Raw genomic sequence first — 267,472 nt, 5'->3', positions numbered from 1 at the left:
TAGATTGTATTGTATTAAACTTTCATTGATCTATAAAATATGAACTATACCATGTAATTTAAGAATTATTTTTATGCATTATTAATTTATATATTATATGGGGCTTCTTAAATTTTTCGAATGTGTATTATCTTATAAATTTAGCGAATTATTAATTTAGCACGTTGTCCCCGAGTCGGGACCGGAAAAATTTATTATTTAAGCGAGGTTATTAATTTATCGAGGTTCTACTGTATATGTATATGTCTATGTCTATATATATGTCAGTATATGTATATGTATATGTATATGTCTATATATATATATATAATATATATATGTATATCAGTATATGTATATGTCTATATATATATTAATATATATAATATATATGTATATCAGTATATGTATATGTATATTTCTATATATATATATGTCTGTATATATATGTATATCTTAAGTAAATTTAGTTACTATTTATTTTTCAAAAAAAAAGGAAAATAGCAAAACCCGAACCCGACCCGAAATAACCGGGTACCCAGTTGCCGGGTACCCGGTTATCTCGGGTCGGGTTCGGGTAATTTTTTTTTTGCAAAAAACCCGAATAACCCGACCCGAATAACCCGAATAACCCGAATGCCCACCCCTACCTGTAAACAGTTATGTGTAGCATCTAATTTTCCATTGACAACCTCATGTACTGCTAACGAGTCAAATCTTAATTAATTAATTAATAATTAAAAAACACCCCATCAGCTTTTGATACATCAGTAATCATGAAATAGATGAAGAATATCCGAATTAATTATTATTATTATTATGTATTTTATACAGTATTAGGTTGAGTACATTATTTTATCTAACTCAATAAACTAATAATAGACCACACGTGCCAAAATTGATTCGATTGCAAAAGACACTTTATTACTTTTATTAATCATGTATAGTGAAAAAATAATGTATAATACAATATTTGTTAACCAAATTACTATATATAATATAAGTAATATTACTAATACATGTCCTATATATAATACAATTCATCAACCACAATATAACTTTTGACACTTAATCTAGGGCACAAAATCGTAAGGAATCTCTACTTAATCGGTCATTGTATATAACACCGGTTATTTATATGCTATACCCACTGAAAGTTACACTGGGTGGATTTTTATTGTTGATCTACGCACACCAATTTCGGTGTGTTTTTGCGTGTATATAAATAGTAAAGATCTGCACGGTGTATTTCACCTAGTGTAGCATAGTATTGACCATACAAAACGTAATGAAATATAATGTAATAACCCTACTCCACCTTTATGTCACCCAAACAAAGAATAAATCCAAAAACATTGGTGACTAGATAGATCTCATCCCTAAATTGAAGGGCTAAACAGCAAAACTTGAGCACATGAGCCACAGTCATATTTGCCAATTTAAAATTAAAAAAAAAAAACATACGAAAACAAAACCCATTAAATAAATAAAAGCCCAAACACAAATATTTTTTTAAAATAAGTGTGAAGGAATTAATTTAGGTAGAGAGAGATAGCATTCAACTGTTGTCAGCAGCACCCATGTGAGTTGAGTGTGTGGCCCTTCACCACTTTAAAGAGTCCCACAAAAAATGACAAAATTGTCCCTCAAAGTAGCCTTTAATCATCATAGAATAAAGCAACCACCTTTTCTTTTTATTTTTCACTCGCCTTTCTTTTCTGTTTTTTTTATTACCCAATTGACCCACAATTTAAGGTTAAATTACAACTCGCAACCCCTGAGGTAACTTCAAATTACGAAAAAATCCCTTCTTTTTGGAATAATTACATCTTCTAGATTATGTGAAATAATCTCCAATTTTATTCAATTCTAGCTTCACATTTTGAAATAAGATGATTATAAACTGCATTTTTTATCACAAAATCAGTACAAACTAAAGAACGTTACAAGGAATCTAGAAGATTATATTAAATTTGAGGGGATGGTTATAATTACTCAAACAAGAAGGGGGTCTTTTGTAATTTGACATTTCCTCATAGGGTGGCCATAATTGACCCCACAATCTAAGTAATAACGAAAAGAATTACAAAAAAATAAAGAAATTGAAGGTAAAAATGAAAAATAACTAGTGTATGAAAGTAAAATTTTAATACTAACTAACCTTTAGTGTGTTTTTATATATAATAAAATATGATGTTGGTATATTGTTCTATGTGGTCCAGCACACAACTAAAGTCTAAAAGAGAGGGTACAAAAAAGAAATAAACAAAGAGAGAGAGACCCTACTCCTGTAAAATCAGTTCATCTGTCCTTTACCCCATGCACTATATTAATATATATAATATAAAATATATATTTGCTGTACTAGCTATAATAATTAATAATTAATAATAATAATAATAATATGGTATTCAATTCATTCATGATGATGATAATCTTGAGAAAATCTTCCTTACACATCTTTTTTTTATCTTCTGTTGCTGTTTTGTTTGTATTGTTTTTGCTATATTCACAGCTACTAGCTACTGCCCTTTCTTCCTTTTTCTTTTTTATGATCTCTGCTAAAAATACTTTCTGCATTAAAATTATATTAAAAAGTTAATAAACAAGAATCTAGGGAGCAAAATGTAATTATATGTAAATCTCTTGAGGTTAGTGTTCTTAGTTCTTACCATGCTAAGCTAATCACTGCTTCCTAACCATGGTCAGCATGGCTACTTTTTACTGGTTTCTGGCAAAAAAAAAAATTGAAATAATAATTAAAGAAAACGAGATGGGAGTTACAAACATTTCTAAAATCGAAGTTATATTATACGTGGTAAAATACCTGGTCCTTGTAGAGTAGGATAAAGAATCGATGCCGAGTGGAGAAATGCTATATTGCACAGGGGAATTGTTAGAGGATGTATTTGTTATAGGTACGCCACCGTTGTCAGCTTCGGCCGAGAAAACGGAGTGACGCTCGGCAGCTGATTTTGTAGGAGACGAGAATAGATTGTCCGGTAGGTGATGCTCGAGACTGCTATCGTTTTTTCGAAAATTGACAACATTTCATATAAGCAATAGCCCAATACAAAACCTTGTTTGAAAATTAATTTTAAAAAAAAATACCTTTCGGGGAGATAAAAGTCATCATCGCTCGAATCTTGGTGATTATTATCGCCGTTCAAAGTGTTGTTATTGGACGATTCAGTTCCTTCGAGAGCCAACTTCTGATCATCATTTGCAACGGCTACAGATAACGATGCTTCTTGACCGTCATCTAATTCCAAATGAAATCAAGGCGATTTTTTTTTATATAAAAAGAAAATATTAAATTGAAAATCGGGTACTACAGTATTGAAAAACTAACCTTGCAAAACATGTTGATTAGTGGCTTCAGAAGACGGGGCTACGTTTTGGTTAAGCAGTAACTGCGGGTGCTGCCTCGGTGAGGAAATTGGAACACCGGCGGGTAAGTTTAGCATAAATCGATGATTAAGTTGCTGACTATTGTTCGGGTCAATAAGCTGTAAATTCGTCATCCTTCGACTTTGAAGCTGAATGGCGTGGTGTAGTTCGGCCGCCTCTTGTTCCATTTTTCTCCTCTGCATCATCTCTTGCGAATTCGAAAACATTCTAGGCCCTAAACGAATTTCAAAAAAAAAAATCAGATAATAAATTTCTTTATTCACTAGTAAATTAAATTAATTTAAATATCCGCCTCGTGTATTGTGTATGCTTACCAACGGGGAGATCAAAGATTTCTCGAGAATCAATTCCAGAAGGGCTCAAACTGCCCGAATACTCTCCCGTCTCAAAATGCTGATGATGTTTCCTATAAACGATTCGTCAATAATTTAGGATTAAATTTTTTTGACAAAAATAGATAATAATTAGAGAGTTTATAGAGTTAAAAAAATAAATAAAAAATAAATAAATAGTACTTGTCCGGGACTTTTCCTTTGTCCTTGTAGGGTTTGACGAGCACACGGGAATCGCACACGAAATGAGGGTTCCCTTTCGCCAAAATGTGTTTCACTGTCTCGGGGTAGACAAACGTAACAAATCCAAACATCCGCTTCGGCTGGTACGGAATCCTAACATCTTGCACCGGTCCAAACGTACTTCAAACAACAAAAGACAAAGAAGAAGAAGGATCATCGTATATAAGTTCATATTATAGCAGCAATTTAAGTAGAACCGATGTTTCGAATTTTTGAATTGTCGAATCGATTACCTAAAATAACTGGAAACATCTTCTTCCCTGAATGTACTGTCAGCGGGGAATGTCAAGTAAATTTGCCGTGCGCTCGAACTCGCACCAGAAGGGAAAAAGTCATTCCTGTTAGGACCACACACAGTCACACATATTAAATTAAATCCATGGAATTCATTACACATCAGCCCATCCAACAAAATGCACCGTGTTTCGGATAAGATATCACAATCTCCCATTCATATAAACCCTAAATTGTTTCATTCTAATGATGATGCACATTGTCGAAGACGATTTTGCTAATAATAGAAACGGATGAAAAATTCGAATAATTAAAATGGGATGTGGGTAAAATCGAAAGCACATAGGTGTTAACTAAATCAAGAAAAAAAGGTGTAATAATTGCAAATCAAATATAATTAACCAAAAACAAATTCAATAGCAAATTCGAAGATGAATTACTCACTTGTTGTGAGGAAAGCTATGGTGGCCCATGATCGCAAACCTCTGCTGCTGAAGCGCCTTCATTCGGAAAAACTCTTCGAATCTCGACGAATTCGGTGAACCCATCTCGATCGATTCGCCGTCTCCGAATTCGCTGTGGGAGAATTTGCAGGAACTGCCGTTCTTGCAAAACCCTTTTGCAAAATACATGCAAGGCCTCCACCCGAATCCTCCGCCGGCGGCGGCCGCTTCTTCGAGATTCGAGAGAAAGGCGTCGTTCACCGAGGAGCTTCGTCTGTGGAAGGGGTGAGGGTGGGGGTGGGGGGAGGGGAGGCCGTTTGCGTCCTCACGGTAAGGAAAAAGCATGGAATCACTCCTCCCACTCGGACTCATAATCGGATCCACCATCGGCGAGTCGTCGAGAAACAGTAAGTGATCTTGAAGTTGCTGCGGAACCCGACCACCACCACCACCACCGCCGCCGCCTCCGCCGCCCATGAACTGATCAGTGAAGTCGCTACTACCACCGGGTCCACCGCCGTAAAACTGCAGACCTGGCGACCCGGAACCGTTGTTTCTGCTGGGGCTACCGTTAGAGCCATTGACCACGGCGGCGTAAGAAATAGGTCTGGGACTACTCCTAGGAAAACCGGCGGCGGCGGCGGCCGCCGCGGGAGAAGAAGGGTTGCTCAAATGAAACCCATTACTGGGAATCATGATTCTGGGCGAACTTTGGAGAAAAGGAGGCTCGTTGGGTCGAATCGAATTAGAGAGAGTAGGGTTCGAACAATTATCAATCCCCAAAAAAGCCTTGGCTTCACCGATACGAGTTAACAGAACCGACTCAGGGCAATAAGCTAACCTCAACATCTCGTTGTCCCCCTGCGATTGTATCATCATGTAACCCATGATTCTAGATGCGCTTGCCGGCTCGAAACTCATGATCCTAGTCAGCACCATTTTCGTGACCTCGTATGTATCCATGGCGGCGGCGACTGGGTTTGTTTTTTTGTTTTTCTTACTTTCTCTCTCTACCCTTTTAATATTTTTTTCTAGAGAGTGGTGGGTGGTGTTAACAAGTAGGAGAAAACCCCATAAGAAGAGTCCTACTGGTACGAGGGTTTGTTTCTTTTGGTTCGAGAATCAAGGGAGAAATGAGGAAGAGAGAGAGAGAGAGAAGTTGAAGGGATAGGGTTTTTATTTAAGTTAGTTTTTAGAGAGAGAAAGTAAAGAGTTTTTGTTTTTAATTTTGGGGGAGAGTGATTAGGAGGATTGAGGTGTCTTTTGAGATTTTTTAAACCAATGTTTTTTAAAAAGGTAATGATTGTGCTTATATTTTGGATATCATTATGCACATACCTTATTCATATATTCTGTATCTATATCTATATATATTGTATATATAGAGAGAGAAAGAGAGGTGGTGTGAATTAAATGTTTTAGAGAGAGAATTATTAATTGCTTACTAGACATGCAAGGGAAAATTAAATGGATTTTTGGTATGTTTTATTTTTTTTCTTTTTTTGCTAATATAAGTGGGGAGGGTGGTCAATGGTCGGAGTTTGGAGGAAGACGGCGGAGAGTGGCGGAGGAAGTTTGCAAATTGTATTTTTTATTTATTATTTGGCTTTTTTCTTTGCTTTTTCTCTCTTTACAGTTTTACATGTGTTGTCTTTATCAATTAGACAAAAAAAATACACTGAAAAGACGGAGCCCAAGAAATTGTGCATTTTTTCTTCTGTTTATGTTAAAAAAAGCCACTCGTGAATCTAATGAGACGGCGGTTCATCACGGCGGCGGAACGAGCTCCGGCGAGCCAGATGTGACTGGCCGGGGCCCACCCCTGTTTTCTGCAGTTTCTGATGTTTTTTCTGGAATTTCTCGGGATAATGTGCAAGTGGGATTTTTTTATTTATTAACCATTTTTTTGTTATGAAAATATTCTGAATATATTTGAGTGAAGATGAAGACAATGACAGTAAACAATTTATTCATTTATTTATTTTATGAAAATATAATAATGCTATTAAACTTATCCCAAAATGATTTTTTTTTTTTTATTTTAATTATTTATTTTAAAACTCATGTTGGATAGTGGCAAATCATCGGTTAATAAGTCCACCTAAAAGTAATCCCAAAAAAATCGGTGACGCAGTTCAAAAGTTAATTACCATACATGAATTTTTACTACTTCAATCAAAGACGAAATGAGATTATTGGGTTTGACCCGTTGAATTGAACCCATTTAATAATTTTTAAAATTAAAAAATTTATATGTCACTATAGAATTTCATTAATTACTATTTTTCAACATTGCACTTAATAAATTGTTAAATTATTTTAAACATTGTCTTGGGGAAATGATATTTTAGTATACATTTTTCCTAAGATTTATATATAGGGGTGTCGAAATTTTAACAATTTGAAATGGATAGAGTATTATTATTTAAACTAGTATTTTTTTTTACAGTGCGGGGTACCATTTTAAAATTGAATAAAGTTTAATTTAATACATGAAATAACGATTATTATAACAAATAAATAAATTGCAATAATAGGAGATGATGGCCAAAAAAAATGGAGCCACATCTAAGGGTAGAATTAGTCCATTTGTTTAGTAGTGGATTATGATTGAATAACAATATGCAAGATTTGTTATGAAAAAATAGGCAATAAATTAGGAGCCGAATAATTGCTCATAAAATTATTTAAAAATATATATATAAAATAATTAAAAAAAATGCCACTAGAGTTTCTCGTGTTACCCTAACATTTATTACTTTTATATACACGATAATAAGATACACATAAAAAAAGGGTAAATTACAAACACCCCCCTGAGGTATGGTCAAATTACAAAAACACCCCTCTTGTTTGGATAATTACAACCACCCCCTCAACTCATCAAATTTAGTGGAATCTTCGATATTATATGGAATATTATCACTTTTGTACCCGTTTTATCCCATTCAAACTCTATATTATGAAGCAAGATGATCATAATATGTGATTTTTAGCTTGTATATATCAGTTTGTGGTGCATCGGAAACTGTATTTTTTATACAAAAATAGTACAAACTAGAGCACATTTCACGGAATCTAGATGACTATGTTGAATTTGGCACCATAAAGGTGGAGGTCTAAGAAAAAATCATAGTTGAGGGGGGTAAATGTAATTATCCAAACAAGAGGGGGGTTTTGTAATTTGACCATATCTCAGGGGGGTGTTTGTACTTTACCCTAAAAATTGTTGCGTTTCGACATAAACGAGTTTAAAATTAAAAATTAAATGCGCTTCTAACTCGTTTATAATTTTTAAAACTCATCCTAAATAGGCTCGTTTAGGCAAATTAGAGTTCAAATTCAACATGATCGTACGCATTGATTATTATTATTATTATTATTATTATTATTATTATTATTATTAGGAATTGACCTCTTGTGTGCAATTTAAAAAAATAAATATTGGGTCTAGATTTTGGTAGAAAATAAATCCGATTTCGGTGAATCTACATCGCTAAAGTTCCGATAAGTGAACTTACAGTCATTTGAAATGAACCGGATAGAAGTTTGTATCATAAGGTCAACCTAAAAACCGTTGATAAGAAGATTCAAACTCAAGCTCGGTCAAACTTATAATGGTGTGGTGTATGGTACTTTTAGAAACAGCCAAATTTTAAAATTTAAATTTGTACTAAGTCATTTATTTTCAAAGTCTATTAAATATAGTCAAAGAGTAGGCAGTTTGAAAATGTACCCTCTAATTCCATTCCGGGGCATATTGTTTATTGCCTTTCATTTCTCCAAAAATATTGCCCCATTAATTGCAGAGTCGGGTCTCACAAAATTTTGTTGGTACTCCTTTTAATTCGATTTTTTATTATTTATATCATAAAGAAAATGAAAATATTACGTTATCAATCGAATGATCCACGGTCCAACATACAGTAGTATCTCGATAAATTAATAATCTCGTTTAAATAATAATGTATCTCGATCCCAACTCGGCGAGAAGTAGAACGTATTGAATGATTAGTTCGATAATTTAATATTTCGATAAATTAACAGAATTTTGTTAATTACGATTTGTATTAGTTTATAGAATTTTAATTGTGGGTTGAACGAATATTTAATTTAGTGATTCACCCTGTTAAAATTGCATTCAAGGATTTATAATCATGTATATTTACTAGTAGCGTATTACGTTTCACTTAACGCAATTTGCATCCACCTCCATTTGAATTATTGTTATTAGCAATTACACCCAAAATATTTTAAAATGTTGGCATTCACATCCCTTGAACTATGATCATTTAACAATCACACCCCAAAATTATAAAAATTTGTATACACCTTTCCCTATAATAGTTTTTAGCAATTACACCCCCTCCATTCATATTTATTATCTTTTTTCCTTGAACTGATATATATTATTTTCCCGTAATGTCAATAATAAAAACAGAAAAACTATTTTTTTGGCTATATTAATTTCTAGAAATTGGAAGGGCCAAATTAAAATCAGCATTGTAAAGATATTTAAGTATAAAAAAAAATCATTATGAAAAAATAGAAATTATAATTAAAAGTGTAAAAATTATAATCGAATCAAGTTTAGAATTATATGTTCGAGTCCAAGTTCAAAATGGATTTTCATGTATTTTTATTTTTGTAATGAGATTAATTATTTACTTTAAAAGAATTGAATTTTTATGGAAATGCTAATTTGAATTTGAATTTTTCAATTTTCACCCATAAATATTAAATACAGTCAAAAACTTATTTATTATTAATATTATTGACATAAAGATAAATATGCATTATCAATGTAAAATCTACCTATAGTGACCTTTATGGTATAAAATTTACCTTAGATATGTTGACGAAGAAACCTAAAAAATCGAGTAAATTTATTTCTCTACTTCGAAATGGTCTAGAAGATATTAATTAACCTTCTTTATTTCTTTCATCTTATTAATAGAATTTAAATTTAATCATCTATCAATCAATACAGTCGAGACTAACAAAATTCCATTAATTTAGGAAAATATTTAAGATAAATTATCGAGGTTCAACGGTGTAAAATTTGTACCGCAAATAACATTTCGATTAAAAAAAAGGTATAGGGTGCAATCCGATTGGAAATAGACTAAATAGTTCACATGTGATTGTAATTAGTACGTATGTAGAGAGAGGTTGCATTGCATGTATTATTGGTGTTTTTACTTAAAATGGAGCTTAGTTTTAATGGAGGGTCACATTCACTGATTGCGATTCGTGTATTTTGCTTTGTTATGATGTTTTTCGACCAAATCATTGTCTTTTTTCTGCTGAATCTTTGTCAACTTGTTCATTTTCGTAGTATGTATCAATCTTTCTACAAAAATTGTCCATTATTATATCCCATTTATTCCTCCAATTTTAGCTATTACTCTTTTTTTTTTTATATATATTTTCTTTGCATGAACGAATCTGCAGCTAATCAGTATACAAATCTCTTGGGTGCATTTACACTCTCGTATAATAATTTGTAAATCATATGAGAGACGTAAACTATAATAGGCTAGTAGGCTACGCATGTATAACAAGTTCAACCTAACGACCGTTAGCTACGAAATTTGAACGTGCATCAATTGACACAAATTCACTTGTTTCCAATCGATAGATCGTCCTTGCAGGACTTAGTAAGTCTATTTTGATTATATTGCGAATTCTTGTAAGCTAAATGGTGCATATGAAAACATTGAAAATTGAAAGTGGAAAATATATACCTTCAATTTTTTTTTTTTTTTTTTGAGTAGTGTCCTATTTATATTTGAGTCAACTACATGCCACGACATCTGGACCCATTTACGTATTAAGTCATATAGATTATTGATGATTAAGTAAGGCCCACTAATTGTAATTATTTTAAGATGTTCGTAGGCCTAACTATTATTATAATTTTACTTGATAATAATCTATTACTCAATTCTCATGACTTTTAGTAAGAGTAAATTAGTATAAGTATGATTATTATTATTTTTAATTTTCCATGTCATTTTAATCCATTTTGTTGGAATTCCAAATTAAATCCAACACACACATACACATAGTGACATACACATATACATATGTAGATACATTGTAATAATACATATACGTATTTGTGTATTTAAGTTTAATCATACTAAAACAATGTACTTGTACAGTTGTACTACTAATTTTAGTCCTAATAATAAATCAATTATCTTTGGGCCTCACGTAAAATATATTATTCTTAGGCCCAATAAAAAATTAACTATAAACCTTGTTAAAACTAAACTATTGGACTTTTTAGTTTTTACCATACAAAAAGAGGCTTATTTCGCAAATAATTTAGAATTGAGTTTCGAATAATTTGATTTGATTATGTACGTAACTATTGCATCGTAGGTTTCAATAATATCTTAATTACATTAAATCACGTGCAACTTCACACCTTGAAGTTATTGCAATGCCATCCATTCCCACCATCATCATGGACATAACATTCACTATCAATACTTATCAAAAAAGAAAAAAAAAAAAAAGAAAACCATTCACTATCAATAATAAAATACAAGTTTGGGTGGCAGTTGAATGCATCGAATCGGAATTAATAGCTTAGGAAAAATATTTATATAAAAAAAAAGTTGGTAATTGAAACTTTGAAAACTAGAATGAAATTTTTTGTTCCAAATCGAAATCAGTGTAAATTAAAATTTCCGTTTATTTAGTCACATATAATACTTCCTCCGTTCCTTTATAGATGTCATTTTTAGCTTGTGTACAAGGATTAAGGATCTCAATAAATGTTGCTTAATTTTAGAAAAATATATGTTCTTATACTAAAATGCCCTTGCCAATAATTAATGTGAGAGAGTGCTGGAGATAGTTAATAAGGGTAAAATTGATAATTACACAATTAATGCAGTATTGAAAATGTAAAGTGACAGATAATATGAACAAAAATAATTTTAAAAATAGACAGTTATTGTGGAACAGAGGGAGTATAAAATACATAATATTATTCGTATTGTAAGTGCAACTTTTGAAATAAAATGGTATTATTTAAAACAATAGAATTATTGCAATTACATTTAGATAGTTATCTAATATATAAAGTCTAATTTCATTTCAACAAAATAAAAATATAAAAAAATCGGGAATCTCAAAATTCAGATTGAAAAGCATTATTCCGGAATTGAAAATATTTGGATGCCCACCGCGACACAGGCCAAAAAGTTGCCCACTAGCCAACAACAAACTCGCTTAAGGCAGTTAAAGAACATCCATGGAGCGACCCAGGTCATAGAAAAAGGAAGTAAATCGCCTTCAGTAGGTAAAATAAACTTGAAGCGCGTCATGTCACCCGACACGTGCATCGTGGCTTGATAAAATAGAGATCCCACCATTCATTACCTCTCTAAGGAATATATTTCCTTTCTAATTTTACCGGACTAACTTCACTATCAGAGCGCTAAGGCCATAAAAATATTCTCCATCAACATCCTTCAATCTAATACAACCTTACTCTTCTTTTAAAGATATGAATTGTGATATTTGACGAGTAAATGTCGAACATCTCGTCCAGATTCGTTTTGGGATTACATTGAATTTATGAAATATAGCAATAAAATTAAACATTTTATATCAACAAAAGCTCTTTCAATGTCACACAAACACAAGTGTAGACACTTTCTAATTAAAAAATAAGAAAATAGGAAAAGAAAATTTTAAATTTAAACGTAAAAATACCAAATTTTCGATCTCGAATTTCATTTTTTTCTTAATTTTTACTTGTTTCTTAACTTTTTTGGTGAAATATATAAAGAAAAAACCCACTAAAAAAATATGGGAAATAGGTCAAAAGAAACCCTCATAATTCCCAACTCTCTCCCCACATCTAAACCCCAGGAATACACCGAAGCTCCTCCGGCACGCGTCAATGGCGAACGTGGAAGCTGAGGCCGTCGATTTCGAGCCAGAGGAAGATGATCTCATGGACGACGATGTTGCCGATGGCTCCCCAAACCGAACCGCCCCCACCACTACCCCTCGCCTGAAGTCCGCCATTGCCGGCGGCGGCTCCTCCTCGGCCCCGAAAAAGACCAAGGGCCGCGGATTCCGCGACGAGGCTGCTGCTGAAGCAGACCGCAATGCTCGTATGTCCGCCCGCTTTGACACGCTTGATTCTGAAGGTGGCCCTGGAACCGAACGATGTTAGTTTCTAAACCCTAATCATCTTCATCTTTGCTCGCCTTTCCTTTTCGTCTTCATTTTGGGTTTTATGTGTGAATTTAGCCGTTTCGTTCTTATATTTATGTTGTGCTTAAGGTTTGGCGTGATAAGGATTTGTGATTTATTTATGTTTTTTTTTTTTTTTTTTTTTTTGAGTCTGATTTATTTATGTTTGTAGTATGAGAAGAAAACAATGACGAACAAATTGTTCTGCGGATTGGTAATTTATCAAACTTATTGATTGATAGACGTTTTTTTTACATACATCAGAGTTAAATTTAATTTTAGGGTTGCAGAAATTTGGTGGGTTTATGAGTTTTCGAAGGTCTAAATTGGGGGGAAATGTAGGGTAGAGCCAGGAAAAGTTCGAGCACCGATTTTCTCATGTTTCCTTTTGTTTGTCGTTAGTCTATTTTGCATAGAATTAAGGTTGTGATATCATGATATTCTGTTGTTAGTTCCTATTAGACATCAATCTCTTTAAATTCATTTATCTAGGTTCTTACTCCTACGGCATGGTTCTTTTAAGAACGATATGTTATGTAGCTGAACGGTAGAGCACGATAAAAAACGACTAGAGTAGGTGAAGATAGTTTTTAAAAAGAAACGTTGATACTACGAGGTGCTGTCTATTCATAATCTAGTTTCGTGCTGCTTTTGAGTCCGTAAGTCTTGTTTGAGTACTGAGGAATAGTATTGGCAAATGTTTATTTTGTCTTTTGAACACATTTTTAGAGCTTGAAATATCATTATTGTCGATAAAATTCAAAATTATGTTTGACAATTAGTAATAATAATTAGAGGCGCTTTGACTCAAATGACACAATTGTTCTAGTTCAGAGAAATTGCAGTTGTTTATTACGATTTAGAAGGGGAATTCTAATTGTTATTGCACATGTGTAGCCATTGAAGGATGGATTGTTCTAGTTACTGGAGTTCACGAGGAGGCGCAAGAAGACGATCTACAGAATTCATTTGGTGAATTTGGAGAGATAAAGAATTTACACTTGAATCTCGACCGCCGTACGGGTTTCGTCAAGGTTAAGAAATTGGGTTTGTTTTTTTTTTTTTTTTTTAATGATGCTGCTGCTTTTTTCCATTTTCACTTTGTCATTCTCATTTTCTTCCATATTTACAATCATCATGTTTCCGTGCAATGCGCAGCTTGTATTTTTTTTTTTTTGAGATGTTTATCTGCTAAGTGTTGTTTGTGTTATGATTTGTAGGGGTATGCTCTAATTGAATACGAGAAGTTTGATGAGGCACAGAGAGCTATAAGTGAAATGGATGGAACTGATCTGCTCACTCACATCATAAACGTCGATTGGGCATTCAGCAAAGGTCCATTCAGAAGGAGGAACATGCGGAGGAGGTATGGCCTCTGGTTTCTTGTGTGTTTTAAAATAACAATATTCGTATTTCTTTAAATGCCTTCGATACCAACTCAATTTCAGTTTCTTATCAACATTACTCATAGCAGAACATAGGAATCGGAATAACGGTACTACCAAATTATCATATTGATCTGCATGTATCAGTGGAATATATAGAGTGCGTACTGTACTATATTTCAGTTTCTTATCAACATTACTTGGCTGAGAGTGAACTAGCAAAATAGAAATCTGGATACTTTGTTAAAAATATTGTTACTGAAATTTCTTGGCGGTATCACGAAAGCCTATAAGTGGTTCTTAAAATTTAACATGTCATATCGATGCTGTAGATTGAGAATTGATAAAGAATTAACCTTGTAGAATCTTTCTGCACGATGGATTCTATATTAAATTCTTTAGCTTTACGAAATCCCTCACACATTGTTTAATCGTGGCCATCTTTGTATGAGCGACAGATCCCTCCTTGCATTTATTGTCGTCTTACTGGAAAGCATGTTGTAAGTAGAAGCACTGTTGCTGCGACTTCTAATTGATTAGAGCATAAACACTGAGACAAACTATCTTTTCTATTTATTTATTTTTTAATAATTTTCTTAATTTCATGTTATTACTGCAGATCTCCTCGTGGTCATCGTTCGAGGAGTCCGAGGAGGAGATTCTGATGTTGGTTTCTTGTGCCAGTTTTTGTGGCTTTGGTTTCGGATGAAGATACTAATGTGAATCTTGGCTAAATGTTAATTAACAATATGTATGATCATCTTTTTTCATCAGAATTTTCTTTTTCAGCCGCTTACTTTCCCTTTGTATTGATACTTGCCAGGCTTGTTGGTGATGATGTTCTTCAACTATTTATCGCTTTGTATCTATCGTCCAGTATTCTAATTACCCTCCGCATTATGGGATTACGTATTTATTTAAATTAGCTTCGAATATATTAACAGGTAATTTATTGCCGTATCCTTAACCGAACCATCGCCGCTATACAAATCATTTATCGTTGTAACTGGTATAATGTACATATCCTATAATTCTGAATATCGAAAAGCGAAGATTAGAGTTCAACTGGTTCTTTTTTACATTGACTGCCCTAATTTCTTTTGGTTACATATCTAAAAGCTGTGCTATTTATTAGTATACCGGTTACCTTTTCTACATGCGTTGTTTCCTCACATCGCCCACGAGGCCCAGAAATTTGTCACGCATAAGCTCGACGGAGTTCCAATTATACGCGACCACATCCAGTTTCCGACCTCAACCCGTCTCATTTCCCCCAACTGCCATCAATTATTTTTTTCATCAGCATCAAAACATCACTAGTGGATTATTTCATTCAATCGAAAAAAACGAAGCATCAAGCATGGGATAACCATTTATTCATCCAAAAACTTACTCTGCCATCTTGCAACTCGAATATGACGGAATCTTCAGAAAACAGAATCGGCCTTGTGTTCGACACCTGCCCACCAAAAAATATTCTTGATCAAAACTTCACATATATAAAGATTTATATATACCACCACTAATGTACTAACCTTAGGGTCGCAATTTCTGTCTATAACATCTTCTTCATCCGTCTCTTCGTACGCCGTATACGGAAATCCGCAATCCCTCCATTTCCACTCCCCTCGATCCAAATATCTCAGATAAACATTCCCATCGGAACCAATTAAAAACAGTTCATTCCCTCCAAAGCAAGGTCCAGGTGCACCGACCAGGACCACAGTAGTATGCGGTGGTCCGTGTTCTATCCAATTCCACCCCTCCATCGAGCTCCATTTATATTCAACCAGTCCACCATCTTCCGACAGCATAAAAAGTGATCCCTTCGATGACGACATTGACGACCTCATCGCGGTTCCCGGCAATCTCGATAAAACCAAGTGCTGCGACTGATAATGCTGGTGCCATAATTCGGTAACTTTATTGTATTGGAATAATCGCCCGTTTTGCCCTACAACGAACACGACGTTCCCCCTGAACCCTTCTTGATCAACTATGCTCGCGATTTTGACACCTGGCGGATTTCTACAATCTTTCCATTTAAACTTTCTCAGAGCTACCTGCATTATTATCTCGTTAAAAAAAACGATATTTTTTTTTTGTTCGAGGTGATATTATTATTTCGATATTCTTACAGTGAATTGTAAGAGCCTTCCGTTTTTGCTGACAAAGAAAATGGAGTCTTCCGGTTTAGCTCTCGGTGCTTGACCGAGTGCGCCGTCCCACGGTGGACCAGCGATCACCTGTTTGCCTCTTCTCAATGCAGTACAATTAATCCATGTCAGATCACTGCTACTTCTCTCTCTAATAAGCAAACTACCATCTTCGTCGACTACAAATAAGCTCCCGTTATAGTTTCCGACAGCACCTTCAATTCCCGTCGAATGCTCGTGCCTCAGCCAGAACCACGTGTTTTCAGTGTTCAAATATTCGAATATTACATTATTTTCCGTTATGAGAAAAAAGGACTTTTCTTCCTGCATGAGACGGAGGCGGAATAGTTTCTTGATATCCCACTTATCCGGGATAACATTATAATCTTGATCTCCCGGATTAGAATTACTATCTGCTGCAGGTGATAAGTAATAATGTTGCGTTTTGCTGTCCTTTCTCCATCTAGAAACGGGGATTTCGCCTGTTTCGTCTTTTGTGCCTAGGATGCAGTTTGTGGGCCCACTTTGTTCTGTGCAGTACTCTGCATTCCATCCTTCAGTCTCGGGTGCGTCTAATAAGGACCAGACGTATTTAATCGAAGATTTTCTTCGTGTGCTAATGGGAGGATTAGGGCCTAACTTTTCTCCACCGAGGCTCGATAAATGCAGCTCCGCTAATCTACCGTCGTCCAACGGAAATATCATTCTCCCTTGTTGCAATTGCAGCCCTGATTTGCCCGTGGCAGCTTTTGCATACGGAGGGTGATTATGATTCTGCCACTTCATCTCTTCAAGATCTCGATCTCGAGAATTTCCCACTTACAAAAAAAAAAGACGAGATTTTTAGAATGGGTTCATCGAGTTGTTATAGTGATGAAAAGAACAAAAAATGTACCAGGGTATTTTTGTATATGATACTCAAAAACGAATCCAGCTGCAGTTGTAACGAATAACGAGTTCGGATTCTCGTTAGTTTCGTCTTGATCAGAAATGCATGTGATGGAGGTTAATTGATGGCCTTTCGGATTCCCATGCACCACCCATTTCCATTTTCTTTGGTGCATACGCCTTTCGATTAACTCTCCGTTCTGTATATCAGAGAGTGGGAAAACACTTTCTTGCAGTCATTTTTTTTTATTGAAACGGATTAATCGAAAGTTCGGTGTTTTACCTTAGTCAAGAGGAAGAGGGAAACTGAATGAGCTCCGATTAGACTATGTATAATGCATGCCTTGAAAGATGCTAAGGAATATTCTTTAACCGATCCTTGTTGATGTATGTGCTTCTTCCACGGAGGCTTTGTCGTCTGATCATACTCATAAAGATCTCCTGCACCACTGTGACATAACATGAACTCCCGAAAAAATCGACACGAGAAAAAAAAAGAAGCAATTTTTTATCACTTTTTATAGATTCTCAAATCAATTCATTATGGACCGAAATAACTGATCACCTAACAGTAAACAGAAGCCCCGGTCTAACCGAAGCAGCATCGGTTATTGCAGTAACATTCGCGCCAGGTGGCCGCCCATGATTCTCCCACCTAATCACACAACTAAATTTAGGTAGCCGGAATAAATTTTTGTCCGAAAATCGAAATTACGAAACATCTTCTTACCTTGGATGATCAGCCCCAAGAAGTTCCAACAGTTGCCCATTCTTTGTGCAGAAATACATCCTCCTGCTTTGTCGTACACCAAATATCAATGTCTCGTTAGCAGAAATTTACGTTTCCGTAATATTGAATTTCGTGTTTTTTTTTTTTTTTGAGGAAAATGAAATTAAACACTTTCACTCACTCATTGTCATTCGAGACAACTCCAGAAGCAAGTTGAACCGTTTCTCGACTTGCGCCCCTATCGAATTCCGGCACGAACTCCGCCCATACCGGCTGCGAATCTTCAGTCAACTGCATCTAATAAACTCAAATTCATTGATCAATTAGTCCAATTCTTGAAAAAAAAAGCTGATCACAAAAAAAAAAAAAACTCGAAGTTTCGAACCTGATACAATTGCCCTGGCTCGGATAAAGCAAGAATTGTATGATTGATCATAAAAACAGAAACTGCATATCCTGCAAATAGTGGCAACTCATGCGGAGCAATCACCCACCGCAATCCATTCCAAAACCTCTCGTATATCGAGCCGCTTTCGCCCGTTACCCAAACGGATACTTCAGACATCTTTCTCAATGAAATTCTCCTTCTTACAGGCAAGAATCCATAAGAAGAACTTTCCTTCTTTCCCGGGGTGTCCTTTTTAACAGAAACACCAACTCCTTCTCCTCCTTCTCGGGTTTTCGTTATCGATTCTTGAATCGAGCCGGCCACTTTGCAGGCACCATTGATGCAGGAAAACAGGTCATAAGGCAGCTCCACCTCAACCCAAGTGTTGGATTGTTCATTGAACTCAAAGAATTTTTTGTTCTTCTGCTCGAATTCCCGATCACCTTGTCTTAAGTATTGACTCGTGTAGCAATCGGAATCGCCGTCGGAATCGACGGTGGAGCTTAACGATAAAACTACACACAACAAGAATACTGGAGAAATTGCAGTCATTGATTAATAAATAATAATTTGATAAATAGGTGGTGCACCATGAAATTCTTTTTTCAGGAGAAGATCATCATACTACACAGATGAAAAAATCATATAAAAAGTTTGTTGTTTTTTTTTTTCTGTCCCATATGGGGCCAGAGGAGCAGAAAAAATACTAGACTAAAAGAAATACAATCAATATAAAGGACACTCAAGTACATAAATGGAATTATGTAGCCAAATATCTTCTAAATTCAGACAGACTATATAAGGAGGTTGTCTTTCTGTGTGTGTGTGTGTGTGTGTGTGTGGGGTGGGGGGTGGGGTGGGGGTGGGGGTGGTCCTTCTACATACATACATACATGGGTTAGGGCAGTTAATAGCTGGTACAGGTTTTTAGATTTACAACTACTTTGGAAAATAACTCATGTTTTTTTTTTTGGTCAACTCTCATGGTAATAATAATATTACAAGTGAAGTTGTTGATGGGGTTTATTTAACCGCTGTAAAACTTGAAAAAAAAAAAAGACGAAATCCCTCGTCTCTGTACCCGGACTCGACTTGAGCTCGAGCTCGAGTTTAAGCTCATCAAATGAAAGTTCGATGAGCAAGCTTGAGCTCACCAAATTTAATTTGACTCGAAGCAGTTGGAAAAAATCTGACGAGTTCAGCTTGAGGGAGTCATTTACACTCGTAGGAACAAGCACGAGAAGATAAACAAGAATTAGATTCACTTTTCATTTTTGAAAATTTCCACGACCCCACTTGAGATGATATTTTGTCACATAAAAAAAAAGTGACTGAAGAAATATCACAAGACACAAGTGTGTGATTCCACTAGTTTGTGGTTTCTATACTTTATTACTCAAAACAGGGTTTTCTCTTAAATTCAAATTTCTATATGTCATTAGGTTGGAATTACTTTGTAAAAAGAGTGGTAATTATCAGCTGACGTCAGATAGCATTATTTCTCTTTAGAGTCATTTGATGAATATTATCATCCCCAAGTGTGGGGTCTCATTTTAAAGTCACATGGTTAATCAAGAATTACACTTCACCAATCCATATTATCAATTGACTTATAATTCACTTATCGTTTGGAGTAAGTGAACTGGTGTCAGTTGACAAAAGTTCGATTTTTTTATTTTTTTGCCAACGATTGAGCTTGTCATATATAATTAGCCTACTGTAGTTTACGTCTCGAGTACGATTTACAAGCTATTGCACGAAAGTGTACACAAACAGAGGTAAATTAGGATATTATCCTAGAAGTAAAAACTAATGTAAGCTATTTTTTAAATTATGAAGTATGAATAAAAACAAAGAATGAAAGGGGTCCAACCAAATTTATAAACTGACAGGGGTTTTAATTACTCATGGATCCATTGGGAATCTTTGGGCAGCCACATCGATAAGGGAATAGAATCTTGGAATTAATAATTTATCTTGTTTTGAAAATATCCCATTTAATTTCTCCCTTTCTCTATCAATTGTTACTTGGAAATTGTTTAGGAGATTATTTGACTTTTTGAACTCCTAATATTGCAATTCTTTATTTCATATTGATGATGAAATGTTAATGGTTGAGACTAAGATATTTTGTTTACTTGTATTGTAGGGTTACCATCTATGGTTAGATTAAGCAAAGTTAAGAACAGCCAATCCTGTATAAGCCATGTTCATCACATAGGATTTTGTGTGTGACCATAAAATTTAGGTAAATTATGAAACTGCAGATCTTAGATTAAAGGGAAAATTACACCCACACCCCTGAGGTATGCTTAAATAACTTTAAGGTCCCTATGATATCGATAATTACACTCACCCCCTAAAATGTAGTTAGAAACTCTAACGGGATAATGCATTTGATGCATTATTCCGATAGAGTTCTAATGGACTATTACTTTTAGCTAGTGGTGAAGATAACATAGAGTTATGAAGAGTTATGAGGTGACATGGTCCCCCAATATTTCTTAAATCACCCATAACTCTTTGTTGTCTCCACCACTTCCTGAAACCAATAGTGCGTTAGAACTCCATCATAATAACTTATCCAATGCATTATCCCATTAGAGTTTATAACTACGTTTCTGGGGGTGAGTGTAATTATCGATATCACAGGGACCTTAAAGTTATTTAAGCATACCTCAGGGTTGTGGATGTAATTTACCCTAGATTAAATTATAAAAAATGTCTCCACCTATTCATAACTATCAAAATTCCCCCGATATTTATTTTCATCTTACGCGACCTCTTTACGGTATGTTTTTTCACGAAATCTTTTTAATTATAGGGAATATTCCCCAACATTTGCCGATTCTACCCCTGCATGCGTGAAATTTCTTTATGCTATTTTTTCAAGATAAAAGTTACCCTCAGGATGTTTACACGGAATTTTTATTCTTCTAAATAATAACTTCACAACATTTTAGTTTTACCATTATCCCCGGAGGGTAATTTTATCTTTAAGAAGTAGCATAAATAAATCTCATGCATGCAACGGTAGAAAAATACCTTTTTGGAGAATCCTCCGTGAAATAAAAATGATTCCATGAAAAATCACACCGCAAGCCGGTCGGTATAACAAGGAAATAAACGTTGGGGATTTTTTTTTGTAATTATGGATGGGTGGGGTGTTTTTGTAATTTAGCCTACGTTTAGAGGGAATTTTGTAATTTATCCTAAAATTTAAATTCCAATTAGATGTGAGGTATGTGATAGTGTTTAGGGGAGTTCATTAGGTCGGTAAACCGCGTGAATTGTACCGAATAAAAAATTCGGTACTTGCCAAATACCCGGACCAAAAAATCAATTCAGTATTTGATAATTTCTTTTTTGAATTTCAATTTTCGGTACAGTATATGGTATTGATGCCCGGTATACCTTGTCGTAGCGAATCCAAAAATATTTAATATATATTTTTTATTCTATATCCTTTAAGGTTATAACAAATTACCACATACTTATAGATTGATAATTTCTTTCCATTATTTACAAATTAGACTTTATTGATAATCATCTTTTATTTTTAGTGCCTATTATTGAATTTAGAATGTCAAATTCGAGAATTAATTAGTTTAATTTTTTTACCTTTTATAAAAAAAAAAATGTATTTTCGGTTTTACCGCGATACGTAACAGAGAAAACCGAATTAATTCGATAGAAAACCGTATCGAATCGAATAATTCGGTTGATAATCGGTACCAATTTTTTTAGTACCGAAATTTCAATTTACCAAGTATAATATACATTGTTTTGAAAGCTTGTTACCTATTTAAATTTTTACCTTTTACCTTGCTCTACATTTATCAGAACCCGGGCGACCCGAGAACACCCCGAAACCAGACAAATTGGGCCAACCCAACCAAGACGATAAATCAAAAACCCTAAATCATAAACCCTAACTCCCTTCAATTCCACCTTCTTCAATAGTGTTTCTCTCTCTCTCTCTCTCTCTCTCTCTCTGAAGAATTAGAAGCTACAGAAAATATGGAGCAGAGGTTGGCCAACACGTGGAAAATGACATTGAATGAGAAGAAGTTCATCGAAACAGCACTGCTTTCTGAGCTCAGAATTGACGGCCGTGGACCTTTTGATTACCGGAACGTGACAATCCAGTTTGGTAGGTAAGATTTCTCGACGCTTCAGACATTTGTTCCGCCTTCAATGCTCATGTCATATGTTGTAACAAAAGCCGCAGTCTTTTGGGTGTTCACAAAAGGGCTTTCTGAGAAACCTATCTTCTGGTTTAGTTCAATTTGCCAAGGAAAATCAACATATAGTTCACTTTTGATAGAAGCTTTTTAAATTGTTTTTGGAATAATGCTGGCATGGCATGTGCAGCCATTTCAATTTCATTTGTAATTGGTTGCAAATGTTATGTTTGAAAATTCTTGATTTTGTTATGTTTTTTGGGTACTTTTATGGGAATGTGGATATTCAACTCATTTGGTAAATTGGTGTGTATGCACAGTGAAGACGGTTCATCGGAGGTGCAGTTGGGCCAGACTCGTATAATGGGGTTTGTAACTTCCCAACTGGTGCAACCTTATCGTGACCGTCCCAATGAAGGAAGTCTTGCAATATTTACGGAGTTCTCTCCAATGGCCGATCCTTCATTTGAAACAGGTCGTCCAGGGGAATTTGCCGTTGAACTGGGACGAATAGTTGATCGTGGTTTGAGGTAATGTATAAAGCTATAGCTCTGTTCATGTTATGTAGCCTGCTCTTCAAACTATTCTATGTTTTTGTTGTATGGAGTTTGAACATTTTTGTTTAGTTGAAAATACCAAGTAAATTGGAATTGGACTTCATTTTCTTCGGTGTTTTAAGCTTTTGCTGTATTTATGCCACAGAATAGTACATAGCTCAAAGTTTGAGTTATTCACTTGCGTTTTTTTTTACAGGGAAAGCAGGGCTGTGGACACAGAATCACTTTGTGTTGTTGCAGGGAAATGGGTGTGGTCTGTTCGTATCGATCTCCACATTTTAGACAATGGCGGGTGAGTTGTGCATACGCACCTTATAATTCCAAATATTTGATTTACATGCTTATGCTAGAAATTATACGCATACCTAACTGATTGGCATCTCTCTCTTCCTTGAGAATAGGAATCTTGTTGATGCAGCCAATATTGCTGCATTGGCTGCTCTTTTGACTTTCAGAAGACCAGAGTGCACATTGGGAGGAGAAGATGGTCAGGAAGTTATAATACATTCACCGGAAGTAAGTTCTTTTCATTTCATAGATGATTTTCAAACATGTCAACTATTATATAACTGATTTCAGCTTCAGATATATGTAATACACAATCTGCGATAATTTTCCTGGATCACGAATTTCTTTTCTGGACAATGCTTGTCAGAGAAATATTTCTCGTATGACTATATAAAAAGTGTGCTGTATTTTACGTCTTAGCACACAGCAATGCATTCTTAATGCATCTAGTAGCTTTTTTGATAACCGAAAGTACCATCCTCACTTAAAATGAGAAGGGGCTCTGGTTGGTGCTAAATTTACTTGCATCATTTGTCTTCAAACTTAGAGTTTGAGATTTAATTTTGATTTATGGCGTTATGGCAGGTGAGGGAGCCACTGCCGTTGATTGTACACCATCTCCCTATAGCAGTGACCTTTGCATTTATTGGTAGTGAGAGCACTGTGGTAAGTATGCATTACATAGGTGTTTTTGCCCCTTGACTTTTTGTGTATTTTTTCTCATCTTCAATTTGCGTCGGCATGTGCTGCTAGGTTATTGACCCATCACACTTCGAAGAAGCTGTTATGGGAGGAAAATTGACTGCTACACTGAATACAAATGGCGATGTCTGTGCTATTCAAAAGGCTGGAGGAGAAGGGGTGATACAGAGTGTTATCATGCAATGCTTGCGGATCGCATCTGTGAAGGCTGCTGATATAACTGGCAAAATAAAGAAAGCTGTAAGTACTTTCGCTTTCTGTTTCGAAATGCTCGTATCTTGTCGTACTCTTTATTACATATGCCTTGTTTTTCTACTGCTTGACTGTTCTTTTGCTTTTGATATCTAAAAAAACTCCTTACGGATATATTCTCCTGAAACTTAAATGACCCAAGTTAAAATGATGCAAATCAAAGAATGCGCTCTGGGGAATGTGTCGTTACCCATTATGACCCTTTAAATGTATTTCCTTTAATATACTTCTTCGGATGTTAAAACACCACATTTTTTTGGTTTAGCTTTATGGAAAATTACTTCACTTTATTGGTGGCAAGTTAAATTTGAAAAGCATTTTCTTGGAAGTATGCTAATTGGGTACAACTATTGTATTTACCGAATTTTGAATATTTTTCTGTATTTTTTTGTGATTAGTTTATGATAACGATTATGTATGGTGAGATTGGAAGTGTTTTTATTCGTTTATTCAGGTGGAACTGTACAACACAGCAAGAGCTTTAAAAAAGATCAAGCGGCACCCTGATACTGTTGATGTGAGCAAAGCTGCTTCAAAGGGAGTCAATAGCATATCACAGGAAATGGAGAAACCAAAAATTAAGATAGAGGATAGAAATTTAAATCAGAGTGATGACATGGAAATTGAAATCCAGTCATCCAAGAAAGATAGAAGCGGTGATAACAAACCTAATACTTCCATTGGTGGACCATCTAACTGGTAGAACATTATTCTATCTAACTAATTTCAGATCTTTTAGTACATCGAATGTGCATTTCTTGAATTTCCTAGAGAGTTGGCCTCAGATTTACTTATATTGGATTATATATGAGTTCTTATGCATGTGAGCGTATACAAGTACAGGTCGACATTTTTCACATCATATAAACTAAAAGGCATACATCATGTATTTCTAAAATTTCCTGTGTTAGGCCTCACTGTTTGCTGAAAAACTATTGGTTTTTGTTAGCTGGTGCAAGTGCTATTTAAACCACGTGTTTAATGCTGCCAATAATACTCCAATGAGGTATTACAATTGGTAGTACAATAGATGTCAGTACAAAGTGCAAGTATGTCGAGTTAGTCAATACTCAATATGTATACTTTTTAACAAATAGCTGCAAGTGAGGAAGCTACGGCTTGAACATATTTTTGTGACTCCTAAGAAAAGATGGGATATTTTTACTTAACAAGGCATATCCAACCACATATTCTTGATTCTCGGTTTGGAACTTTTCCCCTTGCAGGGATCCGTATTCAACGGGTGTCAATGTTGATGAATTGAAGGCATCTCTGGCTTCAAAAGGTATTTAATGGTTAAACTATGTGTTCTTTTGTTGTCTTTGTACCAGTGACGAAATAGACATATTCTCCGTGCAAAGATGCACACATGTCAATTTTTCATTCAACTTGAAGTTTTAGTTGGATTGCCTGCTCATACTTCCAGAGAAACTAATAAATTCTCCACCTTTTTTATTTCATTTTCTCCACACCTGGGCAACCACTAACTCCCCCGCCCCCCGTTCTTTATTTTTGAGAATAGTTGCATGTTAGTTTCTATAGCTAATTGGGCAGCGACTAAAAACCACATCCTTGTATGCATTTGTATTCTAATTCCTGTCTGGATAGCCACTACTTGATTGTATAGCTAACTAGTTCGTAGGGATTTGATCACTTCTCTAAGTTAGTGCTCATGAGAGCTAAACATAGTTCTCTTTAGTTGGGTATAGCAAAAAAGGCTTTTAGATTTACTCATTTGTCATTTGTGCAAAGAAATTTTTCAAATACAGATAGCATGATGATGTGTGCTCAATGGCCAGAAAGTATCATTGCAACGTAATGTTTTTGTGGACTTTGAATCAGAAACTTTTGTTTTGCCTGAGTAATATGATTCAAAAAAAAAAAGGCAAAATAATAATTTCATGTCATGTTTAGCAGCTGTTGTGACTCCCAATGAAAAGATGGATATAGTACCACCTGTAAAGCCAACGTTGACATCAGCGGATCAATCTATTAGAGATGCAGATCCAGCGCCTTCATCGCATGAGGCATCTGGTATCGAAGAACGGACCAGGCAATCCAAGACTTTAGAAGATGCTGTGAAGCCTAAGCACAAAAGGAAAAAGAAGAAGAATTCGTCAAATACTGAAGCTAAAGTTTCCGCCATTTAAGATATTTGTATGTTTTCCCCTTTTTACTTATTGTTGCAATGTTGTTCTTCCCGTCTAATCATTTTTTTAATCACATTAACAAGGCTCGTGTGTGTGTGTGTTTTCTTTTTCTCATGGCCTTGTAGGTATGTAGGCTTTCTTCAGACTGAATTTTTTTCTTCGTAAAATTCAGATCTTTTGCATATACGAACTGTTTACGTTTCTCCTGTTTGCAGGCATACATATAACTATAAGAGTACATTGTCTTCTGCTGAAATGGTGTCTCCCATGCAATCTGGAAATATTGGCTTATGGAGGTGACGTATTTTCTGATATCATGGTTTGTCCACTTTGTCCGTGTACGAGAGCAAGGGAATAGAGTTTGTTTTTTTTCTGCAATGCCTGCTTGAAGACCACCAGAGTAAATGATTCTCAGCTTGCGGTTGGAAACCAAAATGTAGGGAGATGTAATATTTCAGAATCATTTCCTTTCGCCATTGGAAAGTGAATTTAAGTTTGAAATTTTGACCGATTTCGGTGTGTCTTAGGCTACTGACTGTTATAGTGAAACCTTATTTGATTTGGCAGTAGATTATGATGATAGCAGGTTAGTTGGCTATTGTACAAAATATTTATCAAGTTAAAAATGAGTATAGTACTAAATGGTACAATTTTGAATCTATTGTAGTAAGTTTGTGTGGTGTTCATTTGTGGTTCCTATCGACCCCATCGAACCGTTTCTGATCGGATTCAATTAATCGACAGGACAAAGCCGGTAAATTCTGTAATCATTATAGAATCGAACCTTGGCGATTTGAATTCAAAAAAAATATGATTTGGTCTATCTTATCCTTATCTCTCTACGAATGGTTGTTCTTTGCATTCTCTTTTTCCCGACCTTTATACTGTTATTTATATCGGACTATATTGTGCTGTTTATTAATTCCACGATTATCAACACCAAAACGCTAAATTAAATAAGCCATTTTACAACAAGATCAAAGAAGATATATCACATTGTTTTGTCGGAAGTTGCGCTTTCGTTTAGTCAATGTAGTTCGTACTTCCCATCATTACCGATGGAGCTATTAAAATCTTCTCTTCTACTCTTATTTTTCATCTCCTCTGTGCATCAAATCATATAATCTTAATTTCTACATTTAAAACTGTTGAATTTCAAGATTTTATCGCATCAAAAACAATAAATTCATATAGTTTATATCTAAAAAAGGAGAAAAAAAGCATCAACTCTTGAAGAGTAAAATTACAGAGATGTGAGAAGTCAGATAAAAAATGTTTCAAACTTTAATAATATGAGTTAGTTGGGTAATCAATTAATAATAAATAGGTGGCAGCTGTAGTTGAATATGTAGGTAAGTGGATTAGGACACAAGATTCAAACACTGCCTCTGAAACTTTTAATGCAATTGCAACCCATTTAGTTTGGAGTTTATGGACCCCATGCATTCAATTCAATTCAATTATCTTCACTCCCCATTCTTATTTAATTCCCCAAATTAACTACCCCCATGCAACCCCCCCCCCCCCCCCCCCCCCCCCAACCAAAATGAATATGATCTCAAATAGCAAGAACTTGAGAACCATAACTCAATAGTTACTGGTTTGGTGAATACAGTTAGTTATTCATTCCTATAAGGGTACAACTTCTTTTTTGCCTTTCTTTTATAGTTAATTAGCATTATGGAAATAGAGGTGACAGGTGGCGGTGGTGGTACGGCGGGAGCTAATGGCGGCGGTGAGATGGAGATGACGGAGCTGCCGCTGAGAGGCGGCGAGGCGTACTTGGTTTGGCAGGACTTGACGGTGGTGCTGCCGAATTTCGGGATGCAGGGTCCGACCCGGAAGTTGCTTAACGGGCTTAACGGATGCGCCGAAGCGGGTCGGATCATGGCTATTATGGGTCCTTCTGGCTCCGGCAAATCCACCCTTCTTGATTCCTTAGCAGGTCTTTTTTTATTTCTACTATATGATATGATATATATATTTATCTATATGTATCTTTGATATGAGTTTCTTATACATGTATGCATTCATCTAGAGTTAGTACTTAGTTCATACGCATATGTATACACTGTCGTCACTTGCGATTCTCATCATTATTGCAACAAAACATGGTAATTTTTTTATTTTTTTTTTAATTTCCATCTTGCAAATTAGAGAGATGACTGAATTTCAGATCTCCGGAGAGATCACATCGTTGTGTAAAAATCTTTACCGTTGATCTCATCGCTACACACACCAACGTGGGTGCGTGTGTGTTTGTGTGTAGATGAACGATAAATAATGCAGTAGTACTTATCACTTATCAGAGTGAGTAGTACATGTGATTTAATATAATTTAGAGGATTGAGTTACTCTTGTCACATGCTTACCGGACACACATATATATATATATAGGTATAAATGCCCTTGTCAGAAAATATAAAATGGATACAGGAAAAAAACATTTCCCAAAGGATGCTTGTTTTTTGCCTCATCTTATTTCTCGAAAAAGAAACGCCCCTCGAGAATAAAACTACGATTAAATCCTCGAAAGGGTAATAAAACTATTATTGAACCGAACCGAACCGCCTTTTTTGAAAGGAAAAAATATGAACCACATAAAAAAAAAAAAAAAAGGTGACATCATCTTTTTTGAGTTAGATTAGTTTTGTGTTGTAAGATGATTGATTCAATTAATAGGTTGTGGTGAGGTAGTTGAAAGAGGACAAGTTGAGTTAATGAAGAAAAGATAACTAACTGTCCTATATGCCAGCTCTATTTATTTATTTGTACCGTAGAACCTCGATAAATTAATAACCTCGTTTAAATAATAATTTCTTATGGTCCCGAGTTGCTAAAAACATACTAAATTATTAGCTCGATAACTTAATATTTCGCTAAATTAATAGAATTTTGTCAGTCCTGACTGTATTAATTTGGTTTAATTGTACATTTTTGTCTTGTAATATTTCTACGCTGTCAAGAATCTATCGACGCTATCTCCGTTTAATATCGGTCGAAAAATGTCCGATTACGAGTAGTACGTACATTTTTCTTGTAAATTTTCTAACTTTGGCAACCAATTACAGGTAGATTATCAAGAAATGTACTCATGACTGGAAATATTCTTCTAAATGGCAAGAAACGGAAGCTAGACTATGGAGTTGTCGTAAGTAAACATTAGCTACTCTCGATTTTTACGTTCTAAATTCTAAACGTAAACCAACTTCGAAAAACCAATTAAATAACTAACATTGGTTATATTTCAGGCTTACGTCACGCAAGAAGACGTGCTATTGAGTACGCTTACGGTGAGAGAAACCCTAACGTACTCTGCTCATTTACGGCTTCCGAATTCGACAACTAGAGAAGACATAAAAGGCATTGTAGAAGGAACTATAACCGAAGTCGGGCTTTACGACTGCGCGGATCGCCAGGTGGGAAGTTGGCAGTCGAGGGGTATAAGTGGCGGAGAAAAGAAAAGATTGAGCATTGCGCTCGAAATTCTCGTACGCCCTCGTATTCTGTTTCTTGACGAACCTACTACAGGACTTGATAGTGCGGCATCGTTTTTCGTTATACAAGCTATCAAGAATCTTGCGCGCGATGGAAGAACCGTGATCTCGTCTATTCATCAGCCTAGTAGTGAAGTTTTCGCTCTTTTTGACGATCTCTTTTTACTGTCTGGCGGTGAAACGGTTTATTTTGGTGAGGCTAAGATGGCAACAAAGGTATTTATTATAGTATGTTGTACCTAAAATAGACAATAGAACCTCGATAGATTAATACTCGATAAATTACTTGCCTCGTTTATTTAATATTTTCTCCCAATTTCGCTAAATTAATATTTTGCCAAGTTGATAGAATTTGGCTGATCCCGACTGTATTAATTTATATAGGTTTAACAGTATGTTTTTTTTTTCTTTTTTTTTTGTGTGCAATATTTTGAAGTAAATTATTTTGTTTCAGTTTTTTGCTGAGGCGGGATTTCTGTGTCCGAGTAGGAGAAACCCGTCGGATCATTTCTTGCGGTGTATTAACTCGGATTTTGATGTTGTGACAGCAACATTGAAGGGTTCACAAAGACTACGTGTAAGATCCGATAATATATTTGATTCTTCCGTTTATTCTCGTTTCTTTTAGCCTTGAGTTTGTTACTCCTTCTGTTCCATATATATTATATGTAGCTCTAGAGATTTTTTTGATTCTTATCATGTAGGGGTAGAAATTGGAACGGACATTCCAAATTCCGCTGATTATGATCCGGAATTTTCCAATTTTGGGATTTCATTATGAATTCCGAAAGTTCCATTTCCGATTTTTGAGATTTTTATAAAACGGAATTGCAGTACATTTTTAGATTCCGATCCGATTTTAGTTTCCGAAAATTTCAAATTTCCCAAAAATTATGAAAACTGCACTTATATTGTCAATATTATTATGCATTTTCTCATTCCAATTTCCAAAATTACGATTTCCAATTTTTCCGAATTCTTTTGTAAAGGGAATTGAAATCAGTATTCCATTTCCGAAATAAACTGCAAATTTCCCGAAAGTGTTAATTCTGATCCGTCCGATTTCCACCCCTCATACTTTAGAGTTTCGATAATGCATTAATTTTTTTTCTTCATGTTGTACCTTTGTTAATCTAACTCTATTAAACATCAACTCCCCCTTATCACCTCATTAAACGGTAAAGGTTATTTTAGTCTTTTTGTGCGTCTTCCCTAAAATTCAACCATAATTTAGTAACTTTCTTAATACGTGTGTAAAAACCTTAAACAACAGATATTAACGGAACATAAGGAGTATTATAAACTTCATGGATGCATAACTAATATTTGTTCGCTCACATTAGATACACATTGCGAAGATTCAAAGCTATTATTTATATAATCGCATTACTAAAAAAAACGTACATTTCCGACGTTTTTAATGGCAGGAAACGCAAATAACCGCAGATCCGCTGCTGAATATGGCAACAGCAGACATCAAATCAGCCCTCATCCATCGATACAATCGATCAGCGTACGGTAAAAGGGCAAGACTCAAGATCCAAGAATTCTCCACCTCCGTAAGTAAAAAAAAAAAAGAGGGGGGCTTTCGATAAATTTTTACGTTCGTCTCAAGGTGGTGGCATTATCGTAGTTTTTATCAATTTTGCAGCAAGGAGCCGATATCGAACTGATTAAAGGAAGCCAAGCAACATGGTGGAAACAGCTTAGGACACTCACAAAAAGATCGTTCTTGAATATGTCTAGAGATGTCGGATACTACTGGTCTCGTATAGTCGTGTATATGATAGTTGGAGTATGTGTCGGAACTTTGTTCTACGATGTGGGGACCACTTACACCGCAATCTTGGCGAGGGCAGCTTGTGGTGGATTTGTTACTGGCTTTATGACTTTCATGTCAATTGGTGGTTTCCCATCTTTTATTGAGGAATTGAAGGTAAAAAAAAAATAAAAAAAAAATAGTTAGTTCATATACAAATTGCATTATTATTATATAGAAAAAGTTGAAAATAACTATTTTTTTTTGAAAAAAACAGGTTTTCACTCGAGAAAGGATAAACGGATATTACGGGGTTTCTGTGTTCATATTGTCGAATTTTTTGTCTTCGTTTCCTTTCTTGGTTGCAGTGGCAGTTAGTACGGGGACAATTACATTTTACATGGTTTTTCGAGCCGGATTTTCTCGTTACGTATTCTTTTGTCTTAATATATTCGGATCGATTGCGATGGTGGAGAGTGTGATGATGATTGTGGCCTCGTTGGTTCCTAATTTCTTGATGGGGATTATAACTGGTGCCGGAGTTCTCGTAAGTAGTAATCAAATAATCATGTATTAAAAATCTTCGAAAAATCTCTCTTTTTAATTACCATAATATCATTATGAAGGGTATTATGATGATGACTGCTGGATTCTTCCGGTTGCTTCCGGATCTTCCGAAGCCCGTTTGGCGGTATCCAATTTCGTACATTGGATACGGTGCATGGGCACTGCAGGTATTTTCTATAAAATTCAAAATATCCTAAAAAAAAAAACCATATAATTATTTATACTCTTTTTTAGTTAGATAATTAAATTATTTGGGTGCAGGGAGCATACAAGAATGATATGATTGGAGTCGTATTCGAACCACTTGTACCAGGTGATCCGAAAATAAAAGGAGAGGATGTAATAACGAAGATGTTTGGAATATCATTAGATGCTTCAAAGTGGTGGGATTTATTCGCTTTATTTGTCCTTATAATATGTTACAGATTCCTCTTTTTCGTTGTTCTCAAGTTGAAGGAGAGAACTGCGGAGTATTTCCAGTCGATTTATGCAAAGAGGTTATTGCGTCGGTTCAAAAAGCACCCTTCGTTTAAGAGGAAGGCGTCCTATTCTTCTTCTACGTCGTCCCAAAAGTACCCTAAAGTACTCCATTCTTTGTCTTCTCAAGAAGGCCTTAACTCTCCACAGGTGTAATTCGAGAGATTAAATGTTCCGTTTTTTTTTTGCTTATTTCGTTCTTGATCGGTGCTGGATCAATTACGTATTACTGCATAAAGAGTGTGTGTTTTTATAACTCTTGTGTAAATTTTTTTTTCTTTTTCTTTTTCCTTTTTAAACTGAATAAAGTGAGTGATGGTAAGATTCATGTCACGTGTATTGTTGTTTCCATGATATATTGATATTATCCGAGTATTTGATGGATTTGTGGACGAGCTTAACGAAAACCGCTATGAATTCTTACAAAATTTTCTGTGAGAAATGTGTTGAGTTGATTGAATTTTCTTGATTTTAGCTGCTTATGATATTTGCTTATGGTATTTCTGGGGTTATTGCTTGTCAGTTTTCATTCTAATGCAGCTAGATGCTACACCGGGTGAAATATACTAAGTAGCTGTACTCGTAAATCTACATACAATTGCGCATACATATATGGTATGTGAAATTTGTAAAATAATTTATAAATACGAGTATTTATTTATTTATTTAAAAAATTACAAATTGTAGGAGTATGGCATTTAAAATTTTAAAGTAATTAGTTGAGATTTATTATTGATGCCAGAATTTCCAGATGCGGCACATTTATGAGAACCCATTGCCTTCATATTTATTAATAATAGATAGATGCATCTTCACACGGCATTTAGGGATGGCAATTTGACCCGCCCCGACGGATCCCCGCCCCGCCCCGCCCCGAAATTTTCGGGTATTACCCGCCCCGAAAAAAAATGGGGCGGGTATGGGGAATGAAATTTTTTTTTGACCGGGTACGGGTACGGGGATGGGTTTGCCTATACCTGCCCCGTAGACCCGCCCCGTACCCGTCCCCGTACCCGCCCCGCATTATTTATATATATAATATATATTTTTTAATTATAATATTAAATATACATAATTAAATAGTAGTAATATATTAAATATTAGTTAAAAATAGGGATTTTTAGGTTTCCATTATATAATTAAATATTAGTATTATAATTAAATAATGATTTATTTGTTGAAATAAACCTTTAAATTATAAGTAAAGTGCATATTTATTTATTAAAAAAAAAAAGAAAAAAGAAATAGACGGGGATTTTTACCCGCCCCGATACCCGTGGGGATTTTATGGGGCGGGTATGGGGATTCTTTTAATACCCGTGGGGATTTTTGATGGGGATGGGGATGGGGATTTCCATTGCGGGGCGGGGATGGGGATTGCAAAACCCGCCCCATACCCGCCCCATTGCCATCCCTAACGGCATTGCGACACTGACATATTTATTATTAATTATTAATTATTATTATTTACTATTAATTATTATATTAGCATCTCCATCACTCTCTTATTTTTTTAATACTCATTTAATTTTTTATTCTTGACTTCCATACGCAAAAACAAACATATAACATACATACTGGAATGAAATGACAGCCAATTGCCATGCAGATGCAGGTATCAGACTTATTAGGTGGGTGGGAGTTCACAGATAAATTACCCTAATGACACTATATTTTAAGTAAATTACACTTTCTGCCCCTGAAGTTAGGTTTAATTACATCTAGATCCTTTGGGTTTAGGAGATTGCATATCTTACATGAGGGTTTGATTTAGGTTAAAACTCTAGCCTAAATCTTATATGTAGCACTCACTAAGATATTTATTTTTGATGTAAATTAAACCACCCTTCCTCTAAGTTAGATCTAATTACATCTAGACCCCTTCAACTTAGAGAAATAGAGCAAACTCCCTTTCATTTAATTTCGATCAACACTTACTCCTATTCGATCATTGATTTATTATAAATTAATTATATAAAGCAAATAAGTTGCTACATATGTTTTCAATTTGGGATTGCAATGGAAACAAATGACGATTGTTCATCGATGAAACACGACAACGAGAGGAGCAACAATCGTGCGTTCTTTATCGCAACATGACGTGGTTGCGCACGCAAGAAGAAAAGCATTGAGAGTTCAAATATTTTTAATTTTAAATAAAAATAACTGAGATCATCATCATGCTAGTTCACCACAAATAATGAAGGGCATACTTACAATATTTGATCATATATTAAAAAAAGATTATATTTCAAAGGAAGTATATATAAATTGAACAAACACAAACAACATACAGACAAAGTAGCTTATTTCAAGTGAAACATTACCAACCTGATCATTTCAGCAGCTTTCACAATTTTACTCCTCTTTGAACATCGGGCGCATTCTCGTTATATTCATCGGACTACCTGTCAGAACGAACACAAGTTCTATCAGGAGAAGCATTCTCCCTCTCCTTTTTAAGTAAAATAAAACAGGTAAACAAATAAGATCCTAAGATGAAGAAGAAAACGATACCAAAAAAGAACCAAAAACGCACAATATATTCAAGTTTCAAGAAAATGTTGGTGACAATGCATTACAGCAACGAATCGATAAGGTTTACATGACAGGATTCAATAATTTTCACTACCTCGACATCGTCGACCAAAACAATCTATACTGAAAAAAAAAAAAAAAAAGAGACACCAAATCGAACAAAACAATGCCACTTCTAGTTTTTTCAATTTGCTCAATCCATAGGCAGAAAAGGGAGTCAGGTTTGGTAATTCTAACAGATATCGAGTTCACGACTAGGTTACTACTTCTAGATCCTTCTTGTCCCTTTAGCAAAACCGAAATTACAAAATTCAAAAAACTAACTAAAAATCGTCATTAATGTATAGTTAATAACTAGGGGAAACAATTAACAATAGCTACTGTTTCTTCTCACTGGACGCACCAATCTCGGCGCTGCTTTCATGACCTTGATATGGAATTTCAATCATGGCTCTCGGTAAAGGACGGTCACCGAATTCTTTAGGGAACATTTCGAAATCGGGACCAAAGTTGAACTTGACCACACAATTCTGTTGGTTTGGAAGAGTGTACATTGAAGCAGCTGGGTAGTACTGACCACCGTAAAGATCTCTGTAAGCAACACCCTGGCATATTCCGTTTTTGAAAAACGATATCTCACTTCCTGCAAACCAAACAAGAGATTTCACGTGTAATATGTTAGAATAGAAAATCTAGGACCAGACGGAATATTGTAGAAAAGAGGCAGACATAATATAAGAAGCCTGACAGTAGTAGATTATTGAAATGAACCTACTCTCTTACAAAGACTCCTAAGCAGACACGAATTTATAACGTAAATAGACTCTTAAAATATAATCTAGCGCAACAAAATGATTTTTTTTCCTGTACTAAACTAAGCTTCAAAGTATTTTGCCGAAAAAAAATGAGCTAGCACCGAGCAGATTTTACAGATTGAGCCAGAGAAGTGTTTTACCGAAAAAAAAAACTATTCATCCAGTTAAAGTAACACAATAAAATCTTAAGACATCTCAATGAATTTAAATTTAGAAAAAAAACTAAGTTTTACCAAATAAATACAAATTTAAGAATATCTCGAAGAGGTTGAGAGGAAAGAATCGAAGCTAAAGAAAAATAAACAAATAAATTGGCTTGCTTAGCATAGTTAAGACAGGGTTTTACAAAGCGACTTTTTTCCTTCCTATAATAATATGCATTTAAAGGCATAGGGACAAAAGGATCTGCTGATGGTTCTTATCAGGGCGTTTCCTCCTTAATTTCTCCATGCAAAGTCAATAATCAGGCACCTCCGTTTCGTATATGAGACGCCCTTGTTAACTTCTAGGTCATCCAAGCCCTACTCGGTTCAATTATCTTTTAATATATCAATATGACACGTATCAGTTTAACCTAGCAAGTCAAAGAGTAGGTAAATATACTCCGACATTTCTGTATTCACGAGAAACTCGCAAGGCTGGATAAATTCGACAACTGCAATGAAGACCGTTTCAGCTCCTATGTCTATGTGATTACTCACGAGTCACGAATCACTGATGTCATATGTAAGGGATAATTGGGTCAAAAGATTTAGCAAAACACCAGTGTTGAGAAAGATTAAGAGAATGAATTTACTATATTCGATAAGTTTCCGATTCCTGTTATTGGTTAAAAGGCACGGATAAAGTTTCAAATAAGGTTTATGAACTGTATTTAAAAAGCCACTGTCATTAATAAGGGAAGCGAGTACACTCCACACAAGTAAGGACAAATTCGGCAATGGCTTAAATGAAGTCATAAATAGGTTTCTAAACATCGGCTGCACTTTGTCTACGTCGTATATTATGCACCTTTCATGCAGAGTATCATACATTCTAGACACAACCAGTCATACTCAAAAACTATGATTAAGAAAGATCGGCGTTGAGAAATATTAAGATAATGAATCTACTATATTTCGACTAAGTCTCAGATTCCTGTATTGGTTAAAAGATAAAGTTTCCAATTAAGATACATGTGTTGTATCTTAAAGAAAAAAACAGTCTTTAATAAGGGAAACGAGTACACTCCACGCACTTTAGGACATATTCGTCAACGGCTTAAATGAAGTCATAAATAGATTTCCAAACATGGGCTACGCTCTATCTACGTCATGTGTTAGCGTGCATGGCATTACACATTCTTCTAGACACAACCAATCATACTCGAAACTATGAAACATCTCGACGCACAATTGAATAATATGATCGATCCATTACCATAAGCTAAAGTTCTTCTATTGAAACCTATTACCAAAATTAAGTTTACTATCAAACAACCGAACATGATAACAACAAACATCAACAGTAAAACTCTAACAGCACACTCATCAAGACAAGATAACACAACATCAGTACAACAAATAATGAATATTACAACAACCTAAATTCACACAAAAAAAGGCTATAATATTAGTACTAACCAGGCACAACTTTAGGCGGATCCTCCTTTACATCGGGAGGAGTAACGTAGCGCTGACCCTTATACCAAACCAAACGCGGAGGATTAGGCGCATACGACCCTCCTTCGGGCAAGTTTATGAAAAATCCAATGACATCGCCTTCTTTATACCCTTCATCCCCGTACTTTTCCCTCAATGCCTTATGCACTTTACTCCCATCCATATCTCGATACCCGAAACTATTCCCATCGTATCCAACGGGCGCTTGCAAGTCCGCTTTATCGGTGGACCACCCTAGCCTCGTGTGCCCCGTCTCACCCAAGTGCACCACCTTGATCTCGTAGTACCACGCGCCCTCGGTGACTCCCCGGGTAGCTCTCACCATTCTGTACCCCTTTGTGCTGCCGGCGGTGAGCCTATCGTCGCTCAGTTCGACCTTCTCCGCCTTGTAAATCTTCGAGAGGCCGATTTGTATGGCAGGGCTGTCGTCGCTCTTCTCTGCATACCTCGGAGCTGGTATTATCAGCACTTTGTCCTCACCGCCGCCGCCGTTGGCGGATTTCTTAGAGTTGTGGCCGTTGAATGCGTGCTTCGTCTTCTTCTTCCCCTTCCTGGACGTGGTTGTCCAGACATCCTTGCTCTTCTTCTTCGATTTCTTGCCGGATTTCGTCGCCGGGGGCTTTCCGTTCTGGGGCGGATCGGGAATTGCGTCTGCGGGGGAGGGCAATTCGGTCATTCCATGTTCGGAGGGTTCGATTTTCGGCGATTCGGCGAAAAGCTTTTGCTTCTTCGGGGAGGGCTCTAATTCTTCCTCCTCTTCTTCGTCGGCGTGTTCATCTTCCGGAGCTTGTGGGGTGCCGTAGACGGAGGTGTCGTCGGAGGAGAGCTCCTCAGAGGCGGCGGGTTCGGGTTCTTCCTTGACCCCGCCGGATTTTTCGGTCTTCGGTTCGGAATTTAATTGATCGGGCAATGTTGTTAATTCGGCGGAATTACTAGCGGCGCCACCGTCGGTAGCTGGTGGCGGAGGAATCGGGGTTTCGTTCGCGTCTTCCATTGTAGAAACTTGAGAGATTATGGAAGAAAGAAGAGGGAAACTTAAATAGCGCACAAAGAGGAGAGAGTAATTTCGGGCTTGGGCTTGGGCTTAGGCTTGGGCTGCAGCCCGTTATTACGTTAAAAGCCTAGCAGCTATCAAATACATGTACATGTCAATTCTGTGGATGGTACTATTAAATTTGGAGCGATATTTTATTAAATATATTTAATTATTTGAATTTCTTGTAGCATGTCTTTTTTAATGTAAAATTTAAATTTTTATTATTGATCCTATACAACCAAGAAGAACTCTATCTTCTTAAAATAGTCCTTTCAAAGTAGTGAATAAGATAAGCCTTGCATTGTATCTGTTGGTGAAAGCAAAGTGAAATCGATCGTAGTAGGAAAAATACCATAAGTCGGAAATCTACTACGCTAGGTTTTGCATAAAAAACGAGATGATTGAATTTGAATACTTGATGACGTGTATAATTTGTTCCACAATATGTTATAGTTTCATCGTGTGACGTTTTAACAAGAACAAACATATATAGTGGATTATTTAGTTACAGTGGCGGAGCCAGCATAGGACTAGAGTATGGCCCCCAAATTTCTCAAATTTCTATTAATTTATATCGAAATATAGTATGTTTGTGGACAAGGCTCCCTCGGAAAGTTTTTAACGCATCCGATCCGGTCCCCTTGAACTTGAAATTTTGGTTCCGCCACTATTTAGAATTATTTACATATGAGAGTGCCAAAAACTAGAAAATTTATCCCAAAACAAATGCCCATATTCTTAAACTAATATATATTTTGGCATGCAAATCTTTTGTCCCAACCTTTGGAGATTTATTTTCTACCAACTCAAGATATGCTTGTTTAATTTGTCAAATGTCAACTAATTTGTCACATAATCCATTGTGTTTATGAACTTATAACAGTAGGTCGGCTCTTTATTCTGATTCAAAAGTTATAGTGCGACGTAAAAAATTTGTCTTTCATATATTCTGTTCATATAAGATAAATAGGTCAAATAATATGCTTTTACCTATTATGAAATACTTTTTGAAGATAAAGTACTTTACTTAATCAACTCTATATGTGCAGTTACTATTTTGTTCATTATTTTTATTGCTTCGAGTACATGTCGATGAATAAGTTTCTTCATTTGTTCAAACTGATATAAGTCTAAGAGTTAAAATTCGATGGCCAATTTGTTGTATAACATGCTATTAAATAGACATGCAATTGTGCAATAAAATCTTTTTTTAGGATTAATTCTGCAATAAATATACTCGAATTGTTAAATATCGTAATATATTTACCTTTATCTAAGCACCTTTCGCCATTTTAAAGTTATTGGATTGGATTAGTTTTGAAGTGTGCAGGGCCAAGGAATATATCCACTTTTAGGAATGTTCGATAGCCATCACACCACGACATAAATTGGGTCTACTTTAATTTAGGTTTGTGTCGATCGATCGCTGACCTAAAAATCGATCTATCCGATAATCTAATTTTGCTCAAATTTGAAAATAATCGTCGAGCTAATATGGTTGATAGGTGACAACCAACTATTTAGTTTCGAAACAGGTCGGTTGATAGATATACCCATCACCTAGTTTACATACAAAAAATCCAAATTTTGGAATAAATATATGCACATTATACCTAGTGTCACTGCTCCATAATCATCATCACGTATCTGTTCAAAAAATATATATGTAGTCAACAACAATTCCAAAAAAAATATAATTATGAAAGTCAAACCAATTCCAAACATGCACATTCTACGCCAACTTTTTTCTTGTTCATTTTTTTTAAATCTAAAATACTAACTATTATGATATTCCCAATACCCACTTAAAAAACCACATCCTTTATTATATATATATATATATATATATATATATATATATATATATATATATATATATAATATATTTTAATAAAATGTTGTTAATATAGTTGGTTGACCGATAATTATCAGTGAACCGACTTTTGATAATATTAGAAGCCATCAACCGAACCTTTATAAATGTATTCGTTGAAAATTTTGACCCGTTACAATGGGTTGTTTAAAAAAATATTATTCGCCTGAAAATATAGTTGGTAATTAGTTGGTTGCTAGGTAAAAACCAATTCAGTCACACTCCTACTTTAAGTTATCATCGAATAATAATTTTACATAAACTAGTGTTTATCCCTTGCGATGCACATGTTAGCATTTATAAATTGAAAAATAAAAATTAAATTATCTCAATACATGGCAATAACAATTGAAATAAGAAATATGTATATGTATACTGTATAATAAAATTTATGTGATGTTTAAAGTATAGAAACAACATCAACATTCATAAATCAAATATTACAAAAAATGAAAAGGTAGAATTACTTTACAATTGTGGCAAAATACATCTATTAGTGGAAAAATACATTTAACTATTTCTTGATTGTGTCGATATAGCACCAAGTTTTTGGAGTAGTACATGGACAGTTAGAGTTTTCTAAAATATTTTAATCGAGAAAATTGGCTAAGAAAAAAAAAACATAATTTGAAAACATTATTTCAAAGGGAATAAATATAATATTATTTGCTAATGTTTGAAAACATAATCATATATAAATTATAATATTATAAAGATAATCATATGCTAATATTTTAAAATAACCATATGCTAATTCACTGGCCAAGCACACAAAACATTCAATAAAATAAGGGTAAATTACAAACACCCCCTGAGGTATGGTCAAATTACAAAACCCCCCCTCTTGTTTGGATAATTACATCTACCCCCTCAACTATGATTTTTTTATTAGACCTCCACCTTTATGGTGCCAAATTCAACATAGTCATCTAGATTCCGTGAAATGTGCTCTAGTTTGTACTCTTTTTGTGTAAAAAATACAGTTTCTGATGCACCACAAACTGATATATACAAGCTAAAAATCACATATTATGATCATCTTGCTTCATAATGTAGAGTTTGAATGGGATAAAACAGGTACAAAAGTGATAATATTCCATATAATCTCGAAGATTCCACTAAATTTGATGAGTTGAGGGGGTGGTTGTAATTATCCAAACAAGAAGGGTGTTTTTGTAATTTGACCATACCTCAGGGGGGGTGTTTGTAATTTACCCATAAAAAATGGGTAAATTATTGGCACTCCCTGAGGTATAGTGAAATTAGAAAAAAAACCCTTTTTGTTTGGTAATTACAACCACCCCTCAACTATGAATCGTCTTACACGTTCACCCATGTGGTATCAAATTTAGTAGAATCTTCTAAATTATGTGGAATATTCTCCAGTTTGTACCCATTTTATCTCATTCGAGCCTCCACATTTTGAAACAAAATGATCATAAAATGTGTTTCTTGACATGTAAATATTAAACTATGGTGCATCAGAAACTGCATTTTTGCACAAAACGAGTACAAACTAGAGAACATTCCACGAAATCTAGAAGATTATGTTAAATTTGACACCATAAGAGTGGACGTGTAAGAAGACTCATAGTTGATGGGTAGTTATAGTTACTCAAACATGAGAGATTTTTTCCATAATTTAACCATATATCAGGGTGACCGTAATTTACCGTAAAATAAATGATAATTATATAATATTATAAAGATTTGAAGAAGACTTGCTAAATCCCCGCCCATGTAATAGTAATAATATAATAATATCCTTGGAAAATCATGTTCAGTTAACTCAAATAAAAATAATTATTATTTATTCAGAAGAAGAATTCCTGGTAAATGGCAGGTCAAAAATTCCATCCCTCATTCAGTCATTCCAGTTCTCTCTCTCTCTCTCTCTCTCTTTGTAGTCTCCTTCTCCAGTCCTCCATGCTTCCCACGCGTCGACTATGTCGGTCCCACCCCCACCCCCCACCCCCCACCGCAAACGGAATCAGCTTCACCAAAACGCTTTTTCTTACTTGGCATTTCCCGCATCTTCAATTCAATTCCAATCGATCTTTACTCTTATATCTATATATACATATATATATATACACATGTGTGTGAGTATGTGTTTACATTCACAAAAAAAGTAGCCCTCATTTCTCCCTAACCCCCATTTATTGGTTCATTCTCTTACTGCAAAATTGACCCCCTTTACCCCCCTCTCTCTCTCTCTTCAATTGTCCGTGAGGCTGCATAAACGAGTGAATTGTGTGTTAGAGAGAGAAAGCGCCATGGCCGCAAGCAGTTCAACCTCCACCACTGTAAATTCTACATTTTCCTGCTTCTTCATAGACCGATTGTTGGATTTTCTTTTTCTCTTGCCGCCTTTTTTTTTTTTTTTTTTGCATGTTATTTGAAACTAAGAATTTCAATTATTTGTTTTTTTTAATGGAATATATTATTTAATTTCGATTTTTGACGACTGGTTTACATTGAGCCCTACTTTTTTTTTGAAAATGACCTTCGATCACGGGCATGGTGGACTTCAATGAAGGGAAACTAATTACGACATAAACCTATACTCTGTCCTAATAAGTTGATTGTTTCTTCAATTCGTCACGAGTTTAAGCAAGAAAAAGTGTTTTTTTTTTTTCCATGAAGAGTTTATGTTTAGTAATTTAAATAAACACTTAAAGCTGGTGAAACTTGAAAGCATGTCTTCAGCCAAACAGTTCCTATTTAGCAATGTCGAAAAATTTGATATGGTTTTAAACATATTCTGCGTATTTACCGACGAGCCATGGATTTGTTACCAATTTGCATTCCTAGGTAATAGTTTCTATAGTTGCCTCTGGATTAGGGTTAAATGGAGTGATTATGTTTTTAAGTTTGTTACTTTCCAATAATATCACGTATTCTCACATTCATATGACTTCGCTTGAAATTCGGTAATCCCGCTTTGTCTTGATGTTCTTTTCATCTTACGGATCTGTAAATATATGGAAAGATGTTATACGAGCAAATCGATTCTTTGACAATTCAGAATGATCGAGTTGATTTTATCTTTGGTTCGGAATCCTCTAGTATTTCTATCGTATATGTCATGCATGTTTCTCTGCGATTTTAAGTTTGTGTAGAAACGAGTCAAATGTCAACGGTGTACATTTGGTTACTTTGTCGGAGACACGATCTGCATATTTGTTTCTCCACCGATTAAAAAATATTTAATTTGGATTCGACCTATTCTATGGGGTTTGGTGCAAATAGGTCATATGTATCAACTTGTTTCTTTAAAATGTTTTCTTCTCACAGTGGTTCATTTTTAATTTATCTTTTTTACTGGTTTTTAATATTCATTTAAGCTTACAAAAAAAAAAATAAAAAAAGAATCACTAACATGCAACTTCTTAACAGGGAAACGCTGAAGTGGCACAAACGGACAATGGTTTAATTGACTCTGAAAAAACAATTCGGGAAATTATTCAGCAGCCTCTGCTCCTAGAAAACGACGACCCTCTCATTGAATTCTCCGAGGCTTTGGAAAGTGCGTCTTTGTAAATCCTTCTTTTTTAGATTTAACTTCTACACAGATTTTGCTGCATATCTTGTTACTTAATATGAAACATATTTTCTTTAGCTGTTGTAAAGACATTAAGAAGGGTCACCGAGGCGAAGGCTTCTGCTCAAGCTGAGGCTGCTGAGTGGAAACGTAAATACGAACTGGAGCGTGCACGCAATTTGCAGTTGGAGCAAAAAGGTTATTTTTCAGTTTCATGTATACTTTTATGCACTTGTTTAACACGTGGAGTTCATTTGTGACACAGCTGATAGATTTTAAATATATCTCATTCCTTTTTCACTTACCTGCAATATTTATAATTTATTTTCGTTTTATAGAATCTAAACTGCTGGCTTGCTCCTCAATGTTGTCAGTAGGAGGGGATTCCAGTGAGTTAAATGTTGAGAAAGGACGAGAACCGAAAGAGCAAACCATATTTACAGATGAAAACAAAGCGCAATGTGAATTGGGCTGCGGAGAAGAAGGTATCTGTTCTCATCTGGTTCTTAAAAATGATGGACCTGATATTGAATCCTATGCGGCCCAAAATAAGGTGATGGGGAAGGTATGACATTGCATGCTTAATTTTTTCACTAATTGTTCTTCCCCCAAGTTGAATAACTTGAAGTAAAGATATTTATCGTTTTACTTTGTTGTTGGCTACTTAACGAGAATTGAGAAACTTGTTTGTGGAGATAGGCATCATTTAAGCTGTCATGGTACTGCAAGGGTGAAAAGAGTGACAGCCACAAACATGACATTGTCTCTTTTGAGAAGGGTAATATAACGACTGCAGAGCGCAGCAGTAAACAGGTTTAAGTATTTATTATCTCATTTCCTTTTGATTTGCATTTCTCAGAATTTCTATCTTAAATACGGGTTTTTAAGACTCATACTTAATACTGTATTTTCAGATCTGTTTGACGTGGGAATCTCCTCCACAGACTGTTCTTGTAGCCACTAAGCCAAATTCAGCTCCTGTCCTAAAAGCATGTTTGGAAATGGTCAGGTAGGATTCTCGAATATGTTAGTATTTTACATTTTCTTTTTCTGCAACTTATTTCCCCTTCCCTTAGTTTTTGATAATGTGTTGTTCGCCGTAATCAAGAGGAAATAAAATTGTAACTAGAGTTGAGATTTACTGATGCTTACTGACAAAATGACAACAATGTATGTTATAGGTAGAGTAATAGCTTGCAGCCAAATTCATGATCGTTCTGGATACTGATGCTTTAAAAGATTTTGTAGGGTTTACGTCGTGAAATGTGAAATAAACTTACTTGTTCCTTATAAAAGTTATACTATTGTCACCTTTTGATACCTGAAAATACTTTAATTGCTGTGAAGTGCGATGTGAATTTTCTGTACTGTTTCTAGGTTTGATATAGAGATATTGATTTACTGATAGAGGTTACCTACTTATGGTATGTTATATTGTATAGTTTTACCATAATCCGAAGATTGGAGATTGCATGTTACAGTAATATCTTTTACTTTCTCCTAAATTACTTTATATGCATTTAATTTTCCTAATATTTCAAGAAAGTATAGTTAATAAGGCAGACTGGTTCTTGATCTTCTTAACTTTGAGAGCTTTTGAGTAGTTCTGTTACCTGCTGCATGGGAGCAATGATTTTACATGCTTCATCTCGTATTAACTCGTACTTTTTGTTAATGCATAAGTTTCTTGTTCGGTCAATTCTTTTAGCTGCATTAACCTTTTCTTTTTTCTAATGAATACCTACTGAACTCGTCAGAGAATCATTTTTGGTATTATTACACTTCAGATGACCCTCATGTGGTGTCAAATTTGTAAATTTTTCCTGTCCGATTGACTTCGGATCTAATTTAATAATAGGAAAAAAGAATCTTATTAAGTGTAGGAAATTAGTTTCCCATCTGACTTTCCAATTATGCTAATCGTTTCTCAAAGTTAGTTGTCCTCTTAGATGAATATTACTACATATGAATACCTTTCATATCTACGTAAAATTCTCTTTTAATTAATATTAGTTGAATGTCGACAGTGTGCTTCTTTCTCATGAATCTTACTGTGTTAATACTTGATTAGTTTGATGTAAGTCTGACTGCCAGATTCTTTTTTATAGATGGTTGAAAGAGCATAAAAACTTAAACGTATTTGTGGAACCACGAATCAAGGCTGAGCTTTTGGAAGAATCATCGTACTACAGCTTTGTACAGACCTGGCGAGATGGTAAGAAACATTCTTCTTCAGCTAAATTACTTTATATGCATTTTACCACTCTTATTTCAGTGGTAATGTTCCGATAATAACATTAATCATGATTAATGAAGGCTTGTCCACATGTTGCCAACTTCGCATTTTTTCATTATTGTTTTCACAGAGGATATGCCGCTACTGCATACAAAGGTTGACCTGGTATTGACTCTGGGTGGAGATGGAACTGTCCTTTGGGTATGTTTTTCCTCTTTGGTGGTTTTAGCAAGATTTAGTGTCGTCACTAAAACTATTTGTCAAAAAACAAAAAAAAAAAAGGTGACTCGTAAATTATGTTATACCTAATCCCTAATCCCTGTCTCGAATGATCATTATTACATTTTCCTTTTTTATTGCATTCATTGACTTCGGAAATTATATCAATTTTTTTTATTTTGCAGACTGCTTCGATGTTTAAAGGGCCGGTTCCTCCGATCGTGCCATTCTCTTTAGGCTCTCTAGGTTTTATGACCACATTCAGTATCCTAAAATTTCCTGCATGGGGTTCTTACATTGCATGTTCATTTTTCTTCGAACTTTTTCCATCGCATGATTAAGCATTTTCCACCAATTATATTCCCCAGTTCAATATTTTATCCTTAACACAACCAGGCAAGGACCACTTCCAGAAAGATCTGTCTTCAGTACTCGTGGGTCCCGTAAATATCATGTTAAGACATCGATTGCAATGCCACATCATCAAACGAGATGCAGCTAAAAGTGAAGGCCCCATTCTTGTACTGAATGAGGTCACAATTGACCGTGGGGTCTCACCGTTCCTCACGTATCTGAAATGCTACTGGGACGGCACTTTTGTCACAGACGTGCAAGGGGATGGCCTCATATTATCAACCACTTCTGGCAGCACAGCATATTCAGTTGCTGCTGGAGGATCAATGGTTCACCCTCAGGTGTGTTTAGCAGTTATCACACGTAATTTGTCGTTATGGCGATTAATTTTTTTTTAATAATTAATTTGGTTTATTGACAGGTTCCTGGGATTCTTTTCACGCCAATATGCCCTCATTCTTTATCGTTTAGGCCTCTAATGCTGCCTGAGAATGTTAGTGTTAGAGTTGTGGTACCGTTTGGTAGCAGAAGCAGTGCATGGGTTTCGTTTGATGGCAAGGGGAGAAAAGAGTTGTTACCTGGAGATGCGATCGTCTGCAGCATGTCTCGTTATCCTGTTCCCATTGCTTCTCAATCCGACCCCACCTCTGATTTCCTGCGTAGCATCAAATCCCTTCTCAAATGGAATTTGAGGGATACTCAGTTGTCTGATGGTCCTCGCCATTAGACAATACTATAGTCCAATTTATATTGGAAATTGAATAATTGATATATATATATATATATATATATATATATATATATGCTTCTTTAGGATTTTACATTTTTACTGTATAGTTTTTTTTTTTTTTTAATATACTGTAATGCATTTCTGCAAAACACATTTATGCAAACATATTCGATAATGAATCCAGACGTTGTCGACACAAGCTTCTTTAGGATTTCACTGTACATGAGATATTATTATGCGACTATACATTTTTTGTACTACACATTTTTGGCGCATGCTTTTGCACCGAGTGAGTGACGGTAGGTTTGCACGGGCTCGGCCATGTTCTTGGAATTGGGCATACAAACGATGGCGGTGCTATAATAGTGCTTGTTATATTATGGATGAAAATGATAAATATAACTCTATCTGGTAACATCAATTATTTCACAAGTACAAATTCAAAAACGAAAAAAAAAAAAAAAATCAATCCTCAAACTCAACTGTAGTTATTAATACATGAATACTTAACCACTGCAATCGCATCATCCCCTGTCGTACGTGACCTTATAATATCGAATCAATACATCAGTAATATCAAACATAAAACCAAATAAAATGGTGGATGCAAACTAAACTTTTTCGGCCAGAACTCAAACTGAGGTTTTTGTGAGCTTTCTCCACTTAATGTAGAAATAAACATAAACTTTGTTCCACATCTCTTCCATAAACTCATAATATGCTTCTCTCCATGACTTGCTCAACATCAACATTGCGTAGAAAATTGAAAGTCCGACAGCATATCCTAAAGACACGAACACATATAACCACTCTATCTTCGATGAAGAAGAAGTTTTATTATGATCATCCTCTTTCTTTATTGGTCCACCAGAGCTGCTGCAATTACTTGTCAATGGAGGCCCACAAAGATCATCGTTCCCAATAAAGCTCGAAGCATTGAATCCCATGAATTGGATGCTTTCTGGTATTCTTCCTGTTAAGTGATTGTAAGACACATTCAGATAATTCCAAAAAGACATGACTCTGAAGCTATTTGGCATTTCACCGGACATAGAGTTTGTCGAGAGATCAAGAGATTCAAGTTGCTTCATGTCTCCAATGCTTTGTGGGATCAATCCAGTGAAGTTATTCCTTGTGTTTTTTTGATAAATTAGGAGAAGAAAAAATTAGAAATTTTTTGTATATTTTGAATTTTGGGTGGACTAAATAATATATATATAATATAATGTGTTTTTGGGGAGAGGGGCTAAAAAAAAAAGAAAAAAGTTAGGACTTTTTTTGCATATTTTGAATTTTGGGTGGACTAAATAGTGATATAGATATAATATAATGTGTTTATGGGAGAGGGGCTCAAAAGAAATTGAGACAAAAAAAATAAACATTTGAATTTCGGATGGACTAAATAATAATATAGATATAATATAATGTGTTTTTGGGGAGATGAGCTAAAAAAAAAAAAAAAAAATTAGGACTTTTTTTGTATATTTTGAATTTTGGGTGGACTAAATAGTAATATAAATATAATATAATGTGTTTATGGAAGAGGGGCTCAAATGAAATTGAGACAAAAAAAATAAAGAGTACTTATTTGCACCATAATGGTATTGAACTCATGATATCTTTACCACTAAGGCAAACTTCATTTTATTATTTGGGGTGGTCCATGGCATACTTGGCCACCCCTAAATCCGCCCCTGGTATCTGGTGTCAAAATATTTTACTATACGTTTATGTGAAAACGGAGCCGGCTCTAGCATGGGGGCCCTAGGCGAACCGAAAATATTAGGCCCCTATAATTAAAATATATTTTTATTAAAAAGACCATCCCTTTTTTTTTTTATTGTGCTTTGCTAGGTCTAGGTAAGATATACGAAGAAAAAGCTTATTTTACATTGTTGACAATGAAACTTACCAAAGCATTTTTCAACAAACTTTAGCTTGTCCACAAATACATCAGGCTGTTCCCTAAATCTATGTGAATAACTCTTTGGTGTTTTTCACCGCGCTCGTGGCATGATTTTGACTTCTTAAATTCATTAAGGTTAGGTATACCAAAGAAAAGGAGTATCGCTAACTTAACCTCCTGATTGTGGACAAGATTTGGACAAGGAAAATTAAAATTCATATGTTTTTTTATTGATGCGATGCATTAATTAATGCAAAACGAAAAATATAAAATAAAAATAAATTTTATCAAACTAAAATAGTAAATGAAATTATTCCTTATTGTAAGACCACAAAATTCTATATTAGCGCACACGTAAATTCACAAGGTTGCGATTTTTTTTGAAATATTTACATAAACAAATTTAAATTCACCAACAATATTTTTTGAAAATAATAGAACAAATAAAAAAAATGAAATTGATAAATTTTAATTTAGAAAAACGAGTGAAATTTTAGTAATAAGTAGAAATTTTAAGGTGTTTATAGCATAATTAAGTAATTAACTAACAAAAAAATGTTTAGTTTTAGTAGTTTGGATTTTTTTTATCACATTAGGGTCTATATTAGGATACTGGGGGCTGGGCGAAGCAAAACATGCAAAAAGTGAAAGCCAAAAACATGATCGCTAATGTGCGCATTTTGTTATATACATATGTTTTATTTTGTATAATTTTTTTATACATTATTAAAGAAAAAGTGAAAACTGCAATAAAAATCAAATGTGCCTATCCAAACAAAAGTAGTAGAAAAATTAATATAAGGCAAAAAACAAAGAAAGGTTATAATATAGCGCATTTTTACCTATTGAAGTTAGGTGGAAAAGAAAAGGTGATAATGATTGAGGGATAATATTTAGGTTAAAATAACCTACATTTATTATTAATCGTCTATTATATTAATTAGTTGATGGCCTACAATAGATATAAAATTTATAATATAAAAAAATAATGTTTACTGTATACATATTTTTTATATAATATATAATACGTATTAGTGTAAGAGAAAAAGAAAAAGAAAAAATAGGGGGAATCGTACAATTGCAATTTTTACAGGAATAGTAAATGCAATAAACTCCAATAAAATATACTAATTACGCAAAATATAAACAATATTATTGGATCACATTGTTAAAATTGGTGTTTCAAACACTTTTCAATTTTGTATTAATAAACCACCAACTATAAACAAATTGTTGGAGATGATTTTACAATACTTTTTTCTAAACAAATAAATAAATAAAAGCTTAACCAAACTAAGCTTCAAACAAATAAATAAATAAAATAAAAGCTTAACCAATCCAAGGTTTAAATCCTTCACCCTGACGAACCTCAACTTGACGGTTTTGTAAGCCTTGCCCATTTAGTGTAACAATATAAGTAAATTCTGTTCCATATGTTTTCTAGAAATCCAAAGTATGCTTCCCTCCATAACTTGTTCAACGCAAGCGTTGTGCACACAACTGAAAATCCGAACCCATATCCTAATGACAGAAACACAAAATACCACTCTATCTTTGAAGAAGACTTATCCTCTCTGTTCTTCGGTCCACCGGAGTTGTTGCAACTATTTGTCAATGGAGGTCCACAAAGCTCGTTCCCGATAAAGCTCGATGCGTTGAATCCCCAGAACTGGGTGCTTTCTGGTATCCTCCCTGTTAATTTATTGTAAGAGACGTTCAGATAATTCAGTGTTGACATTACTCTGAAGCTATTTGGCATTTCTCCGGACAGAGAGTTTCTCGACAGATCGAGAGATTCCAGTTGCTTCATGTCTCCAATGCTATCTGGAATCGATCCTGTCAACTGATTCCCTGATAGGTTGAGTGATCTCAACTCCACCAGACTTGTCAACTCCTTTGGAATATCTCCTGACAAATTGTTGTTCGAAAGGTCAATGTTGGTAACCAACGCAAGAATGGTGTCGTACTGTAACTCACTTCCTTTCGTGGCGACCTTTGCACTGTCTCGGAAGAATCCCCTGTACGTATTATAGTCTAGTTCTCCAATGCCATATTCGGGCAAACTTCTTTCTGTAGCCATTGCAGTAAAATTGTCGACACACCGAGGTATTATCCCAGAAAATTTGTTGTCTGAAAGATCCAAGATTTGGAGATAATTTAGGTGGCATATGCCTGAAGATATTTTGCCGTTCAACTTGTTTGAGCGTAAAATGAGAATCTTCAAATTGGCTAGGCTAGTTCCCATCCATGACGGTATGCTTCCATCAATCTCGTTATCAGATAGGCCGATCTTCACCAATTTCGTGCAACTACTCATTGAAAAAGGTATTGGGCCTGAAATTTTGTTGCCGTATAGATTCAAAGACCTCAATCCTGTAAGAAATCCGATCGAATTTGGGATAGTTCCAGACAATATGTTGTTGCCTAAATTCAAGTATTCCATTGATGGCCATTTCATCCAGCAATCTGGTATTTCTCCAGATAATTGATTTCCTCCAAGATGAAGAAATCCCAATGAGTATGTTTCATTCATTTCACAGAGAAAGTGAGATAACCCTCCAGAAAATGAGTTATTGGAGAGATCTAGAGCTGATACGTTAGGTGCTACTCGAGGCAATGAACCACTGAATTGGTTGGAACTCAAGTATAGGTAATGACGTCGTCCAATGTCACTTATAACTGGAATACTGCCATGAAGTTGGTTATGAGAGAGGTTAAGGAATCGGACTTTCCAAATCCAGCTAGGAACATTCCCGGAGATTCCAGTGCTTGATAAATCAAGCGTGTGAATTTGTGTCTTTTGCATTTCGATCCACGAGGGAATCTCAGTTCCTTCACCCAAGTCACACGAGCTCAGCATAAGTATCCTAAGTTTGAAGGGTGGAATCCAATTTCGGCCTACATTAAAAGTGAAGTTGTTCCAAGAGGCAGATAAGTAGTAAAGATTAGTGAGATTAGCAAAGTGGATTTTAGTCAAAACCCCTTCCATCTTGTTATCTCTAATATTAAGATAACGAAAGTTAAAAAGTTGCCCCACACTCTCAGGAAGATTTCCGGTGAATTTGTTAACGCTGAGGTCTAAATATTCCAAGGATGACATCTTAACTATATTGACAGGAATTGCACCGGACAACGAGTTTGAACCGAGCTTAAGGACTATAAGACTTTTAAAATCTCCGAAAAATCGGTCACTTAGATTTCCAGAGATTTGATTCCGTGACAGATTTAGCCATTCCAAAGATCCTATAAAGCAATCCGACGCATTTCCAAATGAATCCGATATATCCCCCTCAAGATTATTGTAAGACAAATCTAGCCTTCGAATTTTGCACAAATTAGCAACTCCTCTTGGAATCGGACCTTGAAAAGAGTTGTAACTTAGATCAAGAAAAGTGAGGTTGCTGAGTTGGAAAATCCATCCCGGGATGGTATAATTAGGCCGAAAGTTGTTACGAGAGAGATCGAGTATTGCTAAAGAAGTAACATTACTAATAACACCATTGTTGAAAGGAGCGTTGTCGAAATTAAGATTGCAATAACGAAATTTTAGTTCAACCAAAGAAGGGAGTGTGTTGATGACCTGTTGCCAGCTGGCTGCTCTGCTGAGGTTGACATAATTCACGTGGAGCAGCTCCAATCGAGAAAGCCGCGACAGCCATTCAAGACTATCGACATCCATTTCGCGTGCCACATTGTTCACGTTGAGCTGCACCGAAAATTGGCTCTCATCGTAGTTGCCTTCCAGGATTAAAACGCGTAAGTTCGAAAGATCTCCAATACTACGAGGAACCGTCCCGTAAAATCCAGCTCGAGATAAATTCAGATACTCGAGGCTCGCGATTGAACCGATGAAGGAAGGTACTGTTTCTTCGAATTCGTTTTGGCTGAGATCGAGGTAACTGAGGTGCTTGAGATTGACCAAAGAAGGATTCATTTTGCCACGTAAGCCGCCTTGAAGACGGAGTTGTTGAACATGGCTGCCACCGGTTATGTTGCTGCAGACCACACCTTCCCAGTTGCAACAGTTAACATCAGCAGAAATATTCCAGGTAGAGAGAATATTGGAGGGATCTTTCAAAGATGCTTTGATGCTTAGAAGTGCTTCTCTTTCGATTTCGGGACAAACAAGATTAATATTATTGCCGCCGTTAATGTTTCCAATAACGAGGAAAAACAATGCTGCGAGAATTGGCGCCGGCTTCATTATTTGAAGAGATTTGGAGTTGAAAATAGATTGATTGGTAGTTTAGTGAAAACTATATATATATATATGTAGAACAGATAAAAGTTGACTTTGAGACGACTTTTTGGGATGATTATATGAAGGGTCAGCTGTGAGGAATTGATTAATATTAATTTATTTATTTTTTCTATTCAATTTTTCGGTGAGACTTTTTCCAAGTAGTGAGAACCGGAAGACTTTTCCACTGACCTTTTACGATTTTGAATTTTGCATGTATATTCATTCTTATATATAAGTCCAACTGTTTTTTTCTTCTCTTTGCATTTGATTTGGAATTCTTGATTTAACTCGTTCCCAATTGAATTCTATAGTTTATTATTTGGGAAAAATATAGTTTCCATCCCTTAAGTTTGTACTGATTTCACATTTAGTCCTCAATGTTCATAACAATTCAACACTTTTTAGTCATTTCCATAAAATTTTCATTAGTACTAACGGAATCAAGTTTGTGCCCATCACTACATTAACTGACGAATTAACGATAAATTGATGGAAACGACAAAAAATGTTGAATTATTGTAAGGACCAAATGTGAAATTGGTGCAAACTTGTGGGGTGTAAACTATAATTTTCCCTTTACTATTTTTTAGGGTAAATTATGGTCATTCCTTGAGGTAAGGTCAAATTACGGAAACCCCACTCATATTTTGGTAATTACAACTATCCGTCAACTATGATTCTTCTTACATGTCCACCATCATAGTGTCAAATTCAAAATAATCTTCTAGATTTCTTGAATGTTCTCTAGTTTGTACTCGTTTTGTGGAAAAAATGTAGTTTCTATTTACAAGCTAAGAGACACAACTTATGATCATTTTGTTTGAAAATATGGAGTTCGAACGGGATAAAACAAGTACAACTTGGAGAATATTCCACATAATCTCGAGAATTCCATCAACTTTGACACCTCAAATACTTAAACCTTAATTAAGTATTAATTATACTCCCCCAATTTTAATTGTCATTTTAGCCATGAAATTTCTTTTATCATATTAAGTGTCATTTTAAAATTTTAAGGTAGGACAATTTTTGTTTCCAACTTTACCCGGTCATTAGACTAATGAAGTAAAACATATATATTAAGTCAGAAAGGGGATAATTTTATCAAATACGAATTACTATTCCTAATGTTGGTTGAATTAATGCATACTCAATTATTGGCACATGAAAAAAAGTCCAGTACACAGTTGATGTTCGTTGAGAAAAAAAACATTTCTCAACGAACATGTGGCAATGATTTCACATGAGGATCTCTAGATATCCGACCTCATTAATTCAAGCATCTCTATTATCACACATGCATGCTACATATTCTCCAACCGAACACTTGGCAAAACCTCATTGGTCAGAACACATATTAATATGCCTTCCAAAATATTCAAACAGAATAGGTGGTGATAGCCGTTGCCAAATGGACATAGCTGCCACGTCATCAATATTTCCAAATCCCACCCATCAATAGGATTCAAGATAACGATCTTCACGAGTTTCATACATAAGCCCAATTCCATCGTGTGTATATATATATATATAAACCTTAACTCGCCTCCCTTAGACAATATATACAATAATACAACTACAACAATACCCGGGTGGTAGCTTTGACCCGTTGGGTCTGGCTGAGGACCCGAAGGCGTTTGCTGAGTTGAAGGTTAAGGAGCTGAAGAATGGGAGACTTGCAATGTTCTCAATGTTTGGGTTTTTTGTTTAGGCTATTGTTACAGGGAAGGGAAGGGACCGTTGGAGAACCTTGCCGATCACCTTTCTGACCCGGTGAACAACAATGCCACTAACTTTGTACCCGGAAAGTGAAGTTATTAATTCACGTATGTAGAATTGATTACGGATATGATGGATGATGTAAAGTTTAAATAGAGTAATGAATTATTGGAAATTAGAATGTTAATTCTAGAATGCTATTTTTATGGGCTTCAACGAATTTAATATACATATGTCTTGTATATATCTTTATAGGTTATTGATATGCTACACCTAATGATATATCTGGTGATTTTTGACCATTGATAGGTGAAATAATTTTCCAGTAAGCCCACATACAAATGTGTGTGTTATTTGTATAGATTAACGGTTAATATAATAATCATCACCGAGTATAGCATTGAATAAACCCTCTTTAAAAATGCCTCCTGATGACGATAAAACGCTGCTGAAGCTGAACTATGAATCTTTAAGAGCTTATTGCAATTATTACCCCTGTGAAAATCGTAACTACGGGTTTCCCCCATGTCATAAAAAAATTAGTAAATACCCCCCTATATTTATTAGTCAAGGGCAAAAAAACCCCTTATTGCAAATCGTGTGCGTCACTTGCTGTTTCTGCGATTTTTCTTCTTTTTGTTGTGTGAAATGACAAAACTGCCCCCAACTTATTTTCTTTCTTTTTTTCTTTTTTTGTAAAGTATTAAGCATAAACAAAAAAAAAATCGAAAAAAAATATTTAATTTTCTCAAACTTTACCATCCCCGTTCTCAACCACCGTCCACAGCGGGGGACACCCAACCACCACCACTCCCTGCAAAATACACCACTCTCTCATAGCACCCTCATAGCAGAATCGGGTTACCCCTCTCCTCTTCGTCAATTTTTCTCAACTCCATCACCTGCAAACTCACTTCCGACAAATGCGCACCCCGACGCTCAATTACTGCAGCACCGGAAGATACCTCGTGTCGATTAACCCGCATTTTCCCAACCTCACGATTGTTCGACGAGGCGGAAACGAGGTGAAGTTGGCGGCGGACAGGTGTCTGGGACGAGAAGAGCGGAGGAGACATGTTGTAGAAGGAAAGGGATGGGTCCGGCGGAGGTGGCGGCGGGAAGAGGTGATGGCCGGAGGTGGTGATGGGGGTTTGGTGGTGATGGCGATTTCAATGGGGAATAAGAAGAAATTTGGGGAAGACATGTTCTTCTCTCATTTTGGAGGCGGCGGCATAACGAGGTGATTGCCGGTGGTGGTGGTGGTGGTGGGAATTTGGTGGTGGTGATTTCAATGGCGAAGAAGAAATTTGGATTTTGGGGAAGACGATATTTTTTCCAAAATAGTGATTTCAGCCCCACAATTTTACTTATATTCCAGAAAATTACAATTCAGTCCCCTAACTTATTATTTGATTAAGTTTCTATATTTTTTTAGTAATTCAATTTGGTTCCCAACGTTTTTCTCAGAAACATCCCAAGGGTATTTCTGTCCTTTCACAACCGGTCAACGGGAAAAAGAGAAATAGGTCGAGTATGCTATCTAAACATAAGTACAGGGGGGTATTTGCTAATTTTTTTATGACAGGGGGGAAATGCACAATTGCAATTTTCACAGGGATAGTAATTGCAATAAACTCGAATCTTTAACATAAAACAGGATCAGCCGTATATAGTCATTCATCTCCAAGTTCAGGAGTATATTTTGTTTATTTTTTTAGTGGGGAAGTAATAGATGCATGAATATATACGGCTGATCCTGTTTTATGTTAAAGATTCATAATTTCATAGATATTCTTTATTGATGTACTTTTCAGAAAAAAATAATATATATATATATCACAATATATAAAACAAAACTTTCATTAAGCTTCTAAAATGCAACTTCTCAGAGTACATATTATTAAAATTGAAATAAAGCAACAGAGGTAATATCCTAATCCATAGTGCCAGACACCTCAAACTGAGGTTCTTGTGAGCTTTCTCCACTTAATGTAGAAATACACATAAACTCTGTTCCACATCTCTTCCATCAACTCAAAATAGGCTTCCCTCCACGACTTCTTGAAAATCAGCGTTGTGCAGAAAATTGAAAGTCCGACAGCATATCCTAAAGACACAAACACATATAACCACTCTATCTTTGATGAAGACGTAGTTTTATAATGATTATCATCTTTCTTCTTTGGTCCACCAGAGCTGCTGCAATTGCTTGTCAATGGAGGCCCACAAAGACCATCATTCCCAATAAAGTTCGAAGCATTGAATCCCTGGATTTGGGTGCTTTCTGGTATTCTTCCTGTTAAGTTATTGTGAGACACATTGAGATAATTCAAAGTTGACATGACTCTGAAGCTATTTGGCATTTCACCGGACAGAGAGTTTCTCGACAGATCGAGAGATTCGAGTTGCTTCATGTCTCCAATGCTTTGTGGGATCGACCCAGTGAAGTGATTCCTTGACAAATTGAGTGATCTCAGTTCAACAAGATTTGTCAGCTCGATTGGAATATCGCCGGACAAATTGTTACTCGAGAGGTCAATGTTGGTGACCAATCCAAGAATGGTGTCGTATTGGGACTCCCTTTCTTTTGTGGTGACTGATACACTCTCTCCAAAGGACCCTGTGCCGTAAGAAGAATAGACTAGTCCCGCATATTGACCTCCCAAACTTCTCGTTGAGACCATTGCAGTAAAATTGTCGACACACCTAGGTATTATCCCAGAAAATCCGTTGTCCGAAAGATCCAATATTTGGAGAGAATTTAAGTGGCATATATCTGGGGGAATCTCACCACTCAACTTGTTTGAACGCAAAACGAGAAACCTCAAATGGAGTAGCCTTGTTCCAATCCATGCCGGTATTTTTCCAACAAGTTTGTTTCCAGCAAGGTCGACGTTCACTAGTTCCGTGCAGTTACGCAATGAAAAAGGTATACGACCAGAAAACTTGTTGTTTTGTAGATTCATAGAGAACATATTTGTAAGAAATCCTATGGAATCTGGGATCCTTCCAAACATGTTGTTATTGGCTAAATTCAACACTATCATCGACGACCATTGCATCAAGCAATCTGGTATTTCTCCAGTCAACTGATTTCCCTCTAGATGAAGAATCTGCAGATTATAAGTTCCATTTGCAATGATGAAGTGAGAAATATCTCCCGAAAACGAGTTGTTGGAGAGATCGAGATCAGTCATACGACTTCCTATTCGAGGCAATGGACCGCTGAATTTGTTGGAACTCAAGCACAATAATTGGTTATTAATTATATCTGGAATCTTGCCATGGAGATGGTTGTGGGAAAGGTTCAAAAACGGGAAATCCCAAATCCAGTTAGGCACTTCACCGGAGATTCCGTTACTAGATAAATCTAGTTCCCTAATATCCTTTTGTGACTGAAGCCACAGAGGAAACCGACCGCCTGAGCCCAAGTTCCACAATCCAAGTCCAAGATTATACAGATTGAAGGGTGGAGTCCAATTTGAGCTTACATTAAGAGTGAAGTGATTACCAGATGCATATAAACTCAATAAGTTTGTGAGATTAGCAAAGTGGATTTCACTGACAACACCTTCCAGCTTGTTATCTTCAATATGAAGATGTGTCAAGTTAAAAAGTTTTCCCACGCTCTCCGGGAGATTTCCAGACAGGTTGTTACCAGCCAGATTTAAAGTTTTCAAGGACGACAGCTTTACTATATTGATTGGAATTGTACCAGACAAATTGTTAAAGGCAAGATTCAGGGTTTCAAGACTCTTACATTCTAAAACTTGATCGGTTAGATGACCGGATAATTGATTCTCGGAGAGATCTAGGGACTCCAAAGCTCCTAAGAAGCAATTTGACATATTTCCAAATGAATCTGATATCTTTCCATTCAACTTATTTACAGATAAGTCCAAACTTTGCAATTTGCATAAGTTAGCAATTTCTCTTGGTATTTCGCCAGAAAGCTCGTTCCAAGACAGAGACATAGTATTGAGAGAGGTTAGATTTGCTATGCCGTTGGAAATTGCGCCGTGTAGAGAGTTGGATCTGAGAGTAACAAACTCAAGGTCCTTACACAAGTAGAGCCAATGAGGAATATTGGAGTTGAAACGATTGAAAGATAGATCAACGTTTTGGAGTTTGGTGGTGTTGGAAATATTTGGAATTGGACCTTCAAAATAGTTGCTACTTAGATCAAGAAAAGTAAGATTACTGAGTTGAAAGATCCATCCGGGGGAAATGGCAAAGGATCGAAACTCGTTGTTTTGAGAGAGATCAAGAATGGCTAGAGAAGTACTAATATTGTTATTGATATTATTCATTGGAGCAATGTAACTAAGCCTGCATCGAACAAAATGCAGTTCTACCAAAGAAGGAAGTGTGTTGATTACCTGTTGCCAGTTGTCTGCTCTGCTGAGGTTCACGTAATTCATGTTGAGATACTCTAACTGTGAAAGGCCCGACAACCATTCCAGTTGGCTTTCGTACCCATCGCCTTCCAAAATTAAAGTGCGTAAATTTGAAAGATTTCCTATAGTGTTGGGAATCGTCCCGTAAAATCCCGCATTCGATAAATCCAAATACTCTAAGCTTGTGAGTGATCCTATGAAAGAAGGGATTGCTTGTACAAAGTTACTACGGCTCAGGTCAAGATAAGTGAGATGCTTGAGATTAAGCAAAGAAGGATCTATTTTGCCGCGTAAAATTGAGGATCCAAGATGGAGTTGATCAACATGGCCGGTGATGTTATCGCAAACAACACCTTCCCAGTTGCAACAATTAACATCGGCAGAAATATCCCATGAAGATAAGAGCATATTGTAGGGATCTTCCAAAGATAGCTTGAAGTTTAGGAGTGTTTGTTTTTCGATTTCTGGACAAAGATGATTAGTGCCATTGTTTTCAATAGTACAATAGCTTGCATTGAATGAAATGATGGACAGAATAAGGAAGAAAAATAAAGCTGTGATGTTTGGCCTCATTTCTAGTAAAGGGGGTGGGTTGGTTGGGTTAATGAGAAATTACTAGTATGGTTTGATAGGAAGAAGCAATGGGAGGAATATTTATAATAATGTATGAGAACAATATTTTCATTTTTCTAAGTCTCGGTCCTTTATTTTTATAAAAGTAACCCAGGATTTCGTAAAAATATTGTCACTTTATGTTAGTGCGCGAATTTATAAATGTTTTTGTTTGTTGATTGTGTTCGTGACTTTGGTGTAACTAGCAATCCTCACCGTGTGATGCACGGGTAGTAACCAATCATTAGGAGAGTTGCTACATAACCTTTATCGCTAGGATAAAGGTCTAGAGTTCGAGTCTCCCCTCCCCTATTTTCTCTCATAGTGAATTTGAATTTACTCAAAAAAAAAAAAGATGTGCACGAGGTAGTATTTAATATATGATAATTAAATAGTAAATCAGCATCGATGTTTATAAGAGAGAGAAAAAAAAAGTTAAAGCAAATGGCAAATTGATCCATAATAAGGGACTTAAATGCACAAAGATCCAGACAAAAAACAATCTCGCAAATAAACTCATCTCTTATCTTTTGTCTAAAATACTCCTCATAATGTAATTTCCATCAATTTCACCCGTTACACTCTAACTTCATCAATATTACACATTGACCCCGAATTTGAACAAATATATCATATTAAGTCCCATTTTCATAATTTTTTGATTTTTTTTTAGAAAATAATTTTTTTTCCGACCAGATTCCGACGTTGATTTTTTAATTTTTTTTCTTTTTGAAAACTTTTTTTTTCTGAATTTTTTTCCGACAAGTTAACCGCTGGTCTCCGACGTTGATTTTTTTTTCTCTCTAAATAACCGTGTTAACAATAAAATTTTAGTCTGAGACAGTAATATTGAATGCCCAAACAATAATATATTACTGTATGAGACAATAATTTTACGGTCAAAGACAGCAAATTGTAGGCCAAGACGATATAATTAATTAATATAGTAAATTTACTGTCTGAGACAGTGATATTACTTTCTCATACAGTTAAATTACTGTCTCTGACAGTTTTATTACTGTCTTGGCATGCAATATTATTGTTTCAATTATCAAACAATAATAATGGAGGCCAAGGCAATAATATTAATGAAATAATTTCTTTTAAGAAAAACAAAATGTTTAAAAAAACAGGGTCAACGACAAAGATCGACAGACAATGGCGGTTGATCTTCAGAAAAATAAAGGTTTAGAAAAAAAAATTAACTGCGGAGACCGGCAATCACTGACAGTTGACCTGTCGCAAAAAAAATTTCAAAAAAAAAAAAGTTAACAGCTGCTGACCGGCGGTGGCGGTCAAAATTAGTTTATTAGTGAAATTGGGCTAAATTAATGTGTAAATCATGAAATTGAAGTTAAATTAGGGTTTGAAGGAGTTGGGGGTAATTTGGTATATATAAAAGAGTTTTCCTATTTGCAAATAAGTTTAAATGATGAGGTGGATTTATTTGCAAAATAAAAAAGTTGGATGTTCCTTTTTAAATTAAATGCTCTTGTCATGGTCTTCTTTGTCATTTACACTAAAAAAAACTATCTGATAGCGTTTTTTATATATAAAAATGTGTGATATACAATTTTTTGCAATTTATTGTATTTTCTATGTCTGTGATACGGGCTTGTTTGACAATTAATAAATAAACATAAGCCCATTAGGGTAAGCCTAATATGATAGGCCCATAATGAAGAACCCATGATGCCGTAGCTCGGTCCTGTGAGCGAGGTCGTCATATGGCGCGAACCTCGGAACTACGTGGGAGTACCTTAACTCGCTAGCCCAATACCAAAACGCGGTAAGGCGAGCCCAGGATAATATAGGCCCAAGATACATGACTTGGGGGAAAGGGAAAACCCTAAAAAAGGAAAGCTTGGCTTCCAAGCTTTCCTCATCTATAAATAAGAGAATCAACATACACACACGGGGGATTTTTCAGACACTAATCACTATTACATTGCATATACATTTTCTCTTCTATTCCGATCACTGACTTGATCGTCGGAGCTTTCCCGCCGGGAACCCCTCCCGGCGTTGCAGGTTTATTCACTCGGAGTACGGACGGAGCTGGCTTGAGGAAGACGAAGACCTACGGACCAAATCAGTCTGTATGGTATCGAATTTCTAAAATACTCCATATATTATAAATATTAGAAGAAGTTCTCCTGTGATAAATTGGGAGTTTTTGTAGCTAAAAAAAAAATCATCGGAGAAGTTTGCTAATATTGATAACATGAGAGCTTATTAATGGAGAATAAAAATTTCACCTCTTAAGTTTACACCAAGTTCATACTTGGTCACTTATGTTCATAAAAAAACACATTTAGTCCCTTATATTTACATTTTTGGTAGGTTCCGACAATTTAACGTTAGCCCGTTAGTTAAGAGAGTGATGATCGGGTGCTTGATTCTGTCAGTACTAACAGAAATTAGAGGATAAATAACCAAAGTTATTAAATTGTTGAAAGATGAGGGACTAATTTTTTTTTTATGGAACGAGAAGAACCAAATATAAAATCGAAATAAACTTGTGGGACGAAAAGCGTAATTTGCACAGTTTGTCAACAGTTAGTCAATAGAAAGATATTAAATATAAAAAAAAAATCCATATTTTCTGAGAAAGTGCAGTGTGAACTTAGGTGCTTTTTATGTTGAAAGAAGAAAAATCAAAGTCATTATCTCCCAAAGGAATTGCTGTTTAGCTACATAATAATAATAAGGGTAAATTACACCCACACCCCTGAGGTATGCTTAAATAACTTTAAGGTTCCTGTGGTATCGATAATTACACTCACTCCCTGAAACGTAGTTAGAAACACTAATGGGATAATAAATTGGATACGTTATTACGATAGAGTTCTAACGGACTATTGGTTTCAGAAAGTGGTGGATACAACAAAGAGTTATGGGTGATTTAAGAAATATTGAGGGAGCCATGTCACCCCAGAACTCTCCATAACTCTATGTTATCTCCACCATTAGCTAAAAGTAATAGTCCATTAGAACTTTATCGGAATAATGTATCCAATGCATTATCCCGTTAGAGTTTCTAAATACGTTTCAGGGGGTGACTATAATTATCGATATCATAGGGACCTTAAAATTATTTAAGCATACCTCAGAAGTATGGGTGTAATTTACCCTAATAATAATCTTTAATTTTCACATATATTTTATTACAACGACGTCGTGTAATGACTTGACGAAGAAAATGCATGAAGAACATCATTATCTCCCAAAGAATTGCTGTCCAGCTACATTCCATGAGATCGTTAATTAATTAGAATTCAGTCCAAACTCCCTTTTTCACATTATGAAGAAATAAATATTTACTTTGACTTGACTAAGACAAAAACAATATTCTATACTATTACTATTACTTTCTTTTTTTTTGTTTAATTAGAAAGGAACATTTATGGGAAAATTATAGTTTTCACCCCTCAATTTTTCTCCACTTCACATTTGGTCCATCATGTTTCAAAAATTCAACACTTTTAGTCATTTCCGTTAAAACTAACGAAATCAAATGGGTTTCCATCACTACCGTAATTGACGGACTAACGATAAATTGACGGAAGTGACAAAAAATGTCAAATTATTGAAACATGAGGGACTAAATGTGTTTTTTGTGAACATAGAGTACTAAATATGAAATCATTTCAAACTTGAGGGATGGAAACTGTAAATTTCCTGAATATCTATAGTAGGACAAGGAAAATATTCTTTTTCTTTTTACAACTTATTTATTTTTATTCAATATGTTTATTTGATTTTTTTTTTCATAGATATCTGATCCTTCTAGGATGGTCAAATCTTTAAATTAAACAATTATCCCTTATAGTTTTCATCCATCAAGTTTGCATTGATTTCACACTTAGTCTCTCATGTTCACAAAATACACATTTGGTCCCTTATATTTCAATAGTTTAACAGTTTTTGTCATTTCCCTCAATTTAATTACCGTTATTTTGTCAATCAAGGCAATGATGTGAAAACGTTTGATTCCGTTAGTACTAACGGAAAATTGACGTAAACGACTAAAATTGTTAAATTGAAACATGTTAGCCGAAAGGTTACTTTCGAATGTGATGATTTACAAACAATTGATTTGATCTAATAGTCTTTCTTTGAGTCGTGTTTTTATTAGACAAATTAATCATGGCGGAATTAATCAAGACGGGAGTGACAGAATCCATAAGAGGCCTAGTGTCCTTGAACTATCCCGAGAACGAGATCCGAACGATTTGATCTAATAGTCTTTCTTTGAGTCGTGTTTTTATTAGACAAATTAATCAAGGCGGAATTAATCAAGACGGGAGTGACAAAATCCATAAGAGGCCTAGTGTCCTTGAACTATCCCGAGAACGAGATCCGAACGATCCTCCATACGGCTTTCTAGTCTTGGTCCAAATTCTTCTTTCTTGGATCAAATAATAAGCCCAATTTATTTGGTCTTTATTTTCGAAAATTAGCCCTTTATAAAATGATTAATTTATTTTCGAAAATAAATCCTTTTTTCTTGAAAATTATTTCAAAAGGGTCGGCTGAGATTTGAAAGAAAAAATCCGTGAGATTTTGGAAGCAAAAGGTTTTTCGAAATTCAAGATCTTATATCTTTGAAAAATGGTCTAATATACAAAATTATTTGAATTGTTTCAAAAACGTTTTTTCATTGATTTAGACTGATTGAGAATCATATTTTCGGACTTGGAAGATTTTAAATCAATCCTCAATCAAAGATTCAAAAATATATAAGCTGTCCGAAAATTAGCTCGGAAGTTGCTGAAGCTGGCTGGAAGATGTTTTGCTGAAAATCGTTTTTGAATGAAGAACACTCCTTTTGAGTTTCAAAATTCAAATGCTTACCATATTCAAGTGATTTAATTGATCTCAATCGGTTGAGATCAATCACACTCATCATCTAATCAATCAAGAGATTAAAGATTGATTATTTCCTTTCTAGAGATGAAGAGCTTCACCAATAAATAGTGGACCATTCATTCAAGCTTATATATTCCAAGCCAATTTCGAAAAGAGCTTATAGAGAGTCATTATTTATTAGGAAATTCGAAATTCTCCTCTTGCTTATCACTTGTTTCATTATATATATTGAGAGGAATTTGTAAAGCTCTTAGAGAGCATTTCTTTGTTGTGAGGTTTTTGTTGAGTGCGAAAGAGTTAGTCTCTTGTAAGCACGTATTGATAAGTGCGAAAGAGTGAGTCTCTTGTAAGCACGTCGTTGGTGCGAAAGTCGTTAGAGTCTTGTAAGCACATCCTTTTTTCGTGTGGAGGATCCAAGGATCTTGGAGGCACGTGGAATAAAGTTCGAGGGCCTAGAAGAGTGGAGTAGGGGAATTTCTCCGAACCACTATAAAATTTGGTGTCATTTACTTTACGCACTTTATTTTATCGTATTCAAATTTCCGCACTCATATATTGTTTATTGCTAAAACTTTATTCGGCATTAATTTGGAAGTTTGCAAAATATTTATTATTAAAGAAAAATATATTTTTCTAGAAATAATTTAATTATGCAAAAATAGTAAAAGGTTTTGAAAAGCCTAATATTCACCCCCTCTTAGGCGTATTTATTCTCTCAAAACATAAGGGATTAAATGTGTTTTTTTTAACATAGGTGATCAAATGTGAAATAAGTATAAACTTCAGGGATGAAAACTGTATTTTTTCCTGAAATGTTTTTTTTTTTTTTTTTTTGAAATATCCTGAAATGAAATGAAATGCTATTTACGAGGTTTTATTGTGTTCTATTGCTTTCTAGTCAGTTAAGAATTTTCGAGCAATTGATGAAAACTATTTATGCTTGATCACTCTTATTAGAAACTATAAGTTAATAGACAAAAGGCAATTTTATTAAACTAATATCCAATCTCCAAGAATCTCAGGACCATGATTAAAATCTTGCCTTGTACCAAAATCAATCTTAGGTAAAATCATTTATAACAAAGGTTAAGAATTAAAAAAATTACATCACCATCACACTATATAAATAGATGTAACATATTAAAAAAAAACTACCAACCGATTTCATTCACCATTATACTCAATGGCACCATCAAATATTATCAACTTGCATATCTCATGTATTTTCCTTTTAGTTCTTCTCAACCCATTCATCATTTCCCATGCAAAATCACATAAACCAAATGCTCATAGTTCATCACCCCTATCTTCCATCAATGATCTAATCGGAGCTCGAAAAGGGCACAAGGCAAAATCCGTCCTCGAACTCAAGAAACACCTCTCTAACATCGGCTACATGAAGCACAACAACAACGAAGCCAAAGAAAAAACCGATCTCTTCGACGATGACCTAGAGTTGGCTATAAAAAAATACCAAGTTTTCTTCCATCTCGATGTGACCGGAATTTTGGACGCCAAAACGGTCAAAAACCTACTCCTCCCTAGATGTGGGGTTGCGGATTTCGTCAACCTAAACGCAAGCCAATTCAAGAACAGGGTCAACGACAAAGATCGACAGACAATGGCGGTTGATCTTCAGAAAAATAAAGGTTTAGAAAAAAAAATTAACTGCGGAGACCGGCAATCACTGACAGTTGACCTGTCGCAAAAAAAATTTCAAAAAAAAAAAAGTTAACAGCTGCTGACCGGCGGTGGCGGTCAAAATTAGTTTATTAGTGAAATTGGGCTAAATTAATGTGTAAATCATGAAATTGAAGTTAAATTAGGGTTTGAAGGAGTTGGGGGTAATTTGGTATATATAAAAGAGTTTTCCTATTTGCAAATAAGTTTAAATGATGAGGTGGATTTATTTGCAAAATAAAAAAGTTGGATGTTCCTTTTTAAATTAAATGCTCTTGTCATGGTCTTCTTTGTCATTTACACTAAAAAAAACTATCTGATAGCGTTTTTTATATATAAAAATGTGTGATATACAATTTTTTGCAATTTATTGTATTTTCTATGTCTGTGATACGGGCTTGTTTGACAATTAATAAATAAACATAAGCCCATTAGGGTAAGCCTAATATGATAGGCCCATAATGAAGAACCCATGATGCCGTAGCTCGGTCCTGTGAGCGAGGTCGTCATATGGCGCGAACCTCGGAACTACGTGGGAGTACCTTAACTCGCTAGCCCAATACCAAAACGCGGTAAGGCGAGCCCAGGATAATATAGGCCCAAGATACATGACTTGGGGGAAAGGGAAAACCCTAAAAAAGGAAAGCTTGGCTTCCAAGCTTTCCTCATCTATAAATAAGAGAATCAACATACACACACGGGGGATTTTTCAGACACTAATCACTATTACATTGCATATACATTTTCTCTTCTATTCCGATCACTGACTTGATCGTCGGAGCTTTCCCGCCGGGAACCCCTCCCGGCGTTGCAGGTTTATTCACTCGGAGTACGGACGGAGCTGGCTTGAGGAAGACGAAGACCTACGGACCAAATCAAGTGGCGCCGTCTGTGGGAAAATCTTGAAGTTTTGGGAAAACAGCTTCCGGGAAAAATCAGATCTACCCCCGGAAGTCCAGATCTGAGCTAAGAACGTGGAGAAAAAATGGAAGGAGAAGACACGGTTACCCGAAACCTACAGAAGGAGCTGGAAGCAGCAGCTCACGATACACCTGGCGTTGATCCGCCGCCTGCCTCGAGGGAGAAGTCCGGGTGCAGCCTGCTCACGCCCGAGAAAGAGAGACGAGTCCCTCTCTTTTCAGGAAGCCCTTCTTTTGAATTTCAGAGCGCTGGAGCTGCTTCGAAAAGACCGGCTGCAGCACCGGCTCCACCCCCTGATGAGCGCACGTACACCCGAGATGAAGTAGAAGTCATGATCACCACGGCCATCCGCAATTACGCCCAATCCTTACCTCAGGATAACCGACCCAAAAGGGACCTGAGACGCTCTCTGAACGAGGGGCGAACTGATGATGAAGGCGACAGTTATTCGGAAAATCGAGGAGGCGACAGTCATGGAGTCAGGACCGAAGTAGACAGCCTGAGACGTGATATGAACGAATTAAAGGCCTTACGGAACAGGTCAATGCGAGATCTCGTGGGATCTAGCCCTTTCGCAAAACACCTCGATGACGACCCCATACCCGCTAGCTACCGACCCATTTCGTTTGAGTACAATGGCACATCGGATCCCGCCGAACACCTAAGCCGTTTCAACAATACGACATCACTTCATCAGCTCACGGAAGGGGTGAGATGTCGTGCCTTCGCCACCACCCTAGCCGGGCCTGCGCAGGCCTGGTTCGGTTTGTTGCCTTCCGGGAGCATGCAATCTTTCGAACAATTTGCTAAGGCCTTCATGAACCAGTTCGCCAGCTCGAAAAAGTGCAAGAAAACCTCCCTATCGTTGTTCAGCATCCGCCAGAAGGAGAAGGAAAGCCTCAGGAGTTACATCAAACGGTTTACCTCGGCCACCCTGGAAGTCCCGACTACCAGTGACGAGGTACTCATGGCGGCCCTTTCACAAGGGTTGAGAGATGATGAATTTTTCCGAGCTCTAGCGCTGGAGCCATCACCTGATTTCGATAACTTATTAGAAAGGGCATCTAGGTTCATTAACTTAGAAGAAGCCCGCCAACAGAAAGTGGAGGAATCTCACCAAGCCACAAACGTACGGGTCAGCGAAGTAAAGAGAGGCAAGGAGCCCATGTTACCTCGCAGGGATGCCAATATTCCTAGTCGGAGTATTGTCCCGGATGCTAAGGGATCTCGATTCCAATCATACCAGCCCCTTACAGCTCCTCTATCCCAGGTGCTATACGCGATCGAGAAGAGAGCCGATCTGCGGTGGCCTCGAACTGCTCGCGGAGCCCCCCGTCGAGATCCGACATTGGGTACTTTCTGCCGTTTTCATAACGAATACGGACATACGACCGACGACTGCGCACATCTGAAAGACGAAGTGGAACGTCTCATCAGGGATAACAAGATTGGGGATTTTGTGAAGATAGATTCACCTCGGGGGCAAAAACGTGAAGCCCAGTTCGGGAACCCGCCACGAGCACCGCCCCCACCGCCAGCGCCGAAAAGAGGGTACATTCAGATGATTTCAGGAGGTCCTACAGGAGGAGATACTCACCGGGCTAGGAGACGTCATCTCGGTAGCCTAAAAAATAATCATGAAGTTTGCCAAATTTCTACACCAAAGTATCGTCACTATCCCACTATCTCGTTCAGTCCTGAAGATGAAACAGACCTAGATGATTTTCACTGTGATCCTCTCCTCATCACGATTAACGTGGGAGGATACGATGTCGCTCGCGCCTTCGTTGACCCCGGAAGTTCGGTGGACGTCATATCTTACGAGTGTTTCCTGCAAATGGAGCTTGACCTCCCGGTTTTTCCCGTCACCACAGCGATATTTGGGTTCACAGGAGGGTCCCTGACGCCGATTGGACAAGTTAAAATCCCTGTCACTATAGGAACTCCACCTCGAACACGCACTCAAACTGTCAATTTTGTCATCGTTGAGGGGTCGCCGACCTCATATAACATCGTGATAGGACGACCAATGTTACATACCTTTCGGGCGGTCCCTTCGACCATTCATCAAAAGCTTAAGTTCCCGGTTGGTGGGATGGTAGGAGAGGTCAGAGGCGACCAAGCCCAATCGAGATCGTGTTATGTCGAAATGGTTAAAATAGCAGAGAAGGGCCGACGTGATACCCTCACAAAAGAAGACTTGGGAGACGAGAAGCGCCCCCGAGTTGATCCAGAGGATAAAGTTAATCATGTACAACCCATGGACGAATTGATGACAATCGACCTCGTCCCTGGGATGATGAAACAAACCCGGATAAGTAAGGATTTAGAACCACCTCTTCGGGATGAGTTGATAGCGTTATTGCGGTCTAATGAAGATATTTTTGCTTGGCAACCAAGTGATTTGACCGGTATATCACCGCGAACTGCTGTACACAGGCTCAATTTACGACCCGAGTGCAGGCCCGTCAAGCAGAAACGGCGACACTTCGGTACCGAAAAAGACGAAATCATACAGAAGGAAGTTCAACGACTTCTGGAAATCGGACACATCCGGGAAATTCAGTTCCCTACATGGCTGTCCAATGCGGTGTTAGTACAGAAAGCTAATGGCCAATGGCGAATGTGTATCGATTTCAGGGACTTAAATAAGGCTTGCCCGAAAGACGATTATCCTTTACCTCGCATAGATCAGCTGGTAGATGCCACTGCTGGATGCGAGCTACTTAGTATGATGGATGCCTCGCAAGGATACCACCAAATTCCGCTAGACGAAAAGGACCAGCCAGCAGTAAGTTTTGTCACCGCCACGGGGACTTACTGTTACGAGGTGATGCCTTTCGGCCTGAAAAATGCGGGAGCCACGTATCAGCGATTAATGGATAGGATGTTTCGGGCCCAACTCGGACGCAACATTGAAGTTTATGTGGATGACATGTTAGTTAAAAGCAAGAGGCGCTCTACGCATCTCGCAGACCTAGCTGAGACCTTTGCGACTCTTCGTTTATATGGGATGAAGTTGAACCCTGCTAAGTGTGCATTCGCAGTACAAGCTGGAAAGTTCCTGGGATACATTGTTAATCGGGAAGGCATCAAGGTAAACCAAGATAAAGTGGAGGCCGTACTTCAGATGACACCTCCTCGCTCCATCAAGGAAGTCCAATCCTTGGCAGGAAAAGTTGTAGCCCTAGCTCGGTTTATATCGCGAATGGCTGATAAGAGCCTGCCTTTCTTCAAAGTACTAAGGAAAACAGCTCAGTTCGAATGGACCACCGAATGCCAGCTCGCATTCGAAGCATTAAAACGATCTCTCACTTGCTTGCCGATCCTTAGCACCCCTGAAAAGGGCGAAACCCTGTTTGTATACTTGTCAGTGGGCGATGAGTCCATCAGTTCGGTGTTGTTTAAGGAAGTTGATAATCAACAAAGGCCGATCTACTATACTAGTAAGATCCTCACTACGTCGGAAAGCCGATATTCTGAAGTCGAGAAAATAGCGTACGCACTGGTCCTCACTACGCGACGACTCCGGCCTTATTTCCTGTCGCATACCATGGTGATTCGCACAAGCTTACCCCTTCGGCAGACCCTAGGTCAACCTACCGCGTCAGGGCGAATTGTTAAATGGGCCATCGAGCTGGGACAATACGAGATCCAATATCAACCCCGTACCTCGGTCAAAGGACAAGCGTTAGCGGATTTCATCCGAGAAACCACCAGGATACCCATCGAAAAGGAGTGGAAAATTTACGTGGATGGCTCCTCTACAACCTCGGGCGCGGGGGCAGGGATAATAGTTATTGATCCCACTGGAACGGAAGTCGAGTTTGCCGTCAGGTTACCTCGAGTTTCCAATAATGAAGCAGAGTATGAAGCCTTTATCCGAGGTATGGAGATCGCCCAAGAGCTCGGAGCGCGCGTGGTGCGAATATACTCCGACTCTCAATTGGTAATACATCAACTCGAAGGAGACTACGAAATAAAAAACGATAGAATGAAGAGTTATGTAAATAAAGCCCGAGCTGTGCAAGAAACTTTTGAAGTCTGTACCATGCATCAAATTCCGAGAAACGACAACCAGCGAGCTGACTTCCTCGCTAAAGTCGGGTCGTCAGTCGTTGACTGCATTGAAAGAAAGATCACTATCCTTATTGCCCCCACCCCAACACCGGGGATAATGACAATAGACGAAGAGCCGGATTGGAGAACACCCTTGTTCAAATACTTAAGAGGAGAGCGAGCTGGCACCAAGAGAGAACAGCACCGTTTAGCATATAAGGCAAGGCACTTTTACGTACGGCATGGGACATTATATAAAAGAAACTTCACCACAGTAGATGCAAGGTGTTTGGGAAAGCAGGAGGTAAAGCATGTGCTGGATGAAGTGCATCGAGGTGGTTGTGGCGAGCATGGAGGAGCTCGGGCCCTCATGCAGAAACTACACCGGGCCGGATATTACTGGCCCGGCATGAAGAAAGACACGTACCGATATGTTCAACACTGCATACAATGCCAAAAATATGCCTCGCTCATCCACAAGCCGGGGGAGGAAATGACCATCATGAGTGCTCCATGCCCTTTCGCCCAATGGGGAATCGACCTGGTGGGGCCATTCCCTCAAACCACGGGTCGGAAAAAGTTCGTCATTGTCGCGGTAGACTACTTTACTAAGTGGGTTGAAGCTGAAGCCTTATCAAAAATCTCAGAAGACGAGGTCATGCACTTCATTTGGAAAAATATCTGCTGTCGATTTGGCCTACCTCGAAGCCTTGTATCGGACAACGGCACTCAGTTCAACGGTAAGAAAATTCGAGCGTGGTGCGAAGAGATGAAAATTGCACAAAAATTCGTAGCAGTAGCACACCCCCAGGCCAATGGACAAGTGGAGTCCGTAAACCGGACCATTGTCAATGGGTTGAAAAAAAGGTTAGACGAGCTGGGTGGAAGTTGGGTAGACGAGTTACCCTCCGTCCTATGGTCTTACCGGACCACATCCAAAGCAGCTACTGGCGAAACACCGTTCCGGTTAACCTACGGAACTGAAGCGGTTATACCGGTCGAAGTGGCAATGGACACGCTCCGCATCGCCGCATTTGACGAAGTAACAAACGATGATGCTTTAAGATCACAGCTGGACGAAGTTTTCGATCTTCGGGAAACGGCGTATTTGCACATGGAAAGAAGTAAAAACTTGATTAAAGCTCGGTATGATCAGGGGGTGCGGTCCCGCTCATTCCAGATCGGAGACCTCGTCTTGCGACGAGCGGACGCGCTAAAACACACGGGAAAGTTGGAGGCTAATTGGGAAGGACCATACATAGTCACCAGGTGTTTGGCCGGCGGAGGATATGAGTTGGCAGACATTGACGGAAAGCCGTTACCTCGGGCTTGGAACATAATACATCTGAAACGCTTCTTCGCGTAAAAAAAAAAAAAAAAAAAAAAAAAAAAAAAAAAAAAAAAAAAAAAGAGAGATAAAGGAAATCGAGGCAATTACGCCAGCGAAATCGAGACACACCTCGTACAGGCAAAACAACCATTAATAAACATCCATTTTCCGATCTGGGCTAGGCCCCGTGGTTTTTTCTCTCCTTATTTGGAGGGTTTCCACGTTAAAAAAGTACTTGTGTTATTTACTTAAGTTATAACTGTGGCGTTAACTCGCGTGTTTCATTGTGGCGTTAACTCGCGTGTTTCATTGTGGCGTTAACTCGCGTGTTTCATTGTGGCGTTAACTCGCGTGTTTTACTGTGGCGTTAACTCGCGTGTTTTATTGTGGCGTTAACTCGCGTGTTTCATTGTGGCGTTAACTCGCGTGTTTTACTGTGGCGTTAACTCGCGTGTTTTACTGTGGCGTTAACTCGCGTGTTTCATTGTGGCGTTAACTCGCGTGTTTCATTGTGGCGTTAACTCGCGTGTTTCATTGTGGCGTTAACTCGCGTGTTTTACTGTGGCGTTAACTCGCGTGTTTTACTGTGGCGTTAACTCGCGTGTTTCACTGTGGCGTTAACTCGCGTGTTTCACTGTGGCGTTAACTCGCGTGTTTTACTGTGGCGTTAACTCGCGTGTTTCACTGTGGCGTTAACTCGCGTGTTTCATTGTGGCGTTAACTCGCGTGTTTCACTGTGGCGTTAACTCGCGTGTTTTACTGTGGCGTTAACTCGCGTGTTTCATTGTGGCGTTAACTCGCGTGTTTCATTGTGGCGTTAACTCGCGTGTTTCATTGTGGCGTTAACTCGCGTTTTCGTAAGCAAAATATTATGAGTGGGTGCTAAGTTAAAATATAAGAATGGTACAAGATTGAACTAATGGATGAGCTTAAGGAATAAAACACCACTGGAGATCAGTGAGGATATTGACAGACTAAGTCTGAAGTCCAAAACAACAAAGACATAAAAGCGAATAAAGACGTTTCAAGCATATGGAAAAACGGAGAAATTGTTAAGGGTACATGACAAAAGGAAATAAAGGGAGTAATATTCAAGAAATACATATTCAAAGTACAAAACATAAAAAATGGTTAAGTCTTTTTGGTCTTCACTTCGGAACTGCTTCACTCCGATTCTCAGCATCCGGAGGGGGCGGCGAAACGAGGCTTGGTTGTGCCTCTTCGGAACTAACCACCGTCCCAAGGGCCCCGATGTCTCCGGCGAAGTCGGTAATAGCCCCTTGCCGGGAGAATTCTTCAACGAGGCCTTGATAAACCGGCCTCCACCACTCTAAGTTGGGATCCTCGTTTACATCCCCCTCAAAACCCGGAATCACGTCGTCGGGGAGGTCCTCTGCCAGTTCATTTTCCACCAACGGGAACTCGATGCCGGCACCGCCTAACCTCTTCCGAACAGCCGCAACCGCCGACGAAAAGAAGAAACGAGCTAAGCCTGAAGCTTCTCGAGTAAACGTGGTGGAACGCCACAATCGGTGAAAGAAGCGGCGAACAAACTCCTCGATGAAGCGAAGGCCCTCAGGCGACCCCGGGAACAACCTTTGCCCCTCTTTCACCCCTTCGGTGAAATTGGTGGAAGCCTGTACTCCAGCCGCGAACAGCTCGTTGGAAAGCCCCTTAGCTTTCTCCTCCAAACTGGCATTATGGGATACAAGGGAGTCTTTTTCAGCCTCGAGGATTTTTTCTCTCTCTTTCAGCCTCTTCACTTCGGCAAACAGCCCCTCCTTCGAGGACTCCGACACTCCCAAACTCTCCTTCAAGCCCCGGACTTCCTTCCGGAGCTGCATCACCTCTTTCCTCTGATTATCATACGCCTCGCGTGAAACATCATCCCACCCCAGGGGGCCCGAAAAGGCGATGGCGAATTGCTGCACTCACAAAGAGGTTAAATGGAGTTAATCTTAAATACAAGATGCTATGGCAAAAACCAATTCACAAGAACAGCGTGAAACAAACCTGTGTAATGTTATGAAGAAGCAACTCAAGTCGGTCGCCCTTACTCATTTGCCCGAAGTGGGCGACATCGGTGGGGAATGCCAAGGACCGGCACGCAGCAATAGCGTTTTCAGCATTCCGGCAGAGGTACAGTCCAAAGTCGGCCGGTAAAGATGACCCAGCCGCCCCAAGGGCCAGCTCAGACCTCCGTTTCTTCGGAGCAGGTTCTTTCTCTACCACCTCTTCGGTCGAAGAAGGAGGCGGTGACGGGGCGAGAACTATCGCGGAGGATTGTTTAGGAGGTTCAGAGTCCTCAGTTCGCGAAGCAGGTCCACCACGGGCGCGAGGAGGAGCGGCGTTTTTCTTCGATGGCCGGGGCCTTAGAGCCCCTTCCTCCGAGGGTCTTTTCTCGGATTCAGCGATTAGAGGGCGCTGAAATTCAGACGCCTCGAACCCAGGTTCCGGATCGGAGGGACGGGTAGCCGGCTTGTCACCTCGGAACATCCTCTTCATCCTTAGATCTACGCACCAAAACAAACGGGCAAGGGAGATACGTGGGTAAGATACAAGACATACAAGTACATAACTAGCGAAACAACAAAAAACAAACCGACCGAAGTAAGACAACGAGTCGAGGTAAAAATTAGTGTTATAACCAAACCCACCTAAATCTTCCCGAGTTAGAGAATACGTGCCGTTGTCGTGAAAACGAAAGTGGCGAAGCATTGGCGGAAAGCTGGTGAGGCTATCCGGGACGCCGTGGCTCGGTTGAAAGTGGGATATCATTTTTAACAAACAATCGTCAACCGCCAAAGGTTTCCCCCTTTTCTTTTCAGGCAGGGTGGCGAGCCAAGGACACAAATAGGGCGTGTCGACAGGATTTCTGGCAAAGAAATAATGACCTTGCCACCCATCGGTTTTATTAGGTGGCATCAGAATCTTAAAACCCGGTCGAGCTGAGATAGAGACATGGAAAGGACTCGAATTCTTTAATACCATCACACTCCGGAAGCGAGCTGGTGTAGGAATCACCCCCGACCAGGCGCACAGCATGCGGAATCCGGTCATAATTATTATGGCATGGGGGTGGAATTGGTTAAGGGACACGTTACATAATTGGGCAATCTCGGAAAACCAGGGCGAGATAGGAAAAGATAGACCGAAGTAGAATTGCTCCGAAAACCAAGTACTAAAACCTAAAGGAGGGTTTAGAGGGCGATCATCTCGCGAAGGAAGAATCAATTCGACATCGGTAGGGAGGCCTATGTCGCGAACTAAGTTATTTAGATCTGTCTCGCTTAAAGTACTAGGTCCCCATTGGTCATCCAAATCTCGTCCTTCAGATAGGGAAGGAGAACCACTCCTCGCAGAAGACGAAACCTCTCTTCTGCCCCTCTTCTTGGGCCGTTCTAAGAGTTTGCCCGAGGGGGAGAAGTAGGGACCCTCCTCCGACGAGGAAGAGATAGAAAAAGCGGGGTTTTCACCCTCCTCCCCGGAGGGCATTTTTTGGCCGAAAGGATCGGGAGAACGGGCAGACATTATCAATTCGAAGAGTAAAGGCGGGGATAATAAGAGATGGGGGAAAGAAGTAATACCTTTGTCGGGGAAGAAAATGGGCACGAAGGATAAGATCTCTGTCTCGGAAAAGCAGGTTCGCCGGAGAAGAAATAATAAGAGAAGAGAAAGCACAAGGGTGAAAAAAGGAAAAAACTTAAAAAATGGCAAGGACCAGGTATTTATAGAAGAAGGAAAAGGAGAAAGCTCGATCGTGACCGTCTATTCGGATGGACAAGATTCAAAGTAGGTCTCCCCGAATCCGATGCAAGAGACGTCGATTGGACTCCCCTAGTAATGACCTAGGAAAGAGAAAAAACCAATCATAACCGCCCATCCGAACGGACAGGATTTAATGCAAATTACCTCGAACCTAGCACGAAAAGCGCTGATGGAAATCTTCTCATGATGACCTAGGGAACTTGAACCGACCACGCGGGGTGTCAGAGCAATTAATGAAAGGGAAAGGAAGAGAGGCTGCGTATGCCGACATGAATCAAGTACGAAGTGCGAACTGATGCCTCATACTCCATACTTATAAAACGAGGTAAAGAAAAGCCGACTTGTTTTATAAATAAGGAGTAGGGGGGAGTAGTTGATACGGGCTTGTTTGACAATTAATAAATAAACATAAGCCCATTAGGGTAAGCCTAATATGATAGGCCCATAATGAAGAACCCATGATGCCGTAGCTCGGTCCTGTGAGCGAGGTCGTCATATGGCGCGAACCTCGGAACTACGTGGGAGTACCTTAACTCGCTAGCCCAATACCAAAACGCGGTAAGGCGAGCCCAGGATAATATAGGCCCAAGATACATGACTTGGGGGAAAGGGAAAACCCTAAAAAAGGAAAGCTTGGCTTCCAAGCTTTCCTCATCTATAAATAAGAGAATCAACATACACACACGGGGGATTTTTCAGACACTAATCACTATTACATTGCATATACATTTTCTCTTCTATTCCGATCACTGACTTGATCGTCGGAGCTTTCCCGCCGGGAACCCCTCCCGGCGTTGCAGGTTTATTCACTCGGAGTACGGACGGAGCTGGCTTGAGGAAGACGAAGACCTACGGACCAAATCAGTCTGTATGGTATCGAATTTCTAAAATACTCCATATATTATAAATATTAGAAGAAGTTCTCCTGTGATAAATTGGGAGTTTTTGTAGCTAAAAAAAAAAATCATCGGAGAAGTTTGCTAATATTGATAACATGAGAGCTTATTAATGGAGAATAAAAATTTCACCTCTTAAGTTTACACCAAGTTCATACTTGGTCACTTATGTTCATAAAAAAACACATTTAGTCCCTTATATTTACATTTTTGGTAGGTTCCGACAATTTAACGTTAGCCCGTTAGTTAAGAGAGTGATGATCGGGTGCTTGATTCTGTCAGTACTAACAGAAATTAGAGGATAAATAACCAAAGTTATTAAATTGTTGAAAGATGAGGGACTAATTTTTTTTTTATGGAACGAGAAGAACCAAATATAAAATCGAAATAAACTTGTGGGACGAAAAGCGTAATTTGCACAGTTTGTCAACAGTTAGTCAATAGAAAGATATTAAATATAAAAAAAAAATCCATATTTTCTGAGAAAGTGCAGTGTGAACTTAGGTGCTTTTTATGTTGAAAGAAGAAAAATCAAAGTCATTATCTCCCAAAGGAATTGCTGTTTAGCTACATAATAATAATAAGGGTAAATTACACCCACACCCCTGAGGTATGCTTAAATAACTTTAAGGTTCCTGTGGTATCGATAATTACACTCACTCCCTGAAACGTAGTTAGAAACACTAATGGGATAATAAATTGGATACGTTATTACGATAGAGTTCTAACGGACTATTGGTTTCAGAAAGTGGTGGATACAACAAAGAGTTATGGGTGATTTAAGAAATATTGAGGGAGCCATGTCACCCCAGAACTCTCCATAACTCTATGTTATCTCCACCATTAGCTAAAAGTAATAGTCCATTAGAACTTTATCGGAATAATGTATCCAATGCATTATCCCGTTAGAGTTTCTAAATACGTTTCAGGGGGTGACTATAATTATCGATATCATAGGGACCTTAAAATTATTTAAGCATACCTCAGAAGTATGGGTGTAATTTACCCTAATAATAATCTTTAATTTTCACATATATTTTATTACAACGACGTCGTGTAATGACTTGACGAAGAAAATGCATGAAGAACATCATTATCTCCCAAAGAATTGCTGTCCAGCTACATTCCATGAGATCGTTAATTAATTAGAATTCAGTCCAAACTCCCTTTTTCACATTATGAAGAAATAAATATTTACTTTGACTTGACTAAGACAAAAACAATATTCTATACTATTACTATTACTTTCTTTTTTTTTGTTTAATTAGAAAGGAACATTTATGGGAAAATTATAGTTTTCACCCCTCAATTTTTCTCCACTTCACATTTGGTCCATCATGTTTCAAAAATTCAACACTTTTAGTCATTTCCGTTAAAACTAACGAAATCAAATGGGTTTCCATCACTACCGTAATTGACGGACTAACGATAAATTGACGGAAGTGACAAAAAATGTCAAATTATTGAAACATGAGGGACTAAATGTGTTTTTTGTGAACATAGAGTACTAAATATGAAATCATTTCAAACTTGAGGGATGGAAACTGTAAATTTCCTGAATATCTATAGTAGGACAAGGAAAATATTCTTTTTCTTTTTACAACTTATTTATTTTTATTCAATATGTTTATTTGATTTTTTTTTTCATAGATATCTGATCCTTCTAGGATGGTCAAATCTTTAAATTAAACAATTATCCCTTATAGTTTTCATCCATCAAGTTTGCATTGATTTCACACTTAGTCTCTCATGTTCACAAAATACACATTTGGTCCCTTATATTTCAATAGTTTAACAGTTTTTGTCATTTCCCTCAATTTAATTACCGTTATTTTGTCAATCAAGGCAATGATGTGAAAACGTTTGATTCCGTTAGTACTAACGGAAAATTGACGTAAACGACTAAAATTGTTAAATTGAAACATGTTAGCCGAAAGGTTACTTTCGAATGTGATGATTTACAAACAATTGATTTGATCTAATAGTCTTTCTTTGAGTCGTGTTTTTATTAGACAAATTAATCATGGCGGAATTAATCAAGACGGGAGTGACAGAATCCATAAGAGGCCTAGTGTCCTTGAACTATCCCGAGAACGAGATCCGAACGATTTGATCTAATAGTCTTTCTTTGAGTCGTGTTTTTATTAGACAAATTAATCAAGGCGGAATTAATCAAGACGGGAGTGACAAAATCCATAAGAGGCCTAGTGTCCTTGAACTATCCCGAGAACGAGATCCGAACGATCCTCCATACGGCTTTCTAGTCTTGGTCCAAATTCTTCTTTCTTGGATCAAATAATAAGCCCAATTTATTTGGTCTTTATTTTCGAAAATTAGCCCTTTATAAAATGATTAATTTATTTTCGAAAATAAATCCTTTTTTCTTGAAAATTATTTCAAAAGGGTCGGCTGAGATTTGAAAGAAAAAATCCGTGAGATTTTGGAAGCAAAAGGTTTTTCGAAATTCAAGATCTTATATCTTTGAAAAATGGTCTAATATACAAAATTATTTGAATTGTTTCAAAAACGTTTTTTCATTGATTTAGACTGATTGAGAATCATATTTTCGGACTTGGAAGATTTTAAATCAATCCTCAATCAAAGATTCAAAAATATATAAGCTGTCCGAAAATTAGCTCGGAAGTTGCTGAAGCTGGCTGGAAGATGTTTTGCTGAAAATCGTTTTTGAATGAAGAACACTCCTTTTGAGTTTCAAAATTCAAATGCTTACCATATTCAAGTGATTTAATTGATCTCAATCGGTTGAGATCAATCACACTCATCATCTAATCAATCAAGAGATTAAAGATTGATTATTTCCTTTCTAGAGATGAAGAGCTTCACCAATAAATAGTGGACCATTCATTCAAGCTTATATATTCCAAGCCAATTTCGAAAAGAGCTTATAGAGAGTCATTATTTATTAGGAAATTCGAAATTCTCCTCTTGCTTATCACTTGTTTCATTATATATATTGAGAGGAATTTGTAAAGCTCTTAGAGAGCATTTCTTTGTTGTGAGGTTTTTGTTGAGTGCGAAAGAGTTAGTCTCTTGTAAGCACGTATTGATAAGTGCGAAAGAGTGAGTCTCTTGTAAGCACGTCGTTGGTGCGAAAGTCGTTAGAGTCTTGTAAGCACATCCTTTTTTCGTGTGGAGGATCCAAGGATCTTGGAGGCACGTGGAATAAAGTTCGAGGGCCTAGAAGAGTGGAGTAGGGGAATTTCTCCGAACCACTATAAAATTTGGTGTCATTTACTTTACGCACTTTATTTTATCGTATTCAAATTTCCGCACTCATATATTGTTTATTGCTAAAACTTTATTCGGCATTAATTTGGAAGTTTGCAAAATATTTATTATTAAAGAAAAATATATTTTTCTAGAAATAATTTAATTATGCAAAAATAGTAAAAGGTTTTGAAAAGCCTAATATTCACCCCCTCTTAGGCGTATTTATTCTCTCAAAACATAAGGGATTAAATGTGTTTTTTTTAACATAGGTGATCAAATGTGAAATAAGTATAAACTTCAGGGATGAAAACTGTATTTTTTCCTGAAATGTTTTTTTTTTTTTTTTTTTGAAATATCCTGAAATGAAATGAAATGCTATTTACGAGGTTTTATTGTGTTCTATTGCTTTCTAGTCAGTTAAGAATTTTCGAGCAATTGATGAAAACTATTTATGCTTGATCACTCTTATTAGAAACTATAAGTTAATAGACAAAAGGCAATTTTATTAAACTAATATCCAATCTCCAAGAATCTCAGGACCATGATTAAAATCTTGCCTTGTACCAAAATCAATCTTAGGTAAAATCATTTATAACAAAGGTTAAGAATTAAAAAAATTACATCACCATCACACTATATAAATAGATGTAACATATTAAAAAAAAACTACCAACCGATTTCATTCACCATTATACTCAATGGCACCATCAAATATTATCAACTTGCATATCTCATGTATTTTCCTTTTAGTTCTTCTCAACCCATTCATCATTTCCCATGCAAAATCACATAAACCAAATGCTCATAGTTCATCACCCCTATCTTCCATCAATGATCTAATCGGAGCTCGAAAAGGGCACAAGGCAAAATCCGTCCTCGAACTCAAGAAACACCTCTCTAACATCGGCTACATGAAGCACAACAACAACGAAGCCAAAGAAAAAACCGATCTCTTCGACGATGACCTAGAGTTGGCTATAAAAAAATACCAAGTTTTCTTCCATCTCGATGTGACCGGAATTTTGGACGCCAAAACGGTCAAAAACCTACTCCTCCCTAGATGTGGGGTTGCGGATTTCGTCAACCTAAACGCAAGCCAATTCAAGAACAAAATCCCAACCTTAGCTTCCCACTATACTTTCTTCCCGGGCGAGCCCAAATGGCCAAAGACAAATCTCACGTACTCATTTCCTCCAGGAACGCGTGCGGATGCTTTGAAAGCCATTAAAGACGCCACACAAATGTGGGCTAGCGTGTCGAATTTCAAGTTCACGTACATCGCGGACTACGACCATGCAGATATCAAGATTAGCTTTCAAGTGTGGGAGCATGGAGATGGAACACCGTTCGATGGGCATGGGGGAGCATTGGCGCATTCTTCTGGGCCGTACGATAGTTTGCTTCACTTCGATGGAGATGAAGTGTGGGTGGATGGTGTTGTGCCCGGTAAATATGATTTGCAGACAATAGGTTTGCATGAGCTTGGTCACAAGCTTGGACTCGGGCATACGAACGACGGTGGCGCTATAATGTATCCTACTATTGGATCTGGATTTAGAAAGGGTTTGGGGAAAGATGATATTGATGGCATCAAAGCTCTGTACCATCTCTGAGTTTAATATGTCTTGTTAGTTTCTTTTGTAGGGGAAATAATTGATGAATGAATGTCACATTCATCGTGTTTACGTTAATGAATAATAAAACTATATATGTGTGCTTCTTTATTGAAAATGCATGCAATTTCTCAGAGTACATTTTGTTGAAGTTGAAATAAAGCAACACGGATAAAATCATAAACCTTCGTATTAACAGAAACCTCAAACCGAGGTTCTTGTGAGCTTTCTCCACTTAATGTAGAAATACACGTAAACTTTGTTCCACATCTCTTCCATAAATTCAAAATAGGCCTCCCTCCAAGACTTCTTCAATATCAGCGTTGTGCAGAAAACTGAAAGTCCGACAGCATATCCCGAAGACAGAAACACATAAAACCATTCTATCTCTGAAGAAGAAGGTTGCTCATGATCATCACTCCCATTATCATGTTCGTTCTTTGGTCCACCGGAGCTGATGCAATTGCTTGTCAATGGAGGCCCACAAAGATCGTTACCGATAAAGCTCGAACTATCAAATCCCCTGATTTGGGTGCTTTCTGGTATTTTCCCTGTTAACTTATTGTACGACACGTTCAGATAATTCAAAGAAGACATTACGCTGAAGCTATTCGGCATTTCACCGGATAGAGAGTTGCTCGACAGATCGAGAGATTCAAGTTGGTTCATGTCTCCAATGTTACTAGGAATCAATCCTGTCAGATGATTCCCCGACAGGTTGAGTGATCTCAATTCAACTAGACTTGTCAACTCCTTTGGAATATCTCCCGACAGATTGTTCTTCGAAAGGTCAATGTTCGTGACCAATGGAAGAATGGTGTCGTAGTGCGATTCACTTCCTTTAGTGGCGACTGACACACTCTCTGCAAAAACACCTGTGCCGTAATAAGTATACACCACTCCACCAGTTTGATTAACGAAACTTCTTTTTGTCGCCATTGCAGTAAAATTGTCGACACACCGTGGTATTATCCCAGAAATTCCGTTGTTCGAAAGATCTAGTATTTGGAGAGAGTTTAGGTTGCATATATCTGGAGAAATTTCACCACTCAACTTGTTTGCACGTAAAACGAGAAACCTCAAATTTAGTAGCCTTGTTCCAATCCATGCCGGTATTTTTCCATCAAGTTCGTTACCAGCAAGGTCAACGTTGACCAATTTCGTGCAGTTACGCAACAAAAAAGGTATATGACCAGAAAACTTGTTGTTTTGTAGATTCAAAGACAGCATATTCGTAAGAAATCCTATCGAATCCGGAATGCTCCCAAACATGTTGTTATCGCCTAAATTCAACACTCTGATCGACGACCATTTAATCCAACAATCCGGTATTTCTCCGGTCAACCGATTCCCCTCTAGCTTAAGAACATCCAAACTATAAGTCGTTTCATTTGCAATGCCACAGAGGAACTGAGATATATCCCCCGAAAACGAGTTGTTGGAGAGATCGAGATCGCTGACATCACTTCCTACTCGAGGCAACGGACCGCTGAATTTGTTGGAACTCAAGCACATTAAATCGCTGTTAATTATATCTGGAATCTTGCCGTGAAGATGGTTGTGTGAGAGGTTCAAATACTGAATCTCCCAAATCCAACTAGGCACTTCACCGGAGATTCCAGTACTAGATAAATCGAGCTCCCAAACATTCTTCTGCGAATCGAGCCATTGAGGAATCGTAGAGCCAAAGCCCAAGTTCCACGATCCGAGTCCAAGACTAGTTAGACTGAAGGGTGGAATCCAATTTGGGCTTACTTTGAGAGTGAAGTTGTTACCAGAGGCATATAAATCCATTAAGTTTGTGAGATTCGCAAAGTGGATTTCACTCACAACACCTTCCAACTTGTTGTCTTCAACATGAAGAAACTTCAAGTTAAAAAGTTGCCCCAAACCCTCCGGAAGATTTCCGGTCAATTTGTTACTAGCCATGTTTAATGTTTCCAAAGACAAGAGATTTCCTAGGTTGACTGGAATTGGACCATACAACGAGTTTCCGGAAAGACGAATCGTTTTAAGACTCTTAAATTCTCCAAATTGATGAGTTAGATGACCGGAGAGTTGATTCTCGGAGAGATCTAGCGAGTCTAAAGCTCCTAAGAAGCAATCCGACATATTTCCAAACGAATCCGATATGTTTCCGACCAACTTATTTACGGACAAGTCCAAATTTTGCAATTTGCATAAGCTAGCAATTTCGCTTGGTATTTCGCCCGAAAGCTCATTCCAAGACAGAGACAGGGTATTGAGAGATGTTAAATTTGCTATTCCCTCGGAAATTGTGCCGTGTAAAGAACTGGAACTGAAATATACAAACTCAAGATCCTTACACGTGTAGAGCCAATCGGGAATGGCGGAGTTCAATTTATTATCGGAGAGATCAATGTGTTGGAGTTTGGTGGTGTTGGAAATATTCGGAATCGGACCTTCGAAAGAGTTGCCACTTAGATCAAGAAAAGTGAGGTCCGCGAGTCGGAAAATCCAACTCGGTATGGCAAAAGATCGGAACTTGTTATAAGAGAGATCAAGAATGGCTAGAGAAGCACTAAGATTATTATTATTGATATTTTTCAGGGGAGCTATGAAACTAAGACTGCAATAACCGAAACGTAGTTCGACCAAAGAAGGAAGTGCGTTGATCACCTGTAACCAGTTGTCTTGTTTGCTGAGGTTGACGTAATTCATGTTGAGCTGCTCCAGTTGCGAAAGTCCCGAAAGCCATTCAATGCTGTCGCCATCCAGTCCGCTTCGATAGCTGTTGCCTTCCAAATTTAAAGTGCGTAAATTCGAAAGATTTCTGATACTGTGGGGAATCGTCCCGTAAAATCCAGCGTTAGATAAATCCAAATACTCGAGGCGTGTGAGTGAGCCAATGAAGGAAGGTATTGTTTCTTCAAAGTCATTTTGGCTCAGGTCAAGATATTTCAAATGCTTCAAGTTGAGCAAAGAAGGGTTTAATTTGCCGCCTAATTCTTGAAAACCGTCGTAATTTTGAAGACGGAGTTGATGAACACGGCCGGTTTTGTTGCTGCAGACGACGCCATTCCAGTTGCAACAATTCACATGAGCAGAATTCCAGGAGGACAGTAGATTGGAGGGATCTTTCAAAGATTTTTTGAAGTTTAAAAGTGCTTCTTTTTCGATTTCCGGACATATATTAATGCCATAGCTTACATTGAATGAAATGGTGGACAAAATAAGGAGAAAAAATATAGCTCCGAGGTTTGGCCTCATTTCTAGTTAAGTGCTTGTATGGTATAATAGGACGGATTGGCGGAGGTATATATAATATAATATAATATAGGGAAAATTACACATCACCCCCTAAAATTTTCTTATTTTTGAACTTTACCCCCTCAAAATTTTAAAACGTTATTCCTATTACACATTGTCTCGATAGCAAAATTTCAATGGATTATTATTCATCGGCATTTGAGTATTTTTGTTGCATATTGCCCATTTATATGTTATTTTTGTTGCATGTTATCCCTTAAAAACATTATATTTTTGCACATTGCACATTTAAAATGTTTTTTATGTTGCGCAATGCCCGCCAAAAATTGACTTCTGGAGCAAAGTGCAACCAAAATAGTATTTTCAAGGAGGATTATCCAATTTTTAAATTTTTAAGAGGAAATGTGCGAAAATGAGAAATTTGTAGGAGGTGGAGTGCATTTTGTGATATATATATATATATATATATATATATATATATATATATATATATATATATATATATATATATATATATATATGGGAATTAGCTACAGGCCATTCGGAAAGTACAGATATTTTGAATTCCCTAAAAATCTCGACACTTCTTTTTTTTACACAAAAGTAGCTTCACACACATTATTAGTGTCCACATACATTATTAGTGTCGAGATGTACCGTACGTATGTTTGTTTCCTAGTATGTGCAGCGTTCACATGTCTACAGCAACTTGATGCCGTGTGTTATATTCCGACTCCGACGACTTTTGAGTTGACGAAGAAATGTCGTTTTCTTTCCACAGAATTGCTGTCCAGCCATTCTTCATGGTCATTAATTTTACACATCCATTATTATTACTTTATCTTCATTTTCGTCAAATATGCTATCAAAATTTCTCCACTAGAAAGAAACAAAATTTCAACTTAGGACTTGAGTGGGACAAGGACAGTAGTATTAATGACATTTGGTTTTTGTACTCCACAATTTTTTTTTTTTTTTTTCCTGTTTTATCAAGAGTTGGGATAATTACAATTTCACCCCTAAAGTTTGCACTTATTTCATATTTGGTCTCTCATGTTCACAAAACACACATTTGGTCCTTCATGTTTCAATAATCTGACATTTTTGTTTCCGAAAATTTACCATTAGTCTGTCAGTTAAGTAGGTGATGGGCACACACTTGATTCCTTTAGTTTTTAACGGAAAATTGACAAAAATGACTAAAAATGTTGATTTTTTGAAACATGAGGGATGAAATGTGTTTTTTGTGAACATGAGAGACCAAATGTGAAATCGGTGCAAACTTGAGAGATGAAAACATTTTTCCCTGTAAGAGTTATTGTGTATTTTTTATTACAAAAATGGGAAAAATACATTTTTTACCCCTCAAGTTTACACAAATTTCACATTTGGTCCCCTATGTTCACAAAAAACACATGTGGTTCTTCATGTTTCAAAGATTCGACATTATTTTTAGTCATTTCCCTCAATTTTTCGTTAAAACTAGCAGAATCAAATGTGTGCCCATCACTACCGTTACTGACGAATTAACGGTGAATTGACGGAAATGACCAAAAGTGTCAAACTATTGAAACATGAGAGACCAAATATGATAATTTTAGCAAACTTGAGTGATGAAAATTGTAAGTTTTCCTTACAAAAATCCATGATCAACTCTTAGTCTAAAAAAAACAGGATTTGTTAATATATAAATCAGTTAACCAAAGTGACCAAGTTACTGGTTACCAAGGCCACACACTATCACCAGGAATGATCCAAACATCAACATATATGCTTATGCTATAATCGAATTTATATTTCAAATTGATGTACTTTAAGATTTCACTGTACATGAGATTTAATTATGCTACAATACATTTTTCTACAACACATATTTGCAAAATATTTTACAATAAATCTAGGACATTTTCGACCCAAGCTTTTGTAACATATCTACACTACGTTCACGAACCCTCAATATGATGATTTTCCGAGCCTCCATTTAATATAGCAATAAACATAAGCTCTGTTGCATATGTCTTCTACTAATCCAAAATACGCTACTCTCCATGACTTGTTCAACACCAACGTTGTGCAGAAAATAGAAAATCCCGCAGCATATCCCAAAGACAAGAATACGTAAAACCACTCAATCTTTGAAGAAGATTTATCATCACTTCCGTTATCCTCTCTTTTGTTTGGTCCACCATAGCTGCAATTTCCTGTCAATGGAAACCCACAAAGATCGTTACCAATAAAGCTCGAATTATCAAATCCCCTGAGTTGGGTACTTTCTGGTATTCTACCTGTTAAGTGATTATAAGACAAATTCAAATAATTCAAAGTTGACATTGCTCTAAAGCTATTCGGCATTTCACCGGATAAAGAGTTTCTCGAAAGATCGAGAGATTCCAGTTGCTTCATATCTTCCTATGGCTTGTGGGATTAATCCAGTGAAGTGATTCCCAGACAAGTTGAGTGATCTTAATTCCACCAGACTTGTCAACTCCTTTGGGATATCTCCCAACAAATTGTTGCTCGAAAGGTCAATATTGGTAACCAATGCAAGAGTGGTGTCGTATTGGTACTCACTTCCCTTTGTGGAAACTGTTGCACTCTCTCGAAAGACCAATATTCATGCAGACTTCTTTTTGTAGCCATCGAAGTAAAATTGCCAACACATCTAGGCATTATTCCAGAAAGTTTGTTGTCTGAAACATCCAAGATTTGGACAGAATTTAGTCGGCATAAATCCGAAGATATTTCACCACTCAACTTGTTTGACCTCAAAATGAGAATCCACAAATTGACCAGACTAGTCCCCGTCCACGTAGGTATTTTTCCATTGAGGTCATTGTTAGCAAGGTCGATCTTCACCAATTTCGTGCAATTACGCATCGAAATAGGTATTTGGCCTGAAATTTCGTTGCTACGTAGATTCAAAGACCGCAATTCCGCAAGAAATCCAATGGAATTTGGGATAGTTCCAGTCAACATGTTATTACCTAGATTCAAGTATGTCAACAATGGCCATTTCATCCAACAATCTGGTATTTCTCCACTCAATTGATTCACTCATAGATGAAGAAACTGCAATGAATATGTTTCATTGGTCATCGTATCACATAGAAAGTGTGATAAGCCTCTCGAAAATGAGTTATTAGAAAGATCTAGCTCTCTCACATTAGCTGATACTCGAGGCAATGCACTACTGAATTCATTGGAACTCAAGTACACAAACTGAGCATAACGAGTGTTTTCTATAATGGGAATGTTGCCATGGAGTTGGTTATGAGAGAGGTTCAAAAATTGGACATTCCACATCCAAATAGGAACATTCCCTGAGATTCTAGTGCTAGATAAATCAAGATTCTCGATTTTATTTTTTTGTGTGTCAATCCATTTGGGAATCTGAGAGCCTATGTTCCAAGATCTTAGCAGAAGCATCGTAAGTTTGAAAGGTGGAATCCAATTTGGGCTTACTATCAAAGTCAAGTTGTTATCGGACCCATATAACATCTCCAATTTCGTGAGATTGGCAAAGTGGCTTTCACTCAGAACCCATTCCAACTTGTTATTTCGAATAGAAATAAATTCTAAGTTAGAAAGTTGGCCCACAACTCTCTGGAAGATTTCCGGTGAATTTGTTACCAGCCAGTACTAAGCGTTGCAAGGACGAGATATTTCCTATATTGGTAGGAATTGCACCGGACAACAAGTTTCCGACAAGATGAAGTGTATTAAAACTCTTAAACTCTCCAAATTGATCAGTTAGATTACCAAAGAGCTGATTCTCCCACAGATACAGAAATTCCAAAGCTCCTAAAAAGCAATCTGACATACTCCCAAATGGATATGATATGTCGCCGTGGAACTTATTGATAGATAAGTCCAAATATGTCATTTTGCACAAGTTAGCAATTTCTCTTGGTATACTTCCAGAAAGTTGATTCGAGTATAAAATGAGGGTGTTGAGAGAGGTAAGATTTGCCATGTCATTGGAAAGTGGACCTTGTATACAGTTATGACCCATAGAGACAAACTCAAGGTCTTTCATAGAGTAGAGCCAATCTGGAATAGTGGAGTTGAACTGATTCCAAGAGAGATCGATGTGTTTGAGTTTGGTGGTGTAATTGGTAATAGTTGGAATTGGGCCTTCAAAAAAGTTGTCACTTAGATCAAGATAAATGAGGTTGCTCAGTTGAAAAATCCATTTTGGGATGGTTAAATTAGGATTAAAATTGTTACTGGAGAGATCAAGATTTGTTAGAGATGTAACATTGTTAATATCACTTGGGGACGCCATGGAATTAAGACTGCAATGACTAAAATGTAATTCTACTAAAGAAGGGAGAGTGTTGATGACCTGTAGCCAGTTGGCTGCTCTGCTCGGGTTTACACCGTTCATGTTGAGTTGCTCCAATTGAGTAAGTCCCGACACCCATTCAAGACTACTAACATCCAGTTGGCTTCCATAGTAGTTGATTTCCAAATTCAAAGTGCGTATTTTCGAAAGATTTCCGATACTATGCGGAACTGTTCCGTAAAATCCAGCGAAAGATAAATTCAAATACTCTAAGCTTGTGAGCGACCCTATGAAAGAAGGGATTGTTTGTTCGAAGTTATTTTGGCTTAGGTCGAGATATCTAAGATGCTTGAGATTAAGCAAAGAAGGATCTATTTTGCCACCTAAACCTGAGAATTGAAGATGGAGTTGACGAACATGGCCGGTGATGCTATCGCAGACAACACCTTTCCAGTTGCAACAATTAACATCAACAGAAATATTCCAGGAAAGATTCTTTGAAGTTTAAGAGAGCTTCTTTTTCGATTTCTGGACAGATATTGCAATTGCTTAAATTTGAGGAAATCATGCAGAAAATAAGGAGGAGAGACAAAGGTTTAAGGTTTGGCATCATCATTTGCAAAGCCATGGAATTAAAATGAACTTATTATATTTGCAGTATAATATATAGGAACTATCAGAGCCCGTTTGGAAGGACGGATTTGGGCTAGGACGGATTTTAAATCCACTGCCCAAATCCATTACGTCGTTTGAGCCGCAACTTAAATCAGTGGATTTCAAATACCCCTAAAAATCGATGGATTTGAGCCCATTTTTTAATGGATTTCAAATCCTCCCACAAACCTAATCATTTGAAATCCATCCATCGTGACTTCTCTTAGCAGCCTTCAAAAATTAGGGATTTCTTCAATTATTGATCTTCTAGCTAGGGAATTAGCAGGGAATATTCCTCCTCAACGGCGGCGCTCGACGGCAGTGTCGACGGCGGTGCTCGACGGTGGTGCTCAGCGGCGGTGCTCGACGGCGGTGAGATGCCCATAGACCCTCTCTTGGACGGGTAGTCTACCTCGACTCCAACCTCGACCTCGTCGACGACATCGCGAAAGTCGCGGCAACGCCGCTCCCGAACGGGGCCGTGCTGGCGGCGCCGGAGTACTGCAACGCCAACTTCACCACCTACTTCACGCCGACGTTCTGGTCCAGCCCTTCTCTCTCTCTAACCTTCGCCAACAGAAAACCCTGCTACTTCACGCCGACGTTATGGTGATCGATCTCCAGAGATGGAGGGCCGGAGATTACACCACCAAGATTGTCGAGTGGATGGAGCTTCAGAAGAGGATGAGGATTTACGAGCTGGGCTCTTTGCCACCATTCTTGCTCGTGTTCGCCGGAAACATAGCTCCGGTTGATCACCAGTGGAACCAGCACGGACTCGGCGGCGATAAATTCCGTGGCCTCTGCCGTGATTTGCACCCCAGTCCGGTGAGCCTGTTGCATTGGAGTGGGAAGGGGAAGCCGTGGGCCCGACTCGACTCAAACCGGCCCTGCCCGCTCGATATATATATATATATATATATATATATATATATATATATATATATATATATATATATATATATATATATATATATATATATATATTATTTTTATTTTTATATAGTGTTATTATTTAATGAAATTTAACTGATATTTCTCAGAAGTTCAATAATTGCAATATCACATTTGTATGATATGAAAATATTTATAAAACTAATTAAAGAATTTAAATCCACTACTCTTTTGCCAAACAGCGAATTTGATTTGAAATCCTTTGTATAAATCTTCATGTATCCAAATAGGTGATTTTAAATTGTATGGATTTCAAATCCAAGGTATTTTAAATCCAAGGTATTTCAAATCCATTAGTTTGAAATCCTCCAATCCAAACAGGACCTCATAGATATACATTTGTTCTCCACACTAGCAAACAAGTACAAACTTGGGATTGAGTAGGACAAATAACCATAACAGCTTATTCACATTTGGACAAGATATGATTTAAGATAATATTTATATATGTACATGAAGATCATGGCGTTTTGGTGTTTGGACGCTGAAAATGTCTTCAGATCGAGTTGAAAATTGAAATTAAAAACTTTTAACCATTACTATCAATTGACGTGGATCAAGGATTGCAAGAAAGCAAGTTCTTTAGGCGTCGCAAAAAGGCCCGGCCTCTTCGATATTCTATTCTATTCATTCATTTTGGGAAAAATACAGTTTTCATCCCACAAGTTTGCACTAATTACACATTTGGTTCTTCATGTTCACAAAAAATACATTTGGTCCCACATATTTCAAAAATTAAATATTTTCAGTCGTTTCCGTTAATTTTCCTTAGTACTAAAGAAATCAACTCCGACTAACGGTAAATTGACGAAAACAAAAGTGTTAAATTATTGAAACATGAGGGACCAAATATGTTTTTTGTGAACCTGAGCGACCAAATATGTTTTTTTGAACCTGAGCGACAAAATGTGAAATCAGTGCAAACTTAAGGCATTAAAACTGTAATTTTTCCCATTCATTTTGTTACAAGACGTACATGGAGATTGGAGAGATATTAGAGGGTTTCAGGCAAATGAATTACAAAAAACGACGTAGTATTCTGTTTTGATTTGTATATTTTACCCTAATTTTATCCCAAAATCTGGCCATTTGCCTGATTTCTGTTAACTCTGACGGTCCAGTAACAGAATAAACTGTACATTATGAAAATAAAAACACACTTCATGTATCAATTGTTTCTCACTAAACATTATCTGAAATTAATTTTCTCAAAATACACAGAATAAAACCAAACAAAGATAAACTCCCGGCCGGATGCAAACTTTCCTGCCAAAACCTCAACCTGATATCTTCGTTGCGAGCCTTGCCCATTTAACTTTGGAATGCACATAAATTATGTTCCACATGTCTTCAAAAAACTCAAAATAGGCTTCCCTCCATGACTTGTTCAATATCAGCGTTGTGCAGAAAACAGAAAGTCCGACAGCATATCCTAAAGATATAAACACATATAACCACTCTATCTTATAATGATCATCACTTTCATGATTATCGCCTTCTCTGTTCATGTTTGGTACACCAGAGCAGTTACTTGTCAATGGAGGCCCACAAAGATCGTTTCCTATAAAGCTCGAATTATCGAATCCTCTGAGTTGAGTGCTTTCTGGTATTCTCCCTGTTAATTTATTGTAAGACACATTTAGATAATTCAGTGTTGACATAACTGTAAAGCCATTTGGCATTTCACCGGATAGATAGTTTGTCGAGAGATCAAGGGATTCAAGTTGCTTCATGTCTCCAATGCTTTGTGGGATCATTCCAGTGAAGTGATTCCCTGACAGGTTGAGTGATCTCAACTCCACAAGACTTGTCAACTCCTTTGGAATATCTCCCGACAAATTATTTCTCGAAAGGTCGATGTTTGTGACCAATGGAAGAATGATGTCGTAGTAGAACTCACTCCCCTTTGTGGCGACTAACGCACTGTCTCGAAAGAACCCAATAGAAATAGAACCATCGATTTCAGGAAAATTTCTTTTTGTGGCCATTGCAGTAAAATTGTCCACACACCTAGGCATTATCCCAGAAAGTCGGTTGTCCGAGAGATCCAAGATTTGAAGAGTGTTTAGGTGGCACATGTCTGAAGATATTTCGCCACTCAACTTGTTTGACCGCAAAATCAGAAACTTCAAATTGGATATGCTCATTCCCATCCATGATGGTATGCTTCCGTCGAGTTCATTGTCAGCAAAGTCGATCTTCACCAAACTCATGCAGTGACGCATTGAAAAGGGTATCTGACCAGAGATATTATTGTTGTATAGATTTAAAGACCGCAATTCGGTAAGAGATCCAATGGAAATAGGGATGGCTCCAGACAAGAAGTTATTGCCTAAATTCAAGTATAACAAAGATGACCATTTCCTCAAGCAATCTGGTATTTCTCCAGTTAACTGGTTTCCTCCAAGATTAAGAATGAGGGTCCCGTACGGTTCATCAGTCGTCATCATTTCACATAGAAAGTGAGATAAACCCCCTGAAAATGAGTTATTGGAGAGATCTAGCTCTAGCATGGTAGCTGGTATTTGAGGTAATGAACCACTGAATTGGTTTGAACGCAAGTATAGAAACCGAAAACCGTTGCCGTCACTTAGAACAGGAATGTTGCCATGGAGCTGGTTATTAGAGAGGTTCAAGAACTGGATCTTCCAAAACCAGCGAGGGACATTGCCCGAGATCCCAGTGCTCGATAAATCAAGTTTTTGTATAATCTGCTTCTGTGTGTCGACCCAAGAGGGAATCCGATTTCCTTCGCCTAATAAGTTCCATGACTGCAATTCAAGTGTTTCAAGTTTGAAAGATGGAATCCAGTTTGGGCTTACATTCAATGTCAAGTGGTTGCCAGCGGCAGATAATTTCTTCAATTTTGTGAGATTGGCAAAGTGGATTTCACTCACGACCCCTTCCAACTTGTTATATTCAATATTAAGATATTCCAAGTTAGAAAGTTGCCCCAAACTCTCCGGAAGATTTCCAGCCAATTTATTAGCATCCAGTTCTAAGATTTGCAAGGATAAGACTTCTCCTATATTGATTGGAATTGCACCGGACAGCGAGTTTCGGCTAAGAGAAAGTGTTTTAAGACTCTTAAACTCTCCAAATTGATCGGTTAAATGACCCGAGAGTTGATTCCCCGACAGAGCCAGGGATTCCAGAGCTCGTAGGAAGCAATCAGACATATTTCCGAACGAATCGGATATATCTCCTTGAAAATTATTGTTAGATAACTCCAACGTTTGCAATTTGCACAAATGAGCGATTCCTCTAGGTATTTCTCCAGAAAGCTGATTGGAATATAAATCGAGGGTGTTGAGAGAGGTTAGATTTGCTATACCATTGGAAAGTGGACCTTGTAGATAGCTTTCTCTGATAGAGACAAACTCGAGATCTTTCAAAGAGTAGAGCCAATCTGGAATAGTGGAGTTGAAATGATTACTGGAGAGATCAATGTGTCGGAGTTTTGTGGCGTTGGAAATAGTTGGAAATCGGCCGTCAAAATAGTTGCCGCTCAGATCAAGAAAAACGAGGCTACTCAATTGAAAAATCCATTTCTCGATAGCCAAATTATACTGAATGAAATTGTTACTAGATAAATCAAGGATGGCTAGAGAAGTAACATTAATACTAACATCATCCAAAGGGGACGCGAAATTAAGATTGCAATAACCGAAATTGAGTTCTAATAAAGAAGGAAGAGTATTGATGACCTGTAACCAGTTGTCAGCTTTGCTGAGGTTCACATGATTCATGTGGAGGCGCTCCAGCTGAGAAAGCCCCGACAGCCATTCGAGTCGGCTTTCATAGTAATCGCCTTCCAGGATCAAAGTGTGTAGATTCGAAAGATTTCCAATCGTATTGGTAATCGTCCCGCGAAAACCGGCATAAGATAAATCCAAATACTCGAGGCTTGTGAGTGAGCCAATGAATGAAGGTATTGTTGTACCTTGAAAGTCGTTTTCACTCAAGTCGAGATATTTCAAATGCTTCAAGTTAAGCAAAGAAGGATTTATTTTGCCACCTAAGCCTGGAAATTTATAGTCGCTGTGTATACGGAGTTGATGAACGTGGCCGGTTATTTTGTCGCAGACAACACCTTTCCAGTTGCAACAGTTAACATGAGCAGAAAGATTCCAGGAAGAGAGAATATTGGAAGGATCTACTAAAGATTCTTTGAATCTTAGAAGAGATTGTTGTTCAATTTCTGGACAGTGGGTTATAATACTGCAACAGGTTAATGTACTCAGGGAAATCGTGCAGTAAATAACAAGGGCTGCTGCAAGGTTTGCCATGGAATTTGAAAGAATGTTTAATAGGAATAATGATTAGCAGTAGGGATATATATGAAACTGGTACTAGGCAATTGTGACAAATGGATTCAAACCACTGTATATAAGATTGCAGGCCTTGTAATAAAATTATCCTATGTTTACTTTGTACATATTTTATTGGGTCCTACACCCCTAACTCCTGAGGTATGCTAAAATAACTTTAAGGTCTCTATAGTATTGGCCACACCTCTAAAAAAAAATACAAATATAGAATATAAATAAACCAAAAAAAAAAAAAAATTATCTCCACATCAACAATAAAACCAAAAAAAAAAAAAAGAAATAAACAAATTATTATCATTTCCAATTCAAAGGGTATTTGTGTCTTTTCGCGTCAAAAAAATGCACTCTCGGTTGCAGATAAGGTGAGTGTAATGCACGAATGGCTCGTATGGGCTTTATTGACAATTATATATCACATCGAGGGGATAAATACATTTGTTGTCCCTATACTTTACCACTTAAACGATTTTAGTCATCAAACTTTCGCTGCCACGAAATTAGCTCTCAAATTTGCCAATTTTCGACACTTTTGGTTCGGCTGTCACGTTTCCATGTTAATCTGGATGGAATTGTCACGTGTTGCGAACATGACATCCATTTGGTAGTCAAAGTCGAGCTGGAAGACACCCCCAATCCACCTCGCACTCTTACCTAATTTATCTAATCCAAATTTCCAATTTTTTTCACTCTCACAATTGTGTAAACCCTAGCAAACCTAATCCCAAGTTATTCCCACTAGATTCCTCTCTGAAACCGTAAGCCACCAAGTTCGTAATCCTTAAAGTCATAAACCCATGCGAAAACTTTGAAGAAACTTACCAAAATCGAAGTTCAAAGATAGCAACTTTGGAGAAATTTACTAAAATCGAAGATCATTTCGCATTTGTGATGTTTCAAATTCACAAATGTTAAAAAACTTGGGAAATTAGGGTTGGACGATTCTGTTGTTGCCAATTTTCACCTCAATTGAATGATTCGTAAAGGGAATTTAGGAGTACGCGGTGTATTAGGAATTATGGAAAATTATGGAATTGATAATATAAATAGGGGATAGAATGACGTGTCACTCCACCTCATATTTAATCTGCCAAATAGATTGAGGATTCTGTTCCAGCTCGACGTTTAACTGGTAGATAGCCATCACGTAATCCACATGTAAAAATTACACCCAACTTAACAGGGAAATTTGACGGCCGAACGAAAAATGTAATTGGTAAGTTTGAGGACAAATATGGTGACGGCGAAAATTTGATGACTAAAATTGTTTAAGTGGTAAAATATAGGAACAAACACTATAATTATCCCCACAAGGGTGGTAAGTGCTAATTAAACCCCCCATTCAAAACCTTAACAATCCGTTCGTTTCAGCATTCTTCTGATTCAAATTGAATCGCATAGATATAACTTTGAATTAGACAGAGAAATGTTTTATTTAAAAAAATACACAAAACATAACGAATCAAGGTTCAAGCGTGAGTGGATTTTCGAGAAGTTGTAAAGCAATCTATGGGATAAGTTTTCTCTCCAAATCGCCGGAGTTTAAATTCACTCTTCCATCTGTTTTTTTTCTTTTTTTCTTTTTTGAACTTCTAAACACGGCTGATTTTTTAAACCTAATTTGGATTAAAGAGAATCCTGGCGGCAGCCGGCCGTGATGGATACAGAGAAGAAAATAGTTTTGATAGCCGGGAATATTTATATTTTTAATATTATATTTTTTGGTCCCTAAAATCGGTGATTATATTACTTTTGGTCCATCATGTTCTGAACCACATAAAATTTACTCTCAATTTACCGTTTTATGACACATCGAGTCCCAAAGAGCTGCGATTCTGAATGAAGTATATTAGTATAATAAAAGGGAAATTTACGAGAAAACCCCCTGAGGTAAGGTCTAATTATAACAAAGCCGCTCATGTTTCAATAATACGAAAATCCCCCTAGAATATGTTGCGGTCTTACACAGTACCCTACGTTGTTACTTTTAACAGAATCTTTTTTTATTTCATAGAATATTATTCTGAAAATATCATTTTTGCCCTTTAACATGTGACATATGTTAGCATGTTAATTACTTCGGGAGTAAATTGTAATATTATTTTAAAAATATAGTCAATTTTCTTTTATTTTAAAACTAAATATATAAAAAAAAGTATATAAAAAAATTAAATATATGTTGTAACATTAAAAGTTTTAATTTTGTAAACTTTTCGTTTACATTTTATAACTTTTTTATTCAATGAAATCGATTTTACATATTTTCATAATTTTTATTTTATAAAATCGATTTTACATATTTTCATAATTTTTATTTTATAAAATCGATTTTATCTTAAAAATATTTCATTATTATAAAAAAATTAATAACTCGAACAAGCTTGTCGCATAATTCTCCGGCAACAAACCTCCAACAGTTTTCATAATATTGCATATTTGAGGGAATTTTTCGTAATTAGACATTACCTTAGGGGGTTCTTGTAATTTTATTCTTTGTTGTTTTTCAATTAACAGAATGATCAAACGGACAAAATACATTTGTGTGAGTTTAAACGGTCAAGCACTGGTCATAAGGGAATTTTCGTAATCAGACCTTACCTTAAGAGGTTTCTTGTAATTTGCCCATAATAAAATACATGAGAGTCTTAAATTTTGAAAAAGTAGCTATTAATGAATCCGGATTTAACACTCACTGGGTCAGAAAGGATGAGTGTTAGAAGGTGGTGCGAGAGGGTTGGGAGTCAGCTACGGCACCAGACTGTTTCGACCGGTTGTTTGACGGAATTGAAACTTGCCAGATGGGTCTCCGCCAATGGTCGAAGGATATTCATAACAACCCGAGGAAGTGAATTGAGTACCTTCAGGAACAAGCTTGTCGCATAATTCTCCGACAACAAACCTCCAAAAGTTTTCATAATATTGAATATTTGGGAGAATTTTCGTAATTAGACATTACCTTATGAGGGTTCTCGTAATTTATCATTTGTTGTTTTTTTCAATTAACATAAGGGTACAACGGACAAAATACATTTATGTGAATTTAAACGGTCAAACATTGTCATAGGGGGTTTTCGTAATTAAGCATTACATTAGGGGGTTTCTTGTAATTTGCCCATAATAAAATACATGAGATAGCCTTAAATTTTGAATAATTAGCTATTAATAAATTCGGATTTTTTTTTAATTGGAATAACAAAATTGTTTCAAAATTAAAAGTTTATGGAGATTATAAAAATAAAAAAAATAAAAAATAAAAAAATAAAAAAAGTTTATGGACACTAAGAGCAACTCCAATGGTAAAGTATCAAAATCGATCATCAAATATTAATTTGATACTCGTTTTATTATTTTGATACTCATTTACTCCAACCTCAAGCATTAAATGAATTATCTAATTTTAAATATAAGCATAAATATATTTAATATTGACACGTGTCAAATTTTAATTGGTTTGTTGGGTAGTTAATGTTTTGATACCTCTTTTTCCAGGATGCATTTTTGCATCTCGGGAAGTTGAATATCAAAATAACTACCAATTTAATTCCCCCATTGGAGATGAAAATTTATGTTTGAAAGCATCAAAATAGAAGTTATTCCATTTAATTCCCCATTTAATTCCTCCACTGGAGTTGCTCTAATCACTAGAATTTTGGATATTCAATTAATATTTCTTCCCCAAGTGGCTATTGAATCAAATTAACGTTAGCTAATATTCGCATGTCAATGTTTTATTTTATATTTTTTTATTTATATATTCTTTCACATGCCGAGTTCAGATATAAATATGACTAAAATAATTGTACTAGTAGCCAGGTTGACCTTAGAGAACGTGGCTCTGACGAAAAAATAGGATCTATTTCCACGAGACCTGTTTTCAAGCTAACTCCTTTGACCGCCAGAATATTTTTGTGAGGGGGCTTAAACACATCGGGTTTTCAGGGCAGAGGCCCCGAAAAAAAAATGTTATCAAAAAAGTTTAAGATGCATATATGATATGAATTTTTTTTCATCACGATAATACCCAATTGTCACGGACTTGTTCCCTTAACAAAGAACCGTGCGGCCTTAGCTCCTTCTCGCCCCAATTGTCACGGACTTGTTCCCTTAACAAAGAACCGTGTGGCCTTAGCTCCTTCTCGCCCCTCGCGATAGCTAAGTCAGCCTCTCCCAAATTGTGTTGCGAAGACTTAAGTGATGGAAACGAAGAAAGAAAGAAGACAAGAGAGTTGGTAGAAGAGTACTTTATTGCTAGAGTATTGTTGGATTTCTTGAATATGTGTTGGATGAATACAAATGAGGACCCTACCTCTATTTATACAAGACCACCTCCTCAATGGACGGTGGAGATCGATATGATCTAACGGATGGGAGTGGAACAATCCCTTGATTGTCTCTACCTACAACCACCTACCTCTACCTACCAAAAATGGCTCTACCTACCACTATACAATTGGGCCAACTTGGGCCTAACCCTATTTGGGCTACCTCTTGGACTCTTTAACCTCCCCAACTCAAGGGAAATCGGCAAGGGGTTGGGTCAAAACTCGCGGGCCGTGACATCCTCCCCCGCCTAATCCGGCGACGTCCTCGTTGCCTCGAACAAGTGGAGACGATCTCGAAATTTTCACAAGTCTTCATTCGTCTTCCATGTTGCCTCGTACTTGGGTAATTCATTTGATGAGGCTCCAGCCCTGCCGGTTGTTTATTCTCCACCTTGTCTTGTTGGCAAACAAGACAAGTCTTCACACATGCATCGACACCGTCCCGCATGTGAGGCCAAAAGTAGGCCGTCTCGAGCAACGCCATTGTCCTCCTTTGGCCCGGATGCCCCGCCCACTTGGTGTCGTGGCATTCCTTTATGAGGTCCTTCCTCAAGCTGCCCCACTTCGGAACGAAGAGTCGCTGCCCCTTCGTGTAGAGTAGGCCGTCCTCTACCCAAAGTTTTCTCGTCTTGCCCTCCTTGACGAGTCGAATTAGCTCCTTGGTCATTGGATCATGTTCGAGCCCTTCTCGGATCATGTCGGCCAAGTTCCCCTTTGTCGAGCTAATGGCTGTGGGTTCGGCTTTTCTACTCAATGCGTCGGCCACAACGCTTGCCTTCGATGGTCGGGTCTTCCCCGTCCCGACCAACTCGATGGCGTGGTCCACCTCCCTCCTAGGTGGAAGCTTGTTGGGCAAATTCGGTGGCATCACGTCTTGGCTGGCCTTCAAGACGGTTTGGATGATCGGTGGCACGTCCTCCTCTTTGTTGACGGGCGGGCTTTCCTCCTTTAAAGTCGCTAATAATGTCGGCTCGCCCCGTCGAACTCCCTTGGCAACTTGCATGGCCGACAGTTGCCTTGGTTGTGTGCTTTCTTCCTTAGTGGTGCCGTTGATGGCCGGCACCATGCAAGGTGTCCCCTTCTCTTTCTACTTTGGAGTACAGGATTACACATATCTACCGGGAGGGCAATAAAGTAGCTGATGCATTAGCTAACTTGGGGTGTCAGACCGAGTTGGCTCGTACCTTCACAACAGCGGAACTTCCCCGACCTATTCAGCAGATGATTCGGATGGACCAGCTTGGATATCCATCCTTTCGACGACAGTCTCGCACATAGGTGCCACGCATTCCACGTTTTTATATTATTGGCAATTTAGGAATTTTCGTGAACTTTACATGTTAGGAAGGGTTGGGGTGATTATGGATTGTTTGGGTCTATCAAGACTAGACTGTTTGCCGAATGGTGCCACACATTTCGCAGCCGTTATACCTGTTTCGCCCATTTTTTGCGAAAGTGTAAGTGGCCTCGGCTGTTGTGGTGAGGCGAATGGTCTACCTTGGTCTTCCCCGACCTTTTATGATCATTCCCACCCCGTCCTTTTTATTATTTGGGCCACCTGTTTTGCCCGTTTTCTTAACGTTTTGTTAGTTACCTATTGTCTTTTGTTTGTCAATTGCTATTATTAGCCATATGTTGGGCAGTAGCAATTTGAGCGAAACTCATTATGTACTCCTTAAATTTTGTTTTATAAACAGGTAGGGGGTCAAGCCTAACCCCCCACCCTCATTGGGTGTCGTTCTCTTAAAAAAAAAAAAAAGAGAATTGCGAAAGCTTAATTGCAATAAAAATCTAAGAAACATGAATATCAAGTCTGAATTTTACGTAATAGACTTCTAATTAATATTCATTATGAAAATTAAGATGAGAGAGAAGACTAATTGATCGCCGGTGGGTGGCAATTTAACCTTCACTAGTGCGATTATGCGAGACAAAAAAAGTTTCTTTTTTCTTTTTCAAATACGAGAACGAAGTTAGGAAATAGAAAATGAGGACAAGTCACGCGTAAAGAGGGCTTTAAGACGTGAACCGACTTTGAATAAGTGGGCTTAAATGGAGTAAAAATAAGTGGATGAAATAATATTATATATTAATGGAAAATTTTAGGGGGGGCTTGAGTCCACCCTAGCCCTTGGTTGGACTCGCCCCTGCCGCCGAAAAACCCACCTAACACCGGTCCTTCACCGAAGAAGATGAATTCGACAAATGGAGAATATAAATTAAATGAAAGAGAGGGAGGTTGGAAGAGAGTATCAAAGTGTTTTCATTGATGTTAAATTGTGTCTTTAATCGGACTTATTACAAGACTTTATATAGAAAGATCTATTTAATTGTTTCCTAGTTTAACTCGCCAGAATTTAGGTCGAAGTTTACATTGATTGTTGCATTACTAATACTAATTTACATATTTTCCTTATCTATTTAGAAAAAGTATTTCCGCGTCTTCTACTTCTAACGACTCTCGTTCATCTCGCCACCTACCATTTTCTGCTACTCTCTTTATGCAAACGAGATGTACCGGTGGACTTTTACCCATTCGAGCTCTATAATGTTTAAGCAACTTCAGCGGTGAACATCTGGCCTGCCTTGGTTCTTATCATTGGACTTTTGGCCCAATAATCTTAGTTTTGAGAGTCCGGTCCAAGCCTGTCAAACTGATCCCATCAAATTTAATACAGTCGGAACTTAAAAAATCTACTAATTTAGTAGTGAAATATTAATCTATTGAACTAATGATTTAATATCTTTTCACATAATCTGAAACGAGAAAAGTTAGTATTTAAACAAGATTATTAATTTATCGAAGTTCTACTACTGTATATAGGATTTTAATGCATGTTTTTTTTATAACACAAGCTTAATTTAAAAGATCAAAAAATATATGATCTTTTCTTAAACATACACCTTAAATATATTTTATTAAAACCCTTAGGAAGTTAAAAACTTTAATAATTTATTATTATTTCTTCGTGTAAATTGCAAAAACTAATATGCTTTTGTTAATTGCTCAAATCATCCACGCTAGGTATGCGTGTGTTAGTTTTTAGTTGGTCAACGCATATTATAGATGTGGGACATAACTAATAACTACAAAACAGAGGGGAGTACTTATGCGATAATAAAATAACATTTATTAAATAAATTATAAAAGCAGGGGAGTACTTTCTTGTTTTTCGGTAATGAAGGTATTTGAATAGCCAACCATATAGGTGCACCGAGTAAATCTACATTTATAATCAGGGGCGTACCGCAAAACCCTGTATGTCTGCCCTGCGTATAAGTCGGCAAGGGGATTCGAACATGGGTCAATTGACAGAGGCTCGTCTACTCCAACCCGCTAGGTCATCCTTGTTGGACAAAATAGGGGAGTACTTATGTGATAATTAAATAACATTACTAAAAAAATATGAAATTAAAATAGGGGAGTACTTATGTGCTAATTAATAAATAACACCAGCATCAACCTGAGTTCGGTGTATGTACCCGGCCATTGTATCAGTCAACCGAGTTATTATATCTGATTATACGTTTTATATATGATTATATCTGAACGTGGCATTTATAAAAGAATAATATATCAGAAAAAAATAATAATAAATCACAGCTAGTTGTATGCCATGATCAATTTAGTGAAATTTATTTCTTCCTTCTATATAAACTGCTCAATGTTTGCATGACTCTCATACACAATTATATTGTTTGTACCTCTCTCTCTCTCTCTCTCTCTCTCTCTCTCTCTCTCTCTCTCTCTCTCTCTCCAGAAAAGATGAGTGAGAGTACTACAAGGAGATCAGCAAATTACAAGCCTAGCATTTGGAATCATGATTATATTCAATCACTAAACAGCACTATATATGGGGTAAGATCACAATACAATCACAACTCAAATTTAAACGCATGCATGCTTTAATTTTTACGATGAAAATTAAATGGATCTTCTGATATATATATTGCAGGAAACGAGGTTCTTGCAACGAGCTGAAGAACTTAAAGATGAAACAAGGGACTTACTCGAGAAAACAAACGATCCGTTCGATCAGATTCAGCTCGTCGATTTATTGCAGAGGCTCGGAATATCTTATCACTTTACGCATTATGTGGACACAATTTTGAATAATATACACATTTTGGTTGACGGCCGCGATTGGAATATTACGGACAACTTGTATGCTACTGCATTGAGATTTCGGCTCCTCAGGCAGCATGGTTACCACATTTCTGCCGGTACTATATATGCGTGTGTGTATGTGTGTGTATATATATATCAGTAATTTGGTTGCGATAATATAATTTTGCGATGAGCGAATTTTTTAGCAGAACTTTGTCTTCGATTTTTCTGCATGCAGAGGTTTTCAGATATTTCATGGATGATCAAGGCAAGCCTTTGCGACGATGTAAAGGGATTACTAAGTTTATACGAGGCTTCGTATCTATCAACGGAAGAGGAGAGTATTATTATGGACGCAGCCCGGATTTTTTCCGAGCATCGTCTCAAACAGAAGCTCAATGATCGAGAAATAGACGAAAATATTGCTGATGAAATAGACCACGCTTTGGAACTTCCGTTTCACTGGAGAATGCAGAGACTAGAAACGAGATGGTTTATCGATGCGTACGAAAAACGAGAATCGGAAATGAACCCTCTTCTGATGCTTGAGCTTGCTAAACTGGATTTCAATATAGTTCAAGCTATGTACCAAGACGAACTCAAAGATCTGTCGAGGTACAAATATATATATATATATATATATATATATATATATACATATATATATATATATATATATTTCATGTTGACCTTTCATTTTGGCCTGGCTCTGATACCATGTGAAATATATCATTTAATATTAATATCTCCAATATATATATATATATATATATATATATATATATATATATATATATATATATATATATATATATATATCGAGTTTACTTTAATAAAAATTATCATTATTTCTGATTATGTTATTATAACTAGTGCAGGTGGTATACTAAAACGGATCTTGCGGAAAAGTTGAGCTTCGGTAGGGACCGTTTGGTGGAGTGCTTCTTGTGGACGGTGGCATTCACATTCGAGCCTCGTTTTCGATATTGCAGAATTATGTGTACAAAGTTTGCAGTACTGCTAACGTTTGTCGATGATGTTTACGATATATATGGCTCTCTCGATGAACTGAAACTGTTCACAGATGTCGTCGAGAGGTAATTTGTGACCAACAATTCTTAATGTAAACAATTAAACGATGAGAATTACTAAAACTCTTGTATGTTTTATTTTTATTTTAGGTGGGACATTAATTCTTTGGAGCAACTTCCAGAGTACATGAAAATATGCTTTCTTGCTCTCTTCAACACGGTTAACGAAACGGCTTACGACGTGCTTAGGGAACAAGGATTCAATATTATTCCACACTCTACAAACAGGGTACAAACATATGGATCAAACGAAGAAAATAAAAATAAAATAACTTAAATGGAACGAATATATATTTCATACCTTGATATATGCAGGTGGCAGAACTATGTAAGAAGTACATGGTGGAAGCACAGTGGTACTACAGTGGCTACAAACCAAGCCTGAACGAGTCCCTAAGCAACGGTTGGGTTACGAGCGCCGGTCCTTTTTTTATAGTCCATGCTTATTTTTGCATGACGAGTCCATTGAAAGATGAACCTCTCCAAGAATTACAGACGAACCCTGAAATTCTCAAATGGGCATCGATCGTTTTTCGACTTGCAGATGACTTGGCAACTACCACAGTAATTAATTAAAGCACTTACCTTTTTAATTTTCATACAATTTTTCGGAAATGAAAACTGAGCTAATTAATTTCTCTTATATTTCAGGATGAGTTGAAGAGAGGTGATAGTCCGAAATCAGTTCAATGCTACATGCTCGACACAGGCTGCTCTGAGGAAGATTCTAGAAGCTACATCAAGAATCTTATCGGGTCAACATGGAAGAAAATAAACAAGGACGTATTAATAAATAACGAATACTCGAGAGATTTTATAACTACTTCAATCAATTACGCTAGAGCTTCACTGTGCATGTATCAGCATGGAGATGGGCATGGAACGGGGAACATTGAATCGAAGAAACGTATACTCTCGATAGTGATTGACCCTATTCCTCTTCCTCAAAATCTCGTGATATAGTCTCGGGTTTTTTTTTCTTTTTGAATAATTTATTTATGTATTCGAGTTTTTGATCTGAAAAAATAAAAATCCACCCCACTAAATAAGATTTAAACATATTGATGAATGTATAATGGTTTGTACATTACCAATCCCAAAAATGTCAATTATACACTTATAAATAATCCAGGAAACCTAATCCCTTGCATACAATCTCCAGTAAACTACTCTCGCGACATGTCAGCTAATGATTTGCTCGTATTCACTTACGAGCGATGATTGAATACGTATTATTTATTCTACATCTTGACCCTTTTGGATTCCGATAAAACGAGCATAATCGACCCACCTACAGATCAATTCAAAGAACGAGGGTCAAAACGTTATACTGTGAGGACAAAGAAATAAATACTGGAAATGTAAGAAAACTCACAATAATGAACCCAAATACGTGTTGCCTGTTCTCACTGCAAAGCATATAGCACTCAAAAATAACTTGTGCTCGTGTAGCATAGGCTCTAATATCCGTTGTTCGATTACACCAGCCAACACCTGATATCTGTTGCAAAATTCAGAAAATATGTCAGCCAAAAGAATTAAAAAAGGCCAGAAAAGAGTGCGTGTGTGTGTGTGTATATATATATATATATATATATATATATATATATATAAACAATTTACATACCGAAGGTTGCTGGATATTGCCATGTAGACACCATAGGCAACACTAGTTGATAGTACGGGTACATTCTCAACCTCACCCGAAGCAGAAATGTCAACAGCTTTACGAGCATTTATCACCGCATTGGTTACTAAAGTACCAACCTAAACATCAACGAGTCGTAAGTAATAGAGTTCACAGAATCGGCAACCATGTAAGTAATTGAACAAAACCCTAATGAAAAATTACCAGTGATGAAGTGGTGCCGACAGCAAACAACTTCGCTCCATTACGCTGCGACACAAAGTCGTTGTCATATTAGATGTAAAGTCAAGCTCACACTTTCAATTTTTTTTTTTTTTGTCAAGGAAAAAATTAAGATAGATTTGCTTACCACTATTGCACCTATCCTCTGCAACATCGAAAACGAGGTTCCGGACAAAGCAACCTGCATACGAGAATCAAATCGAGATTTCGCCACTCAGTTCATATTGTATGGTCATAATAAATTAAGAAAATACATTTATGATATATGTGATATATCTCACCTGAAATGCGTTATCTGGACAATTGTAAAAGAACTTGGCAAAACGTCCAGCGTCGAGCCCAAGTGGGGCCCGGAGAGAAACTGTAGGCGCCGGAAGGTAGACGAGCATAAAATCTGCTATTACTGCCATCACCTGATCGCACATGACAAAACCGAACATTTAAGGATAAGATTAAACGTCTGATTCGACGGGTTATGTTATACTTACCAAAGGTCAAAAAGTAGATGAAATTAGTTAAAACAAGCTAGCGTACCACATCAGCAAAAACAATTTCCAGCTCATTGAAAAAGTTCTCCCTTCGACGCTCGTATTCTGCAGCAGTCTGGTAAAGAAACCAAATAAAACTCCAAAAATAAAAAGTCGAAAGATACAGAACAGCATAAAATTAGAAAATGAACGGCTTGTGTTCCCTTATCCAGGTCTCTCGCCAACAAATTCATCGAGAGGTTCGAGTAGATCGTGAGTTAAAAATATAAAAATGCAGGAAAAAAAATTACGAGTCTGTTAGAATCGGGATGTGAAAACGATGGCACGCCAACTATCTATCAACCAAATTAGAGAAAGTGCGCAGTTCAAAAAACGGAATATTAGAGGCGTTTGGCGAACACTGAACGGAGCAAAATGTAAATTAGCGACGGCTGAATATCAAAGATACGACATTTAAACCATAATCTCTCCAATTCTCATAATTAATTGTCACAAGATTCAATTCTGGGAATGCAGCATGATGAACATCGGAGATTTTTTCAACTCTAAATTCTAAACATAAAAACATCTAGTTATTACTTCAGGTGAAAACAAAAACATTGTTAGCAGAAGAAATGAAAATTACCTTAGTGAAAATTCCAACGCCGCATTCCATGGCAAGTTTAGCCAAGAAAAGATCATCAGCCAACAACCTCTCCTTAAACCCTCCGAACTTCATAAGCCATGAAATAAAACCCGATTTTTCGAGCTCGAAATATCTCGAAACAATCGATCCAGGTATTCTGCCGTCTACAATGGCAGCTTTCATATCGTTCGGCAGACTCTCCAGACTCCTCCCGGCCTCCGCCAATGCTATCAAAGCTTCTTCTTTGTTCCTCCTCTTGTTCTTATCGTCGTTCCCCTCATTTCCGCCGTCACCGCCTCCACCTCCGCCACCACTGCCGCCGATTTTGCCGCCGCCAACTCCGTCTCCGCCGTCGCCGGACAATTTGGTGTCAATTTCGCTGTTAGTGGAAGCAGCATTGATGGAGAAGGCGATGAATAAGGGGCGGTGAGGGTTGTGAGTTAAGGAGAGTGACGAAAGGGTGGTTTTATTGGGGGTGTGGGAGAGAGACGGCGGTAACAGAAAGGCGTTCGGGTGGTGACCGTGGTGGTGGTGGTGGATAGAGAGAGCGCGCGGTGGCGATGGGTTCACAGTGAGGGTGGTGGAGATTGGCATTGCGGAAGCGCTTGTGGTGGCGCAAAACCCCTCCCTCTCTCTCTCTCTCTAGAGTTTTTAGTGAGAGAGTGTAGAAGTGTTTCTCTATCTTTGTTGGGGGTGGCGCGGCGGACTCATTTTGTAGTTTAATATTCCGTCAATTAACTGACGGCATTTGGGTTGGTTGAATTAGGGATGGGTAGTTATAGTATGCGGCCAGGTGCAGCTAAACCTCAAACATCATTGGAAAGTCAACTTAGACTTTATTAATTTAGTCCACATCTTACATGATTTATAATATGAGAATGATTTCTTAATTGAAAATAAGAAATCTCTTTAAATTTTACTATTTATTATCACTAGTGAAATTTCTTTACAAATAGATGTTTACTTTTTTTTTTCTAATAAAAGAATTCGCAGCCAACAATATAGATGCAATAGGTAAATTTACAATCTCGTATAATAGTTTACAAACCATACGAGAGACGTAAGCTATATTAAGCTAACCATGTGTGACAAACTTCATCTAACGATCGTTGACAAGGGGATAAAACTGGTAATCTTTAAAGTTGTTTCTCTTATCGTCTATATAATTACAAAAAAAATGGCATAAAACTAGAATTTCATGTTATAAATTGTTACTAGTAAAATTGAGAAAAGATTAAATTTGATAAGGAAAATGACTTCCCAAGACAGCTCATCTTGCAAAAATGAGTACAAGTATTCCCCACAAATAGTTGCAAAATTGAAGCACATGTGAGTTATATGACACATACAATACAAGAACTTTGGTGTAGGAAACGCAAAAAAGGCGAAGCCCGAAGATGTCCAGATGCATTAATGTTAATGTTTTCTTCCCCCAAAATTCTAAATAAATGAATTGGAAAAAATACAGTTTTTGTTCCTTAATTTTGCACTAATTTCGTATTTGGTCTTTCATGTTCACAAAAAACATATCTGGTCTCTCATGTTTTAATTATTCAACATTTTTAGTCATTCTCATTAGTACTAACAGAATCAAGCGTGTTACTCAAAAAAAAAAAAAAAAAAACAGAATCAAGCGTGTGTCTAAGACTGCCTTAACTGATGAACTAACTATAAAATTGATGGATAATGACAAAAAATGTGAAAGTATTGGGACCAATGTGTTTTTTTGTGAACATGGGGACCAAATGTGAAATTTGTGAAAATTTAAAGGATGAAAATTGTAATTCTTCCTAATTTTAATTTGATGACATGAAATATTAGGTTCTACGCCAACATCCTAATCTTTACAAACCAAAAAAAAAATGAGTAAAACGATCAAAAAAATCCACAAGATTGATATTTAATCTTGTTATATATTTGTTTCAAACGTGTTCGATATTCATACTTAACCATGAAATATTAATTAATTTGAAAGACACTTGAGCGATTTATAAATTGACCATTATTTTTTAATAAAAAAACTCGCAACCAATCATATAAGTGCATTAGGTAAATCTAAGCTTTTTTATAATAGTTTGCAAACCATACCAGAGATGTAAACTGCACTAACCATATGTGACAAGCTCGACCTAACGACTGTTGACAAGTAGATTCAATTTGGATCAGTTAACAACTTAACACAAACTTACTTGCTCCAATCGCTAGATTATCTCTTGCGGGACTACACTGACCATTGTTGCTAGTGTGACTCTGGGGCCAACATTAAAAATTCCGAGGCAAGGAGACATGCTTTTTTTCTCTATATATGTCTCTCTTTTCTTTTCTTTTCTTTTTTCTTCGTACCATCTCCATTTGGCTGATCTATATAAAAAAGATGAACAAGTTTTTTGAACTAAACGTGAATTTGGTGCAAACTTAAAGGATGAAAACTATAATTTTCCCGTTACTTTTCCTTTCACAAAATGGGCATGAGTTGAGATTCAAGAATATCCGAGCCTTGCATTTTCTAGATCAAAAGTTTATTTGGGCCTTGTTTAGTCGGCTCACTCTACAAGTTGGACCGTTTTGAAGTCCAGATATACTAATGTTGGATTTGGAGAAATTCTAATTAATTATTATTAATTTTATGTTGGAATAAAATAATATTATATATTTTATTTAAATAATTTAAATTTGATGAAAATATTTGAATGAACAATTTTAATTGACTACATATTAAGTATATAATAAATCAAATAACCCAACAGTCAACGCTAATATTAAATGGGAGGCAATTGAAAACTATTGTAAAATAAAATTATCTAAATAAGCTAAATAAAATGAAAACATCAATCGTAAGAAAACATGAATCATTCATGATATTAATTTATAATTAGATAATGAAATATCATTTTATAATCTAACATCTTTATATATAAAAGAAATAAACAGTAATATTTTTATAATTATCTTTTTTGTTCTTATTTTTTTCCTACTAAAATTCCATTTTCTTAGTTACCTCAAGAGAACGGCTTCGTTTTCTTTATTTCCGACGTACACTAATCAAGCCTAACGCGATCCTTATAATTATTATTTTTCTAATTATTATTTTTTTCTCCCACTATTATAAAAGTAACATTGTTTTTTTGTATAATATCAAATTTCTATGAATAGTGATGTTGTTACTATAATTTAAATATCACTAATATATTTTATTAGTGTAGTGTAATATATTTCTTATTAGAATTGTTACTGTCATTTGTTTAAATATTTTATTATTTCAATTTTCAAATACTAGTGAAGAATCAAAAGAGTCCTAATATAAATAAATTGTTTTTAAAATACAAGGACTAAATAATTCATTAAAATAGAAATCTAATCAATGACAAGGGCAAAACATTACAATTTACAACACAATTCGCACGTGTTTATAAACACTATTCTTCAACCAATTCTATCTTCCACTGTAGAAACCAATTCCCATACTCTACTTATTTAACAAAGACAAATTTTGACAGGGCATCATTAAATTGACTATAGCTTTACAATATTTCGACATCAACTTTGAAATGAAATTGTGTCCATTATTTAATTCGAATTATTGTCAATTTTCTTACGTCAAAGCAATATTCTTTTTAAATTCAATCTTGACAAAATTGATTTTTTTATTTCTTTTTCAAACCTTGTACCAGAAATTGATTTATTTAATTCGAATTATTGTTAATTTCATGTCATGGTCATGGATGGTAATTAACCATGCATAATGCAGCCGAATTTAAAAAAATTCTATCATGTGATTTCTATGAACGTAAATTCATCTGTAAGCATAATTAAGCAGCATGCATAATCATGTGTTTAATTTAAGTCGAACACAATTGCATGCAAATTTCAAGTAATATCAAATAATTTATTCATAATTAAATAAAATAGTTTGATTACTTACTCGTATATTATATGCGTAAGCTCTTTAGAACAATTTGGTGGTCGATCTCACAGAAGTCTTTAGTTGGAGCAATTTTTGCCAATTTTTTTCTTCGGAATTAGGTTCACCTTGAAGAGATTAATCAACAAACTAATTGCACTAGAAAATACTTATAAAGTTTAATATTCGAAAGGAAATTAAATCATATTTCCACCTCTATATTTGATAGAAAAAATAGAAATGTGGAAAAAATAGAAAAATAGTAAGAGGTTGGAGACAAAAATTCCGTCACCACAAATTTTGGGGGGGAACCGGCGACCGGCTGGAAAAAAATAAATTTCAAAAAGAAAAAATCAATGCGGGTGACTGGCTGAAAAGTAAAGTTAGGAGGAATTTTTTTTTTTTTTTTTAAATTGTGGAAATGAGGGGAATGTGATATATTTTGTTATATATACATATATATATATTTAAAAAATATTCTACTAGATATAATAAAGTGGTCTTCCGAATCTTGAAAAAGGTGATTTAATTATATTATTAATTAGCAAGAAGAAAAAAAGAAATATAATTTTGTGAATTACTATATTTCAAACAGATGTACTAAAGTAGAAAGTAATAACATATATACGAGTTTCATTATCATGGTGAATAAAAAACAAATATAATATGGACAATTTATCATCAATGTAGTATAACGTAACATGGTCCAATTCTCTGTTGCGCATTAGACACATAACCTAGCTCATCAAAATGTGGACCACGATTTTGAGAGAGATTGACAACTATATATATTTCACGATTTAAGAACTTCAAATCTCAGATTCCTTCCTTTGAAGAAGATAATAATTAAAATTAATTTGGAAAATAAAAATAGATGATAAGGAAAAAAATGTGTTTACGTGTCGGAAAATTAGATGCTACATCATGTTATTTATATCAGATGACTGATAATTATAGATCTACACATAATTACATATATAAACTCATATTTATGTGTGCGTGGTAAAGATCAGAATTTGTTCAAGATTTTATAAAGAAACACGATATAAATGTTTCAAGGGCAAATTACGGCCATCCCCTGAGCTATGGTCAAATTACGAAAATCTCCCTCCTGTTTGGGTAATGACAGCCACCCCCTCAACTATGCATTTATCTTACGAAAAGACCCCTCCAGAGGTAAATTTAGGGTTGTTAATTCGGTAAAACCGGACCAAAATTTCGGTACGCCAACATTTCATACCGTTTACCGAACAAAATATACGATTTGGTTCGGTAAATAACCGAATTACATAAATTTTACGTAAAAATATTTAAAAGGAGGGGGATGGCTGTAATTACCTAAACAAGAGGGGTTTTTTTGTAATTTGACCATAAATCAAGCGGTGGCCGTAATTTGACCAATGTTTCAAATATATCTTATTTACATAACTAGTCGTAAGAGTTTATAATCAGTACAAAATAAAAACACTAATCTATACTCCGATCCTGTGAAATTTGATACTCAAAATCTCCATTTTCTTTGGAATCAATCTTCAAAATATAAAGCGTGTGATTATCATGTGTAGATTTACGGTTAACAGTCATCCGGTATAGCATCTAATTTCATCACATCAGTGTACATGAGAACCTAAAAACATAACCTCATAAAATTAGAATATAATCACCTAGCTAATTAATAAATAAAATCACTGGTTAATAGCGACCGGTGATAATAATAATAAAATTAGAAACGTGATTAATTAAAGAGCCAAATGCTCCACTTAATTTATAGTAATAAATAAAATAATCTCCATCTTTAATTTAAAGCTTAACTACTTGCTAATTAAAGGGAGTTCCTATTTATGGTATGCATGCATGTAAGGGAATAAACTCAATTAAGTCTGTAAATTAAACCTAATAATAAACAAATAAACCTTTTTTAGGAGCTAGACGTACGTTTGATAAGTACAATTAAAAGCAAAAACAAATCAATTAACAGATGCACGTAAGAACTAGTAATTATAGATTAATAATAATCGACATGCATATATATGAAAACCTAAAACAATTCCAATTTAGCCCTAGCATATTTGATCACTTGCGCAAAGTGGTGGGCGGTGTCCGGCGGGTGCGACTCCACTCTGGGCCTCTCCGGCAGAACCCACCGCCCGTCGCCGGTCCTCACCATCCCTTTATGCTCGTCCTGCCACCAGTTCGGCGGCACCTCACACTCACTCTTCAAGAACCCGCAGCTCTTGTTCACAAGCGCGATATCTCTGCCGCCGGCCGACCGGAACTCGCCGTCCTTGCCGTGGTACCCGTCCAGCAGGTGGAGGTGCGCCTCCAGATTGTGCGCGTCTCGCAGATCGCCGGTCTTCTTCAGGAACGGCGAGCGCGTGTGGTCAAGCGCCAGCTCCACCCCCACGTGCGCGTAGCTCCACGGGAAGGAGAGCTTGTCCTCGATGTACCTCTGGTGCGGGAACTTCTCGTTGGTGATGATCCCCGGCATCTTCGGGACTTTGTCGTGTGCGTTGACTATTCTCAGAACCTTAATCCCTAGATAATCGCACCGCTCCTTGAACTTCAAGTTCCCCACGCGCGGCCCGGCGAATGAGAAAACCGTCAGGGGGATCTTCGAAACGGCGTCGTCTCCATGGTCTCCGGTGAGGTTCAGTTTCATCTCGGCCATATCGTACGCGCTGAGCAACGCCAGCGCAGCGCCGAGGCTGTGCCCTGTGATGGTGATGCTCAGCTTCTCGCCTCGATAGCGGTGGATAAGCCGCCGGACCTCCGCCAGAACCTGCTCCCTGGCGGAGAACGAGCAGTACTCGCAGCTGGACTCTTTCGACGTGTACAGATCGAAGAACCCGGATTCGATTTTGATCGACGGGTCGGCCCGGAAGTGGGCCGGGTGGAGTATGTCCTTGAGGTCGTGGATCCACTCCAGGTACGTGACCGTGCCCCGCCACGCCACGGTGATGTCGCGGCGGCCGAGGCGGCGGATCTCCGCCTCGTCGGTGGCTACCGCCACGTAGCCCATCCAGTTGGCGTGCTGGCTCCAGACGCTGCTTATCTTCGACTTCTGGAAGAAGTTTGGCAAGTTGATGTTGGAGGTCGCGTACAGGTATCGGGTCAGGGTGTAACCCCGACCCGATAACCCGACCCTCTCGAAGAAATTGGCCCCCTCGTACTTGCACGTGCCGCAGTATTTTGAATTCGGGTCGAAATCGAAGGAGTCGTAGCACGCTTGTGCCATTTCCCCGTAGCGAATGATTTCTTGGCGGAGGAGTGGGTTCATTGGCTCGAGCAGATTTTCCCAGTTATTGCATCCCTGGATTTCCATCCATATTTCATCGAGTTGTTTCGGGTTTTCTTCGGGGGATTCTTGATTGTTATCGGCAATTTCTTCGATTTTTTCTTCGATTTTTTCTTGAGATAAAATTGGAAGAGTAGTACTAGTAGTTGAAGATTTCATTGCAATTAATATGGTTTGGTTTGATTTGTTTGAAAAGAAGAGATTTGATATGGTTCTTTTGTTGTTCCATATTGATGGTCGGAAGTTTTTGTGTGTGGGAATGTTGAAAGAATATGAGTGTAAAGAAGCCATAGTAGTACTATTGGAGATTAGGTTCCCTTGGTTTTTATAATGAGTGATATATGATGAAAATTACTCTATTTCAATTAATTAATATTTTTTTTTTGTTGGCAATTAATTAATATTATTGTGTTTGCCGTTTGTTGATCACTCTTGACTCATGAGTGAGTGACTGCCTCACATGACGCATGGATGACGTCATGCACTATGTACATTTAGTCATGATGAAAGGAAAATTAAAATAGAAGCAATATTTATATGATTGATGGTAAATCTACAAAAAAATCTTATGCAAAAAATAAATAAATAAATCTACAAAAAATCAATATTAAGTTTACAGACTCACCTAACAAAAATCTCATATGATATCATATATGAGGTTATTTCTATATGATACATTCGGTGAAGGGGTCAGATCTATTCTATGATACATCGGGTGAAATACACTGGGTAGATCTATATCATTCATATACATACAAACACACACATCCATATTGGTGTGTATATAGATCAACGGTAAAAAATCACTCGGTGTAGTCTTCATCGGGTGTACATAAAAATAACCCGATGAAGGTTAGATCATCGGGTAATTTTTTTACCATTGATTTACACGCACCAATGTGTGTGTTTGTGAGTCGATTTTATTTAATTTCTTTAGTTAATATAACTCTATACATTACGCTTAAACAAATCCTCTTGTCTTCACCTAGTATTCTTGCTAAATAAAATAAATTATTATTTAATTTTGTGTTTAAAAATTTCAAACTTATTATTCTTTTGATTATTTGAAAAAAAAATTGGATTAAAATTCGATTTATATAGATTTTTATTTTTTTAGGAATAGAATCAAGAGGTCTTTTTATTTTATTTTATTATTATTATTATTTTTTTTTGTCTTGGTGATTTAGAATAGAACTAGTATTCTGATAAAAATGATCTACCCTGTGTATATTACAAGGCATAGCATATATCATATAAACCTTTCGTATGATATAATTAATTTATTACATCTAATTTGCTATCTATGTGTATGCTCGCATGGTAACATGTATTAATTATGAGTCGTGGTTATTTTCTATTTTTACTCATTATAAGATCTTAAATAAAAATGTGGGGTATATGTACTTATTTAAAAAGATCTTATTTGGTCTCCAACAACTTATTTAAAAAAAATTAAGATCTTTTTTAAAAAAATTACCAAACACTTTGGAAGAGCTTATAAGCTCTAAAACATCTTATAAGCTCTTTTTAACATCTTATAAGCTTAGCCAAACACCCTCTAAGTTTTCAAATCAAAATAACTGTTCTTAGACCATGAAACTCACAAATTGTGAACGAAAACTGTTAGCTAAAACGGCGCACAAAAACGGTGAACAAACAATATATATGGGAATTTTTCCCTCAGTTAGGGGCAATTCGCCGGGGGTATTTTAGTAAAACAACACATATAACACATCAAAAAATTTAATTGAATCCCCTAAAGAAATTATAAAAATTTGTGGAGATGCGAAGAGTACATATATATATATATTATATAAAAATATCCAAACATTACATATATATATATATATATATATATATATATATATATATATATATATATATATATATATATATATATATATATATATATATATATATATATATATATATATATCAGGTCCTTAATAAGTTGGATTCAATAAATAGTTGTTTTCTTTAAAGAGAGATGGATTATGACATTACATGTTTAGTGCATATCAACCTCGTTACATATATGGTCCCTGCTATATACCATTTTGTACATTGTACAATCTCCCACGTTATATGGTCCATGCATTAATAATTGTAAAATTTGATTTTTTTTCACACACAATTTTATTGCGTTATGATTTATTTATGAAGAAAACATGTCACTCTATATAGTATCAACAATTGCTTTCATTGATTCTGAATTTATCTTGAGATTTAATTTATCCAGTAAAATTCTTACGTCGTTATATAAAAGAGATGTCGTAGAAGCTCCATGGGTCATTGAAGGTAAATTTTTAGAATTAAAATGAATTATAGGTCAAATATAATATTGTTTCTATTTATATTACACTAATTAATGTGTTTAGTAAGTATTGGTACCATATTTATGGTCAGGTAAATCGGAAAATGAGACGACGATTAGTCCCGCAAGAGATGACCTAACGGTTAGAGTAAATGAACTTGTTTCAGTTACCCAAGTTCGAATTCCATTGTCAACGATCGTTAGGTAGAGCTTGTCACACATAATTAACTTAATATAGTTTGTGTCTCTCATACCTAACACCTCATGGCAATGCATTTTTTTCCCATGAAATTTCATTTCATGTTTAGACGATTAATGAAATTCGTGTCATACTTAAAGGACGTGTTTGGCTAAGCTTATTTTAAACAGATGATAAACTCTTACGATTGATAAGTTGTTATATATTATTTTTAGAATTAATATTTAGAATGTTTAGACAATAAGTTTATTTCCTATTTTTTGTTATTATAAGATCTTAAATAAAAAATTAAGGTAGGGATACTTTTTAAAAAAATCTTATTTGCTCTTCAACAGCTTATTTAAAAAAAAATATTTAAAAAAAAAATTACCAATCAATTTAAAAGAGCTTATAACCTCTAAAATTTCTTATAAACTCATTTTAACATTTTATAAGTTTAGCCAAACACCGTCTTATTCATGCATTCGTAGTCACGGACGAGTTTTTAGAGTTGATTCACTGCTGTTCCTTCTCAACACTTATTTATTTATTTATATTTTATGATTATTTAACTATATGATCAAATATTAATTTCATGTTCAACTGTTCACTATAATAGTTAAATGTATAATACATATATCGTTTATTCATGTTTAATGCAATTAATTTTTCTACCGAATTCTTTTTTTAGCCCACTGGCCCAATCACATATTTATGAAATGGGCTAATTATATAATAGATTTCATAAGCTCGTACAAGTAAGGTGCATATATATTGTACCGCACGAGACGATTTAGCCGTTGGAACAAGTGAATTTGTGTCAATTGACCAAAATTTGAATTTCTTTGACAACAGTCATTATGTCGATCTTGTTGCATATGATTAACCTAGTGCAATTGACATTTTTTTTTATATAATTTACAAACTATTATACTGTGTTCTTACATTACAACAACTAAATAAAATGTGTATACGTGGTGTGAATAAAGAATTTGAAAGTTATGATTTATCAAATCAAAATAAATTGAGATGTGTCGAAACTATGACAACATGTGTGGACACGGTGTGACATAAATAAATTAAACCCCACATATATTTATTTATTATTTTGTTTAGGTGAAGCAACCACTTTTATAAACGTGGAAAAGACTTTCAATTTATAGGTTTATTTCTATGCTACACCCCATAAAGATTACAACGAAGAAAAACAAGTTATAATATATATTTATATATAAAACCTCACACACCAAGGGGAGCACACACTACACGCAGCAACAAAGATACAGAGGAAAAAGATACAGAATCATCTGTTGCAATGAAGACTGTTTGCGTAACTGGAGCGTCGGGATACATAGCATCTTGGCTGGTCAAATTCCTTCTCCAGAGAGGCTACGCCGTCAAAGCATCTGTTCGTGATCCCCGTCAGTAACCCCTTTTTCTCTCACACCTCTCAATTTTTCTCTTCATTGTTTGATGTTTTATATGCCCTTCGATCGAGACGAGAGATGCGTCGATTTGATTCCTTTTTTTCTATCCATTTTCGTGTTTGATTGATTTGTTCACTGTGTTGTTTCATTTGGTGATTTCGGATTCAATTATGTAAAAATCTGCTTAATTAGTTGAATTGAAATGGTGTTCAACATCGCCCATGCAACTATGGAAAATATTTGTGTGTGTGTGTGTTTTTTTTTTTAATTAAATCTAATTGGGCATCTCCCATGGCGTTTATTGTTCTATCACCTTCAAATGGGTCACTAACTGCAACCTGGTTGTTGAATTTTTGATAATTTTGATCGACTAGGGCCTCGTTTGGTTGGGAAGATTAGCCACTATTAACTAAAAAATAGGACTTCGTTTGATGTTTGGTATCCCGAATAACTTGTCGGATCGACCAGCAAATATTATGTTATCACGGATTATCTTGCTAATCTTTTCTTTTAGGGAGATTTTTTGTTGGACGTCCCGGAGTCCGATAAAATAATTGAGTTTTCATTAGATTATTTAATCTTATCTTGCCAACCAAATAAGGCCTAAATCAATGTGATTTTCATTATCATTTTTTGCTAGGAGATTTAATTTACAGGATAGTCCTGGGAATGAATGTATAGCTGTAAAAGAAATTACTATATCCAACTGGTAAAATATTAAAGGTGATAAAGTGGTTGGTTGTATTTGTTCGTTTTTCGCTCCTGAAATTTACTTTTTATTGAAGATATGGAATAATGTGCAGATGATCCGAAGAAGACGCAGCACTTACTTGCGCTCGATGGAGCCAAGGAGAGACTTCAGTTGATAAAAGCAAATCTACTTGAAGAGGGGTCCTTTGATTCGGTAGTTGATGGCTGTGACGGTGTTTTTCATACTGCATCTCCTTTTTACCATGGAGTCACAGATCCACAGGTTCTTGCCCCTTTCTATTTTTTTTTTCATTTATAAGATTTTTCCGATACTGCAGATGGATCAAAATAGTACATTTAATAGCGTGAAAATGAAATTAGCTGCGGTGGTGTATACTTAATTGCCAGTACTTATCTATTCAGAAAACGTTGTAAAAGCTTTTTTGTTGATTTACTATTTTAACCCAATGTTTCGGAATTGTTAAATTCCGAAGCATGGCAAATTATATGAATAAGAAAAACAATGATAAACTTGATTTTTGTGACGGTCTTTGAAAATTTTGTTAGTTGAACAACAAAAGGATACTACAGCAAATCCCTACTAAGGGCAAATCTGTCATGCTTTTGATATGCTAGTTTCGACAGTAATTCGAAGCTAATGAAAGCCAAGAAATAAAGAGCATGTGCATCTTTTTCATAGTTTACAAAGTTATGAATTTGGTGTTTCAAAGACTTCGATAACCACTTGCCTTTAAACTTTTCCACCGCTACTATGTGTAGATCTGAAAGCCATCAACTTTTACCTACTACTTTGTAGCGTGACACAGTTATTAGTGCTACTTATATATAGGATTCATTTATTAATCATGTGAATAAGTATTATATTTGGAATTGTTCATAGTCAGATTTCCGTTCAATTCTTGGTTTGATCCAGCTAACTTTACAATGTTTAGCAAGAATCTGTTGCTGAGTTGTGTTTTTTCACTTTCCTCAGACAGAGTTGATCGATCCTGCACTAAAGGGGACTCTGAATGTTCTTGGTTCATGTGCGAAAACACCATCTATCAAACGGGTTGTCTTAACATCTTCTGTAGCTGCAGTTGCATACAATAGTAAACCTCGAACACCTGAAGTGGTTGTTGACGAGACTTGGTGGTCGGACCCTGAGATTTGCAGAGAAATGCAGGTTAACGTTCTATTTCTCTTCTATAGATACGAGAAATGTTGGTCATGTTAATAACAAGGGTCCATTGCCATTACAAATAAGATATTTAGTTGTTTTTATTAGTTTATAATTTTAATAGCATTTCTAAAGTCAAACTTCATCTCGTCTCTAGATTTTGATATTGCCCTTGTACTTTTCATTACATCTAAATGTATCAAGCCGAAATAAAACTTTGAAGCCAGTGACGATTATCTTCTCTCGTAGTTACATATTTTCTCGACCACTAAACATTATCTGGGGCAGAGTTGTTTCTGAATCTATAAAAGTGTAACCCCTTCCCTTTCGAGCTAAGTAAATAATTTAAATCTCTCTCTAGAATATATAAAATATGGTTCTTGAGAATTGGTTATTTTCTTTTTTTATCACCCTCTAACTCACATAATTCTCTTTCATTTTAATTTTTCTTGTCACATTGTATCTACCAGCAATGGTATGTGCTTTCAAAAACATTGGCCGAAGAAGCAGCGTGGAAGTTTGTGAAAGAGAAAGGCATTGACATGGTCACCATAAACCCAGCAATGGTGATTGGTCCGTTGCTTCAGCCAACACTTAACACAAGTTCCGCTGCAATTTTGGGCTTGATAAACGGTATGTTCCTTTCGTCAATTACTCAGTTTTCAGTCCCTATAAACCCATATTCGCTCTCTTTTCGGGAAAATGTATAAATTTATGAATGGATCAAATTAAGATGTTCTACTTTATAATTTTCCTAGTAACGATCTTTTTTCTAGTAACTTTAAATTTTGTACTAACAGATGCAGAGACATATCCAAATTCTACATTTGGATGGATAAACGTCAAAGATGTTGCAAACGCACATATTCTGGCATTTGAGAATACTTCTGCCAGTGGAAGATATTGTTTGGTAGAGAGTGTTGCACACTACTCGGAAATTGTGAACGTACTGCGTGAACTGTACCCTACTTATCAACTTCCTGAAAAGTAAAGTCTCCTAACTTTGAATTAACTTCTAATTTTCACATTTCATATTTGAGCTCCGATTAATTTCTATCTAGTTCTTATTGTGATCCAGTCTCGATTTTTTATTTTTATGTGAAACTCCGATTGATCTGCATAATGTGTTATTACTTATTAGTGATTTTGCTGCTTATATATATACAGGTGTGCCGATGACAAGCCATTTGTGCCAAAGTATCAGGTCTCGAAAGAAAAGGCAAAATCTCTAGGCGTCGAATTCACTACACTTAAAGAAGGAATCAAGGAAACTGTTGAAAGCTTGAAAGAGAAGAACTTATTCAAACCCAAGTCGGCTATTTAAACTTCTACGTCTTCTGTTAAAGGCTATTATTATTATTAATATTATTCTATGTTCGTTATTACCGCTTGTTAAGCATCCCCTATATTGTTCACTTTGTGCAACATAAAACCCCTCTAAACAATCCTTTTTATGACTGTCTGAAATAATAAATTTATCACTGTATGGAATGATAAATCTTTGTGGTGCCTTGGAATTTGCAGTTTTGGTTTGTAAATGAACTTGTACCAAAAGGCGAGATCCCTCGCCCCGATGGTGGTTTGTAAATCAACTAATTGGGTGCATAATGGATTAATGGGTAACAACTGCTAATCTTCCAACTACAACCTCTTGGAGATATAAAACTATTTTGCACATGATTATATTTTGGGTAAATTTCGGGCATCCTTGAGGTAACACTAAATAATTTATAAACTCACGTAGTATTGGTAATTACAAAATACTGCTTGAGCTATTTCTGCGTCTTATTGTTACGGTCTTACTGCCTTGTAGAGTTATGAGTAATTGAATCTTGAAGATTCCAAGAAATATTCGTTATGAATTTCTAAATCTAACCCCAGGGAATAAATGTTTTCAGGGGGCTAAATGTAATATTTTGTTTTACCTCAGGGTACTTGTAATTTACCCATAATTTGTTTCTTTGATAAAAGAGTAATTGAGACATTTCATTCATTGCGTTAGAGCTTATAATGGATTCTTAGTTTTAGGAGGAATTTGTAAATACCATTACCTCAATGGTTTGTAAGTTATTTATTCTTATCTCAGAGGTATTCGTAATTTACCATTATATTTTCTTGATTTTTTTTTTGCTGGATTTGTGCACTCATAGTCATAGTAGAAGGTAGAATATGAATTTTCTTAGCACTCTTAAGATTTTCTAATATAGATGTTTGAAAACATTGTCTTCTCATAAATTAGTTAGAATTACATGTAGACCTCTCCATGTGTGAAACAAATTACATAAACTTTCTTGTACAATTACATCCAACTTAAACTCATCGAGTAGTATTTTTAAATGTTGTTCGAACCGGACCAAAATGGCAGGTCGGGCCAGTTCGACCTTGACCCGGTCTCGAAGCGGTATGGTCTGACCTCTAAAATTGGAAAAATTAAAAATCGGGGGTCAAATGAGCAAAATCCAATTCGACCGGGTAAAACCGAAGAACCGGCGAGTTAGTCAAGGAATTCGATTTTTGGCCAAAACGTCTCAAACCATTACTGAGTTGGTTATGTGTGGTTAGATTTGAGCGAACCTGCACAGGCTTAGAGACAGGTGGCCGGATCTAGTCATGAGTGGTCGAATGATTGCCGAATATGGTCATGGGTGATCGAATAGCGGTGTCAATTGTCGCATTTGAAGAATAAAGAATGGAAAAATATAGGGCAGAAACAAAAGATATATAGTAAAAAGTGGGGTGAGATATATAAATGTGAAAATAATAGGTGGAATATTAAAAATTATAAGGAAAATAATACTTTTAAAATATTAATATTAATAAAATAATGACATATTAAAAAAAATCAAAAACCCGATTGAACCGATTCGACCCTATAAAACCATGACCCAAATGATCGCCGGTTCTATAGCCGGTCCGGTTGGTATTATTTTTATTCACATCGAAAAAAATAAGGGTTGGGTTGATTAAACTTAGGGTAAATTCCACTTCCCCTTGTACTTTGGTTCGGTATCACTTTACCCCTTCTACTCTCAATTGCATCGATTTGCCCCCATGTACTTGAAAAATTGTCTCAATGTGGCTCTCGTTGATAGTTGTCAAACGTTTGACCTTAACATTGTTTGATCTAAGCTCTAAAATTACAAAAACGCTACTTCTCACAGTTCAAATAATTATTAAAAAAATAATAATAATAATAATAATAATAATAATAATAATAATAATAATAATAATAATAATAATAATAATAAAAATCAAGACAACGAGAAAACATAGTCCACGACACTAACCACAATTTATTTTTTATTAATTTAATTTTTTTAATAATTATTTAAACTGGGAGGGGTGGCATTTTTGTAATTTTCAAACTTAAATCAAACGGTGTTAAGATCAAAGGTCTGAAAACTAAGGGCGAGAGCCACATCGAGACAATTTTTCAAGTACAAGGGGCAAATCGATGCAATCGAAAATAGAAGGGGGTAAAGTGCTATCGAACCAAAGTAAAGGGGGAAAGTAGAATTTACCCTTAAAAAATTAGGTTGAATTTGTAATTTTAATCAATTGTTAAATTTCCTAAATAAGATAGGATCTAATAATAATTATATATTAATTTTGAGGGTAGAAAAATGCAATTTACCGATTATAAAAAGGAAAAAAAAACAAAAAAAAAGGGTCAAATTGCAAATTTGCAACATACGATCACCATAGAAATCAAAGAAAGAAAAAATCTTCAAAAATTAGTAAGATTTTAGAGCTACAAATTATGTTGCAGAGATAGAACCCCAACACGTGGCACCACGCCATTGGATAACATCTCAATTTTTGGGATAAGAAAATAGATCACATATGTATGAACACCATCCATTCCAACACCATCCTTTTTAACTTAACCAAACACCGCCTCTCACTCCGCTCAACACCGCCCAAAAAATCATACCCACCAAAAACAACAAGAAATCTAACAATGGCTTCCATGACCATGACCGCCTCATTCTTGTGTGGCTCCGCCGCCTCCGCCGCCGCCGCCACCAGGCATCTCCCCACCACCTCCCGCCGTGGAGCGATGGTGGTGAGGGCCGCCTCAAAGGACGTCTCGGAAGAGGTAGGAGCCACCGCCGCCGCCGCCAAGGAAGAGAGCAGCAGCAACACTAGGAGGGGCATGATGTTCGCGGTGGCGGCCGCCGCCGCGTCCTCCGTCGCTAAAATTGCGATGGCCGACGAACCCAAGCGGGGCAGTGCCGAAGCTAAGAAGAAGTATGCGCCGATTTGCGTCACCATGCCAACCGCCCGCATCTGCCGCAATTGATCCATATATATATATAAATTTAATTAATCAAGTGGTGCTTGCTTTTTGGTGACCGATCATTCTGATAATGTAAAAACCTTATTATCATGCTCTTTGTTGTTCTTGAATTAAGGTGTTTTTTTGTCAATATTAGTTTGGTATGGTTATCCTTTTTTTATTTTTTTATTTTTTTTATTTTTGTTAATCAAGTACCTAATTGCAATAAAACTAAAATTGCTCATTTAATTCAATGAGGAAAATTTTCAATACCTAAAATTTTTCCTCACCTAAAATTCTCTTGACTTAATAATTTCATATTAATAACACTAATATAACTAAAATATCCTTTAATTCTTTGAACCCCTTCTTGATTCTATTAACGGCGAACAATGGCAATGAAAGCGGGTGGTCACCCGACAAAATAACTCATTCGAGAAATAAGGAAAAGATAGTTTTACAAAAAATACTTTCTAAGAGAGTTATACAAAAATATCTTATCTAGATAAAATTTTGTAATAAGTCCGTTAGATATTCGCTCGCCTCCGCTCCACGCTTGTCGCCGCTTGCTAAAAGCATGCAGGTAGCAACCCCGCCCGGCGCCCCCCATGGCCGATCATTATATTGTTGTTGTTGTGGTTGTGGCAGAAAAACTTCTTCTTGTTGTCGTTGATACCATAGTTGTGGTGGTTGCAAATAATACTGGCCGTAGGATAGGTCGTCTTGCAGGAAAAAATCGTCTACTAGTTGAAAAGGATTATATTGTTGTTGTCGTTGTTCTTGTTGTTGATAATCCATCTGTTGTTGTTGCAGCAAAGTTTGAGCAAATTCCTCGACGGGAAAATAGTTATTTCCACCAACTTCTTGAATGGCGTCTTGTTGTTGTTGAAGCTGATCATCCATTTGTTGTGGTTGCAAAGCAGCAATCAGCAAATTGTTGTTGTTGTTGTTGTTGTTGTCGTCGTCGTCCAATTTAGCCTTCTTCGCCTTTCTTACCCTTTCATGGATTCGGCAAATCACCCAACCATCCAACTGCAAATAACTAATCGGTAAGAAACAATAACCGGACCAGCGGAGATGTGGAGAACTGGCTCGAGGGAGATGAGGCCATTGAGGTTGCTGATCATGGCGTTGACGGCAGAGAGATCGACATCGGGCTGGAAGTGAAAAATCACGATGTGTAGGAATATTTGGTTGGGATTTGAATTGGAATCGGAAGACGATATTCTGATGGATGAGGAGGACCGGAGAGGAAAACAGATATGGGGGATCAACGGTGGTTTGTGGAGGAGAGCGGCGGAAGGGTATGAAGGTCAAGTGAGTTCGAACGGCGGTTCTCAAACCCAACATTGTTTATCTGAATCAAGTGGATGTGGCATGTGGGTCATTGTCACCCATAAAACCAAGCTGGTAAATAAATTAGATTATTCATTTTAAAAACATTTTTTTTAACTAGCTTGCTGTTGTGGGAGGCAGATCTGAAAGATGTGGTGGCGGTGGGGTGGTGTAGAATGGTTGAGCCACTGCTTGGTGGTGGTGAGAAGCGGCGGAGGTGTTTTTGGGATTTTTTTTTTATAGCAATTCAGTCTCTGACTTTGGAGAAGATGTTTTTTGAAACTTCAAGGGATTGAATTGAAAAAAAAAATGAAATTTTATTTGGGGATTATTTTTGAAATTTATAATGTAAAGGGTATTTGGGTCTTTTCACATCAAAAGGTCAAGCCCCAGTCGCATATTTGGCGAGTGTATCACACGATCAGCTCGTAGTGGCCTTTTGTAACACATGAGGTATGTCCTAATTGTTTTAACACATGGTTTTTTTTAGCCATTAGACATTACACAGGAGTGTCGGATGCTAAAACCTCTATGTCTTTTGATCTGAAAAATAAAAAGTATCCATCAAATAAAAATTATAAAAAACTTCGATTTTTTCCCAAAAAATACAGCCTGCCTATAAATAATATATATATTCTAAATACTTATTTTAAGTTTTTATTTTTTTTATTTTTTTCCGAAACATTAATTTGATTTAAGTTTTGTTTTAGGATTTTGACATATTAAATTGTTGTTAGAAGTTTTATTGGATATTTGGTTTATTTTTATTTATTTATTTTTAACTAAAATTTAGCAGTTATTAGTTTTACTTTCATCGACCTTGATGTTCTTATTTTTGAGAAATTATGGAAATTTCCATTATGCTTTGAAGTTTTAAATTTATGTGATTTCTGAAAAAAATTCAAAATCCCAAAATTTCCGGGCTTTTTGGAATTGGAATGAATTTTAAAATTCCGAAAAAAATTTAATCGAAATTATAATTAATTTTGTTCTTCCGAAATTTTTTCGAAATTTTTCAAAAATGCTATTTCTGATCCAATCCACCCGACTTTTACCCCTAGCTAGCGCAATTACATCAAAGAACAAAATTAATATCTCTTAATTATTGTCTGCCCCTCATTAATTTGGTGGCCTACATATGGAGCCAGAGATCGTGAAATCACTTGACCCAAGTTTGAATGCACATTAAAAAAAAATTATTAAGATATAACTACTAATTAATCTTTAATAATAAATAAATAGTATAACAAATAAGTAATAACCAATATTGCTGCATGTCAATTCCCATTTCAAATTATTTTTCAAAGTTGTGCATGTTATAAAAATATAACTTTCAAAGTTGTGCATGTTATAAAAATATAACAGTGGTCCGTGTTTGAAATTTTACCTTATCAGAAATATCAACATTGATATCTATTTGTTTTACTGAGGACATATGTGTATGAAACAATTGGCTTTATCCATTAAAAAAAAATGCGTCACTTTACAATTTTGAAGATGCATATATAATTTAATTAACTAGACAAAATTTTGTAATAAGCTAGCTATATATTCGGACTCCTCGTCTTGTTGTGGTTGGAAGAAACAGAAACCTTCGTCTTGTTGTTGTTGCGGTTGGAAGAAACCGCCTTGTTGTTGTTGCGGCTGGAAACCTTCGTCTTGTTGTTGTTGCGGTTGGAAACCTTCGTCTTGTTGTTGTTGCGATTGGAAACCTTCGTCTTGTTGTTGTTGCGATTGGAAACCTTCGTCTAGTTGTTGTTGCGGTTGGAAACCTTCGTCTAGTTGTTGGACGAAACCGTCTTGGCCGTAGTATATGTCGTCTTCGGGGAAAAATTCGTCCACTAGTGGAAAAGAATTATATTGTTGTTGTTGTTGATAGTCCATAACATGTGTGTTGTTGTCGTCCAATTCAGCCTTGTTCGACTTTGTTTCTCTCTTGTGGATTCGGCATATCACCCAACTGTCCAACTGCAAATAATTAATCGGGAATAGATCGACAATCAGTAAATAGCTTCAATTATTTAAATTAAGAGAAAAAAAAAATTACGACTACGCTGAAAATAACCAAAATATAACACGTACCCTCATATCATTCTCATCTTCTAGGAGTTTTTCTGTTTTAGTAGTAGAGTCTGCAATAGGTAACTTGTACTCGTGCATAATCCAATTGGTCTTTCGTGAATATTTATGATCTCCTTCGTAATATACTAAAGTCATCTTGTAACCAATGATTTGTTTCGTCTGATCAAGGTGTATAGGCTTATCTGCTGCGGTGGCCTTCCAAAAGCCATTGCCAGCCGATCGATTAGGCCTCTTTCCGTTCTGATACTTCTTCTCCCGATACGTGAAAAAATACCATTCCTTTTGCCCGAGTCGAGAAGGATGTTCATCTGCATAAATAATAAATAATAATGTTAATTTTACATCCGGTGAGATACACCATTAAATTTATTTACACCATACAAATACAGATATACACATAATCACACAAATACATACGCATGCAAAGTATGTATAAGAATCTAACAGAGGATATTAAATTATTAATTAACAATACAAGAATCTAAGTTAGAATAAAACCCTAAAAAAAAGAGCCGGTATATTTATTTCACGTAGCATCACATGCATGTTCAAAAAGATTATTCAATCCTAAAAAGAACATATGTTCAAATCAATTATATATAATTAAAAACAGAAAAGAAAAAGTACCAATTAATTTGAACCCTAATATTAAAAAAACAGAAATCCAGGAATAATATACTAATATTTTCATGCATGATCAGATCAATAGTTAATTCAAATCAATTAAGAATATTTACCTGCTAGCGTCTGAGGATCGTTCTTGTAAAAATCGACGGTGTTTATTTCAGAAGGAGGGACAGGCTGTTCGTCGACCTTTGGCTTCAAGTAGTAAACGATGAGTTCTTCATCCTTAGGCTGGAAACGAATACCTGGTGGAAACTCCATTACTTTTCTTTGAATTTCTGATATATTTTTTTTTGGAGGGAGTAACATATACATACATATATATATATATATATACAATGTCATTACAATTCTTATGAGAGTTAAAAACATAGCGTACTTGTTCAGCGTTAATATAGAGTCCTAACTTCTTGAAACACACCTTTATCTTGAATTTTGATTACATAGTTTAGTTAATGATTTATTATTTATTTGGAAAATAAATACTTATCCAATTCTAATTATGAGTGAAGATAGATATTTTAAAATCACAATAATTAAATTTTTAATGGCTTTCAAATTAAGAAAATCAATTCTCTAAAATTATGAAATTGATCGAAACAAACACTATGAAATTGATCAAAAAAACATGCAAAATGAGTTGACTAAAAAAACAATAATATTAATAATGAAAAAATTAAACAATTAATAATGTGAAACTAATAGAATCTCAATTCATTATCTGTAACATAGACAAAACCAACTATAAACAAAAACCAAAACTATTGATTACATCGATACTGTTGGTGACAAGTGCTCCGGATTGAAAATGTGCTCCGGATCGAAAACGTCGTCGCTTTTCATGGATTTCAATTTTTTCGGAGTCAGCGTCGAAGGATCCTCGTCGGATTTCATTTTGCTCGGTTTCTTCGTAGGAGGATCCTGAGGAAGTTTCTTATAAATCCGACACAAAACACAATCATCCAACTACAAATAAATAAATTAAAACACATCAATTATTTGATTAATATCTTTTCAATTGAGAAAAAAATAGCACAATAGCAAATAAGTAAATCAGAACAAATCATTATTTGATTGATCTCTTTTCAATTAAAAAGGAAGACAGTAAATCATAAATCACACACGTGCATGTCATAAATTATAAATCACACACCTGCATGTCATAAACTATAACTCACACACTTGAGTCTATTATTCAAAATTCCGCGGGTTTTTGCGTCAGTTAAACACGCACTGCACATATGGACGCCGAAACCAAAGACTCGCTCATGTTACGTCATGGTTCGAGCAGCGGTAGTTTGTCATATCTTTCGAGAAATATAGATCTCAAGGTGTAAGGTGGTTTACGAAGGCGGACTTATGACGGCGGTTGATATATATATGCCGACGTGTGCTTCATAATGTACAATACTTGGGTATCGTTCACAGCCCTCGCCAAATGTCCACGTAGTCGCAACTCCTGCAGCTGGCGGCCGTAGGAATTTGCGGGCAACAAGTAGTGGTTAGGCGTGGCACATGGCATAAATGGGAGCTTCCTAATGTGGGAATATACAAACTTAATACACATGGGTCGGCTAAAGACGAGATGTGCACGGGTGCGCAGGGGCGGACCCATGGGGGTTTTGTTGGGGGCTGAAATATAGGGGTAATTTAAGAGAGGAATTTTTTTATTGTTTTTGGGGACTAAAGTGTACAAAATTAAAAGTTTGGGGGGCAAAAATTAAAAGTTTGGGAGGGCGAAAATGCATTAACTAATACATAGATACCAAAAAGGAAAAAAAACAGCTTAAAAAAATCTTGGGGGGGGGGGGGGGGGGGGGGGGGCGGGGGCCACCCCAGCCATAAGCATGGGTACGCCCCTGCCGGTGGGGGCATCATTCGCAATTCAGAAGGTTGTATTATTTCAAGCTTTTCGACTTTCTTTGGAAGATGAACGAATAATTTCGCTGATTTTTTTGCTGTGGCCGTGGGTCTTCGCCTGTGTCATTCGCTAGGGATTGGCTTGGTTGTAGTACTTGAGACAGACTCTTTTCTAGCGGTCAACACGATTAAGAGTTGCTTGGGAGTTGGAGTAAGTGTATCGGATTTGTATGCAAGAGTTTCGGCCATCACATAAGATAACACATGTGTTTCGCCAAAAGAATATGGTAGCAGACCGTTTAGCCAATTGGGCATATACGCATAAATTCTATCAAGAGTTCTTCTCCGCGTCCAATATGCCGCAAGAAGTGAAGGCTGTATTTTATACATTAGTGATAAGCTCGATATTGCGAATTTTCGTAAATGAGTCACACACGGTTACACCTAAGGACGTGTTGGGAATCGGACACGTGTACGCAGCGGAAAACAAAAATTTTATGCGATTTAAACAAATTTAAAACACATAAACACATGCCCGATAATTGAAAACAATAAATTGCGTACCTTTGCGCTTCCAGCGAAATTAAAAACAACATACATGCTTAATTACTTAATCGAAATTAAATCAACTAGCATGCTCGCGTTTAAATCAAATAATCATGTTCGCAGTAAATAAACAATTTCATGTAGTCACATAAAATCATACAATTATCTTACTAATACGAACATGCATATATTAATTTAAACGTAACCGAATCTAACGACGATGGATTCGAAAGTTTACCTCTTGAAACGTGAGGTAGGCGCACTAAGCAAAGCTAGATTGCCACGGAAACCAATCCGTGCAATTCGGGGCAGCAGTGGCGAAACGGCAGCAGCGGCTAGGCGAGCTACGGCGGCGCGTGTGGCTCACGCGTTGTCTTCGGATGGCGCGTGGGATTGCGTGCGGCGTCGGCTCGTGTGCTGCTCCTCGATTCTTCGATCTTCGATATTCGATCTTCCTCCTCTCGGATTTCACCTCGTATACTTCGATCTACTAAATACGCGGCACTAGACACGTAATAGTTAGAAAAACGGAAGAATAGAAAGAAGGAAAGAATTACCAATGTCGATCTTCCTCCTCTCGGAATATTTTTTTTTTTTGAATTTTTTTTCTTAGAAAAAAAATATTTTAATTAATATTACTGTCTTGGCTACTAAATTACTGTCTCAGACAGTAATATTACTGTTTGGGACAGTAATATTATGAATATTATTTTTCCGAACAGTAATATTATTAATATTATTGTCTAAGACAGTTAAATTACTTTTGAGACAGTAATTTAGCATCCAAGGCAGTAATATTAATTAAAATAATTTTTTTTAAGAAAAAAAATTAAAAAAAAAAGAAGACAATTAACAGTTAAATTACTGTCTCCGACAGTTAAATAACTGCTGGAGACAGTAATTTAGCAACGAATACAGTAATATTAATTAAAAATATTTTTTTTAAGAATAAAAAATTCAATTAACCGTTAAATTACAATCTCCGACAGTTCAATAACTGCTGGAGACAGTAATTTAGCAACGAATACAGTAATATTAATTAAAATATTTTTGAAGAAAAAAAAAAGTAAATTAAGAGTTAAATTACTGTCTCCGAACTGTCGGAGACAATTATTTAGCAGCCAAGACAGTAATATTAATTAAAAATTTTTTTTTAAGAAAAAACAAAATTATAAAAAAATAGTCAACGCCGGAGACCCGGCGGTCAACGGCAGTTGACCGGCCGGAAAAAAATTTCAGGAAAAAAATAAAAAAGAAGTCAACGCCAGAGACCGGCGGTCTCCGGCGGTCAACGCCGGTCAACGGCGGCGGCCGGCGGTTTCCGGTGGTGGTGGGTCAAAATTGAAATTATGGTTAAAATTGGTTAATTGATGAAATTGGGCTAAATTGGGGTGTAAATCATGAAATTGGAGTTGAATTGGGTTTCAATGAATTGGGGGTAATTTTGGTATATATAAAAGGATTTTCCTTATTTCAAATAAGTTTGAATGAGCTGGATTTATTTGAAAGACAAAAAAGTTGGATGTCCCTCTTTTAATTAAGTGCCCTTGTCATGGGCCTATTTGCCATTACCCCTAAATTTAATACATAGATACGCATGGCTTTAACAGTTCAAAATTTAAACATATAGGGATAATTAGCAAGAACCCCTCATCTAGGAAAATGAGTTAAGGAAACACCCCCTCCCAAATATAATTAGAGAAAATCCCTTACCTAATATTATATCCAAATATTATTTAATAATTCCCAAAACATCCTTATTAATATTAAATCTCTTCAAAACCCTAACCCATTGCCGTTCTCTCTTCTTTTTTTTTTTCTCGTCTTCTCTCTTTTGCCGTTCTCTCTTCTTCTTTTCTCGTCTTCTCTCTTCTCTTCTCGACTGAAATTCGGAAGAAAAGCAAGACATCGACCGATGGTGGTGGTGGCGGTGGAGAGTGTTTGTCACCGCCTCCCGCCGCCGCATGAAGGGTGGTGATGGATCTGTAGTTCGCGGCGGTGGTTTCCACCGACGACGTTGAAGATGGTGACTGGCCACGCTGTGGGTTGACGGTCATGAGGATGAGGCATGAGAAAATCACTGTTGCAATTGATGTTGGTGAAGGTATTTGCTTTTTATTTTTATTTTTTTTATTTTATTATTTTTTGATGTTGGTTTTGACAAATAACTTGAATCGTTTATGTTTTTTTTTTTGGACATTGAAATGTTAATTTGTGTTTTTTTGTATGAATTATTTAATTTATTTATTTTATTCTTGTTATGCATTGGTTGAATAGTGTATTGTGGCAGCGGTGTGGTGACGATGGAGAGGCAAATTTAGGGTTTTTTGGTGGATTGGGCGCATAACGGCGTGTGTAGAGAATTTCGCGCATGCTGAAACCTTAATCGACTACGTACATATTCATAGTCGATTAAACTAATCGACTATGTTCTGGTAGTCGATTAAGGTGGATCGACTCAATTTTTTTTTTAGTTTTTTTGGATTTTTCGTTTATTGATTTCAATTGTATAAATCCATTATAATGTTTGTATATTTTTTGTTTTTGTAATATATAGGTGATTTTGCATTTTTTCGCAGTTGTGATTTGTTATTTTAGTAGCAGATTCTTAATCGACTATGCTCTGGTAGTCGATTAAGGTTGATCGACTCCAATCTTCTTCTTTTTTATTGATTCCAATTTTATAAATCAATTATAATTTTCTTATATTTTTGTTTTTTTCTAAAATATAGTTGATTTTGCATTTTTTTGCAATTTTGATTTGTTATTTTTAGTAGCAGACTTTTGATCGACTATACTTCATCATAGTTTACTGATATAGAAAAAAATTAAAAAACACAAAAAAAAAATTAAGAATTTCCCTAATCGACTATGAGGCTAATCGATTATGCTCGATAGTCGATTAAGAAAACTGGTACAGAAAAGAAGGAAAAAAAAACGGAAAAATGGAAAAAAAAAATAAAAAAAATTCATGTATATGAAAAAATTACTCCCAACCCTTTATATCCAATTCTTAATTGTAACCCCAATTTAATCAATTTTGACCACAAAAATCCAATTTTGAATTTTCTTTTTCAATTTTTTTTATAAAAAAGTTTTTGCCGCCGAATTCCGGCGTTGAATCTTTTTATTATTATTTTTTTACATTCGCCGCTATACGTTGACCGTAATTGTGCTGTCATTAAAGGTAATTATATTGTCACTGACAGTAAATTAACGTAATTATACTATCACAGGCAGTACATTAACGTAATTGTACTGCCGTTGACAATATATTTATGTAATTGTACTGCCGTTGACAGTAAATTAACGTAATATTATTATTTTTTTTTTGTTATTTTTTTATGATTTGTTGACAAGTCAACTTATATTACTGTCGTTGACAGTAAAATAACTGTAAACACAATAATATTACTGTCAACCATATCAATATTATTATTTTTTTTGGTTTTTTTTGGTTTTTTTTTTGTTTTGTTTGAATTCGTCACGGGGTAACGTAATAATATTAATGTCTATTATTGTAATATTACTGTAAACACAATAATATTACTGTGGTTGACGGTAATTTTACTGTTTTTATAATAATATTACTGTCAACCACATAAATATTATTATTTTGTTTCGGTTTTTTTGTTTTGTTTGAGTTATTCACGGAGTAACATAATAATAATATTACTGTCAATTATTGTAATATTACTGTAGTTGACAGTAATATTACTGTTGTTATAGTAATATTATTGTCACTCACATTAATATTAATTCTTTTGATTTTTTATTATGTTTACATTTGTTGAATGGTCAACATAGTAATATTACTTAATGTATTACACAATAATAATGAGTTTTGTTGTGTTAATATTACTGTGCTAGAGATTAATATAACAATATTACTTATTGTGTTAAACTGTAGCATAGTTAATTTTACTGTGTTTAACAGTAATATAGTTAATATTACTGTCAATCACAGCAATATTGCTGATTAAACGAGGAAAAAAAGATGTTACAGAAAGAAAGAAGAAAAAAAAAGATTCAAAAAAAGTCAACGCCAGAAACTGATGGCAGAAAAATTAGGAAGAAAAAAAAAATCAACACCGGAAACCGGAAAAAAAAAGTCAACGCCGGAGACCGACGGCGACGGACGAAATTGTCCATAAAAATGTGTTTTGGGTCAAAATTGAATAATTTGTGAAATTTAGGGTCAAATTGAGGTTAAATTAAATTAAATGATAAAATTGGAGCATATTAAAGTCTAAGGGGCTATTTTAGTCTTTTACAAAAATCTGGACTATGTGTGGATTTTTTTGTAGAAGAGTTTATTCTCTGGATCTCTTTATGAATAAGTACCCATTGATGGACTTATTTGTAAAGAGCCCATATATATTCCCTGGATAATCCACAATTTGATTTAACTTGCGGCTATATGCAAGACTAAATCCACTTGTGCAAGACCAAATTAAATTTTTCAATGTATAAATACTATAATACCCTTACTTGTTAAAAACATAGAAAATTCCAAATGTGCAATACCAAAAACTCAAAAACACAAAAAACCCTATCACAAAACCACAAGACCAACTCTCATCTTCTCCATTTTCCAAAACCCACAAAACATTTCTCCTTCCTCCTCCATAGACCCACAAAACCTAAACATTCAAAATCATCAAAACTCAACAAATCTTACAAAGATGGCAAGTATGGAGTCAGAAGACATCAAAATAGAAGATTCTACGGTGGAAGAACCCAAGAAAGTATGCATTTATGTGTTTTTTAGTTAGAATATCGTTTTTCCAAAAACAATCCCGCGCAGACACGGTCGACATGTACAAGTCGAATTTTATAGGTAAAAATCGACATTGAGATGTTGATTTTGGAGTAAAAAATCGACACCTTAATGTCGAAATTTAACTGTTAGCAAATTAGTCGAAATATACTAAATTTCGACATTAAGGTGTCGAATTTATGGACATATATTCGACACATTAATGTCGAAATTAGTTGTTTCATATTTTTTTTGACTTTCTATTTTCCAATTACTTTTTATTTCAATATTCATTTATTTTTATATCAAAAGGCGAATGCGAAGACACAATTTATTGTCAAAATTCATCCGATGTTTCAAATATATGTACAAGACATCAAAAATATCGCATCAAGAGCGGTGGTCGGCGGCGGAGCTTGGGCATAGGGTAGGGTTTCACGGGGGGGGGGGGGGGGGGGGGGGGGGGGGGGGGCGGGGGCTGGGTTTGTTTAATTTTACTTTTTCTTTGTTTTCTTATTTTTGTTTTTTTTCATTATTTGTTATTTGGTCTTGCATGAGCAAACAAAATTCAGTTTAATTCATGGGTATATTTGCCATTTCATCATAATAAAATGGAATTATTTAGAATCTTTATTTAATTTGGTCTTGCACAAGTGGAATTAGTATTGCATATAGCCGCAACCTTTGATTTATCCATTAAAAAGAGTGTGAGACTACAATTTTGAAGATGCATAGATAATGTAATTAACTAGACAAAATTCTGTAATAAGCTCGCTAGATATCAGGACTCCTCGTCATTCACTTCTTCAACTGCTTGTGGTAATGATTTTTGCTGATCGTCACATTGTTGTTGTTGCTGCTGAAAAACTTTGTATTGCTGTTGCTGCTGAAAGAGCTTTGATGGAGCTGGTGAAGCTAGAAAGAATCATTCAAAATAATCGCCGTGTTATTGTGGTTGAAAAAACTTTGTCTTGTTGTTGTAGCTGAAAGTGCTCAAGTGAAGGTAGAAAGAGTGGATCATGAAAATCGTCGTGTTGTTGTTGTGGTTGAAAACCTCCGCCTTGTTGTTGTGGTTGGAAGAAACCGTTTTATTGTTGTGGTTGAAAACCTTCGTCTTGTTGTCGTGGTTGGAAGAAACCGTCTTGTTGTTGCTGGTAATGCATTTGTTATGGTGGTTGCAAATCATACTGGTTGTCGTAGTATAGGTCGTCTTCCGAGAAAAAAACTGTCTACTAGTGGAAAAGGATTATATTGTTGTCGTTGTTCTTGCTATTGATAATCCATCTGTCGTTGTTGCTGCAAAGCTTGAGAAAATTATTCGATCGAAAAATAGTTATTTCCAACTACTTGTTGAAAGGCGTAATACTGTTGTTATAGCAGCTGCTGCTGGTGGTGTTGCTGTTACTGATGGTGCTGCTAGTGGTGGTGCTGGTGGTGTGGTTGGTGATTTTGTCGTTCATCCATTTCTTGTGGTGGTAATAATATCGACAACATATACCTAATAAACCTGTAAGTGTGTGAGGATTATGGTGGTAAATTAAGACTTATTCCATCAAATGGGATTGGTCATTTCTAGTCTTTATGTGAAAATACTCAACAATAATGAGATCGTTTAAGATGGCAGAAAATGGATCAAAATACAATTTTCATGTCTTTCATTATAAAACTTAAAATTCCTAAATAATTATATGAAATAGTTACTTCTAATTATATTAATACTACTCATATTCAGTGATGGCTGGAGATTGTAGTGATCTTGGTACTCAGAATAACTTTCTAGATTTTTGCAGCAATATTCAGTAAAATTTTACAAGATATTTAGAATATGAAAGTTTCTAGAAATTTATTTAGTTCTTCATAGCGGTGTGTGTGGTCCTACATCCGCGGGTTCTCGCAAAATCCGCCCTCGTCCCGTCTACTAACGGTTCTTGATTTTAAGTAATCAAACTTATGTGTCTTCGACGGGTTTAGGACCCAATCCTCGCGAGTCGATGGCGGGTTTATAGTAGGACCCAATCCTCGCGGGTCGAAACTCATCATAATTAAACATATTATTTTTTTAATAGTTTATATGTTTTACGAGAAACTATTTAAAAATTACAATGAATGACAAAGCATAAAACCTTAAATTGAAACCAACGTAAATAACATCAAAGATAAATGTCAAGAGTAAATTAAAATTAATACATTAAAAAAAAGAGTAGCTAAATTCAAAGTTTCATAAGACAAGATTTGAAATAAAATATATAACTATAGACAAAATGAGACGATGTCGTCATTATAGATATAAGTTTTGACATGTAAGAAATACTTTATTCATGTATTATATATTATTAATTAATTATACTACATAATATAAACAAAGCGATGTCGTCATGATAGATTTAAGTTTTGATATGTGAGAAATAATTTATTCATGTATTTTATATTATTAATTTATTATACTGCACAATATAAACAAAACGACGTCTTTTTGTATGGCAGGACGGGACGAGTTTCACGGGTATTAAAAGAATGTGAACCCGTCTTAAACCCAAACCCGCGGAACTTCTCTGTTTCAGGACCGAATCCTATTGATGGATCTATTCTCCCGGTTCTATCAGCATGGTTTTTACGATGTCGAACGGGTTCAACGGGTTAATGGGTCTGACTTGCTCACCCCTAATTCTTCGCAAGCTTCATACACTACCCTAGGGTCTAGCTAAGTGTTGGTGGTAATATCTACACGCAAGTGCACGTATCGTACAAGTAATAAAGTGGATTTTTAAGTCCAAATATCGATCCCACAGAGAATACTTAATTATCTAATCCTAGACGCTAAATTCTACCAATTATTATCAAGTCCACCCTACACAGTCGACTTTAGAGAAAATTAACTAAATTAAATTAAACTAATTAAGCAAATTAAAAAGGCAAAAACAAGAAATCAACTTAAACACGAAGATTAATCAAAGTAGAAACCCTATGTGATTATTACTCCCCCAATTCTTTGAATTATGCAAGTAATTAACCCGAATTATTAACCTGAGATGCTAAAATAATCATAACCCACTTCCGCGTGTATTACGATTCTAATACTCTAGATTCAATTACTATATTCCTATGCAATTAATTCTAGAACACAACATTAAGCACAAATCTCAATAATGGCTACCTAAGAGATTAACTATATTCCTATGTTAATACCACAAATGCTCTTCTACCACAGTTCTAATTATTAACCCGATCTTCCGATTCATGCGATTAACAATAACATAAAAGCGCATAAAGTGGCCAGTTTCATGAACTTAATAAACCAAGTAGAAGAAATAATCCGGAATTAAAACTTGCATAAAATCATAAAAAAAGGTTCATAAATCCCACATAGGGTTCCAAATAAAATCCTAGAAATAAAGACTTAGCTACTCGTGATTCTTATGATAAAGAAAATAAAATAAATAAATTAAATAAGAAAAACTATGCTTGAGTCTTCGTTGATCTTCGTTCCTCGCGTTTGTGGTGTCAAATTTCGTGTTTATGGTGTAGAGACTTGTTGGTTTTATAGGCTTTTCTTGATAAGGAAGTAGTGGAAACCTAATAGGAATCAATTTCGGCCACTTTCCCCCATCAGGACTTGTTCTTCGATTTTCGCCATGTTGGAGTCCGAATTTTGGAATATTGTGTAAATAAGAATTGTAGCCCTTGAAATTAGCTTTCCAATGCCGCCAAAATCAGCTGATTTGGAGTTCTTATGAGAGAGATATGCGCGAAATGGTGTAGGGGTGAGCAAAAAAACCGAAAAACCGAACCGAAAAACCGAATCGAAAAACCGAAAAACCTAGCCGTTTTAAACCGTTCCGAATAGCAAACCGCATGTACGGTTTTTTATTTTTGAAATACCGAATTATTCGGTTCGGTATGGTGGGAAGGTAAATAACCGAATCGAAAAACCGAACCGAACCGAAACTATAAAATGACTTCATTTTATATAATATATGTATTATTTTACCCTAATATTTATTTTCTATCTTTCAATTACTTATCTCATTCTAAGCATTTGTTCATAAATTGAGACATTGTATTTTATTAATTTAGTATGTAAAAATTTACTTGAGTTCATGGTTTTAATAATGTGGTAGATGAAAGTAGGAAAAAAAAAATGAAGCATAATACATCATCTAAATTACGTTAAGTCCTATGAAATTAAAGATTTTATATTTTCATTGCATTAGTAAGTTGTGAAAGTAAGTGTAATTGTATTCTTTTGTTTGCACAACTTGAGTATATATTGACACTTGAACCGAAAAATAACCGAAATCGAACCGAAAAAAACCGAAACCGAACCGAAACCGAAAGAAACCGAACCGATAAAAAACAGACATACACGGTTTTTTATTTTACAAAAACCGATATATTCGGTTCGGTTTTTGGCTAAAACCGAACCGAACCGACCCGTGCACACCCCTAAAATGGTGGACACTGCCAAAGTTGTGGCGAGATTCCTTCTTCCAATATGATTTATTTCCTTATTTGCAACTTTTTCCTTCCTTTTTGATCTATTTTCCTTCATGGACACCTAATTCTTTTTTTTCACCTATAAAACACAAAATCAATCAATTAAAGCACAAATATAATTAAATCTAAACAAAAGATCCACGTAAAGTAAGCGTATTAATCGTAAAATCTAAACTCAACACTAAGTTTGAATAATTGTACGAAAATGAGCAAGGGGAAACTCCAAGTGTTGGATCATGTGCAACATCAGATTCATAACCGGACAAATTAAAGGTGCAAAACATTCACTCATAACGTGGGTTAATTCTAGTCGGACTTACTATCCATTCTTGTTGGAAAATATGAAAAAGCTGTTGCTCAACTATATTTTACGAAGAGCGTTTCAACCAATATTGCAATAATCAATATACATCATCATATCCATTCAATGAATATTGGTATGACAGTAAAGCAGAAACATACCCCTTAGAGCATCAATTTAGTGGAACGTCGATTAAAAGCGGCATACGAGTCCGATGGAAACCCCTGGTGTCTCATGAGTACAAAATCAATGTGAGTTTTTTTGCAAAAAACACCCATGTGTAGTCTTCAATTGTCGAAAATTGTCGGACAGACTCATATTTACTCTTACGCAAACGGGCACTTCTCATCCAAAGAGTATTACAATTATCGGCGGAACATCGGACGTGGAGAAGAATGGGCCTGCCGGATATGGCTCAACTATGTTCCGCCCAAAACTAGCGGGGCTTTATGTAGAAAATTATGCACCATGCTATCCCGGTTGATCTTCGTATAGCAGCTAGGGGAATCCCGATTGTGTCAAGATGTGTATAAAAAAGCTGCCGAAACCGAAGACTTGCTCGTGTTACGTCATGGTTCGAGCAGCGGTAGTTTGTCATATCCTTCGAGAAATATGGATCGCAACACGAAGGCGGAGTTATGACGGCGGCTGATATATGCCGACGTGTGCTCCATAATGTACAATACTTGGGTATCGTTCACAGCCCTCGCTAAATGTCCACGAAGTCGCAACTCCTGCAGCTGGCGGCCGTAGGAATTTGCGGACAACAACCAGTGGTAAGGCGTGGCGCATCGCATAAATGGGAGTCTCTTGATGTGGGAACAAACAAACTTAATACGACGAGTCCGCTAAAGACGAGATGTGCACGAGTACTAGGGGCATCATTCGCAATTCAGAAGGTTGACTTAATTGAAATGACATGTTTACTCCTAATTAAAAAATAAAGCAAAAAATATATAAAATACTTAAAAATGCGTCAGCATCATCTTCTTCATCACGTATGCAAGTCAACAAGTCGAATTTGGGTGAAGGCCAGATAGTTGGACCGGCATCGGAAAACCGGACCGGCGGAGATGTGGAGAACTGGCTCGAGGGAGGATGATTTGGTCGGGATTTGAATTGGAATCGGAAGACGACATTCTGATGGATGAGGAGAACCGGAGAGGGAAACATATATGGGGGATCAACGGTGGTTTGTGGAGGAGATCGGCGGAGACGAGCGCCGGTTCTCAAACCCAACATTGTTTATCTAAATCAAGTGGATGTGGCATGTGGGTCATTGTTACTCATAAATAAATTAGATTATTCATTTTTAAAACATTTTTTTAACTACTAGCTTGCCGCTGTTGGAGGCAGATCTGAAAGATGTGGTGGTGGTGGGGTGGTGAGAAGCGGTGGAGATGTTTTTGGGATTTTTTTTGGTTAGCAATTCAGTCCCCGACTTCGGAGAAGAGGGCTTTTCTGAAACTTCATGGGACTGAATTGAAAAAATTGAAATTTTATTTAGGGCTTATTTTTAAAATTTATAATGAATAGGGTATTTGGGTCTTTTCACATCAAAAAGTCGAGCCCCAGTCGTATATTTGGCGAGTGCATCACACGATCAGCTCGTATGGGCCTTTTGTAACACAAGGGGTATGTGCTAAATGTTTTAACATAGGGTTTTTTTTAGCCATTAAACATTACACAGAGGTGCCGGATGCGGATGCTAAAACCTCTATGTCTTTTGATCTGAAAAGTCAAAAATATCCTTCAAATAAAAATTATAAAAAACTTCGATTTTTTCCCGAAAAATACAACCTATAAATAATATATACTCTAAATACTTATTTTAAGTTTTTATTTTTTTCCGAAACATTAATTTGATTTAAGTTTTGTTTTAGGATTTTGACATATTATATTGTTGTTAGAAGTTTTATTGGATATTTGGTTTATTTTTATTTATTTATTTTTAACTAAAATTTAGCATTTATTAGTTTTACTTTTATTGACCTTGATGTTCTTATTTTTGATAAATTATGGAAATTTCCGTTATGCTTTGAAATTTTAAAATTTATGTGATTTCCGAAAAAAAAATCAAAATCCCAAAAATTTCGGGTTTTTTGGAATTAGAATGAATTTTAAAATTCCGAAAATTTTTAATCAAAATTTGAATTAATTTTGTACTTCCGAATTTTTTTCGAAATTTTTCGAAATTGCTATTTCTGATCCAATCCACCCGACTTTTACCCCTAGCTAGCGCAATTACATCAAAGAACAAAATTAATATCTCTTAATTATTGTTTGCCCCTCATTAATTTGGTGGCCTACATATGGAGCCAGAGATCGTGAAATCACTTGACCCAAGTTTGAATGCACATTAAAAAAAATTATTAAGATATAACTACTAATTAATCTTTAATAATAAATAAATAGTATAACAAATAAGTAATAACCAATATTGCTGCATGTCAATTCCCATTTCAAATTATTTTTCAAAGTTGTGCATGTTATAAAAATATAACTTTCAAAGTTGTGCATGTTATAAAAATATAACAGTGGTCCGTGTTTGAAATTTTACCTTATCAGAAATATCAACATTGATATCTATTTGTTTTACTGAGGACATATGTGTATGAAACAATTGGCTTTATCCATTAAAAAAAAATGCGTCACTTTACAATTTTGAAGATGCATATATAATTTAATTAACTAGACAAAATTTTGTAATAAGCTAGCTATATATTCGGACTCCTCGTCTTGTTGTGGTTGGAAGAAACAGAAACCTTCGTCTTGTTGTTGTTGCGGTTGGAAGAAACCGCCTTGTTGTTGTTGCGGTTGGAAACCTTCGTCTTGTTGTTGTTGCGGTTGGAAACCTTCGTCTTGTTGTTGTTGCGATTGGAAACCTTCGTCTTGTTGTTGTTGCGATTGGAAACCTTCGTCTAGTTGTTGTTGCGGTTGGAAACCTTCGTCTAGTTGTTGGACGAAACCGTCTTGGCCGTAGTATATGTCGTCTTCGGGGAAAAATTCGTCCACTAGTGGAAAAGAATTATATTGTTGTTGTTGTTGATAGTCCATCTGTTGCTGCAGCTGCTGATGGTGGTGCTGGGGTTGTCGTTCATCCATTTCTTGTGGTGGTGGTAACGCAACATGTGTGTTGTTGTCGTCCAATTCAGCCTTGTTCGACTTTGTTTCTCTCTTGTGGATTCGGCATATCACCCAACTGTCCAACTGCAAATAATTAATCGGGAATAGATCGACAATCAGTAAATAGCTTCAATTATTTAAATTAAGAGAAAAAAAAAATTACGACTACGCTGAAAATAACCAAAATATAACACGTACCCTCATATCATTCTCATCTTCTAGGAGTTTTTCTGTTTTAGTAGTAGAGTCTGCAATAGGTAACTTGTACTCGTGCATAATCCAATTGGTCTTTCGTGAATATTTATGATCTCCTTCGTAATATACTAAAGTCATCTTGTAACCAATGATTTGTTTCGTCTGATCAAGGTGTATAGGCTTATCTGCTGCGGTGGCCTTCCAAAAGCCATTGCCAGCCGATCGATTAGGCCTCTTTCCGTTCTGATACTTCTTCTCCCGATACGTGAAAAAATACCATTCCTTTTGCCCGAGTCGAGAAGGATGTTCATCTGCATAAATAATAAATAATAATGTTAATTTTACATCCGGTGAGATACACCATTAAATTTATTTACACCATACAAATACAGATATACACATAATCACACAAATACATACGCATGCAAAGTATGTATAAGAATCTAACAGAGGATATTAAATTATTAATTAACAATACAAGAATCTAAGTTAGAATAAAACCCTAAAAAAAAGAGCCGGTATATTTATTTCACGTAGCATCACATGCATGTTCAAAAAGATTATTCAATCCTAAAAAGAACATATGTTCAAATCAATTATATATAATTAAAAACAGAAAAGAAAAAGTACCAATTAATTTGAACCCTAATATTAAAAAAACAGAAATCCAGGAATAATATACTAATATTTTCATGCATGATCAGATCAATAGTTAATTCAAATCAATTAAGAATATTTACCTGCTAGCGTCTGAGGATCGTTCTTGTAAAAATCGACGGTGTTTATTTCAGAAGGAGGGACAGGCTGTTCGTCGACCTTTGGCTTCAAGTAGTAAACGATGAGTTCTTCATCCTTAGGCTGGAAACGAATACCTGGTGGAAACTCCATTACTTTTCTTTGAATTTCTGATATATTTTTTTTTGGAGGGAGTAACATATACATACATATATATATATATATATATACAATGTCATTACAATTCTTATGAGAGTTAAAAACATAGCGTACTTGTTCAGCGTTAATATAGAGTCCTAACTTCTTGAAACACACCTTTATCTTGAATTTTGATTACATAGTTTAGTTAATGATTTATTATTTATTTGGAAAATAAATACTTATCCAATTCTAATTATGAGTGAAGATAGATATTTTAAAATCACAATAATTAAATTTTTAATGGCTTTCAAATTAAGAAAATCAATTCTCTAAAATTATGAAATTGATCGAAACAAACACTATGAAATTGATCAAAAAAACATGCAAAATAAGTTGACTAAAAAAACAATAATATTAATAATGAAAAAATTAAACAATTAATAATGTGAAACTAATAGAATCTCAATTCATTATCTGTAACATAGACAAAACCAACTATAAACAAAAACCAAAACTATTGATTACATCGATACTGTTGGTGACAAGTGCTCCGGATTGAAAATGTGCTCCGGATCGAAAACGTCGTCGCTTTTCATGGATTTCAATTTTTTCGGAGTCAGCGTCGAAGGATCCTCGTCGGATTTCATTTTGCTCGGTTTCTTCGTCGGAGGATCCTGAGGAAGTTTCTTATAAATCCGACACAAAACACAATCATCCAACTACAAATAAATAAATTAAAACACATCAATTATTTGATTAATATCTTTTCAATTGAGAAAAAAATAGCACAATAGCAAATAAGTAAATCAGAACAAATCATTATTTGATTGATCTCTTTTCAATTAAAAAGGAAGACAGTAAATCATAAATCACACACGTGCATGTCATAAATTATAAATCACACACCTGCATGTCATAAACTATAACTCACACACTTGAGTCTATTATTCAAAATTCCGCGGGTTTTTGCGTCAGTTAAACACGCACTGCACATATGGACGCCGAAACCAAAGACTCGCTCATGTTACGTCATGGTTCGAGCAGCGGTAGTTTGTCATATCTTTCGAGAAATATAGATCTCAAGGTGTAAGGTGGTTTACGAAGGCGGACTTATGACGGCGGTTGATATATATATGCCGACGTGTGCTTCATAATGTACAATACTTGGGTATCGTTCACAGCCCTCGCCAAATGTCCACGTAGTCGCAACTCCTGCAGCTGGCGGCCGTAGGAATTTGCGGGCAACAAGTAGTGGTTAGGCGTGGCACATGGCATAAATGGGAGCTTCCTAATGTGGGAATATACAAACTTAATACACATGGGTCGGCTAAAGACGAGATGTGCACGGGTGCGCAGGGGCGGACCCATGGGGGTTTTGTTGGGGGCTGAAATATAGGGGTAATTTAAGAGAGGAATTTTTTTATTGTTTTTGGGGACTAAAGTGTACAAAATTAAAAGTTTGGGGGGCAAAAATTAAAAGTTTGGGAGGGCGAAAATGCATTAACTAATACATAGATACCAAAAAGGAAAAAAAACAGCTTAAAAAAATCTTGGGGGGGGGGGGGGGGGGGGGGGGGGGCGGGGGCCACCCCAGCCATAAGCATGGGTACGCCCCTGCCGGTGGGGGCATCATTCGCAATTCAGAAGGTTGTATTATTTCAAGCTTTTCGACTTTCTTTGGAAGATGAACGAATAATTTCGCTGATTTTTTTGCTGTGGCCGTGGGTCTTCGCCTGTGTCATTCGCTAGGGATTGGCTTGGTTGTAGTACTTGAGACAGACTCTTTTCTAGCGGTCAACACGATTAAGAGTTGCTTGGGAGTTGGAGTAAGTGTATCGGATTTGTATGCAAGAGTTTCGGCCATCACATAAGATAACACATGTGTTTCGCCAAAAGAATATGGTAGCAGACCGTTTAGCCAATTGGGCATATACGCATAAATTCTATCAAGAGTTCTTCTCCGCGTCCAATATGCCGCAAGAAGTGAAGGCTGTATTTTATACATTAGTGATAAGCTCGATATTGCGAATTTTCGTAAATGAGTCACACACGGTTACACCTAAGGACGTGTTGGGAATCGGACACGTGTACGCAGCGGAAAACAAAAATTTTATGCGATTTAAACAAATTTAAAACACATAAACACATGCCCGATAATTGAAAACAATAAATTGCGTACCTTTGCGCTTCCAGCGAAATTAAAAACAACATACATGCTTAATTACTTAATCGAAATTAAATCAACTAGCATGCTCGCGTTTAAATCAAATAATCATGTTCGCAGTAAATAAACAATTTCATGTAGTCACATAAAATCATACAATTATCTTACTAATACGAACATGCATATATTAATTTAAACGTAACCGAATCTAACGACGATGGATTCGAAAGTTTACCTCTTGAAACGTGAGGTAGGCGCACTAAGCAAAGCTAGATTGCCACGGAAACCAATCCGTGCAATTCGGGGCAGCAGTGGCGAAACGGCAGCAGCGGCTAGGCGAGCTACGGCGGCGCGTGTGGCTCACGCGTTGTCTTCGGATGGCGCGTGGGATTGCGTGCGGCGTCGGCTCGTGTGCTGCTCCTCGATTCTTCGATCTTCGATATTCGATCTTCCTCCTCTCGGATTTCACCTCGTATACTTCGATCTACTAAATACGCGGCACTAGACACGTAATAGTTAGAAAAACGGAAGAATAGAAAGAAGGAAAGAATTACCAATGTCGATCTTCCTCCTCTCGGAATATTTTTTTTTTTTGAATTTTTTTTCTTAGAAAAAAAATATTTTAATTAATATTACTGTCTTGGCTACTAAATTACTGTCTCAGACAGTAATATTACTGTTTGGGACAGTAATATTATGAATATTATTTTTCCGAACAGTAATATTATTAATATTATTGTCTAAGACAGTTAAATTACTTTTGAGACAGTAATTTAGCATCCAAGGCAGTAATATTAATTAAAATAATTTTTTTTAAGAAAAAAAATTAAAAAAAAAAGAAGACAATTAACAGTTAAATTACTGTCTCCGACAGTTAAATAACTGCTGGAGACAGTAATTTAGCAACGAATACAGTAATATTAATTAAAAATATTTTTTTTAAGAATAAAAAATTCAATTAACCGTTAAATTACAATCTCCGACAGTTCAATAACTGCTGGAGACAGTAATTTAGCAACGAATACAGTAATATTAATTAAAATATTTTTGAAGAAAAAAAAAAGTAAATTAAGAGTTAAATTACTGTCTCCGAACTGTCGGAGACAATTATTTAGCAGCCAAGACAGTAATATTAATTAAAAATTTTTTTTTAAGAAAAAACAAAATTATAAAAAAATAGTCAACGCCGGAGACCCGGCGGTCAACGGCAGTTGACCGGCCGGAAAAAAATTTCAGGAAAAAAATAAAAAAGAAGTCAACGCCAGAGACCGGCGGTCTCCGGCGGTCAACGCCGGTCAACGGCGGCGGCCGGCGGTTTCCGGTGGTGGTGGGTCAAAATTGAAATTATGGTTAAAATTGGTTAATTGATGAAATTGGGCTAAATTGGGGTGTAAATCATGAAATTGGAGTTGAATTGGGTTTCAATGAATTGGGGGTAATTTTGGTATATATAAAAGGATTTTCCTTATTTCAAATAAGTTTGAATGAGCTGGATTTATTTGAAAGACAAAAAAGTTGGATGTCCCTCTTTTAATTAAGTGCCCTTGTCATGGGCCTATTTGCCATTACCCCTAAATTTAATACATAGATACGCATGGCTTTAACAGTTCAAAATTTAAACATATAGGGATAATTAGCAAGAACCCCTCATCTAGGAAAATGAGTTAAGGAAACACCCCCTCCCAAATATAATTAGAGAAAATCCCTTACCTAATATTATATCCAAATATTATTTAATAATTCCCAAAACATCCTTATTAATATTAAATCTCTTCAAAACCCTAACCCATTGCCGTTCTCTCTTCTTTTTTTTTTTCTCGTCTTCTCTCTTTTGCCGTTCTCTCTTCTTCTTTTCTCGTCTTCTCTCTTCTCTTCTCGACTGAAATTCGGAAGAAAAGCAAGACATCGACCGATGGTGGTGGTGGCGGTGGAGAGTGTTTGTCACCGCCTCCCGCCGCCGCATGAAGGGTGGTGATGGATCTGTAGTTCGCGGCGGTGGTTTCCACCGACGACGTTGAAGATGGTGACTGGCCACGCTGTGGGTTGACGGTCATGAGGATGAGGCATGAGAAAATCACTGTTGCAATTGATGTTGGTGAAGGTATTTGCTTTTTATTTTTATTTTTTTTATTTTATTATTTTTTGATGTTGGTTTTGACAAATAACTTGAATCGTTTATGTTTTTTTTTTTGGACATTGAAATGTTAATTTGTGTTTTTTTGTATGAATTATTTAATTTATTTATTTTATTCTTGTTATGCATTGGTTGAATAGTGTATTGTGGCAGCGGTGTGGTGACGATGGAGAGGCAAATTTAGGGTTTTTTGGTGGATTGGGCGCATAACGGCGTGTGTAGAGAATTTCGCGCATGCTGAAACCTTAATCGACTACGTACATATTCATAGTCGATTAAACTAATCGACTATGTTCTGGTAGTCGATTAAGGTGGATCGACTCAATTTTTTTTTTAGTTTTTTTGGATTTTTCGTTTATTGATTTCAATTGTATAAATCCATTATAATGTTTGTATATTTTTTGTTTTTGTAATATATAGGTGATTTTGCATTTTTTCGCAGTTGTGATTTGTTATTTTAGTAGCAGATTCTTAATCGACTATGCTCTGGTAGTCGATTAAGGTTGATCGACTCCAATCTTCTTCTTTTTTATTGATTCCAATTTTATAAATCAATTATAATTTTCTTATATTTTTGTTTTTTTCTAAAATATAGTTGATTTTGCATTTTTTTGCAATTTTGATTTGTTATTTTTAGTAGCAGACTTTTGATCGACTATACTTCATCATAGTTTACTGATATAGAAAAAAATTAAAAAACACAAAAAAAAAATTAAGAATTTCCCTAATCGACTATGAGGCTAATCGATTATGCTCGATAGTCGATTAAGAAAACTGGTACAGAAAAGAAGGAAAAAAAAACGGAAAAATGGAAAAAAAAAATAAAAAAAATTCATGTATATGAAAAAATTACTCCCAACCCTTTATATCCAATTCTTAATTGTAACCCCAATTTAATCAATTTTGACCACAAAAATCCAATTTTGAATTTTCTTTTTCAATTTTTTTTATAAAAAAGTTTTTGCCGCCGAATTCCGGCGTTGAATCTTTTTATTATTATTTTTTTACATTCGCCGCTATACGTTGACCGTAATTGTGCTGTCATTAAAGGTAATTATATTGTCACTGACAGTAAATTAACGTAATTATACTATCACAGGCAGTACATTAACGTAATTGTACTGCCGTTGACAATATATTTATGTAATTGTACTGCCGTTGACAGTAAATTAACGTAATATTATTATTTTTTTTTTGTTATTTTTTTATGATTTGTTGACAAGTCAACTTATATTACTGTCGTTGACAGTAAAATAACTGTAAACACAATAATATTACTGTCAACCATATCAATATTATTATTTTTTTTGGTTTTTTTTTGGTTTTTTTTTTGTTTTGTTTGAATTCGTCACGGGGTAACGTAATAATATTAATGTCTATTATTGTAATATTACTGTAAACACAATAATATTACTGTGGTTGACGGTAATTTTACTGTTTTTATAATAATATTACTGTCAACCACATAAATATTATTATTTTGTTTCGGTTTTTTTGTTTTGTTTGAGTTATTCACGGAGTAACATAATAATAATATTACTGTCAATTATTGTAATATTACTGTAGTTGACAGTAATATTACTGTTGTTATAGTAATATTATTGTCACTCACATTAATATTAATTCTTTTGATTTTTTATTATGTTTACATTTGTTGAATGGTCAACATAGTAATATTACTTAATGTATTACACAATAATAATGAGTTTTGTTGTGTTAATATTACTGTGCTAGAGATTAATATAACAATATTACTTATTGTGTTAAACTGTAGCATAGTTAATTTTACTGTGTTTAACAGTAATATAGTTAATATTACTGTCAATCACAGCAATATTGCTGATTAAACGAGGAAAAAAAGATGTTACAGAAAGAAAGAAGAAAAAAAAAGATTCAAAAAAAGTCAACGCCAGAAACTGATGGCAGAAAAATTAGGAAGAAAAAAAAAATCAACACCGGAAACCGGAAAAAAAAAGTCAACGCCGGAGACCGACGGCGACGGACGAAATTGTCCATAAAAATGTGTTTTGGGTCAAAATTGAATAATTTGTGAAATTTAGGGTCAAATTGAGGTTAAATTAAATTAAATGATAAAATTGGAGCATATTAAAGTCTAAGGGGCTATTTTAGTCTTTTACAAAAATCTGGACTATGTGTGGATTTTTTTGTAGAAGAGTTTATTCTCTGGATCTCTTTATGAATAAGTACCCATTGATGGACTTATTTGTAAAGAGCCCATATATATTCCCTGGATAATCCACAATTTGATTTAACTTGCGGCTATATGCAAGACTAAATCCACTTGTGCAAGACCAAATTAAATTTTTCAATGTATAAATACTATAATACCCTTACTTGTTAAAAACATAGAAAATTCCAAATGTGCAATACCAAAAACTCAAAAACACAAAAAACCCTATCACAAAACCACAAGACCAACTCTCATCTTCTCCATTTTCCAAAACCCACAAAACATTTCTCCTTCCTCCTCCATAGACCCACAAAACCTAAACATTCAAAATCATCAAAACTCAACAAATCTTACAAAGATGGCAAGTATGGAGTCAGAAGACATCAAAATAGAAGATTCTACGGTGGAAGAACCCAAGAAAGTATGCATTTATGTGTTTTTTAGTTAGAATATCGTTTTTCCAAAAACAATCCCGCGCAGACACGGTCGACATGTACAAGTCGAATTTTATAGGTAAAAATCGACATTGAGATGTTGATTTTGGAGTAAAAAATCGACACCTTAATGTCGAAATTTAACTGTTAGCAAATTAGTCGAAATATACTAAATTTCGACATTAAGGTGTCGAATTTATGGACATATATTCGACACATTAATGTCGAAATTAGTTGTTTCATATTTTTTTTGACTTTCTATTTTCCAATTACTTTTTATTTCAATATTCATTTATTTTTATATCAAAAGGCGAATGCGAAGACACAATTTATTGTCAAAATTCATCCGATGTTTCAAATATATGTACAAGACATCAAAAATATCGCATCAAGAGCGGTGGTCGGCGGCGGAGCTTGGGCATAGGGTAGGGTTTCACGGGGGGGGGGGGGCGGGGGCTGGGTTTGTTTAATTTTACTTTTTCTTTGTTTTCTTATTTTTGTTTTTTTTTCATTATTTGTTATTTGGTCTTGCATGAGCAAACAAAATTCAGTTTAATTCATGGGTATATTTGCCATTTCATCATAATAAAATGGAATTATTTAGAATCTTTATTTAATTTGGTCTTGCACAAGTGGAATTAGTATTGCATATAGCCGCAACCTTTGATTTATCCATTAAAAAGAGTGTGAGACTACAATTTTGAAGATGCATAGATAATGTAATTAACTAGACAAAATTCTGTAATAAGCTCGCTAGATATCAGGACTCCTCGTCATTCACTTCTTCAACTGCTTGTGGTAATGATTTTTGCTGATCGTCACATTGTTGTTGTTGCTGCTGAAAAACTTTGTATTGCTGTTGCTGCTGAAAGAGCTTTGATGGAGCTGGTGAAGCTAGAAAGAATCATTCAAAATAATCGCCGTGTTATTGTGGTTGAAAAAACTTTGTCTTGTTGTTGTAGCTGAAAGTGCTCAAGTGAAGGTAGAAAGAGTGGATCATGAAAATCGTCGTGTTGTTGTTGTGGTTGAAAACCTCCGCCTTGTTGTTGTGGTTGGAAGAAACCGTTTTATTGTTGTGGTTGAAAACCTTCGTCTTGTTGTCGTGGTTGGAAGAAACCGTCTTGTTGTTGCTGGTAATGCATTTGTTATGGTGGTTGCAAATCATACTGGTTGTCGTAGTATAGGTCGTCTTCCGAGAAAAAAACTGTCTACTAGTGGAAAAGGATTATATTGTTGTCGTTGTTCTTGCTATTGATAATCCATCTGTCGTTGTTGCTGCAAAGCTTGAGAAAATTATTCGATCGAAAAATAGTTATTTCCAACTACTTGTTGAAAGGCGTAATACTGTTGTTATAGCAGCTGCTGCTGGTGGTGTTGCTGTTACTGATGGTGCTGCTAGTGGTGGTGCTGGTGGTGTGGTTGGTGATTTTGTCGTTCATCCATTTCTTGTGGTGGTAATAATATCGACAACATATACCTAATAAACCTGTAAGTGTGTGAGGATTATGGTGGTAAATTAAGACTTATTCCATCAAATGGGATTGGTCATTTCTAGTCTTTATGTGAAAATACTCAACAATAATGAGATCGTTTAAGATGGCAGAAAATGGATCAAAATACAATTTTCATGTCTTTCATTATAAAACTTAAAATTCCTAAATAATTATATGAAATAGTTACTTCTAATTATATTAATACTACTCATATTCAGTGATGGCTGGAGATTGTAGTGATCTTGGTACTCAGAATAACTTTCTAGATTTTTGCAGCAATATTCAGTAAAATTTTACAAGATATTTAGAATATGAAAGTTTCTAGAAATTTATTTAGTTCTTCATAGCGGTGTGTGTGGTCCTACATCCGCGGGTTCTCGCAAAATCCGCCCTCGTCCCGTCTACTAACGGTTCTTGATTTTAAGTAATCAAACTTATGTGTCTTCGACGGGTTTAGGACCCAATCCTCGCGAGTCGATGGCGGGTTTATAGTAGGACCCAATCCTCGCGGGTCGAAACTCATCATAATTAAACATATTATTTTTTTAATAGTTTATATGTTTTACGAGAAACTATTTAAAAATTACAATGAATGACAAAGCATAAAACCTTAAATTGAAACCAACGTAAATAACATCAAAGATAAATGTCAAGAGTAAATTAAAATTAATACATTAAAAAAAAGAGTAGCTAAATTCAAAGTTTCATAAGACAAGATTTGAAATAAAATATATAACTATAGACAAAATGAGACGATGTCGTCATTATAGATATAAGTTTTGACATGTAAGAAATACTTTATTCATGTATTATATATTATTAATTAATTATACTACATAATATAAACAAAGCGATGTCGTCATGATAGATTTAAGTTTTGATATGTGAGAAATAATTTATTCATGTATTTTATATTATTAATTTATTATACTGCACAATATAAACAAAACGACGTCTTTTTGTATGGCAGGACGGGACGAGTTTCACGGGTATTAAAAGAATGTGAACCCGTCTTAAACCCAAACCCGCGGAACTTCTCTGTTTCAGGACCGAATCCTATTGATGGATCTATTCTCCCGGTTCTATCAGCATGGTTTTTACGATGTCGAACGGGTTCAACGGGTTAATGGGTCTGACTTGCTCACCCCTAATTCTTCGCAAGCTTCATACACTACCCTAGGGTCTAGCTAAGTGTTGGTGGTAATATCTACACGCAAGTGCACGTATCGTACAAGTAATAAAGTGGATTTTTAAGTCCAAATATCGATCCCACAGAGAATACTTAATTATCTAATCCTAGACGCTAAATTCTACCAATTATTATCAAGTCCACCCTACACAGTCGACTTTAGAGAAAATTAACTAAATTAAATTAAACTAATTAAGCAAATTAAAAAGGCAAAAACAAGAAATCAACTTAAACACGAAGATTAATCAAAGTAGAAACCCTATGTGATTATTACTCCCCCAATTCTTTGAATTATGCAAGTAATTAACCCGAATTATTAACCTGAGATGCTAAAATAATCATAACCCACTTCCGCGTGTATTACGATTCTAATACTCTAGATTCAATTACTATATTCCTATGCAATTAATTCTAGAACACAACATTAAGCACAAATCTCAATAATGGCTACCTAAGAGATTAACTATATTCCTATGTTAATACCACAAATGCTCTTCTACCACAGTTCTAATTATTAACCCGATCTTCCGATTCATGCGATTAACAATAACATAAAAGCGCATAAAGTGGCCAGTTTCATGAACTTAATAAACCAAGTAGAAGAAATAATCCGGAATTAAAACTTGCATAAAATCATAAAAAAAGGTTCATAAATCCCACATAGGGTTCCAAATAAAATCCTAGAAATAAAGACTTAGCTACTCGTGATTCTTATGATAAAGAAAATAAAATAAATAAATTAAATAAGAAAAACTATGCTTGAGTCTTCGTTGATCTTCGTTCCTCGCGTTTGTGGTGTCAAATTTCGTGTTTATGGTGTAGAGACTTGTTGGTTTTATAGGCTTTTCTTGATAAGGAAGTAGTGGAAACCTAATAGGAATCAATTTCGGCCACTTTCCCCCATCAGGACTTGTTCTTCGATTTTCGCCATGTTGGAGTCCGAATTTTGGAATATTGTGTAAATAAGAATTGTAGCCCTTGAAATTAGCTTTCCAATGCCGCCAAAATCAGCTGATTTGGAGTTCTTATGAGAGAGATATGCGCGAAATGGTGTAGGGGTGAGCAAAAAAACCGAAAAACCGAACCGAAAAACCGAATCGAAAAACCGAAAAACCTAGCCGTTTTAAACCGTTCCGAATAGCAAACCGCATGTACGGTTTTTTATTTTTGAAATACCGAATTATTCGGTTCGGTATGGTGGGAAGGTAAATAACCGAATCGAAAAACCGAACCGAACCGAAACTATAAAATGACTTCATTTTATATAATATATGTATTATTTTACCCTAATATTTATTTTCTATCTTTCAATTACTTATCTCATTCTAAGCATTTGTTCATAAATTGAGACATTGTATTTTATTAATTTAGTATGTAAAAATTTACTTGAGTTCATGGTTTTAATAATGTGGTAGATGAAAGTAGGAAAAAAAAAATGAAGCATAATACATCATCTAAATTACGTTAAGTCCTATGAAATTAAAGATTTTATATTTTCATTGCATTAGTAAGTTGTGAAAGTAAGTGTAATTGTATTCTTTTGTTTGCACAACTTGAGTATATATTGACACTTGAACCGAAAAATAACCGAAATCGAACCGAAAAAAACCGAAACCGAACCGAAACCGAAAGAAACCGAACCGATAAAAAACAGACATACACGGTTTTTTATTTTACAAAAACCGATATATTCGGTTCGGTTTTTGGCTAAAACCGAACCGAACCGACCCGTGCACACCCCTAAAATGGTGGACACTGCCAAAGTTGTGGCGAGATTCCTTCTTCCAATATGATTTATTTCCTTATTTGCAACTTTTTCCTTCCTTTTTGATCTATTTTCCTTCATGGACACCTAATTCTTTTTTTTCACCTATAAAACACAAAATCAATCAATTAAAGCACAAATATAATTAAATCTAAACAAAAGATCCACGTAAAGTAAGCGTATTAATCGTAAAATCTAAACTCAACACTAAGTTTGAATAATTGTACGAAAATGAGCAAGGGGAAACTCCAAGTGTTGGATCATGTGCAACATCAGATTCATAACCGGACAAATTAAAGGTGCAAAACATTCACTCATAACGTGGGTTAATTCTAGTCGGACTTACTATCCATTCTTGTTGGAAAATATGAAAAAGCTGTTGCTCAACTATATTTTACGAAGAGCGTTTCAACCAATATTGCAATAATCAATATACATCATCATATCCATTCAATGAATATTGGTATGACAGTAAAGCAGAAACATACCCCTTAGAGCATCAATTTAGTGGAACGTCGATTAAAAGCGGCATACGAGTCCGATGGAAACCCCTGGTGTCTCATGAGTACAAAATCAATGTGAGTTTTTTTGCAAAAAACACCCATGTGTAGTCTTCAATTGTCGAAAATTGTCGGACAGACTCATATTTACTCTTACGCAAACGGGCACTTCTCATCCAAAGAGTATTACAATTATCGGCGGAACATCGGACGTGGAGAAGAATGGGCCTGCCGGATATGGCTCAACTATGTTCCGCCCAAAACTAGCGGGGCTTTATGTAGAAAATTATGCACCATGCTATCCCGGTTGATCTTCGTATAGCAGCTAGGGGAATCCCGATTGTGTCAAGATGTGTATAAAAAAGCTGCCGAAACCGAAGACTTGCTCGTGTTACGTCATGGTTCGAGCAGCGGTAGTTTGTCATATCCTTCGAGAAATATGGATCGCAACACGAAGGCGGAGTTATGACGGCGGCTGATATATGCCGACGTGTGCTCCATAATGTACAATACTTGGGTATCGTTCACAGCCCTCGCTAAATGTCCACGAAGTCGCAACTCCTGCAGCTGGCGGCCGTAGGAATTTGCGGACAACAACCAGTGGTAAGGCGTGGCGCATCGCATAAATGGGAGTCTCTTGATGTGGGAACAAACAAACTTAATACGACGAGTCCGCTAAAGACGAGATGTGCACGAGTACTAGGGGCATCATTCGCAATTCAGAAGGTTGACTTAATTGAAATGACATGTTTACTCCTAATTAAAAAATAAAGCAAAAAATATATAAAATACTTAAAAATGCGTCAGCATCATCTTCTTCATCACGTATGCAAGTCAACAAGTCGAATTTGGGTGAAGGCCAGATAGTTGGACCGGCATCGGAAAACCGGACCGGCGGAGATGTGGAGAACTGGCTCGAGGGAGGATGATTTGGTCGGGATTTGAATTGGAATCGGAAGACGACATTCTGATGGATGAGGAGAACCGGAGAGGGAAACATATATGGGGGATCAACGGTGGTTTGTGGAGGAGATCGGCGGAGACGAGCGCCGGTTCTCAAACCCAACATTGTTTATCTAAATCAAGTGGATGTGGCATGTGGGTCATTGTTACTCATAAATAAATTAGATTATTCATTTTTAAAACATTTTTTTAACTACTAGCTTGCCGCTGTTGGAGGCAGATCTGAAAGATGTGGTGGTGGTGGGGTGGTGAGAAGCGGTGGAGATGTTTTTGGGATTTTTTTTGGTTAGCAATTCAGTCCCCGACTTCGGAGAAGAGGGCTTTTCTGAAACTTCATGGGACTGAATTGAAAAAATTGAAATTTTATTTAGGGCTTATTTTTAAAATTTATAATGAATAGGGTATTTGGGTCTTTTCACATCAAAAAGTCGAGCCCCAGTCGTATATTTGGCGAGTGCATCACACGATCAGCTCGTATGGGCCTTTTGTAACACAAGGGGTATGTGCTAAATGTTTTAACATAGGGTTTTTTTTAGCCATTAAACATTACACAGAGGTGCCGGATGCGGATGCTAAAACCTCTATGTCTTTTGATCTGAAAAGTCAAAAATATCCTTCAAATAAAAATTATAAAAAACTTCGATTTTTTCCCGAAAAATACAACCTATAAATAATATATACTCTAAATACTTATTTTAAGTTTTTATTTTTTTCCGAAACATTAATTTGATTTAAGTTTTGTTTTAGGATTTTGACATATTATATTGTTGTTAGAAGTTTTATTGGATATTTGGTTTATTTTTATTTATTTATTTTTAACTAAAATTTAGCATTTATTAGTTTTACTTTTATTGACCTTGATGTTCTTATTTTTGATAAATTATGGAAATTTCCGTTATGCTTTGAAATTTTAAAATTTATGTGATTTCCGAAAAAAAAATCAAAATCCCAAAAATTTCGGGTTTTTTGGAATTAGAATGAATTTTAAAATTCCGAAAATTTTTAATCAAAATTTGAATTAATTTTGTACTTCCGAATTTTTTTCGAAATTTTTCGAAATTGCTATTTCTGATCCAATCCACCCGACTTTTACCCCTAGCTAGCGCAATTACATCAAAGAACAAAATTAATATCTCTTAATTATTGTTTGCCCCTCATTAATTTGGTGGCCTACATATGGAGCCAGAGATCGTGAAATCACTTGACCCAAGTTTGAATGCACATTAAAAAAAATTATTAAGATATAACTACTAATTAATCTTTAATAATAAATAAATAGTATAACAAATAAGTAATAACCAATATTGCTGCATGTCAATTCCCATTTCAAATTATTTTTCAAAGTTGTGCATGTTATAAAAATATAACTTTCAAAGTTGTGCATGTTATAAAAATATAACAGTGGTCCGTGTTTGAAATTTTACCTTATCAGAAATATCAACATTGATATCTATTTGTTTTACTGAGGACATATGTGTATGAAACAATTGGCTTTATCCATTAAAAAAAAATGCGTCACTTTACAATTTTGAAGATGCATATATAATTTAATTAACTAGACAAAATTTTGTAATAAGCTAGCTATATATTCGGACTCCTCGTCTTGTTGTGGTTGGAAGAAACAGAAACCTTCGTCTTGTTGTTGTTGCGGTTGGAAGAAACCGCCTTGTTGTTGTTGCGGTTGGAAACCTTCGTCTTGTTGTTGTTGCGGTTGGAAACCTTCGTCTTGTTGTTGTTGCGATTGGAAACCTTCGTCTTGTTGTTGTTGCGATTGGAAACCTTCGTCTAGTTGTTGTTGCGGTTGGAAACCTTCGTCTAGTTGTTGGACGAAACCGTCTTGGCCGTAGTATATGTCGTCTTCGGGGAAAAATTCGTCCACTAGTGGAAAAGAATTATATTGTTGTTGTTGTTGATAGTCCATCTGTTGCTGCAGCTGCTGATGGTGGTGCTGGGGTTGTCGTTCATCCATTTCTTGTGGTGGTGGTAACGCAACATGTGTGTTGTTGTCGTCCAATTCAGCCTTGTTCGACTTTGTTTCTCTCTTGTGGATTCGGCATATCACCCAACTGTCCAACTGCAAATAATTAATCGGGAATAGATCGACAATCAGTAAATAGCTTCAATTATTTAAATTAAGAGAAAAAAAAAATTACGACTACGCTGAAAATAACCAAAATATAACACGTACCCTCATATCATTCTCATCTTCTAGGAGTTTTTCTGTTTTAGTAGTAGAGTCTGCAATAGGTAACTTGTACTCGTGCATAATCCAATTGGTCTTTCGTGAATATTTATGATCTCCTTCGTAATATACTAAAGTCATCTTGTAACCAATGATTTGTTTCGTCTGATCAAGGTGTATAGGCTTATCTGCTGCGGTGGCCTTCCAAAAGCCATTGCCAGCCGATCGATTAGGCCTCTTTCCGTTCTGATACTTCTTCTCCCGATACGTGAAAAAATACCATTCCTTTTGCCCGAGTCGAGAAGGATGTTCATCTGCATAAATAATAAATAATAATGTTAATTTTACATCCGGTGAGATACACCATTAAATTTATTTACACCATACAAATACAGATATACACATAATCACACAAATACATACGCATGCAAAGTATGTATAAGAATCTAACAGAGGATATTAAATTATTAATTAACAATACAAGAATCTAAGTTAGAATAAAACCCTAAAAAAAAGAGCCGGTATATTTATTTCACGTAGCATCACATGCATGTTCAAAAAGATTATTCAATCCTAAAAAGAACATATGTTCAAATCAATTATATATAATTAAAAACAGAAAAGAAAAAGTACCAATTAATTTGAACCCTAATATTAAAAAAACAGAAATCCAGGAATAATATACTAATATTTTCATGCATGATCAGATCAATAGTTAATTCAAATCAATTAAGAATATTTACCTGCTAGCGTCTGAGGATCGTTCTTGTAAAAATCGACGGTGTTTATTTCAGAAGGAGGGACAGGCTGTTCGTCGACCTTTGGCTTCAAGTAGTAAACGATGAGTTCTTCATCCTTAGGCTGGAAACGAATACCTGGTGGAAACTCCATTACTTTTCTTTGAATTTCTGATATATTTTTTTTTGGAGGGAGTAACATATACATACATATATATATATATATATACAATGTCATTACAATTCTTATGAGAGTTAAAAACATAGCGTACTTGTTCAGCGTTAATATAGAGTCCTAACTTCTTGAAACACACCTTTATCTTGAATTTTGATTACATAGTTTAGTTAATGATTTATTATTTATTTGGAAAATAAATACTTATCCAATTCTAATTATGAGTGAAGATAGATATTTTAAAATCACAATAATTAAATTTTTAATGGCTTTCAAATTAAGAAAATCAATTCTCTAAAATTATGAAATTGATCGAAACAAACACTATGAAATTGATCAAAAAAACATGCAAAATAAGTTGACTAAAAAAACAATAATATTAATAATGAAAAAATTAAACAATTAATAATGTGAAACTAATAGAATCTCAATTCATTATCTGTAACATAGACAAAACCAACTATAAACAAAAACCAAAACTATTGATTACATCGATACTGTTGGTGACAAGTGCTCCGGATTGAAAATGTGCTCCGGATCGAAAACGTCGTCGCTTTTCATGGATTTCAATTTTTTCGGAGTCAGCGTCGAAGGATCCTCGTCGGATTTCATTTTGCTCGGTTTCTTCGTCGGAGGATCCTGAGGAAGTTTCTTATAAATCCGACACAAAACACAATCATCCAACTACAAATAAATAAATTAAAACACATCAATTATTTGATTAATATCTTTTCAATTGAGAAAAAAATAGCACAATAGCAAATAAGTAAATTAGAACAAATCATTATTTGATTGATCTCTTTTCAATTAAAAAGGAAGACAGTAAATCATAAATCACACACGTGCATGTCATAAATTATAAATCACACACCTGCATGTCATAAACTATAACTCACACACTTGAGTCTATTATTCAAAATTCCGCGGGTTTTTGCGTCAGTTAAACACGCACTGCACATATGGACGCCGAAACCAAAGACTCGCTCATGTTACGTCATGGTTCGAGCAGCGGTAGTTTGTCATATCTTTCGAGAAATATAGATCTCAAGGTGTAAGGTGGTTTACGAAGGCGGACTTATGACGGCGGTTGATATATATATGCCGACGTGTGCTTCATAATGTACAATACTTGGGTATCGTTCACAGCCCTCGCCAAATGTCCACGTAGTCGCAACTCCTGCAGCTGGCGGCCGTAGGAATTTGCGGGCAACAAGTAGTGGTTAGGCGTGGCACATGGCATAAATGGGAGCTTCCTAATGTGGGAATATACAAACTTAATACACATGGGTCGGCTAAAGACGAGATGTGCACGGGTGCGCAGGGGCGGACCCATGGGGGTTTTGTTGGGGGCTGAAATATAGGGGTAATTTAAGAGAGGAATTTTTTTATTGTTTTTGGGGACTAAAGTGTACAAAATTAAAAGTTTGGGGGGCAAAAATTAAAAGTTTGGGAGGGCGAAAATGCATTAACTAATACATAGATACCAAAAAGGAAAAAAAACAGCTTAAAAAAATCTTGGGGGGGGGGGGGGGGGGGGGGGGCGGGGGCCACCCCAGCCATAAGCATGGGTACGCCCCTGCCGGTGGGGGCATCATTCGCAATTCAGAAGGTTGTATTATTTCAAGCTTTTCGACTTTCTTTGGAAGATGAACGAATAATTTCGCTGATTTTTTTGCTGTGGCCGTGGGTCTTCGCCTGTGTCATTCGCTAGGGATTGGCTTGGTTGTAGTACTTGAGACAGACTCTTTTCTAGCGGTCAACACGATTAAGAGTTGCTTGGGAGTTGGAGTAAGTGTATCGGATTTGTATGCAAGAGTTTCGGCCATCACATAAGATAACACATGTGTTTCGCCAAAAGAATATGGTAGCAGACCGTTTAGCCAATTGGGCATATACGCATAAATTCTATCAAGAGTTCTTCTCCGCGTCCAATATGCCGCAAGAAGTGAAGGCTGTATTTTATACATTAGTGATAAGCTCGATATTGCGAATTTTCGTAAATGAGTCACACACGGTTACACCTAAGGACGTGTTGGGAATCGGACACGTGTACGCAGCGGAAAACAAAAATTTTATGCGATTTAAACAAATTTAAAACACATAAACACATGCCCGATAATTGAAAACAATAAATTGCGTACCTTTGCGCTTCCAGCGAAATTAAAAACAACATACATGCTTAATTACTTAATCGAAATTAAATCAACTAGCATGCTCGCGTTTAAATCAAATAATCATGTTCGCAGTAAATAAACAATTTCATGTAGTCACATAAAATCATACAATTATCTTACTAATACGAACATGCATATATTAATTTAAACGTAACCGAATCTAACGACGATGGATTCGAAAGTTTACCTCTTGAAACGTGAGGTAGGCGCACTAAGCAAAGCTAGATTGCCACGGAAACCAATCCGTGCAATTCGGGGCAGCAGTGGCGAAACGGCAGCAGCGGCTAGGCGAGCTACGGCGGCGCGTGTGGCTCACGCGTTGTCTTCGGATGGCGCGTGGGATTGCGTGCGGCGTCGGCTCGTGTGCTGCTCCTCGATTCTTCGATCTTCGATATTCGATCTTCCTCCTCTCGGATTTCACCTCGTATACTTCGATCTACTAAATACGCGGCACTAGACACGTAATAGTTAGAAAAACGGAAGAATAGAAAGAAGGAAAGAATTACCAATGTCGATCTTCCTCCTCTCGGAATATTTTTTTTTTTTGAATTTTTTTTCTTAGAAAAAAAATATTTTAATTAATATTACTGTCTTGGCTACTAAATTACTGTCTCAGACAGTAATATTACTGTTTGGGACAGTAATATTATGAATATTATTTTTCCGAACAGTAATATTATTAATATTATTGTCTAAGACAGTTAAATTACTTTTGAGACAGTAATTTAGCATCCAAGGCAGTAATATTAATTAAAATAATTTTTTTTAAGAAAAAAAATTAAAAAAAAAAGAAGACAATTAACAGTTAAATTACTGTCTCCGACAGTTAAATAACAGCTGGAGACAGTAATTTAGCAACGAATACAGTAATATTAATTAAAAATATTTTTTTTAAGAATAAAAAATTCAATTAACCGTTAAATTACAATCTCCGACAGTTCAATAACTGCTGGAGACAGTAATTTAGCAACGAATACAGTAATATTAATTAAAATATTTTTGAAGAAAAAAAAAGTAAATTAAGAGTTAAATTATTGTCTCCGAACTGTCGGAGACAATTATTTAGCAGCCAAGACAGTAATATTAATTAAAAAATTTTTTTTAAGAAAAAACAAAATTATAAAAAAATAGTCAACGCCGGAGACCCGGCGGTCAACGGCAGTTGACCGGCCGGAAAAAAATTTCAGGAAAAAAATAAAAAAGAAGTCAACGCCAGAGACCGGCGGTCTCCGGCGGTCAACGCCGGTCAACGGCGGCGGCCGGCGGTTTCCGGTGGTGGTGGGTCAAAATTGAAATTATGGTTAAAATTGGTTAATTGATGAAATTGGGCTAAATTGGGGTGTAAATCATGAAATTGGAGTTGAATTGGGTTTCAATGAATTGGGGGTAATTTTGGTATATATAAAAGGATTTTCCTTATTTCAAATAAGTTTGAATGAGCTGGATTTATTTGAAAGACAAAAAAGTTGGATGTCCCTCTTTTAATTAAGTGCCCTTGTCATGGGCCTATTTGCCATTACCCCTAAATTTAATACATAGATACGCATGGCTTTAACAGTTCAAAATTTAAACATATAGGGATAATTAGCAAGAACCCCTCATCTAGGAAAATGAGTTAAGGAAACACCCCCTCCCAAATATAATTAGAGAAAATCCCTTACCTAATATTATATCCAAATATTATTTAATAATTCCCAAAACATCCTTATTAATATTAAATCTCTTCAAAACCCTAACCCATTGCCGTTCTCTCTTCTTTTTTTTTTTTCTCGTCTTCTCTCTTTTGCCGTTCTCTCTTCTTCTTTTCTCGTCTTCTCTCTTCTCTTCTCGACTGAAATTCGGAAGAAAAGCAAGACATCGACCGATGGTGGTGGTGGCGGTGGAGAGTGTTTGTCACCGCCTCCCGCCGCCGCATGAAGGGTGGTGATGGATCTGTAGTTCGCGGCGGTGGTTTCCACCGACGACGTTGAAGATGGTGACTGGCCACGCTGTGGGTTGACGGTCATGAGGATGAGGCATGAGAAAATCACTGTTGCAATTGATGTTGGTGAAGGTATTTGCTTTTTATTTTTATTTTTTTTATTTTATTATTTTTTGATGTTGGTTTTGACAAATAACTTGAATCGTTTATGTTTTTTTTTTTGGACATTGAAATGTTAATTTGTGTTTTTTTGTATGAATTATTTAATTTATTTATTTTATTCTTGTTATGCATTGGTTGAATAGTGTATTGTGGCAGCGGTGTGGTGACGATGGAGAGGCAAATTTAGGGTTTTTTGGTGGATTGGGCGCATAACGGCGTGTGTAGAGAATTTCGCGCATGCTGAAACCTTAATCGACTACGTACATATTCATAGTCGATTAAACTAATCGACTATGTTCTGGTAGTCGATTAAGGTGGATCGACTCAATTTTTTTTTTAGTTTTTTTGGATTTTTCGTTTATTGATTTCAATTGTATAAATCCATTATAATGTTTGTATATTTTTTGTTTTTGTAATATATAGGTGATTTTGCATTTTTTCGCAGTTGTGATTTGTTATTTTAGTAGCAGATTCTTAATCGACTATGCTCTGGTAGTCGATTAAGGTTGATCGACTCCAATCTTCTTCTTTTTTTATTGACTATACTATTTCTTGAATCAGGAAGCCACTTTGTGTACGTGAAGATGAATGACAATTGTCCGCTTCCTCCGTTTGATAGACAGTGGGCGAGGTATAGCAACAATAGTGTTGCATATCTACCAGAGGCGTTGCGGAGTCGACGTGAAATGTGGGATATTCTTAATAGTGTTTGATTTAGTTTTGTTTATTTTGTTGGAATGAATGTGTTACTATTGACATTGTATGTTATTATTATTATTATGTTATGATGTTATAATAATAATAATAATAATTATTAACCTAATAATAATAATAATAATAATACTTAAAAAACGAAAATCAGGTCCTGAACACTAATAAACGGAAATCAGGTTATGGTTACAACATATTTTATTAAACATAAATTTAGCTTAAAAAACGAAAATCAGGTCCTGAACACCTAAGTATCCCTCGTCCTACGCCTGCGGTGAGAATGTCGCCCTTGTGAGGGTCCTGCATCCCGACCATCGGCATCATCACGGTCCAACTGAAGATACTCAGCGAATGGGGCGCACATGTCCTGGATCGTCCTGAAGAAGTCATCGGGGATACGCCGATATCCTGGAATAGTAGAAGGAGGCAAGTTATCGTAGAAGTACGGATGCAACACTCGGGTGAGGTCATATATAGCCGGAACTGCAGATGGCTCCGCTCTCTCAACCGGCTCGGTACTAGGATCTACACGGACGTGAGTGTGGTCTAGATACCACGGCAAATACTCCGGATCCGACTCCCAAGCTGGACGCGCCTTCCGACCATAGTAATCTCGACTAAGCATGTGCGTGTGGGGGATACTCCACATCTGATCGCCGGGCTCATAGTTAACCTTGTAAGATGCTATTTTTCTCTCCCTCTTAGCACCTTTTAGCGGACGAATTGGGTCCGCCGGTTTAATCTGCCGAAACCCGAACTGACGCAAAACTCTATCGGGCATATAAGGCTCAACGGTATCCATCCATCGAATAGTCCCGTGATGAACCGTCTTTCCAACTTCAGATGCCACTTCCAATCCAAATGGCGTCCAATTCACCTACATTCATTTAATAATACACATATATTAATAAGCATAATTAATATAAAATGATGTATCGAATCGAGACGTCTACGATTATATAATACACATAGATACTTACATCTGACGGACGCATCGAATCGAGACGTCTACGATAATCTACAAGTATATCCTCGTCCTTAGGAATATGATGTATCACCTGCCACCGTTTACACCACGGCTCTCCCGTAACATGTGCGTTAACCATCGGAGGCCGGAAACACGGAAAATACTCATATATCCAACACTACAATACGGGAAATAATAATACGGCATAATTAATAAAATATGCAACAACAACAACAACAGCACCAACAGCAACAACAACAACAACAACAACAACAACAGCACCAACAGCAACAACAACAACAACAACAACAACAACAACAACAACAACAACAACAACAACAACAACAACAACAACAACAACAACAACAACAACAACAACAACAACAACAACAACAACAACAACAACAGCACCAACAACAACAACAGCACCACCAACAACAACAACAACAACAACAACAACAACAACAACAACAACAACAACAACAACAACAACAACAACAACAACAACAACAACAACAACAACAACAACAACAACAACAACAACAACAACAACAACAACAACAATAATAATAATAATAATAATAATAATAATACCTCTAATAGTGTCAGACATCCAGCAATCTGCGCCGCCTCAGCTCGCGTAGCCATGCCCAACTGTCGGTACAGATAGGCCAATGTAGCCGAACCCCAAGAATACTCGCGAATCAGATTGATTTCCTCTAACAGTGGGAAAAAATCTGCTCTGACCTTCGATCCACTCTTATCCACGAACAACAACTTTCCGAGCAAGTATGCAATATATGCTCGTACTCGATACGCGGAAGGAAAGGTAGAATTGTCGCCATATTTCACCTCCAAATCATCTAACCGGGGTCCGCCACCATACCACCAATGCTCCATAAGTGCGGGGTCGACTCCGAAAGCTCTCGCACCAAGCTGGATCGCGTCGGCCTTATCCATCCAGACGTTAGGGCGAGTTCCACTAACTCGCAAACCCATGATGAAATGCACGTCGTGCAGGGTAATTGTCATCTCACCGAATGGCATGTGAAAACTGTTGGTGTCCGGCTGCCACCTCTCAATAAAAGCCTCTATTAATGGGTTATTGTGCTGAGGCAGCGAACAATCACGCAAGTGATACAAGCCGGTACTCTCAAGTAGTGAGACACAATCATCGTCGTCGGGGCCCGGCCAAGTACACTTCGCGTGCGACCGTAATTTAACCATATGTCGTCCCTGTTCAAGATATATTCATATATAAGTATACCACAAACAAGTGTAAATATTATAAACAAAATTTATTAATATTAATAAGTATTACCTTTCCCTCCCAAATGTCGTAGGCAATATGTGCTCCAAAACTTGGAATCAAGTGAGCGTATTTAGGTCCACCGGGTGTCTCACCGGTCAACATCCAAGGTCGAGAAGGAAGTTTTTTTCTCGGAGCGGTGCGGGACCTCGAGGCAGGATTAGAACCACCGAAAGTACCACCCATCGGGACAGGAGACGGAGTCGGAGTCGGAACATCCTCGTAATCGTCATCGGATGGAAAATCCGGCACCGGAAACTGATACTTCTGCTGAAAGCGTAGTTGTGGATCGTACTCGTACTCCTGCGGCTGCATATATGCATCCATGGGTGCATCCATCTCCTGCTCGGCCTCTGTCTCTGTCTCCTCCTGAATCATCGTACGTGGGGGTACAAAAGCACCAGTGCGTTCCCCACGACGTTTAGAACTAGTCACATTTCTATTATGTGTCCTTCCCTCCCGTTCCGCAGTAGTCTCCACCACCGGATCTGCAGGTGGACGAATCAGGGGTCCTTTCCCTTTTCCGAGTCCGAATTTTTTCGCCCAATTAGACATCCTGTAAACATAAAATTATATTAAATTTACTAACTTATTTTAATTCAGAAAAAAAATATTTCTTTTAAATCAAAAAAAAAAAAAAAAAAAAAAAAAAAAAAAAATATTTAAATCGAACGCCCGGTTTGGGCGTTTCCCGGCCGAACCGACGCCTGGACCGGGCGCCGGTTCGCCCGGGAAACGCCCAAACCGGGCGTTGAAACACTCATTTCACGCCCAAACCGGGCGCTGGCAGCATGAACCGACGCCCAAAGTGGGCGTCGGTTCATGCAGCCAGCGCCCGGTTTGGGCGTTTGGCTCTAACATCCGAAAAATTCAAAAGCCCTACAAATCGATTTGTAGGGCTTTTAAACATGAAATTGGTTGCAAAATCGAGTTACCCATTGCATATAACACATGTAGGTGTTGAAATTACCTGAAAAAATCGAAGCCCAAGCTCGATTTTGGTTGATTTCGAAATTTTTCGAAAAAAAAAAAATTTTCTGAAATTTTTGGAATGGGGGGTAATTGGAGAGAATTTCGAATTTTAGGGGTTTTAGAGAGATAAACTGTTTTTTACTTTGAACGGTAAATAGCACTTATTAGCCCGTAAAGAGCATTTTCTATTATATATAATTAAAAACAGAAAAGAAAAAGTACCAATTAATTTGAACCCTAATATTAAAAAAACAGAAATCCAGGAATAATATACTAATATTTTCATGCATGATCAGATCAATAGTTAATTCAAATCAATTAAGAATATTTACCTGCTAGCGTCTGAGGATCGTTCTTGTAAAAATCGACGGTGTTTATTTCAGAAGGAGGGACAGGCTGTTCGTCGACCTTTGGCTTCAAGTAGTAAACGATGAGTTCTTCATCCTTAGGCTGGAAACGAATACCTGGTGGAAGCTCTGGAAACTCCATTATTTTTCTTTCAATTTCTGATGTATATTTTTTTTCTGGAGGGAGTAACATATACGTGTGTGTGCATATATATATATATATATATATATATATATATATATATATATATATATATATATATATATATATATATATAATGTGATTAGAATTCTTATGAGAGTACAATTCTTATGAGAGTAAAAAACATAGCGTACTTGTTCAGCGTTAATAGAGTCCTAAGTTCTTGAAACACACCTGAATTTTATCTTGAAACATGAATTGCTTTATCCGATCCTGTTGCTTTCCAGTAGCCCATTCCAGCTGCTCGATTAGGTCTAGATCCGTTCGGATATTTTCGATCCCTGTTTTCTCCGAGTTGTGGATATTTCTCTCTCTCTCTCTCTCTCTCTCTCTATATATATATATATATATATATATATATATATATATATATATATATATATATATATATATATATAGAGAGAGAGAACAAAAATCAGGACAGGACTTAAAAAAAAAAAAGTTAAATAAACAAAAAAGACACACACACAAAGCTGCGTGCGAGTGTGTGAGGATGATAGAGGTAAAGATTGACATCATCTGTCGGAACAAAACGGAAACTATTATTAGCGGCTGAGGTTTCTACCGCCGCTCCGCTTCCGGCGACGGTGGAGGCGGTAGGATCCAGGGTTACGTTGTGTATCCTAACTGATCGGAGTATTAATTAATATGTATATATAATCGACGCGAGTTGTACATATAATTATGGACACTAGTTGAAAATGGTTTTTAGTTTATTTGAAATTCTTATAGTTGTACTAGTGAGGCCACACCGCGCCACGCGCGGTATATAATGCCCTCGTTAAATGACATGTAGCAAGTGCTGCATGGAACCAACTCCTACAAACAAAAACATAATTATTAATTATCAATAAACAAACCTGTTAGAATCCGAGAGGATTCTATTTCGGTTTTTCAACACGTGTGCGAAAAACGTGTATAAAAACTAGGGAAGTTTCCTTAGTTCTTTAAACTCTTATTTTGTCATTAATTTATTTAATTGCCTAAGTGTTTTATTAACAAGGAATTTAATTGACTAAGACTTTCCTTGTTTTACACAACTCTCTTTTTCTTACGTGAGATAAAATAACCTAATGGGCTCCACTTTTGTGTAGGGCTCTACTAATCCACCTAAGGAAGTATAAGAAGGGCAGCATCAACGTTATTTTAGGTTGTCCCTTTTATTTGAGAGAAAATTTATTTTCTGCTCTTCACGTTGCTGCTCTTGTGTTTGATCGTAATCGAGAAGAAAAACAGAGTAACAGATTTGCTTCTTTCACGCGAAAAGAAGATCGGTTCTTCGGGAGGAGAACTCAGAAGATCTCGGGAGGAGGTCGACCCGCCGACTGAGGGACTCAGCGTTGAAGGAATTTCAACCGTGCGGATCAAGGGACGTGCTGCAAAGTGAAGATTGTTAATTCAGCGTAGTATACAAGAACGGCGTCGACAAAGAGGGAGTCTTTGCATTTCGATTAAGTCCTATTATTGTATTCGTAAAACTAAAAATTAGTAAATTTCATTTGCAGGTCCCCGTGGATGTAGGGTACAATTGTATCCGAACCACTTTAAAATTTGTGTCTTTTTATTACTGTTCCATTAACTGTTGCAACTCTTCGTAAAACAGTAGAACCGTATTTAAAACTGAATCTGGAATTCATCGGACACAAATATATAATTAATTTGCACGAAATAATCCTAACAATTGGCATCAAGAGCCTGTCACTAAATACATCTAGTGAGATTTTGGGAACTAACTATTCTTATTTTGTGCAGATATGAATACTCAACGAGAAGGATCGTCAACTACTCGCCCACCTCTCCTAATCGGATCAAACTACTCATATTGGAAATAAAAAATGAAGATGTTTATCAAATCCATAGATGAGAGAGCATGGCGCGCCATCATAACTGGTTGGACACCTCCCATGGTCAAAGGAGAAGACAAAATGGAAGTTTTCAAACCAGAAGCAGATTGGAGTGACGTAGAGATACTACTCGCAAACTACAACTCAAGGGCCCTAAACGCAATATTTAGTGGTGTTGATGATAATCAATTTAAACTAATAGCGTCATGTGAATCTGCTAAAAGAGCTTGGGAAATCCTTCAAGTCACATACGAAGGAACGTCAACTGTGAGGACGTCGAAGTTACAAATGCTGGCCACCAAGTTCGAAAATTTGAAGATGGAAGAGAATGAGACGATCACTGACTTCCATGCTAAATTATGTGATATCTCCAATGAATCATATGCACTCGGTGAACCTTACTCTGAAAGCAAATTGGTGAGAAAGGCGATGCGCTCATTACCTGAAAGATTTGCTTACCGAATTGCTGCCATTGAAGAAGTCAGAGATGTTGACACGCTCAAACTAGACGAACTCATGGGGAAACTTCTGGCACAAGAACTCAATCATGGTGAAAATCATCGTGAAAAGCCTAGAGAAAAGAAGATAGCCTTTCAAGCAGAAACTTCATATGCAACACCCCAAAATTCGTCAACTCAAGAAGATGAGGAGACGGTAGAGGAATCCTTGGCAATACTATCGAAAAATTTTGGGAAATTTCTCAAAAAGATCGGTAAAAGGGGAAATCTTCCAAGCACAGGGAAAACCGTGAACTTTCAAAATTCGAGGAGAAATTCAAATCAAGATAACTCAGAGGAGTCAAAACCAAGAAGAATACAATGTCGAGAATGCGAAGGCTTTGGTCACATTCAATCAGAATGCGCAAACACCCTGAAGAAAAAGAAGAAAATGTCACTTACTACTGTTTGGAGCGATGAAGAAGAATCTGATGATGACCAAGGAAACAACGATCAAGTCACTAACTTTGTAGCATTCAGCAGCAAAGTTCCTCTGGACAACTCAGAATCAACTGTTGCTTCAACTGTTGCAACAGACTGTGAAACAGAATCCAGGTATGAAAATATGTGTTCTGATTATGACAAAAATCTAAACGAAAATTCTTCTTTTGCAGAGGATCCAAACAGCAGCAGTGATGAGGAAGAACCAACCTTGGATGAAGTAAAGGAGGTATATGAAAAAATGTACCAAAAATGGCTCGACGTCGTTAAGGTAAATAACTTCCTGGAAAAGGAGAAGTTTGTGCTTGTAGAGAAAAACAAGACACTAAAGGTAAGAATCTCTACTCTTGAGGAAAGGATCATATCTAGTGATCAAGAGAAAAATAGTTTGCAGGCTAAACTTACTCAAACTCAAGAAGCAATTGCAAAATTGAACTTGGGTAGAGGTAATCTAGATGAAATCTTAAGCAACAACAAGCCAAACTATAATCGTCTAGGCATAGGAGGGAGTCAGCTACCCAAAGTTGATCTAAAGCGAAAGGAAGATCAAAACAGAAAAATCAACTTTGTTAAACAAGCTTCTGTCTCACAAACAGTTGCAACTGTTGAAGCAACGAAACACAATTCAAAGAAAAGGTTTATTCCCACTTGTTTTTTCTGTCAAAATCCAGGTCACATACGTCCTAGATGCTTCAAATATTTAAAACTTGTGAAAAAGCTTGTGGCTCGTTCTCTTTACTCTGCTAGGGCTGATTATTTTCCTTCACCCTCTCAAAAACCCAAAAATAAAATTGATATTTCCAATAGACCTCAGCAAAAAATTTGGGTTGAAAAGTCCACGTTTAAATGCTTATCTGCGATTACCTCTTTAAAAGCAAGTACTACTAATGATTGGTATTTTGACAGTGGGTGTTCACGACATATGACCGGTGTTAAAGAGTTTCTGAAAAACTATCAACAAATCACCGGTGGAGCTGTTACCTTTGGAAACGGAAAAAATGGTGAAGTGCTAGGGAAAGGATCGCTAAATCATGAGAATCTCCCAAAGCTGAAGAATGTACTACTTGTAGAAGGACTCACGTCAAATCTAATAAGCATCAGCCAGCTATGTGATCAAGATCTTGAAGTCAGATTCAACAAATTCGCATGTCGAGTATTAGACAAAGACGAGAATTGTGTTATTCAAGGAACTCGATCATCTGACAACTGCTATATTCTTGTCTCTGCTGGACCACTGGAAGAGGAACCAACAAAGGAATTGGAAAACAGCTCCAGTGTCGCACCAACAGTTCCAACAGTTGATGCAGCCTCTACCATTTCAGAAGAAAGAGACGTCAATTCTGAAACAGGAGACGAAGCTGAAGTCAGGTCTCTCGAATTGGATGATCAAACTCACAAGGAACCCTCAAGAAGAGTCAAGAAGAATCATCCAGTGGATCAAGTCATTGGTTCGGTAGAAAAAGGAATTCAAACCCGAGGCTTTAGCGATGCTGGTTGGGCAGGTGATGCAGACGATCGAAAAAGCACAACTGGAGGATGCTTCTATCTTGGGAACAATCTCGTGTCCTGGTACAGCAAAAAACTCCTATGGATGAGACAACTCTTATGGATGAAACAAATGGTATGTGATTATGGTATTAGTCAAGATTTATTGCATATTTATTGTGACAATATGAGTGCAATTAATATTTCCAAGAATCCAGTACAGCACTCTCGAACTAAGCATATTGAAATTCGCTACCATTCCATTAGAAATCTTGTAGAGGAAGGAACTGTCTCATTAGAGTATGTCACAACGGAGAAACAACTTGCTGACATCTTTACTAAACCCCTAGATGCACAAAGGTTTCATTCCTTGCGAAATTCGCTTGGAATTTGTATTGTCTGACCTGTGCAGTTGCATAAACTGTTGCAACAGTCTGTGTCCAGACTTGCAACTTTTAAAAGTTTTATGGACACATCACGCATACTGCATTTTGTTCATCTAGGTTATGCATTAGACATACTGCATGTGATGAGACCTCTTGTGTATTGGATACTATCTGTACTTTCAAATTTTGTGAGGTAGAACTTCATCAATCCCCAAATGATAGCTACAGAGGCTTTAGCTTATTTACTACCCTTCACATTCCTGTCATGGTTGAACACTCTCTTTAGGAAAAGCTGCCGCTCCAAATGAGTGAAAGCTACTCTTGAATTTTCGTAAATTCTATATATATAATGTCAATCAATTGGTCTGTGAATAGTTCGAAGCCTTTTTGAGTTGAGTCGGTAAATCACGTGGCCGAAAGCTCGCTACAGGGCTCAATTAGAAAGCCCAAGGGACTACACATTGCACGACCATTATAAATTTTATATGTGGTCAGGGAATAGTTCGAAGCCTTTTTGAGTCGAGCCGGTAAACCACATGACCGAACACTCACTATACGACTCAATTAGAAAGCCCAGGGGACTACACATTGCACGACTATAACTATCTCGCTATCTTAATTGTTCTGCTCTTCATGAAAAAGCTACCATTGGTAGTGTGTGTATGCTACCTAATAAGAGTGTTTTTGTGCTTGATTTGAGGATACTAAGTTTACTGTTAGTCTCCTTAGTCTATCTCTTGGAGCTTGTTTTTTGTTAAAATTGAAGATAAACCCCATGTTTTTGATAGTCCTAATAGTATCCTATTCACTTGTGGTTATTCACTCATATTCTTTTCTTCTCACGTTTATTTTTTGTCTTAATTATTTGGCTCTGCATGATTAGGCATTTAGTTTCTTATTTAAAAACAAAAAAAAAAAAAAAAAAAAAAAAAAAAAAAAAAACCGGGGTGGGTTCGTAATTTTTTGGCGGCAATATATTTCTTCGAAGTAACCTACTGTTCTGAATTTTTTTTTCCTTTCGAAGTTTTCTTGAAATGTGTTGGGCTTCATATGTGAAGGTTGAGAGTTGCTGTACCTGAATTTAGTTTTTCATAAATTGCACTCATTGTTGCCAGAATAATATTTGCAATTTCTTCACTATAGTCTTCCTAAATTGTTAAAATACCCATGAGAAGACCAACAGTCATCATTGCATAATCCCTCCTTCACGTTTTGTTTTCTCCCCAAATTTCTGTGCTTCTTCTTCCCTACTGCCTTGCTGTTTCCTCTTCTTCCCTTGCAGCAACTTCCAGAAAATTTCAATCAAATCAAAAAGGGAATTAAGAAAATCATCATGGGAAAACGAAAGAACATCGGCGGTTCATCCTCATCGTCGAAAAGGAGAGCTTCTCGCCCAACGACCACGTCTCGGGCGGACCCACCACCGCCTCGCCGCTCCGGTCGTCGATCTGCCGTTGGGGAGCCATGTGATGCCGTGCCCCTTGTTTTTTGGGAGCCCCCGCTTCTCCTCACGGCCGCCTCCTTCGACAATTTTGGCAATCTGCCACTCGTTTTGGTCCCTAGATTTTCTCCACCGCCGTCGCCGCCAGTCTCGCCGCCGTCACCGTTCATCTATTCTCCACCATCTCCTCCACTGCCACCCTCGCCGGCTGCCCAATCGTCACCACTCACCTGCACCACCGCCACCTCGCCGCTCTCGTCGACGCGTTACTCACCCTGCCTCGCCTTCCGCTACTCGCACCACCGCTGGTCACTCTGCACCGGATCCCGTGGTGCCTATCTCTGCTGTCGATGCTTTTAATTCTCGGTTCTTTCTCCGAGCGCATCAAACCCGGTGGCGTCTGTCAAGTGGTTCATGATTTTTTATGCCCACCTACCTAGTGGGGTCTCTGATTTTCGAGGTCGTTTTTACGAAGAAGAAACTCGACTATTTTACTGCCCTTGCTCAGAAAGGGGGAGATTATTCTTGAGGGGGAGTTGACAACGAAGCATCAACAACCCAGGAGGAACCGCATACAGGGGGAGCTGATGCAGCTGCTGGAACTACTACTGAACTGTTGTTGCTCCAACTGTTCCAACAGTTGATGGTACAACAGCTGAAGTTGATACGAATGATGATGAGGAGTTGTTCGTTGATGCTGAATATATTCTGGAGTAGTTTTTTTGTGGTTGTCGAATTGATTTTCTGAGCAACGGCATCTAATAGTCTGCTAGGCTTAACTTTTTTTCTTGTTTCGTTAACTGCTTTTTCCTTTAACTGTTCTAACAGTTACTCTATTATGCAGTCTAATGTTTTGTCAGGTATTTGATCAAGGGGGAGGACTTGATTAAAATAAATAGATGACAAAGGGGGAGATTGTTAGAATCCGAGAGGATTCTATTTCGGTTTTTCAACACGTGTGCGAAAAACGTGTATAAAAACTAGGGAAGTTTCCTTAGTTCTTTAAACTCTTATTTTGTCATTAATTTATTTAATTGCCTAAGTGTTTTATTAACAAGGAATTTAATTGACTAAGACTTTCCTTGTTTTACACAACTCTCTTTTTCTTACGTGAGATAAAATAACCTAATGGGCTCCACTTTTGTGTAGGGCTCTACTAATCCACCTAAGGAAGTATAAGAAGGGCAGCATCAACGTTATTTTAGGTTGTCCCTTTTATTTGAGAGAAAATTTATTTTCTGCTCTTCACGTTGCTGCTCTTGTGTTTGATCGTAATCGAGAAGAAAAACAGAGTAACAGATTTGCTTCTTTCACGCGAAAAGAAGATCGGTTCTTCGGGAGGAGAACTCAGAAGATCTCGGGAGGAGGTCGACCCGCCGACTGAGGGACTCAGCGTTGAAGGAATTTCAACCGTGCGGATCAAGGGACGTGCTGCAAAGTGAAGATTGTTAATTCAGCGTAGTATACAAGAACGGCGTCGACAAAGAGGGAGTCTTTGCATTTCGATTAAGTCCTATTATTGTATTCGTAAAACTAAAAATTAGTAAATTTCATTTGCAGGTCCCCGTGGATGTAGGGTACAATTGTATCCGAACCACTTTAAAATTTGTGTCTTTTTATTACTGTTCCATTAACTGTTGCAACTCTTCGTAAAACAGTAGAACCGTATTTAAAACTGAATCTGGAATTCATCGGACACAAATATATAATTAATTTGCACGAAATAATCCTAACAAAACCAATCCTATAAGCATAGTGATTACAACACAAATATACAGTAACAATGAAAAAGAAAACGTTATAAGAGAAATCGAACCTGACAAACACCAAGGCATCAAAACTGGATTTAGAAAACCAAAGAAAAAACAACACCTTAATCAACAAAAATAAAAATAAAAAATACAAACAAACATACAGAAATAAAATCAGATAACAACCTGATTAAATCGAGGAAGATCCAAAAATATCATCCCATAAATGATAAAGAAAAGGGGCAAGAACCTTTTCACCCAAAACGGCGCCGTTTTGTGCACTTTTGTTTGATAAAAAAATCGAAATGTTTACATCAGCGCACTACTTCTTTATAGGTTTGTAATATATACTTATCGACACTACTTTTAGTTTATTTGAAATTCTTATTGGATAATCATAAAAGAGTTTGTGAGTACCTGGACTCATTTATTTCAAATCTTATTATTTTAAATTATACATACATCAAAAGAAAACTGAAGTTTCATTATTTTGTATTTTAAAAAAATATACACTTAATTTGATTAACAAATTTTTAATGATTTTGCAATTTAATTATTTGCTTTTTTTTTAACAATATTTTAATTTCTAAACAATCAAATTAAAAAGAAAATATATATATATATAAATACATTTTTAGGGTCAATTTGGTCATTTCACGTCCAAAAATTAACTACCAATCGCGCAACTCGCGAGTCTCGCGAGCAACACGTAAGTCAACTGGGGGGTTTTTGCCTTTAACTAAATTTCACAGGGGGGTTTTTGCTAAATTATATATCACACGGGGATTTTTGCTATTTATATATTACACACGCGTACTTTTTGCAGTTTGCTCATTTTAATAGACATAAGGGAATTTGTATTATATATTTCTTTATATTTAATTCAAAAATATCTTTATATTTTTCAAAATTGTTATATGTCTTTCACCGATAAGCCCATCCCTTCAATATTTATTATAAATAAAGGAAACATTCATGTATATGCCAATATTAGCCCCAACTCTTTATACCCAATTCTTAATCGTAACCATAATTTAATCAATTTTGTCCACAAAAATCCAATTTTGATCACAAAAATCCAATTTTGACTTTTTTTTTCAAAACCTTCATTTTTTTAAAAAAAATAATTTGCCGCCGGATTCCGGCGTTGACTTTTTGATTTATTTTATTTTATTTTTTCCGGATTTTTTCGCCAAGTTCCGGCGTTGATCTACGGTCAACACCGGTCTCCGGGGTTGACTTTTTCATTTTTTTTCTTCCAGATTTTTTCGCCGGTGTCCGACGTTGACTTTTTTTTTAGTGTTTTTTTAAGTTTTTTTTTTATTTTTATTTATTTATTTATTTATTTATTATTATTTTTTTACGTCCGCCGCTAAACGTTGACCGTAATTGTGCTGTCACTGACAGTAAATTAACGTAATTATATTGTCAATGACAGTTAATTAATGTAATTGTACTATCGTTGACAATGCAATACATTTATGTAATTGTTCTGCCGTTGACAGTAAATTAAGGTAATATTATTATTTTTATTTTTTGTTATTTATTTTATTTTGTTTGATTTGTTGACAAGTCAACGTAATTATATTACTGTCGTTGACAGTAAAATAACTGTAAACACAATAATATTACTGTCAACAACATCAATATTATTATTTTTTGGGTTTTTTGTTTTGTTTGAGTTATTTACTGAGTAACGTAATAATATTACTGTATATTATTGTTATATTACTGTAAACACTATAATATTACTGTGGTTGACGATAATATTACTGTTGTTAGAGTAATATTGCTGTCAACCACATCAATATTATTATTTTGTTTGGGATTTTTTTGTTTGTTTGAGTTATTCACGGAGCAACGTAATAATATTATTGTCTATTATTGTAATATTACTGTGGTTGACGGTAATATTACTGTTGTTATAGTAATATATAACTGTCACTCACAGTAATATTCATTCTTTTGGATTTTTATTATGTTTACATTTGTTGAACAGTCAACATAGTAATATTACTCTATTACACAATAATAATGAGTTTTGTTGTGTTAATATTACTGTGCTAGAGATTAATGTAGCAATATTACTGTGTAAAGATGTAGTTTAGTTAATTTTACTGTGTTTAACAATAATATAGTTAATATTACTGTCAATCACATCAATATTGATGTTTAAACGAAAAAATATCGAAAAAAAATCGAAAAAAAATCGAAAAAATATAGATTAATGCTTGTTTCTTGTTGAAGTTCACATTACCATCAATCTATCCTTCACTTTTCTTAACATGGTTAGACTTTCGGGATACTCATAACTCAACATAAATCATTCTATACCATTGTTGCTTTAAGAGCATCCGTTCGTGAAACAAGCTCTATAGTGCATTGAACTAAAAGTACAATGAATAATATACACGTAAAAAAATAAAAAAAATAAATGTATTTATTGAAAATAATATTAAAAGTAATTTCATAAATTAATAAGTTATTAATTAATGTATAAATTAATAATTATTAATTTATCGATAAGTTAATATTTCGCTAAACTAATAAAATTTCGATGATCCCAACTGTATTAATTTATAGATATTTAACTGTACATGAAATCAGCCTCAGCAACATTTCCACAGTTAAAAAACATTTCACTAATAAAAATCCAAAAAACACGAGGGAGAATAAGATTGGGGAATATCCCTTTTCAAGCACTTTTTTTTTCCTTCTCTTAAAAACAATTATGTCTTTTTAAATAGGGTAAATTACACCCATTATATATATATATATAGGGTAAATTACAAACACCCCTGAGGTATGGTTAAATTACAAAAAACCCCATCTTATTTGGATAATTACATCTACCCCCCTCAACTATGATTTTTTCTTACACCTCCACCCTTATGGTGTCAAATTCAACATAATCATCTAGATTCCGTAAAATGTGCTCTAGTTTGTACTCGTTTTGTGTAAAAATACAGTTTCCGATGCACCACAAACTGATATATACAAGCTAAAAATCACATATTATGATCATCTTGCTTCATAATGTAGAGTTTGAATGGGATAAAACGGGTACAAAAGTGATAATATTCTATATAATCTCGAAGATTCCACTAAATTTGAGGAGTTGAGGGGGTGGTTGTAATTATCCAAACAATAGGGGTGTTTTTGTAATTTGACTATACCTCAGGGGGGTGTTTGTAATTTACCCTATATATATATGATATTACAATTCTTATGAGAGTAAAAAACATGAGTAAAAAACATAGCGTACTTGTTCAGCGTTAATAGAGTCCTAAGTTCTTGAAACACACCTAAGTTTATCTTGAATTTTGATTACATAGTTTAGTTAATGATTTATTATTTAATTTGTGTTGAAAATAAATACTTAATCCAATTCTAATTATGAGTGAAAATAGATATTTTAATATCACAATAATTAAATTTTTAATGGCTTTCAAATTAAGAAAATCAATTCTCTAAAATCATGAAATTGATCGAAACAAACATTATGAAATTGATCAAACAAACATGCAAAATGAGTTCACTAGAAAAGCAATAATAATAATAATAACAATGAAAAAAAATTAAACAATTAATAATGTGAAACTAATAGAATCTTAATTCATTGTCTGTAACATAAACAAAACCAACTATAAACCAAAACCAAAACTATTGATTATATCGAAACTTCTTGGTGACAATTGCTCCGGATCGATAACGTCGTCGCTTTTCATGGATTTCAATTTTTTCGGAGTCGGCGTCGAAGAATCCTCGTCGGATTTCATTTTTTTCGGTTTCTTCGTTGAAGGATCCTGAGGAAGTTTCTTATAAATCCGACACAAAACACAATCATCCAACTACAAATAAATAAATTAAAACACATCAATTATTTGATTAATATCTATTCAATTGAAAAAAACATAGCACAATAACAAATAAGTAAATCAATTAAAAAGGAAGATAATAAATTATAAATCACACACCTGCATGGTTTTGATTTTTTTATCGGTAGTATCGGGAGGAGGTAGCCTATATTCGTGCATAATCCAATCGGTCTTATCCCCTCTTGGAGGCCTTCCTTCGTAAAAAACCAGTGACTTTTTATATCCAACAATTTCACCGGCAACATGAATTGCTTTATCCGATCCCGTTGCTTTCCAGTAGCCCGTTCCAGCTGCTCGATTAGGTCTAGATCCGTTCGGATATTTTCGATCCCTCGGAGTGAAAAAGTACCACTCGTTGTCTCCCAGTTGTGGATATTTCTCTATATATATATATGCATGGAGAACAAAAATTAAAAATTAAGACAAGACTTCAAAAAAAAAGTTAAATAAATTAAACAAGAAAAACACACAAAAACCTGCGAGTGTGTGAGGATTATATAGGTAAAGATTGACAAAGCTTATTCCATCGACTGGGATTCGTTCCTTATCTTTCTTTCTTTTCAAATACTCAACAATTAGTTCTTCATCTGTCGGAACAAAACGGAAACCTGATGGATATGTTATTTTATTAGCGGCTGAGGTTTCTGCCGCCGCTCCGCTACCGCTTCCGGCGACAGTGGAGGCGGCAGGATCCAGACCGGTTGTGTATCCTAACTGGTCCAAGTATTCAATGGTGAATTGTACTTCGTCATATGTCGACACAGAACGGCGATCAGTTGATGGACATGTTATTTGACTAGCGGCTGAGGTTTCTACCGCCGCTCCGCTTCCGGCGACGGTGGAGGCGGTAGGATCCAGGGTTACGTTGTGTATCCTAACTGATCGGAGTATTAATTAATATATGTATATATAATCGAACAAAACACTACCTTATAGTTGTATATATACTTATGGACACTACTTGAAAATGGTTTTAGTTGATTTGAAATTCTTATTGGATAATTATAAAAGAGTTTGTGAGTACCTGGACTCATTTAATTCAAATTTTACTATTCGATTCGATTTGTATTTTAATTGATTCAAATCTCAGAACATCTTAATTGTGAAAAAAATAAAAATATTATTTTATTTTTAATTAGTCCTCAAGAGATATTTATCTTTTTACTCCGATTTCTCACCGCCTACGATTTTGATAGAGAGTTTGTATTATATATTTCTTTATATTTAATTCAAAAAATTCTTTATATTTTTCAAAAGGGTAATAATATACGCAGGCCAAATTAAACATTCAGACACTTTTTTACCATAATTTTTTACCTTTTTACCATAACTATTTACCTTTTGTACTATTCCCACCCAATCCTATATTTTTTTCGTTTTTTCCCACAACCTTATCTGTTGTGCTCGTGTAAATTCACACGAGGAGATGATTTTTTTTTTTATTCATGTGCTCGTGTGAATTTACGCGAGCACTTGCCAAGTGCTCGCGTAAATTCACACGAGCACATTAACAATTTTTTTTTTAATATTCTCTCGTGCGATTTTACACGAACAGGTGGCACCTGCTCGTTTAAAATCACACGAGCTATTTAATTTTTTTTTTTAATTCTAAAAGAATTGTTTTTTTTAACCCACTCGTGTGATTTCACACGAACAGAGAAGGTATGCTCGTGTGAAATCACACGAGCACAACGTCTCTGTTCGTGTGAAATCACACGAGCAATTAAAAAAAAATAAAAAAATTAACAAGGCCTGCTCGTGTGGATTTACACGAGCGCAGTCCTGCGCTCGTGTAAATCCACACGAGAATGCCAAAGTCCGATTTTTTTCGTTTTTTTTTTCGGATTCGTAATTTACATAACAAGAGGATCGTAAAAACGTAAAAATTACCTCCGATCTGTTGACGATTTGCACGGGCTTTACGAAAGAAAATCGAAAGGTTGAGAGAGTTTTTGAGTTTTTTCACTTTTTGTTTTTTGAAGAATGGTAAAAAATGTGCCTGACTGTTTAATATGTACCTGCACAAATCATTTCAGTTTTCAAAATTTGTTAAATACATATTTGTATATAGAAATTTTTAATATTAATAAATAATGAATAGGACAATTTTGATTTTAACGCGTCAAAACATTTATATTTTTGTTATAACACTATATAATTTCTGTAAAATATTTATACGTGGTTATTACTTATTATGGTCTTAGATGTTATATTTCTCTTTCTTTCTATGTTATATTTCTCTTTCTTTAATTATCTCGAATTATATTTCTTATTTAATAATAATAAAATAAAAAATAAAAAAAATTGGCTAGACATACAGAATGAACCTCTACACAGTACATGAAATTAGCCTCAGCAACATTTCCACAGTTAAAAACATTTCACTAATAAAAATCCAAAAAACACGAGGGAGAATAAGATTAGGGAATATCCCTTTTCAAGCACCTTTTTTTTTTCCTTCTCTTAAAAACAATTATGTCTTATTAAATAAATATTATCTACCCTCGTTAGCTAAATGTAGAGAGCCTTCTTTCATTAACTTCAAGCTAAGACTGTTGAATCTCTCCCGCGAATATTGCCTCGACGCTTTTCTCCAATCTGTACCCGCCTTCATCATCGATGCAAATTCTTCGTAACTTATTCGCCCATCCTAAACATCAACCAAACCAAAACATATTAGTATTTTTTTTTAAATCGATTAATTACAAGCAAAATTTAAAGAAAATAACGGACCTTATCCGTATCGACGTCGTGCATTATAGCAATAATAACCTCCTCACTATTGGCATCGTCTTCGTCGCTCAAAGCATCCCTAAGCTCGTCGATTTCAATATACCCACTCTCGTTTCTGTCAAAAAATGCGAAGGCTTTGTGAAGGTGCTCGTCGTTTGCCATTTTTCTTAGATGCACAGAGACGGCAACAAATTCACCGTAATTCAACGCTCCGTCTCCATCAACATCCGCCTAAAAAAAAACAAACATATTTATATCGAACACAATTAAATAGTAGTTTTAAAATTGCGGGCCCCACGGAATATAGTTCTTACAGCTTCCATTAGAATCTGAACATCCGGCTCGGGTATTTGATGGCCGAGTTTGTGCAGACCAATTTTGAATTCTTCGAGGTTGAGTTTGCCCCTTTTGCCAGTGTCCATTGTGTCGAATGCTTCCTTAATTCCGGCCACTTCCTCCACAGACAAGTGCTCAGCCACCACCTGCGTAAAATATTATTATTAAAAAAAAAATCATGGGATTTTGTCGTCTAATTACGATTAAGAATGTAAGACCGGTGAAATACCCGTAATGCCCTTTTCTTGAGCTTATTCATCACAGAAAATTGTTTTAGCCTCGCTTTCACAGTCTCACCCAGCGACACGTTTGATGCCTTCTTCGCATTTAATAACCAAGGATGCTCTGTATTTAATTTAAAAAAAATAAGGAGTCACGAATTTGTACTGTTAGATTCCATCTCTGGCTCGGTAATTCGGTAATAATGCAAATAAGAAAGTGCTAAGCTTTTTTACCGAGGACTTGCTGAGCTGTAAGGCGCCGAGTCGGATCTGGATCGAGCATTTTCTTGACAAGATCTTTTGCATTATCGGAAACTTTAGGCCAAGGATCTCTCTTAAAGTCGATTGCAGATCGAATAATTGCTTGAGCCACTCCTTGCTCCGTTTCTGCACAATCAATTACACCGTTTACATGCAAGTGACGCTATGTACAACTCTATTTTAGAATCGTACGTATTTTCTTAACCAACAACTCATTTTGACAATTTTACCATATAAATGACCTTTATTTACCCTTCACTTCTACAAATTGGTACAATTCAAAACATTATACGACACCCTTATTTGTAAAGGTGGTATTTTTAAGAAAGGGGTAATCGGAATTCGATTTTTTTTAATGGCATGCTTTACCAAAGGAAGTAAATCTATATCTGAATATTTTGTATAATAATATTGTAAAATGATCTGTTCTTCCAAAGCATAGCGATTTTATACTTAAAACTAACATCAAAGATTTATGAAATCATCCAATTTTTACACCGAAATCGAATGCAAAAAACGAACCTGCCCAGAAAGGAGGAACACCACAAAGCAGAATATAAAGGATGACTCCAGCACTCCACACGTCAATCTCCGGTCCGTAATTACGTTTAAGTACCTCAGGAGCCATGTAATAAGGACTCCCGACAATCTCGTTAAACCTCTCACCTAAAATTATAACAATAATTTTATAAAAAAAAAAAAAAACGGAACCTCCCAGATTGAAAAAGGCATCAACTTGATGATATTTGAGTACCAGGTTTGAAGAAAACCGACAGCCCAAAATCGATTGCTTTAAGGGGAGACGTTTCTTTCTTATTCGCGAAAAGAAAATTCTCCGGTTTTAGATCACGATGCATCACTCCGTTCCGATGGCACATCTGTAATAATAACAACGTAATAAAAACATCAACAAAAAAAAAAAAAAAAAACAATTCAATCGATGCAACACGAATTTTCAATTTTTATTTATTTTTTTCGAAAGAAAAAAATTGAATAGACCTGAACAACTTCGACAATAGTCTTCATGATAAAAGCCGCAGCTCTCTCGGTATAATGCCCCCTCGCCACAATCCGATCGAACAATTCACCGCCTTCGCACAATTCCATTACGATATGAACTGCACTATCATCTTCGTAAGTGTCCTTCAAGCTAACAATATTCGGATGCTTCGGCATATGCTTCATTATCTCGACTTCCCTCCTCACATCCTCGATATCCACCGCAGTTCTAAGCTTCTTCTTCGATATCGACTTGCACGCGAACTTCTCGCGGGTCTCCACATCGGTGGACAAATACGTCACCCCGAATTCGCCCCTTCCGAGCTCGCATCCGATATCGAATTTGTCGATAAGATCGTGGCCCGTCGGATCTTTCAACACCACGAGCTTCTTCGAACCCCCGGATCCGTGATTCACATCGAAATCGATCGAAAATGGGTTCGGCTTGTTCTTCTTGTTCTTGTTCTTGTTCTTCTTGTCGGAAGAAGGGGTCACACAGCAATTTCCCATGATTATATGGTCTTACTGAACAACCAATTAAATCGAATCAAGAAAATAGGCGTCGGTAAATAAAATAAATAAAAATTGATTCTTTGTAAGCCTAATAAGTCAAGAAAATAAATCGCATTCAACGTGGATAATAAATTTAATACATTGTTGTCAGATTCGAAGAAGATCCCACATCAAATCAATCTTACCCTAGAAATTCTATGCAATGCCCAGAAAAAATAAATAAACAAAAATAAAAAGCAATAAACAAAAAGAACCCACCTTGATTTATTATAATATTTGTTCTTGGAATATTTAGGATTGATGATGGGAAATGCAGTCAATTGCGACCCAGTTGAATCAAGAAAGAGATGAATATGGGATGTGAAAGGCGGAATGATTCATGAATGTTTGAATCCGCCATGGGAAGAGAGAGAGAGAGTCTCAAAAAAAGCTCTTTTGCAGAGACTTTTCTCTCTCCTGCGTTCCCCCACACCCTCTCTCTCTCTCTCTTCTCTCTCTCTCTAGGTTTCCTTTTATCTTTTCTTGAAATTAATTTTTCTTTGGCTTTTTGTGTCCCCATTTGTTGGTTGTTGTTTTGGACTTCATGGGATAAGACATAATAAACTCTTTTGATCTGTCCATTTGTCTCTCTTTTTTGTATGTTTGCCCCCCTCTCTCTCTCTCTTTACTAATTTTTGGCTCAACCTTTATTTTTTGATTTTCCAATTCCAAACTTTTTTTTAAGAAATAAACTTTATATTTTTTATTTTTTTTCATACAAACATAAATGTTATCGAAAAAAACGGGCAAATTACGGCCATCCCTGAGGTATGACCAAGTTACGAAAAAAAACCATATTGTTTGGGTAATTACAGTCACCCCTCATTTTAAATATTTTTACATAAATTTTAGGTAATTCGGTTATTTACCGAACCAAATCGTATATTCAGTTCGGTGAACGGTATGAAATGTTGGCGTACCGAAATTTCGGTTCGGTTTTACCGATTTAACATCCCTAAATTTACCTCAGAAGGGGTATTTTTGTAATATAATACATAGTTAAGGGGTAGTTGTAATTACCCAAACATGAGATGGTTTTCGTAATTTGAGCATAACTCAGGGGTGGCCGTAATTTACCCTCGAAAAAACTATATATCATAGTCCCGCAAGAGGAAATTGGTGTAGCAAGAAATTGCGGTGTCATTTGACGTGATTTCGAATCAACTTACTAATTGTTTTTAGGTCTAGTACATAAAATGGATCTAATTTCACATCTTGTGGGAGTTTGGAATTGATGTTTGATATCATTAATATATATTTCAAAAAATAAAAGTAATTTCTATTTCATAACTTTGTAAGGAATAGTACTTCATAAATGCATGCATGATAAATTAAACAATGCAATTTTAGGGCATGGTGAATTTGAAAAACAAAATCAAAATCTACCCTAGACTGATTTATGATAAGGGCTTGATATAGTAGAAGGGGATTTGAAAGTAATGTTTTGAAATATGAAAAATGAATATATATTGAAATTAGTTTGTTTGTTACCTATCAATTTTCACTATATAAATATAATTTCTTAAAAAGAAGGGGACCGATCAAACTTAACAAATATTGAAATTATTTTGTGACCTATCAATTTTTACTTCATAAACAGCATTTCAATATATCATCTTATAAAATAATTCCAATAAATTTGGATCAGTCCCATTCTTATTAAGCTCAATCATTGAAGTCTCGTTACATCTCGTTTTCGTATAATAGCCCGTAAACCAACACGCTGTTTTTACTCTATCAACTAGCAATTCGTATACATAAACTTACTAGACTTATGCTAGGGCAATTTCTATTAATTTTCTTGTAATTGTGAAAGAACATTATTGTAACATGTTGATTTAGTTATGGAAATGATTGTGGAAGTACTTTGATACAATCTTCTTTTTATATATAAAATGGGAAAATGACATATGTGAAATGTCATTGACAAAATGGTCCATATAACTATTACTAGCATGTGGTGCCATAAAAGCATTTTTTTCAACAATGCAATTCAACTAACTGATGTAACCAATCAATCAATTCATGGCTACCAATTTGATACATTGATTTCAAACTAAAATAATAAAGTGACAAGATATTTCAAGATTTTAACCAAGCATTCCTTGTACTTTACTCAAATTTCTTACTTTTAAGACCACCTTTATTATTTTTGTCTAAATATATCCAATTTTGCTGATAATGTAATTAATGATGTAATTAGTTTCTCCAAATTGCAAGTGATTCCATGAATGCTACAATTTACAAGTATATTTGGACCCATGTTATAGTTAGTTGTAATAGTTGAGGTGTAAATGAACTAACCATTATATATCCCTAATTCAACAAAAACTCGAATTCGAGTTCGAACTCATTCGGACAAACTCGAAATCAAGTCCGCTTTTCAGTTGTTCATAAGCTTACAAATCGACACCTCGAATTTTGATTTTATTTTCAAAAGAGTAATACAAATAGTAAAAATACTTCATTTAGGAAATAAAAACCAACCAATCTTAAATTCGGTTATTTCTATGCTACATAATTAGACACACACCCATGTGTAAGTGTGCTTAGTGGGTGGTTATTTAATTACATAAATAGTTAAAAATCACCCAGTTTAGAATCTCAATGACCTACACAAACATATACACACATATTGGTGTGTAGAGTAAAGGTAAAAATCCACCTAGATGTAGCATATATAGAAATAACCGTGTGTGTGTGTATATGTGTGTGTGTGTGTGTGTGTGTTTGCGTCCATGAAAAGAGACAACTAACCAATATTCGACCTCTCATTTCAAAATGGCGACGAGAGAATTGATATTCCATAACGTTGCAAATAAATCAGTAGTAAGATATAAAAGTCGAGTTTTGCGCATATACAGATGCATATACATATACATACAAGTTTTCACCGCCTAATTGAGAACTCTGCACTTTTAGACAATCGTTTTATCGATGCTCCCTTTTCAGCTTCCATAATCGTACTTGCAGATTCAACAGTCTCCGGTCCATCTACGGATGGCTTTATAACTGTAAAGAATATAATATTATACAAAATGGTGAAAACTAGCAGACCTGAAGCTGCAAATACCAAAAACGACCCTGTGAAGCCCGATATCTCTTCTTCTCTTTCCCTGATAATTGGTTCATTATAGTCCATAGCTGTGATAGTGTCAAGAAAATGCACCCCATTAGAAAAAAAAGTTATAAAAATACATAACAAGAAGCCTATTTGTTGTAGTGTTTTAAAGCGTTGATCGATCTCAAATGTCTCGTATAGATTTTTTTACGTGGAGCAAAATCATAGCAATAGATCAAACACCAACATCCGTTGCGTTTTTGTTGATTCCGAGAGTAATTCAATCGCGAAAATTTGATCATATTAGTTGAAGAGGTCTTTTTCTATTATGCAAGAGCATAGAGCCGAGCAGCGTAACTCAATAGGTACGTGACACACCCAACATACATATAAGTCCCTTAATTCAACACAATATCAAAAAAAGGTAAATTACGAAACCCTCACTGAACTTAGGCTAAATTACAAAAAAACACACCACCTATCAATAATTACCAAAATTCCTCCGGCGTTTGTTTCCATCGTACACTGACCACCTTACGGCGTGATTTTCATGGAATCTTTTTCATTCCAAGTACTATTTCCCGAAAAATGTCGATTTTACCCCTAGACGTGACATTTCTTTATACTACTTTTTAAAGACAAAATTATCCGAAAGGGCTTTACATGGAATCTTTACTTCTTAAATAACATCTTCACAACTTTTTAGTACATCTGATTCCTGAGGGTAATTTTTGTCTTAAAAATGACATAAAGAAATGTCACGTTTGCAGGGTAGAATTGACATTTTTCAGGAAATATTAACTCAAATTAAAAAGATTCCGTGAAAAATTACACCGTAAGCGAGTCGGTGTAAAACGGAAACAAACGTTGAGGGGATTTTAATAATTACGAATAGGTGGGGTGTTTTTTGTAATTTAACTTGAGTTTAGAGGGGTTTCGTGATCTACCCTAACAAAAATATTTGCAATATTTGTCCCCCTCCTCCTCATATTATGTAAAAATATGAATTTGATCCTGTAAAGTTCAAATTTCTCCTCAAAACCCCTAAATTAAAATCTTAGCTCCACCAACTATAACATTTTCGGAAACTCAAAACTTTGTCCTAAATGATAGTAAATCAAAGGGCAAATTACGGTCACTCTACCCTCCTGAAGTAAAGTCAAATTACGAAGGAAAAAAAAACCCTCATGTTTGAGTAATTACAAACACCCTATTCAACTATGTATCGTCTTACGAAAAAACCCTTCGTTCAGTAGGTAAATTTGACATCATAGGAGTGGACATGAAAGACAAATGATAGTAAATCAAAGGGTAAATTACAGCCACCCCGATAAAGTCAAATCACGAAAAAACTCCCTTCTTATTTGGGTAATTACAAACACTCCCCTCAACTATTTACTGTCTTACGAAAAAACCATTCCCCCAGTAAGAAAAATTTGACACCATAGTTGAGGGGTGGTTGTAATTACCCAAATATAACGGGGTTTTTCGTAATTTGACCATACCTCAGCGGTTCCTGAATCAAACCACAAAATAAGGAGTAGACAATCCTTGTTTTCTTAGTAGTGGCTAACATAATAGAGTTTTCATCCACCATAAGTACACATAATTATAAATCTATCAATCTATCTAGTTCAGAAGAGTGGCATAAATATTTTGAATAATCTCATAATCTTATCAAGAACTTCTTTTGAATAATCCCATAATCTCTTCTTTTTTTATCCCATAATCTATCTTAGTGAAGTAAAGTGGGCTGCTTGTGTGTGTGTGTGTGTGTTATTACACAGATATTATAAGTAGTTCACCTCTAATATTCTTTGGGGGGCTGACTTTTCTCTTGGAGAAAGATTGAAGCTGCTCATCAAGCTGTCTCAAAGCTTCTCGGGCCTTATCCGGGTCCACCTCAAAGCCCGAATCTTTCTCCACGCCATTCAGCGGCCCGTTTCTTCTCCTATTCTTGAATCCCAGCAATTCATTATCTCCCGAAACTCCGAACCCAGATAAAAATATCGATTTTTTCTTCTTTAGGGATGAGTGAGTGTTCAGAGAAAGACAACTACAGTGCCGAAGATGAAGCATTTGTGGGGAGAAGCTATGCCCAACAAATAATTAATTATTGCTGCATTTTATCTGTTTTCAATTCTATTTTCTTTATTTATCTTTTTGCACCCTTGAAATATAGTTTTTTTTGTCACTTTGCACCCCTTGAAAAAAATTAATATCACTTTACACCCTCAAAACAAAATAAATTATGCATAATGCACCCTGAATGAATTTTTAATGTCAATTAAGATAATTTAATATTTTTAGTTGTATTTTTTAAGGGTGCCAAATGTTAAATCGTTTTTCTAAAATTTATCAATCCTATTGACACTACAAAGTAGGGGTGAGCAAGTCGGACCCATCAACCCGCTATACCCGTCAAACCCGTGAAAAACCGCCCCGTTGGGACCGGACGGATAGATCCCCCCATAGGATTGGGTCCTAAAATGGTGAAAAACCGTGGGTTTGGGTCTAAGACGGGTTCAATTTTTTTTAATACCCGTGAAACCCGTCCCGCCCCGCCATACAAAACGACGTCGTTTTGTTTATATTATATAGATAATAAATTAATAATACTAATGAATAAATAAGATATCTCTAGTGTATCAAATACATAAATAAACTAAACTATAATTTTGGAAGTAATAGCTACAAAGATTATGAAAATCTCTAAGAAAATGTAGGAAAAAAAGCATATATAAACAACGGTCAACACACGGCAGAAAAAAAAACAAAAAAAAGGAAAAAAAATGGTATTGAATGGAGCTGAATAGCGTTGGTTATGCTTGAAAATGCTATATTTATTTTATTTAAATTCTGTCATTTAAGTTATGAATTAGTTATTTTTTATTTTATATTAATTTTTATTTACTCTTGACATTTACATTATTTATGTTTGGTTTCAATTTAAGATTTTAGGTTATTCATTTTAGTTTCTAATCATTCTCGCGTAAAACTTATAAATTATATAAAAAAAAATTGGTTTAGACGATAACGGGTTTCGACCCGTAAAGGATGGGTCCTACTACAAACCCGCTATGGACCCGCCTATCGTAAACCCGTTGAAAACCCACAAGTTTGGTTCTTCAAAATCAAGAACCGTTGTTTGACGGGACGAGGGCGGGTTTTCATAGAACCCGCGGGTTTATGGCCCGCGCACACCCCTACTACAAAGTGCAAAAACAAAAATACATTTCATTAACATATTAAAAAAAATCACAAAAACATGCTTTACATGAAACAAAGAATGAAAAATCCTTCAGCTATTTCGTTATCAAGTTATTTGAAAATTATATTTTTTCTTCCAAATATTTCTACCAAATACCTTCATTTATTATAATAAAAGGTCCATCAATCAAATAATTCAGTAATTTGTTATGTTTTTTAACGCATTTTGTAAGCTTGAAAATATGTTGGATGTAGAAGAAAATAGTAAGTTATTTTATTACTTTGCAACCTGAAAATAAAAAGAAAAAATTAATAAAAAAAAATGAAATTACACTAGTCAAGTTTTAAATATTCAATGAAGAGTGCACTGTGAGTGATTTATTGTATCTTGAAGGTGCAAAATGCTATTATATTTTTTTTTTTTTTCAAATATGCAAAGTGCCAATATACTATATTTCAAGGGTGCAAAGTGGAATTAAATATAAATCTAGATACGTTATTCTTGTAGATTAGATGATTGGGCTGGGCTTAAAGTTGAAAAAGCCCATTTTCCACGGGTTTACGAACATGTTTAATATTAAATTTAATTTCTTTTCATTTATTAATTAGAAAATAGTAATTGAATTATGTAAAATGAATTAATCACTGTAAGAAAAGAAGAGAATAGAGAGAGCGTATTCAGATATGAAGAGAATAAGCAGCGGCGGAGGCGGAGGCGGAAGCGGTGGAGCCACCGGCGATAAAAAGAGGGGTAAGCGTTCGTACGGAGACTCGGCCACCGACAATCCTCCTAAGGTTAGTTAATTTTCACCAATTCAATTTACAGATAAAGCATTTGCGAGTTTGATTATATGTTCCATCCATTTATTCATCTGATTCATCTTCTCCCTAATTCGGTTTCTGCTGATGCTTTTACATTTTCCCTGAAAGATCTGAACTCCGCTGTTAAAACCCCAAGTTAATTGCCCTTTTTTTAATAAGAATTTGGGAAATTGGTGTTTTAGAAATTTGTGAAAAGAAAATTTGCTGCAATTTTGATGAAAAGTTGAAAACAATAGGAAATGATTATCTAAAACGTGTTTGACTTGACCGACAATTTTTGGATTTTGTTTCTTCAGTCTGCGAATTGCAGGATTATAGTCTGATCAATAATATGCTTGATCTCCTGTCAATTCATGTTTATGAAGTACTGAATGAATTGTAGGTTACTCGTTTTTCGAGTTTGTGAAAAGATTAGCCGATGCAAATTTATTTAATGATAGCAAAACTTGCATTAAATTTAGATGACTGGGCTGAAAATAAATTCATTCCAGTTGTTTCAGGGTATCTATTTGTGTCGTATATTCCAATTTCTCACATCTTGGCTTATTCACTCTTTATTTCAATGGTGATCGGGCTTTTTGTTACTTTATTTTCAGTGTAAGTAACATTTCATATTATGGGATTTAAGATAATTTACGGTTTCACTTTGGCACTACTTTTCAAGTTGTCTTGTATTGCAATTCACTTCATCATAATCCAGCCACGTTATTGATTTGTGCGAGCTATTGTTTACGTTCGTTGTTCTTAATGCTAGTTATGTTAACAACAGATGCGCAACATTTAGCACACACTCCCATTCACGAACAATACCCTTCGATCGCAATAATAGCAGTTTCAATGCATTGTCACAAGGTGTTACTTATAAGCAAATTAAATGATTAATCATCCTGTAATCTTATTATCCGGTCTCCTCTTTAATTAAATTTCAGAAGCAAGCTGCGAAAAAGGACATCTTTCAGATATTTGCTGAGAAAGTAAGAGATCACAAAGATCTGGAGTCTAGGTGGGGCATTTTACAAGAGACAAGAGTCGAATATTTTAGAGGAAAGGATTTTGTTAAATTTTTGAGAAATCATCCTGAACTCAAAGATGTACTTGAATCGGATAAGAATTTAGAAAGTGAAGACATTGCCAATACTCTGTTGAGAAAGAATCTTATTGTGCGATGTGACCGTGTTGTCAAAACTGTTCGGCCCGGGAAGAGAAAGTTGTCTACTTGGCCGGCGCATTTGGAGATATTTTCTGTAAGTTTAATTCGAGCACTTTATTCATATATGTCAAGTAGAAAAATACCTTTACCTGTACGTGGATTTTTATTTTTGAACTTCTAGTTGTTAATTATACATCAAAGCTCTCAGTTGAGGTCGTCATTTTTCTGAAATATGATTTTAAAGAGATGAAAATGCTCTTGCATTGTCTTCACTGTCGAGATCGAATTAATTTGCATGAATCTGCATGGTCATCTTGGCGTTTACTTTTGTAGAACTATAAAAACAATTTTCGTAACTTGTGCAAAGGCATCTTTTTTATTGATAGCGTAGCATCATAGTTGTTTTTATTACTGGATTGATATTTTGTTTTCTTATCTCAATCATTTTTGTTTTGCAGGATCAGTTGTTTTCCGATAATGATGCATTTTTTGCATGGACCTTTGTAAACAGACGGCCTTTATGGCAAACGCTTCTCTCGTTCGTGTGGCCTGTTTTAACGCTAGCAATCTGCTTGTTTCCTGTGTATCCTCACCAGGTCAAGCTGCTTATACTCTACTTCTGTGCCGGTTTGCTGCTTGTTATACTTTGCGTGCTTTTGTGTAAGTTTTTTGGTGCTGATCATACTTCATTTCTTGGTTTGACTTTTTATCTTCCATGTTAACTTTCTGCATTACCTAATATGTAATATAAAGTGACAGCAGAGATCAACCTTTTGATGAACTATCCTTATTAGTATGTGATGTTATTCTATCATTGTTGATTTCCAACTGGTCGTTTTTTATTGGAATATTGCAATATATATCAAGTAACCGCAGTGATATGTTTGGAAGTACATTACGGGAATTTATATTTATGTGGGGAGTAGTCACTATTCACTGGGGAATTCCGAGTGAATAATATGTTAGAAGTTTGGTAATGGCAGTTGTATGACGAACTTTTCTTATGGAAGGAAATAATAATGTTCTTATCTTATTCTAATATGCTAGTACAGATATTCATGCCATTGAGTTGTCAGCCGATGCATAAAGTGTTTAATAACAGTTTCCTTTTCACCCAATACAGTGTAGAATTCAATCTAGATAAGTTATATATCTACGATACCCCAAAAACTAGTGTTCTTATTTCATTATTTTCGGTTTTTGTATTTCTATTGAATAGATTTTTCTGAGCATTTTCTTATAAGAAGCTGTTCTCTTCACATTGTTTCAGTTATGCTTTCCCATTACAGACTGATAGTTGAATAAACTATGTTTTGCCTAGTGTTTTAAAACAATTTGCTAGTTCGTTATTTTCTTGGGCTTACGAGATTTGATGATGTCGTGCAGTGAGAGCCCTCGTATTTGGAACTCTATGGATCGTTCTTGGAAAGCGCGTATGGTTCTTCCCCAACATTCTTGCAGAGGAAGCAACACTAAAGGAATTATTCCAATTTTTGCCCAAGAAAGACGAGTGTGAACGCCCCAAGTGGACAGCTCGATTATTTTTTGCTCTAGTGGCTGCTCTCATCATTTTGCTACTAAGACACCATGCTCCTGATGAAGCTGCCAGGGCTAGGTACGTCAATTTGCCAAATTTTGCAGCAATCATCCTTCAAAAACAAATAAAAGGAAATTGAATAATGACAAATGAAAGAATACAGAATAATTATCGAGGAATAATTTATTTTTGTTTTTTTTGCACAGGTACCAAAAGCGAGTGTATAACATAATCGATGATGTTCTTGAGTGGTCTCCAAGGCTTGCCTTGTCGGGTATGATGGAGAAGCAAAGTGGGGTCAACTTAACCGATTCTGAGAATAATGTGACCGATAGTAGCAAAGCTAGCAGTGAAAGTATAATGGAACCCCCTGAAGATACAGAGGGAGGAACAATGTCTGACTTAAACGAGACAGAAGAAGGAACCAACCCTGACTATCATTACGAGGCAGAAGATCACTGATATTGAAGCTGTAATGACTATAAACTAACGGTTTTGATTTTTTTTTTTTAATGTTTTTTTTCTTCTTGTGTTTTTCGTTTTACTCCAAATAATGTTTTATAGGTGAGGTGACTAATCAGCTGCAAACGAGTATAGAACTTTGTAATGATAAGTGTACAATATTGTTATTACGAATGCAAAAGAAACGGCCGTGGTTTCATTGTTTTCTTAATAGAAAGATACAATTGTTTGTTTATTTCAGTCCAACATACGACTTTTGGTTGCCTTGTATATTTCGACGTGCCTGCTAAGACCTTCCAAATGATTTGTTCACGGAGTTTCAAAAGACCAATATTTCATTAATGAATTTTATCCAATAATACAGCCACTCACTTCAACCAGATAACCACAATAAACGACACATTTCGAATTGCTAAAACAGTACGAGCTACGTTATTCCCAGCTCTACAAATAAAATAACAATCATCATTTCAAAACAACGATTATAATCAAGACCGGAGTTCGAAACTTCACATCTGAAAATGGAGCAAATATGCAGGCAAGTAAGAATACATGCTACTCTTAGTACGGGACTTTACAAACGTTCTAGTGGGGATTTTTCCTACTCAAACTTTAGTTTTTACACACTCCATTTCTAGTGCTAAATAGAAATTTTGTACACAAAAGAGAAGAACAGTAGTACTCGAAAGAAGAGAAAACGATCCTCCTCCTCCTCAAACTATCGAAACACAGCCAAGAATGAATTGCCGCCCAGCTCGGAAAAAGCCAAGATCGAAACAGGTAACCAACACAAAGTCCAGATCGAACTTCACTGCATAGCAAGTGCGTGATTGGACTGGATATTTCCCCACTGATGACTGGAACTGTACATAGCCTCGGTCACTTTTGCTGCATCAGATACAGCTGATTCAGAACCTGTTCCCTTTGAAGTATCAGCATCGGATTTCTTTGCAAAACGACCCCCGGTACCCCTTGCCCTCTTCATGGCATGTTGGTGTCGAGACTCGTGTAGATATGGCTGTAACACAGAATTTTTTATTTTTTATTATGAGGCGAAAAGGTAAAAGAAATTTCCCAACAAATATGGTGTTTCTAAGAAAAAGAAAAAAGAACCTTCCGAGCTTTGATTAGCTTCCTTTCAAGCTCAGCTTTAGCACGTGACTGCCGCCTACGTAGGATACCATGGTATTGTTTGGCGTTAACGTAAACAGGCTCTTGTGCCATCTCCAGAGGCAGTGGCATCCTCATGTGATGCATATCATATAAATGAGGAACCTTGATTCATTGGGAGAAAAAGTATGTTTGGTTAGAGAATTATATGAAAACAGATCCTGCAATAATTTCAATAGAAAAAGAAGCGATTCTGATTCAATATCTTCACAAACTCCAAAAAAACATGACAAAACTCTCGACTGTGACCAACGTGAAGTTGTTTTGAAAAACACAAAAACAAGAAATCAGTAGATCTTCATCTGTCAAATTAAAAAAAAATGTGGTCAAGGATACAAAGCCCCGAAGCCTTGTAATCGCTAATGGAAAGCAAGACTCTCAGAATATCTTAATTCTAGCCATTATGCAATGGTATCTTTTGAAGGTCATGTACCATGGCCCTTCATCAGAAAATTGGTATCGAGTCAATGATAACAATTCGAATATACCTTGTCACAGTTTACTACACACAAATCCTCCTATTTATGTCATTTAACAAGGAAAAAACAAACATCAGGGTAACAATTTCATACTCAAGCACGTACCATAGGTTGGCCATAAGCTGCCATCATCCCTCCGTAATATGGATCATAAGGATTTGAAGCACATGCCTGAAAATGATTTACCAGAACGAAGAAAATATATTCCCATGTTATAACCACTAACTTAAATACTACTACTGTAACACGGCCAACAAGCTCAAGTTGTAAGACTGAAGTATCTTACAATTGAGTGGCCAACAAGCTCAAGTTGCATGGGCTGCGTAAGGCTTCCATCAGGTCTAGGATGTAAGGTAGGCTCAACTTGCTGGAGATTCGTATTGTCCTCCTTACGGTCTCTACCTGAAGTTAACAGGGATGTTATTGCTATTAAAATATAAAAGCAAAAAATATGAAGGAAACTCAATGCTTCACATAATCTATGGCTGACTAAACTTGAATTAAATGAGTACTTCCAATCTTGACATGGATTCCATTAATCTCTCCCCAATGAAAACTAACTTTAATACAGAAGGGAAGGACTCCATTAATCTCTCCCCAATGAAAACAAACTTTAATACGGAAGGGAAAAAGTGAATCTTATGCAAGACATGAAGTACAACGGTGCTCAGAAAACAAGTTAGCATAGCTATATTGCTGGTGTTCTCATATAGATCAGGGTCAACATTAGTAGGGATGCCTTTAGGAATGCAATAACCAAAACAAGGCATTACCTCATCCTATGAAGGAAAGATTCATGTGCGATTCTGAAAGAGGAATCACGCTTTTTTCTACAAGATATCATATATAAAGTCTCCTATAGTGCAGATGATTTGGTAGGTCAAACGGAAAGAACATCAGAAAAGACCACCTAGTTTGGGTGTGCCTATATCCAAATTGATGTATTTATTGAAGAAATTGAACTTTTATGGCTATGGGGTGTCATGAGATAATCAATCCAGAACTACATTATCCTATGAAACAAAGGATAAAGCCAATAATAACTTCCGCAAGACATGGTAGAATACCTCAAATCTCTTTAAGACCCTCCCAGAGAGATGGGATATGGAAAATAAAGGCCAGTACTTCACAAAATGTCGCAGCTTGTCACGACAAGAGTATACTAATTTGATGAACATAAGATGCAAGCAAGATAGTTAAAATCGGGATTTTATAAAATCGAAAGGTGTCTGTATAATCGTAACCATAAAATTGGATTGTGAAATCGTAGGATTTTACATATCTTGTAAAATATATATAGCATGCCAATTTTTTTATGTCAAAACATATATAAAACAGCTCCTACCACAAATAAAGTATGTCCCAAGACTCCCAACATAAATAAAACACGTGTTTTTGTTGGTTGTTGATTATTGGATAAGTTTTTCGTCCTATGTTGTTCATTATTTGTGCTAGAGTTCAGCCTGCCAAAAATTTCAGAATTAGTCGTGTTACCTGAATCAAAGACAACGTTCAGTGGAGTGCTGAAAATGGTTGCTCTTTACTTGGAATTCAGTTGTTTCGAAGGAAAAAAATTTTGAGTTAGGCCCAAGAAAATGACTTCTAGCCGAATTATGATCCCAACGTAAAATCGTTAAAATGTAGATACTAAAGATTGCAAGGATTTTACTTCCAAACTTGGAGTTTGCTTCGATTAAGATTCTACTAAAGATGGTTCATCGAGTAAAGGTGATTAGCATACTAAAGCACTACCTGGCTGGGGAGGTACCCTACTAGGTGAGTGTTGGACAGTATCATCATCTTCCTCGTCCACTATACCCTCAGACTGTGATTGGCCATCCCCAGATTGTTCCATGGAAGATGACTCTGATGCACTTCCCCGCATCATTGCAGGGGCAAAGGGGGGATTTCCAGTATTGTTCCACCATGGTTCAGAACATACGGTGGAATTTGCTACATTGTAAGCATTGTCTTCTCCTTGGTCGACATTTTTTGACTTGGATTGCATGCTCCCGTGATTTCTCCAAAGAAGTCAACCCCTGTCTAGTTACCTAATCCACACAAATAAATTCCAATCAGGCGAAAATAGATGAGGATTCAAGAAACATCTTGAATTTTGAAAAGAACAACATATAAGAGATGTACATAGAGACATCAAAAGCTTTAAATACAGAAAAAAAAAATAGATAGCTGTGGAATCATTCAACACCCTTACACTCATTCAACACCCTTACACCCTATTCAACACCCTTGACACCATCAGCTTATAACTTCCTGATGAACCAAATATAAGCCAACACTTAAAGAGTAACAAAGTACAGGAATAACATTTTAGCCATTTCAACGTAGGGGTGTATTAAGCACGAGTCTGGTCAAGCTTGGCTCATTCCGAGAGCTCGAGCTCATTGAGTTCTATTTTCTTCGATGTCGGGCTCAAATTTGTATTTTCATATATATATATTATCATATTTTGTTTAATATTATATATATACCAAAAAAAATAGGAATGAAAAGATCACGAGCAATTTGTGCTTAATTTTTAATATTATAATATATTTTTGTTGTACTTATTAATATTATGCATATAGTCAAACAAAAAAACAAAAATTTTGCAAACTCGAGTGTGAACAAATAGAAACGGCACGAGTTCGACCTTTTGTTGAGCCGAGTCATTAGGCTCGTGAGTGGCTCAACTCATTTATATACCTACTCCAATGTGATTTGGATGGGCATGTATGATGTATACAACTCGTATTATTACTATTAATAGAACTCCTAACTTCAAATTGAACTAGAGCCGCATTATTTACATCCAAGATTATGTAAAAGGAAGCCCCTTTTCCTTTTCACCTCTAGTCCTATGGAAACATGATAAATTAAAACAATTTATATGTTTACTCAAGAAATTATAGCAAACATAGCAGAAAAATAATTCACCTAAGAAGAGGAAAAATATCCAATTAGTACCATTTCAGTTTGGCCTAATTAAGTATTCAGGCAATTGGTAAAGGGTTTAGAGAGAACGATGTGCATATGTTTTTCCAAGCATAAAAGAGGTACACACCAGTCAGTAGATCACGACTACACGCGAGACAATAAAAACACGTGTCAGTGCCCCACTCTATCCACACCGATTATTGCATCATGTACTTGTCTGTAGTTTCATTCTAGCACGTAAACATCGAGGATATACATGCCGTTTATAATAAATCCATACTCGATGAAACAACATTTTCTACCAAAAATGGAATCTTGGGACATAAGTAGCATTTAGAGTTTGATATCCTTCATAAGGAATGAAATAGGATTACATGTTTCCTGTACTCTTGCCCGATTTGAAAGTCTTTGTTCAAAGCATTAAATCTACGACGCCAATCTCCGAGTCTTAACTCCTAACAATTACTTAATTCAAGGACTTTACTAATTGGCCGATCATGACTACTTTCGGCCAGATGCCTCCATCAAACATTATCACTTGATACCATAAAAGGCTTTAAACTCATTAAAGCTTCTTACTTAAAATCGAAATCCACACAATTCAATTAATCTGTTTTTAAACTCCGGTCCCTCTTTTCCCCAATTAAGTTCTTATCGAATTTCATCATTTCTTCGACTCCATCGAAATCCACACAATTCAATTAATCTGATTTAAACTCCGGTCCCTCTTTTCCCCAATTAAGTCATTATCGAATTTCATCATTTCTTCGACTCCCTGCCCCAGTTATTTTGTCAAATCATACATCTTTCTAACTTTTCCGTGGAAAATTGTATCAAATTGTTTGAACACTAAAAAATATTTATACCTCAATCAAAACTAAACCAAGAACTAAACCCATATCAGCATCACAAAGCATATAGCAACAATAAAAAAAAAAAAAAAAAAAAAAGCCCAGATCCGAAACCTCATTATACGCACAAACACATACATGCATAGACGGATAAGTACATGTGATGTAGAATAAACGAAGCGAAACGACTGATCAAAAATAAAAACTAGAGAATTATGAAAATTTAGAGAAAAAAACCTTGTTACCAGCTGTGATTGACTACTGATGATTGAAGCAAAAACCCTAAAATCCCGTGCGCGAAATAGAATTTCTAGAGAGAGAAGAATTAAGCGTCAGAGTGTGCTGATGTAGAGTGAGATGGACAGCAAAATTGGAGCGTATGCAACTGCCGGGTGCACGAGAGTGTGTGTGTGTGTGTGTGTGTATCATCTGCGTGTGAATTTGGGGGTGATTTTTAAGCACAAGTGTATTTCCTCACCTATAGAAGCACCTAGAACCCGCGTGTGGGCCCTACCTTGTTCTCTCTCTCTCCTCTCTTTTTTTTTAATTCCTTTTTCTTTTTTTTTTTTACTTTTCTGGTAATTAAATTGATTGAATATCTATTGGCAGTTGGGCTTTGTACAGAAAAGCCTAGTCCAATTACACTTGTCCAGAATGGTTGCTGGATTTTTCTTTCACCAACCAATCATTTTAAGGTAAATGACAAATATGCCCATGACAAGGACACTTAATTAAAAGGGGACATCCAACTTTTTTGTCTTTCAAGTAAATTCAACTCATTCAAACTTATTTGCAAATAAGTAAAATCTCTATATATATACCAAAATTACCCTCAATTCATTGAAACTCAATTCAACTCCAATTTCATAATTTACACCCTAATTTAGCTCAATTTCATCAATTAACCAATTTTAAGCCTAATTTCAATTTTGACCCCAATTTTGACCCGCCACCACCGGAGACCGCCGGTCGCCGGCGTTGACCGCCGGTCTCCGGCGTTGACTTTTTTTTCTAAGAAAAAAATTCAAGTAAAAAAAATAAAAAATAAAAAAAGTCAACGCCGGAGTTCGGCGGTCAACGGTGGTTGACCGGCAGGAAAAAAATTTCAGGAAAAAAAAAATTCAACGCCGGAATCTGGCCGGAAAAAAAACATTTCAGAAAAAAAAATTATTTTCTGAAAAAAATAAAAAAATTGGGGGTTAATGTGATATATGTTTAATCCGGGGTCAATGTGTAATATTAAGGAAGTTAGAGCATAATGGGTGGAATTGATAAGAATTATATTATGGAGGGTATTTTAGACTAAAGACATGGGGATGAGTTTAATTGAGAAACTGTTTTTTTTGTGAACCAAAATGCATTTAAGTCCCATGTGATGAGTTTTTTTACTATTCGCCCATCATTTTAATCCAATCACCTTTACTTCTTAGTTATTAGGGCAAATTACGCCAAACCCCCGAGATAAAATTGAATTATGAAAAAATCATTCATGTTTGGGTAATTACAATCACCCTTCAACTATGTATGTATTTGTTTTATACGTCCACCTTTAGGATGTCAAATTTATCTAGGGGTGTTCATCGGTTTGGTAAACTGGGAATTCGATTTGTTATTCGGTTATGTGTGTGTGTGTCTATATATATATATATATTAGTATTTAAACTAAAATCTATTAAAAAAAGGGATAATTAGCTGGAACCCCCTTATTTGGAACTTATATGGCTGGGGATCCATTTTGTTAGTTGATTATAGCTATAGGTCCCTTGACCAATAAATTTAATATAAATTAAATTAAATTATTTTTCTATTGACATTAATACCCTTAATTATTATTTATATTTATTTAATTAGTTATTGAATATATGAATAAAATCCCACATTTCACTCTCTCATTTAACTCCCCTCTCTCTCTCCTCTCCCTCACGTCTCCCCCTCCCTTTCTTTTCTCTTCTCTAACTCCTCTCTCTCCTCTCAATCACGTCTATCTCTCTCCTTTTTTTATTTTTTTATTTTTTAATTTTCTATTTTATAACAACAAAAATAAATAGCAAAATTGCAAAATTGCAAAATACAATTAGCAACATACAAACTGCAATTTATAACAGCAAAAATAAATAGCAAAATAAATATAATACGGAATCACCTACCATACGTCAAAAATATTTGTTTACAAATGTATTTTCACAACAACACAATATGGAACTAATGATAATTTACTCAAACATCAGAGGTTCAAGTTTATTCTTCCTCGAACAATATAGATATTTTTAAAATATAAAATATGAAATAAAAGATGATATGACAAACCAACAAACCATTTTTATTTAGGAATAAAGCAGTACATTAAATACAAAAGCTTGTAAGATACAAATCAATAGATACAAGCAGTGTTGCAATATAGTCTATAAACAAACTACAATCTATCATAACTGATTATGGCTGGGTTGATGTCATAACGGACATAGTCTCGACGTCCGACTGAATTCACAACTTCCAAACGTAATTGGGGATCTTCTAGAAACATGATCGTGTCAGTAGCATCAACCTCTAATGAATCTCTTGTTTGTTTTCTTCTGGCCTATAGTTGCAGCGACGGTAAAATACGAGTTCAACCAAAAAGACTTCCAATTAAAATATGCACAAATTTGCATCAATGCATATTACAATATCAAAACGCATCATAGAATCCCGATAGAGACATACAATGTTCGAAGTTGCAACAACGAGATGCAAAAAAATACAATTACTCGCAATATGCAATACATTATGAAACGGGAAAATACAAAAGAAAAAAAAAGCCACACACGCATTAACTTTAATATGAGTTTAGGAAGAGAACCAAAAAATATGTGAAACCTTTCATAGTTATTCCTAAAGAAGAAAAAAAAACTAATATTAATTTGCAATAACGAGCTGCAAATTAAAATATGCAGAACTGCAAAAGTGAAAATGAAAACCGTCTAAAGGGACAACATCAACAAACTTCAAGTTGCAGACAGCAACATAAAAAATATAAACTTCAACAACATCAACAAAATAGTGGCAACAACAACCAAATAATAGTATGCGGCAAATAACTATATCCAAATGCAATTGTCAACAACAAACTGCAAAATGCAAACGATCAATGATAATAAGTTATTTTCAACAAGTATTTTGTTATGATAGATGAAACCATTTGTTAAGACACCAAACTGCAAATATTACAGTAAAATGCAACTTATACTATGATAACAACAAAATTGAATTGAAATATAATATAATAGCAAAATACGCATCATATTAGCAAAACCCAAAATAAACAGCAAAGTGCAAAATATACAAAAAACAGTAAAATCAAGGGCAATACCCAAAATAAACAGCAAAGTGCCAAAGTGCCAATTGTAATTTCAAATAAACAACAAAGTGCCAAAGTGCCAATTGTAATTTCAAATAGCAATACACAGATTCAAAATTGCAACAAAACTACCAACAATACAATAGGTTTGCAAAAATTGACATGGCACCAAAAGTTAATGAAATATACAAAATACAATATACAATACAACAGCAAGTGCAAAACACATAATAAACATCAAAGTGCAAAATAGACATAAAAACAGCAAAATAAAAAACAAACAAAAAAATATTATTTGCAGAAAACAAAGTTATTACCTGAGGTCGTAGGCTCCAAATCTCTGTCTTTGAATTCATTCATAAAAACACCCATTGTATTTCGTCAATGAATCGCGATTTAAAAAAAATACAAAAAAATGAAATATATAGCAAATTACCTGTACGTTTCCGATTTTGCGCCATCTTCTCGGATTCAAAACCTACATCAATCTCAGCAATAAGGTGCTATGATTACAGAGTTTAGGTTGAACGAAATGGAGGAGAGTTTTTGCATGTTTCAATTTGACGAGATTTGCAGATCTTTCTCTTCCGTGGCAGTTTGCAGAATTACAGCTCTCCGTCGATCTGAGAAGTAGGCCTATTGGGTAAATTGAAAGAGAACGAGAAGTGAGTAAATTGAAAGAGAACGAGGCAGTTTCTCCCTTCGATGGCGGTGTGAAGATATACAGCAATTTTTGTCGATTTGAGAATTAGGGCTATTGGATAAATTAAAAGAAATGAGAGGTAAAATTTTGCAGTTTCAATCTCACGAGATTTATTTGCCTCTTTTTTAGCTAAAAAATCTGATTTGGTGAATAATTATTTTTAAAAGAAATTTTCCTATTTTATTGCAAAGGGCAAATCAGCCAAAAGAATTAATAGGGGGGTTTAGAAAAATAGGACTTATGACTTGGACTAGGACCTATACAATCTTAGAGTTGAGGGTTTATAAAAAATTACCCCTTAAAAAAAATCAAACTTTCAGATATGTTCAATAAAATTTCGGTAATTCGGTTATTTACTTAACCGAACCGCATATTTCGGTTCGGTAACGGTATGAGATTTTAGCGTACCGAATGAACACCACTAAATTTACTTACTGGACGTAACACAATACATATTTAAGATGGAGGCTAGCATTTTCATAATTCTATCTTTAAAGTTATGAACAACTCTGTGATTTTGTTGGGACACTTAATGTTAAAATTACTTTTATGGGTTCATTTTCTTTAGTTTTTGGATTGAAAAGGTATACACATTAATAAAATTTTCTCAAGTAACTATTGGAGATTCCCATAATTAAAGATGAAAGGAAGAGGAAATTCAAGTGGGATATATTATACATTTGGTTTGACTCAAAAGAAGAGATAATTACCTTTAAAGAGTGTATTGATATGGAGCAACCTCGGACTCTAGAAAATTTGGGATCAAATAAAGACAATTTCAAGAAAAGCCCTATATTTTGGTTGAAGGAATATTTGTACACCATGGATCAAATTTTATAAAGTAAATTGTCATTGAGTATGTATTATCTTACACCTCGTTTGGCTACCATTATTTTTATTTTTATTTTTTTGATAAAGAAGGAATTTGCAGTCTATCGTATAGATTAGTCTCGTATAATAACTTGCAAGCAACACGAGAGATGTAAATCACATTAGACTAACCATGTGTGATAAACTCGATCTAGTGACAGTTTTATTGGTTATGAGAGTACTTTCAAAACTTTTTGTACAAGTAGAAGTTGATGATCATGAATAAAGTTGATAATTAATATTTATTTCCAAAATTGCTAGTGGTTTCCAAATCCTTTCAAAAATTCAATTTTAAGCTGTTAATTTAGAAACTATAGATGTTTGTAAATCTAACTTTAAATTTTAGTTAATTTTTGTTGGTAAAATATCTAAAATATTTATATTAAATGAATTTAGATAAACTCAATAAGAGTATGAATTTCAAATACTCTTGATCCTTATTTTTGAAAGTGCTTTTAAACCATAAAAACTACTACTCACACGTTTTTAAGATTATAAATTAAAAGTTAAAACAATTTATTTTTAGAGAAGCCCAAAATTAAAATGGTAATTTTGCAACTATCTAAAAATATTTTTTTAAATAATTTGTATATATTTTTTTAACATGTCGAAATAGTACTAAGAAACGTTAGAGAAGAAATGATGAATATATTCCCATTAGACATGTAGACACCCACCACAAACTGACACAACATAGATTGATACAAAAAAGAAAACCTGCCATTAACTTCACTTTTCATCATTCCTATATTAAAAACACCAATATTCTCAACTGCCTTTTTAATTTCCAAATTTAAGTGTCTATAAAATTAAATCACAATTTTGTAATTTTTAATCACATTTGATTTACATAGTTACATATGATCTGCATATAAATGCGTGTAAAATATATATACATCGTTGTTTAATTAAGTGTAACCAGATATATTTTATAGGTGTAATCAGTGGCATAACCAATATAAGTAAGAGGATTGACAAAAGATTGGCAACGGTACAAGACAGCGCGACCCCCTCTTTTTTTCTTTTTTTTTTTCCGCATATAATAGTACTATTCATATAAAACGAAGTTAAAATATCATAAATTAAAACGTTTTATCTAAAATATAGTTAGTAGTCAATAGTCATCATTAATTTGTTATATATATATATATATATATATATATATATATATATATATATATATATATATATATATTTTTTTTTTTTGAATAATTCAAGTTATTACAAGGGGAAGTAGGGGAGGGGAGACTCGAACCCTAGACCTTTTACCCTATTGGTAAGGCTAGATACCAGCTCTCCTAATGAGGGTTGGTACCCTCATTAATATATATAAACTTTGATGATAAAGATGTGTTAAGTTAGGTGGGACTTAACATATCCAGTATGTTGTATATAGTGAAAAATTAATAAAAAAATTCAAATTGTATTTTTTTTTAATCTACTCAAATAATGTATTTGGTGAAGCCCTATTGAATATAATTTTTTTTTTAATATTAATCCTCCCACAGTTAAATATTAAATATATACTACAAAACAGAGAGTTGATTGTAAATTCTCGAATAAAATAGACAAAATGAAGTGGCAGCAGCAGTTAATTATTGAGGGTGGCCTTTTGTGGAAGCTATGCTGCACGGACACTTCTAGAAGGTGAAGAGTCCCCGTATCCGATACCTGGACACTCGGACACTCCCGGACACTTCTCGGACACCCGTGTCGGGCCGTGTCGTAATTTCGCTAAAAGTAGGACACCCGTATCGGGCAGTGTCCACAATTTTAAAAAAGTTGGGAAACTTCTCTTACGTTGTAAGAGAGAGCCCTAATAAAAAAATGTGCATTTTCTTCTCTGTAATACACATTTCCTCTGTTTTCGTTGTGAGTCCACCCAAAACTCTAAAAGTCTAGCATGCGACGGCGATCAAGAACACAAGCAACAAGGGCGAGTGGTTCTCTTATGCTATGACGACTTATACATATTTTTTACAATTTATAAATGTACCCCTATATTTTTATTATTTTAAAATATACCCCTATATTTTTTATATTTACACGTATCCCCCACGTGTCCGTATCCTAGTTTTTTGGAAATGCCGTATCACCGTATCCGTATCCGCGTATCGCCGGGTCCACGTATCCGTGTCCGTGTACCATAGTGTGGAAGCCTTTTTTAAAAGAGTAGTGATATCTAAAGAAGGCATTACTACTATCTTCAACACTTGATTACAATCATTCATTATCAATTTGAAACCTCACACACAAATATCAAACCTTGTTAATTTTCAGCTTCTAATTCCTTCTGTTATCTTTTTTTTAAGAACGATCACCCGATAAGGGTGGGAGGTTGGACTGGACCCCCGATCTGTCTATAGATCAAAAATCAATGAGTACATAAAGAGTTTCAGGTAATATTATACAACCCGAAAAATGACTAAAATAAAAACCTATGAAAAATAGAATAGTGCGGGCAAAACAGGAAACCCAAACTAACGAGAAGATAGAAGCATGAGAATGATCACAGAAAGCCTGAGAAAATCGAGCGAGCCCGTTCGCTTCCCCACAACAGCCAAGGATAGATGTTTAATAATATCAATTAGGGATAGATGAATTAAAGCTATACAAATTAACATATGGAAGTACAACCTTTGATCAAATTGCACAAGTCAGAAATACATAGTGTAACAAAACAGACACAAAGAAGAAGAAAAAAATAATAATAGAAACACACCTTACTCTATTTAGAGCATCTCCAAAAGATGCTATACATGCTAAAAATTAGCAGATTTTACAAATTTTAATGAAAAGTAGAGCTCCAGCAGCTGTTTTATATTATACAACGCTAGGCATATTTTAAATTATGCTCGTCAAATTTGAAAGACGAGGAGGATGAAATGGCGAAATCCTCATCACTAGTACTATACTCCTACACAACAAAACCATTACAAATATTGAAAAAAACAAAATTGGACTAACTCCAAAATCACTCAGAAAACTCAACCTCTCACACTCTATTTTAAACAAGCATACACACAAAATCAATCCACCAAACCTGAGATTATCAAAACTACTAGCTATTCTAATATATATATATATATATATATATATATATATATATATATATATATATATATATATATAAACTCACTAGTACGTAGTCAAACAGGAACACCACAAAGAGCAAAGTTGAAGAAGAGGTCTATATCTGGAGAAGCAAAGAAAGCTATCGAGGTTCTATTCAAAGAGCAATTTGTGACGATTCGCCTCTTCTTCGGCGCCGGTGGGCATGTTTCGATCTTCGGTATTCGATATCTTTCGGCCTTCGGTGTAGAACAAGGACTGCTACAATACATTAATTCTACGGAACTATTTTCAATTAGATCATCCACTTTCAACTTCGCAGGCGAAGAAACTGGCGAATTGTCTTGATTCTTCGAGTTTACAAGCTGCTGCTTCTTGAAAATGAGGGTTTTTCTTCTTCTTGCAGATGCTGATGATTTTCTTGTTCTTCTTCTACAAGCTGTTGGACCCATAATTTATTTATTTATTTAAAAAAAAAATTGTGAGGGGATTAATGATATGATGGTGACAAAGTTGTTGTGGTGGTTTGTTTTTGTTTAAAAGTGGTAGTTAATGAAGTTTTGAGGCAAAACCTATTAACTGAAATCTTTTACCAATAGAAGCATAAATTGAAAGGGCTACAAAGAAAGTGTTGAAACAGAATTGCCATTAATTACTATAGAAATTATAACCTAACAAATCTTTTGACTGAAAAATATAAAGTAATAAAAAGTGGAGGGACAAAGAAAACTTAAAAGCAAGAAACTAAGGATTTTGGATCAAATAGACAAACTTACTACTAAATCAAAATAATTATTAAAAAAAAAAAAGTTAGAATGCTGAAAAAGAAAACTGAAGAAAGCAAAACAAGAATGGCACGTACGAGCTAAAATTATTCTACGAAGAAGCAAATGGAGTTTAGAATGTAAGAGACGAGGTTTAATTTTAAGGAGAAGGTGGATTTATACAAGTATATATTTTTTTATCTTCTATTTAGTGTTACATAGGTTATACTTCATGAGTGCGAAGTGTATTTAAACTCCGCTTTGTATTATATACCGAAATTGCCAACCGGGAAGGAAAAGATTCGGGCAGTCTGCCCGCTGCCCCAAGGAGGGTTATAATGATTAAGGATCCATCAATTATGCAAAAAGCAGCAGCTGTTTGTTTGTTAATTGCTGAATAAGATAGAAAAATAAAGGATGGACATTCAAATGAGTTTTGTCCTTATTGAGCCAAAAATTCAAAATGTTGGTTCACTTTTAGAATTCAAAATTTGAAGGCACATTTTCTTTTTTCCCCAAATTAAATACAAAGTGGGGTATACCCAGATTGAACCTAACCCCTCACCCATTCTCTTCTTTTTAGATGCCATATGCTAATTATAAGGAAATTGACAAATTATATAGACAAATAATAAGAAAAGCCACTACACAAATTAGGGTTTATACTTGTGCTGCACGGGGTAAAATACACTGGGTATATATTTACTATTTATATACACTCAATCACAAACACACCACAATCGATGTGTAGAGCAACGGTAAAAAAATACGCGGTGTAACCTTCACACGGTGTAGCATAGAAAAGTAACCCTCAAATTAGTTACACGAGTCGATGCTTAGAAATACGAAGGAAAGGCTTAAAAGTTTATGAAAGCTTAGAAACTTGTTTAGATATATTCTCTAGAAAATAAGTAAACTCATTATGATTTTATTTTTTTGAAAAAATTATGATTTTATTAAAATTAGCCTAAATCAGAACATATTATATTCAAAAAAAAATTATTTGAGCTCTTAAAACATATTTTTTGGGTAAATTACAACTTCTCGTGAGGTAAAGTATATTTATGCAAAAATCCCTCAATTTTTATAATTACATCCACCTCTAGCAATATGTAGATTTCTTACATTAACATCCTTTAGTAGAGGCATGGATGTAAGAAATTTACAAAGTGTATGGGGCTGAATGTAATTTCTCAAAAAATAAGGGGTTATTTATATAATTATACTTTAGAGTGGGATAGAAGATGAGTGGGAAAGTGACATCAGTAAGAGATTAGTAGCACCATTAAAGCAATCTACAGACATAAAACTTAGGATACCCAAGAAAAACAAGACAAGTCTAAAATTTGAATTATTACCGTACAGCACGTGCATTTCAGTGTTTTCTCTTTAGCTTGGGTTGCATGTCTGCCGGCGGCGGCGGCTGCCACCGTGTACCTTAATTTATTTTTCTAATATCAACCTTCTTCTGCACGTGTTTTAATTGTGTAAAACCTAACATAGATAACATAGTAAAATTATTGAACTTGTAGGTCTATTCCATACTATAAAATTACATGAAATGATTAAAACATTACTTTTTTTAATCGCCCCTACAAAATTAATCACACGAGAGATAAGAGTTGCTGATTTAATGAAATAGTAGCATCTAATTCGAGACTCAATTTTTGTAGCAAGTTTCAGCAAGTACAAATTTTGTCAATCGAAAGCCTCACTGTTTAGTCATCGAATTTTACTTCGTTTAATAGTGCAACCGGAAGGGACAAAAGAAATGAAATAATATAAGTTAAGATATGATTATTATTAAATTAGAGACATCATTTCAAAATATTAATTAAAATCATATTTAAATATGTTTTTAAGGAAAAATCGATTTTTATTAGGCAATAATCGCAAGCGCGTGAGCTAAATTATTACAAGTTATACCTGCGATCCAAAGCGAGGACTCCCAATTGATTGATTGAATATGATCTAATCCAAATTAATCCGACATATGTAACCGAACGTGGAGTAAACATTACAAAATCGAAGTAAATTTCAAATGCCAAATAGTAATTCCATGGAAAAATTCAAAGTATAAATTCATACCAACATGGCAAACAAGAAACTCAAGCTAAACACGAAGCACAAGTTTCCTATGTTCTGTGACACTACAAGCAGTATATTTAAAATCGTAACAAGAAACGAGGGCCCAAAAAAAAATTAATAATAACAATAATAATTAATCACCGTCCTCTTGAGAGAGATTCGTTGAGATCTTCGGGCGACGATTGAAAGAGCTCTATATAACGGCTGCCAAGTGTCATCCTGTCCTTGGCCAAAGCTGCCTTTGCATCTTCTGCATTAGCAAACTCCACGAAAGCTTCTCCGGTGGGCCTTCCTTCGTAATTGTAGGTTATGTGAATTGATTCTTCCGACAATTTGAAATTCTCGAAGAAATCGATTATGTCGTCCTTGCCAGCCGAAAATGGCAGCCCCCTCATTCGTAGTACTGGTGTGGGTTCACTTTCGTCGGTCCCTTCGAACGATCTTGACATTAACCTGATTAACGTAAACTCATTAACTTCCGGTTTTAAAGTTCGTATACATATTTAATACGACCGATTTAAGTTGTCGGGCAAGAGGTAATTCTGAAAAATCTGTCAAAAGATAAGTAAATAACTGATTTCTTCATCAGTAAAATATCGTAACAACTATTCAGATAGGACCAGGCTCGCTTTTAATTTTTTCGATCTTTTTCCCGATATGCAGTACCTAAGGATCTGTTTGGTTCATGGAATTTAAAATGAGAAAAAAAAAATGCAAAAACAAATGAAAACAAGGAATTTGATATGTTCGGTTCTTAAGAAAAATGGTGATGAAATTGATTTTGTGTAGTATCATTTTTCCGAAATCATTTTACCTAGTATTTCACCTCCTAACGAAATAGGAAATCGGTTTTACCTAGTTCATTCATCTTTTTTACTTAGCATTTTCCTAAGTGATTCTCGTACTTTCAGCACGAGGACTTAAAGATAGAACCTTTATCATCTTGAAGTTCGCATACTAATTTCAAGATTTTATAACAGCTTTACTTGTACGAAAGAGATCCCCATGAGTTTGCGCCGGAGAAAGCTAATTTTAGATTAGATACGAAAGGTGGAATATGTACTACGATAAGTTCACGTCTTTCATGTATCCCGATGGAAAACGACCTTGAAGTTTCATTTATATCGAGGTTGGCATTCAGATACAACCATTATTACCTTCGATAAATCTTTCAAGGTAGCAATCTCTATTCTCTACCTTAGACACAATGGGGATGTTTGTTTTTATTTCCAAAACTCATTTCCAGTTTTATACTATTCATAAAACCGAGATCATGTTTGTTTGACAATTTTATCCAGAAATTCCCATTTTCTCTTATCAAATTTCTATTGAAAATACACTATTCATACTTTTTTCAATTTTCAAACCTACCAAAACCTACTAACTAACCTATATATTTTATTCAACCAACTCATTTCTCTCTCCTTCTATACATCACTCCTCATTAATATTTACATTCTCTCTCCTATCATTTCTCTCTCCTCATTAATATCTACACTCTCTCTCCTCTCATTTCTCTCTCCTCATTAATATCTATACTATCTCTCCTCCAAATTTCTCTTTCTTCTAATAATAATAATAATAATAATAATAATAATAATAATAATAATAATAACAACAACAACAATAATAATAATGTTAATAATAATAATAATACCAATAAATAATAAAATAATAATAATTATAATAATAAAAGAATATAAACAATAATAATAATAATAACAAAAATAATAATACTGAAATTAATATATGATGATGATAATAATAATAATAATAATAATAATAATATTATTATTATTATTATTATTATTATTAAAAATAATATTCATTGTAGAAGTAGTTATAAGAATAATAATAATAATAGTAATAATAATACTAATAAATAATAAAATAATAATAACTATAATAATATAAGAATATAAAAAATAAAATAAAATAAAATAATAGTAATAATAATAATAATAATAATAATAATAATAATAATAATAATAATAATAATAATAATAATAATAATAATAATAATAATAATAATAATAATAATAATAATAATAATAATAATAATAATAATAATAATAATAATAATAATAATAATAATAATAATAATAATAATAATAATAATAATAATAATAATAATAATAATAATAATAATAATAATAATAATAATAATAATAATAATAATAATAATAATAATAATAATAATAATAATAATAATAATAATAATAATAATAATAATAATAATAATAATAATAATAATAATAATAATAATAATAATAATAATAATAATAATAATAATAATAATAATAATAATAATAATAATAATAATAATAATAATAATAATAATAATAATAATAATAATAATAATAATAATAATAATAATAATAATAATAATAATAATAATAATAATAATAATAATAATAGTCACTATCACTATCATCATCCTCAATCATTATATTCTACTTTTGCACGTACTTTCGTAGAGAAAATTCACCACAACCAAACATATTCTCATTTCTACACCTACATAAAACTAAAAATACATCTTCATCCAAACATATTCCCATTTTCTACACAAAAACCAATAATCTACTTTTTCCATCAGAAATTTTGAAAACTAGAAATTCATTTTGGAAACATAACCAAACATCACCAATAATTCTGTAATCATTATTATGCCTTCAGTAATTAGATACGACTCGAGTCTTGATTAATCACAGAAAACGGTGCTTTATAATCCATTTGAATTTCATAAACAACCTCGAAATCACTAGAATCCGAAGATCTAATAAAGCAGGGACTAGTCTGTACAAAATTTTGACTCGTAAACTGTATCACATACAGCCTTGCCCAAGGAAAATCTAATGCGCAAAAAATATAATTCAAGTTTCACGAGTGTGTGTGTGTGTGTGTGTGTGTGTGTGTGTGTGTGTGTGTGTGTGTGTGCATGAGTTTGGCAATTGGCATACACAACAGATAATAACACAACCTTCTATAAGTTATTAAATTGTAAATAACGAGATATATAAGTACAGAATTTAAACCGATTTTGCAAAACAGAATAACGAGAAAAGGAAAGGGTAGCAAAAAAACTCACCGCCCCTTTGAAGTAGCTTCCTCCAACTCCTCGCGCGAAGCAGGGAAAAGCTCGACATATCTACGTCCAAGTGTCATCCTATCCTTAGCCATCGCAGCTTTCGATTCCTCGGCGCTCGCAAACTCCACAAACGCTTCTCCAGCCGCCCTCCCCTCGGAATTTGCAATCAAATGAACCTTGTCTTCCGAAATCTTATAATCTTTAAAGAAGTTCACAACTTCCTCCTTGCTAGTAGAAAACGGCAACCCCCTCATCCTCAACACCCCTTTAAACTCCGACAAGTCCCTCTCCTCCAACGATCTCGCCCTCGGTGGGGCGGCTGCACCACCACCGCCTCCGCCGCCGCGACGAGGCGGCGAACCGCCAGGCGCATCGAGCACTTCATTCGCTATAGCCTTATAGTACTCGTCCTTTCTGCTCCGGAAAACCTCAACGTATCTCCTGCCAATGTTCTGCCTATTCCTCTGTAGGGCGAAATCGATTTGTAGAGGGTACCCTAAAACGCAATAAGCTTCTCCGGTGAACTTGCCGCTTTTATGTACAAAGAGGACATCGATTACGTCTAGACCGTGGAAAAAGTCGACGATTTCGGCCTCTGCGCAGTCGAACGGGAGGCCACGAAGACGTACGACGGGAAAAGGGGGCGGGACGTAAGAATACGTAGGGGGCGGTGGGGGTGGAGGGTCGTACATGTAATTCGGACCGTAATACGACGATCCATGATCCATCAATCGCTGGCGTTTCAATCCCATTTCTCGCGCATCACCACCATCCGCGTATTTACTACATAGCCAAAAAAACAAAGACATTCACTAGGTCAGCACTACACCTTTCTGGCACAAAAAAAAAATGATGTCTCGTAAATCGTAATCGTTTTAACACGTAATGAGTCCGGAATTTCATCTGTAGCTACGGATTGAGTATGTAATTCTTACACCAGACAGATATATTTTTGCAAACAATGTTCAAACAACAAGAATCTAAGGAGCAATAGCATGCTAGAAAATGATTAATCAAACTTCTTGAAATATGAAATTTGTTATGGGGGATTAAGGGTATATTCCTAAAAATTAATCGAGCAAAGAAAACAATGAAAATAAATAATCAAAAAACAAACCCCCAAATTAGACTCGGAAAGAACAAGACAACAAAATGTGCAGAAACATAGTCAATCATCCTCGGCAAATTACGTTAGTTTGACATTAAATCAATCTGGATTTCTGAATACTTAATTGAGGGAAATTATAAAAAAAAAATGACAAGAAAAGAGTTTTTTAAATTGATTCTTACCCTCTGTAGAACATTGTACCCACTGTCGGAAGGAAATTTGTTTGAAGGGTTTTTTGTGCTTAACAAAATCGGGTGATGTTCTGGAAATTTGGCTACCGTGCACGAGACAAATCGACGAGGGGAAGAGTTGGAAGCCCTTCTGGTGAAACGGTGTCGTATAAACTTTTGTTTATTGGATGTTTGATTTCACCTCTTTTTCAGTTTTTCTTTTTTTCTTTCCTGGTTAATTCGGTGTTATCTAATTAAGTAATTATCATTATGTATTTGATTCTCAAAAATAAAAAAATAAAAAAGAGAAAAAAGATTATCATTAGGGGAAAATTGCACGTCACCCCCTCTAAATTTCTTATTTTTCACTTTACCCCCTCAAGTATTTAAAAAGTGAATTGCCCCCCTTTAAAATATTATTCTTGTTGCACATTGCCCCGATAGCAAAATTTCGATGAGTTATTTCGTTGGAATTGAGTTTTCTTGTTGCATGTTGCCCCTTTAAATTTTATTTATGTTGCACGTTGGCTGTTAAAAAATATTATTTTTCTACACATTGCCCCTTTAAAATGTGATTTTTGTTGTATGATGCCCATAAAAAAATGGCTTTTGGAGCAAAGTGCAACAAAAAGAATATTTCGAAGGAGGATTATCCATTTCTTTGAATTTTTAGGTGGAGAATTACAAAAATGAAAAATTTATAGAGTGGTGTATTTTAGCCTTATCATTATGCATTAAAAAATTGTAACAAAAGTATGTAGATATAAAATAATTATTTGAGTTTTGTCTGACTATTTGTTGAATATAATCGAATTAAAATAAATAGTTACAATCGAGCTCGAGCTAGAAGTCTTATGGAATGAAACAATATCTGGGTCAATTTTCAGTACACCCCTAAAATCTATTTTTTTAACAAATCAGACAACTCTTATTTTCACAATTAAAATGCTTTACTTGTTATTAATCAAAATATTTTAACTTCACTATTTTTATGAAGAATATAATTTAAAAAATACTTTTAAATTGAGTATCTGATAATTTGATTTATTTCCAGTGCACAATACATAAATGGCTATGATTTTAAATAAATTGTTCAGCATAAATAATATATAAACTATTGTCTGCAGAAACCAATTTAAGGAAAAGTGTTAAGATATTATAATTATTTAGACCAGAATATCTCAAAGTTTGTTGAATTAATAGTTAGGTAATTATCCAAAAAAAAAAAAAAGAATTAATAGTTAGGTAGCTAGTTTCGTAGTGATTACTGTTTCACAAAATATGAATGGTTCTAATTGTTCTTTTTTTTTTCTTTTTTTTTCTTTGTAATAAAGGAACCGTGCGCAGCCAACTAATAAACCGTGTGCAGCCAACCAATAGGTGCACTGAAAAGACCTACATTCTTGTAAAATAGCTTGAATTGAAAAATCAATAGTCAACTTTTAGCAACGAGTAATCTAAAATAAACGAGCATATACTAAAGTTGATCACTAAAAGTAAAACTGACTGTAATTAAATTAAGGAAAAAATAACAAATGATCCTTAGTTGTTGACAAAATTATAAGGACAAGGGTACTTGAAATATTTGTCTTAGCTGAAAGTCCATAGGAAAACAATTTCATTTGTTACAAATACATTGAATTGATGTACCGTTTCTATCTTACCCTTGATTCCATTTTGTTACATTGAATCTTGATGATTCAATGTCGTTTAGGGCTAGAAAAAATGTTTTTTTCTACCTTAGTTCATCGATTTTTTTTTCAAAAGCACAGATATGTTTTATAAAGTGTAGAGATCCTTCGAGTACTTTTAACATGTGTTTGTGTTTCTAGGTAATACGATTTCATTTATGTATCTATCAACGTTGTATACTTATAAGCTTCATAAATTATTTTTACTCTTGATTGTTTTGGTTAACATAAATAATCTGGTATACAATGTTGATTTGTTGCCTTTAGTTCTGCATTTTATTCGGTTGTGTATTATTATGTGTTTTCGAAATTTAATCTTTGTAGAAGAAGTTGATGATAATAAATGACAACAAACACGATAAAAAGATACAACAAACTTCAGAAAATTGGTTGAAAGTTGGTACTGTATTTTTTATTTGAAAATTTAGTATCTTAATAAAATACGACAATAAACTTTAAAAAAATAGTTGAAAATCGGTAGCGAACTTCTGAAATGGAGTATTTTAACAAAATACGACAATAACTCTAAAATATTACTAAAAAATTAGGAGATTTCCCATATTTATAGTGAAGTTATGGAAATTTGGTTGAAATTGGCAAATTTATGAAAATCAACTAAAAAATGGAAGAAATTTATGATAATTTGACAAACGAATGTTGGTGAACTTTTGAAAATTAACAATAGACTTCGATTTTAAACTTACGATGATAAATTGAAGGTACATGGTGTGTTACGCATTATTCGTTGATGGGCGCGGACATCGTTCACATATGTAGTCACGATATTCTCATGATTTTTAACTGTTAAATTGTGGTTTTAATTATTGGATTAATACATAATCTACTAGAGGTTAAAGTACATGAATTATGCACTTGGATGCAGTTGTGCACATGAGGAGTATGTGTATGGTATAATCAGCTAATCTTATGTTAATGTTAAGAATCAATCGTGATTATAATTCACATGTGCAATAAAAAAAGAGAATATTTTTCATAAAAATGACGAAGGAAAGAGTTGGATAATTGCCCTTAAAGTTATTACACATCAAAGGAAGTATTTAAAATCTAAAAAAATATTCAAGAAAAAAAAAAAAAAACCAATGAGAAAATTGACTTGGGCAGAAGCGAGTCTACAGAATCTAACTAGATACGAAATTTGTAAATTAGCCACCTAAAAACACGGTGTTGACAGACCGACAGGGGGTCCCGCCACGTGGCTGAAGGCCACCAAATTAGAGATTCTAGAATCATCCAGGTGGCTAATTTCCTACGGTAAAACAAAAACAAAATGAATAACTTTTGCTTAAAGATTCAAACTGCTCTGGTTGGAGAATTTCGGACCTCAAATTATTCTCTGGTCAGAGTTCTTACAAACCCCATTTCAAAGATTCTTTCTTTTTTCTCTTTCTTTTGTTCCAAATTTCCATCCAAACACACTTTCCCCCTTTTCTTTAAATTCCGTTGTGTATTTGAACACCATTTCCGTCCAAGTTCATATCTGAATTCTCTCATCTCTGAACCCAAAGATCCAATTTTTATTCGAACCCAACTTCTATTTCTTGCTTTTCTTTCGTGGGCTTCTCTCATTTTCTCGAAATTCAAAAAAAAAAAAAATCAATAATACTGATTGTTTTTGCAAACGCGCGCGCGTGGAAAGATGGTCGGAACGGTGTCTGTAGTGGGTTCGTCGTTGGTTGATTCGAAGGCATGTTCGAGCGGGGATTTGGGTTTGCAGAGGAGGCGTAATTATTCAATTGGTAAGAAGCGTGTTCCTCGTATAGGGTCTTCGTTGGAGCTGAGAAGCTCGTTTCTTGATTATTCTTCCATGAAAATTCTGTCTGGTTCCAAGAATTTGAGGACTCAACAGAGGAAAAATAGGAGTCTTGTGGTTGTTGATGAACTTGCCGGACAGTATGAAGATAATTTTGATGATGTCAAAACTGTAAGAAATTAAATCCTCTTTGTTTTTTTTTTTTTTTTTGGTTCATTGTACTAAATAATTCGCTTCGATATGACAGAATTTCTTGAAAATTGTTTATTTATAGGAAATTAATGCTGTCACGTGGTAAAGTTAAATTAAAAAAACAATCTTTATTTTTGGGTAATTACAATCATCTATGAATTTTTTTGGCGGCCTTAGTCTTATGGTGGCCTTAGTCTTCAAATTTAGTAGAATCTTTTAATTTATGAACAATATTCTCCAATTTGTATCCGTTTTACACTATTCGACTCCATATTTTGAAATAAGATGATTATAAGATGTGTCTCTTGATTTGTGAATATCAGATCGGATCCTGGTGCATTAGATCGGATCGTGGTGCATCTGAAACTGCACTTTTGTACAAAATGAGTACAAACTAGAGTACATTCCATATAATCTAGAATCTAATCTAGAAGATTATAATTTGACACCCTTAGGGTTAGGGTGGACGTGTAAGAAGATTCATGGTTGAGGAGTGGTTGTAATTACCCAAATAGGAAGTGGTTTTCCGTAATTTGACCTTACCTCATGGAATGGCCGTAATTTACCCTTATTTATATTTTCTCTGGGATAAATTAAAAGAGGGTGTTTTGGAGATAAATTAAAAGAGGGTGTTTTAATTAGGCCTAAAATGCTTATAGTATAGTTACAAAAACGATAACACAATGAACTTCACATGCAGGTTCGAATAGTTTCGTAATTTTATCAATGTCCGTTTTTATTGTATTCAATGACTACATTTACAATTGAGAATTCACCAGGTCGATATTTGTTATTAATCTGCTATTATATTAGTTGGTTTTGATGAAAGTGAACTTTTGGTGCAGCAAATTCTCAACTATTTCACGTACAAGGCTGTTAGAACGGTGTTGAACCAGCTCTACGAGATGAACCCTCCACAGTACAGATGGTTGTATGAGTAAGTCCGTCAAATTTATCTTCGTTTATCTCTGTGCATTTCCGGCCTTGCAGTATCGTATTCGTAGATACTAACTCAATTGATGTATGCTCGTTTTATTTTGGTTGACTTTTCAAGTTTTGGTAATGTATTCATAATTCTTACTGAATCCCGCAGTTACGTCGCGACAAATGATCGTGGTTATGGGAAGCGCTTTATAAGCGAACTCGGTAAGGAGAGTCAAGAACTCGCTGAAAGAGTAATGGTGACTCGTCTTCACCTCTACGGAAAATGGATTAAGGTATGAGAACTCTACAGTGTCATTCTTTTTGGTTTGTGTTGTTTTCCTCTTTCACTAAATCGAGATCTTCATCGTATTTAATTGTGTTTTTTTCTTTCTAATAGAAATGTGATCACACGGAGATGTACGAAAGGATATCCGATCAGAATTTGGAGCTGATGCGTGAACGGCTTATCGAGACTGTGATCTGGCCATCTCCGGACGACTCAAACACAAACATGGATGGATTTTAAAAATAGAAAAGACAAATATTAAATTGCATTTATTAGAGTTAGGAAGATGTTCTGTAATTTCTTTGATGCATTTAATCTGTTGTATACTTACACATGTTGTATCTATAGTTTAGGTAGAGCACTTTAGATTATGGGGTAATGTTATCCACTAGTAAACAGTATTAGTTCAATATGCTTTTAGCCTTGTAGTACACTGCCTCCATTTTCTCAATTTCATCAACTGTTATTATAAGAATTTAATATCACATAGATTGCGTAAATCGAAATGAAAAATTTAACTCAAAATACGGCGATAAATAAAAAAATCTAGCTAAGACCCTCTCCGGCAAAGCTACTAAAATCTCGGTTCCATTATAAAAGGTTCGAAAGATCTCGAAAAGGAGGAACCGAATATGGTGCAAATTATGCAGAAACGGACATAAAATTCTACGAGAGCAAATGAATCCCCCGTGCGCAGGTCTACCATAAGCCGAGGAACTTCCACCACGCACCTCCGACTCCAAGCCAGATCACAAGATTGACGATGGAGATCAAAAACCCGTAGCCCCACCATTTAGCGAGAGGAACATAACCCGCACCGTAAAAAACGGGTGCAGATCCAATCCCGTAATGGGTAATTCCGCCCATGAGATTGGAAAGGAAGGCTAGGACCACTGCACCGAGGTACGGTGGTGTGCCTAAAGCACTGGCTACAGATAAGAATGCTGTGAACATAGCGCCGATGTGAGCTGCTCCGCTGGCGAAGAAATAGTGGGAATAGAAGTAGAGAAGAACGAGAATGCCGAAAGATAGCTGCCATGAAAGACCTAATCCACCCACAAACTGCAAGAAAATCAAAATTAAAATTAAAGACTCAGTAAAAGAAATGAAACCGGGCAGTGAAAAGTACAAGACACAGAAACGAGTACCAAACAAATTGAGCATCTATTTCTAAATCCTAGGTCGAGGGAGTCGAAGCTATAGCTATTGGGATACTGGGATACGAGGTCTCATATTTAAACTCTTATTACCTAAATGATTCTGATTGAATCCGGATTCTAGGCATGCTATTAAGTCTAATCCTCTTGTAAATTGCTCGACCCGACCGAATTAAGTGAAAATTCCAGATGTGGTAATAAGAATTTATCTATATCGAGCATAAAGTATAGAAAGAATGCACACCTTAACAACACTCTGGCTGAACCAGGTAATGAGACCGTATTTATTAAGATAACCAGCCATTGCAATGAGTGCAGCAAACCAAGTAAGAGTGTCCCAAGCAACTGATTCAGCTAGGCATTCCTTCCAAGTGACGACCCCAGTTATAAGTAGGACCGATAAACCGAGAATTGCTGCCGTGACTGCGTCCACACTCAAGGCGCTTCCGAAAATCCAGAGCCCGACCTGATATTTGCAGCAAGAAAAATCAGGACGAAACCATTTTGCTCGGAAAATATATAAATAAACAAGCACGGTTGTCAGTGAAATAAGACGAATCGGAGTATACTCATTTTCAATTAAATTGAATGGGAAGTTTCCTCGGTATTTAATCACCCATGCAATTCCTCTTAACTGAGTAAATGACTAAACGGAGAAGCATTTGTTTTTTCTTGACCCAACCACCTAATTGATAGCCTCGGAAAACAAAGTATCGGCTTCCAAAGACTATACTTAGAGACCGTATCATAGTAAACTACTTCATTTCAGTTAAAAAATCTAGTGCCCGATGACTTGAATCGCGTAAAATCGAGTTGAAATTCTTTCCAAGTATCAAGAATGTTTCACATTCAATCAATATAAACTTTAAAGGGCTGGCCAAGAAAGTCTAACATATTTGTACCACCATAACTATATGCATAACTCTTTAGCAACGAACACCAAAAATTAAAGAAAACAGTATTAATGCAGAAGCACCAAAGTATCAACAAAACCCGTAATCGAGGTGCGAGAGTATTGAATTTCTATACCGTGAGAAGCAAAGTTCCTGCCATAATGATTTCATTCTTCGACATGGGCCCCATCTTCGCCAGCTTCTCCTTAGCAAGCTTAGGGGCATCGGGGCTACTCTTAACTGTCGGCGGATAGATTATATACAACAACAACGGCACAACAATCAACGACACCAATCCAGGCACGATCGCAGCCTTAGCCCAATCCATCCATCCAATGGTCATATTTATGGTACTCGCGGTTAAGTTAGCAGCCAACGGATTGGCAGCCATAGCCGTCAAAAACATCGAAGACGAAATAACAGACGTTTGGAAACACGTAAGCATCAGCCACGAACCCAATTTCTCCTCTGTTCCATCACCCACATTACTACCGCAAGCCACACAGAGCGATTTAACCAACGGCAAGAAAATCCCACCGGCTCGTGCGGAAACCGAGGGAATCGCGGGGGCTAATAGGGCTTCACTGAAAACCAAACTGTATCCTAACCCTAGAGACGAGCTCCCGAATAAGGAGACAAACTGATAGGCGATTCGGTTCCCTAATCCGGTTTTGATAAACCCTCGAGCGAAGAAGAATGCAAGTGCAATCAACCATGGAATCGGATCTCCGAAGGCGGAGAATGCAGCTGCAAATGTAAGGGTTTTGGTTAGGACACACGCGCCGAGGCCCATCAATGCGACGGCGCCCAAGGGCAAGGGTTGGGTGATGATTCCGACTATGGTTGCTAAGAAAATCGAGAGCAGTTGCCACGCGATGCGGGAGACGCCGTTAGGTGCTGGGATAAACCAGAGAATAACTCCGACTGCGATGGAAGCTACGAGCGGCTTGATCGCGGCCCCCTGCCATGGCTGTGGGGGAGGCGGAGATACAGCCGGCGAGGAGGAGGCGGAGGCGACTTTTGTGGCTGCTCGCTTCGGGGCGGGAAGGAAGACGGAGGGTTTGGGTTCGGTGAATTGGAATTGGAATTGATCTTCGCCGAGTGGATCGTTGGAATTGGTGACGCTGCTCTTGATGGGAGATTTGAATCTAGGAGTGAGGCGGAGGGAATTGGGGGCGGCGAGTGGCCGGAAATTTGGGGTGGAGAGGGGGCGGCAGCGGAGGTTGAGGGAAGAAGTGAGTGCTAACGACGCCATTTCAATCGATGGCGTTTTCCGGCGATGGAGATCTGAAAGCTTATATCAATGCGTAAATGGTTGTGAAGGAATTTCTTTTAAATAATTTTTTTCTTTGGAAATGGTGGAGAGTGAGTGGGATGGAGGTGTGTGTGTACTGAAGAGAGAGAGAGAGAGAGAGAGAAGAGAGAGAGAGAGATGGAGCGTCGGATTAGGATCTAAGGGTGGGTGTGGGGGGATGGAATATACGATGAGGTTGGAGGTTTTTCAGGGGTTTCTTCGGAAACTCCGTCTGAGATTTTGCTAACTCCGCCGCTGGTTTTCCGTCTTCTTCATGTGCTAACGTGCGCACCTCCTCCTTACGCTTTGACATGTCAGCAGCATATATTCCACGTGGATCTTCTTGGGTTGGTGGGTGGGACTGTCTCTTTTAATAATACATTAAAAAAATACGAAAAAAGACAAGGTGAAACTAAACTATTGGAAATGGTCCCGCCTAGACCCTAGTTGTTCGATTAAGAAAACGTAAAATAAATGAATCTCTGTTTTCTTGCTTATTCAATGCATTTATTTATTATGATTTTTTTTATTTTTAAAAACTATGGAAGAAGCTGACTTTATTAAAAGAATTATATGCTACACTAAATAAATTGAAATAAACGTATTAGTGATACTAACTATTAGGTTCCTTGACCATACACATGGTGATGTATTTACCAGTGTTCTAAATATCGGTTGTGGCGGCCGATATATCGGCCGCCATATCGGTGGCAGGCATAAATAAACCTTTACGATATTTGTGTGGCGGTTTTGAAAATCGGTTTTTTGACGGTGAGGCGGTCCGAGGCGGTTTGTGGCGGTCTGTGGCGGGTCAAACCGATATATCGGGTCAAACTTCGAGCGATATATATATTGGAAAAATATTTTTATTTTATTTTATTTATTTATTTTTTATTACAAAAAAAATAGGGCGTTTATCTTTATTTTTATTTTTATTTCAATTCCAACTCATTATCTCTTTCAATCAAACCCGAACTCACCGACTCCGTAAGAAGAACCTGGCCTAAAAATAAAAAAAACATTTAGAACGATGAGGAGAGAATCAAGTTCTAAATGTTAAACTTTTGTTATGTGATTAGATTATATAAACGATGAGGAGATAATCAAGTTTAATTTTTTTATACGTTTCAAGTATTAACAAATAATATTTAGAAATATATTACACTAAATCTAAAAACAGATTTATTTCCGATATATCTCCGATTAATCACCGCCGCACCGATTTATCGTGTGGCGGTCCCTAACCGCCTCGGACCCGATAACCGATATTTAGAACCTTGGTATTTACTCCTACCATGTGTGCATTAGTTGAAAGTTCAATAAGATCACAATAAAAACTAATTAAAAGTACACATGTAAATCTAAAAATTATTCGTCATTTTTTTTATCGAGGTTCGTCCGGCGTAGATGCTCAGACGATCAAGTCAGAATTTGTGTTTATGTGTTGATTGTGAATTCTAGTTAACAAAAAATATTAGAGAGTAAATGTTCGAGTGAACCTCCTTTTTTATAGGTGTTTTCTTTCTTGATGTGCGAATTCCATTAGCGTTTTTTTTAATCTAATTATCTCATAACTTGGGTATGTCACATTTACTGGGTTTTTAGATTTTATGAGCTTTAGCTCGCCCAAAGTTCCAACTCAGTTCGTGCCACAAAGCTTATGGTCCTACCTCGTATCGTTGTATGATGTATAGGCGAAAATCATTTCTCCCTCACTAGGGTTTCTTGTTTCTTTATTGGAGCTGGACTTTTAGTTCCGGACCATCGGTTTATTCTTTTTATGTAGACGAGACCCGTATGAGCGACATAGTCCATATCATTTATTTATTATTCAATCGAGACTTCGGAATGTATCATTAAAATTATATCGAGTAAACGTCAACGCTCTACATTATATATTATTATTATTGTTAATTACAAATCTACTTTTTATGTGCACTAGGAGTCTCCCCCTATGCATCGCGATGATCATGACCTAGTATAGTTTGGACCGAAAAAACTTGATTGGTGAATGTGCTAACCTGTATTGCATGCAACGTGTTCACAGAACATTGGCTGACGTTTAATTTCAACTTGAAATTTGTCAGCGGTGAAAGCAAGAAATTACGGTTGTAGATATTACACGCGATGAAATACATTCGATATTCCTGCAATAGTCATCGAATATTTAACTAAGCGTAGCATCTCATAAACCAAAAACTACATGGCATTAAACGCTGGGGCCCATAGGAAGTGCACGTTGACAATGATGATATACATGGCAAGTGGGCCCACACAATTGATATGTAAGCCGAAGAAAGGAAAATATGCTGCCGGTTTTTTCTGTGCTTTATCATAGGGCCCAAAACCCAATTAATTAGCAATGTTTGGAAAGGCTTTGTCGATATTTTTAATATCCATAATAGTACTTAACTGTGGCCCAAGCCGAATTTATCGAGAAACACTTGTTAGTTGTTAGTTCAAAAAACAATATTTTATGCGAGTCCGCAAATATTTAAGCAAAGACAAAAAAATAATTGTAGCACGAAAACGGGAACGTGGACACGGTGAAACAGCGAAATAGATACTGGAAAACTCCGTTTTTCAAAGAGTTGGATATGAGAATGTGGAGGAAACATGTAAATATAAAAAAATCTAAGGGTAAATTCATAATTTGTGAAAATATTATATAGGTATCGACAATTACATATTTGTATCTACAGATTATATATAACTTACAAGTTCCGACATGTGTCATGAAGTTTCGGTTTTCGAAACGTGGAAACGTATGTGAGTAGAAGTTTCCATGCTTCATTGACAAAAGTAGATTTAAATATAATAAAACACAAAATTTCAGTTTTTGTAGGTTAAACCCGATTTTATCCGATTGAACTCCATTTGATATCCGATCAAACTAAATCTAATCCGATTTTTCAGTTGGTTAACCCAATTTTTTGATACTTCACCCGGATTTATTTTTTCGGTTTTATATATCTAATCAAACCGAACAGTGATTTGGATCACAATTCAACCGGTCGGATTGACCGGTCCGGTAAGATTCTGAAAGCATTGTAGCAAGTAAGTTTAAAGTGTTCAAAATAAACAAGAAAAATTCAACTAATCTTTTTTTCTATTGGTTTATTTGAAATTTTGTGGTTTAATTACATCAGATATGCATATTGTTGAGATCATAACACGCTAAATTTAGGTAATCATCATAATTAAAGGTACAATTAACATATATCACTGTCAAATTAAGACTTCCATAAAGTGGGAACCATATAGAATAAATGTCACATATGTTTGATTTGTTATGTCATGACTAAATTAAAGAATTCTTCACGTGAAATGATTTTGAAAAAGCACTCACTAGACTTCCAATTTGTGATCTTTTTTTCTCTAACTTCACACACACACACACACACACACACACACACACACACACACACACACACACACACACACACACACACACACACACACACACACACACACACACATCCCCCCACACACCATTACTAGGAAAAATGACATTTGTAACACCTTAATTGTGACAATTTCAAAATTTGTCACTAAATGTATATATTAACTATTAAGAGACAACATTTTACATGGTGTCACTAATAGTTATTTTCATGTCACTCAATTTTTTTTATTGTCACTGTATAGAATTAGTGATATCTCATTAGTGACAAATTACTAACAATATTTTTTTACCTAATTATGAGAAAATATGTGTTGTCAATTAAAAGATTATTTCTTATAGCGCGCGCACACACAAACGTGTACGTGTTTGTATATACGAGGAATCAAAATTCCAAATTGTTAAATATATGAGGAATCAAAAGTCCGGTACTAGATAATACTTGAGAGGATTAAAATTTTAAAAGCATGGACAATAATTGATACATAGTTAGAATAAAGAAGGTAGTTTGTTAATGAGAACTTATTAATGACAAAATAGAGGAAGTTGTCACCATGTGGCCGGGTGTGCTAATCTCATGTTTTCATGTAGTAAGTACTATCTGATTTGTTCGTACGAGTATAACTCAACTGGTTTCGGGATGGTAAATTAGTGGAAGATTCTACAATCGAGTACTGACACGCGCAATGTTGAAATTTCAGTTCTACTGGGAGTTGATTTCTTGTGAACACCATACTCAGTTGCATTATCCTAACGGACCATTGAGTTATCATAATTTACATTCCTCTGTAAAAAAATTATCGAGGTGGATTTCGCCATTTAATGCAAACATATTATAAGATGATAATAATTTAAATACTAAATAAAACGAAGCGATCCTAATTACCAAGAACTCATAATTATGTGCCATTAGAATATTAATCAAATTGCCATCTTTGGAAATGGGAAAACCAAAAAAGTTACTATCATTATAAAGACCCTACTACATAGGTTAACCAATAATTAATGTTACAATTAGCAAGTCCAAATCAAGAATAAGAGCATGCTGACTTTAATTCTACTTTTTCTTTTGATGGTTTTAAATATACTAATTCAATTAAGTGGACATATCACCTAAGTGATTAAACCCCATTACAAGGAAAAATCATTTTCCATTCCCCATAAATATGATGGCTATCAATGAATTCATTCATCACAATTAACATAACCACTTAATTAGGGAGTGACAAATATTCTTCTAGAACAAATTATATTCTAAGATATTAAATTCTCATTTTCGTTTTTTTAGTGTTTATTCAATCTGTTCCATAATATCTGTCTCTTTTGAGAATTTTTTTTCTCTCCATATTATCTATTACTTTACAATTGCAATGCTGCATTAGTTACATATTTTTCAGTTATATACCTTTATGAGCTCTCGTGAACAACGGTATTTTGGTCTATCAATATCTATTTTACTACAATCAAGACATTTTTATTGAATTTTTTAAAACTTGTACGAAGGTGAAAAATGACACCTGTTTTTACATGAAAGTAAATATACGTTGAGAGAGTGACTAGAGGGAAGAAAAAACAAATTCCACTACATAATCATCAATATTCATAATTACATGATATAAACCCACTAGTTAAGGCTTTATTAATTAACCCTTTGACATTTTATAAACACAATTGAGTACAAATTTCTCTAACTATAATATAACCCTCGTGACTTTTATGCCTGCCGACATATCTATTCACACATCTCTTATCAAAGTATGATATATTATGATACAAACCCTAGCTACTTGGAATAACAAAAAATCACTAGAACTACACTTTTACTTCGTCTCATCATATTAAGTAAAACTCGAATATCTTCGAATTTAAAAAAAATAAAAAAAAATCCACAAATTTATACAAAGAAGACCATGAATTTTGGCACTTGTTTCTCTCCTTTATGTCTCATTTCAATAAGAAAGAGTTTTGAAAAAATAGGGGTATATATATGTATATAGGAAGAGAGAGAAGGTGTATGTATATATTGTATGTATATATTAGGGTTAAAGGTTAGTCAACTTGGAAGTCAAGAAGGGGGAAGGAAGCAACATCTTTCATTAATTCCTCAAAATCCCATTCCCCCACTCTTACTTCTTCTCCTCCTTCCCAATAGCCCCCAAACCCTAATTCCCCATTTTCCACTTTGATGTTACTAATGTTGTTACTATAATTATTACCACCACCACCACTCATTATTTCGATTTTCGATTTTTCTTCCTCCTTGATCATCATATTTGTGCTCTCTAGCTGTGGAATGTTGAAGATCAAATCGCGACCTTCCATTCGCACAACGCGATCGCCATCAAACACCGCCGCGGCCCCATTGTTCTGATGATCATCGTCGTACACGATTCTTGATTGCGCAACGCAGGGTTGTACGTTGAAGTACAAACCCTCGTTCGGCGTGTAGTTTAGATTCTGGTGATCGATTAGGGTACTATTAGGAAAGGGATCAATATTGATCATGGACGTAGTCATTAAGGGATGATGCATGGTTGACAACGAGGATGAGGACGATGATGTAATTAGGTTATTATTAGCTGAGGTGGAGGAAGACGAGTTGTCGTCCATCATGAACATGCCCATGAGGATGTCATGGTCATGCATGGTCATGACATGATTATAATCATCTCCCATGGCATGATGATGGTCGATCATGAGTTCTAAAGATGAATCGTCGCTCATGTTTGGAGACCTCGTAGAAGAATTAGATGTGTTGTTCTTGAGCCTTTTCTTTATTGTTGAGTTCCAAAAGTTCTTTATTTCGTTATCGGTTCGCCCAGGCAAACGTGCAGCAATTTGAGACCACCTGTCAATGATGACAAGAAATTACAAAATAAATATTAAACGATGCTTTGTAATTTACATGGTTGACATATTACTACAACAACCTTGATAAATTAATAATCTCGTTTAATTAATAATTTTTTCTGGTCCCAATTTGAGGAAAGCGTAACGTCTGGAAAAATTTACTGTTAAATTGATATTTCACTAAATTAATAGAATTTGATTGGTCCCGGTTGTAATAACACACATAGATACGTATGGTGCGAGCCATAAAAGTTAAACTCTTTTAATTTATGGCACTGCATTATATTGGTGTTATATGTTTTATATAAATTGTTTCTCAAATTACGACAGATTTATTTAGAGATAACATATCTATAAATCTCAAAAGCGAACGTTTGTTTTGTGTCTTCAACCCTCAATAAAAATATGTAATAATATTTATTTTGAGGACATAAACACAATAAATTATTCATATTTTCTTTTAAAACAGTGTACATATATAATTATGAGAATAAATTAAATCAACTGATATAATTATATATATTTTTTTATATAGTCACTAGATAGTGTATTAGTTAGTGCAGCCCGAAGCACAAAGGTAGTTAGGAAGTTGATTACTTAATTGACAAAACTGACGAGTTATGATGATTAACTTAATTACCATGAATTAGTTAATTAGTAATTGGTCCCCATGCATGTGATGTGATTTTGAAGTTTTATTTCGATTAATTAACCAACTTACAATCAACCTAATATCTAAATTAAATTATATATATTGCTGTCACTAGTGTGGTTGTATCATGTATCAATTGTAATTGCACGTAGACAAGAATTAGTGCGTTTTATATATATGACTTGTATGTATGCACTCGTTATCATTTAATTGTAATTTGTACGCTAAGTTTTATAAATTCACTAATTCTTTATTTTGAAATTTTATTTTTGTATTGCACGTCATGTTACATGTACGTGTGCATGTAAATATTGACCGATGTATACACATATCTAACTTATGCATTCATATATGCATATATATAGAGAGACACACACATATTTGAGTCGAATTATTTATGAAGTAAAATATGAGATGTATAGATCTATATACAAATATGAAAGAATATATATAACTCGATAAAGTTCATCGGATGTAACACAAAAATAAAAAAAATTAAACTACCATTTCACAAAACTTAAAAGGCGATTGTTTAATGTATGTGCACACATTTATATTTTAGTTTTAATATATTGATATAAATAAGTAGGCATATATATATATATGTGGGAGTTAGATGTTATACCTATATATTGTGACAAGTATATATACATTAAGATTTTGTTGCTAATAATATAAGGAGTACCTGTTGCCAAGAAGAGAATGGAGGTGGACAATGAGTTCTTCTTCCTGGGGAGAAAAGGCGCCGCGTTTGAGATCGGGGCGGAGATAGTTGATCCAGCGGAGGCGGCAGCTCTTGCCGCAGCGGTGGAGGCCGGCGTTTCTTGCGACGTCGCTCCAGCAGCCCTGGCCGTTAGTGAGCATGTACTTCATCAGCTTCTCATCTTCTTCCGGCGACCACAGCCCCTTCCTCAGCTTCGGTGCATTCATTGTTGCGCTGCTGTTCTTCCCTCCGGCTGCGGCGGCGGGTTCTGGTTTCCTCATTCTCTCTCTCTCTCTCTCTCTAGCACTTTCTCTCTCTATTTCTTGTTTTGTTTTAAGTATTCTTTACGAACCCCAACTGTTTTGATGTGAAGGAGTGTGATCCCAGATATATAGAGCGACAAGATCACCACGAATATATGGAGAGAGAGAGAGAGAGAGAGAGAGAGAGAGAGAGAGAGAGAGAGAGAGAGAGAGAGAGAGAGAGAGAGAGAGAGAGAGAGAGAGAGAGAGAGAGAGAGAGTTATGATGATGACGATGATGGGTGTGGGGTTTTGTTGCTTAGAAACGGGGAATTGGGGGTGTTTATTTTGTTCAGTACTGTTTACTAATATCCTACTTATATAATTAAATTCCATGATTATTTTAAGATGGTGTAAATTACGAAATACGACTATATCAGAATCACGTATAATTAGGTCTCATTTGGTTGATAGGATATGATTAGTTAAGATAAAATAATTGAAATTAAATTATAAACGATCAGCCGATATATTCCACTAATTTTTTGACATGTGGCACTCTTAAGTCTTAACTCTTAATAAATCACGCTGATTATAATTAGTGTTAGAGGGGTTATGGGTTCTGCTGGGATTTTCTTTCCCCCCCTTTTTTTTTTCCAATTATTAGGATCTTAATTATATTTTTATTTAAACTATCCACGTATCAATCATCCTATGACATCCGATTTTCCTATTAAAACAGACCATCCGGTCTAAATTTGCACCCAAAATAATTTAATAAAAATTCAACTGTTTTATTGAGCCTTGAAAGGTTCAACAAAAATACTCCTTAAAAAACATGATAAGACACAAATAACTTAGTATTTACAGGTGAACCTGTGAAGTTATAGAGTTTACCAAACATCGACAAATTAAAGTCCGATCCAATTGTTTACTAGTCATGGTTAATCTTCCCAACTAAATGAAGTTTAATATATAATAAGTCTTTTAATATGCATCTAATATATCAAATATGTAGTGTGTGTATATAATATATATAAGTAGACAAATATTGTACATGAATACACTATTTTTTTTTAAATATTAAAAAAGAGGGTGTTGGTGATGAGTCCAAAGAAACGGTTTGGACAAAGACAGGTCATGAGGTTCTTGTCTTTGACTCCATATATATATATATATATATATATATATATATATATATATATATATATATATATATATATATATATTAGTATTACTATGTCTTTTTGTTTGCCTCTCCATCATGATCAGATTCTTCAGTTGCAAGCCAATCATTTAATTATATATACACAATTCATATAGATATAATTTAATGAATTGTTTTAATTTGTAACCAAGCCATGGTTTTAGCTTCCAATACACATAACCTAATCTCTCTCTCTAGATCTCTTTCTCTCTCTAGATGTGTCTCTCTCTCTCTCATACACAGCCTCTCATGCAAGCACACGTACGTGTATCTCAAGATAACATAATACAATCATACCATAAATCATGTCTATGCTCTCTCTCTCTCTCTCTCTCTCTCTCTCTCTCTCTCTCTCTCTATATATATATATATATATATATATATATATATATATATTTTTTATTTTGTCCATTTTTTTAGTTATACATAAAATGCCCCATTGAGAACTTGCCACAACATTCACGCTTTTTTAGCTTTCACATCATATGAAATATAGTTATAAATTAATTATAAAAAAAAAAAGAAAAAGAAAAAAAGGGAGTGCAGTAAATGGAAATTCATGATTAAAATTTGTGAAAGAGGCAAGAAAGGGAGAAAAAGAAAAAAAGGGTTGATGGGTCAAAAAGATAATTAATCACATTGGGAAAATATGTATCTCTCGTTGAATTAATTAATTAATATGATATGATGAAACTCAATTTACTTTTTGTGAAGAAAAGATATATAAGATAACAAATGAAAAGTTAAGATTTCATTTGAACTATGTAGTACATTCTATTTAACATGTCAAAAATCAAGATTTCATTTACATGAGATGACAACTTATATATCGTTAAGATTTATTTTTTTCTAGATTAAAAAAATATACGAGGTCTAATATAATAATAAGCCACAATTATTTGTTTTTTAATTATATATTAATAAAATGGAATGTATATGAGATATATAACACTAGTAGCTATTCATGTTGCTACACTTGTTTTATTTTTCACCGAATTATACAAAATTTTACACGTGTATAGATTCATTGATATTTTACATAAATCGATATGTATATGTGTGATTGTGTGTAAATCTGTGTGGCACGGAAATCACAATTTCTGAACGTTTCCGCGTTTCGAATACATTTCGTATGCGACACTACTTGAGGACACATGTCGGACACCTTATGAGCCAATATTTCGCAATTTCTGAAAAATTAGAAACATGTTTGAATAACGAATTCTCAAATACTTTTATTGCTTACCTAATTAATTATATGAATTAATGATCAATTTCCAATTGATAATTGACAATAATATTTATTTTGAATATATTTATGTATAAAAATATATATGTAAAACTTATATATGTTTATATAGCAATACTTTTACTATTTATTATATGTTTTCCCCAAATTTTCGTTTCCATTTTTTGGATATATCGTTTTCCTATGTCTGTTTTTCATGAATATCGCAATTTCCATGTTCGTGCTACATAGTTATAAATCAAAGGTAAACACCAACTGGTGTATTATATTCAGTGTTCTAAATATCGGTCGTGGCGGTCGATATATCGGCCGCCATATCGGTATCGGTTATAAACCTTTACGATTTTGTTGAGGCGGTTTGGAATATCGGTTTTTTACGGCGAGGCGGTTTGCGGCGGTTTTTTGGCGGGTCAAACCGATATATCGGTCAACAAATCGGTTTTTTTTTTTTTTTTTTTTTTTTTTTTTTTTTTTTTTTAAATTTAAATTAAAATGAAAATATGTTTTGATTTTTTGTTTTTCTCCAATTCTTTCAACTTCTAAAACCAAACCAAGTACTACCCCGCAATTTATGCTTTGTTGTGTTTATATTAATTGTTGATGCGAAAGACTTGCATGGTATTTGTATTTCGTAAGAATCTTTTATTATATTATGATCTTATTGTTTTTAAATTTTTTGTTATTTATTGAGTAATTAGAATTATGTAATAACATATGAATGATAGGATAGAATTATGTTTAAATATTCTTTTATATATATTTTGAGTATTTACAAATAATATTTAGAAATATATTACACTAAATTTAAAAACCGATATATTTCCGATTTACCTCCGATAAATCACCGCCGCGCCGATTTATCGTGTGGCGGTCCCTAACCGCCACGTACCCGATAACCGCCTTTTAGAACCTTGATTATATTACACCATAAGATCTATTAGACCGACAATTCCTTTAATTAATTGTTAATTATTTAAATATATTTCTAACGGAAACAGACGTTAGTAATTAATAATTATCGAACGAAACGGGGTAAATGTATCTGCACATTATTAATCATTTTATTTTGCTTGAATTTTCCACGGGGTGGGCCCAACTGAACAATCAGTGGTAAACACGTTGCATGAAAAATATTATAAACAATTTATTTGTGTTGCTTTGCTTATGTATAAAAAAAGTGAAGTCTGGTTTAAGCAAAACCCAGATTTCTAATAACGCTTTTAATATTGTAATAAATGATTAATTAATCGGCATGTTGAGAATGAGGAAAACAGGACCAATTATTTTTTATTTTTATTTTTTTTTAATATTTATTAATTAGAAAATTAAGCAATATATATCTGGAAAGTGTTGGAAGAATAAAAAATAATATATATTTTCAAATTTATTGAAGAAGTTATATATTGAACTTTAGGGATGCTTTATGTATACTGTTATCCAGTGCAAGAAACGTCCCTCTACAAATTGATTGCCCTCCACAATAAGCAACCCTACTTTTTATCACAAACCAATCACTTCATATCTTATAAAATTATAATCCAAAATAATATGTTTTCTCATTTTGAAGTTTTCTATTTTGAATTAAAAAAAAAAAAGAAGATAAATTGCACTTCACCCCCTATAAATTTCCCATATTGGCATTTTCACCCCTAAATATTCAGAAAATAGATAACCCCTCCTCGAAATATTGTTTTGGATGCACTTTGCCCCAAAAGTTAATTTTCGGTGGGCATTTTGAAGGGTAATAATACATGTAAGAGACAATGTGCAATAAAAATAACATTTAAAGGGGCAACGTGCAAAAAAAAAAACACAGTTACGGTTAATAATCTATGAGAATTTTGTTTTTTGGGCAATGTGCAACAAATATATATAACATTTTGAACGGGGCATTAACTTTTTTAAATTTTGAGAGGGTAAAGTGTGAAAATAGAAAAATATAGGGGGTGACATGCAACTTGCACTAAAAAAAATTCAACTAAACAATAAAAATAAGTGGTTTTAGGCTTTTAGCCATTTTATTGTTTTATCTTTTTCATTAAATATAAAACAATTTTGGGCTAAAACCCTAATTTTCAGTCGAGTGTCGATTTTACGGACCAACCGGCCTAACAGGACCGGGCAAGGCAACAACGGTTCGCAGTTTAACCGATTCAACCCCGGTTCAACCGGCAGCTGGTCTGACTTTAAAACACCGGTCAGATTAGTTATTTTGCTGCTTCTGATGCCAGCTATTTCATTTTACATACACATACTTGTGAAACGGAGATCGAATAACGAAGACGGCATAATATATATCTTCATGGAGACATAAACATAAGATAATCCAAAGCTCGTCGATGCATGCCAGGCCAATTTAGAGTTCTTCCCTAAACACATTCATCACCGCCTTCAAAAGCCATTTTTCGAGAAGCCCGTGTTGCTCGTACCCCTTATATGGAACGGACATTTACAAGATCTTCTACTATTATTTCACCTTCGTAATAAAAGATAAAATTACTACATGAAAATTCGTTAAGTTTAGTGTTCGTCCGACACAACTGTTGGATTAATTAAGCAAGAACGTGTATTTAAAGTAGAATGATGATCAGTAAAAATAAGATTTTATTTATCTTTGTATATATAACAATAGAGACACGATGGTGGTGGTCTAACCATCAAACAAATATTTCAATTATTTTATAAATTATTACAAAGGACCAATAGCTATATATATGTAACTTTTTAGTATTTGAATTTGCGCTGCTTGCGAGTTTTCATTCACTTCAGGGACAATTGAGAGATATAATCTGCATTATATTAAATCAATGTCAAAATTCAAAAGTCAAAATAATTGGTAGATATTTCCAACTTATTTAACTAGAATTAACATTAAAACGATATAAAATTCATTGTAGTTATGCAAAAGCATTTTCAATAAGAAGTTGATACTTACTTCCACATTTGAAACCACGTGGAACTGGATTGCCACAATAATCTGCAAGATCTACCACTTTATTGGAATAATATATAATATTTTTGCCGCCGGTCAAGAATTTTTTGCAAAAGAGTTGTATGTCCGTCTTTCGGGCATAACGACAACATCTTTCATTTGGTTTATAGAACATATTATAAGGATATATTTTGGATATGTAAAATGAACAATGTATGATGAAATTGGTTATACCCACACAACGCGACACAATGCCGGGAGATTTTGGATGTTGGCCCAAAGCTATGTCGATCTCCATTACTGCAAATCCAATCATCATAAAAATTATTACCAAAACATTATGAATACGAGGTACATCCATTTCTCCTATGTGTTTGTATGTCTATGCGTGTTTCATGCAATTTTTATACAGTAAAAGGATGTCGAAGATTTCGATAAATTGATAGTATATAATATTAAACTACTCTTTTCCTGATATTAAATTGGATTATCTCAAATAAAAGACTTATTAATTCCATAATACGCAGCAATTAGAACAAGTAATTTACATTGATGATGATATTAAATTGGATTCTATCAGATAAAAGACTTATTAATTCCATAATACGCAACAATTACAACAAGCAATGTACATTGATGATGATGTAATTTTGTATTGGCCAAATTTAACCTCACCTCTTCGTGTGATTAGTGTAGAAATGATGAAACACATAATGAAAAAGATGAATTGTGTCTTGTATTTCATCAATGAGAGCTTGTACATTTATATACACACAAGAGAGAAATAATAAAGGAAGAAACTAATTACACCTAATCAAATCCCTAATCAAATCACTAATTAAGACTTGATTGAATCTAATCAAATCCCTAATCAAATCACTAATTAAGACTTGATTGAATCTAATCAAATCACCTAATTAAGGCTAAACTAAATCAAAAAGAATATATATTATATTCTTCTAACACCCCCCGTCAAGTTGGAAGTGGTATTGATATATCAAAAACACCCAACTTGCGAACTAATCGTCGATAAGCTTCACCGCCAAGTGGTTTCGTAAAAATATCTGCTAGTTGATCACTTGAACGTAGGTATGAGGGAGCAATGAGCCCTGCCTGAATTTTTTCTCGAACCGAATGACAATCAATTTCAATGTGCTTGGTGCGTTCATGAAAGACAGGATTTTCTGCAATGTGTATAGCAGCTTGGCTATCACAATGAATTGGAATTGGTTGAGAGTGGTTGAAACCGAGATCCGTTAGAACATATTTTAACCACTGTAACTCACAAGTAAGTGCAGCAAGAGAACGATATTCGGCTTCGGTAGAAGAACGAGAAACGGTTGGTTGTTTCTTAGTTTTCCAAGAAATAGGACTAGAACCCAACATGGTGAAATAACCAGTGGTAGACCGACGAGTGGTAGGACAACCAGCCCAATCAGAGTCGGCATATCCTACTAGAGTGAGAGAACTAGATGCAGAAAGGAATAAACCTTTACCAACAGTACCTTTAAGATAACGAAGGATTCGATTGGCAGCATCAAGATGAGTAGAATGCGGATTTTGCATGAATTGACTAAGAGTATTAACCGCATATTGAATGTCAGGTCGTGTTACAGTGAGATATAGCAGGCGCCCTATGAGACGTCGATAGATTGATGGATCGGGAAGAGGAGTCCCATCATGTGGACGTAAACGAAGATGTGGTTCCATTGGAAAATCAGACGGACGAGAACCAGTCATCCCGGAATCAGATAAGATGTCTAGAGTATACTTGCGTTGACATAAAAAGATGCCTTGTTTAGAACGAGATACTTCAATACCCAAAAAATATCGAAGATTACCAAGATCTTTTATGGAAAAAGAATTGGCAAGAAATTTTTTGATATCGGAAATAGCATCATCATTATTTCCTGTAATGATAATATCATCAACGTAGACGAGTATAAAAATGGATGTCTTATTACGAATATATGTAAAAAGACTGTAGTCTGAAATTGATTGATGAAAGCCTCGACTAATAAGAGTGGTTGAGAATTTGGAGAACCATTGACGAGATGCTTGTTTGAGACCATAGATTGATTTATTTAATTTACATACACGAGTCTCCCCTTTGTGAGAGAAGCCAGGGGGAAGTTTCATATAGACCTCTTCATTAAGATCTCCTTGAAGAAATGCATTGTTAACATCAAGTTGGTGGATGGACCAACTTTTAATGGCAGCAATTGAGAGTAGGAGACGTACAGTAACTAGTTTTGCCACAGGTGCGAAGGTATCATGGTAATCAATTCCTTCAATTTGAGTATAACCTTTGGCAACTAGACGAGCTTTATATCGATCAATTGAACCATCTGACCGATATTTAATTTTGAAGACCCATTTACAACCAAAGGGTGATTTGCCGGGTGGAATTTGACATAAGGACCAAGTGTTATTTGATTCTAGAGCTCGAATTTCCTTGGCCATTGCATCACGCCATTCAATTGATTTTATGGCTTGAGAATATGATCGCGGCTCTTGATTCTTAATGATATTTGTGAGAAAGGCTCGATGGGAATGACTTAAATTACGGAAAGAAATGTAATTTGCTAGTGGAAAATCAGTGGATAGTGAAATATGATTACAAATATAATCATTGAGACGCTTTGGTTGGTGACGGATGCGTTGAGGGTAATTACGAACAATGGTTGTAGAAGGTGAATCAGAAGATGGTGTGCCATCAGAAATAGATGGAGAATTAGTTGAACCATCAACTTGAGAAGGTGAGGAAGGAGATTCGGAAATAGAGGGAGAATTGATTGAATCATCAAGTTGAGAGGGTAAGGAATGAGATGGTGGCGAGTCATCTAAACTCGTAGTTTCATTACGAGGAATAGAATCACCCGAAGGGGGGTCGATGAGTGGTGTAGGGTAGTCAAAAGTCCCATTATCATTGATCGGAGTAATTGAAATTGGATCTTGTAAAGATGAATTTACAAGATCATGATATGGAAAAATTGACTCATGAAAAATGACATCGCGTGAAACGTAAATTTGACGAGTTTTGAGGTCGTATATACGATATCCCTTTTGTCCATAAGGATAACCAACAAAGATGCCAGGTTTTGCTCGTTCATCAAATTTATGTTGAATATTTATATTTTTAGCAAAACATAAACACCCAAAAACTCGAAGAGAGGAATAAGATGGAAGATGTCCAACTAAGACTTGATGAGGAGATTTATATTGAAGGACTGGAGTTGGAAGTTTGTTAATGAGAAATGCAGCGGTTAGAATACATTCACCCCAAAAAGAAAGAGGCAAGTTTGCTTGAAATCGTAAAGCTCGAGCGACATCAAGGAGATGCCGATGTTTACGTTCTACAATGCCATTTTGTTGTGGGGTCGCAACGCAACTACGTTGATGAATGATTCCATTATCATGAAACCATTTTTGAATTTGTTTGGAAAGAAATTCAGAACCATTATCTGAACGTATGGTTTGAAGTTGAGGAAGAAAAATATCCCCATTTCCGGAATTGAAACGGGAGACTTTTGTGTTAAATTGACGACGAATTAGATTAAAAAAATGGGTTATCATGTTGAAAGTTTCGGATTTGTGTTTCATTAGATAAATCCAAGTGCATCTTGAATAATCATCAACAATAGTTAAGAAGAATCGTGATCCATTTTGTGAGGGTATAGAGAAAGGACCCCAAATATCAACATGAATCAATTCAAAACAATGAGAAGAACAAGATGTACGTTGAGGAAATGAAAGACGTGCCTGTTTAGCACGTGGACAAACATCACAAACAAAATCCTTATTTGGAATAATATTTTGAGAATTCTTAACAATAAAATCAAAACGAGGCCTAGATGGATGACCAAGGCGAGAATGCCATAGATCAAATTTATTACATTGCTTAATAGAAAGAGCAGAATTAGAAATCAAATGGCAATCTAGATAGAAAAGGCCATTGTGAGGATTACCCCGACCAATCGTCTTCTTCGTTGATTGGTCCTGAAATACACATCCAGACGAAGAAAAAATTATATCACAATTTGTGGATTTCGTAAATTGTGAAATCGATAACAAATTGAACTTAAAAGATGGAATGTAAAAAACATTCGTGAGAATGAAAGTACCAAAACATTTGACTGTGCCTATGTGAGTCACAGGCGCGTGAGAGCCATCAGGCAATTGAACATATATGTTTTTACGAATAGGGGAATATGAAGAAAATAATGAGAGAGATGTACATATATGATTAGAAGCACCGGAGTCAATAATCCAACAAAATGACGAAAAAGTGTGATTTTTACCTGCTAAGTGCACTGAGGGTCCACTAGTTTCTTCTTTGGCAAGAAGTGTGAGAAGCTTGTTGTATTGTTCGTGCGTGAGTGAACTAGCCATAAGAGTGGAGTTGGATGGTGGTGGCACGGATTTCTTCACATGTCTGTCGGGAAAGCCATGAAGTTGATAGCATGTAGCAAGAGTATGACCATGTTTGTTGCAATGGTCGCAAAATGGACGTTGACGTTTTCCCGACGGACGAAATGGAGGTTTAGATGCTTGAAGTGCAGCGGCATCAACAGTAGGAGTTGTGAGAATATTGATCTCTTGCTGCTTTTCTTCTTGACGAACCAAATTATAGATACGTTGAATGGAAGGAAATGGTTCCATCAAGAGAATTTGGCTGCGAATAGCGGAAAAACGATCATGTAGTCCTTGAAGAAATTCCATGGATCGATCTTGATTTTGTTGGTCAATAATGCTTTTAGCATTACCACAAATGCAAGGAGTGATATGGATAATGGAACCGAGTTCATCCCATAGAGATTTGAGTTGCGTAAAATACAATGAAACAGACATGCTTTCTTGTTTGAGGGAAGAAATTGATTGTTTCAATTGATAAATTTTTGGAGCATTTGATTGAGAAAAACGATCCTTGAGATCGGTCCAAATTTGTGCTGCAGTTTCAGCATACAAGATACTTGGACGGATCTCAGGTGAAACAGAATTAAGGATCCAACTTCCTACCAAATCGTTACAACGTTCCCAATTAGAAATGTCAGATTTCTCTGTCGGAATTGGGAGTGACCCATCAACGAAACCAAGCTTATTTTTGGCACGAAGTGCCATTGTGACTGCACGACTCCATGATCCGTAATTATCTCCTGTCAACAAAGGTGTGACAAGGATAGTAGAAGGACTATCGGAATGATGGATTGTGTATAAATCGGTTATGATGGGTGTGGGTGATGATGAAGAAGACTTTGTAGGAAGAAGATCGTCGGTAGACATTTTGAAGAATGAGGAGAAAAAAAAATCAAAGATTCACTGATACCATGTAGAAATGATGAAACACATAATGAAAAAGATGAATTGTGTCTTGTATTTCATCAATGAGAGCTTGTACATTTATATACACACAAGAGAGAAATAATAAAGGAAGAAACTAATTACACCTAATCAAATCCCTAATCAAATCACTAATTAAGACTTGATTGAATCTAATCAAATCCCTAATCAAATCACTAATTAAGACTTGATTGAATCTAATCAAATCACCTAATTAAGGCTAAACTAAATCAAAAAGAATATATATTATATTCTTCTAACAATTAGGTTTTGAAATGTAACACATTGAATTCAAAAAACACAAGACAAATATGACTACACAAATATCACATAATTCAAAGTACTATAATCCATTTGGCCTTAGGCACTTCCTAATTGTTGTCCAACAACTAAAACTATTGAATATTATTTTAAAATAAATTCTGATTGTATCCTCATCTGTTACAACTTCAAACACATCATCTTCTAAATTTGTTTTAATCGAAAACACTAATATTTTACGGAACTAAATAATTGCACACTTGAATTCGAAAAATGAAAACCGCTATTTAATCGTTTATATAGTGGCGAAGCCAATGTTTCATTACTGAGGTGGAGGTGGATCAAGTTTTTTCAAGTTTCAATTTACTTTTTTTTTTCCTTTCTTGTAATTCTTTAGAAAAGAAAAAAGGATTTTTTTTTAGTTTCTTTGAAAAATCAGTTTGGACCGTGACCTGACCCGGACTTGGTCGGGACTCGCCCCGGATCCGGACCTCCCTCCCCACGGGTCGGTTTTGGATCCCCTAAAAATTGGACCTGGACCCGGGGCCTGACCCGACCCGTGATCGTTTCTACATACAAAGATAATTTTAACTTGATCGTTAGAGCTCTACGCCGAAAAATCCCTCTTGTTATTGCAGGAACGGAGGGCGATCATGATTCCGGTAGCACTCCAGGCTGACATGGGGAGATCCATGATGACATCATGCTTACGTCACATGAACCGACGACCGTCTATGGGAAAATAATCATCATTTGTCATGCTTTTTGGCACAAGGGTGATCGAATCTGAGCTAAAGCGTTGAGATGGAAGGAGAAAGTTCTTTTGCCAAAAATCTGCAAAAAGAGATGGACTCTGCAACCGTCGGAAGGGTATTGGCTTAGAAGGTCCATTTCATCAAAAGGATGGAAAAAGTTTTTGATAGTCGGGTTGACTACTTCACGAAACAGAGTGAAGTATTATCTCGCACCAATGATGAGGTGATGCACTTTATTTGGAAAAATATTTGTTGCCGCTTCGGAATACCTCGTAACATTGTACCAGGCAACGACACCCAATTCAACTCGAAGAAGATGAAAATCACTACGGAGCAATGACACATCCACATGCCAATAATGGCCAAGTCGAAGTGATGAATCGAATTATCATTTTGGGATTGAAGAAATGGCTGGACGAGGTTGGGTCGATGAAGTACCTTCAGTTCTATGGTCCTACTGACTTCACTTAGAGCAACTCCAATATCAAACATGGTATTCAAACCATTAACCACTATTTATACACAAAAAAATAGAAATTTTTAACTCCAATGGGGTCAAATTAGGCTTTTATTTTGATAATTCAACTTTTGTGATGTAAAAATAATTGCTGAAAATTGAGTTATCAAAAGTGTAACTATCTAAACATCCAATCAAAAGTGGACATGTGACAATTACAAATAAAATCACCCATAAACTTCCAATTCATAATTAATTTGATAACCATGGTTGGATTAGATGAATTTTAATCAATATTAAAATATTATCTCAAATTTCAAATAAATATTTGATAATTCAATTTTGGTATTTAGCATTGGAGTTATATTAGAGTCGAGATCTCCTATTAGAATTGAGATACTCAGATCTAGTTTACAGAGAGAATAAACCCTTGGAAGAAGATAAAAGTTGACTTTTATATATTCAATATCAAAAAACTCACTTCTCTAAGTATAGGATTACAATATATATTATATATATATTAGAGTCCAGATCTCCTATTAGAGTTGAGATACTCAGATCTAGTTTACAGAGAGAATAAACCCTTGGAAGAAGATAAAAGTTGACTTCTGTATATTCAATATAAAAAAACTCACTTCTCTAAGTATAGGATTACAATATACAGAAGTGAGTTTTTTTATATTGAATATACAGAAGTCAACTTTTATCTTCTTCCAAGGGTTTATTCTCTCTGTAAACTAGATCTGAGTATCTCAACTCTAATAGGAGATCTCGACTCTAATAGAGTTGCTCTTAGGGTGCATTTGGATGGATGGATTTCAATCCATAATAACAAATCATTTGGACTTGTTTGGATTGAGAGATTTGAAGATGGATTTCAAATCCCCACCCCTCATTTCTAGTTGTTTTTTGAGCAATTCTGGTGGATTTCAAATGACTCTAAATTAGAGTCATTTCAAATCTGTTTCCTAAATCAAATCCTCATCTGAATCCCTTCATCAAAACTCACTCTTAAAGATGTCACGAGGGAAGTACCTTTCTGTCTAACATATGAGACTGAGGCTGTGATATCCGAGGATCCGAGGTAGAAAATGAACGATTGATCAACAAATAATATTTAGGGCAAATTACGAAAATCTCATGAGATAAGGTCTAATTATGAAAATACACCTCATGTTTGCGTAATTACGAAAATCCCCCTCTAATTCCAGTGCTTGATCACTTAAATTCACAGAAAATGTGTTTCTCTGTTTTAGCTTTTGAGATCCTACACCGGGTGAAATACACCGGGTAGATCTTTACCATTCATATACACACAAACACACACACACACACCCATATTGGTATGTGTACATCAACGGTAAAAAATTATCCAGTGTAACCTTCACCAGGTGTAGAATAGATAAAACCCTCTGTTTTACCCATATGTTATTTAGAAAACAATCAAGGGAAAATTACGATAACAACTCTCAAGTAATGTCTAATTATGAAAACCCCACTATATTTGTGCTTACGAAAATCCCATGGAGGCATGTTGCCGTATGACACACTTTCCCTACATTATTACTTTTGAAGAAAAAATATAATAATATTATTGACTTCTCTTGAATTGAGTTAATTTGTTTTTAATGATTTATTTATATTTAATGCATATTTTTACAGTTCATTTTTTTTGAAACTGAAATCAAGAAATACATTATAGTTTTAAAATTAAAATAACTACAATTTTAACTATATTTAAATTTACCCTATAAGTATTAATATGCTTATAATTATCTGGATTTGTTCGCTCCTACGCTCGGTAATAAACACCGGGTCTTCTGCTGTTACATGTCTCTTTTTTGTATTTTATAATACATTCCCCGTAGGGTTTACCTTTATGAGTTTTAGAAAAATAAAAAAAAGAACACGTGTCATCAGAAGACTCACTCAGTGTTTATCACCAGGTATAAGGTCGAAGGAACCTAATTACCCAAGGCAAGAATAACATTTTTAGAGGAATATTCCTTGGAAAAAGAATTTTTGGAAGGATAACACCGTAGGGGGACTTTGTAAGACGACAACATATGACACAAGATCGTATTACACAAACATAAGACTGATTTTTGTAATTAGACCTTTACCTCTAGGGGTTTCTATTAATCTGCCATAATATTTATCAATAATATTCTTTAAATTTCCCATAAAAAACAAATAATATTCAAACTTATAATATCCATTGTTGTTTCGTGTTAAACCCAGGAATTTGTACAGTGTTGTAAACCTTGATTGAATCCCCCAGCTGTAACCCATACGGAAGCCGCGGCAAATCCGAGCTCCTCCTACGACGGCGTCTCCACCACATCGTCCCGTTGACCCCCCTCTCCCTGCGTATTTGCCTCCCTTATCCCACCATCATTTCCCCTAAATCGATCTCGGATCTAATTCGGATGATGTGGTTGTTTGCGGCCGGAAATTCCGTGCGGAAGCTCGGAACTGATGTGTTCTGCAGGAGGAGGCTAGAAAAATCACGGTGGTGGCGGTGAGGTATAGGTTGCCACTTGCCACCAGAGAGTAGGTATCCGGCTGCGTTTTCGATGATGGGGCTAAAGTATCGAATTGGTTTGCGGAGCCATCTTTGATTGTTGATTGTTTTGCGGATTGACGTTTACAGCCATCTTTGGCTGCTCATCCAGGTATATCTTTGTTCCTAAGCTAATTAAGATGCTTTTATCAAGTATGTATAATGAAAAGAGAATGGGTGAAAAGAATGAATGCTATAGGTGAAATTATTCTGAAGCTAACTGTTCAACCAAAAAGCTTATCATTGTGTTGGAGTATATATATGTATTGTTTTAGCTAACAATACATAGCATATTATGTTTCTCCTATAAGCAATTTCATGTTTTTATGTGGTAGCACTGACATTATTATACAAGTATATTGATATCCTTTATATGGAAACTGTAATAACACTGAGAAATACTGAACTCAAAGTGAGGTGTATATCATAGGATTGATATTTGAAACCCTGATTTTTTTTGCCCTGAATTTAATTTTGATTTTCATATATCACAACTTCCCAGAAAATGGCGTTGTTTTGGGCATATAATAGTGTTGTTTTCTGTACATCTTTTTGCGTTTCGGTACCACCTCATGCTGTTTTATTTATTTTTCCCTATTCGTTTCCAATTATTATCGATATCTTTTCTTTTCCCTTCTGCAGTGCACCACTACTCACCAGCTTTGCATCGCTATATTCACCTCAGAAGTGACGGGATCAAAGAAAGAGGAATGGTATATGTTATGTCAATAAAAAATTACGATCGTTTAGAGAATATGTTCCTTTCTTTTTTATTTTAGCATGTTTTTCTTTTCCTAACGTAATAAGAAGTGTATATATATTTGCGGAACTTGAGGCTCATAGACATGATTTTGTTTCTGTTTTCTTAGAGGCTGATTCATGGTTGAAGTATTAATCAGATTTCTTTTGCTAAAGCACATGTATTTTAGGTTTGAAGGATGCAAACAATTGTTGCTGATTTTCTTTATTTTTTGTGCTATACTTTCTTTACATGTTTTACGTATGTGGTCAGGACTAGAAAAGTGCATTTCACTAACCTTACTAAATGCTCAGAAAAGATCGGCCTAAACACAGGTTCAGAATTTTGGATGCGTACTTCTTCTTTGACGCCAAGGTACCCATCCCAAATCAAAATCAAATTTCATACTACCAATGTAATTAATTTGACTGGTTTGCTTTAATTTTACGGTAGGCTGTTGGCTCATAATCTTTACCATTTTGAAGGATTAAATCTTGAAGAGGTGTAGAGATAATGTGTTCCAAAGTTCTAAATACAGGGTCATTGCTGTTCACTTTCTCGTCGAGCCGTAAGTTTTTTCTTTCGGTAATGGGTCTCGGTTTTAGCGATATTCGTTCCTTCTCTCAGTCTCAAGCTCTGTTTGGTCTTCCTTCTGTGTCTTCCGGAAGTGCAGACTCTGTACTCTTTTTGGACCATAAAATTGCTTCACTTCATAAGGAGACTAGGCTATTCTCATTCCTGCTTCAATCCATCAATGCAGGAAGGCGGTTAGACTCTTGCTATAGGTTAGGGCTTCTATCGTATCGTGCTATTCTATAAAAAGAAGTTAGGCTTAGAAGACAAGGGATCCCTCTCGCTATGGATGTTTGCTGCTTAGAAGTTAGGCTTAGAAGTTTTCCTTGCTTTTTACCTTTTCCCCTCTTATGTTCAGTTACTGTGGTTTTTTTCTGACACTTAGCATCACATTAAAGGCGATATAATTATTTAAAAGGGGGAGAGATCTAATTTTGTGCTTCAAAAGAATCTCCTATTTATTTTCTTTCTTCTCCTACTCCTTTTCTCATTATCTTCTGTTTGTTTCTATCTCTAAAAAAGCATATATCCTATATCCTTATTTTTGTTTCTTATTTGTTTCTTCTCTATTTTCTTGAATCTGTTTCTTAGTCGATTTAATGTCGGTTACTTAGTTTGAGTCATGGAGTTTTTGTGTTTCTTGGAGCTCCCTTCAGTCTCTTGTATCCATTTTTTTTAATTTCACAATTCACTATCGATGTTCGATCATTTTTTTTTTTATCTCGAAGCACTTCAATTTCAGATCAACTTTAATATTTACTCTGATTAATGGTAACTATTATTTCTTGTTTATTCTTCTAATTTGTTCCTTTGTTCGTGTTTTGTTCATAATCTTTCAAATGCCACTTAAATCTTAAGTAAGATAGGTGATAAAAGGTTTTCTCGTGCCTTTGACACAGGTGCCAAAACCAAAGAGACATTGCATTGGCCGATTCAACGTTGGTACTCCAATAATTTCTTTATCCTCAACACCTCCAGAACACAATGGTCAATTATACTCACAGGTGCTCTTAGATTTGTGCTCTTGAGCTACTGAGGATACTGAACACACTTTTTCTACATATACTGAAGAAACACCAGGGAAACATCTCTATTAAGGTTTGTTCAACAACTATATGTTTTCAAGTTTTAATAATTGTCAACTGATAGAGTGGAGTAGAATATTTATATTATTTATCTTATGTTTTGAATTTTTTTCTTTACCATGCATGTGAAAGTTACTGTGGGTAATATTCCTACCACTTTTCATCACTTATCTCATTGCTTTGGTGCATAAGTGCATGCTTTGAACTAGCTATGTTAATGCTTTAGAGACCCACAGTAATCTCCACTCTCTGAATGATGTTGCACTGCAAATTGTATCCCGTCGGTAAGAAAGATACAAAAAATAAACAAGGGTTACTGAAAAGGTAAGAACATAATGGAGATGCTGGACACATGGTTGACGTATTGTTATCATTTATCGCCTAAGCCAGTTGTGTTAAAGAAAGTAAGAAACTAATGAGATGAGCATATTATTTTAAATATCATCATTTTTCTTAACTCTTGAGTTACGTGTAGTCGTTTGATATATATGTAGTGATTCCTATTTAAATGCCCGTTTTGGCTCAAAATTTAAATGCAATATCGGTGTTGTTCAAGTCGAGCATTTTCCATTTTTTCAGTAATGCTTATTGTTTCATATTAAATTGTTCCCTTGCTTAATTGCCTCCTCCAAGAGCTTGGCTACAAAAACAAGACGAATATGAAGTTGCTGGAGTTTATTGAGGGCGTCTTGGATGGGTTTTGTTTGTTTCACATCTATTTTTTGGTAGGACCATTTTCCGACATTATCTGTTCTTTATTGACTTCCTCGATTAACCTAAAATGATTTTTTCGATTAAGTTTGATTGCTGGATTTCATTTATGGACATAACTAACTTAATTAAGTTTTTAATTTGAATCTTATTTATTAATGGCCTCTTTTATGGGTTTCTTCTGTTTTACTTCTACCTTTTTAGGGTTGTGCAAATATTTGTTTGTGTACTTCATGCTTAATTTTTATTATTGTTCTGATGTTAGGAGTTTATATGTTTGTTTTTTTTTCTTACAGGTGCAACCTCTTTAATTAGTATCTGGATGTCGATGATTATCACATGGCTAATATGAAGAATTAATTTATTCATCACCCTTTGCCTGGATACTTTTTTTTAAAAAATATGTTTCTTATATATGCTATATTTCTTTGGTTGTCTTTTCCGTAGAGATAGAAGTTTAAGTTGTAATTTTCTCTGCTGTTTTCACTTCTGGTTTTACCTTTCAGTTTTGTGAGATTTACTGTGGATTTGTGCTGGAAAGAACTGGCCTACACGGCTGTGGATTTTTTTTTTCCTTTAATGGTGTGCAGTTAACTTGGGTCAACCATCACCTTGATAATATGGCCGAATATTTACGAGTCTTTCTCTATTTGTTCTTTTGTGTGTACATGTCTGTGGACCGACATCTGAGTTTATTTTGTTGAAGTTTCTTTAATGAAGAAACTATTGCATGCCCTCAATTTCTAGCTCAAAGCATTTGAGTTTATTTTGTTGAAGTTACTTTGATGAGTAAACTATTGCATGCCCTCAATTTAAAGCACTTGTAGAGCTTCAGCTTTTGAATTCGAGAGGTAGAGCTACTGTGTAATATCTAATTGCATGTTATAGAACTATTTATGTGATTGCTAAGGTCAAGATGTATTATCTTTACCATCTAGTGCTTTTGTACTTGCAGACAAGCTTGCTCATTATGTTCACATTGCTCCAGTTGGATATTATGGAAGAGCTATTGATATCAGCCTGCAGCTTTTTGCTTGGAAAAGTTAATTCTCTATAGCTTGGTTGTGCTGGTGTCGTCAACTGCATTGATCACTAAATGTGGTTAGTATTATTTATACTATTCCATCTACTTTGAGTCACTGCTGAAATTCTTTTAATTTCTTACACTTTGTAAGTATATTTTCTCTTTTCCAACTCGTTGTACTTTCTCGTTCCTATTTTTTTCTGGTGCCCTGGGTCGTTATATGAAAGGTTTCGAGAAGCTGAAAGTTGAAAAGAAGAAAAAGGATTGCATCTAGAAAAAAGAATTGCTACAGAATGGAAAAATAGAACCAAATAGATGCTATTTTGTGTACTATCTTTATGATGTAGGTGATCCTGCTTTATGAATTATGTTTGGCTTATTATGTTGTAGGCAATACAAGAGGGTGGTGATATCCCCTTTGAAAGTACCATGGCTCCAGTCAGATTCCGTGGCATGAAAATCAGTGATCTAACACTGGAGTTAATTGACCTAAGGTATTTATATTTCTTGCTTTATGAATTATGTTTGGCTTATTATGTTGTAGGCAATACAAGAGGGTGGCGATATCCCCTTTGAAAGTACCATGGCTCCAGTCAGATTCCGTGGCATGAAAATCAGTGATCTAACACTGGAGTTAATTGACCTAAGGTATTTATATTTCTTTCCAATTTGTCATCTCACTTTTGTGTTGCTGTATGAAACAAATTAACTGTGCTGAGTGATAATCTTTATAAGTAATAATCTTTAGGCGGTATAATTACTGTATTATTTGGATTGTAAGGCAAGAGATAATCTAGAACAAAAAACCACTCTCCAAAGCATTGAGGAAAAGCCATATTAGTAGCTACAAGAGTCCAGCTGTAAGATTGAAGTAAAATCAGTTCCAACCAAACCAATAACCAGATGTCATCTATTGGTGCTTACTAGAAGCTCCATTACAGGGCCCTGGGTCGAAGCAAGAATAACACGCGTTCAATATAAGGCTAAGTGATAACCTTTGTAAGAACTAGAAAGCTGCCTCCTAAAATGATTTTACAGGTTTAGGTTGCAATGTACTGTTATATGTACCGAAAACTGCTTCCTAATAAAAAAATATGAAATTGTACCAGTTGTTATAATATATCTACTTGCTCGTAAAATGGGACTAAATTATTGTTAAAACTTATGTTGTCTGATCACTGATCATAATTTTGTTCTTGGTGATTATCTGATAGTCTAGACATTTAACTTTATTAACATTTGAAATTCTATTGCCTCCTGTTCTCTCTTTCAAGCTTTCATGTGCACAATTGGACCTTCTCATTGGAAAAAAGTTTAGTGTCCCACTTTATATTTTAGTCTCCTCTGCAAAATGTTCACCTGCTTGTATAATATATTCTATAACTTGTTATTTATTTTTATTGCAGTCAGCTGCCACTATATGGTATACATTCCACAATAAGTGCAAACGGATTATATTGAACGCGTGTTATTCTTGGTTCGGCCTATGGCAATGTAATGGAGCTTCTAGTAAACACCAATAGATGACATCTGAGCTACCTATGCACCTTTGCCGTGTTAGAATATCGATGTAGTTAATAACAATTTCTTAGAGGATAGAGCCCTTCTGTATGTGCAACATAAGGCTCGGCTTTGATGTTTACTCTTATTCTACTGGTTGTTGGTTTGGTTGGAATGCATTTTATTTCAATCTTAAACCTGGACTCTTGTAGTTGGTTATATGGCTTTTCCTAAAACATTGTTGCTTCGAAGATTGTTTTTTTGTTCTATATTGTTTCTCGCGTTACAATACAAATATTGTGTTAATTACAATCTTCAATTTTGCTTTCCTAAACTCTTACAATATCCTCATTTATCACTTCTTTTTCTCTCTTTTATTAGTGCAACTTGTAATCAATTCCAATTTGTTTTGTTTTTCTGAAGCATTTTTCCTCCAGACAGTTTTACTAGTAAAATTGCTTTATAAAAAAGAGAGAGAGAGATCAGCACTTGATTTTTTCTTCTTCAGATCAAATGAGAAACAAATTAAGTCCTGTCGCTGTTAAACATTTTCATCAATGTCCAATTTTGCTGCTCTATATTTAGATATATTCCAACTAAAGATATATCCATCTTATTTTAGTCTTGAGGAAACTAGTAAAATTTATTTTATAGAATAATTATGGTGGGAATTCATAATCAATTAGGGAAAAAAGTGAGTGGGTGATTAAAAATAAAATCGGCTGATAATTTTTTTGGGGTGATTTGAATTTTTTTACATGCTGTGTGTGTGTGTGTGTATATATATATAGATAGAGAGAGAGGGAGGGAGGGGGGGAGGGAGAGGGAGGGAGGGGGGGAGGGAGGGAGGGAGGGAGGGAGGGAGGGAGGGAGGGGTTCTTGGAGTGTGAAAGATTTCTCAAACGGGTCACCTTAAATTTTAGCAAGCTCTTTTTTCTTTCTGTGCCGAATGAGTTATTTTCTTCGAATCATATATATTTTTTCATAAAGTTGTGAAATTTCCGACCACAAGGTAATTATCAAGATTTAAAAAGTGCAACCACAAAGAAGTTAGAACTTTCAAACTCAATTTCAAGAATTGGATGGAGAATGAAATACATCTTGTTTGTATAAAAAAAATAGGAAGAATGAATTTGATCTTATTTGAAAAAAGATAGGGTTTAGATTTAATTGAGGCTGAGGCCCTATTTGGGCAAGAAGAGTGTAGTTTAAATTTCCATGAATTCAAATTAGTAAAGACATATAGTACTAAGGTGATGCAATATCACCACATCCAACATTATATTCTACTGATGATGTTGACTAGTATCAGCCTTTAATATGAATAAATGACACTATTGACATATTAAGTAAGTACATCAGTCAAAGTTCTTTTACCATGTAATTTTCACATTTCCTGTTTTGTTATACATGCATTAGTGTTCTAGATTAATTAATAATATATTTAATGAATAAATCCAACTACCTTTTTCAAGTTTTTTTCAGCAGCTTTATGTTTTTGATATTCTCTCTCTCCCTCTCAAAAATCCTACCTTAACATTCTTTAAAATATAATATAATATATCACAACTGTAACTATTTACATATAACATAAACCAGTACTCATATTTGTTGTGTCTTTTTACCCCTGCCCTTCTTCATTTTACGTAGAATAATATAGTGGTTTGTGAGTTGAAATGGCAAGTGAAAACAGAGTGTACCTTCATGGCAATTTACAGCTTGGAATCATCGAAGCTCGACAAATTCCAGGCGCAGGATCAACCGCCGAGCAAATTCGTTTTTATCTCATACGTCCGTACATCAAAGTGTACATGGGAGACGCGCGGGTGGTTCGAACCGAGCGTGTACAAGCCCACTCTCAAAGCCCTTTGTATTGGAACGAACATTTCCAGCTCGTTGTAGCTTACCCTGTTGACCAGGTATGGTATTCTTTACATTTTATATCTTGTAATATTCTGAATGTTGAAGGCATATATGGACTAGGATTCTATAATTTAGAACTCTTACCTTTGTAGCTCTTTACTTCTTTAGAATGTGGACTTGATGTGAACAGAAATGGGAGTTATCCTTTATGGTTAATAGCTGGGATGTTACAATTATTGCCTTTGATGATCTTGCACACGTTGAAGATACATGGTTGTGTATAATTACGTAGTTCAGACTTGAGAGCCCGTATGGGCATGTTACTCGAACAACTAGCGGGATCTCTTTTTTAAGTGCCAATCTTGTTTTTTTTGGATGGAGTTTCAGAAACAAGTTGTGTTTGGTTCAGGGTTAATCACTTGTTGCTGTAGTCTGAAAGGAGTTTTTCAAGTGTGGGAGCTGTAGAGTACGACAATTAGTAAATATTGATTAGTACAGTCACTCAGTGACTACTCATCTTAAGTAGTAGCCAAGTTCTTATTGAAAAAAAATGATGAATTAGTATTCCGTGAATTCAATTTGCAACTGTACACTAGTGGCATAAGAAAAGGAAAACCTTTTAGTTTCATTGCCTGGATCACAATTTCTGAACCATAACAGATGAGTTTGATCTGTCTCATTGTTTTGAAGCTTTTTTCGCAGTACGACCAGAAAATCCCGTGTGTGTGTGTGTGTATGCTGAGGACCTAATATTTTGCTCCTGACAATTTTATAGTTGTATATAACTGTAAATATACATATATATATATATATATATATGCATGCTGTAGGTGGAGAAAAATGCATATATTTGCATGCTGTAGGTGGGAAATAATTTTGTTTGAAAGGTGGAAACATTTAAGTTTGTATGGGTATTTTCATGAAAATGCATGTATTTTGGTTTTGGAATTGTATATGACGATATGATACATACAAAAATGTGTTAGTATCATCAAGTTAATTGAAATCTACTAGCATATGATACGTTGTTATCCTCGTTAAAGTATTTTCAGCATATTTTGTTAGTATGTATGAATCGATAGTAATGTTTTATCTATTTTTTCGTAATAAATTGAGATTTCAGAATTATTATACCCGGTAAAAAAAGGTTCTGATATTTGACCGGTAAATACAGGTCAAATTTGCTCTTGTGGATACCCACATCTCGAAAACGGAACTTGCTGCGTTTGTTCCGGCAAGCAGAATTGCCACGGGCGAACTCATAGATGAGTGGTTCCCGGTGGTAGGGAGACATGGCCCTCATACTGCGATCAGACTTCAAATAAAATTCACTCCATGTGACGAGAATCCTGTCTACCAGAATGGAATCTCGGAAGATTATGCTTTAGGGCAGAGTTATTTTCCGATGCGGCATGGCGGGAATTTAAAACTGTATCAAGACGCACACGTGGTCGATGGAATGCTGCCTGAAATACGACTGGAAGACGGAAGAAACTTTGAGCACCAAAAGTGTTGGGAGGACATCTGCCATCTAATAATGGAGGCACGACATCTGGTAATTGGACACTACTTTAAAATAAATCAATTATGTGTTATTTTATTTCCGTGCAGAGAATAAATGTAATAAACTTGGGATAGGCAAAGTCTGAATGCAAATCCCTTTTGACTGATTCCTATGATTATGCTAATTACAACCTGCCAACTCCTAATAGCTGTACGCAATCAGTTATATTAGGAATCTGACTAGACCATATCTCCTATATAAACCTTAATTAAACTGATTTGCTGAGTTGCTGATTTTGTGACACTCCCCCTCAAGCTTGGCCGTAGATGTTGATGAGTCCAAACTTGTTTACTAGATAATCATATGTATTTCCCGTCAAAACCTTTGTTAGTATATCAGCTATAAGATCTAGTACCCTTTCTAATAGCTATTGGCAAATCTATACCATATCTACTAAATGAACATGGATTCATCTGATTTGCTGATTTGCTGACAGGTATACATAACCGGGTGGTCGATATTCCACCAGGTAAGGCTTGTGAGAGAGTCTACTAGACCATTGCCGATTCCTGGGGACTTCAATCTAGGGGAGCTGCTGAAGCACAAGGCTCAACAGGGAGTCAGAGTCGTGCTCCTAATATGGGACGACAAAACTTCAAACGACATGTTCTTTTTCAAAACTGTAAGAAATTGTTTTGAATTGTTAGGTTTTCTTGTATTGTGTACATAATTATCGGATGATATATTATTGATCTACTTTATTGCAGCCCGGAATGATGCAAACCCATGACGAGGAAACTCGAAAGTTTTTCAAGCACTCGTCTGTTACGTGCGTTTTGGCTCCTCGTTACAAATTAACCAATTTCATACCACAGGTATGCTTTACAGTTTATCTATTCAAATCAATTCAGCTCTTACTAAAGGCCTTCACAGCTTCGTCAAATTCTGGCTGATTTTCCACAAAAATGTTATAAAATGATCCTTTTTCACTTTTTTCTTGATCTATTCAGGTAGGTCGGATTTTTTATACTCAACATCAAAAATCCGTGATCGTTGACACCAAAGGCATTTCTGAAAATAGCCGAAAAATAACCGCTTTTATTGGCGGCCTGGATCTCTGTGATGGAAGATACGATACGCCAACTCATCGGCTATATTCTGATCTCGACACAGTGTTCAAGGACGACTACCATAATCCATCATTTGATGTAAGCAACTGCATTCAAATCTCTAGCTGCAATTCTTGATACTTCTACTAACGCATTTACAATATTCGCAATTATGTGACTTGATGATTTGTACTTTATTTCTCAATAGAAAAAACAAACGGGGCCAAGACAGCCATGGCACGATTTGCACTGTCAAATCGAAGGCCCCGCGGCGTATGACGTGTTAAAAAACTTTGAACAACGATGGGACAGCGTGACTGAATGTTCCAATCTCACAAAGCTTTATGAAAGAGTATTTGGTCGACATGATTATGATTTGGTGAACATTGAAAATATCTCAGAGATAAATAGCCCTTCCAAAAGTATTCCCACTGACCACCCTTCGCTGTGGGTTTCAGATGAAGATGATGCGGAAAAGTGGCATATCCAGGTCATGCATGTTTTACTTGTAGAAAGCTTCTCTATTTAGTACTAGGTGATTAATATTTAACCTTGTGTGGAATTTTTTGATTTGAACAGGTTTTCCGGTCCGTTGATTCAAATTCAGCCGAAGGGTTCCCTCAAGATTTCCATACAGCACAGGAACAAGTATAAGTCTTTACCTTTATGCAGATATAGCTTCTCTCTAGTCTTCAAATAAGTCAATGAAATTTCCTTTTATTGCAGAATCTTGTATATGAAAAGAATTTGGTGATAGATAAGAGCATCCAGATGGCATATATCGAAGCAATACGATCGGCTCAGCGCTTTATATTTATCGAGAATCAGTACTTCATTGGAGCGTCGTTTGCTTGGCCCGATTATGAAAAAGCAGGTAGGATTCCTTTGAATATGTTTATCTCTCCACCTAGTTAATCAAATACTATTATGCTCTCTATTCTGCAGCATTTCTTCAACAGCAATAGTTGCCATAACATTAGAATAAGTGAGTAACAGATGTTTCAACGACTTTAGACTACTAAAATCAGGACTTTAGAGCTTTTTAATTGATTTTTTTGTCAACACAATGTTTGTATTTTTCATCCTAAAACTTGAAGGGTTAATTACTTATCCACCCCTTTGAAGTCTAAAAATGTTATTTATTGTATTACGTCAAATATTTCCAAGTAAATTTTATATATACGAAAAATAATTGATCATTTTAATTCAAATTCAGTTTTTAAATTAAATTATGTCTGCCAAACGAAACTTTTGAAGCTCCATTCCTGAATCAGGATGAACAAAATATTAATTTTCTTTTGTTAAGAATATATTGAAAATAATTTCAATACTTAAGCTTTATGACAGATAGCTTAGCTTCTTGATTGATGTTGCAGGAGGGAATTTGTTGTGTGTGTTTGTGGGGGAGGTGGAGGTCGTTTAAAATAAGTGAGGAAGAGATGTTTCGACGACTTTTAGACTACTAAAATCAGGACTTTGTTGTGTGTGTGTGTGGGGTGGTGGGGTTCGTTTAAAATAAGTGAGTAAGAGATGTTTCGACGACTTTAGACTACTAAATTCAGGACTTTAAACCTTTTTAACTGATTTTTTTTTCAACACAATGTTTGTATTTTTTATCCTAAAACTTGAAGTGGTTACTTACTTATCCACCCCTTTCTTGTGTGTGCGTGTGCGCGCGCGTGTGAGTGGGTGGGGGGGGGGGGGGTTTCGCTTAAAATAAGTGAGTAAGAGATGTTTCGACGACTTTAGACTACTAAAATCAGGACTTACAGCTTTTTAACTGGTTTTTTTTTCAACACAATGTTTGTATTTTTTATCCTAAAACTTAAAGTGGTTAATTACTTATCCACCCCTTTGTTGTGCGTGTGGGGGGGGGGGGGGGGGGGGGGGGGTGGTTCTGCTTAAAATAAGTGAGTAAGAGATGTTTCGACGACTTTAGATTACTCAAATCAGGACTTTAAACCTTTTTAACTGATTTTTTTTTTCAACACAATGTTTGTATTTTTTATCCTAAAACTTGAAGTGGTTAATTACTTATCCACCCCTTTGAAGTCTAAAACATTTCTTTATTGTTTTACGTCAAAATAAATTTTATATATACGAAAAATAATTGATCATTTTAATTCAAATTCAGATTTTAAATTAAATTATGTCTGCCAAATGAAACTTTTGAAGCTCCATTCCTGAATCACGATAAACACAATATTAATTTTCTTTTGTTAAGGATATATTGAAAATAATTTCAATACTTTACCTTTATGACAGATAGCTTAGCTTCTTGATTGATATTGTGTGTGTGTGTGGTGGGGTGGGGTGGGGGGGGGGGGGGGGTGGAAGTTCGTTTAAAACATCCAACCATTTTATATTTTCATTATAATTATTTAGGAAAATATAAAATAGAAAAACATATATCGGGCTCTCTTACTCGCACACAATCTGCAAGCAATGGTTTGCATGGGCTAGGCCTAACCCAACTTGTAGAATAGGCAGAAGTGGGATACACTTCGGCTATTTTATTCTGATTATGTATTGAGTACACTTCTGAATGCTGAGTAAACTGGATTATTGATTAAATATGACTATTAGAGGGTTTAATTTCCAGTTTGGCCTAACTTTGGCCTTGAATATGAACTAGACCAAAAAAGCTGTTAACATTTTAGCCTAATATCTTTCTTTTCTTTAACGATTTTCTGAGCTCTTTCTCTAGCATTTGTGATTTGTTGTTGCTTACTTATAGCATAATTTTTTTTTGTCAGGTGCTCACAATTTAATCCCAATGGAATTGGCATTAAAAGTTGTTAGTAAAATAAGGGCTAAGGAAAGATTCACTGTGTATATTATCATCCCTATGTGGCCTGAGGGTGTTCCTAAGTCTTCAAGTGTACAAGAAATCCTTTATTGGCAGGTAATGTTTCCATTTTAATTAAGAAGGGTATCCAATTTTTTGGTCATCAATTTTTTTTATCACGAAGCATGTTTTATGAATGAATTGATTCGTTACTTTTTAACGTTCTGTTGCATCTTTCCTTGTCGATGTTGTAAATGCACGTAATTGTTTTCTTTAATTGTTCTCTACTATAGGGGCAAACGATGAAGTTGATGTATGGGATTATCGCTAAAGAGCTCAAGTCTGCTAATCTTGAGAACGCGCATCCATGCGATTATCTTAATTTTTATTGCCTGGGCAATCGAGAGGAAAACGATAGGGAACAACTACCCAGTGTAAGTATAAGTACCCTAATTGTCCTTCAATTCAATTTACTTTGATTGCATAAGAAGTGTTTTGAACGTATTTTGCAAGCTCTTGCCTCAGTTGCAATTGATGTGACACCTAATACTTGCACAAACAAAGTGATCCTGTGATTAAAGAGTTTTATATTAAATATTTACTAAATTATTCACATCATGCAAATCTTTGTGCATCGAACCCTTGGTGATCCAGTCTAGTTCTTATCTTAGGAAAATCTGAGATGCTACTATTGAATCGAAGAAAAATCATCACATGTTTGAACATTAAGAAGAAAAAAAAGCCCTCAACATTCTGAAACTTTTGAACTGCCACGGAACTCATTTACAAGTCGTCATTACTTTTTGATTCAAACAATTTACCTATTTCCCGGATTAGGCATTTTCAATTTCAATCTATTTATTGAATGGTTTGTAATTTAATCACATGAACTAATTGTGGCAGGATTCGGCTTCACAGAGACATGGAAGATTTATGATATACGTGCACTCGAAGGGCATGATCGTCGATGATGATTATATCATCATCGGTTCAGCCAACATTAATGAACGTTCCATGGCAGGCTCAAGAGACACGGAGATAGCGATGGGGGGTTATCAACCCCATCACACATGGGCCAAGAAGAAAGGGCATCCTCATGGCCAGGTTTATTAATCTTGTTTAGATTATTCTTTCAAATTTTTAAAATTTATGAGGATAAAAAATCCTTGTTGAAAATAGTTATTTTAAATATAGAATAATACGTACTTGCAGGTATACGGATACAGGTTGTCCCTCTGGGCCGAGCACATGGGGGAGGTCAATAATTTATTCAATTATCCCGAGAGCTTAGAGTGTGTCAAATATGTAAACAACATTGCTGAAGAAAATTGGAATAAATACGTAGCAGAGGACTATAGTCAGTTGCAAGGGCATCTTATCAAATACCCTTTGCAAATTGACTATAGTGGAGATGTAAAGCCATTGCCCGGGTATGAAAGTTTTCCCGATTTTATCGGTGATGTGATGGGGTCAAAGACCTCTCTGCCTGTTGCAACAACTACTTAGAAGTACTCTAATTTCATGTCATCTATATTTAAATTGTATAATTGCGATATTGGAACGATGTTTATCGGCCAAAATTTGATGTTCTTGATTACTTATTTATTCTTAATTATGTACTTGATTGGATCAATCATATGAAAAACTCTTGTGATGCTGGGATGTTTGAAAAATGCATTTTAGTATGTTGGGCTTTATGGCATTTATGAAATTTATGGTTTTTTGAGGGTAAGGTGATCAAGGCTATTGAAGTTATATCATTTGTGCAAAAGTTTGCTGCAGATATGAGACTCTCTTCAGCAAATGTAAACCAATGCAACAGTGATTTGGGATGGGGAACACACGATGGCATCCTCCCATTTTTATTAGGTTAAACGCGGCTGTGAATACGGTTGATGGAGTTTGTGGGCTTCGAGTTATTGCTCGATATTGGTTGGTCTTCAGCTTGCTTTCGCCAACCTCTCGATTCTTCTTCTGCTGAAGCAAGAGCAGCGCTCTTTGCAGTGTGGTTATTGCAGCGATCACCGAAAATGTTGAAGATAGATCGGTCTATGGCAATGCCGTTACAGATATTAAGGCTGTTGCAAGTTCTTTTGTCTCCTTCGCACGCCACATTGTAAGAAAAGGGAATCGGGCGGCGCACAGAATAGCGCATCTTTCCTTTAAGGAAGTCCTAGGTTTCAACTGGCTTACCTACTTTTGTTAAGAATATTGCATCTTCTGATACTAAGTATATTAAGTATAAATAAATCTTAAACTCAAATATTTATTATTTAACGTTGTAAATATTTTCGTTGTTCCTTATTAAGTGTTCAATTATGTCTATTTTTTAAACAATCAAAAAAAAATATTATTAAATATAAATGAATTAGAAAAAAAAAAGGAAAAAAGAATCAATTATCTGGTAAAATATTTGGCAGAGGCATTTGATCTTCTCTGTTATCACAAACAGAGCTTCCACACTCACTTTTTTTGCCTCAACAAAACCGACATGAAACTCAATTATCCCAATTACCACAATACGCATCGTCATCTCCACCAAAAATGTGCAACATGCTTTTTTCATCAACAACAAGATAAGATATCACCGCCGTCGTGGGAAATTCAGCACCGCCGGAATACGAAGAGTCTTGGGATTTAAACGTAAAATTAGAGGAGGAGAAGAAGATAGAGAGAGGAGATGAGGGAGGGGGGAGAGAGAGAGAATAGAAAAACTCAGTTGATTAAAATTGGCTACATAAGATGAGGAAAAAGAGAAGATAGGAGAGATAAATAATTGCACATTTAAATGGAAAGTTTGTCCACGTCAACATAATATTACACTCATAGGGGTAGATAAGTAATTAAACATTTACATTAACGTTGTTAAGTTTCTAACATTTGACCAGAAACAGAGAGGCTGGATTGTCGCATTTGATAGTTCGGGGGTATTTGGTACAATCATCATAATTTAGGGGTGTAAATTATACTTTCTCCTAGCTTTTATCTAAAAATAATAATTTTTTTCGTTTGAAAATCTACAAGAATAAAAATAAAGAAAATAACATAATAAAAACAATTATTTAATGGCCAATAACTCATAGTACTGTTAACCTCAAGTGGGTAGTTATAGTTTTGGTCCCGTAAGTATGCTATTTTTCATTTTTGGTTCCCTATATAACGTCCTCAACAAAATACACTAGAATATTTTCGCATCTTAACACATATTGAGTCCCTCAGTCCGTTTGATTGTCATGAAGTAACGGTCCGGTTGAATTTGGAATTTTACTTTGAGAAAAGTGCAATAAGTCCCCTACATTCTTTCAAAATATTCTAAAAACCCCTAATATTTTATCCAACCCTAAATTCATCAATTATCCAATTTTTATCACAGTCACTGCTGATTGCCGTTGATTATTTTTTAATTTTTTTTTTCGGCGTTGAATTTTTATTTGAATATTTCTTTGCCGTTGTTCACCAACGTTGGATTGCCGATTAACAACGTTGACTTTTCTATTTTTCTTGTTTTTTTTTAAACTTTTTTCTTTGGTTTTTTTTCCGATCAACACAGTATTATGACTGTATTATATTATTATGTAGCATCATAATATTCAAATTTCAAACTTCGAACAAAGTTTTTATTTAAATTTTTTTGGTAACAAAATACAATTTAAAAGCGTTATTTAGATTCTTAAAAATCCCTAATTTCTTCTCTCAATTTTTTTTTGGAACCACCCGTGCATCCTAAAATTATTCACAAAAAGAATATGAACAAGATGAATTAGACATGTGCAGATAATTTGGAAAGGATACAACCACTCTAGTACAGTGTTTTTTGGGGCCAACACTGATCGTTGATTTTTATTTTATTTTTTTCTTAAAATTTTCCGTCGTTTAATTTTTTCCTTTTCTTTTATTTTGACTTATTATATTAATTTTTCCTCGCCAGTTATTGCCTTCAACTTTTTTTGTTGAAATTATATTTTTGTGGTTGTGCATAAGTCCCTAACCATCTTTATTGTTATAGGTTTATGGGCTATATCTCTTACACCAATAAGTCCATCCATTTAATATTTATTATAAATAAAGGAAAAATTCATGTATATGAAAAAATTACATCGACTATTCTTCATCATAGTCGATTAATGTATATACCTGATATAGAAAAAAAAGTTTTCAAAAAAAATTAATTTTTTTTAAAAGAATTTCCTTAATCGACTATGCTTCATAGTCGATTTACCTTAATCGACTATATTTCTTAGTCGATTAATAAAATTGATACAGAAAAAAAATGGAAAAAAAAATTAAAAAAAAATGTATTTGAAAAAATAATGATAAAATATTAATAATAATAATAATTAATTAATTAATTAAAAAAACGAAAAACAAAGAAGACACGGCTGATGGGTGGTCATGGGCGGACACTAATGATGAGGTGGAAGGGATAGTGGAAGGGACATAATTGGAAGAATGAGTGGCTTAAATTAGGAGTGAGTTTTTCTTAAATGGTGCAAAATAGTTTGGACTTCTCCTTATTGAAATAAGTATTGAGGGGTTATATCAAAGAGCCCCTTTTTGTTAATATAGTATACATAAAATCTAGTTTTAATAATGAAATACTTAAACATACTCATATTTTATTTTCTGATCAATTAATACTTATTTGTATTTGTGTTTTGTTAATAATAAATTTCTTTAGCCTTCCTACAACCACAGTCAAAGTTTGAAACTGAAATCGAATGAAAACTGAAACCAAAACTTGTTGGATACTCGTTTGAAACAATAATAACTCCTCGACATGGAGTTGTACTTGTACATCAACAACTTAGTCCGCAATTATCGGATCCACGTTTATAAATTC

General features: G+C 35.5%; 31 protein-coding genes, 1 long non-coding RNA gene and 2 pseudogenes across 71 annotated transcripts; 12 read left to right on the top strand and 22 right to left on the bottom strand.

Annotated features, from left to right (window-relative positions):
• Positions 1 to 2,209: 2,209 nt before the first annotated feature.
• LOC105958959 (zinc finger CCCH domain-containing protein 22) lies at positions 2,210 to 6,088 on the bottom strand. 2 transcript variants are annotated; one of them, XM_012982959.2, is made up of 9 exons: positions 4,644 to 6,088; positions 4,199 to 4,303; positions 3,906 to 4,085; positions 3,705 to 3,796; positions 3,332 to 3,604; positions 3,091 to 3,241; positions 2,807 to 2,998; positions 2,652 to 2,710; positions 2,210 to 2,553 (listed from the first exon to the last, which is right to left on the bottom strand). In XM_012982959.2, the coding sequence occupies exons 1-8, from the start codon at positions 5,603 to 5,605 to the stop codon at positions 2,701 to 2,703; spliced, it is 1,965 nt and encodes a 654-aa protein (XP_012838413.2). In that variant the 5' UTR covers positions 5,606 to 6,088; the 3' UTR covers positions 2,210 to 2,553; positions 2,652 to 2,700. The 2 variants fall into 2 exon arrangements, with proteins under 2 accessions (XP_012838413.2, XP_012838412.2); XM_012982958.2 differs by having other exon boundaries at positions 2,807 to 3,001; positions 4,644 to 6,048.
• Positions 6,089 to 12,466: 6,378 nt separating this feature from the next.
• On the top strand, positions 12,467 to 15,172 carry LOC105964716 (RNA-binding protein Y14A). The gene is made up of 4 exons (XM_012989224.2): positions 12,467 to 12,840; positions 13,763 to 13,899; positions 14,086 to 14,231; positions 14,870 to 15,172. Exons 1-4 carry the CDS (start codon positions 12,567 to 12,569, stop codon positions 14,913 to 14,915), a joined length of 603 nt encoding a protein of 200 aa, XP_012844678.2. The 5' UTR covers positions 12,467 to 12,566; the 3' UTR covers positions 14,916 to 15,172.
• Positions 15,173 to 15,186: 14 nt separating this feature from the next.
• LOC105964715 (uncharacterized) lies at positions 15,187 to 19,403 on the bottom strand. 2 transcript variants are annotated; one of them, XM_088813142.1, is made up of 10 exons: positions 18,410 to 19,403; positions 18,206 to 18,321; positions 18,025 to 18,087; positions 17,860 to 17,949; positions 17,578 to 17,743; positions 17,302 to 17,494; positions 16,389 to 17,224; positions 15,786 to 16,313; positions 15,644 to 15,709; positions 15,187 to 15,527 (listed from the first exon to the last, which is right to left on the bottom strand). In XM_088813142.1, exons 1-10 carry the CDS (start codon positions 18,962 to 18,964, stop codon positions 15,420 to 15,422), a joined length of 2,721 nt encoding a protein of 906 aa, XP_088669268.1. In that variant the 5' UTR covers positions 18,965 to 19,403; the 3' UTR covers positions 15,187 to 15,419. The 2 variants fall into 2 exon arrangements, with proteins under 2 accessions (XP_088669268.1, XP_088669269.1); XM_088813143.1 differs by having other exon boundaries at positions 16,389 to 17,209; positions 18,410 to 19,203.
• A 2,851-nt stretch (positions 19,404 to 22,254) lies between these two features.
• On the top strand, positions 22,255 to 27,204 carry LOC105964714 (exosome complex component RRP45A). Of its 4 annotated transcripts, none has more exons than XM_012989221.2 (10): positions 22,255 to 22,569; positions 22,917 to 23,126; positions 23,350 to 23,445; positions 23,555 to 23,669; positions 24,027 to 24,107; positions 24,195 to 24,383; positions 24,850 to 25,094; positions 25,622 to 25,680; positions 26,313 to 26,552; positions 26,761 to 27,204. In XM_012989221.2, the coding sequence occupies exons 1-9, from the start codon at positions 22,433 to 22,435 to the stop codon at positions 26,543 to 26,545; spliced, it is 1,365 nt and encodes a 454-aa protein (XP_012844675.2). In that variant the 5' UTR covers positions 22,255 to 22,432; the 3' UTR covers positions 26,546 to 26,552; positions 26,761 to 27,204. The 4 variants fall into 4 exon arrangements, with proteins under 4 accessions (XP_012844675.2, XP_012844674.2, XP_088670883.1 ...); XM_012989220.2 differs by having other exon boundaries at positions 26,310 to 26,552; XM_088814757.1 differs by having other exon boundaries at positions 22,261 to 22,565.
• A 691-nt stretch (positions 27,205 to 27,895) lies between these two features.
• On the top strand, positions 27,896 to 33,287 carry LOC105964713 (ABC transporter G family member 15). The gene is made up of 9 exons (XM_012989219.2): positions 27,896 to 28,490; positions 29,617 to 29,696; positions 29,797 to 30,258; positions 30,497 to 30,619; positions 31,470 to 31,601; positions 31,694 to 31,978; positions 32,079 to 32,348; positions 32,428 to 32,535; positions 32,630 to 33,287. Exons 1-9 carry the CDS (start codon positions 28,226 to 28,228, stop codon positions 32,999 to 33,001), a joined length of 2,097 nt encoding a protein of 698 aa, XP_012844673.2. The 5' UTR covers positions 27,896 to 28,225; the 3' UTR covers positions 33,002 to 33,287.
• Positions 33,288 to 35,066: 1,779 nt separating this feature from the next.
• On the bottom strand, positions 35,067 to 38,887 carry LOC105964712 (protein TRAUCO). Its single transcript, XM_012989217.2, has 3 exons — positions 37,821 to 38,887; positions 35,787 to 36,026; positions 35,067 to 35,253 (listed from the first exon to the last, which is right to left on the bottom strand). Exons 1-3 carry the CDS (start codon positions 38,851 to 38,853, stop codon positions 35,204 to 35,206), a joined length of 1,323 nt encoding a protein of 440 aa, XP_012844671.2. The 5' UTR covers positions 38,854 to 38,887; the 3' UTR covers positions 35,067 to 35,203.
• Positions 38,888 to 42,631: 3,744 nt separating this feature from the next.
• LOC105964711 (putative NAD kinase 1) lies at positions 42,632 to 47,927 on the top strand. 3 transcript variants are annotated; one of them, XM_088813833.1, is made up of 11 exons: positions 42,632 to 43,074; positions 44,168 to 44,297; positions 44,391 to 44,510; positions 44,687 to 44,877; positions 45,012 to 45,125; positions 45,227 to 45,321; positions 46,421 to 46,527; positions 46,679 to 46,749; positions 46,953 to 47,031; positions 47,164 to 47,462; positions 47,543 to 47,927. In XM_088813833.1, the coding sequence occupies exons 1-11, from the start codon at positions 43,045 to 43,047 to the stop codon at positions 47,846 to 47,848; spliced, it is 1,542 nt and encodes a 513-aa protein (XP_088669959.1). In that variant the 5' UTR covers positions 42,632 to 43,044; the 3' UTR covers positions 47,849 to 47,927. The 3 variants fall into 3 exon arrangements, with proteins under 3 accessions (XP_088669959.1, XP_012844668.2, XP_012844670.2); XM_012989214.2 differs by having other exon boundaries at positions 44,651 to 44,877; positions 47,543 to 47,926; XM_012989216.2 differs by having other exon boundaries at positions 44,690 to 44,877; positions 47,543 to 47,925.
• Positions 47,928 to 48,408: 481 nt separating this feature from the next.
• On the bottom strand, positions 48,409 to 54,115 carry LOC105964691 (receptor-like protein EIX1). The gene is made up of 3 exons (XM_088812803.1): positions 51,132 to 54,115; positions 51,047 to 51,050; positions 48,409 to 48,982 (listed from the first exon to the last, which is right to left on the bottom strand). The coding sequence occupies exons 1-3, from the start codon at positions 53,959 to 53,961 to the stop codon at positions 48,484 to 48,486; spliced, it is 3,333 nt and encodes a 1,110-aa protein (XP_088668929.1). The 5' UTR covers positions 53,962 to 54,115; the 3' UTR covers positions 48,409 to 48,483.
• Positions 54,116 to 57,563: 3,448 nt separating this feature from the next.
• On the bottom strand, positions 57,564 to 60,897 carry LOC148765420 (receptor-like protein EIX2). The gene has a single exon (XM_088813733.1). It carries the CDS (start codon positions 60,687 to 60,689, stop codon positions 57,675 to 57,677), a length of 3,015 nt encoding a protein of 1,004 aa, XP_088669859.1. The 5' UTR covers positions 60,690 to 60,897; the 3' UTR covers positions 57,564 to 57,674.
• Positions 60,898 to 82,161: 21,264 nt separating this feature from the next.
• LOC148765419 (metalloendoproteinase 5-MMP-like) lies at positions 82,162 to 83,127 on the top strand. Its single transcript, XM_088813324.1, has one exon. The coding sequence runs from the start codon at positions 82,184 to 82,186 to the stop codon at positions 83,096 to 83,098; it is 915 nt and encodes a 304-aa protein (XP_088669450.1). The 5' UTR covers positions 82,162 to 82,183; the 3' UTR covers positions 83,099 to 83,127.
• A 51-nt stretch (positions 83,128 to 83,178) lies between these two features.
• On the bottom strand, positions 83,179 to 86,351 carry LOC105964689 (receptor-like protein EIX1). The gene has a single exon (XM_012989190.2). It carries the CDS (start codon positions 86,327 to 86,329, stop codon positions 83,303 to 83,305), a length of 3,027 nt encoding a protein of 1,008 aa, XP_012844644.2. The 5' UTR covers positions 86,330 to 86,351; the 3' UTR covers positions 83,179 to 83,302.
• A 1,826-nt stretch (positions 86,352 to 88,177) lies between these two features.
• On the bottom strand, positions 88,178 to 91,480 carry LOC105964688 (receptor-like protein EIX1). Its single transcript, XM_088812802.1, is given in 5 exon segments — positions 88,178 to 88,732; positions 88,734 to 88,944; positions 89,400 to 89,920; positions 89,922 to 91,109; positions 91,454 to 91,480. Coding segments are annotated over 5 exon segments (2,397 nt in total). The 3' UTR covers positions 88,178 to 88,282.
• Positions 91,481 to 91,644: 164 nt separating this feature from the next.
• On the top strand, positions 91,645 to 92,177 carry LOC105957382 (putative galacturonosyltransferase-like 2; annotated as a pseudogene).
• Positions 92,178 to 93,499: 1,322 nt separating this feature from the next.
• On the bottom strand, positions 93,500 to 96,511 carry LOC105958667 (receptor-like protein EIX2). Its single transcript, XM_088812801.1, has one exon. The coding sequence runs from the start codon at positions 96,509 to 96,511 to the stop codon at positions 93,500 to 93,502; it is 3,012 nt and encodes a 1,003-aa protein (XP_088668927.1).
• An 8,059-nt stretch (positions 96,512 to 104,570) lies between these two features.
• On the top strand, positions 104,571 to 107,038 carry LOC105964687 ((+)-epi-alpha-bisabolol synthase-like; annotated as a pseudogene). The gene is made up of 7 exons (XR_016029598.1): positions 104,571 to 104,731; positions 104,829 to 105,096; positions 105,219 to 105,595; positions 105,859 to 106,077; positions 106,162 to 106,300; positions 106,387 to 106,635; positions 106,723 to 107,038. The product of XR_016029598.1 is annotated as a (+)-epi-alpha-bisabolol synthase-like (transcript).
• Positions 107,039 to 107,113: 75 nt separating this feature from the next.
• On the bottom strand, positions 107,114 to 109,786 carry LOC105964709 (protein RETICULATA-RELATED 4, chloroplastic). The gene is made up of 8 exons (XM_012989212.2): positions 109,055 to 109,786; positions 108,476 to 108,544; positions 108,223 to 108,354; positions 108,069 to 108,122; positions 107,924 to 107,968; positions 107,699 to 107,838; positions 107,447 to 107,572; positions 107,114 to 107,362 (listed from the first exon to the last, which is right to left on the bottom strand). The coding sequence occupies exons 1-8, from the start codon at positions 109,646 to 109,648 to the stop codon at positions 107,308 to 107,310; spliced, it is 1,215 nt and encodes a 404-aa protein (XP_012844666.2). The 5' UTR covers positions 109,649 to 109,786; the 3' UTR covers positions 107,114 to 107,307.
• A 5,154-nt stretch (positions 109,787 to 114,940) lies between these two features.
• Positions 114,941 to 116,633, bottom strand: LOC105964706 (phospholipase A1-Igamma3, chloroplastic). The gene has a single exon (XM_012989210.2). The coding sequence runs from the start codon at positions 116,539 to 116,541 to the stop codon at positions 114,994 to 114,996; it is 1,548 nt and encodes a 515-aa protein (XP_012844664.2). The 5' UTR covers positions 116,542 to 116,633; the 3' UTR covers positions 114,941 to 114,993.
• A 3,328-nt stretch (positions 116,634 to 119,961) lies between these two features.
• LOC105964707 (phenylacetaldehyde reductase) lies at positions 119,962 to 123,537 on the top strand. The gene is made up of 6 exons (XM_012989211.2): positions 119,962 to 120,163; positions 120,973 to 121,142; positions 121,854 to 122,045; positions 122,510 to 122,672; positions 122,840 to 123,026; positions 123,207 to 123,537. Exons 1-6 carry the CDS (start codon positions 120,058 to 120,060, stop codon positions 123,361 to 123,363), a joined length of 975 nt encoding a protein of 324 aa, XP_012844665.1. The 5' UTR covers positions 119,962 to 120,057; the 3' UTR covers positions 123,364 to 123,537.
• Positions 123,538 to 125,889: 2,352 nt separating this feature from the next.
• LOC105964705 (uncharacterized) lies at positions 125,890 to 126,469 on the top strand. The gene has a single exon (XM_012989209.2). The coding sequence runs from the start codon at positions 126,001 to 126,003 to the stop codon at positions 126,340 to 126,342; it is 342 nt and encodes a 113-aa protein (XP_012844663.2). The 5' UTR covers positions 125,890 to 126,000; the 3' UTR covers positions 126,343 to 126,469.
• A 2,935-nt stretch (positions 126,470 to 129,404) lies between these two features.
• On the bottom strand, positions 129,405 to 154,609 carry LOC148765416 (uncharacterized). The gene is made up of 3 exons (XR_016029670.1): positions 154,527 to 154,609; positions 145,085 to 145,204; positions 129,405 to 129,425 (listed from the first exon to the last, which is right to left on the bottom strand). It is a non-coding gene; the product is annotated as an uncharacterized LOC148765416 (long non-coding RNA).
• LOC148765418 (NAC domain-containing protein 68-like) lies at positions 129,432 to 130,620 on the bottom strand. The gene is made up of 4 exons (XM_088813989.1): positions 130,473 to 130,620; positions 129,736 to 130,043; positions 129,541 to 129,621; positions 129,432 to 129,473 (listed from the first exon to the last, which is right to left on the bottom strand). The coding sequence occupies exons 1-4, from the start codon at positions 130,618 to 130,620 to the stop codon at positions 129,432 to 129,434; spliced, it is 579 nt and encodes a 192-aa protein (XP_088670115.1).
• LOC148765417 (NAC domain-containing protein 68-like) lies at positions 145,241 to 146,528 on the bottom strand. The gene is made up of 4 exons (XM_088813983.1): positions 146,381 to 146,528; positions 145,644 to 145,951; positions 145,335 to 145,529; positions 145,241 to 145,270 (listed from the first exon to the last, which is right to left on the bottom strand). The coding sequence occupies exons 1-4, from the start codon at positions 146,526 to 146,528 to the stop codon at positions 145,241 to 145,243; spliced, it is 681 nt and encodes a 226-aa protein (XP_088670109.1).
• Positions 154,610 to 161,504: 6,895 nt separating the features above from the next.
• LOC148765415 (NAC domain-containing protein 68-like) lies at positions 161,505 to 162,422 on the bottom strand. Its single transcript, XM_088812800.1, has 2 exons — positions 162,275 to 162,422; positions 161,505 to 161,845 (listed from the first exon to the last, which is right to left on the bottom strand). Exons 1-2 carry the CDS (start codon positions 162,420 to 162,422, stop codon positions 161,505 to 161,507), a joined length of 489 nt encoding a protein of 162 aa, XP_088668926.1.
• A 20,131-nt stretch (positions 162,423 to 182,553) lies between these two features.
• On the bottom strand, positions 182,554 to 183,965 carry LOC148765414 (NAC transcription factor 32-like). Its single transcript, XM_088812799.1, has 4 exons — positions 183,956 to 183,965; positions 183,408 to 183,809; positions 183,031 to 183,311; positions 182,554 to 182,904 (listed from the first exon to the last, which is right to left on the bottom strand). Exons 1-4 carry the CDS (start codon positions 183,963 to 183,965, stop codon positions 182,698 to 182,700), a joined length of 900 nt encoding a protein of 299 aa, XP_088668925.1. The 3' UTR covers positions 182,554 to 182,697.
• A 1,327-nt stretch (positions 183,966 to 185,292) lies between these two features.
• On the bottom strand, positions 185,293 to 188,555 carry LOC105964704 (calcium-dependent protein kinase 8). Its single transcript, XM_012989208.2, has 9 exons — positions 188,253 to 188,555; positions 187,482 to 188,006; positions 187,237 to 187,360; positions 187,005 to 187,148; positions 186,456 to 186,608; positions 186,230 to 186,345; positions 185,979 to 186,146; positions 185,665 to 185,895; positions 185,293 to 185,581 (listed from the first exon to the last, which is right to left on the bottom strand). The coding sequence occupies exons 2-9, from the start codon at positions 187,989 to 187,991 to the stop codon at positions 185,426 to 185,428; spliced, it is 1,602 nt and encodes a 533-aa protein (XP_012844662.1). The 5' UTR covers positions 187,992 to 188,006; positions 188,253 to 188,555; the 3' UTR covers positions 185,293 to 185,425.
• Positions 188,556 to 190,786: 2,231 nt separating this feature from the next.
• On the bottom strand, positions 190,787 to 193,205 carry LOC105964703 (uncharacterized). Its single transcript, XM_012989207.2, has 2 exons — positions 192,900 to 193,205; positions 190,787 to 191,177 (listed from the first exon to the last, which is right to left on the bottom strand). Exons 1-2 carry the CDS (start codon positions 193,171 to 193,173, stop codon positions 190,924 to 190,926), a joined length of 528 nt encoding a protein of 175 aa, XP_012844661.2. The 5' UTR covers positions 193,174 to 193,205; the 3' UTR covers positions 190,787 to 190,923.
• Positions 193,206 to 194,876: 1,671 nt separating this feature from the next.
• Positions 194,877 to 198,510, top strand: LOC105964701 (translocation protein SEC62). The gene is made up of 5 exons (XM_012989203.2): positions 194,877 to 195,099; positions 196,056 to 196,370; positions 196,735 to 196,936; positions 197,663 to 197,891; positions 198,020 to 198,510. The coding sequence occupies exons 1-5, from the start codon at positions 194,989 to 194,991 to the stop codon at positions 198,273 to 198,275; spliced, it is 1,113 nt and encodes a 370-aa protein (XP_012844657.1). The 5' UTR covers positions 194,877 to 194,988; the 3' UTR covers positions 198,276 to 198,510.
• Positions 198,511 to 198,743: 233 nt separating this feature from the next.
• On the bottom strand, positions 198,744 to 204,268 carry LOC105964702 (nuclear transcription factor Y subunit A-1). 2 transcript variants are annotated; one of them, XM_012989205.2, is made up of 6 exons: positions 203,950 to 204,268; positions 201,677 to 201,975; positions 200,211 to 200,326; positions 200,030 to 200,095; positions 199,389 to 199,550; positions 198,744 to 199,293 (listed from the first exon to the last, which is right to left on the bottom strand). In XM_012989205.2, the coding sequence occupies exons 2-6, from the start codon at positions 201,930 to 201,932 to the stop codon at positions 199,084 to 199,086; spliced, it is 810 nt and encodes a 269-aa protein (XP_012844659.2). In that variant the 5' UTR covers positions 201,933 to 201,975; positions 203,950 to 204,268; the 3' UTR covers positions 198,744 to 199,083. The 2 variants fall into 2 exon arrangements, with proteins under 2 accessions (XP_012844659.2, XP_012844660.2); XM_012989206.2 differs by having other exon boundaries at positions 203,958 to 204,174.
• Positions 204,269 to 214,456: 10,188 nt separating this feature from the next.
• On the bottom strand, positions 214,457 to 219,167 carry LOC105964700 (uncharacterized). Its single transcript, XM_012989202.2, has 3 exons — positions 218,928 to 219,167; positions 217,638 to 218,420; positions 214,457 to 214,999 (listed from the first exon to the last, which is right to left on the bottom strand). The coding sequence occupies exons 1-3, from the start codon at positions 218,939 to 218,941 to the stop codon at positions 214,684 to 214,686; spliced, it is 1,113 nt and encodes a 370-aa protein (XP_012844656.2). The 5' UTR covers positions 218,942 to 219,167; the 3' UTR covers positions 214,457 to 214,683.
• A 2,729-nt stretch (positions 219,168 to 221,896) lies between these two features.
• On the top strand, positions 221,897 to 224,210 carry LOC105964699 (chaperonin-like RbcX protein 2, chloroplastic). The gene is made up of 4 exons (XM_012989201.2): positions 221,897 to 222,548; positions 223,415 to 223,506; positions 223,663 to 223,786; positions 223,891 to 224,210. The coding sequence occupies exons 1-4, from the start codon at positions 222,264 to 222,266 to the stop codon at positions 224,017 to 224,019; spliced, it is 630 nt and encodes a 209-aa protein (XP_012844655.2). The 5' UTR covers positions 221,897 to 222,263; the 3' UTR covers positions 224,020 to 224,210.
• An 11-nt stretch (positions 224,211 to 224,221) lies between these two features.
• Positions 224,222 to 227,607, bottom strand: LOC105964697 (dicarboxylate transporter 1, chloroplastic). Its single transcript, XM_012989200.2, has 3 exons — positions 225,966 to 227,607; positions 225,181 to 225,402; positions 224,222 to 224,841 (listed from the first exon to the last, which is right to left on the bottom strand). The coding sequence occupies exons 1-3, from the start codon at positions 227,082 to 227,084 to the stop codon at positions 224,479 to 224,481; spliced, it is 1,704 nt and encodes a 567-aa protein (XP_012844654.2). The 5' UTR covers positions 227,085 to 227,607; the 3' UTR covers positions 224,222 to 224,478.
• A 4,957-nt stretch (positions 227,608 to 232,564) lies between these two features.
• LOC105964694 (transcription factor MYB83) lies at positions 232,565 to 235,114 on the bottom strand. The gene is made up of 2 exons (XM_012989196.2): positions 234,714 to 235,114; positions 232,565 to 233,374 (listed from the first exon to the last, which is right to left on the bottom strand). Exons 1-2 carry the CDS (start codon positions 235,010 to 235,012, stop codon positions 232,576 to 232,578), a joined length of 1,098 nt encoding a protein of 365 aa, XP_012844650.2. The 5' UTR covers positions 235,013 to 235,114; the 3' UTR covers positions 232,565 to 232,575.
• Positions 235,115 to 241,332: 6,218 nt separating this feature from the next.
• LOC105966731 (uncharacterized) lies at positions 241,333 to 245,643 on the bottom strand. The gene is made up of 4 exons (XM_088812798.1): positions 244,662 to 245,643; positions 243,036 to 243,314; positions 242,460 to 242,708; positions 241,333 to 242,270 (listed from the first exon to the last, which is right to left on the bottom strand). Exons 1-4 carry the CDS (start codon positions 245,641 to 245,643, stop codon positions 241,333 to 241,335), a joined length of 2,448 nt encoding a protein of 815 aa, XP_088668924.1.
• Positions 245,644 to 249,234: 3,591 nt separating this feature from the next.
• Positions 249,235 to 264,936, top strand: LOC105970517 (phospholipase D delta). 31 transcript variants are annotated; one of them, XM_088814373.1, is made up of 22 exons: positions 249,253 to 249,848; positions 250,379 to 250,449; positions 250,749 to 250,850; positions 250,961 to 251,043; positions 251,149 to 251,260; positions 251,948 to 252,146; positions 252,767 to 252,858; positions 253,800 to 253,945; positions 254,259 to 254,516; positions 257,087 to 257,287; positions 258,406 to 258,786; positions 259,232 to 259,417; positions 259,503 to 259,610; positions 259,746 to 259,943; positions 260,053 to 260,334; positions 260,424 to 260,492; positions 260,571 to 260,718; positions 262,601 to 262,749; positions 262,926 to 263,066; positions 263,536 to 263,736; positions 263,845 to 264,062; positions 264,405 to 264,936. In XM_088814373.1, exons 10-22 carry the CDS (start codon positions 257,180 to 257,182, stop codon positions 264,418 to 264,420), a joined length of 2,205 nt encoding a protein of 734 aa, XP_088670499.1. In that variant the 5' UTR covers positions 249,253 to 249,848; positions 250,379 to 250,449; positions 250,749 to 250,850; positions 250,961 to 251,043; positions 251,149 to 251,260; positions 251,948 to 252,146; positions 252,767 to 252,858; positions 253,800 to 253,945; positions 254,259 to 254,516; positions 257,087 to 257,179; the 3' UTR covers positions 264,421 to 264,936. The 31 variants fall into 31 exon arrangements, with proteins under 31 accessions (XP_088670476.1, XP_088670472.1, XP_088670482.1 ...); XM_088814350.1 differs by lacking the exon at positions 264,405 to 264,936 and having other exon boundaries at positions 249,235 to 249,848; positions 263,845 to 264,305; XM_088814370.1 differs by lacking the exon at positions 252,767 to 252,858.
• The last annotated feature ends 2,536 nt before the right edge of the window (positions 264,937 to 267,472 follow it).

The sequence above is a fragment of the Erythranthe guttata genome, chromosome 14 (assembly GCF_056151865.1).
Source record: "Erythranthe guttata isolate IM_541 chromosome 14, IM_541, whole genome shotgun sequence".
NCBI classification, from domain to species: Eukaryota; Viridiplantae; Streptophyta; class Magnoliopsida; order Lamiales; family Phrymaceae; genus Erythranthe; species Erythranthe guttata.
The sequence above is the reverse complement of the archived record's forward strand: the minus strand, read 5'-3'. Positions and strand labels throughout refer to the sequence as shown.

What these genes read in the sequence shown, in the direction of transcription:
- LOC105964703 (XM_012989207.2), bottom strand. Translation starts at nt 193,173, where the DNA reads ATGCTTCATCTTCGGCACTGTAGTTGTCTTTCTCTGAACACTCACTCA. An exon ending in CCCCCCAAAGAATATTAGAG is followed by an intron (nt 191,178 to 192,899) that starts GTGAACTACTTA and finishes ACACTATCACAG; the next exon opens with CTATGGACTATAATGAACCA.
- LOC148765418 (XM_088813989.1), bottom strand. Translation starts at nt 130,620, where the DNA reads ATGGAGTTTCCACCAGGTATTCGTTTCCAGCCTAAGGATGAAGAACTC. An exon ending in CGATCCTCAGACGCTAGCAG is followed by an intron (nt 130,044 to 130,472) that starts GTAAATATTCTT and finishes TTATTTATGCAG; the next exon opens with ATGAACATCCTTCTCGACTC. An exon ending in AAGATGAGAATGATATGAGG is followed by an intron (nt 129,622 to 129,735) that starts GTACGTGTTATA and finishes AATTATTTGCAG; the next exon opens with TTGGACAGTTGGGTGATATG.
- LOC105964713 (XM_012989219.2), top strand. Translation starts at nt 28,226, where the DNA reads ATGGAAATAGAGGTGACAGGTGGCGGTGGTGGTACGGCGGGAGCTAAT. An exon ending in AGCTAGACTATGGAGTTGTC is followed by an intron (nt 29,697 to 29,796) that starts GTAAGTAAACAT and finishes GTTATATTTCAG; the next exon opens with GCTTACGTCACGCAAGAAGA. An exon ending in AGGGTTCACAAAGACTACGT is followed by an intron (nt 30,620 to 31,469) that starts GTAAGATCCGAT and finishes TTTTAATGGCAG; the next exon opens with GAAACGCAAATAACCGCAGA.
- LOC148765420 (XM_088813733.1), bottom strand. Translation starts at nt 60,689, where the DNA reads ATGAGGCCAAACATCACAGCTTTATTTTTCTTCCTTATTCTGTCCATC.
- LOC105964716 (XM_012989224.2), top strand. Translation starts at nt 12,567, where the DNA reads ATGGCGAACGTGGAAGCTGAGGCCGTCGATTTCGAGCCAGAGGAAGAT. An exon ending in TGGCCCTGGAACCGAACGAT is followed by an intron (nt 12,841 to 13,762) that starts GTTAGTTTCTAA and finishes GCACATGTGTAG; the next exon opens with CCATTGAAGGATGGATTGTT. An exon ending in AGGAGGAACATGCGGAGGAG is followed by an intron (nt 14,232 to 14,869) that starts GTATGGCCTCTG and finishes TTATTACTGCAG; the next exon opens with ATCTCCTCGTGGTCATCGTT.
- LOC148765417 (XM_088813983.1), bottom strand. Translation starts at nt 146,528, where the DNA reads ATGGAGTTTCCACCAGGTATTCGTTTCCAGCCTAAGGATGAAGAACTC. An exon ending in CGATCCTCAGACGCTAGCAG is followed by an intron (nt 145,952 to 146,380) that starts GTAAATATTCTT and finishes TTATTTATGCAG; the next exon opens with ATGAACATCCTTCTCGACTC. An exon ending in AAGATGAGAATGATATGAGG is followed by an intron (nt 145,530 to 145,643) that starts GTACGTGTTATA and finishes AATTATTTGCAG; the next exon opens with TTGGACAGTTGGGTGATATG.
- LOC148765419 (XM_088813324.1), top strand. Translation starts at nt 82,184, where the DNA reads ATGGCACCATCAAATATTATCAACTTGCATATCTCATGTATTTTCCTT.
- LOC105958959 (XM_012982958.2), bottom strand. Translation starts at nt 5,605, where the DNA reads ATGGATACATACGAGGTCACGAAAATGGTGCTGACTAGGATCATGAGT. An exon ending in AAAGGAAAAGTCCCGGACAA is followed by an intron (nt 3,797 to 3,905) that starts GTACTATTTATT and finishes AATCGTTTATAG; the next exon opens with GAAACATCATCAGCATTTTG. An exon ending in GACTTTTATCTCCCCGAAAG is followed by an intron (nt 3,002 to 3,090) that starts GTATTTTTTTTT and finishes AAAAAACGATAG; the next exon opens with CAGTCTCGAGCATCACCTAC.
- LOC105964702 (XM_012989205.2), bottom strand. Translation starts at nt 201,932, where the DNA reads ATGCAATCCAAGTCAAAAAATGTCGACCAAGGAGAAGACAATGCTTAC. An exon ending in TAGGGTACCTCCCCAGCCAG is followed by an intron (nt 200,327 to 201,676) that starts GTAGTGCTTTAG and finishes TGTTAACTTCAG; the next exon opens with GTAGAGACCGTAAGGAGGAC. An exon ending in AGCTTGTTGGCCACTCAATT is followed by an intron (nt 200,096 to 200,210) that starts GTAAGATACTTC and finishes AATCATTTTCAG; the next exon opens with GCATGTGCTTCAAATCCTTA.
- LOC105964715 (XM_088813142.1), bottom strand. Translation starts at nt 18,964, where the DNA reads ATGACTGCAATTTCTCCAGTATTCTTGTTGTGTGTAGTTTTATCGTTA. An exon ending in CTTGGGGCTGATCATCCAAG is followed by an intron (nt 17,950 to 18,024) that starts GTAAGAAGATGT and finishes TTGTGTGATTAG; the next exon opens with GTGGGAGAATCATGGGCGGC. An exon ending in TCATATACAAAAATACCCTG is followed by an intron (nt 17,225 to 17,301) that starts GTACATTTTTTG and finishes TTTTTTTGTAAG; the next exon opens with TGGGAAATTCTCGAGATCGA.
- LOC105964712 (XM_012989217.2), bottom strand. Translation starts at nt 38,853, where the DNA reads ATGGAAGACGCGAACGAAACCCCGATTCCTCCGCCACCAGCTACCGAC. An exon ending in TCCGCCTAAAGTTGTGCCTG is followed by an intron (nt 36,027 to 37,820) that starts GTTAGTACTAAT and finishes TTTGGTTTGCAG; the next exon opens with GAAGTGAGATATCGTTTTTC. An exon ending in TGAAAGCAGCGCCGAGATTG is followed by an intron (nt 35,254 to 35,786) that starts GTGCGTCCAGTG and finishes TCGTTCTGACAG; the next exon opens with GTAGTCCGATGAATATAACG.
- LOC105964689 (XM_012989190.2), bottom strand. Translation starts at nt 86,329, where the DNA reads ATGAGGCCAAACCTCGGAGCTATATTTTTTCTCCTTATTTTGTCCACC.
- LOC105964699 (XM_012989201.2), top strand. Translation starts at nt 222,264, where the DNA reads ATGGTCGGAACGGTGTCTGTAGTGGGTTCGTCGTTGGTTGATTCGAAG. An exon ending in ATTTTGATGATGTCAAAACT is followed by an intron (nt 222,549 to 223,414) that starts GTAAGAAATTAA and finishes CTTTTGGTGCAG; the next exon opens with CAAATTCTCAACTATTTCAC. An exon ending in CAGTACAGATGGTTGTATGA is followed by an intron (nt 223,507 to 223,662) that starts GTAAGTCCGTCA and finishes TGAATCCCGCAG; the next exon opens with TTACGTCGCGACAAATGATC.
- LOC105964697 (XM_012989200.2), bottom strand. Translation starts at nt 227,084, where the DNA reads ATGGCGTCGTTAGCACTCACTTCTTCCCTCAACCTCCGCTGCCGCCCC. An exon ending in CAGGAACTTTGCTTCTCACG is followed by an intron (nt 225,403 to 225,965) that starts GTATAGAAATTC and finishes TGCAAATATCAG; the next exon opens with GTCGGGCTCTGGATTTTCGG. An exon ending in TCAGCCAGAGTGTTGTTAAG is followed by an intron (nt 224,842 to 225,180) that starts GTGTGCATTCTT and finishes ATTTTCTTGCAG; the next exon opens with TTTGTGGGTGGATTAGGTCT.
- LOC105964709 (XM_012989212.2), bottom strand. Translation starts at nt 109,648, where the DNA reads ATGCCAATCTCCACCACCCTCACTGTGAACCCATCGCCACCGCGCGCT. An exon ending in AAATTGTTTTTGCTGATGTG is followed by an intron (nt 108,355 to 108,475) that starts GTACGCTAGCTT and finishes ATGTGCGATCAG; the next exon opens with GTGATGGCAGTAATAGCAGA. An exon ending in GCAATATCCAGCAACCTTCG is followed by an intron (nt 107,573 to 107,698) that starts GTATGTAAATTG and finishes ATTTTGCAACAG; the next exon opens with ATATCAGGTGTTGGCTGGTG.
- LOC105964701 (XM_012989203.2), top strand. Translation starts at nt 194,989, where the DNA reads ATGAAGAGAATAAGCAGCGGCGGAGGCGGAGGCGGAAGCGGTGGAGCC. An exon ending in CCACCGACAATCCTCCTAAG is followed by an intron (nt 195,100 to 196,055) that starts GTTAGTTAATTT and finishes ATTAAATTTCAG; the next exon opens with AAGCAAGCTGCGAAAAAGGA. An exon ending in CGCATTTGGAGATATTTTCT is followed by an intron (nt 196,371 to 196,734) that starts GTAAGTTTAATT and finishes TTTGTTTTGCAG; the next exon opens with GATCAGTTGTTTTCCGATAA.
- LOC105966731 (XM_088812798.1), bottom strand. Translation starts at nt 245,643, where the DNA reads ATGTCTACCGACGATCTTCTTCCTACAAAGTCTTCTTCATCATCACCC. An exon ending in ACCCTCAGTGCACTTAGCAG is followed by an intron (nt 243,315 to 244,661) that starts GTAAAAATCACA and finishes CATCTTTACAAG; the next exon opens with ATCCAATTTCAATTACTCCG. An exon ending in ACCTTCTACAACCATTGTTC is followed by an intron (nt 242,709 to 243,035) that starts GTAATTACCCTC and finishes AATATCGGTCAG; the next exon opens with ATGGTTCAATTGATCGATAT.
- LOC105964714 (XM_012989220.2), top strand. Translation starts at nt 22,433, where the DNA reads ATGGAGCAGAGGTTGGCCAACACGTGGAAAATGACATTGAATGAGAAG. An exon ending in CACATTTTAGACAATGGCGG is followed by an intron (nt 23,446 to 23,554) that starts GTGAGTTGTGCA and finishes CCTTGAGAATAG; the next exon opens with GAATCTTGTTGATGCAGCCA. An exon ending in TTGGTAGTGAGAGCACTGTG is followed by an intron (nt 24,108 to 24,194) that starts GTAAGTATGCAT and finishes ATGTGCTGCTAG; the next exon opens with GTTATTGACCCATCACACTT.
- LOC148765414 (XM_088812799.1), bottom strand. An exon ending in TAATCCTCACACACTCGCAG is followed by an intron (nt 183,312 to 183,407) that starts GTTTTTGTGTGT and finishes ATATATATATAG; the next exon opens with AGAAATATCCACAACTGGGA. An exon ending in AAAAAATCAAAACCATGCAG is followed by an intron (nt 182,905 to 183,030) that starts GTGTGTGATTTA and finishes ATTTATTTGTAG; the next exon opens with TTGGATGATTGTGTTTTGTG.
- LOC148765415 (XM_088812800.1), bottom strand. Translation starts at nt 162,422, where the DNA reads ATGGAGTTTCCACCAGGTATTCGTTTCCAGCCTAAGGATGAAGAACTC. An exon ending in CGATCCTCAGACGCTAGCAG is followed by an intron (nt 161,846 to 162,274) that starts GTAAATATTCTT and finishes TTATTTATGCAG; the next exon opens with ATGAACATCCTTCTCGACTC.
- LOC105964711 (XM_012989214.2), top strand. Translation starts at nt 43,045, where the DNA reads ATGGCCGCAAGCAGTTCAACCTCCACCACT. An exon ending in GCAGTTCAACCTCCACCACT is followed by an intron (nt 43,075 to 44,167) that starts GTAAATTCTACA and finishes ACTTCTTAACAG; the next exon opens with GGAAACGCTGAAGTGGCACA. An exon ending in AAAATAAGGTGATGGGGAAG is followed by an intron (nt 44,878 to 45,011) that starts GTATGACATTGC and finishes TTGTGGAGATAG; the next exon opens with GCATCATTTAAGCTGTCATG.
- LOC105964705 (XM_012989209.2), top strand. Translation starts at nt 126,001, where the DNA reads ATGGCTTCCATGACCATGACCGCCTCATTCTTGTGTGGCTCCGCCGCC.
- LOC105964700 (XM_012989202.2), bottom strand. An exon ending in GAAGCTACTTCAAAGGGGCG is followed by an intron (nt 215,000 to 217,637) that starts GTGAGTTTTTTT and finishes TACGTTAATCAG; the next exon opens with GTTAATGTCAAGATCGTTCG.
- LOC105964704 (XM_012989208.2), bottom strand. Translation starts at nt 187,991, where the DNA reads ATGGGAAATTGCTGTGTGACCCCTTCTTCCGACAAGAAGAACAAGAAC. An exon ending in TCAAGAAAAGGGCATTACGG is followed by an intron (nt 186,147 to 186,229) that starts GTATTTCACCGG and finishes TATTTTACGCAG; the next exon opens with GTGGTGGCTGAGCACTTGTC. An exon ending in ACGACGTCGATACGGATAAG is followed by an intron (nt 185,582 to 185,664) that starts GTCCGTTATTTT and finishes GTTGATGTTTAG; the next exon opens with GATGGGCGAATAAGTTACGA.
- LOC105970517 (XM_088814343.1), top strand. Translation starts at nt 257,045, where the DNA reads ATGGCAAGTGAAAACAGAGTGTACCTTCATGGCAATTTACAGCTTGGA. An exon ending in TAACCAATTTCATACCACAG is followed by an intron (nt 259,611 to 259,745) that starts GTATGCTTTACA and finishes TGATCTATTCAG; the next exon opens with GTAGGTCGGATTTTTTATAC. An exon ending in CGGAAAAGTGGCATATCCAG is followed by an intron (nt 260,335 to 260,423) that starts GTCATGCATGTT and finishes TGATTTGAACAG; the next exon opens with GTTTTCCGGTCCGTTGATTC.
- LOC105964706 (XM_012989210.2), bottom strand. Translation starts at nt 116,541, where the DNA reads ATGGCTTCTTTACACTCATATTCTTTCAACATTCCCACACACAAAAAC.
- LOC105964691 (XM_088812803.1), bottom strand. Translation starts at nt 53,961, where the DNA reads ATGAAGCCGGCGCCAATTCTCGCAGCATTGTTTTTCCTCGTTATTGGA.
- LOC105958667 (XM_088812801.1), bottom strand. Translation starts at nt 96,511, where the DNA reads ATGGCAAACCTTGCAGCAGCCCTTGTTATTTACTGCACGATTTCCCTG.
- LOC105964694 (XM_012989196.2), bottom strand. Translation starts at nt 235,012, where the DNA reads ATGAGGAAACCAGAACCCGCCGCCGCAGCCGGAGGGAAGAACAGCAGC. An exon ending in CATTCTCTTCTTGGCAACAG is followed by an intron (nt 233,375 to 234,713) that starts GTACTCCTTATA and finishes CATCATTGACAG; the next exon opens with GTGGTCTCAAATTGCTGCAC.
- LOC105964707 (XM_012989211.2), top strand. Translation starts at nt 120,058, where the DNA reads ATGAAGACTGTTTGCGTAACTGGAGCGTCGGGATACATAGCATCTTGG. An exon ending in AATTTTGGGCTTGATAAACG is followed by an intron (nt 122,673 to 122,839) that starts GTATGTTCCTTT and finishes TTGTACTAACAG; the next exon opens with ATGCAGAGACATATCCAAAT. An exon ending in ACTTATCAACTTCCTGAAAA is followed by an intron (nt 123,027 to 123,206) that starts GTAAAGTCTCCT and finishes ATATATATACAG; the next exon opens with GTGTGCCGATGACAAGCCAT.